This window comes from Cygnus olor, chromosome 3 (genome assembly GCF_009769625.2).
Source record: "Cygnus olor isolate bCygOlo1 chromosome 3, bCygOlo1.pri.v2, whole genome shotgun sequence".
In the NCBI taxonomy this organism is placed as follows: domain Eukaryota; kingdom Metazoa; phylum Chordata; class Aves; order Anseriformes; family Anatidae; genus Cygnus; species Cygnus olor.
In genome coordinates, this window is record NC_049171.1 from 120116193 (window position 1) to 120344391 (window position 228199).

The 228199-nt window shown below is 46.6% G+C and overlaps 5 protein-coding genes and 1 long non-coding RNA gene across 16 annotated transcripts; 2 read left to right on the forward strand and 4 right to left on the reverse strand.

Moving 5' to 3' along the window:
* Positions 1-31149: 31149 nt before the first annotated feature.
* PAX1 (paired box 1) lies at positions 31150-37203 on the reverse strand. The gene is made up of 5 exons (XM_040552924.1): positions 37155-37203; positions 35569-36198; positions 34537-34679; positions 34235-34451; positions 31150-31842 (listed from the first exon to the last, which is right to left on the reverse strand). Exons 1-5 carry the CDS (start codon positions 37156-37158, stop codon positions 31751-31753), a joined length of 1086 nt encoding a protein of 361 aa, XP_040408858.1. The 5' UTR covers positions 37159-37203; the 3' UTR covers positions 31150-31750.
* Positions 37204-78724: 41521 nt separating this feature from the next.
* Positions 78725-80357, forward strand: NKX2-2 (NK2 homeobox 2; the record flags this gene model as incomplete). The annotated part of the gene is given in 6 exon segments (XM_040552469.1): positions 78725-79139; positions 79142-79268; positions 79270-79346; positions 79536-79838; positions 79841-79998; positions 80000-80357. Coding segments are annotated over 6 exon segments (1176 nt in total), but the record flags the coding sequence as incomplete, so codon positions are not given.
* Positions 80358-85656: 5299 nt separating this feature from the next.
* On the reverse strand, positions 85657-100222 carry LOC121068232. Of its 4 annotated transcripts, none has more exons than XR_005818732.1 (4): positions 100134-100222; positions 91574-91826; positions 90283-90873; positions 85657-86528 (listed from the first exon to the last, which is right to left on the reverse strand). It is a non-coding gene; the product is annotated as an uncharacterized LOC121068232 (long non-coding RNA). The 4 variants fall into 4 exon arrangements; XR_005818733.1 differs by lacking the exon at positions 85657-86528 and having other exon boundaries at positions 88157-90422; positions 90540-90873; XR_005818734.1 differs by lacking the exon at positions 85657-86528 and adding an exon at positions 88157-89328 and having other exon boundaries at positions 90312-90873.
* Positions 100223-104922: 4700 nt separating this feature from the next.
* On the forward strand, positions 104923-106115 carry NKX2-4 (NK2 homeobox 4). The gene is made up of 2 exons (XM_040553485.1): positions 104923-105343; positions 105457-106115. Exons 1-2 carry the CDS (start codon positions 104971-104973, stop codon positions 106113-106115), a joined length of 1032 nt encoding a protein of 343 aa, XP_040409419.1. The 5' UTR covers positions 104923-104970.
* Positions 106116-108318: 2203 nt separating this feature from the next.
* XRN2 (5'-3' exoribonuclease 2) lies at positions 108319-159747 on the reverse strand. The gene is made up of 30 exons (XM_040554297.1): positions 159564-159747; positions 154391-154518; positions 154197-154308; positions 152910-153021; positions 151772-151830; positions 151603-151692; positions 150606-150678; positions 150452-150502; positions 149981-150138; positions 149491-149565; positions 149264-149397; positions 149118-149175; positions 148928-149035; positions 147840-147884; positions 146511-146642; positions 144562-144677; positions 141033-141168; positions 137430-137537; positions 137264-137353; positions 137030-137102; positions 133483-133566; positions 132631-132728; positions 132461-132540; positions 130535-130591; positions 127972-128040; positions 127739-127873; positions 126359-126486; positions 119009-119069; positions 113700-113841; positions 108319-109127 (listed from the first exon to the last, which is right to left on the reverse strand). Exons 1-30 carry the CDS (start codon positions 159636-159638, stop codon positions 109065-109067), a joined length of 2850 nt encoding a protein of 949 aa, XP_040410231.1. The 5' UTR covers positions 159639-159747; the 3' UTR covers positions 108319-109064.
* A 12106-nt stretch (positions 159748-171853) lies between these two features.
* On the reverse strand, positions 171854-221851 carry KIZ (kizuna centrosomal protein). 8 transcript variants are annotated; one of them, XR_005819090.1, is made up of 11 exons: positions 221718-221851; positions 216952-217014; positions 214760-214913; positions 210562-210651; positions 205945-205976; positions 205316-205485; positions 202435-202645; positions 198320-198361; positions 197128-197282; positions 196445-196595; positions 193030-193168 (listed from the first exon to the last, which is right to left on the reverse strand). XR_005819090.1 is itself a non-coding variant. In XM_040554299.1 (10 exons), exons 1-10 carry the CDS (start codon positions 221783-221785, stop codon positions 171986-171988), a joined length of 849 nt encoding a protein of 282 aa, XP_040410233.1. In that variant the 5' UTR covers positions 221786-221851; the 3' UTR covers positions 171854-171985. The 8 variants fall into 8 exon arrangements, 5 of the variants coding, with proteins under 5 accessions (XP_040410233.1, XP_040410235.1, XP_040410234.1 ...); XM_040554299.1 differs by lacking the exons at positions 196445-196595; positions 197128-197282; positions 198320-198361; ... (1 more) ...; positions 205316-205485; positions 205945-205976 and adding exons at positions 171854-172083; positions 174015-174020; positions 174336-174379; positions 182337-182433; positions 191932-191997 and having other exon boundaries at positions 193006-193168; XR_005819087.1 differs by lacking the exon at positions 205945-205976 and having other exon boundaries at positions 205316-205889.
* Between the last annotated feature and the right edge of the window lie 6348 nt (positions 221852-228199).

Sequence of the window (228199 nt, forward strand, 5' to 3'; positions counted from 1 at the left end):
ACGCTGGTTCGTAGTGCAGCCTGCTGCATGGCAGGCACGCACATATGCTCACAGCACAGCAAGCACGCCTGCAGCTCGCCCTCCTTGCCGTCCGGGCAGTGAGGCCCCCACCCGGGCTGTCCCCACTGCGGCACCCCACGGGAAGCTCCTGCTCTGGGTGACCTCCCGCAGATTCCTGTGTCCTGCAGGTGCCTGAGACGGCTGCCCTCCAGCTCCTGGCTGTCCTCCAGCCCCTGTATTTCTGATTCGCGGGGCTTCTAAAACACACCCTTTTCATACCCCGAAAACAGCAGGCAGGTAGCTGCCAGCTCCCCCCAAGCTCCGTGGCTGAGCAGGCATCTGCTCCAAAGAGCAATCCCAAAAAGCAGAGCTGAGTTCCACTTGAAACCCCAATTTAGATGTCCAATATCTTCGCCCTTTCAAACCACAGCGGGCTGAAATTCAAATGTGGAAAATATCAGCCACAGTACAGATTGCTGGATTCTCGATAGACATGATCTTTAAAAAAGCAACCACTAATAAGTATGTATTTTTCATCAATGCTTTCTGTTTTACATTTTTAAAATGCAGTTAGAGCTAGTCTCAGATGCACCTTTATTGCTTTTTATGTTGTTGAAGGAGAGGAAAAAAAAAAAAGACATCAAAGACCTAGCTGTGTAGATTTTCATCTCGCTTGCAGTGGGTCTTTAGAGCTGGGAATTTGGCCTGCTGAGTCCAAAAGGTTAAACACTGCACGGAAATAGTTTTTAGCCAAGTCGGTGCATTTAATATTTCATTATAGAGTAGTTTTGTTTGCTAAAAGCTCAAAGTGTGCATCAGACAGGACAAGGAGGCTCAGAACTGGGAAGCTGAGCTGTCTAGCAGTAAAAGCACTGAGCAGGTGGCAGTCGTGGTGGGGAGAGGGGACCAGTGCCATGACCCCCAGGCTGCACTTGGGTCTGGCACCACAGCTGCCACGAACCCTGCCGGAGCTACAGCAATGGATGGCAGCGCAGCCGCTCTGCATTAGCCAGGAGGAGCTACGGTGGCGGGTCTTGGAAGGCAGCAGCCAGGTGAGCCTCGCCTTGGCATTGACAGAGCCAACATGCAATACGAAAACCTAACTTGGCACCCCATCGCCAGCAAGTGCTCTCCAGACTGGGCTAATTTAGTTTGAACTCCTTGTCTCACCGAGGTAGCCAAAAGAGTAGAGGTATATTAGCAGAGCCATTCCCTATGGATGCTCCATCATCTTCTTTGCCTGTAGCCTCCCAAGCCCACGTGAATCAGCATCTTTGCAGTGCAGAGGGCGAATAATTGCAAAGCAACTGTATTTTTCTGAAAACATGTGTTGCTCTTTTGCGTGCATTGAGCTGAGGTTTATAGCGAGCGGTGGAGATGCAGTTGTTTCATTAACAATGAGTAGCATGATCCTGCTAGAGTTAAAAGAGCCATGAAGAAATACCCAGATTTTCTGCATTCCACTTCTTCAACCTGATTTTAGTCTGTCTGGTTGCCTAGTCATGGATGAATTTCAAACTTTTGATTGAAATATGGACAGTATGTGATTTAATCAGTACTTGTTTTATCTGCAATGCTCTGTTTGAACTCTTTGTAGCATGCTGTATCTTGGCATGTTAAGACATGCTTCGAATTTGCCATCTGGTTTTGGAATGGAGTACCTGTTTCTTTTATGGTCGCACTCCGTATCCCTCGGGGGGCCTGTTTGTTTGTTCTACCATTTCTTGATTCAGGATTCCGCTAAGGACAGAGCCCTTCTCTATCACACCCTGGGAAGCAGCACAAGGGCGGCAAAGAGCTGTATACAGACCAATGTGCTAACCTAAAAACCTTTTGAAGTTTGGTTCGGATCTGTGTCCAAAAGTTGGGATGCTTTTCTGAAACTCATCCAAACATATCTGAGACTCTTTGGGCTGGGAATTGGGTTAAAACCCATGAGAATAGTCACATTTTATTTTTCAGTCCTGTCTCCAAAGTTTCTGTGCTTACTGTTTTTTGCAAAGCCTGGACTCCAGTGAAAATCATAATTCATGGGGGAACTCAGTAATTCTCTTTCTGCTCTCGGAAGAGCTTAAGATGACCAGATGTGCACAGTCACTGCAGATGGGCACACAGGTTGAAGTTAGCCTGGCCTTCCCGACGAGGGCTGCCCACGCCACAGGGCCAGGTTGGCTTAGCACTGCAAAACCTCCTTTTCCCCATTAGCTAGCCTGGGGGATGAGAAGACTCATAGGGGCCCTAAATCCTGAGGGGGCCTGCGTATCCTCCAGTCTGCCAGTCCTTTGCTTTCCCCCAGCCCCAGAGCGTCTTGCACCAGGCACTGCTGACACGTGAGGCTGTGGGACGGGAGCATCGTCCCCATGGGCATGAATTGGGGCCATGGTGCCACAGCTCGCAGGGCGCTGCTGGTTGATGCTGCCCGAGGCAGGACCAAGATAACAGCCATATCTCCATACAGCCTGTAAATTGCCGTGCACGCTTTGATACCGTGGCAAAAGCCTGCCAGCGGAGGAGGAGGATTGGGATTCAGACCGACAGAATGGGGCCTTGCTGGGACTCTACCCCTTCAGCCTCAGCTCATCAAAAAGCCAGTGAAAGCCACTGTGAGCACCGCCTGCCTGCTCCTTGTTCCCTTCCTAATGAATGTGGAAATATCTACGGCAAGGGGAATTTATGGATGGAGGAATTCCAGCTACCGTCATTTCATCTGTGCTGCAATAAGGTGGTCTGCAGCTGACAGCCTTGTAAAATACTGCCGGGGTGCGAAGTCGTGGAAGAGCTCCTGAGAAGCAGCCGTCCGAGCCTCCTGCCTGCCAGCCGCTCACCCGGCTGGGAGCAGGCAGCCCCTTAAGGGCCAGAAGATGTTTATAACATACTGTAGCTCCCATTTCTTTATGGGCCTCTTCTCTAAGCCAAATGAAGGCAAAACGAGTACTTTATTGAGTGGGCTCTGATGACCTTCGCTTATTTATTTTTTTAAAATGAGCAGATCTCTTTAAGGAAAAAAAAAAGTATATGAAAAACCCAAACTAACTTCAGATGGTGAGTTTAACCTCTAGTGGTCTCATAGATTAAAAAAGCATTAAATCTTTTTATCTAAATTCTAATAAAAATCGTCTCCCATGGTTTTAGTGACTGCTTCCAACTACACTTTAAAGCTTATTATTTTCAGGTCAGGTTGTGCACTGCACAGTATTTCATTTTTTTTTCTTTATATTTTAAATCGTTAAGTTAAGGTTCACGCTTACTATGAAACGGTACTTTAAGTATCCTTGCCTGTCACAATTTCACCTGGGAAAAGCTTCATATTTAAAATGAAGCTATGTTTTTAAGTTAGCTAACAGACGAGAGAATTTTAATGGCTTATCAAGTCCGTTGCACATTTACTTTATGGCGTTTACCTTCTTTTGTATGGTGTTATAAATATCCCATATTTTGATGTATTAGCTGAGAGAAATATGTTTTTAAAAAATCTTCTAAAACTAATAAAGGATGGAAGGGATCAAGGCAGCTTGGCTGGAAAAGGCTCATCTTCAGGCAGAAGCGTCCCCAGGCGCAATGCTGCGCTGTTGATTTCGCTGTCTGGAAAACTGACCAAACCCTCTGGATCCAAACACAAACATTCCCAATAAAGGGAAGTTCTGAAGGCTTTAAGGGAAATCACTTCAGCTCCTGGCCCACTGAGATGGGCACAACTTGCTGGATGAGAAGGCTGTTTGTTGAGAAAATGAAAGTTTCAGGAGACCACAACTATTCATTAATTAATTTGGGTTGGATTCAGCAAAGCTTGCTGGCAAGGAGGGGAAAATGAGGAAGGCAATTTCAAATTATTAGCTTTTTTTTGTGTGTGTGTGTGTTGTTTTTTTTTGGAGGGGGTGCTATTTTTTGAAATATGTTTTGCAATACATATTGGTATCTTGAGTTCTCATCCCCAAAATGATGGTTTGAGTGGAAATGTAGTTCAAGGGAATGTTTTTGTTTGCTCGCTTGCTTGTTTGCTTTCAGAATGCAAAACGGGGAAAAACAAGCTCCAAGACAAAATAATCTTATTTCATTCTGGGTGAAACAAGGCATTTAATTCAATCCAAATTTGAGCATTGCTCCTCCCTGCCCCCCCCCCCAAAAAAAAAATAATAAGAAAAAAAAGGGAGGGAGGAAGGGAGGAAGGAAACCACCAAAGCTGAGTGTTTTACTTCTGGTTGATTCAGAATAATTTGGGATGTGCCTGAGGTTTCATTTGTTGTTGTTGTTCTGGTTTGCCCACTCAGCTGAAAATCTGATTATTCCCATGGTTTTCTGGGGAAAAATGTCAGCGCTCGTGGCTAGAGCTGCTTTTTGGGCAGCACCTTTCGAAGCTTCCCTTCACCCTCCTGTTTGCTGTTGTTTGCCATGCTTCTCCCCACCTCGCATTCTTATTGACAGTTTTGTCACTCACCCGAACAGACCAGCCCAGTTGCTGGAATTAGGTTTGTTCTCAACCTTCTTAACTCAATGTCTTTTTCATGGCCTTAGCCCCACTGGACTGGGAATTTCTCTTGTAGCCTTCTGCTTCGTGGATCAATTTTGTAGTTCTGAGATTTCCCTTGAGCGCTGCTTACATCTACTGCATCCTTTTTTGTGTTAGCTAAAATCAGAGTGAGGTGAGGGATGGGATGGCAGGGGACTGTGCAGTGCACCAAGCGGTGTTGGGCTCCCGCTAGGAAGTGCATGATTGCAGAGCATTTTATATTTGAAAATATACCATCAGATCCATACTGCTGTTGAGCACCATATATTCACCTGGCAAACCTGAAGACATCCTCACGCCCCCAAGAACATGCAGTGTTGTCAGCAGAAAAGTGCGCCTCAAGACCAGGGGTTGGTGACTCTCAGGGGACGTCCCGAGGGAGATGTCTGTCCGGCCGCACGTCCGTGCTCCCCTCGCCTTGGCACCAAGGGGACCAGCAGGTCTTGGCTTTGGTGAGAGCACGGCATGGCATCCCCAGGCCTTCTGCAATGCTCTCAGCAGCAGCAAACCCATAAACCAGGCACTGATCTAGGCAGTTTGCTGTCTGCCTTTACTAGCAAGGGAGCTTGGCCTGACACAAAAAGTTAGTGGGAATCATGAAAATCTTAAATAATGGGATAAAACAACCGGCTGAAGTGCAGGCGCTCTCTCCAGCAGAGCTGCTGGCCATTTTGGACACCAGTATTTCCCTCTGTAACACTGCTGTTCAAGCAAATGAACAACTTTTGCACTTGATAGAAGCATTTTGCTGCCAGAAAAAAAACAGGGGAAGGTTCTGGCTCCCCATCCGTAAGAGCAGTTAAACAACACTTTACATCAAAGCCCTTTCATTCCTCGGCAGAAGGAGTTATAAATGGGCTTCGGTGCAAGTGGCATGGCTCCTGCATGAGGACCGAGTGTTAGAAGTACCTCATGCTTTCATATGCCACAACATTAATATCAACCATCCTGGAAGTTAAAAGAATATTTATACACGTACACATCACATTAATAATGCATCGATTGACTGCTCTTATATTTAGAAACTAATATATTAAAACAAATTACCAAGTGACAAAACTTTCTTGACAGGAGATGAAATATATTGCTCTGCTTTATTGTATGTTATATTTATTATTAGAAATCAAGTAAATTCTTCCCATACTACGACTTTTTAAAATAAAGTCTCCATGTCTGATTCTCATTTGCGCTCCAGGCTATGTATGCTTCCCTGCTTGTGTGAAGTGGCAATAGGGCAGATAAGAATGAAGTCTTTCAGAGCTGAAGACTTTAAATCTGCCTGTTTGGGATGTACTTGATTGGAGAAAATAACCTTCCACCCTGCATGTAGCTATGCCGAGGGTGGACGTATCAAACACAGATTTCAGGGCCCCAATACTAAAATTCTGGAAGGTCTTTAGAGTAATCCTTTAATCTGTTTACTGTTAGATACAAGAGAAAATGCTTATTTACAAGAGTAAATATCTACTTCCATTTCAAATGGGAGCTTAATCTGTTTAGGGAAAGGCTTGGGAGTAAATAATTCAAACTACTTTAAAGATTAAGGTTATCATTTTTTTTCCTTCAAAGGAGGTTGCAGGCAACCTTCAGAGGAAGCTTTGTTCATTAAAGTTGGTCCAAAAGTGTTTTAAATGCTCAATTATTTGGCCTCATAGCAGCAAACCTAGATGCAAGGTCGGGCCAACTTTTGCCCGTTTTGCAGTGACTTCAAGGCGGGCTGTGCAGATGCAGCCATGCATCGGGTGCATTTTCCATTCTGCAAATGTGCGCACTGCCCCAGTGGCTCGGTTAGGTCTTGTGTGGCTCTAACACAGCCTTGTTTTCAGGAGTCTGCGTGATTATGATATTATATTCCATTCTTGCTCCTGTATTTCAGTAATTAGTATGTTCTGCAGCAAATATTAGTGATACTTTGAAAAGGCTCAGAGCTTAAATGCTTGGTTTTCTTTTAAGTTTTTATTCAAATACACTGCTGATTAAAACCATCCGCCCGACCAGACGGCTCTTCCAGGCGCAGAGCATCGGCTGACTTCTGCGCAACACCTTCTCACAAGGACAGGATAAATGGACTCCTGTTTACTGTAAATCTGCTTGCCCCGCTGAAAGCCAGAGAAGCCAGAGCGGATGCAGAGCTCCCAGCAGCTCCATGGGGGACCAAGATGGACAAGATGGAGCTGCTGGCTTTAACTTTGCAGCTTTCCGTGCCTGCCTGCTTGAAGGAGGCCAAGTGAACGATCGGCCAGCTCTGGAGATTTCACACCAGAACTGGTCCTACCAGATGCACCAGCACCTCCTGCCCTTGAGCCGCTGGAGCACTTCAACACGTGCTTAATGCTCGACTTCAGCAGGGCTGCTCGCATGCCCATGGCCAACTGCGTGCTTTCACCAACTTTGCAAGACCAAATACTTGCAGAGCAAAGCTCAGGGTTGCTGCATTCTCTTCTTCATCCTCACCAAAGTGAATTTTGACTTGTACATTAAGGTCCCCCAGAAATGACCCTTTCGGGCATATGGGGCATCATCCCATAGGCAGCAGGGCTGGAGAGGTGGGCGAGGGCCACCCTCTGCATCTGAAGGGCTTCTCACCATGCTGGATGGTATCTGAAGTCTTTGGATGCTTTGTGCTTAAAAACTCCAGAGTCCTGGAGCAGGGTATTGGCTTGGTTTAGTTTAATCAGGTGTTGTTTTAAGATTTCTAGCTTTTGTGAGTGTGGAGAGTAGCTTAAAACTCTACTAGTAGACATCCTGAAGGCCTCTCCTCTTTCTGATAATTACCTATTTTCATTGACCTGGCTTTAAAGTGAAAATGAGCTGGGAGAGGCCAGGCTCAGGTTCACAGTGACAAGACCCCATAGCTCTGCGGGACTAAAATGCAAACCTTTAAAAAAAAAAAAAAAACAGCTTAAAACTAAAACTCTTCCCCCAAACCCCACCTCAGTAACCCAAAACACCACCAGTGGGAATGTCACCATCACCCACAAGCAAGTGCCATAAAATTTGATCTTTCCCAGAGAACGACTGGCATAGCAGAAGAGGCCACACTATGGTCTCGCAGACTTTCCTTCGATGAAAGCAGTCACATCCCTCTGTTATGGCTGAATTTGTCCCCAGATATGTAATCCCAGGTCTGGAAGCAGTGCTTCCCTGTCTCTTGCTAGCTCCTGCTCTCCTGGCTTCAGAGAGGTGCCCCGTCCCACAGCAGACCTCACAGCACTTTAGGGGGGAAATCGCCTCCCCTCGGTCACAACCTTGCAGGCTGTATATGCGGGCAGGGAGCGGGGTGCTGGTGCACCCCAGGGATGTCCACTGCATCCCAGCTCACTCCTCTTGCGGCCCCAGGTTTCAGGGCGGCCTCCCCGGGGTCCCTAGTTGTGCGGGTCTGCTGTGCACAGCTCAGGCAGGCAGACCCATGCGGTGCAGTGGTTTTCGGGTCTGGGGAGGCTGATGAACACCTGCGTTCTTCCGGGCAACTGGAAACCAAAAAGAACCCAAATCAGTCTCCACTCCTAAAAAAGTGATTTGCTTTTCTTCCTTCTGCAGGGGAGGTAAGATAGGCATGGGGGGGCATCAGGGAGATTATTTAATAAAACATTCGATAAAGAATGTTTTGATTTGTTGCATTGGTTTTTTTTTATGGGCATGGCCAGTACCAGCTTTGTTTTATGAGGAGTGTGAAATGTTGTTTGGCTCCTGCTCCGAATGGGCTGCTCCTCTCCTCCCCAGGAGGAAGACCATGGAGCTGGAGGAAGACTGAGGACTGCCTCGGGACTGCTCCCCAGACCCCACCTGTCCACAAGGCTGCACTGTGCCTAGGGCCAGCTCCCGGCGTGCTTACTTTCCCATGAAATTCAGACCCAGTAATCCTGTGGTTTTCATTATTCCATTCCCGTTGTAGTTACAGTACACTTGTAATGAGAGCCAGCAACAGGAAACCCAGAGGAGCGGCAGTGAGTCCTGATCGGGGTTGGGGGGTTTATCTGCAGCCATCCCAGAGCAGCCAACACAACCAACCTGTGCTGTCCGTGCACAAAAATAGGAACAGAGCTCACACAAAGCTTGACGTTAGTTTTACGAGATTCACAATAACGATATCAATAGCGGTATAACTGTAAAAGCTTTTTGAATCACTTTGAATCATGGGGGTTCAAAGCATTGAGCTTTGTCCCCCACAGCCAGGAGGACTAGAAGTTTATGCTGCTAAAGCAAACAGAAAAGCCCAGGGCTGGTTTCCATGAAACCATCTCCCTGACTGCAGGCTCGGCGTAGAATAAAAGTGCAGCAGCGCTGCAAGCCCTGTGCAACCCGCGTGGCTGGGAACCCGCCCTTGCAGCTTCCCCTGCCCCAGCCACCCACATTCCCTGCGTGGCTGGTGCAAAACGGCAAAAACCAGCCCTCAATTTCAGCCTTCCCTTTCGGTGGAGATGTCAGCAATCCATGTACGTCTCGAGTGAGTGCAGCCCTTACTTCCCAGCTTTGAAGAGTTCCCCTGGTGAAGTGTAATCAAGCTCCTCAAGAGCAACTGATGTAGTCAGCAAGGTGAAAGTTAATTTCTTTGTGACTAGGGTTTAATTTAAAATAATTATTGCTGTGTTAAAGAAGCATTGTCCTCCATTATTTATTTACAACTTGCGCATTAAAATGCTTGACTGGATCTCAACCCTATTAAACCAATCTGCACCCTCAGCATATTATTTAGTAAGTTTTGCAGCTCTACAGTCAGCCTCCTCAGAGAGGCTGAAACGATCCTCCTTATATTTTTTAAATGCAGACCCCAAAGTCACACAGATGTCAGTAACGGATTTCTTACAAGGCAGAGAGTGAAGCCATTATTCACACTTTTATCTGGGCCTAAAATCAGAGCAGAGCAACAATGCATTTTTAAAATGTGCAAATATGGAATATTCACATGTAAGCAAGTAAAGTGGTGAACGTGTGCCAAGTTTCATTTTGGTTTTGGAGTGCAATAGCAGCAATTACAGGGTGTGAGGTGTCGTGGAGCCCATCCAGGCTTTTTTAAGAGGGACCGTGGGTGCTTTTTTAAGATGCGCCCCTGCCCTGTGACATGAGCGGCTTGTTTCACCACCCCTCCGTGAAGCAAAACGCTGTGTCTCTGAATGGAGCACATGCCAGAGCAGGTACCAAAAAGCTCCCCAAGGCGCTGCAGGGAAGGCGGCTCTGGCCTCTGCTCCCCACGTCAGAAAAACGAGAGACAGGTCTTCATAAGACTGCGAAATACGATGATATTCTGTGTGACCGCTGTATGTGCAGCTGGTCCTGCATCTGCCCCTGACCGAGCTCACACCATTCAAAAAGTGTGCCAGGCTGTGTCCTGGCATTTAGCTTAACCTCTTCACTCCACACATCGGGGTTGCTTCTGGGCACGGGTCTCCAGCATTGCAGCGAAGCCCCAAGCAGCGGGGGTGCGCGTTCCTTGCCTACCTGGAGAAGCGGTGAGCAGGTTTTGTCAGCCTTGCCCACCTTTTCCGGAAGCTTAATCAGTAAGCAAGACAAAACACGAGGCTGTGCTCTGCTGAAGAGTTTTTTCAGTGAGCGTGAGCTGGTGGCCACCATGAGGGACAGGTGATTTGGCAGGCAGTGAGAGGGGATGGGGCAGGTTTAGGCATGGCAGGGCACCGGGCACGGCATCCTACAGCTTGTCCTGGTGGTGGGTAAAGCCTGCTAGCAGCAGTGCAGAGCAGCATGGGAGGGAGCTGGGACTCTTCCACCTACACATGGTTGTTCACCCATAGCAGGGGATTGCTGATCCTTCTCTGCAGTCTGGGGACGGACCTGCCGTCTCTCAGCCCTGTGTGGTGCGGCCGCTTGCTTCCCGTGTCTGGTCAACGTGGGCAGTGTGCTGGAGCTCAAGTTGGGCAGGTGGCATCACCTGGCTCCACACATGGACGGGTTTCTGAGGAAGCGCGGGTTCTGCAGAGAGGCCACCTGCCGTAACAGAGGCCAGGCGATCTGTAAAATAGCCGGGTTAAGGACGAGGAGGTAATTCCCCGCTGCCCGGAGACCTCAGCTCATGCTGCCTGGTTCCACAGCTGCCTGCTCACTGAGGGCTAAGCCAGAGGCTCAGAACTCTCTGTCTCAAAAGTGTTTATTCAGTGTGGGCTGGAGCACAGGAAACCTGTGCTTGGTCCGCCTGGGCTTTTCCCAAAAGTTTGACAAAGTGCGTTTGTGGCCATGTGTTAGTGGCAGAATTAATCACGCCTGACAGGCCAAGTGCAGCCCCGGCATGAAAGGGCAGAGCTCCAGCACGGCCAGCGGCTCCTGCTAGCTCTGCCCCGTGCATCTGAAGCCATTCTCCTCAAACACTGATTTATTTTCTAGGCAGAGGGGGGACTCGCCTTGGGTGCGTCCCCTTGGCAGGTTTTCATTTTTTAGTGTGACTGGCAGGGTCAAGTGACAGAAATGCTTTTCTTTGGCGACAGACAGTGGAGAAAGGAAGCCTTTGTCAGCATGGAGCTGCCACTCTTTTTGGGTGACACCTTTCTTCCAGGGCTGCCAGCAAGGGTGGAAAAGGCAGTGATTTGTATGGTAACTCCTTACGGACGTGCCTTTACTTCCCAGGCAGGCCTAATTATAACCTGAGTTTATAACCCCAGGTTAGCCCCCAGCTGTACATAGCCTGGTTCATTATGCTGGGCAGAAATGTCCTAATTGCAGCAAGCAACATTAAATTTTCTTTTTTGATTTTTTTTTAAACTATCTGAGCAAACGTCGCTGTTTCTCTTGCAACTGGGATGGCGTAGCTCCCGTTTTGTGAGCACGCAGCCCTGCAGAGGGAGAGGAGCGCAGTGGGAGCAAGTCCTGGAGGGCATGGCCCAGGCTATCAGAAAGCCTGCCTCAGAGACAAGAAAACCCCTCTCACCTTCTGTGCAGCAGGGAGAATGACTTTGTGCTTGCATCAGACATCCATAGAAACAAGAGATCCTAGGGAAAAAAGTCACCGAGCCCTCTCTTTTTAAATGTCCTCCCTTTAAACATGCCTTCCCTTCTTAAACGTCTGTTAAACCCACCTCCTTGCTTTTTTTTTTTTTCATCATGCTCCCAGTCCCTTCCTTCTCCAGAAATAAATCTGAATGTCTCTTGAACTCATTTATACTGCTCGGTTGCCTTCCCCGGACTAACTCATTCCATATGGCTGTTGCGCTTTGCATGGAGCAGTTCTGCCTGGGTTCCCTTATTTACTTCCAAGATTCTTAATTTTATGAACAATTTCCTAACAATCAGATCAATTAGAATGTGGAAAAGTCCTCCAAGGGAAGTGGTGGGATCCCTGTCACTGGTATAATGCAAATCTAGGCCAGACAAAGCAATTCCGACCATCCTCTGTGGAACAATCCATTTCTGGCAGCACTGGTAGGCCGGCTGATCTAATAAAGCAGATATTTTCCATCTTTGCATTCCTTGGGCCCAATCCTCTGCCTGGTGACACCAGCGGCGTCATTTTCCTCAGCTTGCTGGGGAAGAGACCAGTCCCCTCCTGCCAGTGCTGCAGAAGTGGGCGCTTTTTTTTTTCCAGCATGAGGGCCGCAGGACACAAAATTATGCCGGGTGAAGCAGGCTCACTTCAACAATTATAGCGGTTGCTTCTTTTCTGTTCTCTACTTTTTATTATTCTGAGTAATGCCTGACACATGCTTATTTCATGCTTCATACCAATATATTTCAACGAAAGGCAAACATAAAAAATGAAACCAATACAGTTTTAATGGATCAAATACCATTCTACTAAAAACCACAATTTTCGAATCAACGTATTTATTGAAACAGACTTTCATTCAGAGCAAAGCATCCTACTGAAACCCAACGTTTTTGCAAACTCGTGTCCAACAGTCGCTTTTATTTTCCCGTCTCAAACAGGTAATTTTCCAATCAGACCTATTATACCAAATCAATTTACATTTACCAAAAATATATAATTACAAGAATTAGCCCAAACCAACGTATTTTTTAATCCTTCGCCTGTTAATGCTAACCACATATATCTGCAAGTAGGAATTCTTCTGGAGACCCATGGAAATGTATTCCAAACAATGCATTCTTATTCAAATTCTTATCCGTTTTAATCAAAAAAATATTGTGTTATCTGCAACCAATATCTTCTAAGTAAGCCTGTTTTATTTTGTTGAAGTCAGACCACTTTTACTAACCCACTCATTTATATGGAACTAATATAGTGCACGAATCGAACGCGGTGCCTGATGACTTTGATACAACAACATAGGCGAGCCCCATTTTTGGCGTGTGTGTAGCAAATGGCTCTCTTGCTGCCCTCATCTGGACCAGGGCAAGTTTTTAGGCGAGCAGGGGTTTTGACTCGAGGAGTGGTGCAGGCTACAGCTCATATGGGAAACTTGTCTCAGACCGTCTCCAGAACCTGCTCCCATCTGCAGAACCTCACAGCCCAGAGCCCCCCCTGTGTGCCCGGCTCCCCTCCAGCCAGGGAGGTGCTCGAGACAAGGGTACATCTCGCAGCTCTCCACAGCTCGGCTGAAAGGCAGCCTCCCCTTTCTGAGCCAGGGTGTCTCTGAGCTCCTCTCTGCTCTGCTGCACCCGAGCTCGTTTGCTATTAAAGAAAGCCTTCCGGAAAGGGGTCCCAGTGCCAGCACATCACGCTAACACCAAAGCTGTCCTAGCGCCACCGGTCCCTGTCTCCGTCCCCATCCCTGTCACTGTGTTCTGCAGGGGCTGCCGAGAGGGCAGAGACAGGGCCGGTGCTTCAGGCCATGCCTGGCAGCAGGGAGGCTGGCTGCCTTCCTCTGCTCCTTTATTTATGGAGGGGCCGGGCAGGCTTGGCAGCGTTGTGGTATTTCGGCAAAATGAGATATTAATTTTCTCCTAAATGCTCTATAATTTTATTTTATTAAAACTTTTACAAGGAGAGAGAGAGAGGTTTTTTGCACCATCACAAATGGATGCCAATAAAATCTTTATACCCTACCGCAGGCTCAGGTACTCCGCTTTTGCAACGAAAAATACATTATGCAGAGAAATTATTTTTTTAAATAATACAGTAGAGAAAGGACATAAAACTTTATTGGCGCTATATTTCCGACCCGCTGCTTCAGAAAGCCGACTTCTCAAGTGTTATGTGCCGAGCGCACAGGCCTGAAAGGCAGGAGGGAGGGAAACGCGGCGTTAGTCGGAGGCAAGTTGTGCCGTGATAGCAGTGCCTGAGAGTGGTTCCGCAGCCGGGCTTCCTCGGCCAGAGCTCCCAGGGCTGCCCAGGACATGCTGCTCCTCCACCCCTGACGCTTCCAGGCCACCAGGCTCTGGGACAAGGGGGCTGACCTGCCGCCGGAATAAACCGGGGGAGCTCTGCCAAAGCCAGATGAGCGCTGCTGTTTGAAAGCAGCCGAGAATGCAGTCCGTCCTAGTTTTTATTGGGAAAATTTGTTTACGGCTCTATAAGGGGCAAAGAATGATTGCGCAGTGGATTCCATTCTACAGCGCTTATTCACACAAAGCTTTAATATTTGATAATGTTATTTAATAAAATCTGTTACAAGGTTCTTAAATAACTCTTTATGACCCTTTTATGATTTATGTCATGACACATAACCTCGGGTGTATATATTTTATGTTATTACAGATGTGTAAACTGATATTAATTGTACACATTTTCCCCTGAAGTATAAGAACTTATTTTTTTCTCTTTTTCCCTTGGCTATATAGCTAGACATATAATAATTTCTACAGAAGGTAAAACCAGCGCATATAGTAAAAAATGGATGAAAAATGTTTGTGCAGCTCTGCCTTTCATTTTAAATGAATATAAATGTTCGTATATGTCATAAATTTAAGCTGCAAGTAAATTACTGCCAAGTTCTGAGCCCATCTCATGTTAGAATCCTGGAGTAAAATAGAAAACATTTGTTGAATCAGTCTGCTGAAAGCAGCAAGGAAATGATGTAATGTTTATGAAATATGCAGTTTTGATAAAATCCAATTAGCACTCTCGCAGGCGCTCAGGGCCCTTCCCACGCAGGGTGCCCAGGAAGCACCTCGTATCCTGCGATGTCCCTTCTCCCGCAGCGCCTGTGGGCTGCCGGCCAGGACTCACTACCCAAGACTTCCTGGTGGGTCAGCAAAGCAGACAAGCTTTGGGTGAGAAGCTCACCCCGCAGATCTGCATTTCTAAGCAAAAAAGATGGTTTTCTGAGTGTGAAGGATTTCCCTCCCCGAAACCCAGCTCTGCAAATGATAACCCCAGCTGAGGAATCTCAGCATCAAAAAGAAGGGAAGTAAACCAAGATATCTTTCTCTTCAAATGTGATTTACAAAACATTTCAGCATCTGGAACAAGGGACATCAGTTTTGATTATTTCCTTATGATATTTATTCAATTTGTTATACTTAAAACTATTATTGTTTTCTCTTCTCTCTCTCCCTCACTCTGTTCTTCTCTTTCATCCCCATATTTCTGTTCATTTGTCAAGCACAGCTAAAGAAAAAAAAAAAACAGCAGCAGGAAAAAAAAATCGAAATATGTCATCAATGTGGCCTTTTTTGTTTTATGACATTAAATGAACTGCCTGCCCAGGCAGAAAAAATAAAGCAAGTATTTGAAGTTTGACATTATAATGACCAAAAGTGAAGCATGAAGGCGAGCTAGTAATCAAATACGTGGGTAGCATATTTACCCAAACCTCTGCTAATGACGGCGTAATGCCACTGATGGATGCATGCGCGCGGCTGCTGAGTTGTGAGCTGTGAGCTGCAGTTAAATTAACTTTAACTCACATTAAACATTATATTAAAAGTAACCGTGCTTGGAGGGCAGAGGCACAAGCCGCACTTGAAGCTTTATAAACTGGTCGAAGCTGCAGGAATCGGCACTGAGGTGCTGGCAGATGTTTTCAGCAGTTGGGTCTCCTTGTTCTCCTCCTGGTTGGAGGACAGCTTAGCTGAGATGTCCCGGGTTGCTTGCCCGACCCTGGGGACATCGAGCCCAAATTTGCCTCGTAAGGTCCCAGGTTTTTCCCTCCTGGACTGCCAGGTTCATGCCCGAGAGCCCAAGAGGGCTCCTCTTGCACTTCAGGATGCTCACCATGAGGGAGCAGCAGCAGACACCTCTCACCACCAGGGAGTTCCTCATCACCCTGGAACGATAGTGGATTTTTTTGGCTCTGTGGCCAAAAAATAAAAAATAAATCAGCACGTGTTGAATCCTAACTTTGGGGGGAAAATATAAAAACCAAGACGTGTCATGTTGGGTCAACCTGAAACATCTTTGATTCAAATCTGAAGCACTTTGTTTTGCTTTGCTGAGTTGTTTAACTCTTTTGCTCTAACTTTTGTCTTTTAATTTAGGTCAATTTAGAAATAAACAAATGCTGTTTGGAAACAAAAGACTTAAAGGTTTTGCTTGGAAAATGTCAAATGTTTTAGCAAGTCTAAAGTGAAATGTTTTGACATTTTCAGGAAAAAAAGAGGAAAAATCCATGCTTTCTTCTGGCTGAAATCAATAGCTGAATTTGACCTGAATGTGTGAATAGTTTCTCATTTCTTCTGAAACTCCATTTTTAAATGAAATTACTTTCAGTTGCAAGAAATATGCCTGAGTGTGGTTCTTTTTGGCCCTTGCCCGGAGAGCCTGTAGGGACCCTTTCCTCTCCCACCCCGCCGGGCTTTGCTGGCACAGACGCCTGGGCTGCATGCTTCCCGCATGACACTCGGAAGCCGGGCGCTCCGTGGCTAATCCTTTCCCAACTGTCCATCGTCCTGGTGTAGGAGAAATGCCTCTGTCAATACCCACCTGGGAGGTGGCTCTTCTTTATGGAGTAAGGACCTGGCCAGTAGGGAGTGCATCAGCTGCAAGTCACTTCAAATCTCTGCGTGTTGTGTGTGCCCCCCTTAAGCCCTCCTCTTTTTAGATGGATTTTGTCCATGCAGTAGTCAACATCTACATGGTCAGTGCTGATTTTGGTGGTGTTTGCTGCTTAAATGCATTTGTGGCTCTGGTTCCCTCTTGCTGTTTTCTCCTCTTCAATGTCAGTGCTTATTACAAGCGTAGAAGTTGGCCCGTTACCCACCCGGAGCATGCAGAGTTTATTTAAGCCAGTTTACAGTGGCATGGGATGCAGCTGGGTGTTACAGCACACACTTAATAAACTACCAGCTGGAAAGAAATGTGTTTGGACAATGGGAAGAGAGAACAGCAGAGATGAAAAAGAATACAAGACATGCCTGCTTGCAGGGGTGCAAACGCGATGCTGCCACCAGCAATCCCATGCAGAAGGCACTCACCTTCCCCACATTTCTGGGAGGTGCTGTTCCCCAGCTCCTGGCCCTTGGGGAAGTTTACTGAGGAAACTGATACCTTCCTAAAAGCCCCCTTCGTGCCGGTGTCACTTCAGGCATAGCTGGGTAAAAGGATCACCTGCTGCAGCCAGCAGCGCGCATTGTCTTCCCAGGCACGAATGAATGGAGTAACTTAACCCCGGTGAGATAACAAAATGCGGTGTCTGCACTACTGTTTGTTGGTAGCATTTCCCATGAAGCTGCTGGCTCTTGGCTTAAAGGGTCTTTTAGCAAACTGTCAGGATATCTGGCTCCTTCCAGGTGCCGAGTGCCTGTACTGCTTGGGTGCTCTCTGCTCCTCAGCTAACAACAGGCAAAAAAAAACTTAATTACTCCCTGGATCTCTTGGCCAGCATTGCCAGGCAGCGCAGGGCTCCCAGCGCTGTCCCCTCATAATAATTGACACAGGCATTAATTACATGCTGGTAGAAAACATAAAGCATGGCCAGTGCCTCCGCATCGCCCACTGATGGGTGTTGGTTGCTGTAACCTGCACTCCAAATTTCTCAGTTTTTCTCCTTATGTTCCTATATTTTCATTTCAGTGTGGGAGGTAAACAAGTAGTAATCGTACCAGCTTAGGGTAACACTGATAATGATTACTGCAATCTATGCCAAAAATGATGATAAATGCACCAGCCTAAAATAATATCAGTTAGTTTGTTTGGAAATCAGTGCTACCATGTCCCACCATTTATGCTGTTTACTATGCGTAGTTAGTTTGTTGGGTTTTGTATAGCTTCCAGGGCTTGTTGGGAATGACACCTGCACTGTAGGGGAGGCTGGCTTTGTCGCCCCTCGCCTGGGCTGTGTTGTGATCCAGCTCACACTGGTTTGGCTCGTCACGCTGCAGGTAGCACACCCAGGGCAAGCCGGAGTCAGCAGCCACTGTGTTCTCTGCATCCAGCTGTCCCTCCTAAAAAGCACGCTTCACAGTCTGGGAAGATGAGGCAAACTGCTGCTGTTTCCAGGCTTTCCTTGCATAATTTCAGTAACAGTAGTAGTAGAGCTTTAGGGATTTATCAGCAAAAGTGGGGTTTCTTAAGCCCCTTGCCTGAGTTCGGTGCTGCCTGCTGCTGTGGGGACTTCCTCCATGAGCAGCTGCGCACGCTAATCCAGGCTGCTAACAAATTCCCCAGCTGATAACAAGAAAGAGGTGGACTTCCTTACTTCTACTCCTATTTCACCTTATTTAACCAGGAACTATTTGGCTGGTCCTGCTCATTTTGGGCAGGCGGCGAGGCACAGCTCGAGCAGGCACAGCACAGCCTTTCTTTTTCGGGCTTTGGTGAAGCCAGTCATTTTCCTGTCATGGACGGCACTCCGTTGTGTAACCTCCCCAGAAATGACAGCCTCTCTTCTCCTCCCTTAAATGCTTTGTCATTTCTGCCTGTGCCCGAGAGGCTCTGGGGTGGGAGCAGTGCAGACACGAACGGCAGCGTCACCTGGTAGCCAGCACCAAGCTTTGGAGCCTGAGCTTGCAGCCTCCCAGTGGTGGAGGATGGTGCGTCTCAGCACCTATCTGCACTAAAGCCTGCAGGGCTTAGATTGAAAATTTAAGTTGGTCTTGCATCAGGTTCTCCAGCAGATTACATGCATTCTTTTCTGAGAAGTCATCTACCACTGCAAATGTCTCGCACAGAATTGCATATCAGTTTTATTAAGCAGGATGCTAGGCAATTTAATAGTGTGGTTTAATTTGGGAGAATTCATCCAGCTTAAGTATTTTTCCATCTTCTACTCAACCCATTTTATGATTTATCAGTTACCTATTTCACATATATCATGGGTTTAACTTTTTCACTCTGTAAATCATATTCCTGGAGGAAGAAATGTGTGTGGTTTTTTTTTTTCACAATTGAAAAAAAAAATCGTTTCTCTATATAAGAAGCATTATACCTTCTGTGAAATATTCAAAAGATCATTTACAATAGATGGGATTCAGCAGTGAGTTAAAAGATTTGCAGGATGTTCAGGAGGTTATAGTGACCTTTTGAGGATGAACTGCATTAAGCATTAATCTTTCCTACAAATAAAACTGATTTCCATCAATAGACAGTATTTTTCCTGCTGAGCATCGCTTTTCAAAACCAGAGGTGCGCAGCCCCGCACAAGAGGATGCCGGTCCGTCCCTTCTGCTGCAGCCTCGGCACCAGTTCCAATCCCCCTGCAGCGAGCACCTCCCCGTAAAGCTGCGGGGGCCGTCGGTGACCGTCAGGGAGCTGCCTGCCCATTCAAAGAGCAGTGCGGTTCGCGATCAGATGACTCCTCATTGACTATGGGAGGTTTGTGGGTGTCTCTCCCAGAGCCTTGTTTTGTAAGCACTTACTGAAACGCTGCCTGAAAAAACAAACATGAAGCTTAAATCCCTTGCCCAAATCCTGGGGGAATATTCCCATTCACTTCAGCAGGCACTAGCCCAGACTCTCGCTGTGCAGAGGCATGGCAACATAATTGCAGTAGGCCTCACAGAGGCATTGCCAAATAGAAATTAAAATTTTGTAATTCTTTTATTTTAATCGTCCTCTGCATCCAATCCTGACCAGCTCCTCCAGGCTTGAGAAATAATTCAGTGAAATTCTGGCTTCACCGAGGTCAATGGCAAGAGCTTCCACGGGCTTGGTGAGGCCACGGGTGCTCCCGATGCCTGTGATGATTTCATTTGTACTGCGGTTCGGTGAACGACTGCCTAGCACAGATGCGCAAGCGCCTCCTAACGAGCTCAAGATCCCTTTGGTGGTTGGGGCTGTGCGAAAATACGATTGAGGGCCGTCTCTGCTCAGAGTCGGCGGGTCCAAGAGAAAAGCCGCAGAGTGAGGCGAGGGGCAACCACCACACTTTTGGCCCCGTGTCCCGCTGCCACCGTTGGAGCTCAGCGGGCGGCTGTAGGGTCAGGCTGGAGGACAGTGGCTGGTGAAATCGTGCTCGAGTCGAGGTTTTAACATGGAAAATAAGCCTTCCATAAAAACAGAATCGTCCGTTAAAGTTGATGATATCGTGAAAAACGTTCATCTTGTCCCCAGAAATGTACTTTCTTTCCTTGTTAAAGAAGTAGAACAGAAAACATTATAAAGAGCATTAGAGGACTTTTCTCTGCCAGAAACCAGTCAGTTGCAAGTGCTTTCAAATGAAAACAACTCAGAAATTTCAAAAATGTTTGCAAAAAGACATATTCACTTTTCAACCAACTCTGTTATTGATTTTCCAGGCTGAATGAGGAATGCTTGTTGAATTTTATGGAAACTGATAGTGGGACTATATGAAACTGGCCATAAAAGATAACAGATTTTGTTTTAAAGTCAGATAAAAGTTATAGTCCCATGTTATTTGGCATATGAATTTCCTATGATACCAATAAAAATGTTAGTTATAAAGCATTTCCTGAGGAATGGTTGTAACCCCAAATGATCATGGTTATTTGCTGAGGAAAATAGATTTTATTCCGAACAATAAACCTATGCAGATTTATTAACCTGGGAAACACACAGCCATTTCATGTACCAATCCAGTTCAAGCTGATGGAATTAATAACACTGATATAATGAAAAATATCTTTTACACTCCAAAACCATTGCCTGCATAATGTCACACATAAAAGAGTTTACTTAACAGCCCTTTAGCTCTATTTTCCCATTCTTCGCAGAAGTCTTCATTCACAATGGATTGGTTCTATTTAAATTGTGATATTTGCTATGTATCATGTTACTGCAGTGCTATTCCCTGTAGATGAATGAAAGCCGAGCATGAACTAACAAGAAAAATACTCCAAAGATGAAAATTCGAAACAACCGAAAATGCCTTTCATGCTTTAAAGGTGATAGCCAGGGAAACCCATGGCTGCTTGCAGCCCCTCAAAGCCCTCTGCACTTCAGCTTGCGTTTGCTGCAGACCTCTCGCACACAAATAGCCTGCACTACCTGGAATTCAACCATAGAAAACAAATGGGAAGGATGTTAAATGGAGAGTTACACAGTGCTTGCTCCTCTGCCTTCTGAAGCCGCCTGGGAACCTGCCCGCTGACTCGACAGAGGTTTGGGTCGGGCTGGTAATGAATATTTCACGCTGCATTGAGGCTGAGCCCTGATGGTGGCTGTCAGGACACGGAGCATCCTCAGCTGGCGGGCTTCTCTGGCTGAGAGTTGTATTTTTCCTCTCATCCCACTGTAAACTGCCCTTTGAGACCACAGCCGTAACTGCAGAGCATAACTCTATTACTAACACAGAACTGGAGATGCACAGCCATAAAAGCTTCAGCAAGCAGCTTCATCTCTTCTGCTAAGATGACGGCAGAGCTTTACAGCTCCTCTCCTCCTTGGGACAGGGCTCCCTGAGTTGTTTTCCACTTGTCAAGCCAATGTCATCTTTTGATGTTCTCCTGCAATTCTTTTTTTTTTTTTTTTTTTTTTTTTAAGGAGGGAAGAGCTTTCATAGATTATTAACTGGGCAGGATATTAAAGGCTCTGCTCCTCACAGTGTGTGTCCACTTCTTCTGCCCTGGCTGCGTAGTGGGGCAGGGACCCTCAGCCCCCAGCACAGGGGCAGGAGGCTTCGGAGGGCAGAAGCTAAAGCCCGGGTGAGGAGCACCCTTTGGGAAAGGGCAACAGAAGCACATCCTGAAGAGAGCAGCTGAAGACACTTGCTCTAACTGGGTTCTTAAGCCAGTGACAAAGTAAGATTAAGTTAGAAAAATAAGGCAAGCTTTGTGATTTTTTCCCTCTAACGTTGCTTCTTTTAATTTTTCTTTGTTTTACCCTGAAACTGGCTACCACTGTTTGATTCATTCCACATTTCCCAAGGTGGGAGATGTTTCTCCTGTGGATTCATTCTACATTTCCCAAGGTGGATCTTTTCCAAGACCACCACCCCAAACGGCAGTGTGCTCCACAAATGTTATTTCTTTGAGGGTGCAGAACAATAAGTGTTTGATCCCGCCAGCTCCCTCTGCATCCTCGGGAAGGCTGGGAGCAACCCCAGCTGTGTCAGCAGGACAGCAGAGAGCTGTCGGAGCAGTAGGGCATCATCAGCCCCGGCCACTGCCTGTGAAGCAGAGGAAGAAAGGGGGTGAGGGCGTCCTCGGGAGGGTCTGGCCCCAGCGCTCCCAGTGTCAGGCCCAGGAGGTGCTGACGGGGCTGAAGAAGTGCTGGACACCTTCTCCACCGCTCTCTGTTGGAGCGGGATGGCCGAGTGCTGTGTTTCCCTCTGGGGGCTCTGGCTCTTCCATGCCCAACGTGTGCCCAGCAGCATGCTCCCCTCTTCAGGGCAATTCACTTTAAAAACTCCTCTGAAACCACCACTGAAAAATCAGGTGGGAAGCTCTATTTTACCTGGTTTTGGTACCTCCTTTCAGAAGGCATCAGTTCTATTGATAGCTGTGTTTATAGACCTCCATGTGCCTGGCTGGCCAGCCCCTAAGGCAGGGGTGCCCCGCTGCAGGCAGAGTTGACTTGCCAGAGCAGTTTGTCCTGCCCACCATCCATCCGCGAGACCTCCTTCCCCAGGGACCTGCCCGGAAAGGATTTTTGTGGCATGGCAGAGCCCTCTGAAAGCCCACCGCTGCTGCCACAGGGCACATACACTGCAGTTACAATCACACCCCTGCGAGGATTGTCTTTGCTACCTTCATGTCCCTCTGGCACGCTCATGCCACGAGGCTGGGAGGGGCAGAAGGTCCTGTGGGCCACTGCCATTGTCCCTGGGGCAGCAGATGTTGGAGCAGCCAAGGTTAGCCGCCGGAGAGGCTTCAGCCTCCCCTCCCAAAATGTTATAGTCTCACCTGACATGCATTGCTCCTCAATGGGAAGGAGAGGGTTAACAGAGGAATAGGGGTTTTGTACAAATCAGCACATTCTGCTTTTATAAATGCACATATCTATATATAGGGAGAAGGGTGAGCATTCCGGCTGAATTTTGTGTTTTTATAAAGCAGAACCTCAGTCTACAGGCTGCGTATTAAGCCAAACAGCATGTTTTCAGGTAATTAGTGTTTATAATCAGTTTGTAAAGCTAAAGTGACTCCAGATCGCAATGCGCTCAAGAAAAAACATGTAGAAAAGATTTTTTTCTTTGCATATGCATGCAAATGCCAAATTAACATCTGCATACAATATATGCTCTGGTCAGACCCAAAATATTGTTGTGGTTATGGCCAATTCACTTAAAAGCCTATATGTTTAAAACCTCACATTAGTATGGATGAAATGTTTTCTTGTTTTCTGTTCCTTCAACTTTTTTTAGGGTAGTTTTTTTTTTTTGTTTTTTTTTTTAAGTTAAAGTTTCACATTAATGGTACTTATAAACCACAGCTGTTTCACTGTACTACATAACAATAGTGTTTTGTATCTGAGCAAGTTTGGAAGTCTTCATGCTTACTCAGTTCTTCCAAAACCAAAAGCAACCCCACTTGTTCCTTGAAATGGAAGAGGTATCTGCAGTGTTTGCAAAACAATTAGATTCTTGTCAACTTCTCATAAAGACGATGTTTTGTTATCGCTTTGGACATGAGATGAGGTCGGGTCTTGGAGCCAGATGGAATTTGACAGCATTGGCTGCGGGGCCGCGTGTTGCTCCTGCTGTGGCGCAGGGCTGCTACCTGGTGCGCCCGCTGAGGCTTGTGGGAACAGGGCAAAGGCTGCTTTGGGTCTCCCCAGGCCCCTCCAGGAGCACAACTCAAGTCAAACAGGCGAGGTGCCCGGGGGTGGCCTGGTGGAGGAAAATAGGTTCTGCCCCTTCCCTTGCCCTGCTTCACTCTGGGACCAGCGGTCTTTTTGCCCGCTTTCCCTGCCACACCGCGTCACCTGGCACGGGTGGGAGTGTGTCCAAATTCGTAGCAAGGCTCCTTCCCACACAGCCGTCCCCAAGAGCGTGGTTTCCTAACAAGGGCTCGCGAGAGCGCTTTGCCCTCCCAGGCTGCTTCCACGCAGCCGCCCGTGCTCTGCGCACCTCCCGGCGAAGGGTGTTCTGTGCTGGCTTCCAAGCAGATTATGAAGTAGTTTGTTGGTTGTTTTCTCATTTTTTTTTCTTCTCAGCACATTTCATCTCTTTCTTCAAACCTCCAGTTTTCCGGGAGAGGTTTTGAAGTGGCCTCATTTGTAATCTGACCTCGCTTCTTGTCATATTTGCGTCATCAGCTCTGGGGGCCATGCTAGGATGCTGACAAGTATTTCTAACTTTAAAATATGACTCTTTGGCAACCCAAAGAAGAAAAAAAGAGAAAAATATCCCACTGGCTTTGGAGTGTTTCTGCAGAAAAGGGATGAGGGCTCGTGGCACAACACAACCACGACAGAGAGTGTCCGAAGGTGCCTGGCACCCGCCCTGCTCCATTCCTGCTGGTTACTGCAAGCCCCATGCTGCTGCCCTTGGGCCAGCCCCAGGAGAGGAGCCCAACCCCATGTGGCCCTGGCAGCCCCCTGCCTGCTCTGGGGGCTTCATGCAGGATCGGAGGAATAGGAGAGCAAGGGGTGGCCACCGCCCGTGCTGGGAGGGCTCAGCGACGTCTCCCCATCTCCATCGTCCATGCAAAGGGGCTTCCTGATAGCGGATGCTGACCCCCGGCTCTCAAGGCTGTACGAAACGTTATGTGATAAATAATGCTTTTTTGCTATTTTCCCAAGACCTGGCCTTTACCAGCTGTGAGACAGGGCTTTGTCAGAAAGCACCTTGGCAGCAGTACCTGGCGTCAAGTCCTGCACTCAGGAAAAGAGGTGCATCCTCACTGGAGTAGGGGAGCTGCATAGCTTTCTGTAATCTTGACATTTAAAAATATTGTAGGCCCATGTGGATTTAGAAGTAATCTCTATTAATTCCCCAATTCTTCAAGAGACTCTTCAAGAGTTTAGGGTTTTCCATGCATGTAAGCATCTGCAAGGTTGAAACCAAAAGATGTTCCTTCCAGCCCTGAAATGAAAAACGTAAATATGAAATATTGGAAACAGATCTGCTCTAGAGAAGAACTTTGACATTGCCACAAATCTGAAGAAGAAAGGGAAAACTCTGGCATATAAATTCAGGATGACATCACTTTCTGAGAACCTGATGCCAAAACAGTGCTATCTCTGGGAGAGCTTCAGTGAAAGCTTTTGTCATCTTTGCCAGGTTAATATAACTTTGAGATAAAAAGTACTTTTTATTTATACTGCAGGACAGGGAGCGAGGCAGGGGGGTAGGTTTCCCCCAAGGGAAATAATATGTTCATTTATATAGTATCAAGTCAAGCAGCAGAAGACTTGCCATCTTGGAGCAAGTCATTGATCTTCGCTCCCCAGCTTGCTCCAAAATCCATTGACACACGATGCTTCTGAAGGAAGACTGGAAACCACAGTGCTCCTCGGTGGCCGAGTAACGCTACACTCAGGGCTCAGGAATTCTTTTTGCTTCAATTTATCATCACCAGCTCTCTGCAAATTACCAAGAGGAGCCACTGCCAAAACCCCCTGACAGTACCACTCTTCTTTAGTTTTCTTCCTGCATCCATCAATTCAGCAGGGATTTCCAAAACCATATAATGAAATGCAAAATCATAAACTAACGCTTTCCTGGAAAGTACCTTCGTATCACATGCAGTCTTGGTAAGTCTCTCTGTGCAGGAGTCCCGTTCCAGCTCTGAGGCCGGTGCCCTGCAGCGCTCGTGGTCCTCAAGAGCAAGCAACCCTCACTCTGGCATGACTTGCTGACGGTGTTGCTGCACTGGCAGAGCTGGGCAGCCCTTGGTCACCTTTATGAGCACTTCGCTGCAGCAGCAAGGTCTGAGGTTTATATGTCTGAGCACTAAGGAAGAAAAGGGAGGTTCATATCTTTGCCCTGCAATCTGGGAGGAAATAAGCTTTCCTCTGTGGCTGCCTGCAGCATGCAGAGCTCGCTCGCCTGCCTTTGCTTCCCTTCCCGGCGGCAGGGCCGACAGATATCTCCTTTCCCTCTAAAGCTTCAGGTCATAAACGTCTCTCAGCACCTCCAGGAAATAAAAGCCTGTTCTCCAGCCTCGCACCATTGGGGCAGACGTCTTGGATACCAAACAAGCAACATAAATATTATGGCCGTACAAGGTGCCGATGCTGGCGGGGGTTTGTACAAGTGGAATTACAACCATGCGGATTATCGCGGTCACCTCTGGGCCTCTCCAGATAGCACATCTGGTCCCGCAGCACGGGGGTGCCTGGGCAGCACCGGGCCTCTGTCCTCGCCCAGAGGAGGCATGGGCCTCTGCACACAGCAGCGGAGGCCGCTTTGCAGTCCACGGCGCCCAGCACCTGCTTGCTGTGGGAATGCATGAACTTGCTGGAAGGGAGCGGCACGGCATGCACAGGCACACGCAGGAGGCAGGGTTTGCAGCCAGAGATGAACAGGAATCGGGCAGCATGAGGAAGAGGGACTGAGCCCAGGGCCAGCCCCCAGCCCAGCCCAGGCAGCCTGCGCCCGGACCCGGCTATCGGCACTGTTGGCAGTGCCCGTCCGAGACACGGCCAGGCTTCACCGCCCGCTGTGTCTGGGCTCCCTCCCTATCTGCTGTTAATTGTGGCAATTTGAATGAGGCTGTGTGGCTGTCAGAGCACACGCTGGGTATAGGAGACATCTCCTGTAGCCCTGTTCCTGCACAGTGAGATAAAGAAGTGAAAACCTGGCAAGTGCGAGGCCAGCAGGGCTTCGCCTGTTCTCTGCAGGCACCTGCCTGAGCTCATGACTTGGTGTGGGGAAGGGCTGCACCCAGCGGGGGAACAACCATCAGGGTGACAAAAAAATGGGCACAGTGTGTGAGGAAAATGCCTTTCATGCCTTTGGTCCAGGGCTCTTCTGGAGGACTCATTTGGTTTTGGGCCATTATTGGGCATCTCAGGCTCCGAAACAAGGATCTGAGCTCAGCCTCTCCTGCAGCCACAGCATGAGAGCTCCAGTCAGCAGTGAGCAGCACAGAAGGGCTATGGGGAAAGGCTGTGGGGCAGGGCTATGGGGCAGGTCCCTGTCCCTTTGGCTCCTGCTGTGGGTCAGCACTGCCGAAAAAGTGCTGGCATGCAAAATGCTGCCCTGGGCTCCGTCCAGCCCCCGACGGGCTGAGTGCCCAAAAGGCTATTTAGGAGGAAATGCTATGAAGTGCCTGAGCAATTTGGGAATCAATGTCCCATTTTCAAAAACGACTTATGCAATTGTGGGAAAGCTTATAAATTTGCAAATGATGGTTTGGTTTGTGACTTCTGCTGAAAGCCAGGGAGAGCAGGGCACGTATTCTTGTGCGTCCTCCTGCAAATGCTCATGCAGGAGGACGAGGATCTGGTTACAAAGACCTCAAACATTTGAACCAGTCACAGTTTGAAAATTGTATATAGGCTGTTTTCAAACATAACTAACATTTACTGAAAACTGACCCCACGTGAGGGCCAGGTCTTTGGCCAGCCTAATCTCCAGTGACACCGCTCAAGCAGGTGTTTGTGGCCCTGCAGAATGAGTTACCAACAGGGCCATGCCTGCAGCACCCTAAAATCCAGGGGACGGTGCCTTAGCAGAGCCATGGTGCTGAGAGCAAGGTCAGAGCCTGGAAAACACCAGCCCTTGGGAGCACGTGGCCACACGGCGGGCAGCACGGTGGCATTGTGCAGGCGGGTGCGTGCGCAGCGCTCGCACCACTGCAGCTGGCGGCTGAAAGCACCGGGCAATGCGGGCAGACCTTGCGAGAGCAGCTGCGGTCTGTACTCGTGCCAAACATCTGCAAGCCCCACTCCCACAGCACGGCTTGTTTCCAGCCAGAGTGATGTTTTTAAATCTTTATGATTCTTAACATGCTAAAAAGAAAATAAATATGTGGTCCACCAGTGAGTCTCCAGTAACAAAGTGCAGGTCTTAGAACAAGGTCTGTAACGTTCTCCATGCTGCACCACACTCTCAAAAGAAACGGTGCTAAAGATATATGGGTCAGGTAGAGCTGATGGAAACAGTTTCAACCTAATTTTTTCCATCAGAAAATGCCATTTCATCAAAATTGACATGTTCTGAGGGATGGTATCGATTTTGACAAAATTGTCAGTGAAAAAGTGTCAAAACGGATTGTTTCCACCCTCTCGCTTTGTTCCAATAAATTCAGAAAGTTCCGCTCCGATCAAGTCCAATTTTCTCTCGATTGTGTCAGCCTGCCCACTGCAGAGAGGAATTTGCTGCGAGCCCGGGTAGCCAAGAATCAAAGCAGCACTGATGTAGCCCTGCTTGGGAGGTGTTTTTGCTGCCAATTTTACTTTGCAATTTGTTGGGGGCTTTTGCTCTCAGCATTTCTCTGCGATGGGGTGCTGAGCTGCACGGGGTAAGCACTGAATTTGCCGGGGGTGCTCCACATGGCTGCTGGCCCCAAGGCCAGCAAAAAGCATCAAAAAGCAGAACAGCATCGTTCTGCAGACATTATCGCAACTTCTGTAGCTCTTTGTCCTTTTGCAGAAGGGAAGGGAATTCTGCACCAGCAATAACCCTGGGGAGGTTCAAAGGTGCGAGCTGTCCGCCTCTCAGCAGCTCCAGTCCCTGCGCCCCTCAGATCCCCACCCCAGCCTCCTTCCCACCACCCCTGCAGGTCCTGTCTCACAGCAGCTGCTTGAATCAGCCTGGCCTCCCCCTGGGCACGAGGAGGAGAGGCTGGGGCTGGGTGACAGTGGTGTTCCTTCCACCAGCTCCTCTGTGCAGACCAGGGACAGAACCCCAAACTCCCAGGACTTCCAACCCGAGGCTGTCGTGCTGAATAAATATTCAGAGTGACAGTAATTGTTATCATTGACATTACCATCATAGGCAAAACAATCTATTTTTCCTTTTTTTTTCTCAGAACTCCGTGATCTACTCCAGCTCATTTTCCTCCCACTTCACACTACTTCTTTCTCTGCTGCTGTCAGCCTTAGGAAGGCACTTGCTGTGCCAAATTTCCCCACGGTGACATGCTGCCCATTACATTTCCAGCTGGAAATGTCTTCATTTCTTACTGGGAGTGCCGGCAGTTCCGTAGCACCTGCTGCTGCTGGGGCCAAAAGCACTTGTGTCCTGCTGCTGGCCTGTGAGCTGGGGTGCCTGTTTTGCTCTAGAAAATAGGCTTTTTGTGGCTCCAAAAGCCCCACTCAGTCCCATGCCCCCCCCGTCTGAGTCAGGTGTCACCGCCTGCAGACCCAGCAAGGCAGAGCCTTGTGGCAAGGCAGCGTGGGGCGCAATGAGGCTTGCTTCTGGGGGACACGCTGCTGCCATGGGGGTTCTCCCACCCAGCAAGGTTTCTCCTTGACCCCGCCCTGCAGGGAACACCAAGCCACAGTGTCCTTGACCTGCCACGCGATGGTGGATCACTGCGGGGACAGCCCACCAGGTTTTGCTCTTTGGCTGCTCCATCTGCACCACGAATGGCACTGGGCAAGGGCAGCGGGGAGCAGGCTTGGGGTGCCTGGGGGCAGGTGCCTGGTCCCGGTGTCAAGGTTCCTCTCTCACCCAGCAAAGCACAGGAAAAGTTCAGACAGCTACAAGCTTTCAGAGGCCTGAGTTAAACGCAAAGGCTGAAACAATGCCCAGGCAAACTTTTTTTTTTTTAATGAGAAGTCCCTTCCATAGTCATGATTGTTAGAATTGATTCTTTAATAAAGGCTACCGACAGTCAAAGAGACAAGCACAAAACAGAAGGCAGGAGCCAGACAATGAAAGCCACTCTGCCACTGCGCGGCATGCTTTGCTCTGCTCCCTGGCTCTGCTCTGTGCCTGGCTGCAGGCATCATCCCGTGGCTTTGTGCTGCAGCTCTTTGTGACACCTTCTCCCGATACCTGTGGCAAGGCAGGTTTGGTGTGACTGGGCACATCCCCTGCGCGTCCCTCTGTTCCCCAGCTGGGAAAGCGAACCCTTCCTTGCAGCTTGCAGCAGGCTCCTTTCACGTGTCTGCAGAACAATAGGGTCTCCCTCTGGTGGCAAATCCAGCCTGAAGTGTGCGGCCACTGCAGTGGGGCCTGCAGGGCAGGCAGCTGTCTGGGGTGATGGGGATCGGGGCTGGGGTGGGCGTGAAGTGTTGCCGGGGGCTTCAGGAGGCTTCCTGAGAGCACTGGCTGCTCGCACCCATCCCAACAGAATGCCAGTCCAATGTGCTGGCTGCCCAGCAGAAGACTTCTCAGCAGCCAGAGGGATGGGGACACAAGGCACTCAGTCTGTCCTCTCTGGGGATGTGACTCTGCCATGGGGCCACCAGGGGCTGTGGTGAGGTGTGGGGGCTGGCCTAAATGAGGAATGGGGCGCCGAGCTGCTCCCAGGGGATGCCAGCAGGTCTGTCCCGCAGAGAGCTTGAGCCCAGGGCTGAGCTTGGCCAGAAGCACCCTGTTCATCCTGCTCAGGGGCAGGGTGAGCCAGGAACACCGCGGGGACACTCTGGGGGCAACCAGGTTCCCACATCCTAGAGGATGGCTGAGCTTCTTCAGGCCCTACGTGGCAAGGTTTAAGGGCTGGGGGTGCAAAGGGCTCCTTTGGCCTCCCAGACCAGCAGAGTCCCTACAGGGACAGTGCTCGGCCATCCTAATTTCTGCTCAGGTTTTCCTCTCTTCCCTGTGAGGGACTGCGCTTTTCCTGCAGCAATCGGGAGACAGAGAGGCCCCGTGTGTGCATTTGCACTTTAAGGGTGTTTCTGTCACTCCTATTTTCTAGGGCTGGTCTCACCCATGCTCTAATGTAGCCTTATGTGGATAAGCCTAGACTTAGTGAGAGCTGTCAGCATCTCTCCCAGGTGACTCTTCCATCCTCGCGTCCTTTAAAATGTACCCTGTGGCAGTGCAGGAGGCAGGCCTGGCCCTGGGACAGCACTCTCGGCTGCTTACAATTCCCTCCTTTCCCTCCCGTGCTTTGTAGTCAGTTGCAAAGACCAGCTCTGGCTAGAGGCTTCTTAGCGACAGAGGCAAAACTGAATTTTGCCACCCTAAGGTTGAAGGCAAAATAATTTCCCGGGGTGGGATGTCGAATTTGGCATAATTCTGCCTCCCTCCCACAAAGACACGCTCTCTGCAGAAAGCCAGGCGTGTATTCTGCTGCCAGGATATTTCCTCCCTGCCCCACTGGAGGACCTTCCCCTTCTCCAGACAATGCAGGGACCAAAGCCAATGGCAGCGGCTGGTGGAGCCAGGGAATTCAAAAGCCCAGCAGAGCCCATTCTGGTTGCACCCGAGCCAGATAGACAGGAGGGGAGGCACGGACCCTGGTGTGTGGGCTGCAAGGGGGCAGCCCCAAAGCACCGCTCTGCACCCAGTGGGGGCACAGACCCCTGCCGCAGGGCTGCCCTGGGCTGCAATGCACCTGCAATTCATGCTGCCCCACATTTGGCTCCACACTGGGGAAGGATGCCGGCAGCGCATGGTAGTCACTTTTTATTAAGGTTTGTTATTATAAAAATATATCATAAAAGTTGTGGCTTATTTGTACATTTACACTCTGGGGCAGAAGGCTTGCAAGGAGAGTGCTTCGGCACACTGTGTGGCCGGCCGCAGGTTCCTCCTCGGAGGAGACGCGCTCCCGAGGCGGGGACAGAGCCCAGGATGCGCCGAGCAGAGGCTGGGGATGGAGGCCCCCGCTGCTCCGCGTCCGACAGTCTTCAGGGACAGCAGGGAGGAGAGAGAGAAAAAACTGAGAGCGAGGAGGGGAAAAAAAAAAAAAAAAAAAGGCAAAATAAAGATGGAAGGCTGAGCCTCTTCTGTCACCCCTTTCTGATCCGATGGAGGTAACGTGTCCCTCTGGGTAGCATGAGTGTCCCGACCGCGTTCCCTGGAGTGGCGATTTGCCATGGGAGGCTGTAACCTCTCTCCGGCCTCACACCGGCCTCCTTGTCTCCGCAGGCACCTGCTGGAGGCAGTGGCACTTCAGGAACAGTTCGGTGGCACCTCAAACTGTTACAGTTCAGTTACAGTTTGTAGGCGCTTGATCCGAGGGTGACCATCCCTTGACTGCTGCTCCACGGCTCTAGGAAGAGGAGGCTGGGATCGAGAGTCCGTGGATAGTGTTCAGAGGGTCTGGAGATTTGCCCGCAGGGCTGGCAGGTTTTCTGTCCGTGGCTGCAAGAAGAATAGAGGGGAAAAGAAAGACAACAGCAGAGCAGTGGATTACCAGCCTCCAACTTTCCCAGGGAAACAGGGAGGGAAGGGGAGACGCATCTCCCAAGCAACAGGGACCGCAGTGGGGACAGACACCCCCTGCCTTCTGCCTGGGAGCTGACCTGGACCCGGCTCTTGTGCTTCCACAGCCTGCTGGAGAAAGGCACTGAGTCCTGCCCTGTCCCCGGGCTGCTCACCTCCCTGCCCACCTGCAGAGGTTTCCCTGATTTGCCATGGGGGTGGAGTCACGCCTTGTTGTCACCAGACCAGGGAGAGAGCTGTCCCCGCACTGCCTTTTTCTGGGGCTCCAGATCTTTGAGGGGCAGGGGGAGCATTTGGGGGCACAGGCTCTTTTTCTGCATGTTTTTCGGCGTGCATTAACAAACAGTCATATAGCGGGGTGCTGCTGCAGGCAGGGCAAGGGTCCGGATGTCAGGTTTGAGCCCTGTCTTGGATGCAGAGACAGGTCCTGTGCTGCACAGGGAGCGGCAGAGAGAGTGGCAGGGAGAAATTGGAGGGGAAAGGAGCGGAAGGGGAGAGGGGATGGGCCCGCCATCAGTGCCGGCTGGGCTTAAACTCCTTGTGAGCTCCGCACGGCCCCAGGACAGCCGCACCGCCCCTGTACGCACCATCGGGGCAGGCAGGGGGTGCGAAAAGGCCCGGGGCTGCTGCGGGCGTGGGCACGGGGCAGGGGCTGAAAACAGACAATCGTAAACCTCTTTTTTCCTCCAAGGGGATCTTGCGGGAGAGCAACGGCAGTGAAATCAGAACAGGTCTGAGCCAGAGGGTGAAATATCCTGGCCGACCTCCCCTTTCTCCCTTCTCTGTTCTTTCCTTTGCTCCCTTCCCTGCCTGCCTGTTCCCCCCGCTCTGGGCCAGCAGAAGCGGGCGGCATGGGGCTGCCTCCCTGAGCGGAGCGCGGCCACTGCCGGCACAAAGCCCCCCGGACCCTCCTGGACAGCCCCAGATCCCCCTGGACCTCCCCAGCCCCCAGGCATCCTCGGGCCACTGCCCAGGTAACCCAGCTTTGCCTGGCCCCGGGTCCAACAGAGCCGAACCAGAAATTCGATCCAAAGGCAAGGGGGAAAAAATGTATAAAAAATAAATTAAATTAAATTAAATTAAATTAAATTAAAGTCCGCGGGCTGGGACTGGGACAGCTTGAGGATCGCCAAGTCAGAAAATTCAGCCTCCGAGTCACTTAAAAAGTGAGAAAGGTACTGCAAAAAACGGACTAAATATGCACAGGGCATCTTTCCTCCATCATTTGTTTCCTTTTTCTTTCATTTTTTTTTCTTTCTCTCTCGTTCTTTCTACATTTTTTTTCTTTCTCTCTCTTCCTTTCGCTTTCTTTCACTTTCTTTCGCTTTATTTTTCTTCTTTCCTTTCTTTCCCCTTCTTTCTTTCGCTTTCTTCTTTCTTGCTCTCCTTTTCTTTCTCTTTTTCCTTTCCTTTTTTTTCTCTACTCACTCCATCCCTTTCTCACTTTCCGTTTCCTTTTTTTTAAACAAAAAAATAGGTTTACGATTGTCCATTTTCAGCCGTTGATACTCACAATTATTCATCCCTGAGACGACTGATACAAGTCACAGCAGGTTCCCGTAGTTAGATAGAAACGGTAAAAGGTCGTATAAAAAAATAGAATAAAGAAATGAACTAATAAGTGGGAAATGAATTGCAAATGTGAAAAATATTAGAAAGTCCAATACCACGAAAAAGGAGAAAGATATTGACGGGGATTTTATATCCAGAACAGATGAGTTGGGATTTCTTAAACGAAACCACCTATCGAGGAAATAAAGCTTCGATAACCGAACCGAAATAATTAACAGGAGATAAAAGCAGTGTCCCAATTAGCAGCCGCTGGTAAAGGCGTTCAGAGCAAACGCGTGCTCCGCATACAGACTTTATCTGAGTGCTGCCTGCGGCGGGGAGCGGGGAAGATTTATTTATCACGCTGGTAACTGCTGCCCTCTCCCCGGGCTGGCAGGGGAGCAGCGAGGCTGCCCTCGGCACGGCGCTCCGGGGGGCTGCGGGAGACCCCGCTGCTGGGCCGAGCGGCTGCAGCTCTGCCCGCACGGCGCTGCGGGCCCGCAAAGTCTGCGGGGTACGGGGATGGAAAGGCGAGGGCTCGCCCTGGGTCGCGCCGCTTCCTCGGCCGTTCCCAGCGCGGGCGGTGGCACACGGCGAGGAAAAATGGTTTCCCGTCCCCCACCCCCCGGGATGCTCTGCCGCGATTCGGGGCCATCGAACACCCGGCCGGGGGGGTCTCCGCCGCCCCGTCGGGCGGGGCAGGTCCCCCCCGCCGCCCCTTTCCGCTCCCGGCCCCCCGTGCCCCCCGGCCCCCGCTCACCTTCCCTGCCGGGCTGCTTGAACGCCATCGCGCTGGCCAGGTCGCCGCCGTGCACCGCCACGCCGGGGCCGTGGTGGCCCAAGGGGCTGCCCTGCGGCTGCCAGGGGTGGCCAGGGGGGATGTAGCCGCCGGGGCCGCCGTAGACGCCGTGCTGGTTGGAGGGGGGATAGGCGCAGGCCGGGAGGAAGCTGCCCACGGAGGAGAGCCCCGGGGCGGGCTGGGGACGGGCACAGACACGCGTCGGGCACGGGGCGGCGGCGTCCCGGCGGCGCCCCCGGCGCCCGCCGCCCCCCGCCCGGTACCTGCGGGTACTTGATGTCCCCGTCCGCCGCAGCCTTGTCGATGCCGTTGACGGGCTGGGCCGGGGGGAAGGCCGTCCTGTTGACGCCGGGCCAGTCTTCCATTTTGGGGGGGTAGGTAGAGCCCTCCGTGCCGGCCAGCGCCCCTGGGCGGGACAGAGCCGCGGCGCCGTTAGCCTCGGCCCTCGCCCCCCGGCCGGGGAGCTTCGCGGACAACCGCGGAGGGGCCCCGCTGCGCTACCCCCAGCTAGTCGAGGCGCGGCACCCCCGTCCGGCTCTGCCCGCCGCCCCGGCACTTTCTTGCTCTCCATAATTTAGGAGGCCCGACTCCTCTCTCTTGGCGAAGGAGATTTATAAAAGTGACATCGGAATTTTTAAAGATAAATGATTGCGCAGAGGGGAATGCATGCGGTTGATTTACCCGGGTTTGGGGAGGATAAAAGGACTCGCCCCCCGCCCTATCCCGGAGCCGGTGGGGAAACCGGGCCGGGGCTCGGGGCTGCAGTGACATCCATTCGAAAAGACGCGCCTCCGCCCTTCTTCCTTCTCTAAAAAAACGGGCAGATTTCTCGGGGGATGCCCGCAGAGATCTGCCGTGCTGCCCAGCTCTCAGAAGCCATTTGCTTTCCCCTCTTTCCCTGCTTTTTTCCCTCCCCTGGCTTGTTTTCCCCCCCTTTTTACCCCCACCCCCTCCGTTTTTTTTTTCTTTGCAAAGGGAAATTCAGGGCTCCAAATTTGCGGTCGGCAATCTATCATCCTACGAAAATATTTTCCACATTTTTCATAAAAAGTTCAAGATGTCTGAGCCTCGCCGCATCTGGCCCCACCGCTCCGTCCTGCCGGCGCGGGGTGCGGAGATCAAAAAAATAAAATGAAACAAAATAAAATAAAATAAAACAAAACAAATCCCTCAAAGCCCAGGCCAGGGAGAACTGCTCGCCGAGTGGGGAAGGGCCGATGCCTGCCGAGCCCAGCGCTCCCAGGGCAGCGTGGGGCAGGGCTGCAGCCCGACAGCGCGCCTGTCGCAGTACCCACCCGTCTGCTCCATGAAGGTCCGGATGCCCAGGATGTTGGTGACAGAGTGAGCTGACGGCCAGGAGCGGGGCAGGCTGACATGGGCCGCCGCAACGGGCGCGCCGGGGTGGCTGCCCATCTTGGCGGCCGGCGAGGCCATGGGGCTGGGGTAGGGATACTGGTAGATGTGGTTGTAGGGCAGCGCAGGCTGGGGGGGTGGCTGCTTGCTGCCATCGTAGGGGCCAGGCTGGGAGAGGCTCCCAATCTTGTTTCGCAGGATCCTGCTGATGGAGCTGACCGAGGGCACATTGTACTTGTCGCAGACGCCGTCCGCCAGCAGCCGGTCACGGATCTCCCAGGCGAAGATGCCGGGGTCGCCCTGCTTGTAGTCGCGGATGTGCTTGACCACGTTGGGGGTGGTGACCCGTGGCTTGCTGCCACCGATGGCCCCAGGCAGGATGGAGCCCGTCTCGTTGTAGCGGGCCAGGATCTTGCTGACGCAGCCGTGCGAGACGCGGAGCTGGCGGCTGATGTCGCAGGGCCGGATGCCGAGCTGCGCCAGCTCCACGATCCGAAGCCGGATGGCGTTGGGCAGCGGCCGCCCGTTGACGAACACGCCGCCCAGCTGGTTCACCTCCCCGTACGTGTGCTCTGCCGGGGCCGGGCCACGCCGGGCCAGGACACAGCGTTACCGACGGCGGGCACCGGGAGCAGGGCAGGGGAGCAGGGGTAAGGGCACCAGTGGGAAGGGGCGGAGGGGGCGCAGAAACGAGTCTGCGAAAGCCGTGCCCGTTGGGCAGTCTGGCCAGCTCACATCTAAGGAGACTGGGACAGTGGGAAAGGAGAGGAGAGGAGAGGAGAGGAGAGAAAACGAAGAAAAAATAGAAAAAAAAATAGAAAAAGAAAGGAAAAAAGAGTGAGAAGGGGGGAAGGAAGAAATGGAGAAACAAAGGGGAAAGCAAAAAGAGAAGGAGAAAGGGGAGCGAGAGAAAGAAGGAGCGAGAGAAGGAAAGGAAAGAAAGGAAAGAAAGGAGAAAGAGAAAGAGAGAAAGAAAAAGAAGAAAAGAAGAAAGAAAGAAAGAGGAAAAGAGAGGAAAGAGAGGAAAGAGAAGGGAAGAAAGAAAGAAAGAAAAAAAGAGAAGAAAAAGAAAGAGAAGAGAGAAGAGAAAAAAAAAAAAAGAAAAGAAAGAAAAGAAAGAAAGAAAGAAAGAAAAAGAGAAGAAAAGAAAGAAAAGAAGAAAGAAAAAAAAAAGAAGAAAAGAAAGAAAGAAAAATTAAAAGCAAGAAAAGAGCAGAACAGCAGAGAGAAGGGAGAAGGAAGGGGACCGAGAAGTCGGGCAGAGCCGAGCGCTCTCCCACGCCGGGACCAGCCGCCACGACGGCCCACAGAAGCCGCTCCGCAGCCCGGCCTCTGCTCAAAGCGGCCGCGCAGTCCCGGTCCCTGTCCCCGTCCCGATCCCGGTCCCGGCCCTGGTCCCGGCGGCGGGCAGGGGTCGGTCCCGGCGCCCGCCGCCCCCCCGCGCCCCCCCGCCCGCAAAGCGAAACCGCGGCGGGTCGCGGCGCCGCCCGTCCCGGTCCCAGCCCTCCCCGCGGCCGCCCGCGCTTACCCATCGCCCGGTACCGGGGGAGCGCCGCGCCGCCGCGGGGAGGGGGCGCCGCCGGCCCGCCGCTCCGCAGCCGCAGCCGCCGCCGCCGCCGGCCCGGCATAGAGGGCGCGGGACCGCGGGAGGGGGGCGGCCCGGCCGGGCCGTCTGGGGGCGGCCGGCGGGGGGCGGCGGCCGCGGGGCTGTCCTGGCGGCGCCGAGCCGGTTCCCCGTTCGCGGGGAGCCCCCGCCGCTACTTGGGATCAATTTGACGTGGGAACCACGTCAATCCCGGCCGTCACGCTGGAGGCGCCCCGCGGCCGCCCATTGGCTCCCGCCCGCTCCTAAATGGCCGCGGCCCGGGGGGGGCCGGCTCCATCCGCCCGCCCCCTCGGGGCGAGCGCCCCGGCGCGGCCGCCGCTCCCCGCCCGGGGGCCGCCCGCGCCTCCCCCCCGGTCCGCCTCCCCCCCGGGGCGCCCCCCGCCCGGTACTGGGCCGAGGGAAGGCGGAGCGGGGTCCCTCCGCCCTCCGCCCGAGGCGGCGGGGACCCCCAGGACCCCTCCCGCGCCCGTTCCCACGCGGGACGGGGCCGGGACGCGCACCTGCGCCGCCTCTAGCCCGCAGCCCCGCCGGCTGCCGCGGGACACGGACACGCAGGGGGGGCATCGACGGGGCAGCGGGAGGCCGGGCCGGGCCGGACACGTCTGGGGTTCCGCAAAGCCTGCCGCTGCTCGGCCCGCACTGAAATCCGCCCTGCTCTCGCACCGGCAGCCAACACAGGAGAGCAGCCTCGTGAAACGCGGGTGGGGCGAGCGCCGAGCGCTGAGGTTTGGTTGATTTTTGCGTGTTCCCCCCGGAAAGACAGATCGAAAGATCGTGAGTGTTTGTACGCAGACGGCCGAAAGGCTGGAGGGAGAAGGGGGCAATCGCCTCGCAGGCAGCCGCGGGCATCGCCCGCCGCGACCCCGTTCCTGCGCTTCGGGATGCGGCAGGACGCGGGGCTGGGCCCGCCAGCCGCCCCGGATCCGGCCTCGCCGCCGACGGCCCGGGCAGGGCAGCCGCTGCCATCCCACCCCACCCCCCCCCGAAGGGGCCTTTCCCTAACGAGCAGCTGGCGTTAATTGCGCCGGTACCGCCGCCGCGTGTAAACGGCCGGAGGGCGAACCCGGCTCGCGTGGGAGCGCAAACGGCGTCTGCGGCCCGCGGTGCGGAGGCCACTTGGGGACGGGCACGGCTACAAGTCCTCCCGGGGCCCCCTCTCCTCGCCCCCCCCCCCCCCCCCCCCCGGGGGGATTAAACCCCTGTGCGCACGGTGAGGCTGCAGCAGGCAGTGCCGCCCGAGAGCTGGGAATCCATCTTCGGGAGAGTGGAGCGGATCGATTAAAAAGCAGTTAAGCATTGCGAAGGGGTGGGTGCCCCGCGTTTGCTTTCCCCCCTCTTAGCCCTCCCCGGCTGCAGGGCCCGGGAGCGCCGTGGCCAGGAGTTTCCCTTCCTCGGCCGCCCGAGCGGGACGGGAGCAGCTCCCTGCAGCGTGCGGGAAGGAGGCAATCGAAAGGCGGCCGAGAACGCGAGCTTTCTTTCTCCCTGCCCTGTCATTCCGACGGAACAATTTTTCCGGTGCGTCTGGGGGTCCCGGCCCCCCTCGTGGCTCAGCCTTTTCCCCCGGGCCGCCTCCAGCCCCCAGCGGGGCTCACCGCCGCTGCTCGCCCACGCCCTGCTCCGAGCCGGGCTGAGGCAGAGGCCTGCCCGGGGGCGGCCGAGCAGGCACCGCTCCTGCCCCCACGGACCCTCCCGAGCTCCTTGCTGGCTGGGAAACCCGGCGCAGCGGCGGCCCCGAGCCCCAGACGGCGTGGCTGGGCGGGTGGCAGCGCTGCAGGGGCAGCAGCCCGCACCCACTGGGGCTCCCCGAGCCGGTCCGGCCCCAGCCCAACCACTGCCCCCCGGCCGGGCCAATCTCTTGTCTCCCTCTGTTGGAAAGTGCGGAGAAATCCGCCCCGGGCCGGGGGGGGGCTCTGGGCAGCCGCGGGTGGGATCCCGCCAGGGATGGGACTGGGGGGCTTTCCCTGGGCGGTTGAAGAAATAAATATGCCCCTCCCCGGGCACCTGCTGCGGGGCAGCATCGCACAGCCGGGCGGCCCGTGGCTCCACCGGCTGCTAGCCAGGAGGAGCAGGAGAAGTTCGGCTGCCTTAGGGGTTCGGGGACGTGACTGCGGGCCTTATGTGAACGGGAAAGGGTCCTCTCGGCCCGGCCTGCTGCCAGCAGGCAAACAGCAGGCAGGGAAAGGGAGCAAAAGAGGAAGGACAGAGGAAAGCAAAGAAGAACGAAAAGAGGAAGAAAAAGAAGAAAACGAGTAAAAATGAAAAGATGGAAATAAAACAAAGAACGAAAACAAGAAAAAGAAAATGAAGAAAATGAAGAATGGCAAGAAGAAGAAAAAGAAAATGAAAAAGGGGAAGAGAGGGAGAAGAAACAAAAGGGAGAAAAAAGGGGAAAATAAAAAAGGAAAATGTAAAAAGAAAGAACAAGGAAAGAAGGAACAAGAATAAGAAAAGAAAAATAAAAAATAGAAAAAATAGAAAAACAAATAAAAAAGGAAAAGAAAGAAAAATGGAAAGAGGAAGAAGAGAGGAAGAAGAAGAAGAAGAAAGGAAGAACAAAGAAGAGAGGAAGAAGAAAGGAGAGGAAGAAAAGGAAGGAAGGACAGCGGCTGCAGTGAGTGGGGCTGAGTGGCCAGGATCCTGCGGGCAGCCCGGGGCAGAGCAGGGAGGGGGTCTCTCGGACACAAGGGTCCCTCCCGCCCCCTCTCAGAGGCCGCCCGACGGCAGCCGCTAGGGAAGGGAGCAGCGCCGGCCCGACACCGCTGGGAGCCCTGCGCCGCCCTCGGCAGCTGGTACCAGGGAGCGGGACCCAGCACCGGGCTCGTCGTCCCCAGGCCTGCCCCCCCCCGGGGCGGCTCCTCCCTGCCCCCTGCCCTGCCTCCGAGATGGTTTTAATTTGCTCAGGCTCCTTTTCCCCCTTCCACCCATTCTTTCCCCTCTCCTCTCTCAGCCCTCTTGGTTTATTGACGCTCCCGCCTGCCTCCGGTTTTGATTTAGCATCATGAGCTCACGGTCCAGCATGGAAAATATTAGGCTGGGGCGAAAGCAAGGGGAGGGCAGCCCCTGTACCCCCACCCCCCAGTGAGGGACAGGCTGGGGAGCACCGTCCCCCTCTTCCTCATTTTCCCTTTTTCAAGCCCCAGAGCCCCCCATGCTGAGGTAACGGGTAGGTGTGGGGGCGTTTTTAGGGCGAGTGCTCCTGAGGCCAAGCTTCACATGGCTGCATCGCAGCACGGCTAGTTTGGTTGGAAAAATGTAGCAGCAGTGAAACAAGTAGCTATGGTTTTTTTAATTTTAGTTTAGTTTTAATTTTTGTGGTAGAAATACCAAGAACATTGCTCTACCATGGCAGCTGTCAATTAGTATAGTTAAAGGTAGGGGTTCCGCTGTGTTTCCCCATTATTTAGTCTGTACCCATTAATGAGTCAGAATTGCTGCGGTTCTTAGAGGGGATATTTAGTTTAGTCATGGTTATGGAGTTCATTTTCTGTCACAATCAGTCAAAATTAGAAAATCCTATTTCAGGCTGTTCAAAATGAGTGCCTGCTCACAGCAGACACACTGCAAAGCATAATGTTTCTCTCTCGCAAAGTGGAGTGCAATATTATCTGAGTGCCTGTGTGTGTGCTTTTTGTGTCAGAAGGATCACAAAATTACTTCTGACAATTTTTTTCTTGAGCGTTTTGACACTGGCTAAATATAGAGAGCTGAACTATCCTGCTGTGATGAAAAAAAAATGCTTTCTGTTTTCTAAAGAAAAGGCTTGGAGAGCTCAAAAATAAAATCATTCTTCAAAGCTTAATGTGCTGTCTGAGCCATTTTGTTTAATCATATATTTCAGTTTGGCCACAGTTTGGCCACAGGTTGAGTAATTAACAATAACTTGGTTTCATTGTCAAAAGCAATTTAGCTGTAGAAAATACACCCTGCTGCAAGCCAGAAGGCTTCTCAATTCCACATAAGGGAAGAAAAAATAGATTTTTATGTTTGGATTATTGTTTTTTTTTTAAGACTAAATGTTGATCTCTGTGCTAGTCAGATTCTTAAAGTGAAAATGATACCAGGACCCTGGATCCTTAATAATTCTGTCCAGTTCTTGTGCAAAATACGTTGATCTGATACAAATCATTTTACATTATCACCATTGTTTAAATTAATAGTGATGGATGTATCCTATCTTCCTTTTTTTTCTGACAGCATCACCATTTCCTCCTCCTTTTCTGCCTGCAAACCGTTTAAAAAGACTTGAAAGTCACCGTTGGTGGATTTCAGATATCTTTTACTGTCCCGAGCAACATGTGGGCAGTAGGGGGGCTAGATGCAGCCCATGTGCACTGGTCTGCTGTCGGCGACAGGGGGGCACTGCTGTGGGCCCCCAGCTGGCCTGATTCGGCGACACAATTTGACAACTGCAGGGCAGTTCACGCGGTGACAGAGACATCTGCCTGACGTATGTGAGGGGACCGGTGAGCAGGAACAGTGGACTGAAGGCAGAAACCGAGCCCAGCTGCAGGGGGATGCAGCAGGATGGCTCCTCGCAGGGAGGCCAGCCTGCAGAGTGCCCTCTGGGGGGCTTCTGCCTGCGCTCTACCTCTGGGTGCTGGGGGTGGCCAGGGCGCCGGCAGAGGCTGTCTCCGCCAAGTGACATCCCTGTCTCGCAGCCTTGCAGTGCCTGGCCACCCCCTTTCTGCTCGGGGCAGGTGAAAACGTGTGTACACCCCTGGGTCTGGAGGCACGTGGTGTGTCACCGAGCTTTTGAGCTCCCCAGTTTGCTGAGGCCATTGCAGAAAAACTCCTTTCAGCTCCTGCGTTGTGCGCTTCCTTGCCGCCTGCTTTTTTTCCACCTCGTGACAAGTGCTGCAGGCAGCGTCCCCACCAGATCCTCCTGCAGCCTTGCCCAGGGCGAGAGAAAGCCCCTATGCCACATGCCCCCTGCGAGTCCTTGCCCAGCCCCACATGGCGCTGGCGACCCCTGGGGCTCTGCTGGGAGCCAGAGGTGCCCAGGGCACTGCAGAGGTGGCCAGCACCTCTGTGGGCAAGAAGTCCTCCAGAGACTGGTGGCATCAATGCCACCCCTCCATTCCCTTTGGTGGCTATTGGTCCTGCAGTGTACTGAAAGAGAAACAAAAATAATACTAATAGTATTTTCCTTTAGATTAAGGTCTGGCTTACTATTAAGCCCATATGGAAGTCTTTGCCTGAGTGTAAATCTTTGCAAGATCAGGTTATTAGCTTGCACCAAACTTTGCAAACAAACGTTGCACGTGCTTGCAGACAGGAGGGATGAAGGGCTGCTAAATCTATTCCTTTGTTTTCGCACTGAAATGGATTTCTCATGACCATAATGAAGTGGGAAGGCTGTACACTTGGCAGAGGAGCGGACATTCAGTCGCGCTCATGGAAAAACACATCGAGGAGGCTGAAATAGCACCCGGCTGACTTGTTGCGTTTGGCACCCTGCGCACAAAGAATAGCGGCAGCAGATGCATCAGTGGGGGCTCGGAGATCTCTGCTTATGCAGGAGGCAGCTAGGCTTTGTGGCACGAGGCCCTGGGGCAGTGTCAGCACCCAGCAGGCTCGGGCAGGGGGACACACGTTCCTGGTGATGTGTCTGTGGGCTGTGCGCAGGATCTGCTCATCCCTGTGGCATCCTGGGGAGGGACAATGGGGGGAAAAAGAAGGGACATGCAGAAAGGTGATGAAGGACACAACAGGGTGCGTTTCACAGAGCGTGAGGTTCCTTCTGCAGCCCTTTGTGCCACGGCACAGCAAGCCACAGCTGCTGTGAGCAGGGCACTCTGTGAGGTGTGTGCACGGCTTGCTGCTCTAGGCGCCCATGAGCTGTGTTTCCCATGGCTGTACCAAAGCATCCCATCGATGTCAGAGCCATTTAGTGGCAGGTAAACTCTTTTCAGGGATCATTTCACAGCAGAAACTTGTATCAATATGAAAATGCACTGAGGTGGCAAGGCAGGGGTGAGGTGAGCGGCAGAGAACATTATAACCATCATAAAGATGCTGAATAATCATCTCAAAATTGTGTTTATTCCTCCCTCTATGTGACACGGGGGATATAAAATGGGATTTACAGCGCAGAAAGTGCTCGGCAGTGAAGAGCTGCCTTGTTGCTCATTCTAGCGGTTTCTGCAGCCCTGGAGCACCTCTTCCTGTGAACAGCACCAAGGCACAGCCCTTCCTCCTCCTCCTCCTCCTCCTCCTCCTCCTCCTCCTCCTCCTTCTCCTTCTCCTTCTCCTCCTCCTCCCTCCTTCCTCCTCCTCCTCCTCCTCCTCCTCCTCCTTCTCCTTCTCCTTCTCCTTCTCCTTCTCCTTCTCCTTCTCCTCCTTCTCTTCCTTCTCCTCCTGATGTTAAAATAGTTGTTTATGTCTCTATAAGTTGTTTTCATTGCAGTCTTTCTCCAGGGAAAAAAAAAAAAAAAAAAAGGAAAGGAAAAAAAAAAGCCCTCTGAGCAAAAAGGGTCTTTTTTTAAATTTCTTTTCTTTTTTCCAGTGGTGTGGGATTTGAGTAGAAATGTTCTGAGATGCAAAAGATGGTTTTCCAACTGCGTTTTTTCTGATGGTTGAGGTAGGAGACAATGACAAGTCCTGTATGGCTGGAAAAGTTTGATTTTCATTACAGGGAAAAGATTAAATATTTTGGGATCTCTCTGCTCTGAACCACACCTCACTGCTGGTGGTGCCCTGAAGCTCTCGGTCTCCTCCTGGCCCCCCTTTCACCTCTGCCTCCTTTTTTGTCCATGCAGGCAGAACCCAAGCCCCGATCCGCTCTGGCTGGTGCATGGTGGGATGGGGATGGCACAGATGTTATTTTAACCAGGTGTTGTGTCCAACTCGATGCACCAGGGCAGGCACAAGGTGCCCCCTGAGACCGTAGCTGAGCCCCTTTCTTGCTCTGTAGCCACCCAGGCACCCACCAGACCAGAGGGACTTGCTGGCTTTTTGCAGAACACACCCAAGGATTCAACCTGCATAACTTTGTCTAATCCTAATGGGCGGGGGTGGCTGGCTGGGATGTGGAGTAGCAGCAGCAGGCGGGATGGGGTCGGCGTCCTTGGAGAGACAGCCCCTGCTTCCCAGGGAGCCCGCTCTGCCAGAGCATCACCCCAAGGTTGGAGAAGCAAATGAAATGTGCTGCAAGTTATTTCAGCGCTCCCACTGATCTCTGGTAGCGCTTCTGGAGGTTGGAGGAGCGGTGGGTGTTGAAACGGGAACATCTGATTTGCTGGCTGCCATCTCCGGGATGGGGACCACGAACCGCAAGCAGATCGCGGCTCCTTTCTGCCGCTCCTACTCCAAACCAAGCCATGATCCCACAGGACGAGCACACAGGTTATCTGAGACCTCGTGAGCCGTGGGACACGTTCAATTCCCACACAAAAGGTGGCTGCTCTGAGCAGCTCCGCACGGGAGGCTCAGATCTATCTGCGCGCAGGTATGGCCCCTCATGGCACAAGCTCCTTCCCCCTGCACTCCCGCTGCTGCTGCCTGTCCCTCCTTTGCCAGACTGGAGCAGGGGGACATGCAGCACTCCAGCCTTGTCAGAACCTGCACCAAGGGCCGAATCCTGCCCTCTTGTCCCCAGGGGACAGCCCCAGGAAAGTCAACACTGCCACCACAGGGCGGGTTTCCCCATTAGCTGGGGGCTGCGGCCAGCCGGGCCAGCAGTTAGGGCAGAATGTGAATGAGACAATGTAAGAGGAAAATGTAAGCACAATTTGTAAAGGCTGCATGCAAACAATGCTTCCTGCTATTAATTCAACGGCATCAATAGCTAAGTGCTTTCAGGGCACAGTATCTATTCTGTTTTCCATTTATATGCTAGAATTGTGGTAGATGTCAGGAGAATTTAATACACATGATGTAGGCATATGAATAAGCTGGATCCTTTTCTGGGAACAAGTATTCATAAGTCTCCATGTGGTTCCACATCTACAAAGATGTGGGTATTTATTTCATGAGATCTGGACTCCATTTCAGGCAAGAAAAATCCCACTAAAGCCAATGGGGAATCTCTCTGTTCACGTCAACGGATCTCAGAGCCCCAATGCAGGAACGCACTTAAAACACATGCTTAACTTTAAAGCCAGGCTTAAGTCTCACCAAAGGCTGTTAGACGTAAGCATACACTTGTGCTGAAAGATGAGGAATTTAAACAAGCACTTATGTGCTTACCTGAATCAGAGCTTGGCTTGTGCTCACAGCAGAGCAAAGCTGAGGCTCGTAAAAGAAATACTACAGAAATAGAGCACATTAGAAGTTTTACTTTTCCAGGTTGTCAGTCTGAGTTGTCCGGCCAGTGCAGGGGAAGGGCTCTGCTGCAGATGAAGATATGTGGCCGCATTTGCTCCAATTTCCAAGGGCTGTGATTTGCAGTTTGCAAACAATATCATGCTCCCTGGTGCATTGGTACCAATATTGTGCTTCCTGGTGCGTCAGTAATGGTGCTGCAGGGATGAGCATCGTAGGTAGGAGGGGACCGTGGGCTGGGTCCTGCCCCAACACATTGCATTTTGGGGCCTGGTGGTGTGCCAGTCAGAAAAGGGTGATTCATGGGAATGGGCATACCCGCCAGAGAACAGCAAGTTTTTGGGGGCTGAGGCCCTGTGGACACAAGAGTGGGCTCAGTGCAAGCCCCATCACCTCTCCCTGGGGCAGGGGGGGCTGGGAAACAGGGACGGGAACTCCCCGGGGAGATGGGTGCCAGCGGCCCCTGCGCTGTCCTGCATTTTCTCTGCCACAAGCCCTGACTCTCGCTTTTAGCAACCTGCAGTGAGTGAGTGACCTGCTCCGGCTCCAGGATTCAACATCTGCAGCAATTAATTTCCTCAGGATTAAATTCCTCTGATTTAAAACAACAGATAATGGCTAATAAGGGGAAACATCCCTATCATAAACACTGCTTTGGCATTTACCATTTGAAATAATTTATATTCTCTGGTCTAGTGGGTTTGTATCACCAGACTTAATGACTGTTTCTGTTTAATTTTCAGATGCTTAATTGCAGTAGAACACTTCAACACCATTAAATTAAAACAAGCTACCAGCTTTTCCTTGCCTATGCTCCTGGCTTGGCTCCAAGTGACATTTAAAGCGATCTCAGATGTTTTATTTCTGCCACACAGGCTGCTTGCTTATGAACAAAAGTGTGTGTGTGTTGGGGCGGGGGGGGGGGGGGGGGGGGGGGGGGGGCAGGGGGCGGTGGATGTGCGCAGAGCCACCAACATGGGTGCATGAAAAGCAACTTCCAGGCAGCGGAGAAGCGGCGATGGCCACTGTGCCACCGCTGCTTTCCCTCCTCCAGCATGGTGACTACCAGTGAAGCCAGCTGGGTGATGCACCATGGGGCAGTGCTGGTGTCTGACAAGGCCAAGGGCCTGGGGGCACAAAGGGACCCCTGCAGGGGGAGCAAACCCCAGTGGAGCACCCTTGGTCCCATACCACAGGACGCCCTCCTCCTCGTCCCCACATGCGCTTTGCTGGGGCTTCACTGGAAAGGATCCCACTAAGGGGCTTTTCCATGGGCAATTTCAAATCTTGGAGCAAATTTTTAAATGTGGAAGTACTTTGGGTTTCAGGTACCTATTAAAAAGGAGTAAGAGGAAATGGAGTTCCTCTATAAGTTAATATTCTTTGGTAATGGATGTTTAGAGTTAGTATGTGTCTTTACAACATCATTCATAGGGGTATTGTTTGCTTCTGACAGTTTTTCTTTTAAGATTAATGTGCTTATGAAAACCTTGTGCACTGCTCTACGAGGCAAGCTCAAAATCCATCAGCAATACCATCGCCATGACACAATGCTGGAAGAGCAAAGCAAATGACAAACAGAATCTGGTTTTTCAGAGACCAGTGTGTGTTGAAGAGAAATGATCTGAAGCGAAATTTGGCCTCTCTCCAGCCACCCTTCCTGTTCTGCTGTTGGCACTACCAGAGAGGAGGGAGAGAGTAAAAATATATGTGAGGGAGTGAAAGAAAAACAAAATTAATTGGGGGGAAAAAATAACTCAAACCTGCTAGTGTTTGGTCTCTTTTTAGCAAACAAGCAAATGGAAAATTCATATAAAGTTTAAAACTACTACAGCCAAACATGCTTGTTATACAAAATAATTTCATCAGAGATCAGCGGAAACAATGTAATTAGACGAGAGTTGCATTTAACATGTTGGGATTGCATCCAGTTGACATGCATCCTTGTGAAAATTCAAACATCATGAACCAGACCTTTCGCAGTTCTGAACTGCCAAGCTGTGTTGATTTTCTTTTATGCCCCTGATTATTTTCCTGTTTGTTCCCCCGACCCTGATTAGGTGAGACAAGGCTGCCGCAGGAAACAAGGCAGGGCACGGCACGAGCATGCTGGCTGAGGTCCTACATGCTGCACTCGCACCTGCGGGCAAGGCAGAAAGCCATCCCCGGGGCCAGCAGGCTATGGCTGGGGCCATGCCCTGCCAGAAAATCGGGCACAAGTGAAATTTGGAGGGAAAATGGGAAAAAAATATATATATATATATATTTAAAATTAACTTCATTCTTCCGAGTTCTTTAGCAGAGCAGTGAGCAAAATGATTAGGCGCGGACTTAGCAAAGCATGCAGCTCCTTCCAATGGATCTGCTCTCCCAGTGAAAACTTGTGAAATAAACTTGTGATTTAATAACGCCCCCAATAAACCTGGAAGTGACTCATTCCCCTCAGAAGTTACAATAAGAGATGCTGCTCTGGGGTGAAATCCCCTGGGGAGATGGGGGCAGGAGGCGGGACAGCCAACCTCTGGCCGCGAGCTCTGCTTGCTCGGCTGCCCACAGAGCTGCTCCCCATCACTCGTTCTGCAGCGATTTTTGGTGTCCTGACCATGGGTGCTAACCACAGCCCTACTGCGGAGGAGGCTCCGTGCCATAGAGCTTGTCCGGATCAGCAAAATGGGGAGAGGTGAGCAGAGAACCAGAAGCACAGAAAAGGTGAGTGAGTTCCCCAGGATCATTTATTAGGGGAAATGAACAAACAAAAAAAAAAAACCTGCAGAGAGAACGCAAGTGCCCTAATGGGGAAAACAGCCCATTTCATTCTTTCGTGGTCATCTGCTGTTGTCCGGCACAGTGTAAGCACCATTGGTCTGTCTTAGCGTGCTCGGGTACAATCTGGGGCAGCCACAATGCCTGCACTCCTGAGTGGCTGCACAGGGTGGACCAGGAGGACCACTTTGGGTTCTTCACCTTCTGCCCTGGGCAGGGTTCACAGCAGCAGCCTCAGCATCGATTTTGGCTGTGATCAGCATCATCCCCTACAGAGTGGGGATCACAATGCCGGCCCCCGCACAGGCACGGGGGGCACAGGGCACTCGAGCCAGCGCACCCCCAGCTTCTGCTGAAAAATACACGCGAATGGTTTCCTAGGAAAGGCACTTTTGAAGGGGATATCTTTCACCTCTTTGTGACTTCTTCCACAAACACATCATCCTTCAACACCTTCGTGTTGACAAAAGCCTCTGTCAACAGAGCCTGGACTCCGCAGCGGGTGCAAGCCACGCACCACGCACGGCTGCACCGAAAGTGCTGCCAAAAGGTCTGTGTGCGCGGCCAGGCAGCCTCCTGCTGCCCAGCACCGCCCTGCATGTCCTCGCATCGTGGCTGGGCTGCCAGAGGGGAATGCTGCATTGCTCCAGGAGGGTGCTTCTGACATGAAATGCCTTGAAAATACCCCATTTCTTTGGCACAGCAGAGCACAGAAATAAGCTGATGGCTTTGAAAATCCCCACCTGACTGTCACAGAGGTGCTTGCAGGGCCCTGAGATGGATGCTCAACCCATCGATGACACCTGTAGTGCTCATTTCTAAACCAGACCAAATGCAGATACAGCCCTGTGAAGGAGGAGCTGCCAGGAAGCTCAGCCAGCCTGCAGTACACCAAGCAAATGGCAGCGCACTGAAGAACAGGCTCCAACACGCTGCTGGAGATCACTCCAGCACCAAAAGACCCAGCCTCTGCAGCAATTCCATTCGTTGGGCAAATCTGGGGACCTTCACTGGTGGCCACTCCTTGGAAACTTCTTACAGCCTTGGCCAAGCCAACTGGAACAGGATTGCTGGTCCCACCTTCTTTTCTTGGCTGAGCAGACAAACACCACTCCTGCATTCTATGCCAAACACCGCAGTGGAAAGGCCATGGCTGAACATCGCAGCAAGTGCCGAGGGATGGGAGAAGTCCACATGAGGAGGAGAAAATGTTGCTGGGTTCTTTAAATCTTCACTCATAAAGTCACAGAAAAAAATATATATATGTATGTATATATATATATATATATATACACACATATTATAACTTTACACTGAAGCTGTTTTTTGTTTGTTTGTTTGTTTTTGGCAATGTTGCTGGATTCAAGAGGAAATGAAAAAGCAGAGATGCAAGAGGTAATTTATCTAATCAGCCATCATTTCTGAGACACAAAGGTCTGACATTTGAGAATGGAGATGAAGTTCAGCAGGCTTTGTTTGGCAAAAATTAGAAACATTTATGGATTGTCAGCACTCCCCTCCACACATGCCTTTTGGGCAAAACTTTCAATTTTTAAAATGTGGAAAAAAGGCAATTTTTCTCAAAATAATGATTTCTAAGATGAAATTATGCTTGGGGATGTTTTGTTTTGTATTTTTGGCATGGGGGGGGGTCACTGGGATGGTTACAAGCTCCGGAGTCAGGCCATTTCTCCACATACACCTCTGGAGCAGGCTGGGGCATGCCAAGCCGGCTGTCAGAATCAACAAGAAAGTTTTTTGAGCTGGAAAAAAAAAAAAAAAAAAAAAGGAAGAAAAAAAAATAAAACAGGAGCAGATGCCAACACATGGCCTGCCTGCTGTGCTTGTGGTGCAGGGGCTGCGTGGCGGTGCAGGGGTCTGGGCATGCAGCTCCCTGCAGTGCTGGGTGCCAGGGATGCACAGCTTCTCTCCTGGCAGCCCCGGAGGCCAAGCACCTACTGCTGGGCTTCAGGAGGGGGTCTCTTGCTCTGGCCAGGTACGTGTGAGCATGGCTCGAGTCCTGCCATTGCTGCTGGTCAGGCCAGGCTGACAACTTCAGCCATGCAACACCAGGAGTGATAAACGCCATGCATCTCGCCCGCAGGCTGCTTGTTCTCCTCACCTTTGAGCCCTGCCATTACATCAGCCACAAAATCATAGGAAATGACAGGCCCAAGCCCCAGTTTACATACCTTATTATATACCTGCTTACTCGCCAACACACACAGAAGTGCTATGTGTCAAATATTTGGCCAGGGAATCTGATTCATTTCATCTGCAGAGAGGCCCTGGAACAAAACGAGAGGCTCACCTGCGCCACCGTCTCTGTGATCACCAAAAGGGATGCACGCCGCTCTGCTGACTGCCTCCTGAGCAGCCCCAAGCCACCTCCCCGCAGCAGACAATGCAGGCACTTTGCCCTGCTCCACGCACGGCCCCTCGGCTGGTGAACAGCCCCTCCAAGGAGCGATCTCACAGCCCCTGGGGGGGGCTGAAAGCAGAACGCAGAACGGCATGAGGGAGGAAACCCACGAGGGGGCACACATCAATCTTCCCAGGGAGAAGCTGGCCTTAGAGCCGGGAAATGCCTCTGAAATGTTTTCAAGCTACTGGGGATTTTCTTTTTTTTTTTCATTTTTTTTTAATTTCTGTTTAAAGCAATAATGCGTATTTGCCCTGCGGTGCATTATCTGCCTCTATATTCTCGAATAAACTGTGGAAAATTAGAGTGTCTCTGTTATCTGTTTGCTATCTGCCGTAGGATTAGAGGCGTCATGAACTAAGCTTTGAATCAACAATGTTTTATTGGCTCATGTCACCGCAGGCTGGCTATGGCCACGCTAAATAAGACATCAAGCCGCCCCATGCCGCATAGTGCGGCCGGTCGTGTTTCTAGAAGCAGGCTTAAAGAAACGCTTACGTGTGTCCCTGTGCACACATATACAGATATGAGGTGATAAACAAACGGGTATGTGGTGGCCCCGTGTGCGTTGATACAAGTGTTTATACGTGTATGCATATATACATGTGTTTCAGGTTATACATATGTTTACTCCAGAGTAATTGTAACTTCTGGGGCTTGAGACAAAAGTACTTCTAAAGCAAAGTAGCTGAAAAAGCCATGCCCAGGGAAATGCAGGGGGAAGCTGCAGGAAAACTCCGTTAGCAGAGGCTGAGGGGCGTGGAGCTGTGCTGCTGCAGCAACCCCACGAGCAAGACTGCTGCTCGGACAGCAGCGAAGCAGCAGGGCAAAGGGACTGGGTTCCCGGCCTCTGGAAAGCTCACTGATTGTCCGCAGGGAGTGGCACCAGCATGAGTGGGTCTGACAAACCCCAGGGCCACAGGGCAAGCCATCTCCTCAGCCCACTCAATTCAGCTTCTGCCTTCTCTTACCAAGGTGGTGAAGGCGCTGTTCCTGCTGGGGTGCCAGCCCCAGTCCACAGCCAGGACAACTCCCTGATATGATGCTTTCCTCCGGGCAACCAAGTCACGGCTGGTTTAGAATGACCCATTCTAAATGCCCAGAAACAGGGGAAAAATAGTCGGGAAATAAGCTCTTTGCCATAGATTTTCCATAAATACAAAACAAAGGTGCAAGTTTTTAAGAAAGAAGCCCCAGATTTGCCCCCCAGCTGCCCCAGCTGGACTGCCAGCCAATGCTGATTACTGTAAGGCTCTGAAAGGAATCTGATTTACGGCTCCAATGGACATAGCTCGCCTTTGCAACCACATTAGAAAACCCTGTGATGTGTTTACCTTCATTTTTAGTTTTTAATTGTTCTTTCCCTTGCAGCTCCCAGAGATGATGGTTGCAGTGCAGCAAAACAGGAACAAGGACATTTGGAAAAGGAAAATGGAGGGATCAGGACAAAAAGAAGGGGAAAGGGGGAAAAGAAGAGTGAGGAAGGGGATTGCAAATATATGTGACATTTTTCCTATCTTGCTGAGGGGAAAGGGGATGCTTATTCCTGAGAACCTGGCCCCAAACCTGTTGGTGTAATTTTTCCTTCTGATACTGATGTGTATGTGCTATTTAATTGCATAAACCCAGTCCCAGGACACAATAAGCCACCTGGAGTACAGAGTCAATTGAGCAGTGACAGTCATACGCAAGAACTGCAGAATTTACATTTGGATGTTTGTGCTCGGTGTGTTGCATTAGAGAGAGTAGTGAGCTTTACTTCACATTAAATAATCTTTGGTTCTGTGCATATAAAAAATGCAGCCAGGCTGTTTCCTCAATAAGATGTCCTTACTTAGTTTTTCTATTACTGTTATCAGAGAGGATCAAAATAGACAGATGCATTTACTGTTTTCCATCAAAAGATAATAAAAAGAAACAGTTTATAAAATCAGATTATATGAAAAATTGCCTAATGATTATAATTTCCAAAACCATTGCTGAATAATGATGTATTCAAGAGTTGTCATCGAATGATGAAAGAAACCTAATATGAAAGATTTTCCCTGTGAAGAATGACTACAGATGAATTGCACAGAGATACAATCCTCTGATAAAGGACAATAAGAGCCTCTAGAACACTTAATAATAGACTACTCAGGATGAATTGAGTATTGCAATAAAGGCCCATAAATTAAAAAGTTTCAAAATGATTTCTGATAAAAGACATGCCAATGTGAAATAAAAAAAACACATTGAAATCAACAGATATACTGGCTGCAGCACGTTAGGTAATAGAAAATACACTCCGTAAACTCAAAATAATTGATTTTCAAGAGAATGCTCTCACATGCTATACACAGCAAGCTTTCACCTGGAAGATCTCATGTGTGAGGCAAACTTGGGGTGGAGGTATGTGAGCCCCGTGCTTGGCTGCTCCCGTGGGTGCGAGAGGAGCCTTGGGTTGCAGCTGCACTCGTGTGGTCACCTGGCCCCCATACAATGCCCCTGGGAGCACCACCTGTGGGCATCAAGCATCCTTGGGGACCAAGGGGGAGCCAGGAGCCCCATGGAGGAACCAGGTCCTGAGACGTTCTTTGTGATTTTTCTTCCTTTTTACTGTGTCTCCCTTCTGGCCAGGCCCGGCTCTCTGCAGCCCACAAACGGTCTCAAAGGAGGAGAATGGTATCTAAGATGTTCCTTGTCCTTTGGCATCTGCTGCCAGCCCAATGGACCAGCCAGCACGGCGCGTCCAAGGCACCTGGCTTCAGCCAGGCATGTGCATCTATACAGGAGAAGGTAAAAGACGTTTCTGAGGTGTTAGAGGGGGTCTGTAACGCAGATGGCCGTGCTCAAAATAGCCATCTTTGCTCGCTGGGGCACAGAGAACCGAGATGATTTATTATAAGCAGTGCCAGCATATATTATTCATGTTGGAGGCAAGGAAAGGTCTTTGATATGTATCTGAAAAAGCTTCAAATCCATAAAAGAGATAAATTTGTATGAATAGTGTCGCCCGGAGTATAGATGAAACTCTCAGACACGTCTTCATATCGCATAGTGCAGCATAGCACTCCTATACATATACGATCTGTGCATTAATTTCACTTAAAAGAGAAATTCATTGCCATATGTCTACACAATGAGGGCTGACCCAGCCCCGGGTTTTTCAGGCACATCATTAAGCTTTTGTTTGCTTTTGATGCACACCACAGCCCCTGTTTGTTTGCATACTCTGGGAGCCTTGCTTTACAAACTTCCCTCTGGAACCCACCATTTTGGGGTCAAAATGACATCAGCCCACCCCAAATCCCACATCATTTAGCCCGGGAGTGAGGGAATGACAGCATTTGCTAAGGACCCCTGGCTCCAGACCGAGCTGCTGCATCCCCACAGGTCTCCTGCCAGTGCTGGGATTAGACTGTGACTAATTATGGCTTTATTTCGTTTAATAAAGAGACACCCAAGTGTTCAGCACAATTGCATTAGAAAACAATAATCATAAAGCCCCCCACTAAATGTCTGCAATTAGAGCATTCACTATTAATTGTGCTAATTAACCCCGCGCACAGAGCAGCTGGCAGCAGGGAGAGGCGGCCGTGTGGCGGTTGAGCAGCCGTGGCTCAGGAGCAGCCCAGGGCCCTGGACATTATGGCCCAATCCTGCCCAAACTGCACCCACAACAGTGCTGGGGGGGTTGTGTAGGGGGGCTGTGGGGCTTACTGTAGCTGAGATGTGTTGCCATCACCAGTTACACGGGGAGAATGGGCACCCATCCCATGCCAATTGCTCCATTGAAAGCAATTATCTGTGGAAGCAAGCACCTGAAAATGGACCGGAGCCCTGACAGAAACCAAGCTCCAGGGCAGGAAAGCAGGCCAGGGCATTCTTCCTGCACCCACCCACCATACGTCTTCAGCTCTCCCTTGCTAGCTTTGTCCTTCTTCCATTTTTCTGATCTCTCAAATTATTGCTATTTTTAACTTAATAAACTCCAGGAAAACCCTCCAACTTTCCTGTAGGCTCTCCAAATCTCACAGCTAATTCCCATCAAATACAACACAATAAAATAACGGCAACTGAAATAATGGCTGTGACACTAAACCCGAGTGCCACCAGGCTTCAAAGAGGAGAGCAGCTCCGCTTCCTCTGCAGCGAGGGGCTGAGTTAGGCCAAAGGAAGCAGCTCTCATTTTTCCTCCCCGTCTCTGGATGAATATTTCTTTAAGCCTGTTGCTCCTGCACCAAACCACTACCAAAATCCACCAAGCTGAGTGTCAGATAGACGGCAGTAAAATGGAGCATAAACGGGAAAGGAACACAGGTGCGTGCAGCATCCTTCCCTGAACTTCCTGCCTTTGCCTGCACCAGCTTGCATCCCACAGAGCTTGCTGGGGCAAAAGGGTGCCTTTCCCACACGCCCCCTTATGCCAGGGTGTTGGACACAGGGCACCCACACGCCTGGCCCCTGCACTCTGCAGTAGGGCTGGGTGCAGTTTGCACATCCCCACCCTGTGTCCTGTGCTTGGGGAGAGGCTGCTCCGGCATCGTGCTTCGGGCCACTGTCAGAGCCAGCTCTGCAAGAGGTTCAGGCACTTTCTGCTTTGCTTTTTGAGGGGGAATATTCATATTTTCCCATCTGTGCTTTTAAAGCCCCTTCACTCCCCTCCTCCATTTTCAACAGCAAATGTGATGCTTTTGTTCCCTTTCTTTCTCTGGCTCTGATCCTCTGGAAAAAAAAAAATAAATGCTACAGCATCTGAAGTGGCTGCACAGTGGGTAAAGTCCTGGCTCCCTTGAAACCAAGAGTAAAACACCCATTCATTCCCCTCGTCGTGGCTCTCACCCCGTGACTTCAATGGGACAAACTCACAGGGCATAAAGTTGTTTGTTGTCCCATAAATGGCTCCATTGTCTATTGTTGGGGCTCTTTCCTGAGCTCTAAATCTTCCTTTAGCTCTGCTCTCCGCCTCTCCAGAGGGCCCAAAAAGCAGAGACGCTGCTCAGACACAGCAAGTGTCTTTGCAGGGTCCTGCCGTTGCTGTGAGCACGGGGATGTTTGTTCCCCTAAATACACCTTCTGTGACAGCCACGTAAAGCTCTCCCTGCCTTCATTAACAGTTTTGTGCTAGTAATAACAAGTAGTAATAATGAGTAATGTCACGTCTTCCTGCAGGTAGGATAACGGCTTGATTTGGCAGCAGCACTGGTGCTCCCTGCCTGCCCTGCTGCCTCCTGGCACTGGTGTTTTCCTGCAAACTGGGCTGGCTGCAGCAGGGCAGCCCTCCTGCAGGCAGAGGGTGCATTGGCCACATGCTGCATCAGATCGAGGTTTTGTTTGCTGCTGCTCCTCTCTTATTAGACATGATGACTCTCCCCAGCTACATAACATAACCAGGAGCCAGAGGTAACCTGGGCGCTTCAAGGGGGCTTCCAGAGGGTTCACCCAGACACCCAAAACCGGAGATGGACCCCGCCTGGTGTGCTGGGTCCTTTTGGCGGGTGGTAATGCGGCACCAAGGAGAAAGCACCTCTGCTAAGGAGGCATGCAGCCTGCAGCTGCAACCACACTTCCTTCCTGGAGCCTCACGGCTGCCAAAATCAGGGCTGAGAGGTCCCTAGCCTCCAGCACCCTGCTTGCCACCGAGGGCACAGCACTTGGGATGGTGGCGAGGAAGGGGACACGGCAGCGTTTCGGGTGGGATGTGGAGATCCGAACAGGCCTCGCAGGGAAATCCCGCACCTGATCTCGCCCCTGGCGGCCCAGAGCCATGTGCCATGGTGCTGCGGGAGCGGAGATGCGGGGCCCGGCCACAAGATGTCAGCGGAGATCGCAGCATCGCCGCCCGCCTGCCCGCTCCACTCCCCGCAGCCGCCTGCTCGCTCTCGGCCCGGCGCCCCCGGTCCTCCCGGCCCGCCCCCCCGGTCCCTCCGGCTCCCACAGTCCCCCGGCCCCCTTTGCCGGCGGGGTCTGCTGGCAGCCTCTGGGCGCCATGCACTGCCCTAGCATCCTGCCCTAGGATGGGAATTCCCAAGGTGGGAAGCGCAAGAGGCAGCATCAGGGCTGTGGCCAGCTGCCCCACACACGGGGGCATGATGCCGGTACTGGGCCTCCAGTCAAGCGCGGAGCCCCTTGGTTTCCCCCCAGTCTCCCCTCCCTGCTTGCTCGCTATTCCTCCACCTCTGCACATCTTGTCCCACTGACTCGCCTGTGATGACATCTCCCCAGCATCGCTGGCCTCTCCTCCAAGCGACATAAGGGTGGCAAACAGGGACACAGCCCTTATGGCACCACACAGCCTGGCATGGCATGGCATGGTATGACACAGCACAGCACGGCACAGAATGGCATGGAACAGCACAGCATGGCACAGCACTGAGTGGTCTGGCACGGCACAGCATCGCATGGCACGGCATGGTATGGCAGAGCATGGCACAGAACTGATTGGCACAGCATGGCACAGCAAGGCATGGCACAACATGGTATGGTACAGCATGGCATGGTATGGCACGTCTTGGCACAGCATAGAATGGCATCGCAGAGCATGGCACAGCACAGAATGGCACGACATGCAATAGTATAGCATGGCATGGCACAGCACCTCATAGTATGGCACAGCTAGGAACAGAACAGCAGGGCATGGCACAGCATGGCATAGTATGGCACAGCATTGTATGGCACAGCAAGGCACAGCATGGCAGAGCACGGCATAGTATGGCACAGCACGGTATTGCACACCACAGCACGGTATGGCAAACCACAGCATGGTATGGCACGGTATGGCACGGCACGGCACGATATGGCACAGCACGGCACAATATGGCACACCACGGCATGGTGTGACACAGCACAGCATCGTATGGCATGGTTTGGCACAGCAGGGCACTGTATGGCACAGCACAGCATGGTATGACACAGCACAGCACACCATGGCATGGCATGGCACAATATGGCATGGTAGAGCAAACCACAGCATGGTATGGCACAGCACAGTATGGCACAGCACGGCATGATGTGGCACGGTATGGCACGGCATGGCACAATATGGCACGCTTTTACGCAGCACAGCACTGTATGGCACACCACGGAATGGTATGGCACAGCACAGTACGGTATGGCACACCACAGCATGGTATGGCACAACACGGCATGATATGGCACAGCATGGCACAATATGGCATGGTATGGCAAACCACAGCCCAGTATGGCACAACAGGGCATGGTATGACACACCACAGCACAGTATGACACAGCATAGTACAGTATGGCACAGCAAGGCATGGGATGGCAGAGCATGGCACAGCATGGCATGGTTTGACACATCACAGCACGGTATGGTACAGCATGGCATGGTATGGCACGCGTCAGCATGCTATGGCACAGCACGGCACGGTATGGCACAGCATGGCACAATATGGCATGGTATGGCAAACCACGGCATAGTATGGCACAGCACGGCACGGTATGGCACACCACGGCATGGTATGGCACAGCATGGCACAATATGGCACGGTATGGCAAACCATGGCATGGTATGGCACAGCATGGCACAATATGGCACGGTATGGCAAACCACGGCATAGTATGGCACAGCACGGCACGGTATGGCACACCACGGCATGGTATGGCACAGCATGGCACAATATGGCACGGTATGGCAAACCACGGCATAGTATGGCACAGCACGGCACGGTATGGCACACCGCGGCATGGTATGGCACAGCATGGCACAATATGGCATGCTATTGCACAGCACGGCACTGTATGGCACAGCACGGCATGGTATGGCACAGTTTGGCACAGCATGACACAGTATGGCACAGCACGGCACATTATGGCATGGTACAGCACAGGACAGCATGCTATGGCACAGCACGGCACGGTATGGCACAGCATGGCACACCACGGCTTAGTATGGCACAGCACGGCAAGGCATGGCATGTTTTGGCACAGCACAGCATGATATGGCACAGCACAGCACGCTGTGGCACGGTGTGGCAAACCACAGCATGGTATGGCACAACACAGTACGGTATGGCACACCACAGCATGGTATGGCACAGTATGGCACACTACAGCATGGTATGGCACAACACACCATGGTATGGCATAGCACAGCACAGTATGGCATGGTATGGCGTAGCACTGCACAGCATGGGAAGGCACAGTATGGCACAGCACAGCATGGTATGGCACAGCACGGTATGGCACGGCATGGTATGGAACAGCATGGTACATCCCGGCTTAGTATGGCATAGCATGGCATAGCATGATAGAGCATGGCACAATATGGCAGAACATGACACGGTATGGCACATCATGGCACAGCTTAGCACAGCATGGTATAGCTGTCCTGGTTTCAGCTAGAATAGAGTTAATTTTCCTCCTAGTAGCTGGTAGGGTGCTATGTTTTGGATTAGGATGAAAAGAGTGCTGATAACACTCTGATGTTTTAATTGTTGCAGAGCAGTGCTTACACTAAGCCAAGGACTTTTCAGCTTCTCGCTCTGTCCTGCCAGCGGGCAGCCTTGGGAGTGCAGCAGGAGCTGGGAGTGGACAGACCCAGGACAGCTGACCCAAACTGGCCAAAGGGGTATTCCATGCCATCTGGCATCATGCTAAACAATACATGGGGTGGCTAGCCGGGGTGGGGGGTGCCAGCTGCTCGGGGATAGGCTGGCCATCAGTCAGCGGGTGGTGAGCAATTGCATTGTGCATCACTTGTTTGTTCACATTAGTAGTACTATTATCATTATTATTATTATTTTCCTTTTCTTTTCTGTCCTAATAAACTGTCCTCTATCTCAACTCACAGACTTCAGTTTCCTGATTCTCTCCCCCATCCCAGAGAGGGAGGGGGGAGGGTGAGTGAACGACTGCATGGTTCTTAGCTGCCAGCTGAGTTAAACCACAACAATGGCACAGCATGGCACATCACGGCATGGTATGGTACAGCATGGCATGGTATGGAACAGCACAACACAACATGGCATGGTATGGCACAGCACAGCACATTCTGGCACAACACAGCACAGTATGGCACAGCACAGCATGCTGTTGCACAGAACATGGTATGGTATGGTATGGTAGGACACAACACGGCACTGTACAGCATGGCATGGTAGGGCATGGTATGGCACAGCACGGCACATCCCAGCATGGTATGGGACAGCATGGCATGATATGGCACAGCACAGCACGGCACGGTATGGCACAGCACGGAACAGAATGGCATGGTATGGCACAGCACAGCATAGCATGGTCCAGCACAGCATGGTATTGATCTTATCAATATTTACAAATATCTTAAGCGTGGGAGACAGTGGGATTTGGGCAACCTCTTTCCAGTGGTTTGTGGGGACAGGACAAGGGGCAATGGCGACAAAATGGAGCACAGGAAGTTCTGCACCAACCTGCGAAAGAACTTCTTCACGATGAGGGTGACGGACCACTGGAACAGGCTGCCCAGGGAGGTTGTGGAGTCTCCTTCTCTGGAGATATTCAAGGCCCGTCTGGACGCCTACCTGGGCAACCTGCTCTAGGGAACCTGCTTTGGCAGGGGCGTTGGACCCGATGATCTCTGGAGGTCCCTTCCAACCCCTACAATTCTGTGATTCTGTATGGCACAGCACGGCACAGCACAGTGCAATTTGTTCTCTCACTGCACAGCCATACATCTGTGCTCGTATTGTAATTCTTGGGTGCTTAACTTGTGAGCTGCCTGCTCAGTTAGGTACTGGGCCAAACAATTTTAGCAGCACTGCAGTGACGTGGTGTGTGCTATGAACGTAGCCCTGTAAATCATTACTGATTTACTCCAGGACTGGGCAGAAATACGGCTCTGAGATACAACTTCCCAGCAATGATCCTAGCTAACCCCACTGACACACCATGAGAGGTGCTACCAAATGGACAGAAATTTTCAAGCAAAGTGCTGCTGTCACTCTCAAGCTTTTTTCTGGCACTGCTGAGGCAGCATTAAGAGGCCAACTGGTGCAGCAACACCTGTGTCTGCACAGGCAGCACTATGTGGCTGGCAGCCTGTGACCAGCAAAAGCACTGCCTTAAGGATGCCCACAGGACCTCTCTCCCAGCACCTACGGGAGCACAGGCAGGGCAACACCAGCATCATCAAAAATGATGGGCCAGTGATGGTCTGGAAAGTGGCTACCGCCTTCCCCACTCCTGTCCAAACAGGTAATAGAAAGCCCTGAAAAAATGTAAGAAGATCAGCTTCAAACATAGTGCTGCTTAAAAAATGCAGGAGATTTTTCTGCAGCCATCTTCAGGTGTCCCTGCCCTTTGAGCGCACCTACTTCATTTTTTCCACTACAAGCAGTGGTGCTAGCAATTTTTCTCCCCCTTTAAACCAGGGCAGAGATCACACAAGAATGTAATTGCATGAATCCAGTAAATGAGGCTCTAAAACTAGATGTGTATTCTGGGGTTCCCAATAAAAGGGATCGATAAGCCCCAAGTATGATTTTTATGTCCTTCTGGAACATGAAATTGATCTAAATCCAGCTAGGGTGTCAGAGCAGGCATTTTGTGGACACGGACAGACTGTTACAAAGAACAATTGCAGGCATTAAGAAAATGCAGTCTCTCCCTTTGGCCAGAACCATCCCACTTCCAGCACAACGAGGTGCTGGGTTCCAGTTACCGACAGACACAAAACACGCCAGAGCCAAGGCAGTGACAAATGGCGTTAAGGCAGAGGGCTCTGAGCTGCAGGCCAGTTACATGGCCCCTGGGGCACCGGCACCAAACCGTTCTCACCAACGGGAATGGGAGAGAGCTCCCCAGAGATGCACTCCCCAGAGACTGGAAGAAAAAAGGTCTGATTGTCTTTCCAGAACAAAGGACGGATATTTTCTGGGTAAACTAGTCTGCTTCAAAACAAAATATGTATATTTTTTGGTTGGAATGGGCTCTCCACACAAAATTTCCATGGGCTAAATTGGAGTTTTCATGTTGGGGCAGCCAAATAGTCAGGATGGTGTGAAGCACCACAAACTGAGGCAAGTGGAAAACAGGGCTAAGCAAGGGCAGAATAATCTTTTTGTGCATCCACTGGGACTCTCTCCTCTCCAACGCAAGCATAAACACACTTCACATAATGCTATTCTCAGTCAGAAGATTATCTGTGAACTCGCGCAGGCATAAAGAGGAGGTCTGCTCCACAATGAGACACCTTGAACAAACAACACACTGAACCCTCACCTCCGCCAGCACAGCGCGCCGAGGGCTCCAGAGCCGCAGGTCAGCAGCAGGCTTCCACTGCCACAGGCACTGCTTAAACACAAAAGTCACAACTCTGGCACATAATTACTGAGCTGACCAGCAGGAAAGCCTTTACACCGGTAAGCGTGAAGACAAGCTGCAGCGGCACAAGGCAGGCTGGCACCAGTGTAATAAGAGTTATGTTATTACGGCCATTTCAGTCAAAAAAAAAGTGCTCGTCAAATCAAGTTTGTTATAGCACTACAAAAACAACATCCAGAACATATACCTGTTTATAGGGGGCAGGAATTAAATGGAAGTGTGCTGCCTTCACCATGCAGAAAGCTGTTGAGATGCTAGAATTAAACCCAAACAATCTCCCAGACAGTAAAATAGTATCTTCAGTTATTAAGGAAGAATATGGCTTTATAAAGGATATATTGTACGACAGGGCACTGAGGACTGCAGAGAGCCAAAGCCGCTGGCAGGGGATCCATACCATCTTCATGGTCATGTACAGCTACTCAAAGAGCAGTTGCACATGAATGGTGTCAAGCTGAGGCAGGGGGGGTTTAGGCTAGACATCAGGAAGAGGTTCTTCACTGAGAGGGTGGTCGCACGCTGGAACAGGCTCCCCAGGGAAGTAGTTGCTGCACCAAGCCTGTTGGAGTTTAAGAAGCATTTGGACTGTGCACTTAGTCACATGGTCTAAAATTTTGGGTAGACCTGTGTGGTGCCAGGAGTTGGACTCGATGATCCTTATGGGTCCCTTCCAACTCGGGATATTCCATGTATGGGGGGTGGGGTGTTAAACGCACAGCAATTAATAGACTGATTAACAGAAAGATTGATAAATAAACAAGGATCATCTTCCACCCAAGTGGGAAAGGAGAGTGTCCTGACAGCATGTCACCCATCCTCTTCCTCCCAGCCACGGTCCGTGTCGGAGCCCCCACGCCGTGCCCCCCTCCTTGCAGCAGCAGGGACTTACAGGAATGTGTCAAAGCCCATTTCAGAGTAATATGACTGGAGAGCTGCATTCAGATCGGCGTGCTGTAATGTGTCTGACAACATTATATTCTGATCCAGCTCTTCACGTAACCTTCAATTTATTTCTAAGCCCCTGTGTTTATTTAACCGAATCTGCCTTCCGTCGTGTGGAGCAGTAGCACTCAACCTTTAAACAGCCCAAGAGCCACTTCAGCATCGAACAGATGCAGAGAGCTCCCGAGTCAGAGGCACAAAGGAGCCAGGCACATTGTGCGGTGGGCGCCACGCTGCACCCGGCCGGGTCACATCCAGCAGCAGGGGCTGCGAGAAGGCTTCTTCGCTCAGCGCCACGGCTGGGAGCAGGCGGTTCAAGGCCAGCTTCCCATGCCAGCCAAGCCAAACTGCCAGCAGGGGCTGGTTTGTGGGGAAAGTCAGCACCTTCCCCATCCACTGGCATTTTGAGCAGGGTTGGACAGGCTGCACGTGACTTCTGCAGCTGGGGGGTTCGGGGTCTTGGCGCAGAGACTTGGTGCAGCCATGGAGAGCCAGCCCGCTGTGTTTTGGTGCTGCCTCCCTCCAACATAGTAGGAGGTCACTGCGTGTCCAAGCACTCATGCCATCACCGCATCCTCATGGTGCCTTTATCTCAGTGCTGGTCCCATTTCCCCTCACCACCCGACCCTCGCCAGCCTCCAGAGAAACCCAAGTCCCACCGGACAGGTCCTGGTGAGAGCAGCCATGGTGCCAGGCCAGCTCCTGGCACCCACCACAGCTGTGCCTCCAAAGCCAACAGCAGGACCAGGCCCACATCCTGCACCCAGTTACCTGCAGAGCACCTGGGCCAAGTCTGCCAGGTTTGGGTCACTTGCTGCCATGTTCCCTAGCAGCACTGAGCCATCAAGCAGCCCACAGGCTCTCCAGGCTCATGGGCTGGGGGGCACAAGCAAACCACAGTGGGCAGCTGTGGCAAACCCACCTGCCCACCTCCGCATGCCCGTCACCTGCAGAACAAAACGCCAATGGCTTCCTGTTGCTTTTCCTTTCACTTTGCTGGAGTTTTGTGTTGACTTTGAGTTCACCATGCACCATTCAGAAACCTCACACAATTTATAGGAAAAAACCTTGGCTTGCTTTTCTGTTTACTGTTCCCAAGCATAATGAAAATGTTAAAATGCTAAGTCACTTGACATCTGCAACCCCAGTAATGCACTTGCTTTACTTTTTTTGTAGTTACAAGAGTTGGTGAATATATTTAAAGCTCTTCAATTCACTTAAGTCGAGAAAGACATGCTGCATATTCAATGAAATGCCACAGTTGTGACATGTTCCATATCCTCTGCTGTGTTAAGTCTCTTCATTTATTCTTTTACAGACAGTCACAGAATTTATTCTGTTATGAATAAAATTATCTCTGATGTCCTTCAGAAAATAATGTAGGGCTTTTGACTGAATGCTGGAAGTTCAAGGAAAACATTCCAGGTGCCCAGGACATGAAGAACAAGTCATTGAACCTCTTTTCATTGAGCTGTCATCTGTTCCTCCTGCTTGCATGCTGCACCCCCTGCTCCAGACAGGCTTCTGGTTTGGTGAATAATGATTAACAACCAAAACCTTTAGTCTGCTGAATGCAAGCCCCATGCACCCAAGTGATGTGACCTGCCTCTTAGCAAAAAGAAATAACAACTGCTGGGTCCCAAACTCTCCTCTGGTGCCACTAAGACAACTTGCCCCAGGAAGTCAGTGAAACCCCACGGATGGGTAATGGCAAAGAAACCGGCCCTGCTTCTTACCCTGCTGCTCGCCACAGCCGGCTTGCTGCATGATGGCCTGGCGTTGGAGTGGCTGGCTCCTTCTGAAGGGCTTAGGATCAATGAATTCATGCAGATCGTGTACTGGGGGAAAGAAAACCGTGGCACCCTGTGAGGCACCCAGCTGGGAGGGGTGGATGGGAAGCAAGGGCTCCCAGAGCAGGGCTGCAGCCCACCTGCGCTCTCTGCGGCCCACCCGTGCCCAGCCCTTTCCCTGTGAGCATCCCAAGCCTGTGCCAGTGCCTGGGGACATCTGGGGTGAGCAAGCCTGGGACCAGCAGTTACCTCCCATAGGGTGCCCCCGCTGGGACACATGGGATGAAACAGTGCCTACGCACCTCCAAGTGCTTCCTGACGTTTAACAAGACTGACTCCTTCCAAAATTATCGCTGAGCAAAAGTCGATCATTGTATTCATTTGGGCACTGCATACACAGATGCTCCCCGAATGACAGAATAAAGACGGGGATATGGATTCATTTTTCTGTGCCTCACAAGGTAATTTTTTCCTCTATTGTCAGCATCATTGTTGATCCTGAAATTATAGTGTCTGAGGAGTTATTCAACGGGAGATGTTCGACATGAAAAGAGAGTCTCAGAAAATAACTGCAACAAGAACATTTAAATAAACCCAGAGATTACAGATACAAAATACAAAAATGACTCCAAGAAGCTCATTCGGTTTCATTCCACTACATTTGAGTGTTATCTGAGAGTGGGAGAAAGAAATCCAAAATTGGCTAGGTACTACGAGGAAAAAAAACACACAGGCATCTCTCTATGCACATCACAGCCTATAATTACTCTCAGATTATAATGTGGGTCAGGCATTCAGGATTCAGCTAAATCGCTAGTCAAAAATCTTTATCAGCTTGCCTGCATCTCTGCTCCATGGAAGAGCTCGCCTTCTGTGGAGGACTAGAGCAAGATTTCCCTTTTGTGTCTCAGGGATTTTTTTTTCCCTTTTTAAGTTAATCTCCTCATTTTCAAGGCCTGCCTGCTGATTTTCGTGGCACACTTAGCAGTAGGGCACAATTCCTAATTCCTCCCCTCAGCCCCAAACAGCTCTGGTGAAGGGATTTGATCACGGAGCCCAGTGTGTCTGGGCCAGCCCTCGAGGTGAGCCCTGCCTTGCCAGTGCTTGACGGGGATGTTCTGCCTGCTCCCACGGCTCCCCTCCAAGCACAAGTTTTAAAGCACCCAATTTTCTGAGGAACCCCTAAATCAGAGTCTCCACCCTGTCCAATTTCTACCCGACAGCAGTTGCTCCTCTCCGGCTCTCCTCTGCACCTTTCTTGAGTCAGGTCTTCCTGCGACTGAAGCAAACCCTGCAGTCTGCAGTGGGGGAGGAAATCAGACTGCTGCTATTTGTGTGAATAGTATTTTGTGATAAGTAAATCGTCTAGGTTTACTTCCAATTATTTTTTAAACATCAGGCTTTTATCTTAAAAAGAATCAACGTTTCTCTGTCTTTGAAGAGCAGAACCCTCCTGATATTCATTACTTGACTCAGCTGTTCACATCAGGTCTTTTTCTTTGATGAAAAACTCGGGTTTACAGAGAGTATTTAGCATCCTGATTAGTATATAATGTGACCTACTATTGGAATAAATGGGGTGTATAACGCTATCTCATAAGCAAAGAGTTGACTTAGTTGTACTGAGATGAAAAAAAAAAACAACCTTGAGAGTCATTATCTAACATAACTACTTACAAACAAACAAACAAACAAAAAATACTGAAACGGGCTTCAGAGAAGAGGAGGAGCACATCACAACTTACCATCTGCCCGTGCCCTGCCAGCCAGTGGCTTGTCCTGCTTCCTCCATGGCTTCAAATCCCAGATACTTTAGTCTTAAGGAAAAAAATAAAAAATAGTAAGCCTCTACACCAAGGAGAAGTAATGATCAAAATTTCTTTTAGTTATTTCTGTGGCAACACCCATGAGTAGCAATAGCTATGGAAACACCATTACTCTCCGTGCATATACAAGCCATAACGGGGGCGGCAGCTCAAGGCTGAGCATCTAGCAGCAGCAGCACAAGCTCGCCACGCCACTCGACGCCAGCAGCTCACCATCTGTAATTCCACCCCAAATGCGACCTTGTGAACCGGGCAGCAACAGCCACGGTGTCTCGGGCAACCCAGCCAAGTGCGCATGTGAAACACTGGTGTCTTGTCAGTCACGTTTTTGCAGGAAAATAGACTCATTGTGAGCTGGCTTTAGTTCACGAGCTCCCAGGGCTGTTTTATGCCCACAAGGAAACATTTAGGACCACTAGAAAAATATTTATCCATAAAGATCAACACCATCAAATATCCTCCCCAGCACGCACAACCTGCCTACACAGCCCCAGCCCACACCTCCCGTCACCATCCTGACTACTGGGACATCCCTGGGGACGGGAGCGGGGAAGATCTGGGATTACACATTAGCCAGGCCAGCCGCACCAAGGTCCCTGGTAATAGGAAGGTTACAAGACAGCAGTCGGTCATGCTGTTAATGTGTAACGCTCGTGTCACCTTACCTCGCTTTCCGCTCGCCTGCTTTGTGGTGTCAGCATCTGCCAGAAGCTGCAGGAAGCCCAAGGAGGGGCTTCTCAACCTGCTGAAGTTCGTCCTTGCCAGCACCCTCAGAGACCCTTCACGGGCAGGTCCTGGTCTTGTGGCACCTGCTGGTGCTGGTGTAAACCTCGGGGCCCCCTCTTCCCCCTTGTTCCTGGTTGCAGACCCTCCCACCCCTCTCCACCGGCCAGCATCCCACATATGTGTGCGTGCCTGTTCTGTTTCCTCTGTTCTATTTCTGTCCTATTCCACTCCACGAAGCTTCGTAAATCCATTGACCGCTGGATTAGGCTGAGACCTCAAACACACACAGCCCCACCAGCTTTGTGAAAATGGGTGGATGGCCAGGGCTGAGCCACCAAAATCTGGTGGAAATATCTTTTTCTGGTGGTAAGGTCACGGCAGGGACTTGCTGCTGTGGCCGGCAGGGCCAGTGCTGGCGCTGGCGCTCAGCTTGAAGGCGCAGGGCTGCAGGGCCTGGCTTTGTCGGGCAGCGTCCCATCGGCGTGAGCTACGCTGCTTTACCAGGGACACAGCTCAGCCTGCCTTATCACTGGGTTTGCTTCTGGTTTCCATGGAAACTAAAGAAAACAGGCAGCAAGCCCCCTCCAAAAACAACTTTGAACAGCCCTTCCAGTATCATACTGTCACTTTGGATGTGTCATGTTTCTCCCAGGTAAGTCCTTGAAATACATTGCTCTTTTCACCTGCTCTGCCCGTGGTTTCTGCACTACACCAAGCGCAGAGCTTGAGGTGGAAATGCCTATAAGGGTTGGCAATTGTTGCTTCCACTGTGGCTGTATATAGGAAAGCCCTGATAATATTGTCGTTGGTGATGGCAAGTTCATCTGGAAAGCATGCAACGTGATGGCAGGCCAAAAACACACTCGGCAAAGCTTCTGCTCCAGCTTCTAGGTCTCCCAGAGCAGCCCCCTCTCCGTGCCAGCAGGTCCTGTCCCCATCAGTGTACCAGGGGTAGTGTTGGGTCCCAGGTTCAGTCTGGGTTGGAGCCAGGAGGCAGCAGCAGCCCCGCCAGCCGCAGCAGCCCCACCAGCATCCTTGCTGATCCTCACTAACAGTGATGCTGCAGTCGTGCTCCCACCTGCTCTGCCGGTGTCTGGGTGCCCGGAGATGGACGCGTGATTGATGGGATGCCCGCGATACACTTCTTATCTGTGGCTTCCCAGTTGGCTCCCATGTCCGCTCGTGGGGTTTACAACATCAATGTCAATGTCTTTCCCTGGGTTTTCTGTTTTTTTTTTTAAGCCTGCTTTGGCTCTTTTCACAACCTACTAACTCACACCAGTGACTCTGTTTCAGGATTAGTAAAATCGGACAAGCTATTTGGGGCATGACCTGTCTTTCCCAACTGTCCACAGAAGTGTGTGCAAGTATGAACAGATTGGTACCTACTTGTCCTGCAGGCCTGCCGAGAGCTGGATCCTTCTAAAGCATCTTCCACGGCAATTCTTAGCCAAACATCACAAGTGCAAATGGCATACAAAAACCTGGGTGCACACAGAAAAAAAAAAAGAGATGAGCTACAGAGAGAAGGAAACTGGATGGATGGGCTGTTAAGAGGAGAAGAAGAAACCAGTCCCAGTGGGAAATCATAAGTACAACTGGGAGATGCCTGCCCCTGCCCTTTTTGGGGGTGAAGTTGAGGGACCCACCACCCCCTGTGCCCATGCTGGGGTCTGGGAACAGCTCCAGGCCAAATCCTGTGCAACACTGCAGCCTCCCCCACTGGAAAAGCGAAGGATTAGTGCCCTCTTCCAAATCAAATCTGACTGAAAGGAGCAAATCCCATCTCCTCCTCCATGGACTTCATCTTCTTCCTCCCCTCTTCCCACTAGCATGAACCAGAGCCAAGGAGCCATCCCAGGGAGCAGGCCAGATTGCGCTGTGTGTCCCAACCAGCAGTGACGACCCATGGCCATCTGTTCATCACAGGTGTGTACATGGCACAGGCTGCAGCGGAGGCACCCTCAGACACCCCAGTCACGGGCTGCAGAGTGTGTGGGGCTACCGGGAGGGTGGCACCAGACCTGGCTGATGTCCCACACCACTGGGGGCCCACACATCCACAGCTCCTGTGCTGCAAAACCCTGCCAGCCCTCTCAGGTGTGTTTGCCCACCTGGTGTCCTCCAGACCTCATGGAAGCAGTCCCTGCTCACCACCGAAATGTGACATCTCTTGACATGTGGTGCCAAATAGGCCCCTTAGCCAGCTCTCCTCACCAGGGGAGGATTGCCTGCTGGTCACTCCAAATTCCTTCACGTCTGCAAAAAGGAGTGGGTGCATGTAGATGAAAAGTGGAAATACACCCCTGCAGGGAAACCCCAGCTATATTCCACCCTACCCGATCAACACTGAGTTCCCCGGGTCCAGGGGCCAGCCCTTAACATTTCCCTTTGACCCACAAGATCTGTCCTGGGACCTGGGGACCCAGCCCCAGCAGCCAGCACGACTCTGGATCAGGACCAGGAGCACAGCCCCATCCTGCACGTCCATGCTGGTGCTCTGCCCAACTGCTTCACAACCCCCCCCCCCCAGACCTTGCTTCCCGAAGCACCGGGAATCACACACAGGAAACACAGGAAGGGGGTGTTAGCGGGGGCATGGTGGCCTGAACTGGTTCAAAGTAAGCAGCAGCAGCCACAGGGCCCCTGCCTCTTTGGGACATGACCAACATATCTGGGGGAGCAGGGCTTCCTGCCCTCACCTCCTCAAGATGGGCAGGGTATTGTATTGGGTGCAGGAGGGGAGGGCAAAGGGGGTGGATGGGGGCAGCAGCCATCTGCACCCTTTGTTCTCCCTGCAGTTACACTGTGTCTGGGAGCTCTTCCCAATGCATCCACACAATTTGACAGCCCAGCCTCCTCCAACAAAGCCATTGTGATTATTGGGGCTGTTTAAGGAAAAGGGAACAAACGCACACAGAGAGGTATCCTGACCTCCTCCCTTCCACCTTTTTGTTCCTGAAGCAACAATTCCTGGTGGCCCTACAAACAAATCAATATTCAAAAAGTCTCCCCACCTGTGAAACACACCACCCAATAACCCCCCAGGCAGATTTTACTCACCAATAAAGACTCAAATCACATGGTTAAGTGCAAAGGACAGCAGTACCCACTGGGAACCCACGCCCCAGGAGCTGGGTGCAGCACAGATGACCACAGCTCTGGCTGATGCGAGGGGCCCAGCCGGGATGCTCAGGACACTGGCTGGCAGCAGTTCTGGTGCAGTGCTCAGCCACATGATCAGGAACCAAAAAGCCTCCAAAAAGGTTTGCTTGTACTAATGAACAAAAACATAAATTTATTAATAAAAAAGTAACTGCATGTTTTGCAATACAATCTGAGACACAGCTTGGTTGTGTCACTGTCAGAGGGGACATCTGCATCTCTGTGGTCCATCACTCCTTGCTTTCCCTCTAGACCACCATCACCATGGCAGGTCCCGTGCCAGCCAGCATCAAGCTGGGGCTGAGACACCTGCTTTTCCAGAGGTCTGGCAGCAAAGGGATGGGAAGGGGCAGCCTCCGAAGGCACTAGCCTCCCAAAGGCACAGCTTGCCACTCGCATCACTGGCCACCCTTCTGCCTTCCTCACCCTTGTTCCCCTCCCGCAGGTCCCAGCTTGCTCCCCTCGAGCCCTCCTTCACCAACCTCAAATCCTGCTGCTGCAGCCCGGTGCTGCTCCCACACTCCCCTCCTCGCAGCACCATTCCCACAGCTCAGGCACAGCACACTCCCACACGGAGCAGCTGGGGTGGATGTAGCAAGACATGCCCCAGACATCTGGACTGAATTTCTTGTTATAAAGGCTAAAGACTTTTCAGGTATGTGAATACACAGCTAACTATTAGCATTTTATTATTATTTTTATTTTTAATTTTTCATCAACAGGATAGTTTTTTCCCCAAAGTTCACTCTCCTGGTCAGCAATGTGGGCGCTTTTTTATCCAAGCAAAGCAAGTTTGGCAAAGTTATTAACTGCCTAGAACAAGATCTTTATTGATTACTCTGAGGATCAATCTCCTTATCTGCAGGCTGCTCTGTTAGAGCCGCCTGTGACCAGGGTATTTAGCTAAGCGATATGTGACCTGGGCCTTGGAGACTTTCACAGAGGAGTCCAAGGTTCTCTCCAGTGTTTTTAAAAATACAGCAGCTGACAGAGAGAATCTAGGTGAGGTGAGATGGAGAAAGCGTCCCCGTCACCTTCCCACCAGCCCTAGGAGCGACCAGTGACGCCCATTCAGAGGACTTTAAGCTTGGCGGAGGTGGGGAGCTCTCCTGAAGATGCTGAAAGCATGCCTTGGGTCGTGGTGTTTGCAGACCCCTGGGTTTCAAATGGAGCAGCAAAATCCATGGGTACATGGGGCCTGACACCCAAAGAGCTACCCTGGTTCTGGCCTGGGGCTGGCAGAGCGAGGGGTGGCCAGGGGTCCCACCTCACAGCAGGGCTGGGATGCGCTTCCCGAGCTGCAGCATGAGAGGGACAAGAGCAGGGCCAGTCCTGGGGGGCACAGGTTGTAGGGTGGGGTGCCAAGGAAGCCTCTCGTTGTTTGTCTGCATTTGCAGGGGGCTGTACCTTTTGGAGGATCCTCTGTCAAACTGGTATCACTCTGTCCACAGCTTCAGGAAAGTCAGAAGGCACCACTGGCTCCACTGGCTTTTCTTCACCCATCCTATTAAAAAAAAAAAAAAAAAAAAAAAGCACAAATAAATAAATTTATTCTAAAAGAAAAAGAAAACCAAAGAGGGGCAGGGGAGTGGGGCTGCAGCTGGAGTTGTCTATGGAAACCCAGCTCTAATCTCTGGCAAACCCCCGCTATCAAAGCTTGGAGTCAGCATATCTAATGTAAACGAGCTTTCACACATAAATAACGTGCCACATCTGGCTATTTGTTTTTTTATAGCGTCTTAGCTACCGAGCGATTTATAGAGGGCGAGCTTGTTAAAGAGCAGCCCGGGCTGCCGGGGACGTTGCCGGCTGCCCGAGGCGGGGCGGGCTGGGAGGTGCGAAGGATCGGGGTGGCGGCAGGAGCCGGCTGGCTTCGGGCAGCGGCGGGGAGGGGGGCAGAAAGCAGCTCACGGCGTCTTTGGGAAGGGGGGCCGGGGGGAGGGCTCTACCCCCCGGGGGAAGAGGGACGGCTCAGCAGCGGGGTCCGGGCCGGCTTAAAAGAGCATCCAGGAACCATCGTGTTTTGCGCTTATAACCAATTTATTACCGCCGAACATATGGCCTAAGTATTTCGCCTGGCGTCCACACGCCGGGAGGAAAGCAAACAGAGCGGGCGATGTAAAGCCGGTGAAGGAGCGGCCGCCCGCACACGGCGGGGACAATGCGAGAGGCGTGGGGGCCGCCGCGCTCAGCCCCTGCCCGCCTAGAGCCGGCCGCAGGTGAGCGGGGCGGGGGACCGGGGCGGGGGTCCCACGGGGGCAGGGGGGTGTAAGGGAAGCCTGGGCGGGGGAGCAGCAGGTGGGTTTGCGGCTTTTTTTTTTTTTTTGTTGCGGGGAGGGGGCGGTGCAGAGCGCTGCGGGGCCCCCCGGCGGGAAGGCGAGAAGCGGCGCGGGGCGACTGGGGCGCACCGACGGCAGCGCCGCTCCACGAGCTCCGACGGCGGGGTCTCCCCTGCCCGTCCAACCCGTCCCGTCGCGTGTCCCCCCCCAGCGCCTGGCTGTACCGGCGGCGGGACGGGCATGTCCCTTGCGCCCTCCGTGCGCCCGCGGGGCCGGGACGCGCGGCCCCCCTGGGCAGGGGGGCCGGGCCAGCGCCCCCGGGCCCGGCAAGGCTGCAGCGGGACACTTCTCGGCTGCGACGCAGAGTCCGCCAGAGGACCGGGAATGGCCCGGCCGGACCGCGCCGCGCCGCCGGCCGGCTCTGCAGCCGCGCCGCTCCCTCCATCCATCCCGTCTGTGCCTTTCCCCTGCGTTTTCCCTTGGCGGCTCCCCCCGGCTGGGAGCCGGGCAGCCCCCCCCCCCCCCCCCCCCGCCGTCCCTCTCCCGCACGGAGCCTTCGCGGCGCGCGGAGTCTCCCTCACGGCTCCCCCGCGCGGTCCGTGCGCGCCCTCCGGTCCGCATGCGGCAGCGCCGGGGCCGGGCTGGCCCCTCGAGCCCTCCATGTTGTGCGTGCGGGGTGTAAGAAATAAATTCAGATTAAGAAAGTGCTCTCAGGGCCGCGTTCATAAAGGCCATAAATCTCCCGCATTCAAATTACCCTTATCGAAACGAGTTAGATTTTTCTTCGCGAGGAAGAACATTTCTGACAAAGCTTAATCTCATTGGGACACGTTTAATCATTAGAGAGATGTGACGAATACAGCCGGGGGCTCGCTGGGGGGGACGAAACGTTTGGCCGGGGAAATAAAACAGTTATAATAGAGTGGAACGGGAAGGTAGGCCCCGGGCCAGGCTTACAGCTTGGACGGGAGGAAAAAACTAAATAAGACAAACAAATAGCTGGGGCCGGGTGGCTGCGAGGTGCGGGGGCTTCAGTCCTGCCGGCTTTGTGCTAGCACGCATTGCGCTAACACAAACTGCCTCGCGCTGGCATTGCCTCCGACTCTACTGGCAATATTTTCAAAGATCTCATTAAAGTGCATTTATCAAAGCCCTAACATGTGCCCTCCGGCTCCGACATAACCCCCTTAGCCCCCAGGGAGGAGGGGGAAAATCCGAATTTCTATTACAATTCACCACCTCGGGAGGTTGGCTGGGGGGTTGACTATATATAGATCTACAAATTTATAAGTAATATCGGTGAATTGGAAGGATTTCTCCGTCTTTGAAAGCTTCAGGGGAAGGAGGATAGAGTAATCGTGAGAATAGGAAAGCTCATTTAGATTCCTATGTCCTGGAGAAGATTTAATTGTCTCGGAGAGAAAGGCAGGCCGGCGCGGGGATTTTGGGGGGTAGCGCGGATTTCTCCCGAGCCTCGATAGGGAAGGCTGCTGCCGGCTCTCCCTTTCTGCATGCGGGGGAATCTTCCCCCTTTTTCTCCTCTTCTCTCATTTCCTTCTCTCCCCCACCCAAACATCATTAACGCCTTTGTTAATGCAATTTTTTCAGCCACGAACAGAGAAGGGAATTTCACCCACCAGAAACTCCAAGCCCCGCACATCACGATTAAGTTCCTGAAAGCCACGGAGGATTCAGAGGGCCCCGGTTCCCCGTGATTTCAGGAAATCCGATTTTTTGTAGCGGCCCGCGGGCAAGGTAACCCAGCTGCGGGCGCCCCGAGCTTGCCCGCGGCCGCTGCTGAGCTCCGGGGCTGGAAGCGGCCGTGATGCCCAGGCGAAGGCAATTTATCACCGCCTGTGCGGGGCTCGCGTAGGGCAGAGCTAGAAGTGCAGGGTGGTGGTTTGTTTTATCACCGACAAAAGATGTCTTCTCTTAATGACGCAGCTCTCCTTTCCCCCGTAAAACAAAGGGCGGTATTGCTTACCGGGGATGCTCCTCAGGTGAATCTCCTAATAACAATTATCAGGAACTACGCTTCCCTTCCCCTGTTTATTTCAAGTGTAGCTCATTCTAAGCGATAAAAATAAACCTGTTCCCCTAACAAAGGCTTTGTGCGGGCTTTCGCTTAACGAGCGACAAGGTGCAGTTCTTGTTTGTTGTTTATTTGTGGTCTGGAGTGAAGGAAAACATAGCTCGCCCTTTGGTCTAATCAGACAATAAACTAATCCACTTGACGGCTGTTATCGGAGATGCGATGTGGCGATGGGTTAGAGTCAGCGCGAACGAGCTGCACAGGGACGGGAGGAGCAGCGGAAGACTCCTGTCAAACATCTTCGCGTTCATTTATACACATATTACATGTTATTACATATAGTGCATGTGTATGATATCACTCGCCGGGGAGGGGGACGAAGCGTCGGTTGCTTAAACAGTGGGAAAGGGCTGGTGCTTCTGAGCAAGCAGAGTCCAGGCTCCGCGGAGCAGCTTTTCCCCGCTGGCCGGCGGAGGACAGCAGTTCTCCGCCTCAAAAACCGCGGCCTCTGGGCGGGAGGTGTCGGCCAGCCGCGGCCGTCTGCTCTCTGGCCCCACGTGTGTCCGCGGAGCTTGCGGGGAGCGCCGGCCGCCCCGCGCACGCCGCCACCTCTCAGGGATCGCAGCAGCTAAGAGCCGCCGCGAAGGTCTCTTTTCCCCTCTTATCCCCCACCAGTGTCTCTTCCACCTCCTGGGGGGAAAAAAGGGGAAGGGAAGGGAAGGGAGAGGGAAGGGAAGGGAAGGGAGGGAAGGAAGGGAAGGGAAGGGAAAGGGAACTTTAAACACCGCTAAATTCTGCAGCCGCTGCCCGCCGGGGTGGGGGCTTCCCGCGCCGTCTCGGAGGGGCGGCGGAGGGGAGTGCGAATGCGGGCTGTTTGAGCTACCTGCGAAAGTAAAACAGGTAAACACTCCCCCGCTCCTAGAGGTCACTTGTCCTGAAGTACAGCCACTTAGCCTGTGTACACACGCACCTCTCCTCCAGCCCTCTTGTTCGCTTGTGCAAACAGCCCCTCAGGCCGCGGGGCTGGGGCTCAAATTTCGCCGGGCCGGGAAGGCCAGCCGGCCCCACTGGCCCGCTGCTCCCCTTCTCCCAGCAGCCGGGGGCGTTCTGCGGGGTCGCCCCGTTTTGTCCCCCCTGCGCGACGGGCGGGGCGGGGGCGGCCGCTCGTAGGGGGCGCTGGGAGGGGAGGACAGCGCAGTCGTGGACGGGGCACAGAGGGCGGCGGGGAGCATCCCCCGGTTGCGATCGCGGGCTCCCCAGCTCTGTGGCGACAGCCGCCGGCCTGCCGTCGGGTTTTCTCCCTCGCGGCGCGGCGGCTCCTAGCACGGCCCGGCCCCACGCCCCTCGTGACGTCAGAGGGCCTGAGCGGCCTCTCTCGTCACCCCCCCGCCAGTGACGTCCCACGCCCGCAGCTGGCGGGGGCCCGGCCGCAGGCTCGGTGCCCACGCGTGGGGGCCGCCCGCGGCTGCCGCCGGCCCTGCGTGGCCCGGGCCCGCTCCCGGGCTTTGTGCGGGCCCACAAGGAGCCTTTGTTCCCCGCTGCCCCGGAACCGGGCCGCCCGCGCCGGCCCCCCGGGGAGGTCCCTCCACGCCGGGGCCGCCCGCAGCCCGCGTGGGCACCGCCGTCTCCCGTGGCCGTGGGGCTGCCACCGCCCCACCTGCAGCCCCTGGGGGTCGGCGGCCGCCGCATGCCTGCTGCGGCATTTGCGCGGCCGTTGCCTTTGGTGTTGGGGTGCCTTGCGGCGTCATTTCTTATTTTTGTGTGTGTTTATTCTTTTCCTTGGGTTTTGGGGTTCTTGGTTTTTATCCGCAAGGCTGAGATTCCCAGCCGCACCGAGAGCCCCCGCTGCCCCCCGGCTGCCGCCGGCCTGCCTTCATTCGGGACGTTTCGTCGCCGTCAACGCCGCTTGTCGCGACTGTCACCCTTATCGCTGCTGTTTTTCTCCGTCGGACCCGAAGCCCCATCCTGCCCCATCGGGGCGAAACGCGGTCGCCGCCCCCGCGCCGGCAGGTCGGGCCGGGGCAATAAAAGGGTCTGTAGGGCCGGGATGAGGCCAAACACGAGGACAAATACCCAGCTTGGGGAGCTGCCCATGCCCCTCCCCGCGGGGGAAGGAGAGGCGCGGGGGAGAGCCCGCAAGAAGGGGTTCCCGTAATATCGAGGGGAGGACTCCGAAATGGATGAAGAGATAGCCTTGAGTGCGGTTGAATACCATGACAACTAGGAACAACCTCAGATTTATTCCCAACAGTTAGGACACATTGAAAGAGGGCGTCAATCCACGTATTATTTCGCCACTGAAATAAATGCAAAACTGCGCCGAGACAAAGGGTTCCAACACGAAGCCGGACATTTGTCTACATTGCGGACATTGTCCTCCAGCTTAGCCATAGGGTTGTATTTGGTTTGCGCGGGTCCGACCACCCAGGATGTGCTCAGGGGCTCGCTTAAAAAAAAAAAAAAAATCCCTGGGCATTGTCAGCCACATCACATACTTTATGGGAGGCAGGCTGGGGGCTGGGGGAGGAAAGATGGGGGGAGCTGGGGAGAGAGGGGAGGGAAGATGCGGATAAATTGATCGGCAATAGGAGGATGTCTGAGGGACCGTCTTCCTCTCTGCCCACCGCCGCCAGCCCGACTCCCACTGCCTCCTGCGGGAAGACAAACTCAGACAACTTTTCTCTCCCAGAAATAAAGGTGGCGGTGAGAAGCCCCTGCCCAGATTTTAGCCCCCGGCCCCAGGCTGCTTCAGGACCAGGCAGGTGCGGGCCGGGCACGGCGAAGGGCGCGCACGGCCGAGCAGGGTCCTTTGGGGATGTAGGAAGGGGGGTGGCGGTGCTAAAATAGCAGTCGGTGGCACGCAGACAGGGGCGGAAGGGGCTGGGGAGCGAGCGGCCTCAGCCCGGGCGGGCAGGGGGAGGCCGCGACCGCGCAGCGCCGGGACTCGCGGCCGGCGACACCTGCAGGGACGGTCTCCGGGACCGCCACGGGAACAGCCAGCCCTCCTCCAGCCTCCTCCTTCCGCAGGTCCTGAAACAGAAATAGTGATAAGAATTTAAAAAAATAAAATAAGATAAAATAAAAATGTAGGCAGTCATATTTGAAAGCACGTTGATCTCCAGTCCATTACATTAACCAGACGGATTGGGTTCCATTCCCCTGGAAGAAAGAGGCAAAATCACTGAGACCTCTTCAAATAAAGCCCCCCCGCCAACACCCCCCACCCCTCCACTAATCGCGTACCGAATCTCTCCGGGTCGTGACTGACGATCGCATTTTGTCAGTTCTGTTAATTTCGGAGCATACTAGAATCAATTACTTGCTGTTTAATTTCCAGCGTTCATCCTTAAGCCTCAACCAAAATATTGACCTAGGCGGTTTAGATAAGTTGGTCCCCTGCCATCTGAGCCGCGCCGTGTTTCGGCCCCGCGCGACGGGCGGGGGTCTCGGGTGGGCTGGGGGGGGAGATGCTGCCGGGGGGACCGGAGAGCGGGAAGGCGGCCTGGGGCTCCTCGGCCCCCCACTCCGCCCCCTGATTTTTTGTTTTGTTAGCTGCTTTTCAAGGCAATCGGTGGAAAAACACACTGGAGTGTGCGGAATATCGGGCTGGTGCGAGGCTCTTTGTATGTAAATAATGTGTTTAAAAAAAAAGAATTCACACACTCCCTCTCTCTCTCTCGCGCACACACACGAGGAAGGGCCCTCCCCACGCCGGTAATTAACTGACACGTTATACCACTCATCACCAATGGTGGAAGCTCGGAGCTCGCCCAAAACCCGCAATTTCGCATCTGCAAACACTGTCTTCATCCACTTGACTTCCAAGACCCGCCCACACGTGGCCAACCTTTCCCGGGTTTAATGTATTTTTTTTCTCCTCCTCTCGGCAGGTTCATGTGTGGGGACCAGCCTTATATGGACTGTTCGCTCCAGCAATGGCTTGTTTTTTTCAAGCGGCAGGCACGGGTTCGGGGTGTTTAAGCAAGATCCAGAAGTGATCCTTTTTTTTTCTCCTTTTTTTTTTTTTGTGCGTCTTTCCCCCTTTCCCCTGGAGTTACAAACTATTTTCGAAGCCAGCTGCTGCTCCTGCTCTCCGAATTTCCCCCGCTGCAGAAGGAGCCCGCAGAAACCCGGAGATCCACCGCCGCGGGGGCTCCTCTTCCTCTTTCGCGCAGACCCCCCCCGGTTATTTTTCGCCGTGTTTTTAACTCCTCCGCCCTCCCCCCCCCGCCCCGGCCGCCGTGTGCGTGTGCCTTGGTGTCGCCGCTGCCCCGTGTGTGCGTGCGCGCGGTGACACGGCGGCTCGGCAAGCTGCTCCTCCAAGTCCCCTGCCCCAATTTGCCCGGACCATGCTCTGACCACACAAAGACGGGCTTTTCCGTGAAGGACATCCTGGACCTCCCGACACCAACGACGAGGACGGTTCCGCCGCGGAGGGCGGCGAGGAGGAGAGCGAAGCGCCGGAGCCCCCCAAGAAAGCGGGCGTTCTGGGACAGACCCCCTTGGACACTGTTCAGGCGCGCCCTGAAGAGCCCCTTCTACGACAACAGCGACAACCCCTACACGCGCTGGCTGGCGAGCGCCGAGGGCATCCAGTACTCCCGTGAGTGCGGCGGGCCGGGCCGGGCTCGGGGGCCCGGGGGCGGGGGGCGGCCGGGGCTGCCCCGGGGGCGGGCGGGGGCCGGGGGTCCGGGGCTCGCCCCGCGCGGGGCCGGGCGGGCGGCGCGTCCCGGGGCGGGCGGTGCCGTCGGGGCCCGCTGACGGCGCCTCTCTTCTCCGCCGCTCCCCGCAGTGCACGGGCTCACGGCCGGCGGCGGCGGCCCGGACGCCGCCGCCAAGTCCCCGGAGCCGTCGGCCGACGAGTCGCCCGACAACGAGAAGGAGGCGGCGGGCGGCGGGGACGCGGGGAAGAAGAGGAAGAGGAGGGTGCTCTTCTCCAAGGCGCAGACCTACGAGCTGGAGCGGCGGTTCCGGCAGCAGCGGTACCTGTCGGCGCCCGAGCGGGAGCACCTGGCCAGCCTGATCCGCCTGACGCCCACCCAGGTGAAGATCTGGTTCCAGAACCACCGCTACAAGATGAAGCGGGCCCGGGCCGAGAAGGTATGGAAGTGACTCCTCTTCCCTCCCCGCGGCGGGTGGCCGTGCCGGTCTTAGTCAGGGACGGCAAGCCCTGCCACACGCTCAAAGCTCAGGACTTGGCAGCCGCGACTTTCCAGACGGGAATCCCCTTCTCCGCCTATAGCGCCCAGTCTCTAACAGCATATGCAATACAACGCCCAGTACAGCGCGACCAGCAACCCCCAGTACCCCACAGCACACCACTTGGTACAGGCTCAGCAATGGACTTGGTGAACGCTGTAGGAGAGCGTGCACACACGCACACGTTCCATGCGCGCAACCTCACGCAAGCACACACACGCAAAAAGGAGGAAAAAATAGAGAGACAGACAGACTGATGCTCCAAAAAGAAAATCAAACTACAGGGGAAGGAATGGAGAGGGAAACGCTATTACTATTATTATTATTATTATTGCTATTATTATTATTATTATGTTTGGGGTTTTTTTCCCTCTCCTTTTTCTTTCCCCTCCATTTTTGGGGGGCTCGGTTTCATTTCGGGGGGAGGGCGGGGGGAAGGGCGGGGAGGTGTTTTGTGCGTCATTGTTTACAGAAATTTTTGCGCCATTCAGAGTGGTCCTGTCTACCTACAACTAAAATAAAAAGGGGGGGAGGGGTCGTCAGAATAATAATAATAATAATAAAAAAAAAAAAAAAAAAAAAAAGAATAAAACACCCGGTGCTCCTGTGGTTTTGTGAGGTGCGTCCGGACGCTGGGAGCGCGGCTGCCGGCCTCGGCAGCGCCGTGCAGAGCCCCCCGAAACGGAGAGCTCGATTTCTCCACTTCTGGCACAATTTTGCCCGTGGCGTAATTCCCGACAACTGTTAGCAGGGGTATTTTAGAAATCGTTCTTGGCATTGCCGCCGTAAGCAACAGCCACGGCTTTCCTTCTGGTTTGCCTTACACGGGACCGCGCACGGCTCTTCCCGGGAAGCCAGGGGCACAAGGAGAGGAGACGCAGCCTAACCTGCCGCCCGCCACCACGGGAGAGCCCGGCGCCGGAGCTGTGTGCAAAGAGGGCCCTTCCACATTTAAATACGAATTTTAGTAAAAACGCTGGTTTGGGATTTTATTTATTTATTTATTTATGAAAGAAAAGAAAAGAAAAAGAAAAAAAAGAAAAAGAAAAAGAAAAAGAAAAAGAAAAAGAAAAAAAAGAAAAAGAAAAAGAAAAAGAAAAAGGAAAAGAAAGAAAAAAAGAAAGCCCCGGTTTTGTTTGACTTCGCGCCGCCGCCGCCGCCTCCTCCCGCCGGCCCCGCCGGTTTTGGGGACGGGTTGGGGCCAGCTGGGGCGCGGGGCCCGGCGGGGAGACCCCGGGAAAGGCTGGGGTCCCACCGCCCCCCGCCCCGCGCCCGCAACTTTTGCCCCGGCAGTGGCAGGGAGCGGGGCTCTTTCTACCGGCGCCACCACTTTCCCACCCGCAGGACCTCCCCCCCCGTAGCTGGGGTCCCTTGGCGGGGGGCGGCTGTCGCCGCAGATGCCCCCCCCGAGCTGGCGGAGCGCGGAAACTTTGGGGCTGCGCCGGGGCGCGAGCGGGAGGGCGAAAGAAAGGGTTAACGCCTGCCGGGGTGAGGGGCGGCACCCCAAGAGAGAGGCTGGGGGGACGGCGGCGGGCACCCAGCGCTGTCCGGGGACACCTGGTCCTCTCGGGCAGAGCCGCGGGACATGAGCGCTAGCACCCTCACCGCTCTCTCCCTGTCCCGCTCCGCGATTTTAGGCTGCCGGAGGTACCACAAATATACATTTTTTACAGCCTCTCCCGGTGCGACGGGGCCGGGCAGCGCGCAGAGCGGCGGACAGCCGGGACCAGCGGCCCCGGGGGGGGTGTCCGCGCCCCTCCGCCCCCGCGCAGCCCTCCGCGGGCAGCGAAGAGCCGGCACAGCCGCCGCGCTCGGGGCTGCCTTCCTTTCCTTTTTATTTCTTTTTCCTTTTCCCCTTCTTTTCCCTCTTGCCTCCCTCTCTCACTCGCCCGGGAGCCAGAGGCCGGGGAGCGGTCCCCGACACCCAGCGCCCAGCGCCGGGCACCCGCACCGCGCTCCCGCGGGAGCTACGTGCCACCGGCCCCGCCGCGCTTCTGCGGGTTTGGTTTTTCCCTGGGCAGGACGGCGCGCGAGCCAGGCGCGGGAGAGCAGGAAAATACTTTCTCACCCGCCCCCCCTTTTTTTTTTTCCCCAGGCTCGCTAAGTCTATAAAACCAGTTGTGTGGCCCTAACCTCCGTGGCCTTATATCTCCCATGCTGCCGGGCAAGCTCGGGCAGTCTAATCTTGCACAATATACAGTAGACTTCACAAAACAGCACCATGGGGAGGCAGGGAGGTGCGCATGTTAGAGGCGTGCATATTAAGGAGACGGAGGCAAAGGCAGCCAGGGTTGGGCTGGGCCGGAGGGGGGGGAGAAAAAAAAAGGGAGAGAGAGTTTGGGGGGGTTGAGCCCCCTCCCTGCGCCTTCCCCCTCTTCTCCCCCCACACCCCCCCACCCCTTCCCTCTTTTTAGGGCCTTTCAATTCATTTATCGGAGGCAGTACATCTCGGAGTCAGGGAGCAGTGTCCTTTGCGTTTTGTTACGGCTGTCACTCGTGCTCATTGTTAGGCATGTTCTACATGTTGTATCCCATATGGCCAGCTGGGCCGGGGGACCCCTCACAAAACCCAAATTGTGCCCAGCTTTCAAAACCAGCATTGTTGTCTGTGAAAGGAAGACGAATTAAAATTCGTGCTATATCTATTCTGGAAAAAAAAAAAAAAACGAAAAGGGAAAAAGAACCCCTCTCTCTTTCTCTCCCTCTCTCCCTCGCTGTCCCTCTCTCTTTGAAGAATAACAGGGCCCTCCTTTTCCTCCCGGTCCCCTGACAAGTTCGCCCCTCGCTGCGCAGGAGCCTCGCCTCGCCTCCCCCGGCGCATCCCGCGCCGCGCCCGGCCGGCCCCGCAGCCGCGCGGGGCGCACACAAGGGCGCATTCACCCTCTAATGTTATGCAGCCCGCAGCGCCGCGCTGACCGACTCCCGTCCTTTCCAGAGAACTGGCTCTCTCTTGTCCTAGCTCCTCGTTGTGCAAGTCAGCGATTAGAGAAAAAAAAAAAAAAAAAAAAGAAAAAAAAAAGACAGAGGAAAGAAAGAAAGGCAGAAAAAGAAAAAAGCAATCATCCTTGACGCTTCCACCGCCCCCCACGCAGCGGGGGGGCCTGGGTTGATCCGGTTGGGAGCAGGCCCGGCGGGGAAAGGAGCCTTCACCTGGGCGCCGGCCCCGGCACCCCCGGCCCCTTCCCACCCGTTTGGCCGCAGCCCCCCACCCGCCAGCGGCAGCGGGCACTGCGGGGGCTGCACCCTCGCCTCCTGCCCTGCTCCGCTCCTCGTCCTCCTCCTCTTCTTCCTCCAGCCTCTCGAAGGGCAGAAACTCTTTAGGCGAATCAGATAACCTGATAATGAGCTGGAAGCCCCGTTAAGCCCTGGAAATAACTTACTTTCGTCACCTATTGACTGTTTGGCTTAGTTTGGAACCGGTGGGATTTTTCGGGTCTTTTCAAGAGAGCCGGTCAATGAAAAGCTAATCCAATATTTACCGAGTATAAGAACAATTCTCGGCGGTGTTTATTAAGGGGCCGGCGGGGAAGGGCTGCCGGGGGGGGGGAGAGCCGGGTCGTCCCCCTCCCCCCGCCGTGTCCGGTGCCCCCGGGGCGGTGAGATGCGGCCGTACGGGAACGCGCTCCTGTGCGCGGGCGCGCATCGCCGCCCCGTAGCCCCGCATCCAAACCCAGAGCCCCCCCGAGACAAACGGCCCCGCTATCCTTCCGCAGAGGAAACAATTTCGGGGTTTATTGCTCTCTGCAGCTGCGGGGATTTGCCCGGTGCCTTTTTTTTTTCCTAATTTTCCTGCAGCGGCGCGGGGCCGGGCGGCCGCTGGGAGGCAGCAAAGCTCCGCGCAGGCGCCGTGGAGCCCCGCGGAGCCGCCGGGGCGGGGAGGTGGCGGGACTGGGCATCTCCGTTGCCGGGGGCCGGGGGGAGCTGAGGCGGCGGGCACCGGCCCCTGTCCCCGCCCGACGGGGCGGCCGCACGGCGGCGCTGCCGCACAAGGGACGCGCCGTCGGGGCCGCCGCCCCCCCGGCGCCCTCCAGCTCCCCCCGCCCGCCCATCGGGAGCCACGGTGGGGAAAAGGCTGACCCCTAATCCCGACCCGGGGCAAGGGGACACAGAAGCGGGGCACCCGGTAGCCCGAGGTGTCAGCAGAGCTGCCCGACATGGGACCCCCCCTCCGGGAGCCCACGTTTCACCTCCACTCCTAGCACCAAGGGCCAGGGGGACGGGGAGGCAGCGAGGATGGGTGCATGGTGCTGATAGCACAGCTCTCACCCAGCACTCGGCCTCTTCTCCCCACTGCCTGAAGTCAAAGCAGGGGCAAGTACATGGATAGCCACAGCTGCCTTCATTGCTCATACACATCAGGGCATTCAGGCACCATTTTTCCCTGTGCTCTGGCCTATTAGGTTTCTTGTGTTAGCTAGAACAAAGTCTAAAAGGATGTCAGTACTCACATTTTGTGTCAAAACCGAGGCCAGTCTCTGCTTTTGTCCCTGCTTCTGGCATTTGAAAGTATCAGAGCAGTCAGGACAGCTCTGTAACCTCATTTGGAAGAAGAAGTGAAATGGAATGAGTGGTGGCTCTCATTGCTGGGAGCAGCATGGTGTGCTCACCCCCCAGGCTGACCCTACTGGGTGCTTCAGCAGGACCACAGTCCTCCCCCAGGCCCATCCAGGCCCAGCTCCACAGCAGCCAGCCTGCTGCTTTCCGCAGGACAGAGCACAACAGAGCACACAAGCGCTCTTTAGAAGAGGGAGATCCCCATTTCTTTCCCAGGACATCACCTCCTCCAGCCCCAGAAAGATTTATTCTTCTTTAGAGGCTTACCCATTCTGCACTTATTTCTCTCCAAGTGATCCATATCTAATTTTTGCATTTAATTTGGTAAACAGCAAGGCTTTAGTTCATCAGATTCACCGGCCAGTAAGCCAACCAAGCCCCAGGATTTGACATTCCCTTTAAAACACAGGTCTTCCTTGGAATTGAACGTTCACACTGAACCCCCTATACTCTCACCCATTCCATAGACAGCTGCCATTTCTTGCAGAACCAAAACATGGTGACTAATGACACTTTGTAAATAAAGAACACACAGTTCTGGCTTTTCTCCCCCCGCATGTGGAACACAGAAGCACACAGAGCAGCATCTGGTGCTGGAGGCACCGGGGTCCAGCCACCCATCAAAGGCACCCACCTGCTGTCCCTCCCCACTGGCCCTGTGCTGGGTTTTGGCAGGCCACAGCCAGCACTCCTGCACCTGCTGTCCTGCCTTCTCCTGGCTGCCTCAGCCTCACCTGCTGCCTACAGGGGCACCCCAGGGCCCAGGGGCCACTTGTGCCAACCACACCAGCTGCCCCCAAAACACTCGATTAACAGGCAGGTTCCCAGAGGCCATGCTGCTCCCATGTGAGGGACAGACATTGGGCTGGGAAACGAGGACAGGAGACCAATGCCAGTCAACTGGGTGTGCAATCCTTCCCCTCCTGCAGGCACCCCAGGCCGACAGCACAGTCCACAGCACTCTGCAAGCTTGGCTGGTCACAAAATATAAAGCCTTTCCCACAGATAACAAGGAGGGTCTGAGAGCATCAGTGTGCTCTTCCGTCCCCCTGCCACAGGTATGTGCTGGCATGCAAATCTGACAAATTATTTCTAAAAGTTTTACACAGCAGGCAAAAGTCATCTAAAACATGAATCACATCTCCTTTTAATGTTTAGGTGTTTTATTGTTTTACACAAACAAGGTTTGAACAGTCAGAGGTAACTGGGATGCATACAATGGCCCCTAATTCCACTTACACATTGGGGGTTTAACTGCTAGGAACCTTCTCAATGCTACCAATAGAAAACATTCAAAATGCAATGTACAAATCAGAGAGCTTAGAGGAACCTGCCTTGTATTGCTGCAGATTGACTTAAGCAAACATCAGAGTCCCTCAATTCTACATAGAGATCTGCTGTATTTCATGGGGTTAGTACCATTTCAGGGAGAAAGTAATCCATCAGGAAAACTGCAAGCAAAGCTGCTCAGAATAAATTGTGTAAAACCATGTTATCACAGCCTGGTCTGGTCAAACAGGCTGAACTATTTCAACTGTTTAAGGAAAGAATACCTTAAAACAGCGTATGTGTATTCTGATGGCTCTTGTTTTTTAGTGCCAAGAACACAAACCAGCAGTATACCAGTTAAACTCAGAGAGACAAAACCACAAAGAATTCAAGCACCCGCTCTGACCTCAGGAAGTATATAAAATGGGGGAGATTTGGGGGGCTTAAAGGCTCAGGACACTTTTAGCATCTAAGGTCACATACACACCAGTAAAATAAGTGGTGATTACTCCTGGAACATGCAGCTCTACAGCACCAGGCAGCCAACAGAGGCCCTGCTCTGCCCCAGCTGTAGGAGCACCATTTCCATGCCACCTCTGAGCTCAGGGCAGGCGTGGTGTCCCCATCCTTTGGTCACACCGCTGACAGGAGCGCCCACTGGGGCTGGCTGATGTGGGTGTGCAGGTTGCAAACAGCATGCAGCAGAGCTTCCTCTCCCACGGCCTTCAGTATGCGCTGCCCACATCTTGTAGGAAAGAGTCCTCTGCAGGGAAAAAAAAATAATAAAGCAACGGCTGTGAGAACCTAAGTCAAAGCATACTGTGGTGCCTTAGATTGAGCTGGGTATAGACCAGCCATGGAACAACCCTAGAAGACCCATTCGCACACTATGAATGACCTCTAACCTGGCCATATTTTGCCCTAAATGCAAGACGAAGTATTACCTTTGCGAAGACGCACACAGACCTCAGCTTGCATCACATGTATCCAAAGGTTTTGGGAACTCCCACAGCTTCCTCTCACCTGGAGAGGGGCTGTGGCACTGTGTCAGCCCCATCACCTTCCTGCCCAGGCAAGGCAATAGGTGAGGAGGGGAAGGGAACTCTTACTAATGATTTCCAAAGACAAAGGCTTTAAGGGTCAAAAGAAAAACTTGCCCATTACTTCAAAAAGCATCCCACAAGCCATGAGTAGGTGTGGAACTTGCCTTTGATGGTCACATTTAGAGTTAGATGACAGCCAGGCAAAAATCCACTACAAAAGAAAATTCAATGTAATCACAAGCAGTGACTTTCAATAGCAGCTGTATGCTGCATTTTTCAGAAGACTGCTTAATTTGTCCTTGTCCAGTGAGGCCACTTAAAACTCCATATTATGGGCAAAAGCACAACTGAAACTTGCCTACCTTTTTGTATTTTGGCTCTCTTTTAAGGTAAGCATTTCAGAAAGAGGCAGAAATAAAACTCAACCCAGGCTCAACAAAGAACATCTAAGCTGCTTAAGAAGATTGAAAGAGGAGAGAAGAAGCTGTCGCCACCCATTCTGCACCAGCAGGCTGCCACAATGCATTTTGTGCGGGGTAATGCCCCAGTAAAGCAACCACATGGGAAAGAGAGGTGTCAAAGACCTGGGGACAGCAACTTGGTGGGGAGACATTACTGAATGGATCACAGAATTTGCCTAAAATGACAGAGGAGCTGTAACATTGACAGCAATTTTGCCGTTTTACAGTCCAGGACACTTTGGATTCACCCCCCTTTTTCAATTCTGGTTGAATCGCGCGCTTTTGTGTTCGCAGCCTGCCTCACGGCACAACATGATGATTCAGCTGCAGCCCTGGGGCCATGTGATGGCAACCTGGTCAGCACATGGTCTGTCCAAACCCACTGTGGGACAGATAAGTGACTGCCAGCTGGTAATCATGAACTTACCGTCCTCACAGTGAGCACAGCTTTGCAGGAGGGGCTGGGGAAGGAAGTTACCGTGGCCATGGCATGCCATCTCTGGGAAATAAGCACCTGAACATCACACTCCATCCAGACAGCTATGGGTCCACCTTCTGCTGACTCCAACCCTCTGAAATCTGAAGATGCCTAATAACTTCATTAAAGAAGGCTTCTGCCTTCAGAAAACTCACATAGTAAAAGCTAAATAAGCAGCACATGCAGAAGGAACTGGGATTTTTCTAGGAACCCCAGCATCTGTGAAGGAATAAATCAGCTCAATTGCATGTTCTAAGCCATCTGGCCTAACATACCATCAGTTTTTTAACACTGTCATAAAAACAAAAACCTGAATCAGTCTAGAATCGGTCTACTTTCCATTTGGCTAAAATTATTATGTGAGTATTTAAATGGGAAGCTAAAAGTAATCACTTAAATTTTATCCCCTTTACATTTGAGAATGTAAAACTGAAGCTCAGCAGTAAACAAGACTTTTTCTATAACCAGTCAATTTTGTTTGGTTTAAACTAAAATTCTAGGGCTGTCTTTTCATTTATAGCTATGCTTTGTATCTAGGTTAAGAACTTTAAAGTATGCTAAAGATAGGCTTTTGTTCTCTATCTACTTGCTTTTACCTCTCAGTTACTCCTAAGGTCAGATCTTCAGCTGTTGGAAGCCAGTGTCTCTCCATTAGAGCCCGTGGGGTGTGACACTGACTGCAACTGAGAGCAACCCGCCACGAGCGCGCTCTCTGTTCACAAATCACCACAGGTCACAGCTCCAGAGGGGCTCCTGGACAACTTTCTGTATAATTCATGATCGCTTCCTGAGGTAAATAATGCGTTCTGTGCCTCAGGTCATTGTGCTTCTTCAAAGGCCCAGGCAAATAAAAGTTTGTTTTTATTTTATTTTAAAAATGACTCTTTGCCCATCTTCCTTGTTCTCCCTTTATCTTGGCTTTGACCCTGATGACAGCAAGTAGTCACTGTCAGCTCACCCCTTCCATTTCAGACCCCTCCTCAGTAAGCAAGCGTGCACAGCCGTCAGCTGCTGCGTGCCCCAGGCCGAGCTGTGTGGTTTTACTGCAGGACAAGCATGCCATGCTGTCCTCAGTTCTCCAGCTGAAATGCCGGCACCTGACCCCATCACGGCCCCACACTTTCCATGGGGCTTGCCCTGCCCTCTTGCCCTCCCACCAGCAGGCACAGCAGCCCAGACTTGCTCTTTGTCCAACATCTTGGCACACTTGGTGAGGGCAGAGCAGGAGAAGCTTGGCCCTGTTGTCACCCCCTGTTCAGACCATGGGTACACCACGTAATTGAGGAAAGCGGCACCCACCTGAATTTCAGGAGGCTCCTCTCCCATCTCAGCCACAGATGAGGGCAAAGCTTCATTCTTCCTCCTCCAGAGCAAGGGCAGAGCACAGCAGGCACTTGGGTTCACCTTCAAGAGCAGCTTTGGGGGCTGCTGCCAGCCAGTGACATGGCTCTTAGTGGCTTCCAGCCATGGAGCACTGTGGGAAGCCACCATGCCCCTCAGCCAGGCTGCACACAGCACGCGTGGTGGGATGGAGCTGCAGATCAGCACACCGTGCTGCCTTCCAAAATGGAGGCACCCAATCTGCAGACACATCCCCATGAGCATGAGATGATTCCTCACACAGCTCAGACAGACCAAGTGCAAGCATCCTTACTTAATTTGTGATACGGCACTAATGGAGCCACACTTGGGGAAATTCCACATTCACTACTCCTGCTACTGTCACTGCCAGGGACAGTCGTAGGCTGTGGGGGACCTCTCACATGACCCATGCAAACAGTAATTATGTTCCTAAACATTCAGTTCCTACCTTCCACAGGCTGATTTTAAAGGCAAACAACAGCTTTTCTAATTTTCAATTATTCATGGGCCACTTAAGATAGTCATCAAATATATAATCGAATTAAATTAACATATTTTGAGGTTTGTAACCCAAGATTTCCTGTTTCAGCCACAGGATGCCTGCTTCTGTTTGGGTTGCCACTTAATCATTGCACAATATTTGTTTTGGCTTTGTTGTGTGTAAGAAGAGATTTTACTATTCCATCTGGCTGCAGCACATTAGTCAGCAGAGGATAAAAGCCACCCTTAACTCCTCTGTAGGCTATGTTAATGTGACACTGTACTGCACTATGAAGCTCTGGAAACAAACACCAGAGTGGAGCAACCAGAGATGCATACAACCACCCCTATCAACCTTAACTGTCTTTACCAAATGCATGCTATCCAGCATCTTCCCCATGCTCCATACTCCTTGTCCCACTTCCTAAACTGCCTGAATAAAAACCACACAGGAGCGCATACAGTCTGCGTGCCTCTCAGAGGCATTTTCTGTGTCTTCTTCACCACCATGAAAAAAAAAAGCTGTCTTATGAGAAAGGATTTCATCTGTATTTATTTAGGATGACTTCACCGTTGCAATAGCTCTTGGCTGCCCCAAGATGAATCAGGGTCCCACCACACTAGGTGTGCAACACTCCAAACCAATTCAAAGACAGCGCCTGCCATCTCAGTCTGGAGAAGAGCTTGACTTACCACCCACTGGAATCAATGGGAAGACTCACGTTGACTTCAGCGGACTCTGAATCAGGCTCTCAAGGGAAGACAAGCTACAAGAAGTGACTGATGGATGCAGACTTCATGTTTATTGGCACTCGGAGATGTGACAAGGAGTTCTGACAAGTCACAGATGTAAAAAAAAAAATCAACAACAAAACTCTACATCATCTATAATCAAGTGTAAAATAAGTGGAAACAGCAACAGTTTCAGCACGAAGCACTTCCAGTGGTACTTACCGCTGATCTGCGATCAACAAGTCGGGGTTAGGAAGGACAAGAGCAGAGACATTCACACAACAGAGCTGGATGTGCGACGATTCAGTCACTGCAGCTCCACTGGGAGGGAGAAACAAGCGGGGCAAACGTGCCTCCTGTTAACCGTCTGCCGCTTCTCGGGGCAGCCAGCACCCAGCTCGCATGGTGTGCCTTTGGGATGTGTCAGCACACCTGCCAGCCCCAGACAGCCTGCCCATGCTTCACTGCAAGAACTGGGGTGACCGGGGCAGGTCCGAGGGCTGGAAAACCTCTTCTTGGTGCTCCACATCGCTCCTTCCAGCCAGCGCCGTACTACGGGGGAGGGAAGAGGAAGTCAATTAAAAACCTCCTTTTAAAGAAGGGAAATAAGATACCATCAGAATCCAATCCACAGAGCGAGTAACAGCTGAGCAGGAGAAGCTGTTTTACTTATTGAGTGGCATTTTAGGCACAATGGTTTACATTTTAGATAATTCAGTGTATCAACTGTACAATAAAAGTAATTCAATGATACCATTTTCAGCCTTTGAGCAGAATGGATCTTAATTGCCAAAGAGACATTTTCCTTCATATCTCTGGATCTCTACTTCATGATTTTTGTACTTTGAGCCTCAGAAAATTGCAGCTCTCCTGATTAAGTGCTTAATTGTGGTCAGTACTTTTCAAAGTATTTTCAGCAGTTAGTTTAAGTTCCACTTCAGAAACGCACTGTTATCGACTTCTTTATCAACTTGCACAATTTCCCCACATCGAATGCTTTCTGAAGCATCCTCCTGCCTTGGAAGGGACTCACAAGGCAAGCTGGGCACACTCCTTCTGGCACCAGCCTCTGGCACCAGCCTCCGGCTCTCCAGGGGGCCCAGCCATAACCACCCAGCACCTGTGCCCTCACCACCAAGTGGAAGTGCTCCTTCCCCTCCCCAGGCCAGGTTTGCCAGGACACCAAAGGAATTTAGCTGTGATTTTAAACCAGGAATTAAATGCTAGTATATTACTACTATGTACCACTCACCACTGGGTTGCCCCAATATTGCTCCAGCATCATGGGACATAATCACTGCCGTGCATCCACAGGTGCTAACGAGGACACACAGCTTCATCTCTGCCCCTTATGAGACCATGCGAATGTGTTGATGGAAGTTTGAATTTCCAGCTTTACAGCACTAGGAAATTAAACATGGTGTTTGAAGTCCTTTCTAGAAACCTTGCACCAGGTCTCCACTGATCACTGTCACATCTGCAAACTTCTATTGGGTGCTGTACCACTGTAACATCAAGTGTAGATTGCCATCAGTTGAAACCGTTACAAGATTTTCAATGTTGTTTTCACAGCTGAGAGATAAAACACATTGTCTGAAACACACCAGAGTTTAAGAACAGAGAATATCTCAGCACAGTTTAGAAATACTTAGACTCGGGCAAACGCATTATCAATCAGCCCAGATCCTTACCTCCAGGCATTTGAGCAGTCGCCTTGAAACCAAGACAAGGAGAAAGGGCTCCTCATCTGCCCACAGTGATTCACATGAAACTGGACCTTTTTGGCACAGGAACTGTTCAGGCCATTTATCCATCACCAAAGCTGGCACACACCCTATTTCAACCACAGCACACCAAGTAGCAGCACATTGCTTTCAAGCTGCCAGCACACAGAAATGCTCAGGGGCACATGATGGGGTGAACTGGTCAAAAAGCCAGAACCTAAAGCCTGGTTCGAAGCTCAGCTGCTTGGCACTGGCTCCCACAGTGAATGCTAAATGAACATTTGCCCATCCAAGAGGCCAGCGAGGACCAACAGGAGACTTTATACCAGTTAGATGAGGAGCCAAAACACCACAAAGGCAGGGAAACACGAGGGCTGCTCACAGCCCTGGGCCAGACATCGCAACATCGCGTCGTGACATCATGACATCGCATCATGACATCGCATCGCCAGGCTCAGGCTGCCAGCGGTGCAGGACGCACTGCTCCTTTGAGCAGCGTCGTGCAGCCGGGAACAGTTCCAGCCTCGCCATCAGATTGCCTTCTCTCCCCATTTTATGGGAATTTGCAAAAAGCTCTTAAAGTTTAACAGCTTCTGTGCAGTGTGGTTTGAATTTATAGTGGGTTAAAAAAAAAAACACAACATGGTTGAGATCAAGCCTTGCTCCAGGAAGCCCAGGGTGTCTCAGGGCTCAGTTCAACCACACATCTCTGGAAAGTTTTCCTAAATTAAGAGTCAGGGATGGAGCTAACCAGACCTCAGCTGCACGCTCAGCCATGGAACCTTGAAGGGTCTCCTCATTCCAGGAACACTGACACTCGAGCCAATTCTCACCTGCTGCTGAGAGCTGTGCCTCTTGTGTGCCACAGCACAGAAATAGACACACAGCAGGCCCAGCTCAGCCAGGAAATCCCTGCCTCTGCTACCAGGCGCCTTCCTGCAGTGCAGGATCTGTCCCAGCGCAGGAGGCTGGAGCACGCAAGCCCAGGGGCACAGGCAGCTCCCCCGAAGCTCCCCACCAGGGCCAACCTCGAGCTCCAAGTTGACAGAAGCCACAGGGCACCGCAGTGGTGCCACCAGCCGACGTTCAAACAACACAGCCGCTAATGGTTAATATGAAAATATTTTCATCTCGTTGTACATGAGAAAAGATAATTACTTTCACGGTTTAAGAACTGAATGTGTTGATCCAAGTGTAATCTCTGTATTTTATCATTTGATTATTACATTAGAAATACAAATGTCAATGGGCTGTAGTAACCCAAGTTATCCAAAGAAGAAAGATGTGTTATTTAAATTGTAGGACAGAGAGAAGAACAGAAGCCAACGAGGGACTTGGAACTTTCATTAATTAAAAAAAATATTACTTCTGAAATGTATTTCAGGAGCAGAGAGCTTTTGTATTCCTTAAACGCTTTCTTTTGTCACAGTCAGAACAAGGAAAGACAGGGAGGATGCAATCACAGCCTTTGTAAACACACTGAAGGAAACCACAGAACTTCCTAAATTACTATATTTTTATTGCCACCACTTCCATTTGTGCCAGATGGACAGTAAGGTCTGTAACTCTTCCAAGAAGAAAAAAAAAAGAAGCACTGAGGTTCATCTGAGGAACCCAGCAGCTGGGGACTTGGGAAAACACTAAATTAATGACAGCTAGCAATACTGGATAAGAGCACTCCGAGTAGCAACACTTGGCTCCACTTCTACTTCTTTTGCTCCTGCAGCATCCCCAAGCCAGGATCCCCCTGGCTGGTGCAGCCCCACTTCCTTGACATGGCAGCCAGCCCAAGGGCTCGTGTGAGATGAGGGCAGCCTCCCCAGGAAGGGGACAAGGGTGTCTTGGCAGGGACGGAGAGTAAACCCCAACACAAGCAGCAGAACTGCAGGCAGTTTCCATTTCTTGGTCACCCAACACAGAGAGATGGGGCCCAAAGTGCTGCCCTCCCACAACAAGGAGGTGGCATGCTTTACAGATGCTTAGTGGCAGCCACGTACTTGTCTGCCACGAGCTGGTGTGAGAATCCCAATCCATAACCCTTGGAGATGGAGGTCTGAGCAATGCTTCATTGACATTTCTCAGGGGCTCAAAGCCTGAAGATGCTTTTGTCTTCCCTTTACTAATCTTTGCAGTCCAGTTGGCACCTTGCTCTGGTGCCTTGTTTCGTTTTTGTAAGCCCACATCAGTTTTTTGTCCTTCTTATTCTAAACCTTCCCTAATCAATCTGCCACGCAAAGAATTTTCTTTACACCTCAGACCAATTCAACTCAAAACGATGTGAAGTACAACCAGAGGCCACAACAGAGCAAAGCACATCTATTTATTCATTTAGAAATGCGGTGCTGTCCTCTAGAATCCCTGTTCTGAACTTCTTGCTAAAAGCATCTAACACAAACTGGAAGCCAAGACTGTGCGTAATAGTTAATAACACGAGTGTGCTGCCAAGAATTGATTCAAATTGTTATGATTTGCTGTTGAACAAGCTATTGCCTTGATTTCTCAGCAAAGTTCAAGTTTACCGCAGACTGATTAGTCCTGCTAACATTCCTGAAGCACCTACTGTTGTATGAAATTTTATTAAATTGCCAGCATCAACGGCTGTTCAAAGTTTGTGCGCCTTATTGCAATTGATGACAGCAAAATAAGGAAATAAAGGAAGGGGGAGGGAGGGGAACCCTGTTAAGGTTTTTTCTTTTTCCTTTTTCAATAAAATGTCAACTCCATTATATAGATGTCAACTCCATTACTGTAATGCTCCTTCTGTAACCTCAACATGTAACTATCTGCTAATAAAACAAGTTTCTCAAAGGAAGCACTGAAGGCAAGCATACCCACTGCAGGTTTCAATCTGTTTAAGAAAATGCCTCTTTATCCCCATAGGCACGTATACCTCCTCCATTACTCCATTTCCCTGGTTATCTTTGGCAACAGAACCCAAAGCCCCACATGCTACCCCAAGGAGCTGGCAGTGGCCTGACCTGTCCTCCTTACAGAAGCCAGAAAGCGTGGATAAAGAGCGAGGCCATAAGGAAGCTGCACCAGAGCAGGGATGGGAGCCATGAGGGCTCCTGCCCAGGGCCCCCAGGTGCTGCTAATCCCACACAAACACTCCCAGCACTCAGCAAGGCACTTGGTACACAAGGCAGGTACATGCATATGAGTATTTGGAGGAAAAGACAAGGATGAAGCCCGGAGCTGTTCACAAGCACCATGCCCCACAGATACTTTTTTTTAAATTCCATTTTTAAAATAAAAAAACATCCAGGGGGAAGATCCTCACCGTCCCTGCACAACAGCAGCGAGAAGCCCTGAGGAGGACAGGTCACTTCCCGCCAGCTTGGGCGTGTTGACTGTACATGTCAATATGGAGACAAAGATGAGGACATATTTTAAAAAGAATAAAGAAATCCATTCCAGAATGGGGGTTGTTTAGATAATTGATTTCCCTTGGACTTACAAGCACTAAATAACACCCTCTGAGCCACATCTCCCAGATAACCTTTTCCTTCAAATCTCTCTTCCAAAGGATTGGCCTTTGACAGAGGCATCTTTCAAAGTGCAAATCCAGCAAGCTTTAAGCCAGCTCATAGGTAAGACCTTTCTGAGAGAACATGATGGTGATTCCTCAAGCAATTATTTTTTCTTAGTATCCTTTGCATAGAGAGAGCTAATTAACTGCCTGCGAGCTTCTACAGATTCACAGCGAAAATGAAGTAGTACAAATGTCATAATTAATTAGCAGTTTAATGCTAGAATGAACACAGCAAAGGTGATATAAATATTCAAGCAACAGGACCTCCACACCAGCGTGCTCATTGGGCGAGCCGCCCTGGATTCAGCGGGGATGCTGCTGTCCGCACCCAGTGGCCACGGGCTCAGCCCAGCCCCAGCGCCCCCAGCTCCTGCCTGCCCCCACCGCCTGCTGGAGAAGGGCCCCACAAGGGCGCTGCCACCTGGGACCGGGGCAGCAGGAGGATCCTGCACCCAGCCCTCAAAGGGAACAGACTCAAAGCACCTACATAAGGCCCTAGGGCTCTGGAGCAGAGTGGGCTCACGCAGAAGGAGCGAACAGGGTGAGCTTACACATCTCCATGCTGGGGTATGGGGCTCCTTCCACACACTGTGCACAGGCGCGCATGGCTCCTCTCAGCTCCCCCCTCTTTCACCTTGGCCCGCAGGCATTCCTTGGGGCAAAAAGTGAACAAACAGAGCAGTTCCACCAGCCACCACCCTCCCAAGCTTCCCCACAGCAGCACCACTGGTGCAATTTGTTCTGCTTTGCTCGTTACAGAAGGCAAGGCTTCTTTTTCAGTTTTTTTTTTTTTTTTTTTTTAAATGCCACCATCACTTTGCAGAAGGCAGCTGCAGGGGGACAGGCACCACAGGGGCACCCATGACATAGGGGGTCAGAGCCTGCAGAGCACACACAGCACAGAGGGAGAAAAAGGAGTCAGAGCAGTAACCCAGGGTATGAAAATAGCATAGCCTTGGTGATGAGAAAACAGCAGAGAAGGTCCTCAATCTCCGTTAACTTTTTTCTCCAGCCTAATAAAATCCTTCATTAACGCAATCTGGAAGAGGCCAGCACCTCTTAAACATCTGCCCGGGTGCTTTGCTCAAATACCAAACTTATCCTTCCCACCCCTCCTCTGCTTCCACACACCTGCCCATCTTAGTGGCCTATGTCAGCACTCCAAAGAGGCACCATTTACAGAGGCTTCTCCCCCACAGTGCTGCCTCTCACAGGAGGGAACAGTGACATAAGGGCTCCTTTGTGCCCAGGAATCACTAGGGGACAGCACCCTGCCAGGCTCAGGCTGCAAACGCAACCCATCCACGTGCAGTAGCCTACCCCAGAGGCATCAGCAGGGCATTCACTCCTACAGCCTTCCAAAACCCAAAGGTAATTCCCCTAGAGAAGTGCTTGCAATCTAGGCAAAAGACAACAGTGGCTGCAGCGATGGGGATTTCCAGGAAGGAATCTGGTGATGCCTCCTCAGAACCCTTTTTGCCACCACTTGCTCCAAGTCCCCTCCAAGTGCATTTCATCCATGAAACTTTTTTAACCAAATCCTCCCAACTCAGGCCTTCTCCATGCCAGGTTGTGCCACAAACTCTCACAGGTGTTGAAAGAGGCCAGCCCACAATTTCAGTGAGCATACAGACCAGATGTAAAGAGTGCCTGCATGGTCTCATCCAGCCCCAGGCAGAAGGTGCTAGCTGAAGCTGGAGACACGCCTAACAACACAGAGATGCACCTAACGAGACAGAGCCATTAGAGCACCTTGGGGCTGAGCGCATGGGAGAGCTCTGGCAATGACGTAGCTGGTGCCCTCTCCAACACCACCTCCTGGTTAGGAGCATGACTCCACTGACCCCTCACAGTATTCACCATCCTTCACAAAGCCTGAAAAACCCCACTCACATCACACAAACTGTCTTGACTGAGAGAAATTGCTCCAAGCTGGTGGATCCTCTCATGGCGAATGATAGCTATAGATAGCTGCAAGACACATGCTTTCTTCAGTCACACCTATAAAACACTGCATGCAAACAGGTAAACTCTGGGGAACAGCAGCACGATGTGACACGTGGCAGACAGAGGTTGGTGACCCCAAGGGACACCTGACCTTCCCCCACAGACCCAAGCCCACCCCACAGCCCACCACCAGCCCAGCTCTGCTCAGTCCCTCTGGCAGCATTCGGACCCAAGCTAAGTGAGTTAATTTCAAGCATGGCCCAGGGACTCCTGATAGCCAGTACTACGAGTCAGATCACAAACAACAGCTTCCCTCAGCATGTACATTCTTTAATTTACTTAAAAGAAAAAGCTCAGGTGTCATTTCCTTAGAAAACCATCCTTCTGCCCAGCAGCTCCTTTACCCCCTTCCGATCCCCTGAGGATACTTGTCCTGCTGTCCTGCACATCCCAGTCTTGCAGCTGCGGGGTCATCGGCAACCCACACACAGAGTGGCTCCGGCACCAAAGGGCCCCATGCTCACCCCCCGACCCAGCACCTCCCTGCCCACAGCCCCGTGCTGTGGCCCGTCCCTCTGGCACAGCTCCAGCCCCCAGCCCCACACAAGCGCTTGCTCTCACACGCTCCTGCCTGGGCTCACCCCTTCCACTGCGCTGTGCCTTCTCCCCCTCTGGCTGCCACCTTGCTCCGCTCAGCCTCCATGAGCAAGGGCTCTGAGTAACTATGGTTACTTCTAATTGTGCAGGGAATATTATTCTGACTTCAAAGGCAATGGAGAGGATCCTTCAGGAAGTCTCTCTACTTTGTGATTCCCTCACACTGTATCTAAATCTAACCCAAAGAGTCACCTTGACCACAGGCTGACATAAGGATGCCAACAAAAGAAATCAGGAGATGTCAAATGAGCGTGGAGGTTTTTTCCTGATTTTTTTTCCCTCTTTCCAAGGAAGGACATGTGATGCTAAATGCCTATCTGCAGTTTCATCTATAGCCAACTATGTATCTGCAGATTGTCCAACTTCTCTACCTACTGCTCAGGCTAGGTATTGGCACCCTTTGACTCTCCCTGTTAATATAAAACACCTTAGGTGCTTTGCTAAGTAACCTATTTGCAGCATGGACTCCTGAATGTGCCTACAGACCAATTTTTTGAGGGCCTTCACAGAAGGACATCTGGGCCCTTTCTCTCTAGCTGGGGTTTATCTTTGCTCATTGCTAGGATCAGAACATTTATTTGCATGACTCGCACAGAAATGCCATGCTTCACTCCATGTTGTAAAGCACAAAGCCAGTGGCAATACAAGCTTCAGGGACTGAAAAAAGCAAACAGAAGAGACTCAACACACCAAGGAGCCCAGACACTGCCACCTGCCATTCTAACATCCAGCTCAGGGCATGCAGCAAGGGGGAAAAGCCTGTGCAGGATGTCCCCTGGCCCCCACAGTGTCAGCAGCGCCCATGGCAGGGAGGCCCAGGCAGGGATCCCCAGCCCCACCATAGAGACCTCCCACGGGTGAGAACCCAGCAGCTACGGCAATCACTGGGACAAACAGAGGCTGGCATTTCTCAGACCAGCAGAGATTCCAGATCTGACAGAGGAGACATCTCAGCTCCCTCCTGATCCAGGCACAGGAGGAGATGGGTGCCAGGGGATAAAAATTTAGCGTTACATTAGCACACCATTTGTGCTTGTGGGAAGCACCAAGGCTTCTTTGGCAAGTGGAAGAAGCTGCATGGGTTTGAGTGGCCTTCGCGTCAGCAGAAAGGGCTCCTCTGCCTGGTCCAGGACAGGGGAGGCTAACTTTCACCCCAGCACACTACCTGGCAGCACAGGGATGTTTGATGCCTCCTCCGCTGGTGTGAAGTCCTGAGCACAAGTGAAGGTGTGGACAGACAGACACCTCCAATGCAAGTTGGCTCCTCTTCCCCAGCCAAGGACAATTAACTACAAGCAGCAGGGATCAGGAGGAAGCTTTAAACACTGCCATAGAGCAACACAGCAATGACTTCACAGCTCAGGTCTTACTGGGACATTTAACTGGCTTTTCCACGCAGAGGAGTCATCGAGCCTTGCACACTGCAGCGATGAGGAAAGCCATCCTTGCTATTCAGGTATATTAAATAAAAATGAAACAAACCCAGCACAGAATGAAAGAATGCTATATAAGCCAGGAGAGAAAGTTCACCAGGGGGCTGCTGAGGCACCCAAAGGAGCCCAGCCAGGGCACGGGCCTGCTGCCAGCCCAGAGTAACATACAGCATGAGACACCTCGCAACAAAGGCCAAAGCCCTAAGTAAATATTCATGTTCTGTTGTCTGAGAGCAAGCTGCACGAGCTGACACTAACACAGCACTGAAGTATCTTCTTTAGCATCAGTGACTAGGAAACACAAAAACAGCTCTTGGATATTTCTTTTAACGTCCTTTGCTAAATAAGCTGTTTGCAGCATGCACTCTTGAACGTGCACAGGCCAACTTTTGAGGGCCTTCACAGGAAGAAGAAGAGGATGCTCCTGGGAGCTCACAGGAGATGGCTTCACTCACATCACGACACCATTTCTCTCACAGAAGCCTTACCCAGGCAGATCTGGGGACACAGGACCTTTACCTGGGTCTCTGTAGTTGAAAGCATCCTTCTCTCGGGGCAGCAGGACCAGGGGCTAGAGCCTGCCCTGTTGCTCCTGCTCCTGCTGCACAGCCTTCAGGGGACAGCCCCCCCTGCCTACGGGCATTAATAGCCTTGCCCAGCCCCACACAGGAGGCAGACAAGGTTGGCTGGTAATGGCCAGCACCTGCGCCAGCCCACAGCCACCCCCCAGTTCCCTCTTCGCAGTTTGAGGCAAGAAATGCAATAAATGAGAAACTGGCAAGAAATGCAATGGGGAGTTGGTGGCATGGTCAGTGCCTCTCAGTGTGCAGAAGGGAGCAGGACGAGCAGTCCTGTGGTATTTCAGTGAGACTGAAGCATATGCAGCGGAAGTGACCAGTGGCACCACCTAATCCAGGCCCAAGGGATTTTGCTGAGCACAGAATGAGACACAGCTGAAATCAGTGTAATCCTCATTTACAGGAGCTGATCTCAGACAATGCCTGCACCTAGTGCCAACCCTCGGGGTGCTGAGTCTTTTGGTGCCTTTTGCAGTGATTTGGCAGGAAGCCTGAGGGGCCAGCTGGTGTTCCCAGCCACGCTCCAAGAGCAGAGATGAACTGGCTGGCAGGAGTGGCAGGAGCTGGTTACTGCCAAAGGGCACTGAGACCCACACAGGTACCAGGCGTGGTGCTTCAGGGCACACAGCACGGGTGGGCAGGAGGATACTCACCTCCAGGGCAGGGTGATGGGGGGCTCCCAGGAGGGGACTTCGGCCCAAAGCACAGCACCAGAAGGGCCAATGAGGGCTGGCTGGAGAGATGGTCCCAAGGGAAACTCCATCGAGCGCGCACAGCTCTCAAGGAAGGTTTGAGATGTCCGAGACATTTAGCGTTCATCCCAAGCAGCAAAATGTGCAACGTCTGCAGTCACAAGGGAAAAAATTGCAAACGGTAATTGTGTAATGGTAATTGTCATCAAGCAAAGACGGACGGGGCGGGGGGCCCTCAGCGTGGGCAGGTGCTAGGTTCAGCAAGGAGACCACCCCTGCCACCTACGTCTGCCGCTGACTTTATTCTGTGTAAGCAAAGCCACCAAAGTCTGTGAAAATGCCTCCCGCAGCTGCTGTCCAGGTGCCGACATCCCTGGCGAGGAGACGCCATCCAGCTGGGCGCAGACAGCAGGAGCCATGTCTGCAGCGGGAGCTGAGATCTCTCCATGCCGCATAAACACCGTCCCTTCCCTGTGAACAGGCCATTTAGTGACACTTAAAACTACTAAATCTGGGGTTTATGTGGAAATGATTTTAGAGTGCACTGGAAACCCCAGGTCCCTTTTTCAATCTAACAACGTCTTTAGAAAGCAATTCTTTAAGCTTCCATTTCCAAGACCTTTTTAATCTCTGCAAATTATTGGTAAGAGCAGAATCAAGGCAAACTGCCATCAGCTGTGATCACAACACTGTACCTCAGCAATGAGTGACTATCGCTGATTATTTAGAAGAAACTATTGCTTTTAGGCGAGCTGCCACAGAAATAAATTAGCATTTATACTGGATTATTGAAAAATGCCAAAAAAAAAAAAAAGTCAGCCTCTATCTATATGTCAATTGTGTCTTGCCAAGGTCAATATCTTTACTGTAATAGACACAGTCTAAAATAGCAAGAACAACTTATCTGTGGAAATGAGTGCCGTATGGCCAAAATATGTCATTATTATCAGAAAGACAAACTGGTTTCTGAAATGACACCCGCACTCCCACAGCTTTAAATAACGGTGACCTTTGGGGCTACATGTGTAATCAAGAAGCCATGGAAATAACTCAAAAAAATTAAAAGCTAATAGTTTGACTTCTTGGTAGGTGATTTTCTATCAGTCACCCTTATTGCATTTTTCATATCTTTTTAAAAAATCTTCTTTTGAAAACATTTTGCTGAATTCTGCAGCTAGACCTTCCCATGCTCTGGAAGGACACAGTCCACTTTTGCATGTCACTTCTGGGTAATGACTGAGTAAGGTAGAAGAATATACATTTTATAAATGAGGATGACTTTAATTTTTTTTTTTTTTGTGCGCAACATTTGCCTTATTAATTGGATTTTCATTAGCATCGGTCAAGCATATTCTAAAGAAATTAAACATTTTTTCCCATTGGCAAAGCCAGAGTCACTGAAGTCGAAAGGAAACAAAGGCATGTACCAGGTTTCTGCTAAAGTAAAACAGCAAAAGGAAAAATCACCTCCTTGTTTCATTTGAACTGGGACCAGGTATTTCACACCAGCCCTGCCAAAGTGCTTCATTTATTAATATGTGAAGAGCCAGGGGTGCTCCCGGCGTGAGCAGGCATGGCACTGTGCTGGCTGCGCTCATCCTGGGGGCGCCGCAGCCCCTGGGGACCCTATCCCCTTGCCATGCTCCCCGTCCCACTTCCCCCAGCAGCGCTTCTGGCCTGTGGGGCCCCTTCTTGCCCAGCCCACCCCTTCCACACTGCTTGTGATCTGTCCCTGCAATGCTACCAGCCCTGCGCCTGGCTCAGTGGCTCCCCACGGGTTACATCAGCTGCATGGGACCCCGAGGCCCTGGCCCCTCACCAGGTTCATGTCCTGCCCAGCCACTCAGCCCCGAAGCAGCCGCCACGGGCTCCTGTCGGCACCCCAAACCAGCCCAGCCACTCCACTCTGCCATCCCCTGCCTGCCTGGGGAGCTCGGGCTGTGATGCGGAGGGGCCATGGGTCAGGGGACCCCCTCCAGGTGGGGGGAGCATCCAGCATCCGCTGTCTGCAGCGGGACTGCCAAAGAGTAGGGGACGTGCTCCAGAAGGGGGTCAGCCTCGGGAGGCAGACAGAACACATGGAACAAAGCAGAACAAAACGATAAAATGACTGAAACAAAATATAAAACATGGGTGTAACTGCCAGCCTTCCGGGGAAGACTCTGGTGGAGCAGGAGCTGAGCTACAAGGCTGCCCAGCAGCCCACGTGCAAAGCAACTGCTCTGCTGGCACCTGGAAATGCCGTGGTTTTGGGATGCTGGGGGCCCAGCCCAGCCCTGGTGCTGACACCCAGCCCTCATGCCCTGGGTGCCCCTCGGGCAGCTGGCCGAGCCCAGCCCCATGGCCTCCACCAGCCCCAGGCCCCCACCTGCAGCCAAGCCAAGGCAGGTGGGAAGTGGAGGGGGAGAAAGTTGCACAAGGAAAAAAAAATGCAAGCACCAGGAGTTGTGCCTAATCTCTGGAAAAACTGGAATTGAATAAAGTGTTGCAGGTAAACTTGGCTGGGGTGCGCGAGTTTCAGACAGTCAAACTAGCAAGAGCAGCAAAGCATGCGGAGCTGTGGATGTGTTTAATACTGCGTGGCACCAGGGTCCTCAGGGTTTAAGGGGGGCGTGAAGGTTACACAGAGCTCTCCTCTGGGGTGTTTTATCTTGTCATGTTCTCCCCAAGGGGTCAGGAAAAGGATGGGGTTTAGGGAAGGGAAGGGAAGGGAAGGGAAGGGAAGGGAAGGGAAGGGAAGGGAAGGGAAGGGAAGGGAAGGGAAGGGAAGGGAAGGGAAGGGAGGGAAGGGAAGGGAAGGGAAGGGAAGGGAAGGGAGGGAAGGGAAGGGAAAATCCCCCGGCACAGGGCACGGCAGGGACACCCAGGCAGGGCAGTGGGCGCAGTGGACACGGAGCAGCCCCACAGCACGCAGCAGCCTCACCGCGTACCGGAGCTGCCGTGTGCACGTCGGGGGCCTGAGCGTGGCCGGTTGGGAGCGCATCCCGCTCAGCGCCTCGCTCCCGCCGAGGGGGCCGCGCTGGTGCGGAACGGGCCAGTCCCCGGTCCCGAGGGCCCCGCTGCCCCTCCGCGGGCAGATGTCCGCACACCGGGCGCAGGGCTGGGCACGGCGCGGCCGCCCCGTCGCATCGCCCGGAGGAGGGAGCGGAGCCCGACTGCGGCCCCTGGCCGGCCGCCCCGACGGCGCGCAACTCCCGCGTCCCGGCCCGGGGAAGTTCGGCTGCGGGCGGCGGGGAAGGGTCCTGCAGCGCCTCGGGCTCCCCGTCCGCAAGCGGCCCGGGGGCGACGGGCAGCGCTCGGCCCCCGACGGCTCGGCAGGCTTCGCCGCCCCAGCCCGGAGCGGGGGGAACGCGGCCCGGCCCCGGCTCGGAGGCTGCGGCAGCCCGGAGGGGGCATTTCGTTGTCGCAAAACGAACAAACGAACGAACGAAAAACAGCAACAAAAATAAAACCAGAAAGTCCCCAACCCGGCCACCGCCCCTACAAACGGCGCCGAGCGGCCCCCGGCGCGGGGATCCGGCCCCTCTCGGCAGCGGCGCTCCCCAGTTCGTGCCCTCCCGGCCGCAGCGGGGACCGCGCCGTCGGGGCCGCGCCGTCCTGAGGCCGATCCGCGGCGGCGGCGCTTCGGGGGGCGCTTCGGGGGGCGCTTCGGGGAGCGGCCGGGGTCCGGGGTCCGGGGTCCGGGTCCGGGGGGATGCTCCGCTCCGCGCCCCCCGACCGCCCCGCGGCAGGTACTTACGGGCGCGGGCTGAGGGCTGCGGGCAGGGCCGGGCCGGAGCCGCTCCGGCGGTGCCCCGGGGCGGCCGGGCTTAAGAGCCCGTCGGCGGCTGCAGGACAATGGCCGGGAGGAGGGGGCCGGGGCGGGAGGCGGGGGCGCTGCCCGGCGGCGGGGAGGGGACGGGGCCGCCCGCCGCCGCTGTCCCCCTCCGGGCGCGCTCGCTCCGCCCCCCCCGGGTCTGGCGTAAAGCTAGCGCCGGGCTAAAAGAAACGGCGAGCTACGGGCGGCCAGGGGCTGGTGGCCGCCGCGCCTCGCCAGCGCACGGCTCGCCGGTGGCGGCGGGAGCGCACGGCCCGCCCCGCCCCGCCATGTCGCTGAGCCCCAAGCACACGACGCCCTTCTCGGTCACCGACATCCTCAGCCCCATGGAGGAGAGCTACAAGAAGTTCGGCGGCATGGACGGTGCGGCCGGGCTGGGCGCGCCGCTGGGGCCCTACCGGCAGCCGCCGGTGCCCGCCGCCGCCGCCGTCCCTCAGCACGTCGTGGCGGGCCCCGCCGGGGCGGCCGCCTACCACATGCCGCACGGCGTGTCCCAGTTCCCGCACGGAGCAGTCGGGGGCTACTGCAACGGCGGCCTGGGCAACGTGGGTGAGCTGCCCGCCTACCCCGAGGGCATGAGGAGCGGCGCGGCGGCGGGCGGCGGCTGGTACGGGGCCGGCGGCGACCCCCGGTACCCCGGCAGTAAGTGCGGGCGCGGGGCGGCGGCGGGCGGGGGCGGAGGGCGGCGGCGGGCGGGGGCGGCCGCTGTCCCCCGACGGGGCGGCCGCCGGCCCTGAGCCGCGCGTCCCGCCCAGTCTCCAGGTTCATGGGCCCGTCGGCGGGGATGAACGTGGCCGGGATGGGCGGCCTGAGCGGCATCGCCGAGGGCGCCAAGGCCATCGTGCCGCTGCACGCGGCCCCGCGGAGGAAGAGGAGGGTGCTCTTCTCCCAGGCGCAGGTCTATGAGCTGGAGCGGCGCTTCAAGCAGCAGAAGTACCTGTCGGCGCCCGAGCGGGAGCACCTGGCCAGCCTCATCCACCTGACGCCCACGCAGGTGAAGATCTGGTTCCAGAACCACCGCTACAAGATGAAGCGCCAGGCCAAGGACAAGGCGGCCGCCCAGCAGCTGCACCCCGACGGCGCCGGCGGCCTCTGCCAGCAGCACTCGCCGCGCCGCGTCGCCGTGCCTGTGCTGGTGAAGGACGGCAAGCCCTGCCCGCCGCCGGGCAGCGGCACCCCGGCCCCCGGGCAGCCCACGCCCGCGCCCCCGGGCGGCTCCGGCGGGGCGCTGCCCGCCGCCGCCGCCCACCCGCACCCCGGCTCCCTGGGGCAGGCGGCCGACCTGGAGGAGCTCTCGCCCAGCCCGCCGGCGCTGCACGGCCAGGTGCCCCCCCTGGCCCCCATGGACTCGGCCGGCGTCGACTACAGCGGCGGCATGGTCAGCCCCAACCTGCTCTACGGCAGGACGTGGTAATCGCCCCCGTGCCGCCCTCGGCATCGCCCCCGCGCCCCGGGACCGGGCCCCGACGGCGCCCCTGGGCCGCCGCCTCCCGGTCTCGTCCGCGCCCCCCGCCCCTATCTCCCTTCTCCCCTACCCCCTCTACCCCCCCCGGCCCCGTTGTTTTTTAGACGCTCTGGGGCTTGGCAGACTTGGGCTTCACCCGGAGGCGGGCGGCGGAGCGGGCACGGCCGGGTGTGTGCGCGGCTGCCCGCTGGTCCCGTGTGCGCGGCGCCGTGCCCCGGCGGAGCGGCCACGATGTGTCGGGCGGGCGGCAGCAGGCGGCGAGGGGGGCTCCGAGCCCCGCTCCCGGCCCGGCCCCACTCCGGCGGCCAAAGCAAACCGCGCCCGGGGGCCAGAGCCGCTGTGCTTATACCTTACAGACCCATTGACCGCCAACAATAAATCCTCTGAAGTGCAACTTATCTCGGCAGAATTAATTTTATAAGGGTGCCCCTGAAGTGCAATTTCATCATTATTTGATTGAAGGTAAATGGAATTGTAACTCGAGGCCGAGGAGGCGGCGGGCGGTGCGAGCGGCCGCTGCCTTTGGAGGACGGGGCGCGCCGGGCCGCGGCCGCTCGCAGCCAGGGGACAAAGCGCGGCAGGCCCGCAGCGGCGGGGGTGCGCAGGCGGAAAGCTTTGGAGCTTCGCTGCCCGGATCGCAGGGGAGAAACCTTTCCTCGTTATTAGGACGGCTCGGTAGCGGTGCGCGGGCAGGCCCCGGGCCTCCGTCGGGAGCCGGGGCCGCGGCGTCGCGGAGCCGCCGCAGGTCCCCGCCGGGCCCGGGCTGCCCGGGGCACCCGACGGGACGGGACCCGACGGGATGGGACGGGGCGGCGCCTGCCCCGAGGGCGCGCCGAGAAGCGCAGCTCGGAAGTTTCCGACGGCTTCTCTTTTTCCTTATTTTTTTCTCTTTTTTTTTTTTCTTTTCATTTTTCTTAATTTTTTCCCTTTTCCTTTTTTCCCTTTTTCCCTTTTTCCCTTTTTCTTTCTTTCTTTCTTTCTTTCTTTCTTTCTTTCTTTCTTTCTTTCTTTCTTTCTTTCTTTCTTTTTTGTTCCTTTTTGCTTTCTCCTCCGTTTTTTTTTTTCTTTTTCCCCTCTCCCTCCTTTTACCGATAAAAGGAAACGTTGTTCTGAGGAGTTCGCCGCTTCGTTCCCGGCGCCCGCCCGCGGCCCCCGCCGCCAGCTCTGCCCCTGCCGCCCGCTCCCGGACCGCGGCCGCCCCCGCTCCGCGCCGCGTACCCGATTGCGTAGCGCCCTGCCCCGGGCCCAGGGAGCCGCACGGGGTCCTGTTGGTCACGGAGCAATTCAGGGCCAGAAAAAACGGATTTCGGGCCGGGGCATCTCCGCCGGCGGCGGCGGCCCAGAGCCCACCCGAAACCTGCTCCCGGGGGGCGGAGGGCCGGGCAGGGGTACCCCACCTCACCCCACCGCGGGCATATCCCGCCCCGACAGGGCTCCCCCGGCGTGGAGAGGCGGGGGTTGCAGCCCGGCTCCTTCCTCAGGGGCAGGGGCATCCGCTCCTGTGACCAGCCTCACTCCCGGCCGCCGCATTTGCACGAACATTGGCGTTTGCCACCGGTTTTGTACCGCTCGAGGAGCAAAATTTATTTTTGAGACCCAAAGGTTTGCGCATAAGGAGGCCGTTGTGAGCATTTTGCAGCTCCATGCAGGACAGCAAGTCTTTGCATTACAAAGAAGGATTCCACTCCACCCTCAATCACTTGAAAATAACGAATCTAGTTCCGTGATTTCTTCCTCCCAAGGTTACAGCGGTCTGGGCTTTTTCCTCAGTGCTGGTGATCAACATCTGGGCCAACGGAGGAAGGGACTGAAAACCACTCCCGGGAGATGGCTAAAGAAGCACCCTTTTATTGCACCCCTGTGGGCAAAGCTTCCACATTTACTGGTAGATACAATACACGTGTTTAATGAAAAAACATTGGGTGGCACACAATGGTGGGAGAGGTTATCAGCTTTAACCTGCTCACGTTACCTGGATGCTCTACTGTTAGCAGAAAGCTGCTGAGTTTTTGAATAAACAAAGGTTTTACAAACTATTGTGGAGGCTGCATGCAATTATTTTTTCTGAGTAAATAACATGAAATGTGTACGCGCATATACAAAGATACAAAAGTATTCTGGAGGGGGCATGAAATAAACCACTCGATACAGCTTAGAATTTCAAAAGCCACTTTATAAAGCAAATAAAAATATTTACTGATTTGGTACACTCACATGGAAAACCCCTAGAAAGAGTACTAAAAATGAATGGAAACTCCGTACTTGGGAGCGATTTTAAATTATTTATCAAAACAAACAAATACACCTTCTGTGCTTGTTTATGTTACAATAACAAAGTCAAAAACAGGCACAAGTTGTAAAAGTTGAAATGTTTTCACTTCCAAGTCCAAAATCTCTTCTTTTTGTGAGGAATTCAAAGAAGCATCTTACAAGGAATACTGACGGACGTGTCTTTAACATCGTGCTCCCCAGACTGCCTGCTGTGTCTTCTTAGAGTTAATAAAATCCGATTTCTATGTATTCTTTAAAACTCCGTGTCTGGTTTCAGGCTCTTATGTGTGAAGTAAAGGATGTTTGGAGTTCAAATTGACAGGCATAGCTAAGCACAGCTTGTACATGTAATAAAGACAAAACAGCACTCCTACCTCATCAAATGTCTCACAAGCAAATTAGCAAATCTAGTTTACTCGTATTTTGCAATACACTATTTCAAAGCAACACAGCCCCTGCCCCCCGCCCCTCAAAGTAATCAGTTCAGTAAGAAATGTGCACGTTTAAAACAAGTATTATAGTTTAAAAACTACAGGGATGTTTAAGGATTCCATTCCCCCCTACCTCCCAATTAATAAAAGAACAAAAACAACAGACATTTTATATACTTAAAAAAAAAGTCAAGAGCTAATTCCAGCTGTATCTTCCTGAGGGAGGTGGCAGCGGGTAGGGCCTCCCGGGGCCATATGCCTACAAACAAACAAAAGCAAGCATTTATTTTTTGGATTAACATCATAGTAAACAAGTTAGCCGAGCTTCAGGCACCATACAAAAATGAAACAATGCATCCTTTACACAGAAAGGTACCGCTGATGGAGCTGACCATCTCTTCACAGCGCTTCCAGACACTCTCCTGAAAGCACAGGCTTTAACTTCCACTAAAGGAGAGCAGCTCTGGACAGCACCAACCCCGCTCTTACATCTGTGCTGTGGGAGCAGCACAGTTTCTAAATAAGAAATAAAACCATCACAAGACAGCACCGAGGACAGGCTCCTTCCAAGCTACAACACCACTGCGTACTCCTGGCTTTCAGCAATACTGGGAACAAAAAGGTACAAAACGGAAAAAAAAAAAAAACACATACAAAAACCACACCTGATGGGCAGATCTGAAATGCCAATTTTTAAATCCTACAGAAACGTGGGTTTTGCAGCATATGCACTTTTTCTTTACAAAGACTAACGGTCTAAGTGTAATTTTTCTGAACTAAATTTCCAGTGATGCCTGTGTATGCTGTCAGCAGGATTAGGCAGGTTTATTTTTATTATTTTGCAGAGAAAAAAAAATTCCCTTGACTACTCATTTTTTGTTTTAGTTGTAAGCAATCCTATGCTAAAACAAGTCAGACGTTATTACTGATAGGTATCTTTACGAAAAAAAGAAACTGTTTTTGTTAGAGAAGCAGCATTTTTTAGCACTCACTCATTTTAAGTTCTAGGTGAATTATCCTAAAATGTCACATTGGAAATTACTGCACATTAGATACATTTTTCTATTTAAATTTAGATCTGACAGTGATCTGATTTACAACTATCCAGCATAAAAAACTGTTGGAAAATTTCATAAAAAAAAAAGATGTCCCCTTGAAACACTTCAAATGATTTTAAAACCTGATCTGTTGCAGAGACCAGAAAGTTCATTCTGCTGACAACAGCTACAGAGTTTTTGTTTTTCTGGGGGGAGGACACGGTGGGACGGGGCATGGCCGGGGTGGTGAGGAGGGCTTCACTCCCTGCTTTAAAAGAGAAATCCATCTTCACCCTGCCCGGCCCTATGGGGGCACAGAGACAACCGCCGAAACTGGCAAGACAGCGAGCAAACCAGTGACAGCGGGGTGAGCTGCAGCATGTTTGCATCAGGCAATCAAAAAGGACTTTCTCAACAGAGAACAATTTTTTACACCCCATTCTTAACAGAATCTCAGAAGAGAGGCACAGAAGATATTGCTTCCACTCACAGGAAGATGGTTGGTTTGGTTTTAATTGTAATCATAGGAGCGCTTGTACCAGCTACACAAGGAATTTATCTGGGCACTCAGTTATGTATTATTACGGACTAAAATCACGATGTCAAACATCTGAGCGACACGATTGGATTTATTCTTTATTTCTCTGGAATACCTCGAAGACACCAACAAACACACACTACCACTGAGCAGCCTATATCCATGGCAGTTGCATTAATTTTGTAAGCACTTTATAGCAGCGCGTTTATTAACCTCTTCAGGCCATGTTCTGTATGCTGTAAAAAAGAATTCAGAGGTGAAAGGGACCAAAGATAATTATTTATGCTGCTATGTGTCACCACTTCCACTTGAATCCCTTTTCAAGGCTTTAAAAGCTTTGAAATTTACAGGCAGCAATGCTAGATTCAATTATTGGTTTTGCACCCTAAACCCTTTCAGGTAGCTTCTAATTTTACTCCATTGCTGTCAGCCCCAAGGAAATAATGACATCTGAAAGTTAGTTTTAAAATAACATAAAAAGTACTAGCAACAAAAATTAAAAAGGAGATCGAAAGCAGCTGGAAGGCAACATAATTGCTAATAATTTATTTATTTTTTAAGGAAGCAAATTCACTTGGCCAGAAATACTTTTCCTTAATAACCATCACACCACGAATACAAATAAAATCATGCAGCTGTAACTTCAAAATATGATCCAGCAGATGCATCCCATGCTAATGACAGGTGAATTACATTTTGGACAGAGCTACAGTATTACCAGCATCATGCTTCCTACTTAATCATTCGGGTGGCAAGCCCCTAGACAGCTGTGTGGGTGGAGGCTGCATGCCACGGCCAGCTTGGTCAGTCCCGCGGGCTGCAGATGCCCGGGTGCCCCGAGGTCTCCGCTGCAAGATGCCCCTCCAGGCGGGACCAGCCGGGTGCCCTCCCCGCGCCCATGCTGCAAACCTTCCTCTAAGGCAATTCCTGTACACTTTTGCCTCGTCCAGCTGCAACTGTTATTCACAAAGATTTAAGGTCAGAAACAAACTAGCTTCAGTGCTTATTTCTTTCCCCAAAATACCCATCTACTCTACTTAGGATGAAGGAGCAGGGTGGTATGTTGTAGCAGACAGACTTTTCAAGTGCCTATTTTCCAGCCCTGATTAAATACCACCTGGAATCCACCAGTGTAATCCTCCCTTCATTTTTCTACAGTTTTACAGCAGCCCTATTAGGTATTAAAGCAACTATGCATTTATTTCTTTGTCTCCAGTGTTTTGGCTAAACCAGGGTAACTCAAGCAGAAAGATTTTTGAAAACTGATCCTCTCAATATACCTTATCCAAATTTCAAATATACTGAGAAAAACTGCTGGGGGCAAGTTGGACAACACAACCAGGATTCAACCCCTGCCTAGAGCACCATTTCCCCACTAAGGCTTAGTGATCATAACCCACCCTGCCTAATTTTGCTTACAGCAAGAGGAAGGATTTGAGCTGCCAATACCTCCCCAGCATACTTGAAGCAAGAGCGCATGGTATACTTGCCTCTCGTTTCCTGCTGCAACACCAGTATCACAACTGAATGAGCTAGAGACAAGCCTTACTCCAGTGTTAAAAGCCTCCCTGGTGCTAAAAATGCTTCAGGGTAGGAGTTGGGGAGGGAGGAAGGAGGGAATCTCACCGCTGCTAACAAGGGCTGAGCCAAACAAGAGTTTGAGAGTTGGGAGCACTGGGGCAGGCTGCTTGCTGACTATAGATCTTTTCAGCAGCAACATGTAATCCGACAGCCAGCAGACAATGCTGAGAACGGTATTAGTGGCTCGCAGGCTGCTTCTGCTGGGCTGCCGTCCTGATGAACTGCACCAGACAGAAGCACATGGCACTCTGCAGAAAGCTTCCTCGGCAAAGGCCAAAGGCTCTTCTGCTACAAACTGGGTTTGACACTACCTGTCTTTTTACATTAGCTGCCTTACAAAACCCAGACTGTAACAATGTCATGGTGCAAAAGTGGTGGTGATAGATCATGCTACCTGAGTCTCCCAGTCAGAAAAGAAAAGTAAAAACACGAAGTGGACAACGAATCAAAAGTGGTAAAAATGTTGTAAGACTTCAGTGTGCTGTGTGACATTACATTTTAAATGGACTGTCCTTGCAGCCCCTGCTGCATAAGCAATGGAGACTGGGATGTTATCCAACACACACTGCAGGACAGAATTTAGACCTACATAAAAATCACTATATGCTTCCAGTAGCATGGAAAAATAGGAGAAAACTTGAGAAATCAAACACCAGATCTGACTCTGCATCACACTGCACAACACGTTGTTTGCAGACTGGGATGATGAAAAAGAAAACCAAGATCATATAACTAAAAGTGACTTGTCTGGAGCATGTTTATGAGAGGTAGCCAAAGAACCAGGTCCCAACAGAAAGCAAATTTCAAGTTGCTCGTGCCTCAGTTTCCATACAAAGACTGGGAAATAGTGCTGTAAGCAAGCAGCTGAGTGCTCTTCTTTCTCTTCCCCCGCTACTGGTCAGTGACCTTCCCACAGCTGAGTAATAATTCTGATTTACAAAAACATCAACAGAATATGAAGTTTAATATAAATATCTGAAATTTATTTAAAACTAGAAAATAGCATGGTAATACCAAAGTTTCTAGCACACAAGTATATGCAAATTATGCTTTTACTGGGAACATACACACACAAGAAATATCACATAAGCACATAATATCACATAAGCAAAACAAGCTGCTGCTTTTAAGTATTTTCATTCTGTTGTGTTTTCAGGAACTGATGACAAAGCTACCTATAATTATAATAAATAATTATATATATATTATATATATAATAATTATTAAATAACCTATAATAAATAGGTTCTCCTACTGTGTTTGCTTGTTTTCATTTAACCACGCAAAGCTATTTTCATGTGTACTCTCACAGCCATGTTTATCTCTCTGGCTAGGAGAGTCTAACATTTAAACAGTTTTTCAGAAAAGATAAAGCCAGCTTATATTTTCTCAAGCAGCAAGAGGTGTATGATTTGGTAACACGTTTGATCTGGTTTTAATGAAACGCAGCGGCAGCACAACGATGGCATGGGCCTTTTGCCACAAGCACCCGCAGAGGGGCTGGACAAGGAGGGGAAGCTTATTTGTCAGTACTTGCGCTGGTGACACAGCTACCAGACTAAACCCAGCTCAGGAAGGCCCACCTATGCTGCACTCGCATCCTTTCGCCACACAGCAAGGAAGTGTTACTCAGGAGGAGAGCAAAACAAGGAAAAATCAGGCAACATTTTCATACCTGTCTTCCCCTGTCCATTCGATCTTCAGGTCTCTGCGGGTAACTCATTGGTCCGCCCAGCCCTTGGTACTGACCTGGCTGGTACTGACTTTGGGATGGCAGCATGCGGTTCCAGGCAAGCAGAGGGGCAGCCCCAGCAGTTCTATAAGAAAGAAGAAACACAATGCAGCATGAGCTTAACTCGCAGAGTTAGAGTTTTGTACTACAAAACCTAAATTTCTATGTCCTAGTTTGATGCATGCTGACATTTGCCTCAGAGTTGAACTCTGTCACATCCAACCACGCCTGCAGTGGTACTGCAGATGGCCACATCATTGGAGACAAATAGGGAAAAAAAAACAACTTTTGAGGTTCTCTTACGAAACGGCCACATTTGCTCACTGCTTCCTTCACCACAGCTCAGAAGTTACAGAACCATGCATTACCATGAGCAGCAAACTCAATTTTACAACCCAGATATTTTTCAAATTCCTTGAAAGGATTCTGTCCATCTTTTATTTTAGAGGCAAATATGCCAGTTCATCCGCAGTGATCTTGCATGTTGATTAAAACCCAGATATCATCAAGTTAGCTAAACGTAACACACCATCCAAAGAGTAAACATGTGCAATACAGGAGAATGAGGCTTTCTTTTCTAAATGTCCAGACTCTTTCTGGGAGTCCATTCTTTCTAGTTAATTGCAGGTTGCAAATGAATTCTTACTGCGAGTATTCTGAATCTAGGGTAGGGGCCTTGGCTGCTTTTTCCCATCCATTATTCTGCTCAATATGTCAGAAGGTCTGATCGGGAAGAAACCTTTTCAAGTTCTATTGATGCCGTTTTCAATTGACCACGGTGACCTAGCAACATAAGCACTAATTGGCATGGACTGACTGACATTTGGTGTACAGTTTATATGGGAACGCAAATTCGACATCCATTATAACCTAGTTTTCCATCCCAGATTACTAACAGCAAGAAATGTTTTAATTGCCTTCAAGTACCTATTCTAACATTACAATTATAAAGCAACAGGTATAATACATCAAATCGTTGTTTGATTAAAAATATTTAGAAAAATGATATAGCCATGATATAGTCTTTAAAGCTAAGCACTGGTGAGGGTACAATTCCTTATGGAATTCATAGCAGTTATGCTTTGCAGTAGAATATATTGTTGTAATGGATAAATATTGGCTAGTCAAAACGGTTAATCTTTTTTGACCCCCTTTTAAGGGAGCCTGTTGAACAGTGTGTGGATAGCCTGCTGAGAGACAGGAATGGGAACACACTGAGCATGAGCACTGTGTTTCATATTTACCTGCTGTACTTCTAACTGAGAGTTACTTTGCTTGTCTTCGAAGAATCCTTCCCTAGATTTGTTTGAGTAAATTGGTGGGACTGTAGCTTCGGACAAACAACCTTACCCAGAGGCTGAGTTTGATCTCTACTTTCAAACACACACGCAGCTCAAGAAGAGGTATGACCTCAGGAAAAGAGGCTGACTGAGGCAGTAGTTGTAGCCAGCTGCACCATGGCAAGCAAACAGAGCTTTGGGCAAGTGAGGGAGCGACAAATTTCACCAAATGGAATGGAGCTAAATTTTGAATTGGAAAAAAAAAAAAAAAAAAAAACCACCACCAAAACGCACCTCCTCCTACCATCTCCCAAAATGAAACAAATGATACCTGCTTATAAAAGCACTGGTCTAACCTGATAACTATGAAACTGGTAAACACGATGGGCCACAAATGTACTAAAAATGAACTCACACAAAAGCTAAATGGCAATATGGAAGCGTGCAGTTTTATTTTTAGCTTCAGAGATGTTTAGAAATGCATGATATCTGAGTCATGCATTAGAAAGAGCAATATCATATTTGAACTTAACAGCACATTATACTTTCAGAGGCCACTCAAAATCAGTATTGTATGTAAGATATTCCTTTTGATTGTTTTGAATATTAATATTTTTTCATTATTCTTAGAAGACAGCAGGCTCTTCAGGAAGAATATACTGCTCAGCCTTAAGAAAAAGTCTGTTGAATTACCTACACAACCCCAGTTCTAGATGTTCATCAACAGTCATTCATCAGTTTCTACAACTTTGTCAACGTCTTTATGATAAATAGCCTCAGCCCTGAAAATTATCAGGCAAAAACTTTTATTATATGCCTGGAATGGGAAATTTTAAAACAAATTTAATTTGACATTAATATGCATTTTGTGTAGAGTTTAAACATTTCATTTTTACAAAGTTATTTTTAGTGAAAAGTCAGTATATTTAGCATTTTAGTCTCAAGGCCCTCTTAAGGAGGGCGCTGAAGTTAGCGATGATCAATTAGAACTACTACATGTTCCAGGGGATAAACCTAGTAGGAAAAAAAAAGGTGCAGTACATATTCTGATCTTAAAGCCAGAAAAGCAGATTACACCTTTCTGCTGCTCCTAATTCACTGAGCTATATCCTATTTTTATAAATCAAAATTTTAGATTATCATCTGGTAAACAACTCAGGAAACTACAGGTCTCATAGCAACTGACTTTATGTCCATCTATTGGATGCATTAATTAGTGATTTAAGTCACCTGAGAGTGGAGATTTGTACACAGCAAAGCTGTGCCTTGTGGGTAACAAAAAATTGTGCTATTTGAAATATCACCTGAATCCACATTGGCAGAGTTACACAAACATACTGCCCAGAGTTACATCAACTAATAATTAAACTAATGCATATACAGACAGAACAGCTAAAATGCAGTTTAAGTAAACTTCATATAGTAAAGCATATCTGTGTTACAACCTCAGCCTCCTAGGAGATCTCTTCTACGAACAGGTTAGGCAAAAGGATTTGATTAACCACCAGATTACAACCCTCCAATTAGGAAGGAAAACTGGTAGCAAATATACAAAAACTGAAGGCAAGAATATAAAATAACCTTCTGTTTGCCTTCAAGTATGCTGAAAGGTGTCCTGTTCAACAACAACTCACCAATTTTATTTTAACTTGCTATACATGGAATTGCATCCCTAAATTTAAGAAAAGGAAAATCTCATGCAGGAGACAAGGTCATCTGGATTATGAAGAAAAAGCTTTACACTACTGATTTTTTTTTCCACCCAGGCCTTAGAAAGAAGAGCCAGTTTAGCCACAGCTGCAATACTCTATCCCAGAAACAGCACAAAGGCTCAAAGCTTTTCTGGCAGGGACAGGCTCCTCGCTTATCCCTTGCTTGATCAAGGATATCGCAACCTCCTGTCAACCCTCTTCATCTGAAAAGGCTGGAGCAGGGGCTGGCCTCTCCCTCCATTGCTTTCTTCCTGGGAGTCAAAGTGACAGAGAACAGAAATTCCGTGCAGCTCTGGGTTGCTTTTTGAGCACCTGAAGCAGCAGCACACAGCAATGGCCTCGGGGCCAGCAGTGCACACAACAGCAGCTGTACAGCACCACACAGCCCACTGCTGGCCTGGCAGCTGCCAGGGAATTAAGTGGGAAACTGAAAAACTCTTTGGGGGGGGCTGAGTTCAATAGGTTTGACCATTTTTTCTTAAAAGCAGATATCCCTGATTCAGCTTTATGTTTAAACTTTTGCTTAAACCTCTATGCTTATCTCTGTATGGCAACTAACTCAATGTCAGCCCTAAGCATCTGTTTGCACACCCTCCTTCCCCTAATCAAATACATTCCAAAACTATGGCAGAATTACTTAACCTCAGCACTAAGACTGGCAAGTTAGTGCTTTTCTTGAACTACCAGAGGTGCAACAAAATACAAGACAGGGAGGGGAAAGCATTGTAAATACGCTGCTGTAATTCTAACTCATGAATGAAATTCTCCAAGCAGCACCGTACGTCTGCAAAAATGTTGTATCAGGACAGCGTGTGATCACTTCTAACAATATTATAACACGAACCAAGTGCAGGAATCCTCTGACAAGATTCTGAAGAGACAGGCCACTATGGCAAATAAAAGCAAAAAAGATGTGTTTCAAGTGGGAAACAACAGAATTTGTCAGAAAAGAATTATCTGTATGTGAACCGAGAAACTCTTCTACTTTCCGAAAACAAACAGCCTGATAAGATGACAGAAGTATAGCACTGTAAAAAATAATCACAAGTTACAGAACTGTAGCAGTATTTCACAAAATGGCAATATACAAACTGTACTTATGTAAGGTGTCGGGATAACAATTCTCCTGGCAAACTAATATTGAAGTCCTTAATGCAAGATTCAATTATAATGCAATATGCCACGTTGACATAGCACAGTACAAGGGAGCTGAACTTCCACAGGGATCAAAATGGTTGCCATGACAAGTGTGACTGCAGAGGGCTCAATAAATTCTTCTAAAGCTGATATTTTCAATGGTTAACATTTGCAAATAAAAATGTGGAAAAAAAAAAGGAAAAAAGTTCTGCCTAAGAGCAGAAACTTCCGAGGATCTCACATATTCTTCCATAAATGCAAACAAATATAATTATTCATAGCTTTCACAGGTATGGTTAAGTTTGTAAAGTCAGCCTGACTTAAGGGCATACAACCTATCAATGAAGGAACGCATGTAAAACATCCCTTATTATCAAACCATGTCACATTCCTTCTATTCGATGGCACTTATTGGACCGCAGATTCCATAATCCTTCTCTGAGTCCCTTCTGCATTTAATTCAGTTCAGTCTTAAGTAGTTAAAGAAACTGTTTTCAGTGGCAACTAATAACTACTGACCTACAGTGACACTGCCCTACAATAGGCTTGTCAGGCCTGAAAAACTTGTACCAAAGAAGCTGATTAGGACTTCAAGAGGTTTGTAGCAAGAATCAATGGCTAGTCTGTACTAATGCTGTGGTTGCGGCACAGAAACGATAAAAGTGGAACACCATTAGTTATGCCTCATTAAGCTCCACAGCCCTCCTAAAAAGAAATTTGTTTAGCCTGTCCAAAATCTAATGCAGTTTTAAGCTCTCTGTGTTCAATTTCATAGTATCTCAAAAGCTTCAATAAGATAAAGGCCAAAGAACCAAGAACGGTACCAAAGCACCAACAGTAAAGTTAATTTTGAAGTCTAAGTTTTAATGGAAAGTGTTTTTGCCTTCCTTTTTTAATACAAAGTACTCAAACCTTTTAAAGGATGAACACTGCACAGTGCACTCATAAAACATAAATAAATCATGGGACATTAATTAACTTTAAAAATCTGTTGTATCTCTTGATTTGAACAAATTTAAACAACAAAGTTCAAAACAAAGAGGTAAAAATGTTGTGAAGCCTGACAGGAACAAGCACATACTCCTAGCCACATCTGACCAAACACCAGTCCCACCTGCCTTACCTTTGTGGTGTCTGTTGAAACAAAGGTGTAGGGCCTCGCCAAGAGTCTTGGGGTCTAAGATCTACAGGGTAAAACAAAAAGTTAAAATAAAATAAGTATATTTAAAAGAACTGCCCTCCAATTTCCACACTCCATCACGTATTTTTAAACATGCCATAGCACTTCTTTTAAGAAGGCAAACAGAACAGAAAAGCACAGATACACTACAGAACACATTTCACTAAATCTTTGTTGGTTACTACTGCTGATTTTGACAGAGCCCCTTTATGCTGGTTGGTGACAAGCTCAATATTAATAAAAGGCGACCTTTCTAATATGTTCAAAAAGCTTCAAGTTATATAAGAAGAAATAATTTTAATTGCTAGAACTATCATTGATTAATGCTTGGACACTCCGCAGGTATCTGTGCTGTCTGGGACGTTTCAAAATGCAAAAACCATGTCTGTTACTGTAAGAACTGAAGATTTAATTTAATATTTACATTTCACAGAAGTATATTCATCACTACACTATACTGAAAAGAAATAGATATGTATATAAACAACCACCCACCACTGTATTATCATGAGGACACTCCATGTTTGTAAGCAACAAATATTTAATACTCACAGGTTCCCTCTGATTAGGTTAAGTTATTCCATAAGCTAAAAGAACAACCAGAGGATGTAATAATGTGAGCAGTTTCACTTTATTCATGTTTAAATATACATATATTTATATTTAGAATTTCAAGATATTAGAGCTGTATATAGAGGAGAGATTGAAGATACAATTATAAGTTAACTTCGGTAATGATATATAATAATCTATTAGTGATCTCTCAGATGATATAATTAGACTGAGTTAAATCCTTTTGGTTAAAAACTTGGCCAAAGACAGCACCGCAGTTATAAGAAACTGCAATGAAAAGGACCACCCACTTCTCAATTGTTTCTTCTACCCAAACTAACTCTTTACAAAGGCGTAGCAGTAACAACATTGCTTTAACAGGACATGCAATTAAATGGTTGTTGTTCCTCTAAATAAACTGGTCAGTAAACAGGATGAAAGACACAGCTAATCAATAGCTCCCTGGTCAGTTCACAACACTCAAATTGTGTATCAATCAAAAGCTTCAGTTTCAGTGGCACCTTTGATTATCTTCAATGGCGTTTAAGTGTGACCTAATTTTAACAGCTGGTTCCAGAAGTTGTCTGATGGACACACTATGGTGGGACAGTAACACCCCGTTAAACTGCCAATATTCAAGTGCACTAAAGCTTTGCAATAATTTGAAAGAAACGGGGAGAAAAATGGATAGAGGAAAATCTGAGCCTCTCTCCTAACTCTGGCTGGATTGTCTGCATGCTTTAATGGTCTGACCTGGACAGAAACCTTTCATGGCAGCACTTGAGAGTGCAGCATATAGTGCGGGCAGGCCCTATTGAAGATAACAGTTTTGTCAATGGAAATAAGTTCTGATCCCAGCAGTACCACCACTCCTGCCCAGGCTGCCTCCAGCCGGAGCTAATCTCCCTCACCTGGGCCATAGAACAGTCACCTGCTGAGTGGCACGCATCTTCTTTTAAATCTATTATATATAATATACACGCACACACTGACCGATACTAAGACACAGCCTTAACCTGAAGCTTAAACAGAAAGTATAGTGAAGATGAAATCAATAAAGACTTTCCAAAATTGTTACATAGAATAGTAAATTTGGCAGAGCCCATGAGTGTCACTCCCTTCAATCCAAAAATATCCCAGCAAGACTTTTCATTTCTAATAATTTCAAAGTTTTGCAGATACCAGCACCACACAAAAATATGCAACACAGCAGAACTGAGCTCTGCTAAAAGCGTTTTCAGATACAAAAATCTTCCATCTCTTTCTTCCCTATGAGGAAAGACTGAGAGACCTGGGTCTGTTCAGCCTTGAGAAGAAAAGACTGAGAGGGGAACTTACCAATGTTTACAAATATATAAGTGTGGGAGACAGTGGGATTTGGCCAACCTCTTTTCAGTGGTTTGTGGGGACAGGACAAGGGGCAATGGCAACAAAATGGAGCACAGGAAGTTCTGCACCAACCTGCGAAAGAACTTCTTCACGGTGAGGGTGACGGAGCACTGGAACAGGCTGCCCAGGGAGATTGTGGAGTCTCCTTCTCTGGAGATATTCAAGGCCCGTCTGGACGCCTACCTGGGCAACCTGCTCTAGGGAACCTGCTTTGGCAGGGGGGTTGGACCTGATGATCTCTGGAGGTCCCTTCCAACCCCTAAAATTCTGTGATTCTGTGATCCGTAGCTACCACCTACCACCTGTAGCTCTTCACCTGCAGCCATCAGGATGACTGTTAAGTTCTGTCTCTGCCAGAGCCTGGCCCAGGAGACCTACAGGTCTGATATCTTCCCCCTCCATAACTTGATACATCATAGTTTTTAAGCTATAGCTTTTTGCACAGATACCTGTGTCACACTGCAATGCAAAGTATCAGTTGACAAAGAAATGGGAGAAGGGGACTCAGTTCTCTTGTTGTTTGCTGGGAGAAAAGCTACCAGGAGAAACAAAAAAACATATTCCATGAAGAACAGTGGTGAGGTTTCCCCCACTTTTCTTTCCTTCCATGCAGACAGAGCTAGGCAAGGCCTCCTGACAATTACACAGACTAATACAGTCTCTCCCTTCCTGACCCTCCCTGGTCAGAGCTTCACATGTAATTGAAATTTATTAACACATTTTCCACTGCAGAGCCAGGGTCAAACAGTGCTCTAGCGAGGAAGCCAGTGAGAAGATGATGGTCTTGCCCTGTGTGGTGTTTCCCATTCATACGGATCCTTGAATAAGGGCTAGTAAAAAATTTACTTCACATTTAATCACTTTCTTTCCACCTGGAAAAGAAAAGGCCTGACTATCCTCCTATAACCACGTTTTTGCAGCTTAAGAACAGTTTAAGACAGAGTTTAATGAAATCATTATAAAAACATTGAAAGCCACCTTACTACTGTTCATTTGTATGACTCTGACAGAACAATCTTTGAAGGGGAAAAAGCTTGGAACAGTAAATTGCACTTCAAAAAGGTAAAAAATCAGAAGAGAAATGACAATTAATATTTTATTTAGTCTTCAAAACTTAGGCATTTCCTAGAGCTATAAGGCCAAATAAACCGCCTTCTGCAGCAGCTCCTCAAGTAACAATTTATCTAATCAGTGTGGCAATCAAAGATGAGATTTTGTGTTTACTGATTGCACTAATCAAAACCAATTTTCAAACGCAGCTAATTGACAAGTTTACTGACTGAAATGAAAGTCATAAATCAGATACCTCGTATTGCAGAATCCGAATATGCCATTCATAGAGTACTACCATACTACACTTGACTCCCCAAGTTATCAGCACAGACAATTATTCATCAGCTGAAAATTGGCACATCAAAGTCAAATCAGAGAACAACAGTCAGGAACACCCACAGATGGCTCTTGAAGGAGAGATGGCACTTTGGTTGACCGCATTGCCATTCTAGAGTCTATTTTTTCTTCATCATACATATAAAAATGTTATACATAAAGTGAAAAGTTGTTTTGCATCAGTCTCACAAAATGTGAGCATTTTAACCACATCAGGTCTAGTTTTTCAGGAATGCATAAATGTGCATTGTCAGGAAGCTTCCCAGTCCAATTACTCCATAGCATACAGATGTTCTTTCACACATTCTGCTTTCTACACTCTTGCAAAGATCTAGCCAATGAACAGCTTTGACACAATAGATTTCCCCCATTAAGAACATTCTGCTTATTCCTTCCCAACTCCTCGTAATTCGATTTTTCTAGTAGAAGACGTGCACGTTGACAGAGGCATTTGTGCCTGAACTGAAAGGCATGGCTGCAAAGGCAAGAAGATAGCTGTGCTCTCAGATCTAGGAATACCTCCTGTTACTCCTAGACAGAATGCTGTCTGGTTGAAACTGGTGCCAAGGAGAGATAAAGCCTACATGCTTAATTCTGACAACAAACTTCCATCAGAGCAAGCATGCTGTCCACGCATGCTATTCCTGTTCAAAAAGATGACTGCCACCTACTGAAGCAAGGTTCAGAGGGATGCTGACGTGCTCCCATCTCAACAAATCTGCTTGACACTAAACCCATGACACATTACCATGTAGGGCTGTGGTCCTGTTTTCAAAAGCATCCTTCAGTGCAAACATCGGAAAGACTGATCTCAGCAGAAATTCTGGGCTATGACACTTGAAGGTATTTTAACAAGTGCCTTTAAATGGTGTGAGCAGGTCTCACTCTTTACTCAGTAAAAGGAAAGGTCAGGTGCCTGTGGCCACTTGGCACGGCCAGGCCTGGCCCACCCTCCAGGTGGCGGGATGCCCTGCTGGCCCCCTGGGTGAGCTGGCACACCGCCCCTGCTGTCCAACCCGGCCTCATCCCGCTGACTGAAACATCAGCTGTCCTTGCACCTCAGTGAAACGACAAGACACTGAAAGAAAGATACTCTCCAAATACTAAGTCAAGCACCACTGTAGTTCGTTAATTGTCAAGACTTCACATTGCAGTCAGTTTAAATCAGAAGTTAACTAGGGTTTAAGACTAATCTCCTAGGACAGCTTGGTAACATTTATAGAAGACAAGGGGAAAAAAACAGCAAAATTAACTGACAAAACACATTTTCAGTGCGTTATACTCTTTTCCTCAGTTTTGTGATTTCGCATCAAAAACAGTGTGCCAGGAACCAGCTTCTTGACTCTGGAATGAGGAGCCCAGAGCGCGACTGCCTGCCAACAACCCCTGCTTTGTGCAAGAGCCTTTGTACAATGACTGTGGGCAGCACCGAACAGGGAGGGCTGACCTGACACCTTTTTTTACTGCAGGCCCAGGAAAGAAAACAACCTCTGCCTAATGGAAAAAGAAACACTAAGGAAGAGGCACAATGGGGAAGGAAAAAAAAAAAACAAAACCCTTCCTCTTAGATCTGCCAGGCACACCTGCGGAACAGTAACTGGGGATGCCTGAGACAATCTGAGGATGAGGAAGGGACAGGAGATGATGGGAGAAAGGGATGTGTGAAGGAAAGCCTCCAGACAACTTCTGAGGCCAACAGATGGACTGGGATTTCATATTGATCAGCGGATTCAAGCCTCCTCAATATGAAAGAATGGCAGCACTGGGGCATATTTGCATTTGGAGTGTTTTCTATACAACACAAGGTGCTCATATACCATGAGGATGAGAGCTTTATAAGTACCTAATTGGCAAAAAAAGCTCCATGTATGCAAGGCTCATAAAACTGCTTTGAAATAACTATTTCGCAGGAAGCATGAAGATTCATGTTTCAGAAGACATGAACAACAGTACAGGTACTCGTGGGCCCACGAATACTTTATCTCCCCACAAATCCACACAGACTCTCCTTAGAGAGGAATACAAAAATATGATGCCTGCCTGGTACTTCTGCCTTCCCATTCCCCACACACTTCTTTTAAGATCATATTTCTGTTTGCTCAAAAAACCACTTGTTTCCCTTTAATCAAAGTTAATAGCTCCAGACTCTCATATTCAATCTGATTCCTCTCACAGGAAAGCTTCTGCACACCCGGCTCAAGTACACTTCATCTACTTTGGACCTAGACAGTAAGTTTAATTCAGAGTGGCCACTGATATTAATTATTTATTTGCTGTTTCATATGCAGTCAAGAAATACAAGTCAACTATAAAAACTCAGACAGCTTCTTTAAGCAGTGATCTGGTCTCCTATACATGACAAAATGTTGTAGTTCAAACTCGGCTATCCCAGCTGCTGAAACTTCAAATATTTACATAATTCAACACTGCAAGAATTCAGCTAAAAATGAGAACTTCTAACTTTAAAGCACCTTTTTAGGCAGTTTAGCCAAGTCTCCTCCTGTTTCAATCCCACCATTACAGAAGTGCAGCTCCTGATCACATGCAGAGACAGGACTTGTTAACAACCCTTCTTCCTGGGTAACTGAAGCTAAATGCCCAAAACAAGAGTAGCAGATGGGAAAGGACAGAGGCACAAACTTTCAAAAGGGACTGGGCAGTCCAGACACAGCAGGAACAACTCTCAGATAGATACCACTGTTCTTCTCTCAGAGTCCTACAATCTTTTCTGAGCAGCCACCATGTACTGTGCACTGATTATTTTCTGTGGCCAGCATCCTCTCTTCAGACACAAAGCATCAAAATTCTAAGTTCACCAATGCTGGTGATGTTGAGATTCAGCTACATACTTAATATGCTCAGAATAACGGACACTAAAAATCCTTATTACACGAAATGCAATTTTTCCTATTGTACTTGAATATTGGGCACAGTATTTTAAGTGGGATCTTGCTTACAGGCACATACTCACGTTTTAGAGTCAGAACAAGTTAGTACATTTCACTACAGCCATTCCAAAAAAGAAAAGTAATGGAGAAGAGCAACACAAGGTTAATTACTCTGCTTCCCAGTTTCCAAACAGACAAAAAAGCTCAGAACTTTGTATGTAGTTCTGGACTCTTCAAAAATAAAACCAACTCATGCAAGACAGACATTTGAAAAAGAGTTGCATTCATTTCAAATTGTGACTTGACATTTAACTAAGTCTAAACAAAATAATTTTGTGAATTAACTCAAACAACACCTTTCCCCCACCCTCAAACTGATGCCAACTAACAGATAAAGGGAGGAAAAAAGGGTTTTCAAGAACATTTTTTCTGGTGTATTTTCATTATTTTCTAGCACTGCGTTAACATTGTACAGGAGAAACTATCTGGTTGGGCTCTGAATAGCAAGGCTAGTCAAAACTAAACAACAAAGTCAAACTTGCATTGATAATGCCAAGATTTTCCTAGTGAACAACATATACTTTACTGTTTCATTCCAGCAACTTTAAAGAAAAATGATAAAAAATTTTAAATCACTGTTTATAGTGATTTATAGTGAACTAAGCATTGTTTTCTCATAGGAAAGAAGAGGTTTTCCTCTCCTAAAAGCCCAAGGTATTTGCTTATGTGGTCAGGGGTGAGGGAGGAAATGGTATTTGGTTTTTGGCAGGATCAATCTCCATAACAAACATCAAATGAAGCAATAAAAGACATTTCCAATCCACTGATGTGAAAAGTGTTCAAAATTCAGGACCTCACTGTGCAAGGGCACCAAACCACTAAGGATATCTGAATATAACCATTTGAAATTTTTAAAAAGTGTATAAAAATGTATTGCCAGAATGTCCATCGACAGAAGAACATCAGAGCAGTCAAAATGCATCTCCTGCAGGACGAAGATGAATTCCTGAATCCACTTATTTGTAACAGTGCAACAGACCAAAATCAAACCGCGATATTTTTCAAACCCACTTACTTGACAACAATTTAGGAATCTGCTGCTGCCCACTCAGAAGTGGTCTGCTGTATGGGCTCCCATAAGCTCCAAGAGGTACAACATTGGCATACATTCCTGGCATCCCTCTTTCCCTTGGCATTGTATGGCTATTATGCATAAGAAATGGAAAGGAGAAAGAATAGGATGTTTTTATCAATGCCATCTTACAGCACAGCTGCTACCCAGTCCATTACATACCCAGCTCTCTCCAACGCATCAGTGGAGATGTACACAAACACGATGTGTTGACTCACTTACAGATAAGGGTCCCAGACACACCACAAACAAAGCACATGCTTTGTGAGCCAGTCCCAGTAAAAACTCTCATAGCAAGCCACAATAACCAGGAAAAAAAAAACACAACACTAAACGTATTTTCCACAAATTGTGTAAGAGTGTAAGAATTCAGTAAAACTGAACTGCTGTCACATTGCCTGCGAAGTGAGAGCTGACAAATTACGGGATCTGTAAATGTTGGAGTCAATGTTTGCCAGGCCTTTGCTGTTTTTATCCTGTGCAGAACTACACTCTCATTAAGACTTAATGAGATTTTAATTAATGCTTGTAGCGTCTCCACCCCAGAAAACAATTTAATAAGACATCATATATGATCAATAACGTAACTACAATTTTTTTTCCTTGTAACTGTAACATGGAAGAAATGAAGATTGGTCACAGGTGTAGCCTCCTTTAAAACATTCTCTTTTCTCGCTCTGACAGACATACAGCTCCTTATAGTTCCCAGTAAGGGAAGGACATTTCATTTTATTTGTAATACATAACCTCAGCTCATTCTCTCTCAGATGCTCCAGTACTATTCTCTTAGTATCTGAGAATGCCTCAGAGCAAAGGATGAAAGTTATTTGGACTTTTGGAGAACTAACAAGAACTGTGAAAATGCCTTGAAAAATGACGATCAAATAGATTGCATCATGCAACATGTGCTTCAAACAAAGGTTTGTAAAAAACACTCGTTTTTAAAAGCATGAAAGACATTCCTGTCTTCATAATAATATTAACTAACACTTGTGTGAAATATCCTCATCGTATCTTCTGTACTTCAGGTGAGTATCACGAAACAAGTTAAAAAAACAACAGGAAATCTAGTTAGAAATATTAAGAAGAAGAAAAAAACACCCCCCAAAATTAAGAAGAATGCATGGTACTACTGCAAAATTATCATCATGTATGATTATTAACACTGCATATAAATATCACATACCAAAGTTTCCAACATGGAGCACCAGCATCTAATCTCTGATTGTTTCCACCCCCTTGCTGTTTTTTTCGTGGTGGTGGCTTGTTTTTAAGAGGGGCAATAAAGGGCCAGTAAGTCAGTAGCCCTGCTGCCAGTCTTACCCTAAAGTTCTAAACGCTGACTGGTCCAAGTGGACCGGCTTTCTGTCTCGATTAAAACCAAGCTGCGGTCTCCAAGGCCTGCCATCATTGCTGTTTTTTTCCCAGTCTCCTGGCTTCAGAACTGGAGGAGGTTTCCTGAACATTAAAAATAGTTCCATAAGTAGTTATTACAGCAAATGCTCAGATTAATGAAAGAAAATTGAATTATTTGAAATCTGACAAATGATACTTACTTTGCACCAGGTAATACTGTAGCCTTGAAAACAAAGTCTTCATCAAACTGTGGATCTTTGAAAGAGATGCTACACAAAAATAATTGAAGATTAGGTTTACTTGATAATTAAGACAAGCAAGATGAAAAAGTAATCACTGATCTATTAAGTGATGTACACAATAGATAAGGTAAGATGTAAGAACCCATGACTTAAACTGCAAAATGCATTTATTATACATGGATATATTGACTATATGGAGTTGGATATCTCCATTATCTTGCACAGGGTGACCTTTTTCCTCCTCTGTATCAACAGTCCATCCAAAAGAAAGTTTAATGCTTAGACAACAGTCCCATGTTTGGGACTGTTTTGGAACTAAGTCCCATGCTTAGAAAACAATCCAGAGATGGGAAAGGTATGAACTTGCTATGCAGTCTAGTCAAAAATGTACAAAACTTGGAAGTGGAATTTCCTGGAGCAGGGATTTTTTATCCCAAAAGGCAGCTTTGCAGTTGCATGTAGTTCCAGTAGAGAGAGGTACACGTATTTTCAGTGACATCTCACAAACCCTGCATTTTGATCTGTCTAGTGTTACACTAACTACTAATAGAGCAACTAGTGGCTGAAAGCTCAATTTCTGATGGTAAAATGCACTTTATAGCAGTTTGGGTTTGCTTTAGGTAAATTCATCCACACTGCTAGCAATTCCAGTATAAGCACCCACGCCTCAGGAAGGTCCCACCAGCTGCCAGGAACAAGTCGGAAGAACCATTTGATAGAAGAATGCTTGGGATGCCAAGAAAGACAAAAAACAAACCACTAAGCAGAATAATTTCATTCTTCCAGCAGAAATAAATCTTTTTTTTTTTTTTTTTTTCCAGCACAGAGAATGAATTAGACTCCAAGGAAAGAGAATAATGGTGCCTTGGAAAATTCAGCCAAAGGAACTGAAGAGCAGAACCATGACCACCCATACTATCTCAAAAGACAGGAAGAAAACTCTTTGCAACAGAGGAATGGACAAAAGCATAAAACAATTCAAACCTCCTGACAGTGGCAGATAGAAAGCTAAAAACTACCTTTAACTCAAAGTAACTAAATTCCCATTTCAGAACATCATTTCAACAATATCCTGACAATCCACAACTTCACATTTCTTATGGCGTGTAAATAGTTGTACTAGTAGAAACAAGTTATGTCTCCTCACAGACAAAGCATGCAAACAGATCACAAGTGATTTTCAGTGTCTCAAGTATCTTATATGACCTTAAGACACGAAAGGTTATAGGCTCAAGCATTAGATACCTATTAAACTGTACCAAATTAAGTGAGAATGACATACAACATGCTAGATCTACAGGAATTTGTTGTCAAGTGCAAGAATAACTCAATTCTTCGGTGACCACAGGATTTATCTTTGGAAATTCGTTGTTTTTTTATTCATTATTAAGTTTCCTATTATTCTCCCAAACACCACAGGCAAAGTCAGTATTACTCCTACTATATAAAACAATGAGGAGGCAAAAAAAAAAAAAAAAAAAAGCATTGCTAGGGGTGAAGCTTTTGACTTGGAACTCCTTTCTCTGCAAAGTCACCTTTACCACATACAAATTATTTAACCTAACAGATTAGGATCCAACTCTTAAAGGAACCAGCAGGTACTACCAGCCTCACACCAGCCTCCTGCACCAGAACGATGGAGAGCAGCCAACACTTGAGGGGCTGAAATACATTAGTAGGTGGGTTCGTCATGAGGGGTGCCCAATGTGCGGATGGACAAGTCTCAGCGATCAGGAGAACCTCTCCATTAACCAAGAGTTCTAAGACATGGAGCTGAAGAGAACAAGTCTCCAGAAGAGAAAAGGCATTCAAATAAATAAATAAAAGAAATCTTAGCAATTGAAACAGTTTATATAGAGATCTCTGCCATTCACCTCTTACAGGGCTGGAAACCCAGCCATTCACAGAGAGAAAAAGGAAACAACAACTCACTGCTGACTCTTCTTAAAAACACAAAGCTTATATTCTCAGACATCCTCTGGGAATTGTTAGGAATGAAAATGGATAAAAATTCAAGAAGCACAAATCAAGAGCTGGAGGGCTCTTGACTGAAAAAAAATCAATACCCAATTCTGTTTCAGAGACCTGGTCTTATGAAAGTTTGGTTTTCTTTAATTTAAAAGGCTTGACAGAGAATACAGAGTTCTGTAGGTGTTGCTCTCTGCTTGCCAAAGATACAAAAGTCATGACAGAGAGCAAGTAAAAAAGCAACAGCAGGCACGATGAGGTCCTTTTGAAGGGATGAAAAATACCGGGTTTGGTGGACCGAGAAACAACCATTTCGGATATCCCTGCAGGACATGCCAGCACGTACTCAACACGTAACTCAAGTCCACTATGTTACAACATAATATTTTAGATTCAATTTTCACAGAAAGAAAGAAATATTTAAAACAAAAAAAATAATATTTTTTTAAGAGACAGATTCCGCTACAAATTCAAAAATACAAAACAAAATAGTAAACCAAATTTTGTTACTGCATTTAGTACATCATTGTATTAAAACCCAGCATTTACTTACCTGACTGCAGAATTTTGTGTAAGATCACGCAGCATTGGAATGGGAGACTCCACGATCCTGGTAAAGAGAAAAAGCTCCGTTAAAATATCACGTAACATCATCATCATCATTTATCATCATTGGCTCCTCTTTCTCTGTTGCTACCACTCAAGTTACTCTGTCAACTAAACCTACAACAAGTAAAAGGATTTCAAAAATAGGTTGTCTTTTCTCTAAATCAAACAGTTCTTAAGTAACAGAGTTACTGAACTCTTATTTCTTAATGATATCACTTTTGCAGCTGATCCTGCATTTGCATTCTCTAACATCTAACAGTGGTTTCACACACCTCCCGCTACCCAGCTGTCTGTTTACAAGTTAGAACTATTTTGCACCTTGGAAACCTCTCCATATCACTGAGGTTGGATTATAACAAGCCAACAGGTTCTAAGAGGGCAGGAGAAGACTAGAGTGACAGACACACAGACAGCTTGTGGACACAAACTGACTTCCCCAGGAAAAAAAGGCTTTGAAGGAAAAAATATTTTTAGCAGCCGTTTTACACAGCACTTGAAGAGATTCCTTTCTAACTGAGATTTAATAGGCTGAGATGCAGCTGCTTTTTAACCCTTTCCTTCAGAACTTGTATCTTCACATGAAGCAGACAAACTGCATGCTAAAAAAAATTAACCTCATCAGTCAGAAGCTAGATGCCTCCAGCTCATGCCACTATGCACAACTGTCACACCCATGTTATACACAGGTCACAAACAGCACATACTGGTTGAATTTAATCCAAACCTTTTCAGCAAAGCTAGACATATTTTGAAGTGTTGACATACATGCTTCTTCATCTCCACAGAATTCCTAACAAACAGTACCTCTCTAGGTAAAAATAGATATCCATTTCTCATGGCTTATACAGGGAAGACAATGCCAGAAGAATTTTCTTTTTTCCTGCATTACTATTCCCTCCAAGAACTGCTCTGACTTGCTCATACCCTTCACAAGCCATGACAAGAATATAAAAATGTATATTAGTGAGTGTGACCTATGATACATTATCTGTCCAACAAAATCGGAGTATTTGTGCATTTAATGCAAATGAGTTACTGAACACCTGCTTATGCCTCTAAGGAAAGTTAGATAAATGAATGCATTTCCAATAACGTGAAGGTTACACTGATGACTTCTCAAACTTATGTTGAAAGATGGGGGAAAAAAAGCACATTTTGTACATGTAGCTGGTAAGGCACCTTCCTGAATTTAGCACTGTACCCTAAATAGAAAATGGCAAAATACATCTCTGTCTGGATTTTTCTTTAATGAAATTAAGATTAGCATATAAAAAGCTTAAAAAAAGAAACCAGCATGCCCCAGTGGAAGTTATATCAGTCTATTAAATTAGCATTCATAAAATAGCACAGAGACCAAAACAACATGATGTTACAGAGGAAAGCCACTGATCACTATAGCTTTTAGTATTTAGTCCCTGTTTACCTATTAAAGTTCATCAAACAGCAATGAATACATAAAGGAAACAACAACAACAAAAAAAACAGTCTTCCATAGATGAAATTACAAATTTTAAAAAAATACCAGCAATTATAAACACACATTAAAGTGCTTTACAGATTTCCGATGCTGTTTTAAAAGACTATTTCTGTAATAATAAAATGGGATAAAACAGGCTTGTAGAGTAAGAGTTCTTACTTTTTTTTTTAATTATATACTAACTATAGTACACACCTATTTTAAGTCCTAGCAGAAAGCACTTTTAGCCTTACAACTAAATGCACTGCCTTGCCAGAAGTTTTAGGTTTCTCATTGTTAGCAGAGGTTTTTTGTCGTTGTTTTGTTTGTTTCTTTGTTTTTAATTTAAATACAGATGTAACTGAAGAAAGTATCCTTTAGCATCAAACATCCCATGCTGAAAGCTATACTCACTGATCTGGAAGAACAGCATTTTCATTCAGTGTAAGCTTTCCCTGGATTCCATGACACAACTCTGGTGGTATATCCACTGGCTATGGAAGAAATAATTTTTCAGCTGAAGCTCATTATGAGAATTCCACCCTCACCACTTCCACAATCCTTTTACAACAAATATAAAATACCTCTGTATTTTTGGACTTGTACTGTTCTACAATAAAGTCACAAAGTGGATGGTGTTTTCCAACAAAGAGAACATCCCCACCAAGGCTATTTCTTCTGTCTAGAAAAGATGAAGAGAATGAGTTCAGAGGAAAGAAGGAGGTAAGGAATACAGCATACCAGCACACCATTCTGTTGAGACCTCTACCAGTGCTGCTCCACAGGAAAGCTTCACTGTGATTTATGAGAAAGTTTTGAAAATTCTTATCGTGTCTATGCCTAAAACAGGAGGCCTCCAGTCACACAGACTAGTAGAAGACAGGAAAACAATAAGAATCTTGTGCTCAGTGGGAGGAATTTTGAATTCAGAACAAAGACATTGGCTGAAAAAAAATATATACAACTCTGAAGATCACTTTACCTACAAGAACCAGCTATCATTTTGGCATAATGCAGAAAGTGAAGCCCAAATTTGTCTGTATAAGTAGAACATCAAGCTTCACATACTGTAACTGGACACAGCCATCCTGGTAAATAACTAAATTTGAAAACCAAGTTTATTCTTTTGATTCCAACATATTAATCTAACAATTACTTCAACTACACTGGTAGAAGCTTTTCATATGATTAAGCTGCCATCTAATTTTCAGGTTAGATCTCATGCAAGTCTACTTCATTAAAATAAAAGCAAGTGAAAGTTACAAAAATAAACCCATCACAGAGCATTCTAATTACCAACACCATCCACAGAGAAGTGGATATAGCTTGACATAATTCAATTCTTGCTCATTTAGGGTTTAAAGGTACATGAAACAGTAGTAAGAACAAGTTCTAGTGAATACACCACAGTCACAACAATGTATCACAATTCTTACTTTCTTCGGGAGTGAGGTCAGGATAGACTTCTTCCAGGGCAGCTCTAAGGCGTCGCTCATCAACAAACGGCAATAATGCAACACCTGTGAAAACCAAACCATTATTTTTCATGCTTGCTGAAATTGAATTATTTATGTCAGAGACATTCTAAGGGAAAAGCATCCAAAAAAAAAGAAGCTACCCAGAAAAGTAACCATCCCTCATCCCCAATCTAAAACATCTAGCAATAGAACAACAGACAAAATACTATCCTCCTTTTCTAGTGGAAAAAGTCAAGACATTACAAAAATCACTTAACTTGTGACACCACCTTATTGCAAGTTATCTTTGCTACACACTGTTCAGAAGAGTAAATACCGTATGTGGTCCTCCATAACAGATCAAGCTATATTAGAGTAAATGAACTAGAGTGTTCTCATTCTGGGATGAAAAGGGAAAAATAGGAGAGAAAGAATAGCACAGGGAGTTGGGAAAGCATGACTGTCACGGGATTTAGCTTTGGCTACCACTGTTTGAAACCACCCAGGCTACTTACACAGTGTGATACTCTGTGTGATTCACCATTCTGCAAACTAGTGCTGCTTTAAACCACCCAGAATACCAAGTTCTCAAAATGACGACTGATTGGCAAAAGTTTGAAATAGACAGCCCAGACGTTTCAACTTAACAAGATACTATAATAAATCGCAAAGAAAAGATTTTGAACTGCTGTATTCTGAGCTGCTATGGCTTCAGGAAGGATAAGCAGGAGCTCATAAAAGGGTAGCACTGAAAAGATACCAGAGAGAGCCCCGATAAATTCTTTACCCAACAAAGAACTGTCACATCAGCACAGAAAAAACAAACAGCCTAGATTTTCAGTTTGTGACCCCACAAGCTGTTTAGGAGAAACAAACAAACAAACCCACCCAATGTGGTTCAGCAGTAATACAGGTCGGAAGGGGATGCTTATATCTGAGCATCCCTCTTCTCCTCCTCCTCCCTCTCCACAGTCTGGGCCAGACACTCAGAAGCAGTATCTACTACCCATACTTGCTTCATTTAGAAGATGAGCTCATTAGGACAGTCATTATTTATCTCATTTGCTACTCTCCTGAAAGAATTCAATGCTACTTTGTTCAATTTGTTAAGAGACGACAATGGAAGAAATCAAGTGAAGTTCAGCCATGAGGTGACACATTATATTATCCATTAGGGAATATTCATACCAGCTACTAGTTTCACTCTGAAATAACATGGATGCTCCTCTCAGGATCACAATTCCTTGCTAAGCAGCACATCTCACATTTCTACGAGCCCACTCTTAATCACATTTGATGAAACTGGAGAGTAGCCTTCCCTGGTGTGCTCTAGTATTCTTCTATTATCAATGCTGAAGAAGCATTAAGAAATTTACTACAAAAGTTCTGTGAAGATTTCATCCTGTTACCCTTATTAAAGGTAGGAATTTGGGGTCATTATTTTAGTTTTTACTTTATTTCCCTTACCATAAACACTAGAGCTTTATCTGACCAAGATGACAGCAAAGGCTTCCTACTGACAACATTCACAGTCTCCTGTTTGCATCTATTAACAGTTCTACCAGCAGGCAGACCTCAGAAACCTTTGTCATTAAACTCCGCTACGTAACATTCACGGAGACTCTGAACTTCCACAGATGTAGATTCCTTACCTACAACTTGGTCTGCCTGCACCACTTTTGTTTTGCAAGTTTGGTCTTCACATGGCTTTATTAAAACTAATACTATTATCCTGGAGCAAGGGGAAGAAGGAAGGGGTGTAACCAAAAACTTGGCTTTTAAATGTAATGATACATTACATTTAAGCTTGTTACCTCTCTTACAAAGCAGGTTGGAAGAAACCATGAAAAAGTGTTAAATAAGTCAGTACTTAGACTGACAGAACGTATCAGAATACATCAGAATATTATTTAGCCTACTATGGAACGAGGCACAGAGCCGTACAGTCTTCTGTTGCCAACCACACCAAGCAAGAACGCTGCACTGCTCTTCCTTATCACCAAGTTCAGGAGGATAACCTCCACACTGACTGACTACCACTTTATCAAAGACAGCACCGGACCACAGCAATGTTCAAATTTCAGCTGGAACATAACTACTACTGAGGGGAAACAGCAATACGCCTACCCTAAAAAACAATTTAGTTTCACCTTCACAACCCACTGGCAGAATGACAACAAAACAGGAAGCGTTCATAACCCCAGAGATTACAAAAAGGATCAATGGTGAGCTTTTAGAAGCGTAATCACATCTCCAAAAGGAAGATCTTCAAACATTTCATCAAAAGTAGAAGGTACACTAGAAACTATTTAACCAAGATACTTCCAGCTTGGAAAATATTTCTTGTTTCACAACTGCCTCTTAAACATGAAAATTCCAGACGTCAATCTAGAAAAAGTTTATAATGCAATTAAGCATTAAATTAATCAGAAGTAACAACACAGACTGCTGAAAGCTACTGGAAGCTATCTAAAACGTTACTGCTTTAAACTGTAAATTTGATAACCGGACATAAGGATTATGGAAAGTTGCCAGAACTACACCTGGGGGAAGGGCTTCAAGTTACAGAGGGAAAGCCTGCTAAGCAACACATCTCTTAATAGCTAGGTGTATTCTCTTTGGTTTTGGAACACTATCAGGAATAAGGCACTAGTGTGTCTGACTGGCTATTTCAAGGCACAAGAGGATTTGGGAGAGGAGGAACCAGAATCACAGATGTTGGCCAGAACCTCTGGAGATCATCCAGTCCAATCCCCCTGCTCGAGTATGGTCGCAGGGGGCCCAGAGTAGGTTGCCAAAGACCATGTCCGGTTGGATTTGGATTATCTCCAAGGATGGAGACTCCACAACTTCTCTAGGCAGCATGTTCCAGTGTTTGAAGTCCTCAAGTGTGTTTTATTATGTTCAGATAGAATTTTGTGTGTTTCAGTTTGTGCCCAAATCATTATTTATACACCTAATGGAGATGTTACACTATCGGCTGCATACCAGATAGAAAATTTGGCAGCTCATTAAAACTAATATTCTCTAAAAGAAGAGACCACATTAAATATAGTATCTATTTTTTCATCCTTTGTATGTATTCAAATATTTCTATATTCCCCACAGCATTTTTCACAAGGTACTAATGAGCCACTGATTGAACAGAATAAGATCCATTAATTAAATGCAAAGGAGATGAGACAATTACATAGTAAGGCTGATAAAAATAGAAAAATGATTAATCTAGTTCAGGACAAATTAACAAATCTAGAATGACTGCTGAAATTACTACTAATCATTGCCAATCCTAAATCAGTTACTCAACCATAATTTGTTCTTCACACAAATTTCTTTTTAAAAATAAGCCTGCTGCAAAATACATGTCCCCCACACCAAGTAACACAAGTTACCTTTGCTACTTCGTGTGTCATTATCTCACTAGGATGATTTTCCATTTTATTCTTTTTTTTTTTTTTTTTAAACATAGATTCCTAAGACTAAGGTCAGTGTACTGTAGTTCAAAAGAAGAAACTTGAAATTTCACCTTGCCAAGCATATTTTTTCCCATTCAAGTCAATAGCAAAATCTTCAGGGTAGAAGTCAATTATGCTTGATTCCTGTATTTGAGAAAAACAAACAAAAAAAATCATTAAAAACAATTATGAAATTGGCTCAGAATACTATGAAGCTTCACTATGTAGCTGTACTTAGCTTTGTGTTAGCTCACCCTTTGCTAAGGAGGATGGCTTACATAGAGGAATACACTAAGGATTCTTACCGGATCCGTCATGAGCTTCCTCCAACTTGGTGGCAGAAAGTTTCCGCTTGCAGCTGGAAATACTCCCATAAGTTGTTCAAGAGGCTTGAACTATTGAAAATAAACAGGTTGATGAAGGACATTTCTAATGAGTTGTTAAATCATAAATAAATAAACAATGCCCTACCGGCTTTGAGCCCTTCTCAAAATCCGAGGGCATGTCTGCAATACCATCAAAGTCAGAAGCAAACGGAGCATAATGAAAAGGGTAATACCAGTTCCAGGAGGCACAGCCCTAGGACAGCAAAACAAGACAAGCAAAATCAGGCAAATAAAAAGTGCAAAAGGAAAAAAAAAAATCATGTAGCCCAGTAACTAAAGTTGACAAAATTTAACCCAGCGTCAGCTGGGAGAAAGAGGAGTCCCCATGGTTAGAAAAGAAAGAGCTCTTGCCTCTAAAGGTACTCTGGACTTCAGGTTGGGACTTAACTTTTCATAGCCAGATTAGAGCGAGTGAGATCACTGGATAGTGAATGGAGACCTCGGGCATTTCCTCAGCAGCACAGAACAGCAGATTGACTTCTCTGCCAAAGTACTCTTGCTATGTGCTAGGTTTGAGTCACTAAGGGAGACAGCCAAAGAGACAGACCTAGCACCGTAACAATACAAAAGACCTTACAGAAGAATCTTAACCTTAACTTCAGGACACTGTAACATACCTCATGCTTTTTTCTTCCCCCTCTAGAAAAAACATACACACACACACACACACACAAGAAATCCAATAAAATCAAACAAGTGTCTTGCGAAGAGCAGGAAAACACAGTCTATCCATACAGTTAACCAGCCCCTGGGGTTAAGTTAAGGAGCTTACAGCAACTGGACACATTTTCAAGTTGTGTAGAGCTGCTGGCACATCTCAGAACGTGGAAACACAGAGGAGGAATTCTCAAGTTCTCCATAACTGTATAAACAGTAGAATTGTGCAACTCAGAAAGCCATTACATTGGTCTCAGCAGGAATAGAGGTACTTTTCTGGCAGCACACAACTTGCACTACCATTTTTCAAAGCTAAATCCCACTGCTAACTTGGGAATATGAGGGACCAGAGAAATCTGACATTCACACGACGTAGAGTACATTCTATCTGAACAGCATTAGTTGCAGGTTGGAAAGTATTGTTTTAAACTGATACTTTTCTATTCAGTAAAAGCACTAACAAGCACTTCAGGTAACATTTTGCTTTTCCCTCTCACTCTTTCGTCCTGAATACTGGGAAATATAAAGTGCATTCACTTCAAAGTCACAAAATAATCCTCAAAAAGAAGAAAAGAAAATCAGCACAAACACATTGGAACACAACACACTTTAAAGGAAATGTGGCTCTAGAAGGTTTAAGTCAAGTTTTCACCTTCTCAGCTAGCTATCTTAGCAGTAGCACTTGAAACAAAAGCCTACTATTTTGACTTCCTATTCTGAATAAGTAAATGTCAATGAGGCTCCTCCAGTGATATTTTTGGTATAAACCTACAGCAACTTTAATATCAGATGCAATTCCTCAGGTGATTTCAGTCTGTTTCAGAAGCCAGGTGGATTTGGGCTTTTTGCTAATCTTTTTCCCCCGAAACAGGTGTTTCTACTAGTGGAGCATGTTCTATGTTATTAGCTTTTATAGGAGTAGAAATGCACATAACATTCTTTCAGATGTTTTATGGACAATGAACAGTGGTTACTGGAAGCAATTTGTACCATGGCAAACAGAAAAACAAAAATAAAGCAAACCTGTTTTGACATTCCCCCAGTCCAACAGTTTCCTAATCTAACTTCCATAGGGGCTGAAAGTGATTTGCGTGCTGCTCCATACTGATACAGACTGCCCACGTGTAGCAGGTTGTAGAATCTTGCCGACACATAGCTCTGTTATGCAAGTATAGCTAGCACATGCAAGCATTTCATTGTTATGCTGTTTTAATTCAGCAATGTATTATTTTTTTTAACAAGGTCTAGAGAGAGATTTGCCTTCTTTTTGAGTAATCTGAATACAAAGCAGAGCAGTAAAAATAAAGCCTTAAACATTTGTGTATGTTCAAGTTTTCCTTTGGAACTTTACTCAACCAGAAATACTTTTATACAGCCACTTTTCCTTGAGATCTTATTTGCACTCCTCCTCAATTTTCTGGAGAGCACTGTGGTCCTGCCTGAAGCTTGAAGTTATCAACCTCACTGATTTATTTTCTTTGCAGCTGTAATAACCTATCGTTCTTGTGTGTATCAGTCACTTCTGTCTACAAACTCCAGAGGACAAGGAGTCAGCCACATACATCTCATTAACTAAATAGGTTTTATATGCTAAACTAGGGAACACTGCATAGGGACTTGCTTGTATTGTTTTAAGTTTGGGTATCTGTCAGTTTATCAGCTCTTGTACATTTAAAGCCACAAATCTCTCAATAGTACCGAGGTTTGAACAGTTATAAAAACACACCATGTTTGCACTAGGCTGTGGCATGCTCAACACAGAGCAATGAATGTATATCACACTCCTTTGAATAAAAGAACCTTAATTTTTACAAAGCTCAAATGAACGTAAGTATTTTGATCTCCTCATAAGTATTTTCTCAAGAACATCTACTCACAAATTCTTTCATAATCCACACTGTCTTTTGCAGTTTGTTTTTTTTTAACCACTGCAATACTGAAGGTTGCACTCACAGCTTTCCAGCAGACATCTATAGCTAATCTATTTACACAATTCAGACACATGGGCATGTATAGATTTCTAGGAATACATCTTGCCACAATTAACAGGAACAAAGTAAGCTTTCAGCAGACCTAACTGTGTGCAGGATCATGGGCACTTCTGCATGTCAAGGTGGCCACTAACTCCAGGTGACCTTTTTCCTCTGCCAGAGGAGCTACTCAAGGATGTGCACAGCTAAATTCAGCTCTCCTGCAGATCTGCTGAAACAAACTTGCAAGCCTTAAACTGTATTGTTTTCATCCACCACAACATGCAAGTCAGAGCCCTAACTCTGATAAATAGAGCAGAAGGGAAAAGAATGCCCCCTTTTTTGTTCCAAGGGAAGGAAAAAATCATGCTACAATAAACTACATTTTTTTTGCATGTGTGTGAGATATTTGCCCTGCCTGTACTTTAAGTCAGACAGGTATGAGCTGCCTATAAGAAGCGTGCAGTTTTGTCAGCATGGTACTGCATTCACGCTACATACCATGTTGAGACAGATAAACTTCATTTGCTGGCACATTTTATTCCCAGGTCACACACAAAATATAACTTACTTTGTTTGCAGAGCACAAAACTAGTTATTAACCATCAGTACAACAAACACCAATATGTCTAACTAATCTCTTGCCAATCTGACATCTCAATTATCGAAAGATTTAAATCAGATACAGATTACTTCAATCACAAAGCACTTCATGGAACATCATTACAATCTATGGAGAAGACCATGACTCTGTTCCTTCCAAATTCTTACTAGGATTTCACAGGCACTGTCCTTTGCTTGCTCATTGTCATTGCAATTTCACCAGCCACGTATTGCGAAGAAAAAAAATGCATCAGTTCTTAATAAACTAAGAAGTACTGTATGAGAGAAACAAGAACTGCATTCAAATTTCAAGTGTCAAATAGAATGGGAATGCATTTATATCTTCAGAAAAGGATTGCTTTGTGAAAATAAGCAATGAAAAGTTATTATTTCCTGAAAAGAGGCAGGTTGCAGACACAAAAGAAAACTAAAGTTTCAGGGAATAAATTCTTAAGTACCTGATAATAATATCTGAGAACCCAGCAAAGCCCTTCAACATAGGACTGTACAACTTTACGACGAAATTTCTCATCAGATGCATCAACATCAAATTTGTTTTTATAGTAGCGTTGCTTCCAACCAGTTTCCCACAACCTGTGTAATAAATATAAATAGATGTCAATACATGTTAATATATGTCAATTTACATTTCTGAATTAAAGTTTAAAGCAAAGTAACTCTCTACTTTAATCCCACTTTTATACTATTTAATACTGATTTAAATGAAAGCATGAAAACTGATACTCAACAGCAAGATAATAAAATCCGATGGCCAACATCACAGAAAATCCACAGAAATTCTGAAGCTATCATCCTGACAAATACATCCTCAAAGTCCTAGTTAGAAGCAGAGTACATTTTCAAAACAAGGGTGGTACTATCAAGATTCTTCAAATTCTTCAGTCTATTATTCCTAGTCCACAATTTCACCTTTCTTATCAGGAATCTACTAGCAAAATTCACATTTGAGTTTTGCTCTTCAACTCTTCCGTTAGAAACAAAAACACTCTTCTCCTTCCTTATCTAAGGTTGTTTAATCTACTGTAGGCCAAAGCTTGTATCTTACAGGAATCTCTTCTCACATCAAGTTCTAACCTCTATTCTTACTACTCCTCCCAAGCAAAGGAGGGCCAGTAACCAAATTATTATTTTATTAATAATAATCACCAACTTTTCTATTGCTGTTCAGACAAGCTATGACTACCAGCAGAATTATCTGCAACTCAGGAACCCGGTGCTTGCTGACTCACATTAGATGAGCTCCCTTTAACAGAGGGATTTTCAATCTTTCATGCCAGAGGGGGATATTGGAGTCAGAAACGCAGTCTCAGACACTATCACACTTCACACAGCTCCCCCTTATGTCTACTTAGGGATGGGGCAGGGAAAACAACCACACGCTCACCACTGACAGACAAGCATTTGAATCCCTCAGTTCTAACGCAACATAATGCCACACTTCAAGAAAAAAGTATACTGTGAAAATTAATGGTAATAATATACCTGAGGCTTCTCTAAGAAAAAAAAAAAAAGAGCAGGGGGAATGCACGTCATGGGCAGCAGCAGGCATCGCCACTTGCAGACTACAAAGTTTTTCTTCCTAGGACACCTATCAGCTCACTACATCTACTGCGTTCCTGATTGTTTGAGAGATGACGTAAATTTTGAGAACAACTGTGCCACAGGCATGAAGCTATTAACATGCACATAAAACTTCCATTTGTTAGCTGTAACAGACACACAGAAATCTTGGGGGAAATTCTGGCTCAATTTAGAAACTGCTATCTACAAAGCCAGTTTTAAATAACAGATTAAGCTCTACTTAAAAGTTTGGTTCAATCATGATGTCATGCTTCAAAAACTGGCCTTCCTCACAAAGCTATCTTTTTTTCATGTGGTACACGCATTTTTTTTCATGTGGTATACGCATTTTATACACGCATCTCAACCTGCACGTGAATTTCAGTATTTAAGTGAACTAGAGTAAAGCAAATTACAAACTGGTTAAATCAGATAATCCCTTAATAACGATTTTAATTTTTATGTATAATCTTTTTCTCAGCAATTCAAAATTTGGCATTATTGCACCTTTAATTTTGAGTTGACCTGTCAGGTTACATGTGTCCTACAGATTCTGTATGTAATTCAGACAGGTCAGCTCAAACTTATGCGTGACACTCTCATAGCACAGTAGATATAGTATATGAAGCCTTTAAAAGTGAACAAAGGTCGCTTTAAACTTATTTCAAAAACAAACCAACCAAACAAAAAACACCAGCCCAAGATGCATATCCTTTAGGTTTTGCAGAAAGAATCTTTTCCTTGCTTCTGTTTCAAGCTGGTTGACCAGTACAGGGATAGTATTTATATTCAACCTGAGCCAGCTCAAAGATGGCTTAAACTGATGAGGAAGTAGAAAAAACAAGGGACATGTTCAGGAGTTTAAGACAAATAGCCAGGCAAGCAAGGACAAGAGCTGCTTGTGCTGAAGTATTGAAGGACAGAGTCAAGAAGATCTGCAGTCCATGCAGAGGACTCTAGGAGTTCCCTGGCAGCTGGATTCCTACATGAGCTTCAAAATCCTTTCCATAAGATGACAACAACAACAACAAACACCCAAATTTGCTAGCTGACTAGAACTATTTGGGCTAGTTTTAAAGTCATTCTAAATACAAAAAGTACTTTTGTAAACAACTTCTACATCCAGTCCACTTATGCATTCATTTTTACTTAGTAATCTGAAAACGACTATTTTATATCTATTTCCACCCTCATCTAAATACAACTTGATACAAATCACACTTTTAAAAGTCTAAGAAAATACATTTATTCATCATTTCCCAATACAATGAAAATCAAATAAGTATTTTTCAATCAGAACAGGATCTGAATATTCTGAGCTATAGCAGATTTAAAAAATTGCAGTTAAATGTAGCATATCCCCAGGCTTGTCAGTACCACCTTTGTGAAAAATTTTGCTACTTATAAATCACCATGATTCATTCATGCTAGTTGCTTTAAAACGAACAAATAAGACGCTTAACGCTTCTTTTAGCATCTCTGCTAAAATTCAAATGCAAAACACAACACTAACATTTATTCTGATATTCGGCATAAATTTTGCTTGATCAATATAGAAAACACAATGACAAAACCAATTCATTCAGATCTGCATATATAATAAATAAAATAGGAATGACAGCCAGAGTATCTTCCCGGAAGATCGAATTGGCTAGATGCAACAAATGTCATGACAACACTACAGTACACTAGTGATCAGTACTTCACAATGAAGTAACCCTTTTCGTTTTCTCATGACTAAATATGTCCCCTGGCTCTACAGAATACAAAAACCCACTGGTTGCGTTTATCAGGACAGTAACTTCAACAAAGATTATAAGGTCTTCACCCTTGACTTAAAGGGTAATAGCCTGATTTAAACCTTTGATAAATTTACACTCACTGGTAATTCACTGTCAGTTAATTCTATTCAAATTCCTATCCTTTAATCATCTAGGGAATAATATTTAAAAATTTATTGCAGCCAAAAATGAGCGTGCTACTAATCAAAGATGGAGGAAAACCTACTGTGATAGCCAAAATAAATAATGCTGTACATGCAAGTGCAACTGAATTTTATGGGTTAAACAGTTCAAAAATTCAACTGCAGAACAGAGGCATTCAGCTCACATAATCAAAGCTGAACAGTGGATGTCTAGCCAATCTAGCGCATGGTCTCAAAGGGAGTAGTGGCTTGCAGGATGAAAACCTGCGCGCATACTAATCTAGATACTTAGATTTAACAGCTATAGCTTACACATCTCACTGGAATTTACTGAATATTCTAACCCTCCACATTAATTACCGGTGGATAAAAAGATCATAGAAAAGCATCTGAAGGCACTGCTGCTCTAAGCTAAATGGCATTAATTAGACTGCATCTATTTCAGCAATTTGCTAACAAAGTGCTACAAAAAATGGCTTCACCTGATATTATCCTCTGGCTCAGGTTCACTGTCACTATCTTCAGCTTTTCGCTTAATTCCTCCTCCCGGGGATGGGGAGCCATCAGAATTGAGGCTGGTATTTGGAGATGAAGTTGTCTAGGGTCATAATTATTACAAATAAATAGAGGGGGGGAAAGGATTTATTAGACATTTTAAATTCAAGTTAAAATTAACAGCTATGTGATAAAGAAAAATCACACTCATTATTTTAGTTCCCCAAAAAATCAAGGCAAAATCTACACAATCCTTAAGCTATGAAGTCAAGCAGCAAAAGAAAAGAAGACATCTTCCTATTAGAAGGCAGGCGCTGATTTATACAGCCAAAAAGTTCATTGTATTTTAGAAAGAAAAAGATGAAACAAACAAGACTGGAAAATGATAAGACATGCCAGTGATACATTCCAATTTTGAAATACAACTGTTGTGTTTAGTCCTACAGCTCATGTTACAACTTCATTTTACAGTGACAGTGAAAAATGCATATGCAGAGGACCATACAAATACTGCTTGTAATTCAAAACTGGCAGAAATACTGTTTTCTCACAACTGATCCTTTGAACTCCTTTTAAATTTATGTATTTTAATATGATAGTCTTAAAAAAAGAGTCCGCCATTTTCGGTTCTACAAAGTGAAGATAAATAGCTGCAATAAAATAAGAATTGGCATTTTAAACAAAACCTCAACAAGTACATAGATTCCATAAAAGAACTGATTTGGTTAACCCATGTGCAAAAGTTTCAAGATTAAAAGGGAAGAATAGCAGAAACTATATTTTAAATAAAGCAAATTATATTTATTCAGACTTAAAAGACAGAAAGTAAATCTTCACGATGAAAAGAACCTTTACTCAGAAATACGTTCAGTGTTTCAATGAAAAATTATGAACAGAAAGAATGTTAACTTTAATAACAATATGACAATTGAGACTGCTAACAGAGCATTGAACTTATTTCCAGTTACCCATCGCTTTCTAATACCTTTCCAAGGTATTAGAAATTAGGTATTACCTACGCAAACACACACGTGCTCTTTAAAAGTGATCTGGGAGACAGATGTTTATGATTAAAGACTGATTTTTTGTTTAAAGCTCTTGCTAAAAAAAAGATACTGGAAATTATACTAGAAATTCTGAGAACTTATTGAAATATAATGGAGACATACAGCTTGGAAGAAAAGCTGTGGTGGGGAATGATACCATATTTTGTGCACGCACTGGTAAATGGCAGCTTGCATCATTTTTCATACATACTGGTCTTTCAGTTTCCTGATTAAAACAAGTTCTTTATACACACATTGATCACTGAAACAAACAAAATGCACACATTCTATGTGCATTTCACATACGCCCTGTCAAGCATGCAAGTCTGGACATGAAAGAACAGCTTCAAGCTATACCTCAATAATTCTCAGCCTGTTTTACTATTTCTTCACAGTACTGAGAGACAGGAAGTCCCCACGGAAAAGTAATAACCAAACAGGTCAGAGTGCAGAGATGTCACAAATTCCAAAAGCAGTAAACAGAAAATATATGTATTAAAAGAACATCTCCAGCTCAGGGAATCAGTTTGTGTCTTGCACAAAACTACTGAGGAAGCTTGTAAAACTATATTCTCAGAAGGTTTGACTCCACAAATGCCAAAGGGGTTTGGTGAGTAGTCACCATATTTGATTCAGATGCATTCATCCCACACCTGCATTCCCTTAACTACTTAATGAGCAATGCTATTTCAAACATTAAAACAAAGAACACAATTTTATTTAAGTAGTCTCACAACGATTGAGTATTAAAAGCCATTTCTCTGAAAAATACATATTTCTTGGTCCGCTTTTCAAGAAGACCTGACAGGTTAGAGAAAACGTTGTCCAGAATTACACAGGATGTGATTATTTTCCGTTTTATTTTTAAATACCTTTAAAATTCTACTTACAGAATTCTGTCTGTCATGCATTCTCATCTCATAGGCAGCTTGTCTAGGGTTACTGATTGCTTGAGGACTGGATCGATTTCCCAGAGCTTGAGGGGAAAACTGACCACCGGGAATAAAAGAAGGATGATCCCTCTAAAAAATAAATACATACTGGTATACTGAAAAAGAAATGTCATCTCCACAGCAATATGGTCATGTCTCAGAATTTTCAGATTAGTACTTTACATAAACAAGCACGTTTCTCTCAGTTTGGTTTAAATTAGTTATGTTTAACAATCCTAGCCAGACATAAGATGACACGTGAGACCCTCACATTCCTGTCATTTATTAATCTCTTTCATAAAGAAAAAAAAAAAAACAAAAAACACTTTTGTTGCTAATGTTCTAGCTGGGCTGAAAGGCACTTTTTTTGGGAAGTGAGATTTCATCTGGCTTACTAGGAACATCGTACTCTTTGTATGCAAAGTGCATAACCTCTTTCATTCTAACAGGGATAATACGAAAATACCTAACTTAAAAAATAAATACAGAATATGTATAGTCCTCTGAGTAGGTATATCACGCACCTTGAAAATTTTGGAAGCTGCACTTACATGAATATCCTAACCAAGAGCAAACCTATGTTGAACCAAACATACCATAACCCATTTTAAAACTATCAGAACACTTCATGAATAAAAGAAAACTCAGTATCTTTCCAATAACAATTGTAAAGAATTCAGCTTACATGGATCAGAAAGGGCAAATGTTCCAACAACAGCTAATGCTTCTCTATTACATTTATCAGATATTTGGCAACACTGATTTACTTGCAGGCAGAATGGGTAACTATAAGTTTGGGGTAAGCCTTGTTTTTTTGTTTGTTTTTTTGTTAGAAATGTGTCTTTAACCAAAGAAAACAATTTAACACAAACAGGTATGCATATTTAAATCTAAACTCTTATGCTACACTCTATCTGCCTAAGCAACACAGTTGCTGAGAAGACTTCTATCAAAACATGGAAAAGCAATTCTTGTACAGTGTTCATGTTGAAGTATTACTAAGTCATCATGAAAGTGCATAATTGTGTACACTTGAAGGACAAAACATACAGGTATCAGCCAGCATATTCAGCTCTCTCCTTCCGTCCCCTTAAGAAGCCTATAATACACAGTTCCTTCAAAGCCCCAGTTTGCAAAAAGCCACAAAAAAAAACAACTAAAAATTAGTTTACACACAGGCCAGAAAATGCCATGATTACAACTGCAGCTTCAACATATTTTCTGAAAGCCACAGTACATATTTTAATTCTTGCTAGATTTTTTGCATTGTGAAAGAAATCAATTTACCTTCATTCTTTTCTTTTTTTCTTTTTGCCGTCTTTTGAAGTTATCCTATGTAAAGAATAAAGAGAAATAAAGTCAAACATACAGATTTCTTGGAAAGATACTATAATCCTTTACCAACAAAAAGACCATAAAGTTTAAGTAATGTTCTGAATAAGATAAAGATCAGTTCTTTTATCTGCAAATCCAATGGAAGTGGGCTAGAAACTTCTACCTTACACTGAAAACCTACAGAAAAAAGTGAAGAGTAGCTGCTTATTCAAAGCCCCATAATTTTGGTTATGACTTATATCACCTACTATGCTTAGGTACTAGACTAAGTTCAAGGTATCGAAGGACTGTAAGTGATAACACACACATAAGCTCCTTGTCTGGACTTGAACAGTTGCCAAAAAAAAAACAAACAAGAGACAAAGTCCTAGAAATGGGAAAAGATGAGGCACAAGGAAAGATCTTGAACCAAAGATACTGAGAACTTGAACAACAAATCAGCATTTTTATTTCAAGAGAAGCATAGACTGCGGCGATTATAAATAAAACATTTTGCCAGCACTGGCAGACCGTTTTTTGATTGGATAGTAAAGACAATTTTCTTTATCCTGTGCTTAATGAATACACTGCAATCAAAATACACGTGCCAAAAACTGCAAGGACAGTTTGCAGAGGCAGACCAAAAGAACAATAATTTCTGAACACATTTAAAATGGCAGGAGGTGCTGCAAGGCAAGAATGCACTTTGAACTATTATTTAGTACTCCACCCCTGCTTGTTGCTTGCTCTTCCACAGGTTGCAGCAAAGTACAGAATAATTCCTTGTTTAGTTTTTGCAGCAGCTATTCAAGAAGTTCCAGGCAGCAACAGAACTCACATACAGCTTTCATTTGCTGTTGCTTGGGATAGCAACCAGAAAAAGAGCCCCTGCAGTCCTGGAAAAAGTAAATCAACTGGAAGCACTCGACTCATTTTCAAATACAGACGAAGTCACTAGAGATAACATTTCTTTTTTCATATTCTATTAGAGGAATGTCACAGTCTAACACAAGTCATGAAAAAAAAAAAAAACACCTCTTAGAATGTAACAAGAAAATTACATCGTCATCTTTTCTCTTTTTGAAAATACTATCTTCAACTTCTCCAACAGCTAACATGATCATCTGGACTCGCTGCAGGTTAACAAAACCACTTTCTGTGAGGTAGCCCTGTAAAATACAAAATAAAATGATTAAAAATCAAAACGATTTTTGTAAGCACCCAGATATTTTAAAAAAAGAAAAAAATTACCCCAGTTTTGTGCACCACGTTTTTATATATGTTAACCAAGCGATCAATTGCTCCCTCCCTAAAAACAAACAAACAAAAGCATGAGACTTGACATTTAAAACCACAGTACCTATACTTACAGGAGAGTGAAACACATTTGTGTATACCTAATCTCTAAAGATGGCAGATGAGGAAGAAAGTCATTTCCAACAAAAAAGCACATGAATACCCAGTCGTCAACACTTCTTTCAAAATCAAAGGTGAAAGGCAAGCTGGCCATAGTGAGTTCTCTTTCTAAATACTGCAACACACACAAAAGACATCAGAAAGTTTTGTGCAGAGAGTTTAAAAATATTATTTATACAAAACAGATGTTGTAACTGCGTCAACATACCTCTCGCAAAACACATAATCGGATGAAGATAAATTCTTGTTCAGAAGTAGGAAGACTGTCTGCAAACTGATCATGCTACAGTAAAAGGCAAAAGTTGCATTACATCCAAGCTCACTTTAACGTTTATCCAGCTCAATTTTACAGTTTACTTTGAAAGGAACTTAAAGAGATAGGTAAGCACAGGTTCTCAAGTTCTTATGCAAGAATATATCTTGATACTTTGTGTATCTGTTAAGCGACTGAGTGTTTTCTCTCACCAGTAGGAAAAAGAAAGCAAACCAATACAAATGAGGAAGTTAAGTTCCACATAGTATTTACAGGCTACAGAACTACAATTTTTATTTAATAATATAAAAGGAAAGCCAGGTAATTCCAGTAACATAATTTGTATTGACAAATTGCAAAACTGACAGCAAGAATAACTTGAGGATCTCAACACGTAAATTTGCTTACAAATTAGAAGAATTTCTAGAAATATCGAAATTCTTACCTTGCCTTGTTTTTCTCTAGGCAAACCTTGACAATCCTTAACCTCGTGACCCATCTGGTTACAAAGAGCACATGGCTTGGGTTTATTCGGTTTAAACTCTTCCCTAATTATGGTGAAGTTTGGTTCATGTGTAGCTAAACCGAGCATAATTAGGTCAGCTACCAATCAAAAGAGAAGAATAAAATACAATGAAGGATAAACAGTTTAGCTCTTTTGAAAAAGAAAAAGCTTAAAGTCAAGTACATTCTAATTTAAGCAAGTGTGAACACAAATACAACAAAGCGAAAGTTGGCCCTTCAGTCTCATGGCCAGTGCTAGATCTTTCCCCAAGTATTAGATAGTTTTCAAAAACTAACAGATTAATTAGATTATGTACACAAATACAAATGAAAGCCTAGACACTACAGCCCAACTCATTAAACTTTCTTATGATGTTTCTTGATAATAAGACATTGCTAGCCAAGAACTCACCGTCAGCCCCACACAGACAATGATGAGTATTCGGGTCATGGTTTGGTTGAGCTATACAAAAGAAAATTACATTTAGCGAACCAAAGTCATGTAAGACAAATTAGTAACAATACCTTAGTTTAAAACAAAACTATCACGTTTATTTCAAGTTTACCTCTTTGTCTTCTAATATAATCCATGATTTTATGTTCTCCTTCACCAGGAGCACTAGCATCAGACAAAATTACCTGTGGAAGATTTACAGATTAGGTAAACAATTTATGCTGCCACAAGTAAAAAAACTATGTAGTTTTTACACTGAATCTGACTTACAAATATCTGAAATCTTAATTTGTAGTGTCAACTAGAATATTATGACATAAAAATAAGTTATTTAAAGAGTTTGAATGAATAGACCTTCATTTCCTCTACTAATTCTAGGATGAAGCTGACAAGTTGATTCAAATACCACTGAAATTATCACATCATTAGCTTCCTGATATATTATTAAGGCAATTGAAATAGGCATTAGGGTTTTCAAATCTCATGTCTGATGGAAAGAATTAAGTCAACTGCTCTCTAATTACACCACTTTTACAGTCAACTTATGGAAAATAAGAGACCACTGCATCTGAATCTAACTATTCTGTCCTCTTGTACAAAGCAGCAAACACAGGGTTGTAGTCAGAAACAGAACTCGATGTAGGTGGAGTTGTTGAGGAACTAGAGAGGAGAATCTCAGTCCAGAAAGCATGAAAGTTGATCATCTGCTGTTGTCCGTCATTAGAATAATAGGGAAAATGTAGTCTGAGGTAGCAAACAAGTTAAAAATAAATAGTGAAAAGAATACATATACAGTGGATCTTGACACTTTTCACCAAGATGACAAAGTATTCCTAAAACACTGTCTCCCATTACATCAAATTGTAGCTCCCCATATCAAATCTTTTCATTGCTTTTAACTGAAATCAAAACAAATGGTGCTTTTAGATTGTATTATTAGGGTGAAACGCATATCTGAAGTCCAGCAAAACGTGCAAGTTTGCCCATTATTAATAACAATGGTGCCAGAAGATGAGATAAATCTGTTAAATTTATACTCTTCAATCATATCCCAACATACCCTGATAGATCACTTAAATGTTCCTTAAGTATGAAATTGTGAAACTTACTGTCAAATTTTTCCACCCCGGGTCACTGTTCAAACGGTCAGCAATGTAATAGCGGAGACATTTAGCAAGATTGTCCATAAACTCAGTTCCCTAAAAAGTGACGGAAGAAAATAAATTAAGCCATCATCCAGACACTGGCAATTGCTGGTTAAAGTGCAAGATTACTTACTGGGGTAATACAGTTGCTGTCAAATCTTTCTTTCACTTCTTCTGGAGGAAGAATGCCACCTAGAGCAATAAAGACATTTTATCATGCCAAAATGTTTTGTGTTCCATATTGGTTTACTTCTGTAAAAACCCAGAAGGCTTCCCTGATAACAATTAACACTTAGTGAAAAATCACTTTGTTTCAAAACAGCTCTTACAATTACATTATCTTCATCTTAAAATAAGCTACTAGTACATGTACAAATGTTGCTTGTTGCTTCAGAGAAGTGATTTCACTACCTATTCTGGTGAAGATCGTGAAAGAAGTCTCAAAGAAACTAAACTTGCTAAGTGAGATAAAACATTAGGAAATTTTCTTACTTATTCTCCCCTATGTTTCCACTATCTATTCACTTGGGGTCCCAAACAGGGTTACACCAACTTCTCTCATCTCTGAGCTTCATAAAGGGTCTTCGTAGTCTAGAAATGCTACAGGAAAAAGTGTTAAAAGTCTTTGTCCTCCGTTTTTTATTTCTAACTTAGGTTACACAACGGCCCTCTCACTTGGAATACCACATTCATTCCTCCTACACAGTCACCTGAATTAATTTCTCCATCCCAACCGGCATGTTTCAGTTACACACACTGCTTTCATTCAAGTCATGCTACTGTCACTCTTAAGTTGTGCTTTGTTCCCTTGTTGAGTTCAGTTTCCACTCTAACAAGTAACTACGCTTGCTTGCCGTTCATTCATTATTCCTCTGCCGTACTACTTTCACATGATCCCTACTTTTAAGCTGTGACTCTTTTTGTTAAGCCCTACGATATGGATTTCCTTCCATTAAGAGTTTTGCTTAGCGTCCCACTATTACATTTATCCCTGTTCTTCTGTTCATTCTTTTTTCCCTAAAGGAATTAAAAACACTCAACACAAATCTAGTTCAGGCAGGGGGACAGAAAAACAAGATGTCACTCTTCTTTTACCTTGGATCTTAACTTTGGAAAAGAACAGATCCATCCTTCCATAGGTTTACTATACCCTCCTTCTTCTAGTAAGGCACAGATAAATATCCAGGGACCAAGACAACTCTTTTCTAACCTTTACTGAAGCACCCAAAACCAAAAAACATGAAAAATGTCAGATATGGTCACAGCTTTACCTTTTGCCAGAATTTCTTGTCGTATTTTTTGCTTCTCTTCAGCAGCTTCCATGCCCTCCTTTGATGCTCTGAATCTTCTTGACCGCTGTTGATTCATTTTTGCACGAGGAGCCTAACAGGTACCACAATGCTCGGTTCAGTTATTGCATCTAGCCAATTATTTTCTATCTGCTGGTTGCTTCTGGTTTTTAAGACAAGTCTTTTGAAACTGGGATTCTGTTCTCTCACTCCCCTGTAACCACTAGTAACACTCATATGGCAGGACAGGGGGCTGGGCAATTTTTTTCAATACATTTCTTCAGCTTCTAAGCGAGGAAACCCAGCAGTATGCACATCTCCTACCACCATCTCAGAAATGCACAGTGCTCAAGGATTCAAAGATTCCTTCGCAAAATAAATTAAACTTGCAGGGCCATGTATCTGAAAATAATTATTTATTATATAACCCTTTTTCCAAAAAGAAATTCCTAAAATTGTATTCATAACTCTTTTGCAAATAAAAAGACTAGAGCAGACAGTACTTAGTTATTACTTAAGGCAGGTATGTTGGGGTTTTTAAAAGGATACACCAACATTTAGCTTGGATTACTTTTATAGAGACAAATATCTCAGGAATTCCTGCACTTGAATGCAAGTAAAAATCTTTCTATTTAATAATGCTCATCTTACCTTGGAGAAACTGCAAGGCCTAGAGAAACAGCCAAAGCTTAGCAGACCTACCAGAAGTCTGCTAGGCTATTTTGGTGTCTCTCACTGAGACAACACAGTCTGGATAGAGATAAACTCAGTAAAGTGAAGGTTTTACGGAAAGGTGGTATCTTTCATCAGACCAACTGATACGCCAGGTGGGATAGGGATAAGGTATGGAAAAAGACAGACTCAAATGTCCTGGTAAAGCTAGCCTGTGAAACATTCCACAGCATGATTAAGTCACTGGCTGTTTTAAGTGTATGTGCTTAAATGGTTTTCTGCATAAATCATTACTAAAGCCATAGAATGGAGGAAGATGAGAAATAGTTGCAATGTTACTGTCTTACGGAATTTTCCTGCTTTGTAGAAGCAAAGTTCAAATTGCAATAGACTACATCAGTTAGCCTAGGTAACCCCATGGACAACAAAACTCACAAATGGTTTTAAATACCCTCACCAAAATCTAATTAACAGTACATTCTACTTATAGTTTTTCATTTTAGAAAACTATTTCATAAAGGATCTTATAAGAGCAGATGTCATCGATCCTAATGCTGCCAACAGCTGTTACCAGGAACTATATATATCAATACTTACTACTCCGTCTATAGCCATGTAGAGAAGTCGTCTTGGTCGTACAATGTTGAATATCCTGTCAATATACTCAAAAATCGCAACCATCATTTCATCTTCATTTTTAGGCGCTGGCCTGAAACATAGAATATTTCATTTAACATGTGAAGTGCTATGAATAATTCCCATTTACAGACAGATACAAAAAACTGCCTTACTTGTCTTCTGGATGTGTACAAGGGTGAATTATACCATTCATGTCCAAATATAGATTATCAAACTCCACCTCATTAGGGTTAGGCTTGCTTGTATCGATTGAAGCCTTGACACCATTGCATTCTTTTGCCTGTGAAAGCAGATGAAACAATTATTTTAGTACTCAATTATGGAAGTTGCAAAAATAACCAATAGAAGCACTAATGTACAGACACGCAGGAGCTGATTACTTCAGGGGCAGTACAAAAAGACAGCAACAAACTACCCACAAGATAATTACCTGGAGTATCACGCTTCTAGTATTAAAGCAATTTTGTTTTAAGACCTTTATAAACTAGCACGACCTGAAGGTATTACGATGACTTACAGCAGAGCTGGCTCATACCTATTAATTGGCACGTATTATAAATATTGTTTCAAGAAGTTTCCACACCTTGCATTTTCCAGGAAAACAATTCTTTTTATCACCAGGACCATACAGTCTCCCTCAAAATGTAGTAAAGGGATTTCAAAGTTTCTAATATAATGCTCTAAAGTTAATGTGACAACAAATGTCAAAAATCTTCTTACTTTTAACACTTAATTTTCCAGATGGACACACATAAACAAACTCGTACCATTGTCTTTCCTCACTGCAATCCAACATTTAATTCACATACACAACTGGGGAGAGGGAGGCAGCCAAAGCAATTCACCTATGGTGTCCGCATACTGGAGTGAAGCAGATGACATGACAAGCTTATCCAAGTAACAGTATATCAGTACATCCTGATGAGCAAAAGAAAAGAACATTTTCTTCCCCCAGAGTCTGCTATAGAGAAAGGAGATCCCAGCAGACAAAAGTCGTCATTTAGGATATATATGTATTACTCTTCCTGTTGGCTATCAAATGCACTGAAGTGCTTAAACCTCTGAACTCCTGACTCTGAGTTGGTCCATGGATATATTCGAAATGCTAAATAAATCCCAGTCCTTACTTCCCACTTCTGAAAGTGGGTCAACTTTCAGCTCTAATGCTTCTCTTTCTTTATGTCAGTGCATTTTCTACTATGAGGCTGCTACATGCCAAACATCAAACTCAGTGCTAAATGATAACACCTACAGCCATCTATGTTCTGGGGATTATTCAGTGTTCCTGAATGCATGCAAGAAGCTAAGCGTGGTAAATCCACAACTACAGAGAAAATGAATCTCGGCTGAACACCCAGGAACTAATAAATAATCCCACTACTCAAGGATAGGCGGGGTCAACATAATACCAGTTTATTTTATTCATGCTGGCATGCCAACAAAAAGCAACTGTCTCGGCAAAGAGAACAGTCTCTGTAACCAGCCATGGGCAGACATCAGTGCCGACACCTACAATACCTACATGAGCACTCATCCCCTTCTCTCAAGGAGTCAAAACAATGAGCTTGGAAACACGGGCGAGATCCAGCTCCTCTCTTCACAGTGGATTAGCAATCACGTTCAATTTTGATTCCTCGCCACACTTTTTTGTTTGTCAATAGGCAGTTAGCAACACTCACAGCAATTATGAGCAATTCTGCATTGTCCTTTTCACAGCACTACAGCAGAATGTATAAACCACCAGACTAAACACCAGTAACGTCAGGGAGGGAAGAGAGGTGAGTGACCAAGATAAAGTCAAATGCGTTTTTAAAGAAGTCATGGCTGGAAAAAGTTATAAAGTATGACAAAGTTGGAATGCAGAGTACTCTTGAACAGCTTGCAATTCATAGTGTCTGTTTTTATGTCAAGGCTACGAGCAGAGAACTACATGAGGCCATGAGGAAAAACGCCATACGCCTGATTCTCCCATTGACATGAAACCCATCGACAGCTGATGGGCAAGCATCAAGCACTTCCTCTGAACTCCCACCTGCAGACTTGCTGCTCTTCTAATAGAACTGAGCTCCCCACATCTCTAGGAGGGAGCTCCAACCATTGCATTCAGAAGGTAAAACCTGCAGGCCATAGCACCAGTTTTTTTACAGTCTTCCTGCTTAGAGTAGCAGAACTAGGTGAACTTATTCCAGTCTTAAAAGGCAAAAGTCAAACCTCCAAAGCCAAGTAAGTCTTTATTCAGCATTTACATTTTTCATAGTTGTAGGAGTATGCAACATTTCCAGTGCAATTTTGCTAATTTTAAATAACAGAACACTAAGTACCTCTATTTCATTTTTAAGACATACAAAGTTCCTGCTAATTCACATCTTTCTTCTACCATTCATTCAAATTAGTCAAATTCTGACAGATGAAATCTTGACCACTGTTTGGATCCTTCAGAATTCAAAAAAATCGTGTTAGCGTGTTACTGAACTTCTTAAAACACAAAAACACCCTTGGCTTGAGCAGAAACTACTTGTCAAGTGGAAACACTATACCGTAGCTTATGGCTTTTATAAAGTCACTCTGGGGAACCCAGACCTACAGTTCTAAAAGAAGAGTATTCATTCTCGCTTATATCAGATAACAGGACAAGCAGCTTGTCTTGTGTTCTACTTGATTTTTCATCAAACCTCTTGCTAAAGCTAACTGTGACTCAGAAGATATCAAAGGCTTACAACTATGTGACATGGAAAATAAAATTGCCCTCTCCACAGATCCTATTTTCAGTCTTGAAGGTAAAGCAAAATAAGTCTGATCTCTTTTAGATGGCTTCAAAAGTCATTCAGTTTTCATCTGCATACTGTTATGTCAGCAACTTTGCCACTACATGCTGAAAACCGATCAGCTTTTTAATGCAACAGACTTAAGTATCTGGGAGTGATATCTCCTGGGATATAACTAAACTGTTCACTTTTAATCTACAGCTGCTTTTGAAATGACTGAAAATAGATCTTCAAATATGATACTTTAGTTGCAGCTTGAATGAATTTGAATGAATTTGATTAAGAATCTCCTGGATTTTATATTATCTTCAAGATCTTCCTCTTATTCTTCCTGCTGAGCTTAAGAAAAAGATTAATCAGATTTAAGAAAAAGGAATAATCTAGCTAGGTAAGAGAACAAGGATCAACTTTTTAATATTTCAAAGAGAGAAGCTACCAGGAGATACAAAATTTATTATTAGAAAGATTTCAAAGCAATCCTAAAACACACATAGAAACGATAACATTGTGTGACAAATTTAAATTCCTCTACAGTAAGACAAACTACAGCTTCTCCCTGTTGTCCTAGTCAACTCTCAAATTTATGACCATATATGAATATAAAAAATTGTAATAAATGTGAGGTATCCATGAGCCATCCTAGCTGTAAATGCAACATGCTCTTAAGTTGGAACAAAGCCACACGGGTAAGGACATCAGGGTCTGATGCTTCCGTTACGGTCAATCTATTTGACTCAAAAGACTTGCCATATTTTTCCTTTTCTTTTAATAAAGAACATTTGCTATTACAATTTGAATTATTAGAAGGACACACAACAACATACTCCAAAGATTTTTGCACACACCTTCACTTTACCTGGCCATCATAGCATTTCTGATTAAATAAAGGTCCGACTCCACATTACACGCTTGCCACCAACTTTCCCCAGCACGTGCGAACATGCAGCACTGTCTCCTCGAGCCCTCCGAGCCCGGATCCTCAGAACGAATGACATCTGAGATGGCACAGAAAGCCAGACTTGACCAAAGCCATCACTGGTGGCTGCCAACAGCCTACTCCAGAGAAAGCATTCATACGAGCATCTATTAAGCAATACCCGTCAGCACACAAACCACCTTTTTTATAGCAGTTCCTCAAAATTCACTTGTGCACCAGTCACAAATTCATTTCTTGCAGCTGCAGCTAAAACCATCTTCACACATTGTGCTAAGGCAGGCTAATAAGCCGTATTGGTGATAAAGAGTAACTCACAGTTTTAACTGTGGAAGAGCTGCAGCATTTCATCAATGCAAATGTATGACACCATTTCTCTGCCTGAATCTGAAAAAGCAAGAACACCCTGACTGCAACAAGAGCTGAACAGTAACTGCGATTTGATGGCCTGCCACTCAGGTATACTGAAACCTTGCTTAAGACAAACAGGTAATATATGAAGTCAAAAAACAGTATCAATACATAGTTTATCACATTTTTCCTGCACATTTCTATCTCCTTCATGGTACGGTAACTCCCAGATAAGAGGCACATCTCTCCCAGGGCAGGGCAGGATGCAGTGAGAAAGTGCAAACCACAGCACAAGCCCAGCAGCAGGCTCAAGAGTACAGACCTGTGTTGCTCTTGGATGCAGTCACAACATCTTGTATTGGAGGGTAAACAAAAGAAAAAAAACAACAGAGAAAAGCACAGGAGGCTACAGAAAGACCAGTAAGTGAGAGAAAAGCCTCACAAAAAAATAATTAGAAAGACCTAAAAATTATATATCCGTGAAGTATTCAAACGCTATGTCAATGATAGCCTAGGGCAATGCTGCAGATGTATACCGAGGTAAGATCCTCCATCAGTCTGTGCAGATGATAAGGACAGCCCAGGTCCCTCAATGCCTCACTCCTGGCTTTTGTGTGCCTGCATCACCGCCAGGACCACCGAACTCGTGTTCCTGAGAACTGGGCGGCCTCACGGAGCCAGGCAAGTTTCCAGGCCCAGCTGAGAGACCTGTGGAGGAGGCAGGAGGGAAGGACCCGCCTCAGTGCGGCCCTCGCTCCTCACTCCATGTGATGCAGGTACGGCACCTGGTCAGAGGAAAAGACTTCGACAAATCCCGGACGAAATCATCCTTCCTTCCCTGCGCCCCCCACTAAAAGGGGGAAGCAGGAAGAACCTGAGCTCCTATTTTAAAATTTAGAGTCATCTTTGTCGCACAGTAAGCTCTAGCACCCCACCAACAAATAGCGTCTTCTCCCTACCGAAAGGAAACCACCGTTTTATTAGAAGAGACCTAAAATTCCGATTCCCCCCTAAGTGCCGTGCTGGCAGCGTTCTCCCCACGCAGTTTTTCACTCCCTAGCCCCGCAGGCGGACCAGACGATTTCCAGGAGCCGGGTGACGCGCTCCTGCACGGCTTTCCCTCGCCCCATGCCCTCACGGGGCCCGCACGGCGGCCCCGCGGCACCTCGCGCTGCTCCTCGCCCCCCCCCACCGGTTACCACAAACCGCGGTCGCCACGGCCGCTGCCCCGCGGGCAGGCCCCGGCCCCTGGCCCATACCCCCGGCCCCGCGCACCTTCTCCTCCACGCAGCTGACGATGATGGAGGGGTACTTGCGGCTGAGCCAGCGGAAGAAGGCCGGCACCCCCATGGCGGCCCGCCGAAGCGAAGCGGAGCGGAACGGGCTGGGCGGTGGCGGCGCTTCCGGGGGCGGGGGGCGCCGCGGGGCAACATGGGGGCGGCCGCGCCGGCCGCCATCTTGGGGGCGGGCGCGCGCAGGCGCGGGCCTAGCCCCGGGGGCGCGGGGGGGAGAGTGTGGGCAGGCACCATCTCTGCCTGATAAGTGCGCTTCGGCGGACAGAAAACCGTATTAAAAATTAAAAACTGCTTGAAAAAAAAAAAAACAAAAACTGTTTTCCAGCGTTTCTGTGGGGCGGCTCAGGCAGAAGACGGATGATAAAAATGGGTCAGGGAAGGGCTGCTCCTTCAAAGCTAATGCTGCGGGGCTGCATACAAGTTTAATGAGAGCCTCCACTATAAGGAATTAAGAATAAAAGTGAGGCTTTTTCACCTACAGAAACAGACGAAAGCACTATCGGGCACGGTGAACTCGGTGCAGTTTAGCCGAGCAGACTGGCAGGAGGGCGGCGGCTGCTGCACAAAGAAACCCCTTCATGTCACTGCACCCACACGAGCAAATACTCCTTGATGGTGGTGAAACGGAATTAAATCTTCAGATATTAAAAGGGATTAACGTGCAGAAGACTTTGTGATCTGCTGCGTCCTGTCCCTGTACACCAACTTGATTAGGAGGGCAGCGACACAGAGCAGGATGTGGGAAAGGAGCCCAGGAGTCATTAATAAAAATAACAAAACCTCAGCTGTGCTTATTGAGTCAATGCTGCTGATTTGGTGAGGGGAGAAGAACCTTGTTAATTTTCCAGAAAAAAAAATAACCAAATATTGTATTCTTTGCCTTGCTTAGCCATTTTCTGTTGTCACTCCTCTTACAAAATCTGTGACTCGAATAATTACTCTGGTAACTTCGTATTGGCACTACATCTGTTGTATCAGCTCGAGTTTGTGCTTTATCTGCTCCTTAGAAAACCAACCCTGATTGAAGTTGTTGTGGTTTAGCCCGGCTGGCAGTCAAACACCACACAGCCGTTCGCTCACCCTCCCCCCTCCCTCTCCGGGATGGGGGAGAGAAACGGGAAAGTGAAGCCTGAGATAAAGACAGTTTATTAAGACAGGGAAAAGAATAACAACAATAATAATAATAATAATAGTATTAATAGTAATAATGTGTACGAAATAAGTGATGCACAATGCAATTGCTCACCACCCGTTGACCGATGCCCAGCCTATCCCCGAGCAGCCGGCCACCCCTCCACCCCGGCTAGCCACCCCTATATATTGTTCAGCATGACATCAGATGGTATGGAATACCCCTTTGGCCAGTTTGGGTCAGCTGTCCTGGGTCTGTCCCCTCCCAGCTTCTGCTGCATCCCTAGCCTGCTCGCTAGCAGGACAGAGAGAGGCTGAAAAGTCCTTGGCTTGGTGTAAGCACTGCTCTACAACAATTAAAACATCAGCATGTTATCAGCGCTTTTCTCATCCTAATCCAAAACATAGCACCCTGCCAGCTACTAGGAGGAAAATTAACTCTGTCCTAACTGAAACCAGGACAGATATCCACCCCTTATTCCATACCATTTATGTCATGCTCAGGTTACACTCTTTCCAATACTTTTTAATTAATCACCATTTTCATCTATGATATATAGCAACCATGGTAGCGATGACATACAGTGTTATATGATAATTAACATATTATAATTCAACTCATGGGCTATTCTCACCCAGTATTAGGTCCCCTTGAGGTACACACCGGACCTCCCCATTCTCTTGCATTACCCACCAAGTGCATCCAGGTCCCCGAGCAAAAACAATCCCACGAATGGGCTTGCCTTTTCCTGAGGCGGGAGTAGCCCAGACTGTCTTACCCAGCATGTTTCTTACGTGCACTACAGGAACTTTATCCCCTTCTACAGTGCGTAACAGGTTTGATTGGGCAGGTCCAGCTCGGTTGGCAGATCCTCTAGTATTGACTAACCAGGTGGCCTTTGCCAGATGTGTTTCCCAATTTTTGAATGTCCCAGCACCCATTGCTTTCAGTGTAGTCTTTAACAGTCCATTGTATCGTTCAACTTTCCCGGAGGCTGGTGCATGATAAGGGATGTGCTACACCCACTCAATACCATGTTCTTTGGCCCAAGTGTCTATAAGGTTGTTTCGGAAATGAGTCCCATTGTCTGACTCAATTCTTTCTGGGGTGCCATGTCGCCATAGGACTTGCTTTTCAAGGCCCAGGATAGTGTTCCGGGCGGTGGCATGGGGCACAGGATATGTTTCCAGCCATCCGGTGGTTGCTTCCACCATTGTAAGTACGTGGCGCTTGCCGTTGCGGGTTTGGGGGAGTGTGATGTAATCAATCTGCCAGGCCTCTCCATATTTGTATTTCAGCCATCGTCCTCCATACCAGAGAGGCTTTGACCGTTTGGCTTGTTTAATTGCAGCACATGTTTCACAATCATGAATAACCTGTGCTATAGTGTCCATGGCCAGGTCCACCCCTCGGTCACGAGCCCATCTGTATGTTGCATCTCTACCTTGATGGCCTGAGGTGTCATGGGCCCATCGGGCTATAAATAATTCACCTTTATGTTGCCAGTCCAGGTCCACTTGAGCCACTTCAATCTTAGCAGCCTGATCCACCTGCTGGTTGTTTTGATGTTCTTCAGTAGCCCGATTCTTGGGCACATGAGCATCTACATGGCGTACCTTTACAACCAGGATCTCTACCCGGGCAGCAATATCTTGCCACAATGCAGCAGCCCAGATGGGTTTGCCCCGGCGTTCCCAGTTGTTCTGCTTCCATTGTTGTAGCCACCCCCACAGGGCATTTGCTACCATCCATGAATCAGTATAGAGATAGAGAACTGGCCACTTTTCTCGTTCAGCAATATCTAAGGCCAGCTGAACGGCTTTCACTTCTGCAAACTGACTCGATTCACCTTCTCCCTCAGCAGCTTCTGCAACTCGTCGTGTAGGACTCCATACAGCAGCTTTCCATCTCCGATGCTTTCCCACAATACGACAGGACCCATCAGTGAACAGGGCATATTTCTTCTCATTTTCTGGTAGCTTGTTGTACAGTGGGGCTTCTTCAGCACGGACTACCTCCTCCTCTGACGATATCCCAAAGTACTTGCCTTCTGGCCAGTCCATAATCACTTCCAGGATTCCTGGGCGACTGGGGTTTCCTATTCGAGCCCGCTGAGTAATCAGTGCAACCCACTTGCTCCATGTAGCATCAGTTGCATGATGTGTAGAGGGGACCCTTCCTCTGAACATCCAACCCAGTACCGGCAGTCGGGGTGCCAGGAGGAGCTGCGCTTCAGTACCGACCACTTCCGAAGCAGATCGAACGCCCTCATATGCTGCCAATATCTCCTTTTCGGTTGGAGTATAGCGGGCCTCAGATCCTCGGTATCCCCGACTCCAAAACCCCAGGGGTCGACCTCGAGTTTCCCCAGGTTCTTTCTGCCAGAGGCTCCAGGTGGGGCCATTCTCCCCGGCTGCGGTGTAGAGCACATTCTTTACATCTGGTCCTGTTCGGACTGGCCCAAGGGCTACTGCATGAACTATTTCCTGTTTAATTTGTTCAAAGGCTTGTCGTTGCTCAGGGCCCCATTCAAAAGCATTCTTCTTACGAGTTACTTGGTAGAGCGGGTTTACAATCAGACTGTAATTTGGAATATGCATTCTCCAAAACCCCACGACACCTAGGAAAGTTTGTGTTTCCTTCTTGCTAGTTGGTGGAGACATAGCTGTTATTTTGTTGATCACATCCATTGGAATTTGACGACGTCCATCTTGCCATTTTATTCCTAAAAACTGGATCTCTCGTGCAGGTCCTTTAACTTTATTTTGTTTTATGGCAAAACCGGCCTTCAGAAGGATTTGGACTATTTTCTTCCCTTTCTCGAAAACTTCCTCTGCAGTGTCACCCCACACAATGATGTCATCGATGTACTGCAGGTGTTCAGGAGCCTCCCCCTGCTCCAGCGCAGACTGGATCAGACCATGGCAAATGGTAGGGCTATGTTTCCACCCCTGGGGCAGCCGATTCCAAGTATATTGGACTCCCCTCCAAGTGAAAGCAAACTGTGGCCTGCACTCTGCTGCTAGAGGGATGGAGAAAAATGCATTAGCAATATCAATTGTGGCATACCACTTGGCTGCCTTTGATTCCAGTTCGTACTGGAGTTCTAGCATGTCCGGCACTGCAGCACTCAGTGGTGGCGTGACTTCGTTCAGGCCACGATAGTCCACTGTTAGTCTCCACTCACCATTAGACTTTCGCACTGGCCATATGGGACTATTAAAAGGTGAATGGGTCTTGCTGATCACTCCTTGGCTCTCCAGTTGACGAATTAGCTCGTGGATGGGAATCAGGGAGTCTCGGTTGGTGCGATATTGCCGCCGGTGCACAGTTGTGGTAGCGATTGGCACTTGCTGTTCTTCAACCCTCAGCAACCCCACAACAGAAGGGTCCTCTGAGAGACCGGGCAAGGTAGACAACTGTTTAATGTCCTCTGTCTCTAAGGCAGCTATGCCAAAAGCCCAGCGGAACCCTTTTGGGTCCTTGAAATATCCTCTTCTAAGATAGTCTATGCCAAGGATGCACGGAGCATCCGGGCCAGTCACAATACGGTGCTTTTGCCACTCATTTCCGGTTAGACTCACTTCAGCTTCCAATACAGTTAACTGCTGGGATCCCCCTGTCACGCCATAAATACAGATGGGCTCTGGCCCTTTACAGCTGGATGGCATTAGAGTACATTGTGCACCGGTGTCTACTAGAGCCTTATACTTCTGTGCGTCAGACGTGCCAGGCCATCGAATCCACACAGTCCAATAAACTCGGTTGTCCCTTTCCTCCCCCTGGCTGGAGGCAGGGCCCCTCTAGTCCTGGTCAGAATCTTCATTTCTGTGTTTAAAAGACTGCCTGCTAGAAGTTGGAGCAGCAAACTTTTCAGAGAACCCCTTTCTCCCTATTGTTTTCTTTTGCAACTCACGTACCCGTGCCTCTAGGGTCTCAGTAGATTTTCCATCCCATTTTCTCATGTCCTCTCCATGGTCACGTAGGTAAAACCACAGGGTGGTGCGGGGTGTGTACCCACCATATTGTCTTCTTTGCATGGATGCACGTTTACCCCTAATAGCTGAGACGCTGGTTTGTACAGGTGGGGAAGAAAATACACTCTCTTTAAGTTGCTGGACCTCTTCAAAAAGTTTCTCCAAAGTATTCTCTTTTAGTTGGTGGCCACTGGTTTGTTCAGGTGGGGGGGAAGATAAATTCTCTTTAAGTTGGTGGAACTCTTCAGAGAGTTTCTCCACAGCCGAGACGCAGGCCTGTAGGGAAGAGGAGAGATTTCCTTCGTACTCCCGGAGTTGTTTAGCCATGTCACCCACTGTGGGATCTTCACCGTTTTTCCAGGTTATTATTGCCAATGTGCTGGCCCATGTTGATGGTGCATTCCGTACAAACTTCCGCCATATGGGTCTAGTACACTGGACTTCATCTGGATCTGTGGATGTTTGTGCATCGTTTAAGTCCTTATAAATTACTTCCCGTACGGCTAATTCCCTCAGGTACTGAATTCCCTTCTCCATGGTGGTCCACTTGACTGGTACACATACAAGTTCTTCCTTGTAGGGATACCTTCCCTTCACAGCTAACAGGAGACGCCTCCAGAGGCTGTGAGATCGTGCTCCATCTCCAATTGCTTTGTCAATGCTTGCATCTCTAGCAAGGGATCCCAACCGCTTGGCTTCCCTGCCCTCTAATTTCACACCATTGGCTCCAGTGTCCCAGCACCGGAGCAGCCAGGTGACAAGCTGTTCACCTATACAGCGACCAAAATCTTTTCGCACATCTCGTAGCTCACGCTGGTATAGGGTTCGGGTAGTTACTGTTGACTTACTGACATCCTCATCCTCATCTTCATCCTCCTGCACACTTGATGGCCCAGCCTCGTCTTCTCCAGACCCAGACTTAGCAGAAGACTTTCTGCGTTCTAAACGACCTGCGTCTCTATACCACTTTTTCACCTTTTCTACAGGGGCAACTTGCACTGCTACAGTTCGTTTCTCCGACCCAGCCACAGGGTCTGCCACAGGGGTTGGAATACCCTCTGCAGGGTCAACTTGCACTGCTACAGTTCGTTTCTCCGACCCAGCCACAGGGTCTGCCACAGGGGTTGGAGTACCCTCTGCAGGGGCAACTTGCACTGCTACAGTTCGTTTCTCTGACCCAGCCACAGGAGTGGGAATGGCTGCGGGAGCTGGAGCCGGAATGGCTGCGGGAGCTGGAGCCGGGACGGCTGCGGGAGCTGGAACGGCTGCGGGAGCTGGAGCCGGAACGGCTGCGGGAGCTGGAGCCGGAACGGCTGCGGGAGCTGGAGCCGGAACGGCTGCGGGAGCTGGAACGGCTGCGGGAGCTGGAACGGCTGCGGGAGCTGGAACGGCTGCGGGAGCTGGAGCCGGGACAGCTGCGGGAGCTGGAGCCGGAACGGCTGCGGGAGCTGGAGCCGGAACGGCTGCGGGAGCTGGAGCCGGAACGGCTGCGGGAGCTGGAGCCGGAACGGCTGTGGGAGCTGGAACGGCTGCGGGAGCTGGAACGGCTGCGGGAGCTGGAGCCGGGACAGCTGCGGGAGCTGGAGCTGGAGTGGCTGCAGGAGCCGGGACTGGAACGGCCGCAGGGTCTGTCACTAGGTTGATAGTAGCATCAATTTTTTTTTTTTTCAAATTGCAGCTCGATAGGCACAAGCCAGACCCCAGCACGCCACAGTGATTTGTGTCACTTTGGAACTGCCAGAGTCATGACCCCTTTTTTTTCAAGCATTCTACCAGTTTTTTAGGATTTTGCAGTTGTTCAGGGGTGAATGTCCAAAACACTGGAGGTGCCCACTGCCCTAGAAACCTGCCCATATCCTCCCACACTCCCTGCCACTCGCAAATATCCCGCCTCAAGACAGATCTCCGGATGAGATTCCTAAGTAGTTGTTTAACCTTAAACAAAACCTGAAGCGCATTCAGGAGACATAACAACAAGAACATGCTGGTCTGAGTATCCCAAGGATATTCAACATCTTGGAGAGCTACCGTAACTAGCTCGGGGGATAAGAGGGTGGTGAAGGAGGAAGGGAGAGTGAACAGGTAGGAAAAAATATCTTCCCCTGTCCCCTCCAGAGACTGACTCCCTGATGAAAAAAGGCAATAGGTGTAATTGCTAATAGTTTCTGAGATATGGTTTCCGAAGTATAGAGTCGACGACAGTGCTGAGTACAAATACCAGGTTAGAGTCATGACCAGATACTTCATCATTTCATAAGCCATCGTTACACCACACAGTACCATAACAATCTTAAACCAGGGCCCGGAAAGGGTAAACAGCACGACAGGGAGCACATACAGAAAGTAACTTGCTATAAAACTCAATTTGGGAAACAGGCACAGCAGACTTGAGATTAAGGCAATCAACATTGTGACTAGCAACTATTAAGCAGGTCGAATACTTATACCAATTTTAGTTTAACACACTCTGGTCAAATCTGTCGATATCTCAACCCTTCGAGCCCCACGTTGGGCGCCAAATGGGCTGTTGTGGTTTAGCCCGGCTGGCAGTCAAACACCACACAGCCGTTCGCTCACCCTCCCCCCTCCCTCTCCGGGATGGGGGAGAGAAACGGGAAAGTGAAGCCTGTGAGTTGAGATAAAGACAGTTTATTAAGACAGGGAAAAGAATAACAACAATAATAATAATAATAATAGTATTAATAGTAATAATGTGTACGAAATAAGTGATGCACAATGCAATTGCTCACCACCCGTTGACCGATGCCCAGCCTATCCCCGAGCAGCCGGCCACCCCTCCACCCCGGCTAGCCACCCCTATATATTGTTCAGCATGACATCAGATGGTATGGAATACCCCTTTGGCCAGTTTGGGTCAGCTGTCCTGGGTCTGTCCCCTCCCAGCTTCTGCTGCATCCCTAGCCTGCTCGCTAGCAGGACAGAGAGAGGCTGAAAAGTCCTTGGCTTGGTGTAAGCACTGCTCTACAACAATTAAAACATCAGCATGTTATCAGCGCTTTTCTCATCCTAATCCAAAACATAGCACCCTGCCAGCTACTAGGAGGAAAATTAACTCTGTCCTAACTGAAACCAGGACAAAGTTTCCTACTGTATTACTTCTTCTGGAATTTTAGTATAGAGTAAGGAAGCTTAGTATTAACATTTTATTTGTATTGAGGGGCAAGCAGTTGTTTTTTCTGATAATACTCTAAAAAAAACACACACAAAACAGCAGCAACTAGCAAATGGAAATGAAACACGATCATCTTATAATTTATCTTATAATTACTTGCATAAACAAGCTCTGAAAAAAATTAATACTGCAACAAACATTTCCTTGAGAAGACAGTCTACATTTTGCTGGGGGAAGGAAAGCAAACAGAATAAACAAAAATATCCTGCAAAGGTCCTAAAGCAAAACTGAGCAACAGCCAGCACGGGGAGAACAGGAGCACTGTCTCCCACAGAACATGCCGACGTCTGTATGAGCAGGACAACACCCAGACAGTGTGGAGTCACAAAGAGCACCGTGCCCTCTCAAGCTGAGGCATGAGATACCCCCAAGCAGTAAGATTTAGCTTGTTTTTGGAACCTTCTCCAACTATTTTCAGTGTGACCTGCATTGAACACTAGGCAATAAACCCCAATGTACATAGGTCAAAATGAGCCCGTCTACAAGGAAATGTCATACTAACCCTTCTCAAAACAGGAGTTATTGCAGAACAAGATCTGTGCAGGACTTGTGAATTTTCTGCTTCAACCAGTGTACGTGTGTCAATGTTCACACACACACAAATACGCTCTCCTTGTTCCTAAATGGATCCTTTTCTTCCCAAACTTCTATGGCTTGGGTAGACTCTACCATACAAAGTTCACGAGGAACTCATCGTAGCTCTGCACGTCACCTCAGTGCCCCCACAGACTATGCCACCTCATCAGATGACAGCACCCATCCAGCATTTTTTTTGCAGGCACCTATGTGCTAGCTTGTTTCTGTGGGCGTGAGCTGAAGTTTGGCCTCAGCTCTGTACAGCTGTATGGATGTGACACACAAAAAAGGATATAGCACTAAGTCATTGCAAATACACAGCACACTTCTTGTTACAGTATTTTCCATAGATGAGTGGCATGCTGATTTAAATCTGTTCAAGCTGTATTGATTACAGTCCTGCTGTCCATCAGCATCATGTCATCATCTTGGGGCTGCCAGTATGACAGCTGTCAAGGAGCTAAATAAAGTTGACTGTCAGAATGTTTTGCATCTAATGAGTCTGTGCACAAGAGTATAATAAAAAAAGTGTTCTGGAGGAACTCGCTATCACTTAAATACTGAAAGAAAGATATTGCCTTAGCAGAAACTCCCAAAGCCATCTGTCATCTGTCATGGGCTGCATGTCTGTGGCTGAGCTGGACTAAGGCAATGGAAAGCACCAGAGACTAGTGATGGACTAGTGATGGGCGCCTTGTATCATGCAAGGAGATTTAAAGTGGGCTGACATCAACAACCCAGAATCATTCAAAGAGCTTAAAACTACAAAGGCACTGCAGATTTGATGCAATGTTACTTTGCAGTGCAGCCTGCTAGAAAGACTTTTTCCAGCTGAACTTCGGTCTGACATTCACTGGAAGTCATGTAGCAATAGCCTGTCTGTGGCATGGCACACTGCTGAGCTTATATTTAGCAGATGGCTAGAACCATCAGGAATGAATTACCACAGCTGATCAGAAAAAAGAACCAAGGAGCAATAAAGCAGGCACCAGCCCTACCGTTATGGGTTCAGACATTCATTATGCTGCAACGCTCCCGGGTGATACTGAGCCTACAAAAAGGAAAATAAGCTTCCAGCTTGCTGCCAGAAGACTCCTGAGAAGTTCCTAAACCTACCTGGTGGTCCACCAAGAGCAGCAGCATGACAGCGTTAACACTTCTGGTTGTACTGCCACTACATTGCAGAATTCCTTCTCAAGTATTGCTGACAATTTGCATGACAGTCCTGCAACGTGTTTTTGTCCTGCCAAGGCTTTGATGCTAGGAGTGGACTGAGGCTGGCCATAGCTATGAGGAAGGAGTGGGGAACTTTGCCACTCACCCTCTCCAGCAGCCTGGCATAGCCCACCCTACATCATCACTCGTCCCATGGGAATTGTTGCCTCAGGAAGCAGTAGACTTCCTGTGGTCCCTGGAGGCTGCCAGCTCCTCTTTGCCTCCTCTAACCTGCCACCTCTTTGCCAACAGCCTCTGAAGGGGAGATCACAGGAGCCTTAATCCAAAGTTACCTGAGATCTGATGGGTACAGAAACTCCAGCACAGTGGAGGAGGACACAAAATCCTTTGGTGAAGTCGCCCCTGTCCCAGAGTCACCCCAGCTAAGCGCTCCTCTTCCTCCTGCCCGGGAAACAGAGCAAACAGCTCTGACCTAGGCAGACCTGTATCACTGGCTGGGATCCACATGGCCATTGCGTGCAGCTGTCTCATGCTACAAGAGCCCTAGTCACACACCCATCCTGCTCCATCCTCACCAGCAGCTGATTTGCAGCTGATTTTCCAGTTGTTGAAATAATCAACACCACACTATTGCCAACATCAAACTCAGGACCTATGAGATGAAGCAAGCCAACAGGCATCTATACTAACCCTTTCTTCTTCTGAGTTTCAAGCTTTCTGCAAGCCTGTATTTCATAGTTTCAAGCATGGCTCAGACTACATGCTCTTTTTAATAAAGAGAATATTGTTACCATTTTAAAATTGTTTTTGATGGACTAGAACCAGAGATTGGTGCCTGTATTCAAAGATGCAGTACTGCTTTGCAGCAGACTTTAATTGGGGTGCTGTTTTTTGCTTTTGAACTTATAATTATGAACAGATTTTTTTTTTTAATATGTCCCCTGGTTTCTCCCTTCGAAAGAAAATCTCATGTTTAATGAACTTAATTTTAGATAAAAGGAATTAAAAGAAGAAAATTAAAAATGCATGAAGCTCCTAGAGTCATCCAATTACTGTGATGTCCATACAGCAATGCCAGCATGGATTTTACAAAGCAACTAAAAGCAGAAAATCACTGAGGATCACCACATGTAAACGCTGTTATGTTCCAAAATGTGCTGAATTAGAAATATACATTTTATGCATTTCTTCTTCTTGATCTGTTGCAGAAGATCAAGATCAAACATGCCAGGCAGCCCTGAGTAGCATATGTATGCATACCCAGAATGCCTGCTTTCTTTTTTCAAAACCACATTTAGATCTGTAGTCAAAATATTAGAATAGATATATGCATCAGAAGAGGATAGTCTTTGCATTCACAGTGCAACAAAAGCAGCCGCCAAGCTGGTCAGCAGTGGTATTGCTACCAAGCAGCGGTGGCCTAGAAAGCTTCCAGCAAAAAGAGAAGGCTGATGTAGTCATGAAACACTACTGTCCAGGCAGTTTTCTTGAGAAACACACTTAGAGAAATACATTTGGATCATTTGTGACAAGGAACAGAAACAGATTTACCTCTCCATTTGTCAATGCCTCTTCTAGATCTTGATCTGAATTTGACCTAAGTTCACAGCTGACAGAAAACATTCACAGAGAGAAATAAATACACTCAACATGATGCCATCACTGCCCAAAAGATGGCCATCGCTGCACAGCAACATTGCCCAAGGACACGTTTCATGTTCCAGTAGCTGGGACCACTCTCAGAATAAGTTTAATTCTGTCAAGCTAGCCAGCCAGTTTGTTTTCTGACCTAATGGATATGATTTCCAGATCATTACTGACAGACACCTCACTTGTGACAAGCTATTCATCTCTGTCATGCAGGATTACCCAAAATACAGCTGCATCCTTGACCTCATCTGCTGGCACTGGGCAGGAGATGCTCATTGTGAGCAGGGACCTGCAGACAGCCAGCTCCAGCTCCAGGAATAGAAAGAAATCCATATAGATAGACCCAGCTCCCTCCTCAAGGAAGTTGTTTTAAAGACAGCCCCAACCCTCTGAGGTGAAACACACTGAGACTAGCACTGTGTAACCATCTCAGGGCCAGTGGACATATCTTCATTTGGTCCCCAAGAACAAAGACATCACAAGTAGGCTCAATCTTATGGGTCAGGATTTCCTTCAGATTTCCTTTCCTTCAACTTATCAATTAAGAGAAAACATACATACAAGGAGGCTGTATATAATATTTATTTTGCATTTTAAATTTTCTTCAAATACAAAGTGATGAGGTGCACTTTCAACATCTTGCACAAGTTCGGAGTGCTGCTATGTTGATTTCTTTCCTAAAAGCAAGAGGTGGAATCTCAATCATAGAAGTCAAATTCATCTGCTGTGCTGTGAATTTGTGGATGCAAAGCAGCCTCACTCTCAGAGCTGCTGTCATCAGATACACCCCAAAAAGCTGAGTGAAGAAAAAAAGGAGAGTTATAAAACCTTTTCCATGTTTATATCACCACATAGACATAATTTTACATCTCTTCTGAGGTAGCCAGACACCATGGTTTGTAAAGGTCAGTGTTTCAAAAGACTGCCAAGCCTAGGTGTGCACTTCGGATACAGTGCGCTGTCAACAAGTTGTGGTCTCCACAGCAGCTCGATTAAGAGAAACAGTGCACTCATTTACAAGTCTCACTTCATTGTTCCTCAAGGTAGTTTTAAGGGAACATTTCCACTCCAAGCAATTTACTTGAGCATCTGCTGCCTGAATTACAGCTTTGTCTATTATGTTCTACTTTCTCCTTCTACTTGACCCTGAAGTGAAGTCAGTCAGACCATGACATCACAGAGTTGGCATAAAAATGGCAATGATGTCACAAATGGAAAAACACCACCTTGTCACAGGATCAAATCCAGGCAAAAATGACTTCAAAGACCTGGATGGCTTTAACAAATGGATCTGGTAATTAGCAAGCAATTTCACAGAAACAGAATCACATTTAAATTTGGAGTGCCTGAGAGATTCCTCAATATGTAAATTAATTTGACCCATGGAAGGAAAAAAAACAGAAGCCTGACACATGGGGAAGTACAGAGCTCTTCAGGATGAAGGCCTGATGAGATGATTCAGGTGTGAAGGCTGCCAGCTCAATCGTGCAGTAACTGTTAATTTTTCCATTTCCCTTGATTTAAAAGAGAAAGGAAACAAAACCATAACAACAACAAAAAAAAAAACAAAACAAAAAATATCCTTTTCTCTCCAGCAAAAGCAGTTGCTTCACCACAGAAGGGCCACCAAGGACTGCTGCTGATCAGCAACAACACTGGACTCTGCAACCTTTGAGACAGCGTTTGAATTTAAAACTAGCCCCAAGACAGCAATAAAAATGGGCTAAAGAACTTGGGGAAAACGCGAGCACAAGTCAGGATAGAATTCACAGGCACAAGTGCTCCTTTCCACCTTGGACTCAGTTTCCTGGGGCAGCGCAGGAAGGGCAGGGACATGGACACCTGAACCCATGCTTCTCCCTTCCCTGCCCCAATGAACTCCCCTGCAGGAGAACTCATCTTTCCCCCTTGTAACCCACTGTAGAAAGTGGCCACAAGCTAGCATGTCAAGCCTACAGTTAATTCCAGAGCTGCACTGTCTGCCTGTTCCTGACCTTGTCAGAGGGCGGTTGTTTCTCCAAAGGTAGCACAATAGCAGAGATGCCCCAAATGAGGCAAGACTCAAATATGGATTCAGGCAGCAGGAAGAGAGGAAAGCTGTCAAGCCTCATACAGAAATTGCAGCTCATATTTGACTGAAGCACTGTTCACGTACTTTGTGCTTTTGATGGCACAAGCTATATAAACACCTTATCTACAAATGCAGCAGCTGCATCTTTCATCCTATATCCCTGGCCCCCCAGCCCGCAGGCCTGCGCTCTGCCCAGGCCTGCCGTGAACAGCAGAGTGATGCAGGCTGCACATGTGGGAAGAGAACAAACATGTCCAAAAGCTCCAAAAAAAACAGCTCCCAGCAGAGAAGTACACGGGTGAGAGATGTGCCAGACACCTTTCAACAGCAGCAAAGCAGCCATCCTTAAGCCTGTGCAGATCTCACTCCTCTGAAATATGTTCTGTACTGTTCAGGACTGCTGAGCTCCAAGCAAAGAGCTTGCAGGTCCCAGTACTTTGCTTACAGAAGGCTTGATTAGAGGTGACTTTAGACACCAATGGTTATGGTGATTAAGAGAAAAATCAAATAGAATGAAAACACGCAGGGCCCAGACCTTGGTTTAAAAGAAAGATTACTTGCTCATGGAAAAAAATTGTTCCAGACACACAGGCATGTGCAGACACCCTCATGTACCTACCTACAGTAACCATGCAAACAAACATGCTGCTGCCCACCTGTTCCTGTACCCGGTATTTCAAAGGGGAAGATCAAGAAATAGTCAGATTTTTTCTTCACTAGGTGTTCTCCTGCCTGCTATTTGTTACTATTTAATTTAAACCCTGAAGCACAAAGATTAGCGTCGCTTCCAAAACATATGCGCTATGAAATGCATCCTCTGTGGTCCAGAATTTCTTATGTCAGCTATTTGCCTGTACCAAGACAGGGAAATTCCCCATTTTCCCAGCTCCTTAATAATGTTTACGTCGTAGAAAACCTAAGAAAAACTACACTTAAAAAGATATTGATTTTTAAATAGCATAACATTTGTTTCTTACCTTTGGATTTTATAGCAGTTACAAATCCTTTCCTGACTTCAGTCCTGCAAAAATAGAAAGATTTTAAATATTCAGCACAATGCCACAAAATTAAAATATAAAAGGTGACATTTTTTCTAAGCTATGACAAAAAAAATCAGCAACTTCTGTAACTTTTTGTTTTTAATAACTATTCTCTCCTAGGGTTTTCTTCACCTTTATGCTTTATAAAAGGTGGAAAAATTATCATGCAACAGGGATATTGATCCAGATGTTCAAGCAGAGTGATTTGGAATCGTTCCTTGCTAGCACTGCTGATTTACACTAGTAGTGAATTAAGGGTACAAAGGATCAGAGCTTCATCTATCTCTTGCAGTCTTTCAGATATGCAAAGAAAGTAAAGAAAAAATCCAAACAAAAATAAAAGCACCCCCCACTGATGGTCACTGAACTTCCTCACCTCCCTTCCTGCCAGTGCACTCCTCCAAGTTAGCTACTGGGTTCCCATAGCATCCTCCGTGTCCCTATGTAAATGCGCAATCTCCCAGCTGCCTTTGATCTACCTTGATGTATATGCAGTTGCGATTCTGTTCTGTTAAATGACTGCTCTTGTGTCTAGAGCATCACAGGCCCTTTTGAATCTCTCAAACAAGCTGGAATCATTTTGATCTTTTGTGTGTAGCATGTGTATTGTGTTGGTGCTGTGAAATAATCTCATAGGGGCAATGATGTAGGAGAATTAACTGTTATATTAACAATCCTGCAATAAGCTCTAAAAATAAAGCCTCAGCTGATTTTAATAAGGAAGATCAAATAGGAGATATTTGTGACATTACTGTGTGAACCAGTAAAATATAAGCAAATGTCAAGCTGCAATTTGAAGCTGTTGCTACAGTTAGAACTCAATCAGCTGTCAAAGTTTCCAGTCAGCTGTCAAAATTTCAAACAATTTGCTGCATTTCATTTAAAGACATAGCAGCTAATACATAATTACTTGAAGCAGGTACTTAAAAGTATTCAAACACTACTGCCATGGAGGTATTTGTGAAGGAGATACAAAAAAAAAGATAATTCACTGCTTGTCTTATACCACTGTAATCAGTAAGAACTTGTGATTACAACTGGAAAGCTAAACTTAAAGCAGGGGGAACTTTCATCACATTACAGCTACCTATGTTACAGCAACTTTTCCCTTCAAGGGAAAGGAAGATCATGCTAGTTACATCATATTCCTTTTCTACAAGCCGTGAATGTCATTAGCACAAATCTCCCTTCTTTCAAGGGATACAAAAAATCCCTGAAGTAGAATATTAAACATAGCCAAAGTTCAACCAAGATACCAAACCAACATTAAAGTACTAGCAACAAGTAACAATACTAGTTAAGTAGTAGTGTGACATAACTAGTTATATATTATTTAAATAAATAACTTTAAAAAATGTTAGCCTTAAAAGACTTTATCTGACATTTTGTTAGTATGCCATCCAAATCCCCTTTGGTTTTATTCAGAGTCAAATCCTAACCTGTATTACGCTCCAACTTCCAATTCATTCACTTGACAGTACATTCAACAAGTATTTTAAGTCAGATACTCTGGTTTGAATCCCGTAGTACACCAAACACCCTTAGCTCTTGCTCACTTTGGTGAGATTTTCTGACCCTCAGCATTTCCCCAGAGGTGCTCAACATATCCCAGGCTCGGCCCATAACACGTACTCAAGAGGATGCAGCTCTGGCAGCTGCATCGTTCTTCCCCTGGGTGCAGAGTGGGAAGCCACTTGTTGCTGAGCTGCAAATTGAGAGGTGACTTTGTGGCGGACTGCACAAGAACCATTTTATCTTCAAGTATTTCATTAAAACAAGATCATGCAGCTGACAGTGACTGTTTACACTGCTTACTGCTTCGCCTTCCATTGTCAGGAAGGAAGATATATGGGCTTTTACTATTCAGCCTGGAAGCGACCTTTTGCTCCACTTTTCTCCTTGGTTCAAGCCAAGATCAGACGTGAGGGGGTTGCTCACATGGACCCAGAGCCTCTGCAACGCCATGGACCATCACATGCAGCTTGGACACGGGACGACCAGAGGAATACTGCCCAGCTCTCAGGCAGCTCAGTCCCTCTTGCACAGCTCAAAGCACTATGTGGTGCTCCAGATCTGCCTGAAAGTCAATGTCTCAGAAGTCGTAGGTGGACAAGGATCACCAAGGCCATAGGAAGACCTGGAAACCTTCCCTCCTTTTCCCCCAGCTTCCCCTGAAGAAAGTGGCCAAAGCTGATGGAAGAAGGGGGAAAATAGATGCCCAAACTCTACCAAAAAACTTCAGTTTGTTGGGGTTCATCCTTCCAGGGCAAACCTACGATGCCCAAGAGCAGAATTCACTACCAAAATAGCACAGAGGTCTAGGGCTGCAAGTCAGCAGCTGGGCATTGGTTGTGACAGAACAGGGAGTATAGAAAAACACCAGGAAAAGGTCTGGCACAAAAGTTGTTGGCATACAGAGAAGTGCTTGGGGAGATACAGAAAATAGAACCAGGAAGTCAAAAGGGCCAGTTCAGAAACAGCAACTCTTCCAAACCAAACCTGAAAAATACTGCAAGACAGCTTTGCAACAGGGTATAAAATTCTTGGATTATGTCTGAAGTGGTAGTCAGGGCTGACAAGATGCAAGAAAACCTCTACATTGCAAAACATCCATACTGAGAAGTCAGGAAATTTCAATCATGAAAGTTATCATCTGCTGTACTGAGCACATAATAACCACACAGACCTCCGAGGAGAAATTTTAGGAGCATAAATGCAGAAAGGCCAGTTTCCCTGCCTCGACTAATCCCCCGTAGTGACCCTTCGATATCCATTTACACATTTGCTTCTTCCCTAAAATAATGGCAAACTCAGCCCAGGCTCTAACAAAGAAAAATCCCAAACCAGTTTAACTTCAAAGGGCCTTTTAATCTCTCCTTTACTCTGATGAAATAGGCTTTTTGTGCTGAAGATACTGCAACAGTAAGAAATGAAAAAGCTCCAAGAAAATATTTTTCCCTCCATAAAGAAAACAACATTAAGAGGAAAACCAGACAAAAAAAGACAAGTTAGATGCATCTCACTGAAAAACAACAGAAAATGTTTACTGTAGCCTGGGTATCTTTTTTGTTAAAGCACTTGTTGAACTACTCTTTCAGTATCAAGAGAAAAAGACATTCAAATGCCACAAAAAAAACACATCACCTAATGTCACAAAAAAGACACCCAAACACCAAGTTTTATCAGAAAAACAAAATGAAAAGCATGTAGGCTTCAAGAACACCGATACTCTGGCTGACATTGTCAAAGGTTTCAGGTCTGTGTGCCTCTGCTGTGTGAAAGCAGCACTGAAGCAACACGCTGCAGAAAACAAATAGAACATTTATTTTTCACAAGGTAGGCTTAATAACCCTCATTGAAAGAGCTGACAGAGCTTTTCCCCTATGCTATGAGGGGATGCAAAGCTGCAGATCTACCTGTAAAAATCAGGTTCTGAAAACATCTAAAAGCCTTTTAATAATATCAAGCCAGGCTACTCAGTGCCAGTGCTTCTGATGTGACAAAGCCTCAGTGCGGTGTGCCCCTGTGTGATAAATGCAGCTTTCCTGCAAGCTGCTGGAGGAGCCTGACGGCACTATCATTTTCTGCTGATAGTTTGCTAGAAATCAGGCACCACAGAAACATACTGAATTTATAGGCTTGGGAATAAACAAGTCTACTCATCACCCTCCCCCCCCCCGCATTTTCTGAAGAACTGAAAGAGTAATAATGAATTTCAGTAATTATACTGCAAATATGACACTCTTATTTTAGGATACAAATATCTCTATCAAGTTACATTTAAGGTCATTCCCTACTTAGGTATCCCACATTAAGGAAAAAAATATTCTTGCCTAGAGAAACTGAGGCCAAAATCTGTAACGGTGTAAGGACCTACTCTATTGCAGGTTCCATGATGAAACTATCTTGGAAAGACACAGGGCTTTGCTGCAAAAAGTAATAAACTAGGCATTATTTCCTCCTTAATACAAACGTAATGTACATACATACATATTGTTGCCTCTCCCTGCAAACCTCACTAATATTCCTGAAGCATCGCCACTACAACATCACTGTTTCTACAGCATTCAGCTTCTAGGATTTAGAAAACATGCGATACATACAGAATTTGCAGGAACATCTGTAATGGCAAAAAACACGCCTGAGTTTACAACCAACCTCTTAGGGAAGTGGCTTGACAATTAGAACTGCTGCAGAAGTATAAAACCATCAGATATGGACTCATTTATGCACGCCTCTAAGGATTCAGGAAACAGTCTGCATCATCCCACGCTGCCCCTGCATTCCCAGGGCTCCTCCAATGCTCTGAATCCCTATTTCATTGTCTTTGAAGTTCCTAGTAAATGCACGTCCTGAAAACCCCCCAAACCTCTGGTATCTCTGGTCAAAGCTCCAGCCAAAATAGGCATTTTTCCCCTCACAAGTTCATTAATCATCATCAAGGTTTAATTTATTTATTAGAGGTAGAAGATGCAAAAGTGAATTTGAGAGCTCTTACTTCAGCAAAGTCTGAGTGCCCCCTGATGGTCAACCTGCTGCCATACATCGTGACACAGCAAGGGAAGTGCCCTATTAGTTATAGCTAGTTTATTATTAAATATCTCCTCTGAGAATAATTAAAAGGATGAATTATAATCTGCAAACTTTTATTTACCTATCATTAAATCTGTGTTTGTTAGAGGCAGCTTTTGACTAAAAAACAGCCTCCAGAGACCAGGTTGGATTACTTCCAGAAGACAGATTAATCAAAGTTTAAAATACTTTACACGATGTTTATTTCCTGACAAATTAAAATTTTTATCTGGTTCTCAGTCTATAATACATCCTTAATCTTCAGATTATTTTGAAACGAGACAGAGTAAACAAGTGAAAGAAAAATAAACTGCTTGTATTAAAATACAGAATTATCTAGAAAGCTAGTGACCTCCTCTGGCTGGATCTATTGCTACAGGGCTACAAAATGCCACACACATCGTCTTCTGCCCGCTCTTTTGGGGTGATTCAGTCCTGACTTACGATGCCTTTTCCCCCAAGTAATTATATAATTTAGCACGCTCTTTTCTCTTGCAAAACCTTAACTTCAAACTAAAGTTGTATCTCTGGGCAGTTAGATATTCTTTCGGTAAAGTAAACGAATCCTAGAAAATAAACAGTTTGATACCTAAGGTAGAAGTGGACAATATTTGCAGGAGAAGAGGAAGCTCTGGCATGCACCTCTGAACAAAAGGGAACAAGTGGTCTTTACTCAGAGAGCAGCTTCCTATTAAGACTCACTCCTTCGTACATTATGCCTTTCATCCCCACTCAACCACAAAATGATTTTGCTGTAGGAAATACAATGGTAGAAAAAGATTTACATTGAAAGAATCTTTAATAATAAACTGTTGCAGATCTGCCTACTTCCCCATGATTTATAATACAATAAACATCGGATTCTATTAAGTCTCATGCACTGAAGACATGCACTGAAAAACTGAATATGAAAGAACTCAATTCTTCCCATCTCCAGTACCATAATAGTGAAATGAGCATGTATAAATGTGTTAAGAGTATCTCTTTGCATCTTTTATAGCTTGTGTGTATTAATCTGTAAAGCTTATTAAGAAAGTCATTGCTATGCAAAGCAGCACCCAATCTCTTTCTCTTGCTTTTCAACAGAGTGCAGTGTTTAGCCAATAGGACCAGTCCCCTTCCCCTCATTCTGCATTCATAACATGCAACATTTGCACAATGTATCTCTCAAAGGCTGCTGAATAGAAAGCCTTAATACTCATGTAAACAACTGCAAACCAATTACTTAATGAATCAGGCCCACACATAATGAGGTGCCAGACAAAGAGCTATAAATGCATTTTTGCGCCCAAGCCTCCGCTTTAAAGTAAAATCCCTCAGCTGTAGTTTGGGCTTAACTGGCACATCATAATTATTGTCTCTAGGACATCAGAGGAAGCCATTTTTTTTTATTTAGGTCCAGCAGGGTCTTTTTCGAGGTCACTCATCAGCTCAGTGACAAAACAGAGCAAAGAAGAATTTATAAAAAGTACCACAGCAGTACTACACAGTTATGTTTATTCTCAAGTAGTGGGTTTCAAGACCACTTGTAAAAGCAATAAAGCACAAGAAGTGACTGCAGTAAGTGGAGCGCTTAAATGTAAGCGGCCAAGAAATTTCACTGCGTCCTGACCGCAAACAAGCAGCGAGCTGCATTTTCCATTTTGCCTTCTTTACTACTTTTGCTTCGCTGACTCTCCGTAAATCCAACGTCAAGTGTCCAAAAGCAAGAGTTTATTAATAAACCTCATGTTTATTATTTATTAAAGGGTGTATTATTTTTGAGGTATTTTGGAAACAAACTAAGCCGCTGTATGATTATTTTTAAAGCAACACTGCAGTGTATCAGTGCCTCAAGTGCGCTTGCTTCCCAGCACTGAGAGGCATGAAATTATAGGGCAGTGATTTTTAAATCCATCACAAATAAGAATTAAAAAACCACTAAAAAAGTGTCTTATGAACAGTGTCTGAAAAACACAGAAGCTGCCAAACATTACTAGCAAGCAAAGCAGTACCAAAGGTTAAAAAAAAGCTTGGAAACTTTAAATAGTACATTTTTAATTATATGTATTTAACATAGGTACTTAATAGTGATCCTGTAAGCAAGTTCCCCAAGGCCCAATCCTTCTCTCACTGAAGCCCAGCACAGCAGGAAAGGACTAAAATTTAACACTAAAATTTCATCTCCAGGAGTACCCTTGAATTTCATAATATTTGGTATTATTTGGAGCATCACTCTCAATCAAAACTAAGTTCCATAAAGTATTAAAAAAGAAAAGCTTGAATCAAGAGAATTAGTCCTAAACAAAAGCATGACTGTCCTTCATCAATAATCAATACACTATTACAGCTTGTCTTTATTTACTGTACTGAAGAATTGCAGGAAGATTACAGTTTTTAACAGAAAATACAGAACAAAACTTGCAAAGACAGAATAGTCTTCTATAACAAAACTGGTCTCATCAATAACAATACAAAGAAGCTACAGAAAGATATCAATGTCTTATCAGCAGAATGAGTTAAAAATTTATCAGGATGCTTTAAAGTCTTTTCCTGAGTGCTATTAATGGCCATCTTCAGCCAAGGAGCCACACAACAGCAGAACCCGCTTGCTGGGCTGTTCTAATAAGAGCAGATAAGAATCTAAAGCCAAGCCAATATTTCATGAGATGGCTGTGTTATATCCTATTTTCCGCTGCTGCTTGACCACTAATTTGATTGTTGCTGTTTGATTACTATTACATGCCAATGAAGAATACCGGGGAGATATAACAGAACTGCTCAGGGACCGATAGCAAAGTGCTGCATTAAAAAGCACAGAAGTGATTTTTGTTTGGTTTTGCTAAGAATAAAAAAAAGAAACAAACTGCATTCTTTAGGTAAACAGAAGGCCATTAATTAAACCTACTCGGTCAGAAAGCAAGACAGATATATTGTAAATATCCCAAAAATAACTGGGAAAAAAAACAACCTATAGACTGTGAAGAGTGTTATCCAGTTACAGCTAGTTTACATCTCAGCTACATGAAGAAGAAATCCACCACTTTATTTGAAGACTTTATGTTTTCTGTCCGCCCTTTTCCTGACAACTTCTATTGTCTGGCCTCTGAGTAGCCCTACTGAGAGCAGCTGTACACACTAATTTGTGGTTCACTGAGATGTCAATTGAGTCTTAAAATGAGAAAACAACAGCTGCAAAACAATACTTGGCTTTGGTGCAAATATTTTCTAAGGTGTATCAGAGTTTAAGTTGTTTCATTAGACAAACCTAAATACAAACCTTAACCCTAGATCACGTAAAAAAATAATCAGAAATTCAGTCACATTCTACCAGCATCTCTCATTCTACTGCAACATTTCAAATGTTAAATCCTTTAACAACTTTACCTTGAGAGGTCACCACTTCTTTCACTGGATGAACTGCTTTCTGAACATATTTCTTGGCTTTCTTTTGTTTTGGAACTATCATTACCAATACCGCAACCTGTTAAGTAAAAACACAAAATATAATTTTTCAAATAAGTCTGAAGCCATACATCTGCTGCTTCCAGTGAGGTGTTATTCTGATGGTATTTTTGCAGACTGCACAATACATCAAAAACACATCTACATTCCCTGCAACATCTATCAGTGAAACCCAGATGAGTATTTAGAAAAGCACACAGCAATATTTTCACTTTATTTTCCTCTTGGAGCTACCCTCAGTTGTCTTTGCACCAGCTGCATGTTGCACGCACTGCCTGGGCCAGGCGCTCCTGCCATGGCTGGACAGACAGACAGAAGTCCTTGCTCCTGGGCCAGAAGCCACAAGCCCCTTGCCATAGCAGACTCTTTAAGGATCATTTACCCCACACCACATTCAACCCAGAGGGGCTCCACATCACATTTGGTCTTTGTCATGCTGGAGAGGAAAAACATGTACCTATGTCTAGATTCTACCTCTGTTCCAGTTAGCTTTATTCTTCCTTTTTTTTTTTTTTTGAAAAACAGTCAGACCTTACAACATGCTGTTCTGAGCAAGCACCCCTTGTTATTTTGAAAAGGAGATATGCAATGGCCACGCTGCTGGATCGCTGAGAGAGCTCAGAGAGGAGGAACCACTACACAGTTACAGTATGTGCCAAGATATTTTGCTCAAGATTAGGTAAAAATGAGTTAAATATAGAAAACAAGACTCCTTAATCACTTAAGTTATCTGATGATTTTTTGTGAAACTTTAGCATGTTTTAACTCATTTTAGAGAAAAGTACATTGACATTCAGAATTGCATTCTATCACATCAACTTTAAGCAAAACTTAATTTTCTTTTCTTTTTTATCCTTTAGTTCTTATTTACTTTCCTTAATCAGGAAGAAGGGATATTTTTTATTCTTCTTCCCCTTAAATATATTAATATGTATTAATGTCTCTTAATATTATTTAATACAACACCTTTTTCAACCATTCCCTTTTAAATAGAAAGCTGCATTAGGGAAACAAATCTTATGATCTTTAGGACTTAACAGCCAAACAACCCACTATTTCAAAGTCTTTTATCCATGCTTTCCTTTATTTCCTCCCTGCATCTTGTTTCCATTCTGTACAGACTGATTGATTTTTAAGAAGTAGAGTAAATTTATTCATTGGAATGGTACAATTGCTCATTTTCGTACTTTCCAAAGAACATGACACTCAAGTATAAATCTCACTTTAAAAGGCTACTTTGTACTGCTAATTAGAATTGGGACACAACAAAACCTTTATACACCTGTGTATAATTTCAGTCTTCCCCTCCACCCGAAGACATTATAAACAAGCCCTGAACATGGAGGATTTCCCAGATGCAAGCTTGCCAGTAGCTCAGAGCTGCAGACCAAGTGCTGTGAGCACACAGTGAGAAACCACTGACCATAAAGAAATTAATATTTGTGCTTGTTTGCACATTACTTTCAGAAAGTAAAGAGAAAAAAGAAAAAGATCTATTCCAATGTAATCATTTCAGAACTCCTTGAAATTGTTTTTCACTCCAGCAGTAAAACACTTAACAGAAGAGTATTTTTCAGGGCTTCTCATGCACTGTTCAAAGTACAACGCACAAGCAGCTGAAATTACATGCTCACGTCTTGCCTGGGTGTAGAGCTGGGTTTACTTTGGGAGGAACATCCCTCATTGCCTCGACAACGTCTTGCATAAAGCGAGGTGTGCCCAGCTAACAAAATGGCGTGGGCAGTGGACTGTGCAAGTATTCAAAACCCACTTGTGCATGCTCTCATGCTTGGCTTCAGCAAGTTCATGGCTTGCTCCTAAGACGACCTCACTGCACTCCAAGAGGGAGATGAACATCTAGGGTGGTACCAGCATGGTTTTAATGCCACAGAAGTGACAGGTAACAGACCTGCAACCTCTGTATCTCTCTGGAGCAAACAAGCAAAGGATAGAGGAAGAGGGGTCCTCTGCTAGCTATCCTGATCCCTCCAGTTCTCACCCAGCAGCGGCCCTTCTGCTCGTTCCTTCCCTGACATGAAGGACTCCCCCTGCATCTCCACCCATGGCTCACACCATTACCCATTCTGCATCAGGCTCACACCATTACCCATTCTGCATCTACAAACCCAAGGAGGTGCCAACCATGCACAAGCAACTTGGGCGTGCCCCTCCACTCTGATCCATTTTCGTGCTGCATGTCCTAGTTTCTCATTGTTCTGCTTAACAAGAGCTCCAGAGACCAGATACCAACACCTGTCCCTTCCTTGTATGAGCCTTCCCCATTGGTCCTCGGCCAGGCTTTCTCCATTCTTGCTGGACACTCATCGCATCCCTCCGTAACACGGAGCCCATCTCTGATCCGATGTACCCACCACACCTTTCCCAGCGGCACTTCCAGCCCATGTTTTTGCCACCTCTGCTAAAACTCAAGGCAGACCACTCTCGTCTTGCAGCTTAGCATGCACACCAGCCGCAAAAGACCATTCACCACGCTTTCTGTGCCTTCACTGGCTCTCCTTCCTCCACTACATCAAACAGTAGCACAAACTACTTGTTCTTCACCTTTGAGACCCTTCAGAGCCCAGCTTTGCCCTACCTGTCAATTATAATACAATGCTAGGCTATCGATCCCCACTTCTGCTTTAGTTACACCAGACTTCCTTGCCAATTAGTCCGATCCATTCCCCTTGAGCATCTTTGCGCTTGCTTACACGCTATGCGCCCTACATCACCGGGTGATCCTTCCAGGCACTCACAAGCTCACCAGCTTACTTTTAAAGACAGCCTGGGTGATCCAGCTGTGTTGCTATGCCCATGAAGCATCTGATGATGTTTAAGCAGTTAGTGCATAGTAACTACTTTATGCACCAAGCAATCATCTCACTCCTACTTCATCTCACCCCACTCATCTGCCTAATCCCCATGCCTTTAACTATGTGTCTGCATTGTAAGTTAACAGAAGAAAATAGTCTCGATTGCAGACATGCAGTACTTATGACAAAAGTAACCAAAAATAACCAACCTGGCTGTCCTGCAATACTTCATTCACCATGGTGGTTAAGCACAAGCAATTGGGGCAATGTGCAGGGCAGGAAACAGAAGATACAAGAAATAGACTGTTAAGAGAGAAAGTGTTGAATCACTTTTCTTCACTCTGCATAGAACCACATTGTGCAGATCAGGGTATTTTCCTTCATAAAGCCCACCATATTTCAGACTAAACACAAATTACTACCAAATTCAAAACAGTACATTTATAGGGGGGAGGTTGCTTTGTTTTGTCTTTTTTTCCCCAGCACACACACCTTGTCCCCAAGCACAGAACAGAACACTATTGCCCTGGTGAGAAAGATGCACTGAGTGGAAAAGAAGCAAAAAATATACTGGTTTAGAGCCCAGCAGCAACCATCAGCTCCATAGGACACAAAGGACAACCACCATGGACAAGCTCACATTAACGACAAGAAGCATCACTTAAAAGAGTTCTTTTAGCCAATTTCAATGGTGAGGAAGGCTTTTGGAGATCCCCAGCTCCACGTTAAAAACCTGGCATTTTAAGCATTTGCTGTATGAACGGCCAGTGCCTACTGCACAGACACAACTGAGGAAGCTTGATAAAACTCAGCCTTTAAACTCAAATTGGGATGTTAATAATGAAAAGTAAATTCCTAATCCAGTTGTCTGAGCAATACTGCAGGAAAATGGAAGCTGTTTTGCCACAGATGACACAGCTCTCCTCACATTGTTTCCCCCAGTGTATTCTTCCCTCCACTCAGAATTAGCAAAGGATCTGAGATACCACTTTTAATTAAAAAACACCTCCACACTTTTCAACTTCGAATTAATTGCACAGTCTGCATAGGTCCGAACAGCTTTCATGTCAGCTTTTACGATTATGTTCCAAACAAAATTGGTGTACTTTTCTTCATTAGCCCTCCAGTTCCAGGAAAAACTGCCACAGTTGCATAATGAACCACTACCATTTTGTTCTGTGCAACAGTTAAAATGATCTTTGACCCAGAACATACTGTACCAGTGCAGAATATGGAAGATACTTTTTCCCCTTCCATGTATTGCCCTATGGCCTAGGTGCCAGTGTTCATCAATTTATAGTTAAATATCTCAGTGACAAAAAAAGGTGATGCGCTTGGCCTACCATTTTCAACTTTTATATCTTGCTGATTGTATTATCTCTCAGAGAGAAAAAAGCACACACCTTTTAGCCATCAAAACCAGCATCTGTACCTCTGTTACAGTTAAAAACCCTTCACTGGAGGGAAAGTCATTACAAACACTGAAGAGGTTGTTGGTAACAACAGAACACTTGACTTGGCACATCTGTAAATGGGAGCAGTGCAAGCAATTCCCAAAGTTGCTGGTTTTTTTACAATGCAAACTGGGAGAACAGGAGTACTACTGTATTCATCCCAAGGCTCACATGCAACCTATACAGTCCATGAGCAAAACTGAGATCTGTGACCTAAGCAACAAAGCACTTAGGCAAGCAGTACAAGTAGGCATTGCTCTACTGGGAGAGGAACAAGGGCACTCTGAATGGCAATTAAAAGCTATAAACAGCTACCAAACATTATTTCCAATAATAATCAATAAACCCATATGCAAACAGAGGTAGCTGGGGGGCAAAAGACCCCAGTGCCTTTGCAAGCTTAACCCACATCTACATCTCTCTCATACACAAATGAGAATATCCACAAAAAGGAACTTTGCTGTTTTTTGTGTACCTTTATCAACAATAAAATAGCAGCTCAAGTATTTCAGCTGTCACTAGACTTCAAAGTTAATAATGCCTTGAAAGGAATGTTATCTGGATCAGCTGAGCCTGCAAGCTGTGTAGTTTTAGTTATCTTGGCAATATTTACTGCATTCACATTCAGAAGTGCTGGTCAGTCTGGGCTGCTACACTGCTAGCTGTGGCACAAAAATAGGGAACTAACAATAGCTCCTGCCCATAGGAACTTCAAATCTGAACAGCCTCCTCCACCACATTAACACTAATTACTGCACTTGCTGATCATCCAAAGAGCCATCCGGGATTAAACTTGGGAAATCAGCTGCCGTGTCACTGCCAGAACACAAACAGCAACTGTGCACACCTCTGCCTTGGGACCAGAGGTTTGAGTCATCCGTACACAGGCTTTTATACGTGCTGATTTCCCCTGTGATAAAGCAGAAAACTTAGGTACAGGGAGAGGATAAGGGCTACCTGCAAATCCGATGGGAGGATGTGCTCTTCTGATAGAAGGATGAGCATATAGATGAAAGATCTCCAAATTAAGAGCTGAGCCGAACAGTGCAGGAGCCAGTATCCAGAAATAGGTCAAATACCAACAAATATTCCCCTTTCCTTTGAAAGGAGAAAAGAGTGCTCTTAGCATAATAATACACCAAGACATGATGCTGCCCTCTCAAGAGCAGAGAAGTCTGATGACCAAAGGACTCAGGGAATCCCAGTGGAGCACGCCATCCCAGTGAGAACACTTAGCTAAAAGTCGCTGGCTCCATTTAAAGAGTGACCAAGATTTTTCACACTGAATTCACAACTAAAAAAGGACTTGGATGTCTTTCCAAAACTTCTTTATGTTAAGCAATGTAAAATATCACCCACTGGAGAATGTAACTTGAACTAATATAAACAAAACGTGCAATTTTTACATTGTCCCAGTGTACTTCTGTCAGATTACAACAAACCAACAGTTATTAATCATGTACAGGTTACCTTTCCCCCCTTCAAGCTCAAAGTAAGAAGGATGCTTGGGCATAGAGAAAGTGTTGGCAGGATTACTGGCTCATTAAAGGTGACCTAAAAAGGCAAACAGAATTGGATTTGTGCCTTTTCATGGCTTTTTACACTATATAAAGGTCTTTTTTTTTTTTTTTAATTCTTGGGAGGGTTTTTCCTCATTGTTTTTAAGTGAGATTTTCTACCTGGAAAGGAGATGGAACATGACATCCAAGGCATCATGAAAGCCTGATGAGTAGAGAAGTAATGCCATTTTTATTCTAATGCTTTTAACTATAGCATCTGTCTCCATACCTTTCATTTATGTCTTTGATTTAATCTGTTTTTGTTAAAGATTTAACAAGCCTGCCCCTTCAATAGAACCAGCAGTTCCTACTCACGAGACTTTTAAAGTCATCCGCAAAACCAAAAAAATGATTTTATCTTTATCTCCCATTATTCACCTATTTCAGAAATAACAAAAAAGTTGAACACTTAATTTCTTCTACATGTCTTTCCAAGATAAAAAAACAAAGCATCCAGGAAGAGAACTAGAATGAACCCACATATACTCCTCTATTCTCACAGAACCTTGTAAAAATGAGGTTGCTATTAATAAAATCTCAAGTTCTCCCCTCTGTGGGTGATACCAATACCTTTACTTAAGCTGAGTGGTACCTTACACAAAATAAAGTCCTTTTAAGGTCAGTTAGCACAACACAGCCTTCTGCAAGGTACCACCAGACTTCACATGGGAATAGAAGAAAAGGGGAGAGACACCACCCAGAGCTGCTGTATCAGCCAGGCAGAGAACTTTGTGTGGTGCTTTCTTCTGAAACAGAGACTTTGGAAGCTCACCAAAAGGCATGGGATGCCCTGATTGCTGCAGAGTCGGTAAAGCATTTTGTTGTCAGAAACAGGGATTAAAATCCTTTGGTTTCTGCTGGCGATGCACCAGAGGACCCAAGGTGCCCACTCCCTTCTCACACCCCAGCACCCTCCCAGCCAGCACCTGGCTGTCCTCGCAGGACGATGAGACGCTCCTGCTGAGCTGAGACGAGACACGCACGGCCTTGCAGCTTTCCCATCACAGGCAGCTGCCCATTTCCCTAACAAGATGGCAGTCTCTCAGCTTCCTCCATTTTTTTTTTCTTATCTCTAGGATTACTCAAAGGTAAAGGAAGTATCTCTTGATATGCATATTAGACACAAGAGCTACTCATATGAAAGACCAGGACAGGTCAAGGGCCACTTCCATAACTTCAGCTGCCCTTCAGTCAAGTAAGGCTAGCAGCAACTGCAGCACAGCCAGACCCACAGCACATATCCCAGTGCCGAGCCAGCAGCACGCTGGTGCTACTGCTCTGGCCACGGCCTTGAATGAAAAAACAAGACAGGAAAAAAAGAAGTCTACTGTTGAGAGAAGTGCTAGTGAAAGGAAGAGAAGCAAGATCTCCAGAAGAGATACAGCACACACGAAGGCAGAGGACTCCCCATCCGAGCTGCCCACCAGTGACACCTGAGACGTGCTCACTGGTCTCCACAGCTGCTCCTTCCCTTTGGAAGTACATCCACTCAGCTCTCACAATGAAGTCCATCAAAACCCTAAAGCCTCAATGCTTCCAATGTTTAAATCCAAACTTAAAGCCCTTAAAGAATGCAGTAGGTACTGGGAAAAAAATGTAACCAGTAAGCTTAGAAAATAATTGTACAACAAAACGGTCATGTATTTAACTGACATTAAATATCAACCTATCTAAAAAGAGAAAACCAAACCCTCAAAAAAGTCATTTAAGCCCAAAAAGCAAGGTGCAGAGATACTGCCTCTATTTGGGCACTGAACAATTTCAGTGCTCCAGGGCTAGTCTGCAGCATGCAATGATGAGCAAAAAGCAGAGAGTGACAGGCTGGAAGAGCAAGGAGACAGAAGAGAATGAGAAGCCTGGAGAAGATCATGGACTGAAGATGAATCGCAGCTGAAAGGGGGACCTTGCTTTCAAGTGAGATATGAAAAGCCTAACCCTTAGACACAATGAGAACTCAGGCCACTGCAAACATGCTGCAACAACAGTAGTAAATAAAAAATCCCTTCCTTCTGAATCTGCTTTAACTTAAGTTACGGTTCTTGGTGTTCTATTCTGAAGTATGATTTTCTCAGCATTTTTACAAATGGGAAGTATTAGTATTTGCAGGTCCATTTGGTGAGAAAGCTATGGGATAGATAAGGGAGAGGGGATGTCCACGCAGTTCAGCTTTTGACTAGCTGCAACCCACGCCAGAAGCCAGCACACCAGCCGATTCCCCAGCAGCAAAACTGCAATGGACAACTCCCTGACACATTTGTTTGCAAAATCTGCCACGCTTCATAGCTAAAAAGAGTCCTGATATATCCTAAATCTAGCATGGGTGAGAAACAAACTAGAAGCCTTGGGAACTACAGACATTCATGAGCTTGCATTCTCCTTAGAAAAAAACAACAAATTAAGAAAATCCATGATGTCATTAGTTGGAGGAAGCAACCATTCTTTACATCATTCTGGTCAGCACTGTCTACAGATTATGATGCTTGAACTGCAATCCTCAAATCTGAATCCTTCTAAATTACGAAGAAGATTAAACCTATCACAAATCCGCAAAATTTTAGATGAATTTCCAAATGACAAGTGTGATTTATTTCATGAAAAACATTTAAGTGGCTTGTAATTTGTGTGCTTTTAATTCGTCTGAGAAAAAAATCAGTGCTAGTTACATTCTGAAATACATTGCTGTGTGCAAGTGAAGGACATTTTAAGCAGCAGGAAAAAGGAAAGCATTCTACTCTCAAAACCTCAAAAAAAATCTAACTTTTATGTGGCTAACATAGGAATATTATTGCTGCAGTATAATTCGGGAATACAATAAGCAAATTTTTGTATTTCAGCTGCAAATTAGGCTCAAAAAGCAGCAGAGGAAAATCTCTATAGAGAAATGAATTGCACACAGAAAGACAGGCTATTTTTAAGCAGTAAAAGAGCAGACAAGAACAGCACATGCAACAGATGCCCTCGCACCTTTTTGTCAGAGTACACACCTGCATAAATAAATATTTAGCCAAACATCAAAATTTATAACGAAGCAGCCCACCACTTTGCAAAATCAGGCAAAAGAAAATTGAGACTTATTGCAAAGAGCTCTGCCCTGAATACTAATGTGTTATTGACACTTCACAACTGAAAAGCAACAGCATCACAGGATCCTAAGCAAGCCTAATACATCTGCTGCAGGGAGATCTGAACACAGTTTGATAAAACCTTATTGCTAAAAATTCGGTGTTATCAGGCAGCTTTTGTAACAGAGGCAAAAGCACAGCTTCCTGTCTAGCGGGATTTTTCCCTGCGCTTATTCTAATGATACACATTCAATTACTAGAGAAAAGAAAAGAATCAAATCAGAAACATCTGTAGTTTGCCGTATAATTACTGGATCTTCCCCACGGAGACTGACCTTTGTAACACTGATACTAGGACCTGAAAGGCTAAATGATGGGATATTCACATGGTTTAAATGTGTAACATGATTACAAGGAATTAAATAGGCACTGTTATTTTCCATCTTGGTTTACATTAACATGAGCGTGTACTTTATGATCTTATGATCTTGCATTTAATCTTTGTGCTCGGTACGTAGTAGTTGAATTTACTCACTCTTACTGGACCCAAGCCCCTAAAATGCCATGTTTTGATTATATAATAAAGTTGAATACTGCATTTGAGGTTAATATGCAGCCATTACTTTTACCTGTAATAGGAATCTTTTTTATCACGCTTTCTTCCTGGCTCTCATCTTCACACCAGCTTGTGACTTCTGTATGTGAACACACCATAATGAAACACATTTCAAAGTGGTGGCGATCAGACTGGTTTGTTTTCTTTTAAGCCCTACTCCCTTTAATTTCTCACTTTTGTTATCTCTTGTTTATTGATCTAAACTATCCATTACCGTTCTTAAAAGAGGCGCCTACTGTGAACTTTACTCGAATGCAGCACTGCTGTGTCTCTGTAGCTACCAGAGAAAAAGGAAAAGCTAACCAAATGTCTTAAATAATTTAAGACCCAATGGGATTTCAGAAACAAACAGCCAACAGTAATTCTGCGATCTTGTCCAGCAGCCCGACAGCGACAGCATAGATCATACCAACCACTGAAAATTAGTTTAAATCAAAGTCCCCATCTCCTCCACAGATAAAAGTGGCATAGATTTAGAAGGCCTAAATCAGTTTGTTTACATTTGCTGTGTAAAGAGCATTGCAACTTAATTGCCTGTCTCTTCTGGACTTTGATGTAAGGGATGCTATGAGAGCAGGCTGAGCAAGTTGCCGTCACCAGTTATTACGCTGGACTAATCTATTACTTCCTTATCTAAAGAAATTAACTGGATTTTCACTAACATCCACCTTCTAAGCTCTGAAATGCACTGCACACCTTTCTTAGCATCAACACTCTTACTTTGGAAAACATGTTCTGCACTCTGGCTTCATAATAAAACACAGCTAAGATATCACACAATTTCTAAACTAACATTTTTAAAATACAATATATGCATATATATCCTGTTTCAATAATTACCACAACATCTGATCTTCTACAGAAAGGAAACAGTCACAATAGGTAGTATTCATTTTAAGAAGTAACAAGAGTGGCAAACAACATTGAGATGTTTAGGAAAAATCACTGGAAGTTCATTACAAATATATTAGTTTGCCAGTAGCTGTAACCGTCCCCAGCAGATTTGGATGGAAAACACATTTGTACCTTGCAGCAGAGCACAGCAGTAACTTGGGAGCACACAGGCAGACCTTTTAGCACTTGTTACCTTGCTTTCCTGTGCCATCAAGCCGGGGAGCGTGTTTTGCCTGCTTTATTTCCCTACCATCATTTGGGATCGATGGCGAGCTGTAAGATGATTCATTACTCTGAATAGATGACCTATCTCCACACTCTTCTTCTGGAAGGACCTCTCTCAACAGCGGTGGAGCCTGCAGTATTAAAAAAATAAAAATAACCACAGCCCTATTATCCTGAGTCTCCAGCAGCAGCATTTTCCAACATACATTTAGGCTAATCTATACTTCACAGAGTAATCTGTTTCCAGGGTATTTCTGTTATATGTTGAATTACCTCTGAGTTAAATCAGTGCTAGCCCAGCAATTGCATTCTGCCTTCAAGTAACACAAACTTTGAATTATTCTTTTAACCGCTATGTTTTTTGGAAACCGTCCTTATTTTGTGCCTTGTGCATTCACTGTAAGCAAAACGTAAGGGTAGATGGCACACGCTACAACAGCGATAGAATGAAAAAAGTCTTTCCTTCTCCATTTCAGTCACAGCAATAAGGCAAATTAACGCATATTGTCAGCAATAGCTACAACAAAACATCACCGAGGTAAGTGAATCTGAAGCCAAAGAACCTGATCCATCACTGGCTTCCTTTGGGCTCAATTCAGAATTTAGTCTGTATTATCGCTACACATTTATCAAGTTTATTCTCTCCTGTCCGCACGTGCAGATCCCTGTAGCAGCACTATTTTGACCTCTGTTAATTAAACGTCACTTTTGATGATGAAAAAATTAGGTGGGAAGCAGACGTCTTTATAGGGAGCTGACTTTAGTGTAAAATAGCCAAGTCAAAGCTAGCTTTTTTTAAAAAAACACAAGCATTACTTCAGCTGTCATCCAAGGATGTTGCTTTATCAGACTCTAAGAGTAGAAGAAAGCGTTCTTTCTGGCATTTATTATTCCACAAGGAGCAGCAAAGGCTTTGGGGGCATCCTTCCTGTCTTTTTTTTTTTTTTTAAACTTGTAGGGCATTCTTTTGTTTTATTTTGTGTCACAAGCATGGATTTGACTCTACAAGTCCACTTTTTTTTTTTACTCTAATTATCTAATTATTAAATTAGCTTTTAACACTAAGTAAGCCAGCACCTCAGAGATAATCCCAACTGTTGTAACTTAATTTAATCTATGCTTACCTGAGAGACTGGAGTGACTTCAAGTCCAAAGCCATTTTGGACTCAAGAAAATTTCACCCCTCCATTCTTCAATAATCCCATATTATTTGGGAGCCCTGAATAGCAACTTTTGAGTCTCAAGCAAATAACTTTAATGGACATATTGTTGTGTTTTTTTTTTTTCCTCCTACTGAACTTACATAGGGGAAGACTTCACACAAAAACAAGGAAAGCAAGCTGGCTACTTCAGCAGCAAAAACCAGGGATTTTATGTCTCCTTTCTGAATGTAATGAAAGTCTTCAATTATTAGTAGGATGGGGAAGTCTTCACCCTGGAATTCATTGCCATTTAGCAGCATGTTTCTGCTAATTTCTCTGGAAGAACTCCGAGAAGCCAGCTTGCTGTGGCTGTCCCTACATGAGGGAGACTCACCCAAAATCCAAGCTTGAAGTCACAAATGATTAAGAACCCCAGGTACAGATGGCTAATGAGTTCACAACTACATTACATACATCTTCACGGTAAGCAACTGTTCCTGCACACAATTATAGTAATAAAAATATTATAAGATAAATATATATATATGGAGTAATTTATATGCTACTGTTCTGTGCAGCCTGCTTGGAAGTCAGGTGTTTCAAAGCATAAAATGAATCCTGGGATTACACTTAAGTGAATGGATTCTTTTAAATGGAAAAAGAAGTGTTAAATGCATATATGTAGGCCATAGTAAAAAAGTAGCAATAAGCAGATTGTTACTGCTTATATTCACCCATAAAGCCAGCGTACTGAGATTTGACTTGGTACAAGTTTTATATACAACTGTAAATTTATGTACAGTATTTATCTGCCACCAGTGCAAGGACACATTCCTTGTTCATCTTTTTTAATAGACTGAATGTTTTAAGGCAGAATACAATCCACAGACAGAAAAAAGTTACCTTGGCTATCATTGAAAGTGTATAATTAACTAAAACATTACATTATCATTATTTCTATCAAATATTAAAACCAAAATATAGCCCTAAACTGCTTTTTAATTTCTCATTAAAAATTAGAGGGGAAAGAACTTTAACAAATATTTTTGCTCTGGTGGTATTACATATACGTTCATACATGCATATATATGTGTATATACTTTTTCCTTTCTTTCCCTGTCATTTGTACATAAGGAAAAATAACTCCTACAAAATTTGTAGAGTTTGCTTATAATCTTTCATGTTAAAATTTAAAAAGGACAAACATGCTGCTATCTGTAAAATCCTCTGCATATTTAGCATACCAGACAATTCAGTTTCTTTTTTTTAAGAAGGAAAAAAACCACCATCACGCTTGATAAAAAGCTATTAAGTCACAGAGAAAGACAGACGATTAAGCCTTGTGATAAACTTGCATCACAGCAAGCATGAGCTTCTTTAGCTTCTTTAAATCAATAACAGATCTGAAGGGTAGAGCAGGCACCTCTGAAGACCTTAGAGGGCTGCTTGCTTCACAGGGCAATACGCTGTACCTACGCCTGTGTCCTGAGACTCACGGAAAGCCTGTTCTCTTCTTATCCACTTTCAAGCAATTTCAAGGGCTGATAAATGAGCACTAATTGCTCGTCCTTCCCCAGGACCCAGGTACTGGGTAATGTAGAGGTGCAGGCAGGGCATGCTGCACTTTAACAGTGCAATTTAGTCTCTCGGCACTGTTGATTTAGATATTATATTGTTCTTACAGGACATTAAAATGCCCACATTGACCAATGTCAACTAGAAGAAAGCATGCTAAAGGGGACAGAGATCCTGAGAAACAACAATTTCTGGTCATGCATTTTGTGGTTACTCAGTTCTTCAGTGCCCCGTGGCCTCCAGTACCTCATTTTCTGGAGAATTCAGGTTTTTCTTCCAAACACAGAAAGAGCAAAACAGGAAAAAGTCAAATACATCATGTGAGTTATAAGAATTGCAGCAGGATAACATCCTACCTTAAGAAATACCCGTTTTAGCAGTTTCTCTATTTCACTCTGCCTACAATAAGTCAGCACACTGGGGAGGACCACTAATCACTGCACCATTGTACAATTCCCTCTTTAAAAACCCCAGGCAGGGAAAAGAGTGAGCATTTACCAAACTTGCCAAGCGCAGTGGAAAACCCCAGCATGTGTTTATCACAGACATGCAACATGCTACAAGTGATGCTGAGCTGTGGGAATTTTCTCTACTAAACAGAGCCATTGGGGAGCTCGGTGCAGCCCAACTGTGGTGAGCAGCAGCTGCAAGTGACCCGAGCCAAACAGACGGATGGACACCAAAACCAACCTGGTCATCTGGCGCTTCCTTCCCTGAAACCAGCAGGTTTTCAAACATCGCCACCACCTCTTCGGTGAGCAGAGGGCAGTGCCCTGCCATGAATGACATGGGGCTGCTCAGGGGAGCCTGCAATACATCCACATCCTGTGGCAGGTCCGGCCTAGGGAACACAACCGAAGGCAAGGCTCAGAGCCTGCAGTGCTCAGACGGGAACCACCCTGCCCGTCTGCTTGTTTGGGGCTGGAGAGGCAGGTCAGTATGCAGTAGGAAAACGTGCAGCCCCTTTTGCCCTTAACTCACAGCATATACTTCCTTATTTTTGCTTGTAAAAGCATCAAAAGCAAATAAGTCACTTTTGACTTGGACAGACTGTGACAAGCCAGGTCAGGCAAAGGCAGCCATCAGGAACAATAACACACAGAACTCAAAGGCACATCTGCCCTGGAAGGAATGCTAGGCAGTTACAGAGCTCTCCTCAGTGCTAAGAGGTGCCTGATCCTGCCAACACTCCAGCGTTGCTTAACACAGGGGACTAGGCAGAAGGTAAGTAACAAAGAATGGAAAATGTTTTCATTGCTGCACTAAAGAGGCCTTAAAAATCACCTCTCATTTGTCCTTGTGGCATGCACACAGGAAAGAAGAGAGCGGAAAGGAGGACGCCAGTCCCCCAGGGAAGGCTGGTCCCCATGTACCTGCTCTGCTCCGCAGCCCCACGAGCAGCACACAGTATGTTCCCAGGGAGGGGGTGGCCACCCACAGGCTCTGCAGCAATGCCTCGGGCTGATGACAGACAGCTGCTTCTCCAGCTTCAAGGTCTTCTTTCAGGCTGTTGGCCTGACTACAAAAGCTGCAAAATAAAGCAGGTGCGATGTGAGATATCTATTTGAAGACCAGAGAGACAGCCAGAAGAGGGGTAGATGCAAGGCCTGTCATACAGCCCTTGGCTAATAGGATAACCAGTGGGACAGCCAAAAGCAGCATGCCCATGACCAGGTCTTTGCAAGGGTTTGGTTAGGCAAACAGTAAGGGTAGAAACATCACGATAGGTAAAGCTGAAACAGCACCTTGGCCAGGCATCTCTGCATCTGCTGTGGCCAAAGCAATTGTGATGCTGAAACCCATTCGTAATGGTGGGCTGCGTGGCCAAGTCCTGTAAACCCTTCCTCGTAACTCCCCAGAAATCCTCCAACAATTAAGCGTTTATGAAAATTCTAGCTTAAGAAGGCTGACATTTAATTTTAAGTAAAACCACAAAGCTCCTCCCAGCTCTTGCAATTAGGAGCCCATTGCCATTGAGTGACAGCCTGGGTTATCTGGTCCCGCTTTTGTTAACATAAAGGGTTTGGTGACTCTTTTTCCTCCTTTACCTCAAAGAAAGGATTTTTCTAGTTGTTATTCTGTACCCCAGCAAAGCATTATTAGCCACTATAAGGGGACGCTCTCCCTCATGGAAACAAGGATTTATTTCACAGGCACGATCTGCAAAGCAGGGCTGCAAAAGGCGATATATAGTTTAGGCACAAGCATTTGTTAAAATAATTGAGTACATGATTCTGAGTGCCACGTTTCAGCTCAACAATGACACTGAAGCCATGGAAGCATAGGGAGGCTTCCCAGGTGCTTGCCTGCAGGAGCCTGCTGCTCTGTGAGCTGGCCACATATAAATGTGAGCATGAAGAGGCCGACTCTGACAGGCAGCTCCTGCAGAGCTCAATCTGCACCATGCATGTCACCAGCAGTGATATGCCCATGATTGCTGTGGCTGGGTGCACAACAGAGCAACCAGGAACAAGCGACAGGGAGCAGGGTGCAGACAGGGCTTGCAGGAACCTGTCAGGGACATTTTAAACACATTTCTGCCATGCAAGTTATAAAAATAAACACCCACACTTAGTTCTTCCAAGCAGCAAACCCAGGTGATGGGCTCTGGAGAAAAAAAAAGTTGCAAACCCCCAGCAAAGCCTTCCTATTTGCATCCACATTCCCTTTCGTGTACAGAGGCTCACAGCTTTCAAAAGAAACTGTATTTTGGAGACCAGATGTCCTGGTTTCCGTTAGGATAGAGTTAATTTTCTCTTAGTAGCTGGTAGGGTGCTATGTTTCGGATTAGGATGAGAAGAGTGCTGATAACATGCTGATGCTTTAATTGTTGCAGAGCAGTGCTTACACCAAGCCAAGGACTTTTCAGCTTCTCGCTCTGTCCTGCCAGCGGGCAGGCTAGGGGTGCAACAGGAGCTGGGAGGGGACAGACCCAGGACAGCTGACCCAAACTGGCCAAAGGGGTATTCCATACCATCTGGCATCATGCTAAACAATACATAAGGGTGGCTAGCTGGGGTGGGGGGTGCCGGCTGCTCGGGGATAGGCCGGGCATCGGTCAGCGGGTGGTGAGCAATTGCATTGTGCATCACTTGTTTCGTACACATTATTATTAGTAGTACTATTACCATTATTATTATTATTATTTTCCTGTCTTAAACTGTCTTTATCTCAACTCACAGGATTCACTTTCCTGTTTCTCCTCCCCATCCCAGAGAGGGAGGGGGGAGGGTGAGCAACAGCTGTGTGGTGTTTAGCTGCCAACCGGGTTAAACCACAACACCAGTTCTAGGAAAAGCCTGTGCATGGGAGAGCTGCAGCCAAACTGGCCTCCCCACAAACCAGAGACAGTGGTGGGACAAGGCACGATAAGCGCACACAGCAAACCAACACTATGTCCTGAAGCTCAACAACAGGCAACAACCAGCTTTGCCTTTGTTGCAAATCCTGATTAAAAGACTTTCTTTTAGAAAGAAGTCTTTTCTGCACATTCTGCTTACTCCCAGCTGAGAAGCCAGACAGCTCTTGCATTCCTAGCCTTTTCTCTCCAGCTGTTGGGAAATGTAGATATCTCAAAGTCAAAAAGAATATGCCAAAAAGGAAAGAACGCCTGAGAAAAATGGTCAGTGTAATAACACTAAATTAAGAGGTGGTTTCAAAAGGTTGAAAGATCAGCTTGATTTTTTGAACCAAATTTTCTTTGATGCATTGTAAAAAAGACGCACAAGCACACAAAACTGGGAAAGGCGACATGCCACCTTGGGAAATATTCTGTTTTCCTAAAACTCTCTTTTCCTTAGATGGCCAGATGCCAGCTTCTTCCTCCTTGCATTTTCTGCAGCACTCCCATTCACTGCCCAGGACAGCAATGCCGAGGCACTGCGTCAGAACCAGGTCTCCTCACCCTAAAACAAAGCAGGCAAAGCCTTTGGGGGTGCAGTGGCTGCTCACCCTGTGGCCAGGCTGCCCGCTTTGTGTGGCACTTCCCAGCCCAGGTCTCCACCAGCCCACGGGGCCCATCCACACACACGGGTTTTTGTGGGGAAGCTGATATTATACAGCCAACCTTGCTTTACCAACTGAAAAACGCTTTGCGCCACAGCTCACGTTATGTTCGTAATTATGCTAAGATATACCAAAGTTTTGTTTTCCATCAGACTGTTTGGCAACAGTGAGCATTTGAGTAGGAGCTGCCCTGCATTGCATGGAGTTTCCTAGACATTTGATCAGCAAAACAATACCAGGGAGATAGCATATGCAGTTAAACAGTGCTTTTTCTTCCCCCAAAGTCTTACAAAACCTGTATTTCAGCAGTCGGCTTGTTTCCTATTGTCTCCCTCCCCCTGGGTGGTCCTTCCAGGGTGCCACTCGAGAGGGATACAATAATAAAAAGGGAAGGGGAAGGAAGGGACACCAACATAAAGAAAAAACAAAATGTATGACAATCTGCAGCAGGCTACGGATCAGAGGTCAGCAAGCAAGAGGTCCTTCTCTTTTACAGGTTGCTTCCTGGAAACAGTCTGATTAAGCTGACAGCTTGAATTATGTGTTACATTTTGTAATGCACAATCCATCTGTGCTAAGTCCTCTTCAATGCAGCTGAAGCAGCACAGGCATAAGCTCTGCCTTTTTCCACCCCTTCAACACCAGCCTTAAAATAGTCATCATCTTTCCACGCGCTAATTCTCAGAGACCCTTTCCCCCCCTCCTGCTCCCCATTTTTAAGCCCTTGAATAAAGCAGTGGTGCCCTGAGGAATGCCAAAAGGACATGGAGGCAGCGGGGTAGGTGCCCACCACAGGGAGAGTTGGGGGCGGCCCCAGCAAGTCCCCCATAGGACCAGTACCTGCCAGGCACCATGGGCTGGAGCAGAGGGCACCAGCTGAGAGAGGCGTGCACACAGCCTCCAGTCAGCACACCTGCCCCGCAGCGCCCCAACACAGCCGTGATTCGGCAGAACCCCCATCTTCAGTGACTATGACAGCAGTCACATCACCCCACTGTGGGCTGTAACCCAGTCTCAGAGACTGCCCTAGGAGACCCTTCCCAGCAGCATCACCTCTCCTTGGCCACCTGACAGCATTAGCCATCTGACAGCATTATCACGAGATCACTGTTTTTCCAGCTGGGAGAGACAGGCTGAAACTAGACTGGAAAAAAAATTAATTCTGAAGTAAAATACAACATACAAACATTTCTTCTGGGGGAACAAACTTTTTTTTCCCCAAAAAAGAGCTTATTACAACAATGTCTCTAAAGTAGGGAAAGAAAGGAACTTTCACCAAAAACCTAAAACTTGGGACTTCCTATCTTGGAACAAGGATTTTGCCTGTTGAGAGAGCAACGACCTCAAAACTGTCTGCATAGTTTGTTATTTACGTAATTGAAGTTCACCTGCTAATTACTGGGAAAGTTTTCTCCAAGACTTTCAGCTCATGAATTATTTTGCAGGACTCAGGAACATGCACTGAATTTCGAGTACATTGGAGGGATGGACTTTAAAAGCAACTGGTTATCAATTCAATAATGTAGAGGCTACGTATCGCTCCACAGCATCTTTCATGCCTGCTATTTCTGAAATTTTATCTGCATTTTAGTTCTCAGGTAAAACAAATTAAAATTTGTATCTCTTATGCAGAAACACACAGAAGTGGAGATCACACTTGCATGGCCTTGAGAAACAGGTATTCAGCTCAGCATAATGTGAGAGGAAACATTCACATTCTGGTTTTAGTCATGCTCCACAGATAATGCAAACAGTGAAACCTTTCTTATAATTTAGCCGGGCTTCAAGAGCATTGCATAATATTTTTCATCAGTTCATGAACAACTAGGCATCGCTAGCATCTACAGAGAGAACAAAAGGTTAAATTACCACCGCTCAGCTATGACTTCTCCAGCAAAGGCAAGCACTCTATGCAACTTCCCTGCAAAGTGTTATGATTAACAGGTGTTATACAAAAGAAAAACTGGGTAAAAGCTATTTAGATGTAAATTAGATGATGATTCTATAGCAAGCAACAGTCTGATGCAAATGTGAAATGGTGAAGTTACACAAGTGTATACTGGTGCCCATTAGCTTCTGCTCAACTGGCATCTATTAAAAAACAGACTGATATTGAAATCAGCACCTAATACAATGTGAACATGGATACAGGAAGAACAGACGTGCTAAACAGATCAAGAAGATACAAACAAACAAGGAAAAAAACACTGCAAAAAAAGTATTTCCTCACCCTCCATGGGTGAGCATACTGTTTTCCTCCGTATGTGTTCTCTCCCCAGCCCACAGCCACCACTCCTCATTCAGCCTGCAGGCCTCCTAGCAAGCCCTGCACCGCTACAGCCACTTCAGCCGGGCGCATTTCACATACAAGCAAGGCCAGCCCAAAGGCAAGGAAGCCCAGCACCAGTGGCATACAAGTGGGGAACGCAACAAGGGGAGGGAGGTACATGAGCTGGTAGCAAAGCCTTCACTATTTCTGTTGTGGTCAGGAAAAGCAGCGTGCAAGAGTGATTATTGCCTTCAGGGCACAAGATGCAGCGATGCCAGCACTGTCAAGGCTCTGTTGGAGCATAGCAAGGGAGCAGAGCCAGCTCTCCTGTGTAGCTTAGAAAAACACCTGGGGACACTTCTGTGACGGGCACTGCCCCGCTGGGCTAGGGATTGCAAGGACGTACCTATCTGGTGCCAGGCTGCCCAGGGGCTCTTCTGCTGTGCAGGGGCTGGATGGCTGTGGAGAGGATACCTCTGCAGGGTGGGTGCCTCCGGCCCATGTCCTGCTCCCTGCTGGCATCAGCATCCCCTCACCTGCACACACCAGGGGCTCGCTGCTGCTGTCCCCGCTCACTGCCTGCGATGGTTGCCCATTATTCAGGCCATCCTGGAGTCCTGTAGAACAATAACCACCACAAAAAATTACTCCCAAAACATTAGCAGGACCAAGGAATGAGTCATGGTGCATGGGATTAAGCCAAGATGAGCCACTTGGTGCATTCTCCAATCTCACTTGCAGGCATGAGCAAGCACCCCTCTTGCCTTTGCTTCGCTGTCAGGCTTTCTGCGCCCTCTCCCCACATCCCATGTCCTTCTGCACTTCCCTCGCAAGGGGGAGTTTGGGGAGGCCCTGGCTGCGCTCCCAGCTTAGATTTGCAACTGGAGGCAGGTGGGAAAGATGCCCAGCACCAGCTAAAAGGAGCCCTTCCATGAAGACCATCTACCTCCCCAAACTGCATCTGGAGAAGAAATGAAAAAAGAAGCTTAAAAAAAGCTTTTATTGAGAAAGCTTCGAAAAAGCTTTTCTTGTGGGGAAAAAAATGCACCTGAAGAGGCTTCTTTCACAGTTTTTTTAAACCTTGCAGAAGAAATGTCTGCCCAGAGGCTTTTAAATTCAGCACATTAATTACCTTTTCTAAAGAGGGAGAATACAGGGCTGAATCATGTGCCAAAAAAGAAAAAACACACCTACATTTCAAAAAACACCAAAACTGAATGGACCAACAATTGCTGGAATAAATTAGCATTGTCACAGAAATTCCCAGTTTTCCATAAAATTCACCATGGGTTTGAGTTAAGCAGTATTCACGCAGCTGCTTATGGTACAGCACCCAGCATTCTGCTCAGCTCAGGCCCGAATTATGGAGGGCTGTGACAAACAGCAGCCGATGCCAGGACCTCCTCTCCTTGCACAAAGCCTGGCACACGTTGCTCCTGCTATGTAGAGTGGAGCCAAGCATCTTCTGCTCCCCTCACTTGCAGCACAAAGGGCCAACTTGCAGGAGCTGAAAGACTATGCTGTACAAATTCGAACCTGGCTGACATCAGCCTGCTCGCTCTGCAACATGCGCTTGGCAGCAGACCTAGCAAGCCCTGTGGGCAGCCCAAAGGGATTACCATGCTGTGACAAAATGCCCATTTTAATTTCAAACCCAGCTGCATGGTTTCTCTGAAGGCAGTGGTACCCCACTGCAGAAATGAAAGGAGCATTGCTCTTCCAGCCACACAACACTGACCCCTTGCACCATCCTTTGGGCAGCACAGAGCTGCCAGCAGAGCCCAGGGGCCACCCGTCCCCCCCAGCTCCAGCATGGACAGCCTCTCACAGCAGCACAGAAGTGGAAGTGTGCCAGGTGAAAAAAATCAGAGGCGAATAGATTTCTTTGGGAAAGAAAAAGCAATAGGGATCAGGAGAAAAAAAGCAAGTAGTACAGAAGATCATCAGAAGATGGGGATGCCAGCTTTCATCTATACAGAAAGCCACGATCATTACAGGAGAACAGGAGTCCCTGCATCACTAGGGTTGCCAACAGTTTCCATTAAAAAGCTCCATTTTAGCTATTCTTATGCAGCCTGGAAAACTAGTTTAAGTCAAAAATCACTGTGTTAACTGGCAGGGCATGGCATTTCTGCCAGGTCTTAAAAATGGAAGAAACTGTTACTTGGAGACAAATCTTTGTCACCGCAACTTTAAGAACAAGTCTGTTAGCTAACTTCAAAATAAGCAAGCAATCCAGTAAAAACAGGAGAGAACACATTTTGTCTTGACAAAAAAAAAAGGTGAGAAGTTGGGAAGCAGCCTTCAAGAGGAAGCACAGTCTTTCATCCCTGTGTGAGAACATTCCAGCTGGAGAACCTGCATCGCATCTCTCAAGAAAGCATGAAACAAGGCAGAACAAGTAATAGTTAATCCAGCCTCATTCACGGAAATGCTGGTTCTTGACATGCATTTCCAAATATGAATGAGCTATTCTGCACAAGCATTTGAAGGAGAAGGAAATCAACCTGAAAGAGAAGTCACCTATGCTGCCAGTGAAATATGTTGACATTAAAACTCTTAAAATGAGGCTCAAACTACTTCAAGACACCTGTGGTCACACCAAAGAAAAAATCTTCGCTTTCTAACAGATGTGCCACCCCCTAATTCAGTTCTCAGGTTAGACTTGACCAAGTCTCACATCTGCTAGAAGAACAGCATGCCACGGATGGATGAGGAGGCTTTATTTTACAGAAGAATCATCCAGCTGAGCAGAGAGCATCCCGCAGGACCCCTCTAAACTTTGAGGTCCATCTTAAGCAGGCTGCCAGGACAAAGCAGCCTCATAGGAGCCACTGAAAAGGACTGCAGAAGGTCTGGCACTGGTGCAGAAAGCCCAGTACAGCTGCTTGCTCTTGGTTGTTGCCTTGCACATCCTTCATCCTCCTCCTCCCATTTGTCTGCTCACAGTGAAGAGCAGAAAGAAGCCAAAACCCTGAGGGATGGAGCAGGGGATGTCACTCTGTCAACAGTCACTCTGCCAACAGAGGTGAGCAAAGCAAAGCAGAAGCATAGAGCTGTCTTGCATCAGAACACCCCAGCTGAAAAGTGAAAAACTGAGCAGCTTCAGCACCCTGTGATGAAGGGCCTGAGAGGAAATACAGTCAAAAGGAAAAAAAAGAATAAGTGAGACTGACGCTATACTTCAAGCAAAATACAAGAGGTGTAGGAAAAAAAAAAACGGCAGCCTGGGGCATCTGTTTGGGATATGTGTGCTCCAGCACAGTCGGGCAGAGGCTCCATCATACCTGGGATGCTTTCCTGGTCTTCCTCAGAGATGCTGGGCTCAGGAACAAATGCCACAGGGACAGGCTGCTTGTAGTCTTCTGCACTTGCTACCAGGTGCTCACAGGTCACCTCCTCCCCCTCCACTGAGGTGTCACTGTTTAAGTAAGCAGTCCTGCTCTCCACACTCACTCTGTTGGGTGACAGCAAGTGGCATTCAGCAAGATTTCTGTGTTCTGTTAAATTAGAAAGGCTGCTGTGCATGCTGCTCTCTGCCAATGCCACTCTGGATGTGATGGGCATTTTCTCCTGCACCAGGACATCTGCCTTCCCATCTTGTTTGTCACGTTTATTCGTACATGGCATGTCACTGCCCACTCGTAGGAGGCATCTGTCTGTCTCATCACTGCTCAGCACTGCCTGTCTGTGGGAGCACGGCTTGGGCACCAAATGGCTCTCAGCAGCCTGGGGGGCTTTCTGCTGCATGCTCCAGGCAGCTGACGTGTGGTGGCCCATAAAGATTGTCGCTGGGTGATATAAGCCTCTTGACATGGCTGTCCCGGAGTGAATTCCTGCCTGTCTCACAACCCATGGATTCTGGAAGACACAGGTGGAAAACAGCTTAAGCAAACAAGCAGGCAGCATTATGTACCTGGAGTTTCTCGAGGATTGCACAGCGGTTTCCTGGAGGAAAAAGTGTCACACAAGGATTTTCTATATTATTGCTTCGATACATAGAAAACACTTTTTTGTCCATTTGCTTTAAAAGAAACAGAAGGAGTAGACAAGCTTATTTGTGCAAAATGCTACAACCAGCAAAGGTGAAGCCCCCCATGCCCAATACAGGCATTTGTTACCTCACCACATCTGAAACTAAGCACGTCACCCAGAAAAAATATTTGTAGAAAAATAATTCTTAAAAACAGATAATGCTAACATAAGCTGATGAGTCTGTCATCTCCCACACTGTAGGCATGGTTTCAGCTGCCAGCAAGTTGGCACTTCGTACACCTTTCTATTGGAACTGCCATAGAGCTGCTGCTGAAATCCCACCTCAGACACAGCTCCTAGCCATTACAACAGCTTCATGTCTTGGGCAACCACCTCTTCCTTTGGTTTAAAGAAAAATTCCATAAAGCTAGAAACCCCACTACCCATTTCCTCTTGTTCTCAAGTGCCTGTGAAAGCCACCTGCCCAAACATCTCAGAGATCAGCACCCTCCCCGAGATGGCATGCCAGCACTTGTGATGCTGGGGGCTGTCCTTCCCAGCGGCCCAGCTCTGGAGATACTCCCTGTCCTGCTGTAGAGTAGAAACAACAAGAAGCCACCTCTACAACACCATGGTGTTATACGCAACTATGCGGACATGACGATGGGAGACGTGGCTCCAAGGCATCCTCCAGAACACACCAGTCCCTTGAATGAAGCCACGGCAGCTGGCTGACCCCACCAGCCTCACAGCGAGGCACCACCACCAATGATCCTCCTTGGCCAAGCCAAGCTTTAACATTCAGTGCATCTTAGAACTTTTCTGTTTGTTTTTCCACTTGTGTCTGGTGCAGCAATACCACCAGCAGTGGGACCAAAGTCTGCATGGAGTGGCATCCTTCTCCAAGCAGCACTAGCAAGAGAAGTTCCTGGACATACAGCATGGCACAGATGGGTCTTTGAGAACGCAGCAGGATAGGGAGGAGTCCCCAGAGAGTCTGAAACCTACATCTGTCTTCACATGTCTGTATATCCAGCTTCACTCACGATATATTAACAAAGCAAGGAAGAGTAAGGAAAATCTTTTTATTCATTGTCTTCTGTTCTTTCCCCCATTTAATCCACACCAAACAGGATGAACTACTGAGCTAACACCAAGTAGATGAAATTGTGTTTTCCACAAGAGAACTTTGGGCGCCAAGTAGAAATATTTCAAACGACACTTTCATCCAAGAACTCTGTTGAACCTGCATAAAAATCACTTCCAACAACACAACCACTCTGCTTCTACATTCCAGGGTTTTAATACTTGCTTTTTGCTCTTTGTAAACTTACCCAGTCAGAGCAATTTAGGAGTGGCTACCACCACCAGAAGGTCACTGACAGTTTATGCAAAGCCAAAATTTGTTACCGTAATGCCCTTGTTCATACTAAGCACGGCTTGCTTTTCAGCCCCAAATCACAGCAAAGCAATTTACAGTCACCTCCATACCTCTCTTCTCTCTCGTTGGCTGACCTCTTCCTACCACACAAAGTCAGCTGCCAAACACAGCTTAAAGGAAACAAAGGCATCTTGTCTAGTCTGTGACCATTTCATTAAGAGGCTCAAATTCCACATAACAAGAAACAGAACAAAAAGCCATGGAGTTATTTTTAAGTAGTAAAGATTTGCTACTGAGATCAAGTTCACAACTTATTCTATCTCCACTACTCTTTGGTTCCTCCTAATTACTTTTGGGGTCTTGGACTTGCTGCTTTAAAATGCAGGTATTTTATGGATTTAGCAGCTCCTGAGTTTAGTGTTCCAAAACAAATGCAATTCAATCAGGTACAAGTGCTTCATAGCACTTAGCAGAAGTACACTGCCAACAAGCTCCTCCTTGTTTACAGAAGAAAAATCTCTTCACCACCTTTGCATTCTCCAAACAACTGTATGACAGATAAGGTTGGCTGAGGTACAACTTTTACCACCAAAAACAAAACAGTAGAAACCTGTAGATGACCGACCTAAAACACCATACAAAGTTATCAATTACTGAATTTCACGGCACTCAGACAGGAGGTAAGTGAACTCTCTCACAAAGCACACTTATAGCCCTCTTTTCGGTTGTGGAGTGGAGGGAATGCGTGCAGGCTCCCCACTTGCTCCTCCACTAACAATCTTTTTTTATTATTATTAAAGTGCTTTGAAGAGAACAAAGTCCCTTCCATTAGGGCTCGTAAGAGGGCAGCATCTCTGCTTGGCAGCAGATTACCTAAACCAGTGAGGTGAAGTTGAGCTAGAGACACTATGCTCACCTGGTGACGCCCCTGTTCAGGGAAGGACGCTTGTCCACTCAAAAGCGTTCCTGGGAGGTACCCTATCTGCAACATCTAACAGATACGTCATTCCCAAGATGCATAAGTCCAAGGATTTCAAGAAAATGCTTCAAAGTTGAAGTCAGACGTCACTGCACAAAGGTTTCAGAACCCCAGATTACATAGCTCTTTCAGCCAGGAAGGACCTCTTCAACACAGGAACTCTCCTTCAACATGTAGTGTTGGGCTGCCATTACACTAGGCTTCAAAATAACAGTGTGCACGTCCTTTCCCTGTAGAATCATGGTTTTCTAGATCACTGTTCAGGTATCTGATTTATGAGATTAAAGATTGCCATAAAAAACAGGAGTCCAAAAATATGTGCACCCAACACCTCAGAGAAGTGCTCAATATTCACATTGGTGCTTTAGGGGCACAGGGATACTGAGCATCTCTAGAAAATGCGTTCTGTTATTGCCTGTCTTGGTCTCCAATGTATGTGAGCACATGCTGCATAGAGGCTCAGCACATCATCCTGTCAATGCCAGTGGGCACCGACACCTGCACAGGAGGGTGAGCTGACATCTGAGCTGTACCCACAACACACTTCTAACGTAAGATTAGGCTGATTTCAAGTGAGGTGAAGGTAGCGGGAAATAAACACATGAAAAACTCCTGAAACACATGTAGTTATAGGAGATCTGAGACAGAGCATATAGACGAGGCAAAAGGATGCACAACCTAGTTGAACTTACCTTCATACTTAAGAAGGGAGATAAGAAGGAGAAAAAGGGAATGGGGAAAAAAGTTCACAAACAAGCTATAATTGTAATTCTGTACAAAGCAGCAAGTACTTGTACTGTCCAAAGTTTTTTTTCTTTTTAAATCCAAGTCACTGTGATCCTTTGATGTTCTAGTATTTATGTGGAAACAACTTTTCTATAGGTTAGAAATAGCATCTCCTACACCAACTGCTTTTAATCAAAGAATCCAGTATTCAGAATTAAACTCACCTTTTCACGTCTGAATTAAAAATCTAATTCATGAACTACTGGAGGTCTGCTTATATAGGTCAAGGTTGCTCAGGTTCATTGCTTTGTACATTACATTTTAAAGAATGCTCTAAATTCAAGGTTTTTTAACTTTTTAATCTATAGGGAAAACTTTCTGTAAACTCAGATTAACGACTGCTAATGCACTGAAGAAAGAAAAACGAAAACCTTCCTCCTACTATAAAAACAAAATAGTGTGGCCTCTGTTTCTTTTCTGATAAGAGTCTTAAATACCAAACATTTAACTGCATAATAACATTTACTGGCAGCCAGGCAGCCTGCTTAGCAGATATATAAAGCAGGTAAAAGGAGAAAAAGTTAATTTCTTGGCTGAATGATTCCATCGGTAGCTATAGGGCAAACTAGAAAGTCTTTTAGTAAAGTAGCAGTTGATTCTTCTATCAATCTGCAGCACACATACTCTTCCAAGGAATGCATTAAATATGAAAATCATATCCCGTTATCATCTGTTTCCAGCTTTCAGCCCAGTAAGCTTTTCTTAATGAATGCTGTAGCCTAAGGGACAAGCATGCTGTTGGCTTTTCTGAATAATGGAGTGATGCTACCATTTTTGCTTATTACAATATCGACTAGCTGAGGGGGTTTCACACAGTCACAAGTGACTACTCTTGCCAGCATGCTCCAAGTTATTACAAGATGTTTTTAGACATTTCATCTAAAAGAGCTTTACTGCTTTTAGCAAAGAAAACAGCTATGGTCTTGAACTGTATCATTTATATGGAGATAGGAGGAGGGATTAGAAGCCTGCATTACTGCAGATATATAGCAGAATATATTTAAGTATTCCTTGTCAGTCTTTTTGTCTGTTACTTAGATAGGCAATCTCTTTTTGCTTCTTCTGAGAAAAGGTCAAAATTCACAGAATTGTAAATACACTACAGAAATCAACAGCTGTATTTTTTAAAATATCATTCATTAAGAATACTATTTGCACATTATAACTTCTGTGTTGAACAAAAAACACCAAACATTTAGAGTTTTCTCCCCCTTTTTAATCAAAATAATTGCACTTTTTACCCAGATTCTCTACTTCACTCAGGCTCTAAGCAATATTTCACTACAGCTGCCACAACAAAAAATCCCCACAAAGACTGCTTAGCCCTGTCTGCCTCTTAATGCAGCAGCTCAGTGGAAAGAACATCTATGTAATAAAACACGTTTCCCACACACACCCACTCTCTGCATTACCTGCTTGTTGTATTCTCTCTCGTCACCTTGTGCTGACAAGTTGCCCTCTCGAAGTGATAACACACTTTTAATTTCTCTCCCATACCATTCCTAAATGTGGAAAAAAAAAATCCATTACATAAAATTAGAGGGAAAAAAAACAGCCAACAAACCACAGATCAGTAAATACTGCTTTCCAAACTACGCACTTTCAATTGTAGTACCCTGGCATCATTTTTCGTTTGGTCTATGTTTAAAAAGCCAGAAGCCCCCTTTTCTCCTAATTTTTACCACTTACCTGAACAAATGCTATGACTTGTACACAACCTTCAGTAGGTTTTTCATACACATTTATTCACTCACCTAATCTAGAAGTCCACAAAATAGCAGTAACTTGCTGATTCAAATTTATTTAATCACAATTGGTTTTGTAACACCAAATTATTATTTCTGCTGTATCAAGACAATGACTCCACTGCTTTGGGATTACGTGAGCTTCAGAACTCGTTTTTCTTTTATGTACATCTTACAACTCATTGAGCTCTTATAAAGAAAAATATATGGCAGATGTTATAAAGAGCAGCCCAGCATGAAAAGCAACTTGCTCTAATGTTACTAACAAACAACTGCATAAAACATTTTCACCTCCACTACATTGTTTAATTGACCAAATGTAATGCATTCATAGTAGGACTACTTATTAAAAGCCAGGCACATGCAGCACCTATAATTAATCCTATTTGTTAGTAAATGTAAACCCCAATAACAAGTTACATTGGTCCTGAATGAAAGCACTTCAACACCTATTCTGCAGCATGTAATATGCATAAAGATAAATCTTTAGAACAATTAACTTCACCAACCCTGCACTTCATACCAATGGTGTACTCAGCCAGTCTGCTGTCTTCCAGGCAATGGAAGCCTTTCATAAAATTATAAACATCAACTTTTAAAAAACAGAATCTAACCACACAAGAGTTAAATTCAAAAGAAACTCAGATATAACTACAGGATTTTCCTGAAAGCTTGAGTGATTTTACTTCAACTCCCCAAAATTACTGAACAGATTGCAGACAAACACAGGGAGAAAACAAAAAAGAAAACAACGAAACAGCAAATCTTTCAAAAAAACTTTTTTCACCTACAGCAAGTAATAAATTGTGTGCATAATTATGATAAAGCACTCTTAAAGGACATTCTCAAGCAAAAAAAGAAAAAGTAATAATTTCTGTCAGTGTACTTCCATGCTAGATTAAATGATTACATGCTTCGTAATTCTCCACAACAAGGTAGCTTTTCATAATTGTAGTATAAAGAGTATGTAATCTGTGCTTTGTTCAACAGCTCAGAAAAAGCAAGTCTAAACCAGCAAAAATAAAATGGATGGCACAGAAATATCAAAATGGAAGCAATGAATGAAAACACTGCATGCATATCAGCCCATAGCACAGCTGGGACTCACAAAAATACATTGTAACAGCCTACCACAGGGGGAAACTCAAACTAGTACCCACCAGGGTTGCTCAAAAAAAAATCCCTAAAACACAACAGGGAAAATCCAGCATCACAAAATACTCCTGACCTCAATCTGCTTTAAAACAAAACAAAGAACCACAAGGGACTTGCACACCCACCCCAGGGACAGCCTCTGAACTGTACGTCACTAAGCTGATGCAAACAAAAGATGTTTATCAATGTCACCAGACCCAACAGACCATAAAAGTTACCAGACATTGACAGGAATATAGCTTTGCGAGGAAGTTATGAATGTAGGTATGCAGCCATGTGGTGCTTGCCAGACAATTGGTTTACGAGTGTAAGTCAATTGCCACCATTAGAAAGATCTACATCTTCGGAGAGCTTCCTTACTTCCAAAGGCAGGGAGAGCAGCTATTGAGCCCCCAGGCACCTGCTCTGTACACTGAAGCCCATGACAATACAAAAGTGACCTTCCAAACTGGAAACATAAGCACAAACCCACTGACATCTCAAAGGGAGTGTTAATCAGCATGAACAGTTCTCATCACTCCATCTGAAAAGCAATACTGAGGGCATTCCAGAAAAAGCATTAAAAATTACTACAGGCATAAAAATTCCATTTGAAGAGACAAAAGAGAAGATTAGGGCTATTTACTTTAAGATGAGCGTTGGAAGGCAGGGTTAATATATTGTGAGTTACAACTAATGGCAGAGTAGTTTGAAGCCAGATAGTCATTTTGCTTAATACAAAACCAAGATTCTCGATGCAATCAGAGACAACTAATTTAAAAAACATTATGTTTTTAACCACAGTACAAAGATAGAGTGTAGGACTTGTTACATTACACTGATGCAAGAAAGCTTATAAGGATTCAAAGACCCTTCATTAACATTAGTATCAATAGTTTAGAGGATTTTTGAAAGAACAGATTCACATTTCAAGTCATACATTTATCTACTGAAAGGAACTTTTCTAAATGAAGAACTGCATTCAAAGGCTTTCTTGTCCTGTGCAGCTACTGAAAGCCAAACCAGACAGTAAGAAAAAAAATAAAGCACATTGCTGCTTCTACATCCCTGTTTCAGAGTAAGCTCTAATAATGCTTCCTACTGTTGTTTCCAGAGCATACTATGAGAAAAGCTTAAAAAAATATTTTAAGTGAAGGTTCACTTGTTTTTAAACTTCTACATCGCTTTACACTTTTTCTCCCTCCTGCTCCCTGTTTATGTCGCACTCTGATTCTTTCCTTCTCTTACCTTTTTTCAGAAGTGCTCATACCTTTCTTTTCCCATATTAGCTGTAACTGTAACCCCCCAGCTCAGTCAATCCACATTTTTCTTTCAGCCCTGTATCACTGTCATCCAAAGGTGCTGGTGCATGTTTCTTGAACCCAAACACAGGATTTTTTTAAACATCTCCTTTTAAAAGGATCATAGTCTAAGCTCTACTATCTCAGATGAAATTGCATGTGTCCCTGAGTAGGAAAAGGAAAAAAAACTGTATACTTGGATAAGGTTGTTCCAGTTTTAATTCAAACTGCACTTCAGACAAATAAAAGCCATCACAGCTGAGTTCTAGATAACCACACTGTATTGTGTTAGTATCACACAACAGGGGTTTAAAACACCTCAATTAATTTGTTTCCTCCCCTCTTTTATTCCAGCAAGCTAAAAAAAAGTGGCAGAATCACATATATGTCTCCACCAGATGTTTTTGAAAAATGCTACTTCTATTAGAAAGCAGATATAAACACACTTCCCTCCCAGAAAAAATTTGATTTTTCAGCTCCCCAAAACTTGACTCCATATATAAATGGCATGAGCACAAGCCATTTTTTTGAATCTGAGATCATTTCCAATCTATATCACTTTGTAATATCCTAAATTATTCTTCAGTGAAGTAACACAAAATAGTAACATCTCAATTACTCAAGGTGATGAAAACTCCCTGGGTTTTAATTTACCGGCCCAGAGAAAAAGTTCAAAATTTTACAGCTCTGAAGGCAAATGAATCAAACATATGTACACGTAAAACCATTAAAAGCAAAGACCTAGGTGATTCAACAGGACTGTCTAGTAACAGAACTGACTGCAAACTCATTTTAGATCTGCTTTAGTCCAAATAGTTCCAACAAAGTAATTTGTTTTTAACAGAAGTCACTTAGCCTTACACCTTCTTTGTTGGTGAAGAAAGTGCAATAGGTAGGGGCAAGCCTAGCTATAGCTACTTAGGGCAATCACACCAGCAGAATTAAAAACGTGTCCTGAAACAGCTTCAGTGAAATATATTGTGGCTTTTTAGGTGATAGAAAGCCTTAGTAAATATAATCTTAATTAAAAAGTTTATGAAAATATTACAACTCTAGTCCTCTTTTGTCCTAACCTAGATCTGCTGTTTTATTACCACTATAACTCCAAACACATGATACAATCCATCTCCCCAGTTTTTTGATGTCAGTTCTCCCTCACTTCCAAGAAACTCATAAGGACACAGCACTGTACTACAGGCCAAACGTACAGTTCTGTGAAGTGCTACTGACTATCTCTGCAGCTACAGTTGTGTCTACTACCTCATTTACTAGTACAGTTTGGGTTTATTTCAAATTCCGCTTTAAGCACTCTTAAACATGGCATGAAGTTTCACCAGCCTGGATGTGCAAAATACACAGACAGAACCTATTCAGCAACCCCTGTAGTAATAACAAGCGCTAATGCAGTACGTCTTCTAGAAAGTTACTTCCATCTTCTGAATTAGCTCTGAACTTGAAGTTTTCATATGAGCTTCAAACTGCTTCAATTCCTTTAAAATGGCCTGGTTTCGCAGAAGAGCTCTTTTTTGTCGTTCGTTTATTTCTTCCAAGTATTTTTTCAGCTTCGTGTACTTTAGTTTCATTCTGCAAGAGAAAGAAGAACATGTACTGAGTATGAAATTAAAACAAACATTTCTATTACAACCACTTTTCTTCAGGCACATACAACACTTATGTAGGAGCTGCCCAACTGTCCAAAGCTACACTATACAACTAAAAGGACATCACTGTTACATAACTTAAGGTTTAAAAAGGGTTTTTGGTTTGGTGCTCAAAAAGATAAAACACATTTCAAAAATTTTGTAAGTTTGTTCGGAATAGGTTATGCTTTGAATTAATGTGATACGCATGTCTAAAATGAAAACTGTATTTAGAAGAACGTGTTCTGCAAGTCAAACATACTGTGAAGTAAGGCTGTGGTTTTACAACTGCTTTAAGCCAACCTAAATCCATGTTGCCACCAAAAGGGGCATCTCACTCCAGGCCTTTATTTCTTTTTTGTGCCAATACTATATACTATGCACCCATGGCAAATTAGGCCAAGAGCAATCCAACTGAAAATCCGTTTGAACTATTTCTCACCCACTGAAAAAACACAGATTCACTTTCAGACAGACCTATTTTCTTGTCTGTTCATAAGGCAGCTGGACAAGTATTAGTGTCAAAGGGAACCTGTGAACCAAGGGCAGACAATCATCTGTTTAGGGCTCAACCTGCCTATAGGTCAGCTTAAATTGGTTGTGAAATTGCAACCTAACCCCCCCCCCCCACCCCCAAGTGCCAATATTTTGACAGACACTCCAGTTCAAATTCTGTTGAATTAAAATAAATCATATTAAAAGTGAAAACAAAGTACACATGTATGTTTCCCCACCTGTTGAGGCATTTTTTCTTCAAGATAACCTCTATTTTCTACTCTAAAGTCCCTCTTTTAGAAGAGAAGTCTCCAAGGGATTTGGCCATGATTGCACCTGGCCCTCAGTCACTTGAACTAAAATTGAAGAGTCACCTCTCTGGCTTTACAAAACACAGCTAAGGAAAGAAACACTACAGAAACAAGAATGCCTAAAAATCTGCTGCTCTCTGGAATCCAGGTGCCTTTCCTGGCAAGCTAAGAGACTTCCATCCATGCAGACACCACAGTCCAGATCCTCTTCTGGAAGGGAGGCTTCTGCAGTCACTGTTTCAAAGAAACAACATGTGCTTTTCATACTATTTTCTTTTACAAACAGATTTATGACAAAGTTCTTCCCAAACTCAAAAAAAAACAATATAGAACTACATAGGATATAAGAAAGCTAGGATCTTTTGATACACATATGCTCACTGGAAGGCCATCAGTTCTGGAACCTGTTCCCTTCCATTCTAACTTGATCAGGGCAGGAATTTCACAGTTCAAAGATAAAAAGGAGATTAAAAAAAGGGAGAAGCTTTGTTCACAAGAGAAGCAACCACACCGAATTAAACTTAACAGGTAATTTGGTAACTGGCAGCAAGTTCAAATCATTTGGTCTTCCTCAATAAGGCTGTCAATAGCAATGCTTATAACCTCATGGATGTTATATATAACAGTATCCATAGGACAAGAGAATGCAAACACAGAAATCTGAACAGTTGTTTAATATACATGGCCAGAGTAACAAGTGTTTGGTTTTTTTTTTACACCACCTTTTTTTTTTTTTTAAAAAAGACTATGCGCAATTCACATTAGTTAATGCAGAAACAATCCAGGGAGCTAGGACCAGAACCTAGAATATCCTGTAGTACTTCCTAAAACTTTAAGACATTCTAAGACCCTAGAATTTTGTAGCACAAAGCGCTAGAAAGAAAAAGCTTTCTATCTTTAACACTACAGTGATTTCAGGAAAAGTTGCACAAAACTAACTTGCATGTTAGTTATTACTAAGATGGTAATGTTTCAATATTGATAGAATAAGGTAGTTATGTTACCAATGAAATCTTCTGCAGTAACTACAAGGCATTTTAAATGTAATGTAAGATTCATATGTATATAACTTACTGTTACAAAAATCAATGTCAAGATAACATTCTAAAAGCATCCCATGATACTGAAGTCTTTGTAACTAAAAAAAGTCTATAACAAGTTTTTTAATAAACTTACAGGTATGCATCAGATTTTTTGTATTCCATCAGTTTTCTTTCCAATTCCAGCCTTCTGGTTTCACTAGAAGAAAGCAAACAAAAATATTTCATAATTTAAATTCTCAAAACACAAGAAGTGAAACATTATACAGAGCATAAAACTTCTCAGAGTATGGAATACATTTCTCCTACAGACTGGTAGTCTTATGTCTTGATCTGCCAGCCAAGCTTGTCACAAAAAAAAAAGTTTTTACTTCCCCCTCTGCTCCTCACTGGAAGAAGAGCTAGGTTGTTTTAAAGGGAGGGCAACAAAGAGATGACAACGCGTACACATGTATATATCCACTTAAACCCCAATAGCACAGCCAAAAAGACTCCTGCACAGTTTAAGTTCCTATTTCAAGTCCTTTCTCCAGCGGCCCCTGGAGGTGCTCCAAGCCCTGAGATCCTCTCCCCCAGTCCAAATCACTCAACAAACCACTTTCAATGCAGGAAATATTTGGCTTAGCTTGCTCAAACAGGCAGTATTTTATGTAATAGTTTTTAACTTAAAATCTGCTACATATTTCAGACTCACGCATTAAAATCAAGTACATCTAGAGATACGCTAGCATTACCTGCTGGAACTACTAAAGGGCAACAGACAAAAGTAACAAAAAAATTTATGGTTGTTAAAATGCTGCAGGGCCATCTGTAGCTGCCAAAAGCAGTGCAATGGTATAGGTCCATGGGGAAATTCATACTGCTTGAGAACAAGCTCCATGCCTGACCCACAACGTAATTCAGAGACCCATTTTCAGAAGGAGTAGGACAGAATAAAGGTGGTAATATTAGTTAATGACTACAAACTGTTTCTGAAAAGGAGCAACTACCCCATCAGCAAAAAACAATTGATGAGACAAGGGCTTCCAGTAGACACACACTACAAATCCTGCAACAATCAGAGCAAGTATCTTAAGTTGTTCATTAAAAATAATCACCAGCTTTTATTAGCTAGGAAGGCCACATAGGTGAGAGAGCTATGGGCACACATGTGAGACTGCATGCAGCCATATGACTATGCATGCTTTTCCATGCATCCATGCACTCCCCTACAAACGTGCATGTCACAGCCACACATATTTGCCTCCTCCCAGATGCCCTGCATAGAAGAAAGCAAAGAAAACCTTCCTGCTTCTTAAGTCTGCAAGATCAAGGCATACATTTTATCCATCTGATCCTGCCACTGTCTGAAACAAGATTACGTTTTCATGTCATGTATGCAATTTAAAAGCCACGCTTCATCTGGGATCTCATCCTTTCAATTTCCTTTTACATGATGGACAGCTAAGCAAAAGCAGATTTCAAGATCTTGTTTTTACACTTCTAGAAGTAATTTTCATGTCTTGATGAAGAACACTGTGATATCCTGATGGATGTAAGAGCCAACGGATGCGAACAGCCATTGGCTCCAATCCTGTTTCTCATCCTCTGATACCAGAGGTTGCACAGCACTTCGCACTCCTTGGTCCCTGAGAGATCATTTCCTTTCTACCAGCGTCCCACTCGCTAGTCAGTGCTACAGAAGTTTAGGTAGCAACTGAGTATATAAATAACATCTTCTCTAGAGGGAAGACAAAGTATAAAAACCATCAGGTATGAGCCTCACAGCATTTGACTACCATCATTACAGATGCCTGAAATGGTTACTGCAACACTTGGGGTGTTTTGCAGCACACCTCTGTCCAAGCAGTGATTTAGAAGCCATCAAAACTATTTTGTTTGGTAGCCCAGATTCCGACAAAGTTCCAGTGCAGTTTCTTAGAGTCAGTGGCAGAAGTGAGGCTTGAAGCAATACAGAGATTATTTTGACCACTCTGTTACTACACCACCTCCCTTTTTACCTGAAAAATAAAGCTCTCAGCCTGAAGCTTCTATTTGCATCAGGTTAAAGCACTGCAAACAGCCAGTTATAAACTTTATTCTTAAATAGGCAAAAATAGAACACTTCAAGACTTCGTAAGGATACAGGTGGCTTTTTCAAACAACCCTGAATCTTCAGTCTGCAGAGAAAGCGTGTTTCTTTGGGATTTGAAAGCAGAATTAAATTCCCTGTTCAACCACAAGCTCCGTCTAACCTCTAGCATTTCACCAGGCATCGACCTGTAGTGATATCTGATCCTTCACCTCCTATTCAAAGCAGCAGGACCTGCCTCAATATTTTCTGAGATACCGGGCCCTAGTCTCTTTGTGCTTCAGTTCTGCATCTATAATATAGGAATAACAGTACTACTGTATGATGATACCCTGTTGAGAAAAGTACAGAAAAAATTGTGAAGGACTTAAATACGATGCAATCTTTCCATAGAAAGAAGAAATGTAATTTTTACAGTTGTTTTTCTACACCAATCTGACATTAAATCAACTGTTGAGCACTGAGCTGTATCCAACAGCCTAGCCTGGCACCTGGACAGAGCCTGCTCAGGGCATGCCAGTAGGTATCGTGTAAGGCTTTGGCCAGAAAGACAAAACAAGCCAATTAACCAACTACAGCATTCAGCCCACCTCTGTAAAAGGCACAAGCAAGCATGCAAAAGAGAAACAAAGAGTTGTGTTTGCAGGTAGCCAGTTTTCTTCAGAACAGCACAAGCTAGCTTTCTCATGGAGGAAAAAAGGCAGCACAGACTCAGTAAGAGCAACAGCCACTTCACCACTCAAGTCCTGGAGAAGCACAATGCTCAAAGCCTCCTGCAGGCAAATCCAATCCCCCGGACAGGTTCGAGTGGGCCTGTTCAGCACCACCTTCTACAAACACACATAACTGATACCAGCAAATATTTTGGAAGCTAATAAACCTGTTTTACACTCTCTGCTCAAGACTTGTCAGTATTTGCACATGTTTACAGCAAATCACCCGTAGCATGAGGCATCTGGCCTCACTGTTTGAGGAAGATGCTAATTTCAAAGTTAGTCACGGTGTTAAGTACAACACTTAGCTAAATAATTTATCTACTTCATCTCAAACACTGCCTCTCTCACCAGCAAGATTAAATGCTGAGTAATCACAACACGGTCAGTTCTGTATTAAGCACCAAGGTAAACACTCTGCCCCAGGTCATTTATTACCTTAGACACCCAAAATCTAACTGTCCATAGTTTTGCTCACACAGACACTACTGACCTGTCTACAGAGACCTATGCCCGCAGCAGCATTTATATCTCGACTGGACTAAGTACCAGCGTTAAGAAATAAAATTCAGCAAATAAAGTCTAAATATACATTAAGATAGTTATGTTTTTTTGCACAAGATTAATTTGCACAAGGCTAATTTCTCAGGCATTTCAAAATTCACGTATTTAGAGGAAAAAAAGAGAGAGATGAAAACAGGAAGAAAAGAAACATTCACAAGAGTTCCCTCCGAGCTCACCAAGAGACAGGTGGGAGACACAACCAAGCAGCAGCTTCCTCCACCACATGCAAGCTCTTGCACATATGGCTCCTTAGCCATGGCTCCCTGCTTGCTTAAACTGAAGACCTCAAAATAGGACTGCAATCTGGAGTGAAACAGCTATTGGGTACTTCAGGTCTTAAAACAGGTGACTTGAAATAGGATCAGTGCAGAATTTCCAAGGTGGGACTTAGAAAGCTGAAGTGATCCAGTGATTTTACTAAAAATTTTATATTTTTTTACATTAAAGAAATGTTTAGATAAAAATTATCACTTTACCTGTGAAATTCCAAAAAGGCAACTGCCTCTGCAGCACCATTGCCAGAGGCGACCCTTCAAACTCCCCAAACAGCAGCATACAACTTATTTACCTGGATCTGGGGTAAACGGTTACACATTTGTCAACACCATCAATACAATTTATTTTTTTTAATACATATGTTAAAGCACAGGCAATTCAAGCACACCAGGTAGAAAAGGTCTGTTTATTATCACAACATTTGTCAGCTGTGTCTCCAAAGGAAGCATGGCTCATGCAATCACACTGCCTGCCTGCAATCCCCTGCCCCAAATGACTCCTGAACCTCCTGGTGTAAGCAAATGAGACAGAGGAGCTAGTGCCTGTGATGCGGTCTGTTCCTGGTGGTTTCAGAAGAGCTGGCAATGGGCAGCCCACACGTGCAACGTGGGACCTGATGGCAGAGATGTGACCCAGAGCCTCAGGGGGCACAAGGCACCTCTGCTCCTAGCAGGGGGATAGCTGCACATAGTCACATTGTTCAAAGCAGTATGCAGGCTTGAGCACTGGGATTTTAATCTGCTCTCTCCCTTCACTTTCTGATGCCATGGTCTAGATATGCTGCCTTCCCTATCAAGAACCTACAACTTCTGTAACTTGTAGACAATAAAAAAATACCACGATGCTGTACATGTTCTCCCCCAGTTTCTTTCCCAAGAGAAAGTCATTCCTGTTTTGTTTGCCATTGGTCTTCTGGACCAAAACAGGACGTTAGCAAAGCTGCACGCAGCGTTTCTGCCAAGGCGCTACCTGAAGGCAGCATTAGACCTGCACGCTCAGGTTCTCATCACCACGGCGTTACTACTTCTACTACCTCTGCGCAGAGATGCTACCGTGAGACGCGACACACGCCTGACGGGAGCCAGGCGCCGTTAAGAAGCGGTTCCCAGCGGCGGGGCCTCAGCCGGCGGAGCAGCGCCCACCGCATCCAGCCCCTACGGTGGGCAGCGGCCGGGGTCCCCGGCAAGCCCGGTGCAGCTCGCTCAGTGCCGGCGCGGCCCGCAGGGACCTAGCGAGCGGGCGCTGCCCCCCGGGAGCGCGGCGCAGGGGTCCCCTCACCTGTCGCGGAGGCGCCGCAGGAGGCTCCCGGTGCCGCTCTCGGTGCCGGTGCCCCCCCCCCGGCTCATGCCGCGCTGTTTACGGCCGTGGCCAACGCGACGCCTCCCGCCCTGCCCCGCGCCGCCACGCCCCGGAAGGCCCCGCCGCGCGTTGCCGTGGCGATGGGGCCTGGTGGCGCGCGGGAGGGCTCGAAGCGGGGCCTGGCCCCGGGTCCTGCCCGGCCGCGTGCCCCTGCGGAGCCCGGGGGTGGCACGGCAAACGGGGGGGGCATGGCTCCCCGCCCTGCGCCTACTCCTCGTGAAAACAGCAGGCTCGAGCCTCACGTGGTGTATGCACGCCTCTGTGCACATAAATACATGTATGTATACATGTGTGTATGTAAATACATATGTATACACGTGTGTACATAAATGCATATCCGTAGGTATACACGTGTGTACATAAATACGTATATGTATGTATACCTGTCTGTACATAAATATGTATACATACGAATACATACACATACATGTGGGTACGCAGCCATTGTGCCGGCCCCCATGGCAAGGAGACGCCTGAGGCACTGCTGCCTGCAGAGCTGTGCCTGAGCTGCTCCCAGACCTGGCAATGCTATGTCGGGGATCGCAGCAAGCTGACCCACAGCGAGCTGTCCCACAGCGAGAGATGTCCCCACGGCGAGAGGTGTCCCCATGGCGAGAGCTGTCCTTGGGGCAAGGCAGGGCTCAAGGGAAGCACCCATGCTCCCAGAACCATGGACAGTCTAGACGCAGACCTAGCAAGGGCCTGAGGCATTTTGTTGAGGGAAATCTGCAGTGTGACCTTTGGGACAGCAGGGGACTGGAGATTTACACCATTTATTCTCAAATTATTACTTACACTGTTAATTTAACATGAAATCTGTTAATTCAATGATTACTACAGCTGTTCAAATGGTTGTAGTGCAGAGTCAAGTTTCCAGGCTGCCATCTTTTTTATAACCTTGAGGTAGTAATCTCCATGTCTCAGCCCCCCTCAGAAAAATGCAGGAAATAGAGACTTTGCAAGGTGCTAGGACATAAATCCAAAAATAACTGGGAGCTGCTGAACACTTACAGTAAAAGGGGCCATGGTGATGTACCAATACCAATGCCAATGCATAAATCGTGCAAGGAGTGGGTATTGGAAGACAGGGAATTTCCAAGACTTATATCACGTTAAAACCAGTAAGGCAAGCATACTGTCTGGGGCACAGTGAGTCTAAAATCCTAACATACACAGGGAAAAATGACAGCTTTGTTTTAACTCCCTTTAACAGTTTGCTTTATTGAGTTTATAATACACAGGGGAAAAAAAAAAAAAAAAAACAGAAAATGCAAATGGCTGATTTCCATTTGTATAGAAACCAAACATTTCAATAAAATTCACAATTGCTCCTTCTCTGAATCGTGACCTTGTCCAGTTGGCACAGCTTATTAATGTTTTCAGACCAAACTCTGTTGGTCAGTGGAAAAAGTCGCACCACCTTCAGTGAGCACTGGGGCAGCCAAGACAAGCCCCACATTCAGATCTCCAGCATAAACAAAGTGGGAAAGAGAAACACAAATTTTAATTTTCAGATAAAAACTTAGATCCCTTTGAAATTAAGTTGCCAAACCAGTGCTTAAATTCACCAGTAAAGATGGTTCATCCCATACTGAGAGGGTATTTGAATTTAAGGCGAAGCAATACTACATCAATGGACAAAATTGTGTGTAGCTAGAAAATGTTTAAGCATAATCAGAGCAGCAATCAGTATACAATTAGTACAGGATCATCATCATAATTACCCTTCATTAGAACTTCTGCCCAACAACGGGGACATGAAAGCATCAGTTTCACTTACAGGGTAATACTGCTATGACTGAGGGCATCACTGGGGCCCTGGAAGAGAGCCACTACACTCTAGTTGCGCAGGGCTCATGGGCTCCACAGCCTCAGGAGTAGCTTCAGACTCCAGCAGCGGTGACCCTGTCCCATGGATTGGGTCCTCTGCCAGGTTTTGAGCCTGTGTGGCTCCATTCACCTGCATCCTCAAACTGGGATCACCAAATTTAAATGTAAAGCAAAAAGCTTTGCTGGAGTGATGCAGTGGTACTTAAGAGTTCCCAAATTAGCTTCTGTCACCTGAATAACCATAGCTGCTGTCTGGCTTAGCCTTTGCATATCTATTATAAATACATGGCTCAGTAAGATATGGAAGGTTTTAGCTCATGTAAGAGCCTGCCTACTCAAGAAAATACACATGCAAAGGATTTGCAGATTTGGGAGCCTTTATTATTGAATTCACATAAGATGCACTCATAATAAAAGATGTACTGTTCTTTCTCACTCTTCTATTTACTGAAAGCAAGTACGTGTTATTGAGACCTCTGCAGCAGCACAATTTCACATCTTAACAAGAGCTGAGAGGCAAAATCTAGGTCTGGCCTTGCCTAAATTTCCAAAGTTGAACATTTTTACCTGGATTGTGGCTTCACAGCTCAGGTCCAGGTCCACCAGTGACTGCCATTTCCTTTACAAATGTGTAGGGACAAAGAATGGAGCTTTGGCACCTCAGCTGCAGAGATAGCCCCGCTCCTTGAGCGACTGCAATGCGTTGTTGCTGTGGGAGCAAGCCATAGGTCTGCTCACAGACATCCCACCCGAGTGCTGGCCATGCCGGCTGGAAGCCACCCCTGGCTCAGTCACCGCTCCTCGGTGCGGGGACCCAACAAGATGGAGTGGTGTGTCTCCCTGATTGCTTTGCTCAAAATCAGCTGGGGAACTTCAGACTGTGACCCTCACCCATTTCACCTCATTTTGGTGATTTCATCTGATGCTGGGCAGAGAGCACTCTGTGAAGGCCTCTGCAAATGGCCCTAGTGCAAAGCTAGCTGTGGGATCCTACCCCCTGCTAGCCCAACTGTTCATAGTACTGAACCATCACCCCAGCCTTTGTAGCAGCATGATGTTCCTGCTCAGTCATGGGAACAGGTAAAACGGAAATAACAAGGTTTGCATCTTTTTTTTTTAATTTTTTTAAATTTTTTTTCAGAGCGTCCCTCATATGAACTCTCCTTCCTAATATCTACATCAAAATAAATAGTCTCCCCTTTGACACTAAGGTGAGACACTAAAAACTTGTTATTTCCAAATGTCAGACATGAAACACCCTCCGTCAGTCTGACATATTTTGAATGCATCACTGATTGTCAGTGCAGAAAACTGTCAAATGCTAGCTGGCATTTGAACAAGAAAACACTTTTATACACTACAATTTTGTTATTTTTCAAAACAGGCAAAGAATTTGATGTTGTTAAGCCTGTACCTGTGACATACCAGGTTTGGTTCTGGAAGACTAAACTGCTTTTGAAAATATTTGTGCTTGCTAAAATAATATCAAAACTTTCAAACACTTCTATTGCTGAAACTATGAACGCATATTATATTTACATACTGAAAATTTTTATTCCCCATTTAAGATTTGCAAGTCTCAGTTCAAAGAAACTGATGTCCACCTGACAGCTCCGGTCAGGAAGTGAGATCTCTAGGACTACACAGTTTATTCATCTCATGGACCATGCCAACACTGGTGATATTTTAATTGTGAACCAAAGCCAAGCAAACACAGGGGGCAGGGGTCTCAAGGCACTGCCTGCACAGCAGAAGGGAATTCCAGAAGGGAATGCTGTCAGCTCTGGGACCTGCTGCTGCTGCTTGCTCGTGGGGTGTGGGTTCCCCTGCCCCTGATCCACCAAGCACGGTGAGCACACTTCTAGGAACCTTTCCTAGGAGCACACAGGAGCAGTTGTGCAAATAAGCAGCCATAGCCCAGTCCCTCCCCTGTATTTCCCCCATTTTTCCCTCTTGCCCCTTTAGTCTCTGGTGGTGCAGGGTGCACTCAAATCCTCTGAGGCGTTACAGAGCCAGGTCTGTGATGAGATCCTTCATGCTGACACTGATTGGTTCATAATTGACTGAAGAATAATCTTATTACTCATATCCCTGATAACTAACATCAGTACCCCATCCCTGAAAGCCTACAAAGAGGAGTGTTTTGTTTGTGTTCTTCCTTTAGTACTTAACACTTCTTTTAGATTGTTTTAATTTAATTTTGATGTAATCTGATAAGAGCTGTACAACTGTCAAAGAAATCTGTCTCATTCTGTCTTATTAAATGCACTTTGAATGAAATTACGTTTTTCCCCAATAGCTGCCAAATGAAGGTATCTCTCAATTCAAATGAAGAAAGGATTGATGTGCACTAATCTTACAGTTCAATGCATTGTTTTTAATTGAGGGAGGAAACGATGTGTGCTTTTGGTGTCCTGCTTTCCTCTGGAGATTTAACAGTACCCTGGAAGGTGCAGAATTTGCCTCATTGTGGTGAGCATCTGGCTGTGGGGTGGCCTACCTTGAGGAGAAAAAAGGAATGAGAGAAAACAAGGAAGAAGGAAGTAAAAGAGAGTGTATTTTGGTAGGGGAAAAAAAATAATAAAAAAAAGACAAGGGACAGATGATAAGCACACGCCTCCAGAGACATCCCTCCAGAAGCAGCTCGTCCAGCAAAAGGCTTAGGGCCAGCTGGAGAAGGTCAGAGAGGTCCGAGATGCCACTAGGTCCGGGAAAGATGGGAAGCTGCTCACACAACCAGAAGTTGTTGGCATCCTCCCACAGGGTGCCTTGTGACAGTGCCTCCCAACAGACACGGCCCTCGGAACGACTGCTCTAATGACAGCGAGGAGGTTTTACAGATTAAGGGCCCTCTGTGTATTTTCACTTACTGTGAGGAATGCAGATATTGCTAGAATAGAATAAACCAAATCACAACTTCAAAAGCATTAAGAGAAATCATTCATTAAAAACAAAAGGGTGGTCATCCAGGAACATTGATGTATACAGAATATACACAGATAATATACGTAACAGAGCCTGAAAAATTCATCTCAGTTCTCTGCCACCATTTTGTTATTTCTGTCAAAACACAGCAGCCAGTCTGGAGGGTTTGTGTGATTCCACAGGGAGGGGATTTGCAGAAGCCCAGGCTGTGATATACTGAAAAGAGGCTTTTCCTCTGTGCTCTTACTTGGTTTCTGAGAGCAGCTGTACATTTAGCTGCAGCTTGCCCACAAGCCAGGACATAACTGAATATATTTTCATTTTTTTTTCAATTAGATTCATAATACATGCCCTGGTAGCTATGTAAAAGACATACAAAAATTTGCATAATGCCCATATAAGTCTTTTTGTTAATGAATCAAGTCCCAAATGAAGAGCACTAATAATACATTAGTAATCAAAGAGCAAATAGCACCAGTGAACATATCTCAGCAGAGCAGTTATGTGGATCCATTTCTGACTGTCAGTGTCAATGCATGGAAGCAGTAATTAACATGTTGAATTTAATGTTTAAATTTTAATAAATTTAAATGTAATAAAATGCTTTTATTAAATGTTACAGTTCCTTGAAACCTATTATTACTTGTGTCTGATGCATAAATAGAAAATACATTGTCTTACTGAAGAACGCACTGTTTGCTGTCAACAGGACAGGTGAAATGAGTTCCTCCAGCAAGAACTTGTTAACACAGGAGCCACTGATAATAGCTGATTAAATACAAACTTAAGAACAAGAATACAGCATTTAAGCCATATAATGTTTATTAAGAATGTAAGGGCCTTATCCAAAGCCTGTTGAAATCATTGAAAAGTCTCTAGTAATGCCATTGTCAGTGAATTCGGAATTAATCCTGTAGAATTTAGATACAAGCACACACCATTGTTTACACCTCCGTGTTGTTAATGAGTGAGAAACACCATGCCATGGGAAGGGGACCAGTTTAGAGGCCTCTTGCTGGGAAATCCCCCTGTTCACAGCCATCTCAAAGTGCTTTTTGAGTCTCCTCCACAGCATGGGAAGCTCCAAGACCAGGAGAGCTCATGTATGACCTGACTCTTCTCTGTTTTTTGCAAGGCCATGAGTCTGGAGAGGATTTCTGGGAGGTTTTAGGTTTCTCTGCTTTCCCAATAATTCAAAGTCACTGCAGTTTCTAAGATGTAGACACAACGAATTAACCAGCAGCTTCTAGTCTCTGTTTAAGTGTCTGTTGTTGTCTGAAGAGGAATGAGTAGATTGACGGCATTGAGTTTCCCTGTCCCTGGAGAAACGAGAACTGGATTTAAGTTTTCTGAGATGTGAGACAAGAGGCTGAATTTGAGCTAGGCTACTCAGAGCAGGCCATCAAAGGGCTTGACTCCTGTCTTATCTTAAATCATCTGCCTGCCTCATGCTGCAGAGTACCCTGTACAACCACTACTTTAACCTCCATTGCTCCAAGTGGAAGGGTTATGCTGTATTTCTGCAGGAAAGGCCATTTTATGCTCGCTGGGGTCACTGCGGGAGCAGAGGTGCAAAGCCAGTCATGCTGCTCCTCCTCACAGACTGTGGCTGGACCCTGCGCGACCACGCAGCACAGACCATGACC

What these genes read in the sequence shown, in the direction of transcription:
- XRN2 (XM_040554297.1), bottom strand. Translation starts at nt 159,638, where the DNA reads ATGGGGGTGCCGGCCTTCTTCCGCTGGCTCAGCCGCAAGTACCCCTCC. An exon ending in GAAAAAATATGCTTGGCAAG is followed by an intron (nt 133,567 to 137,029) that starts GTGAAATTTCAA and finishes TGGTTTTCACAG; the next exon opens with GTGTTGCATTATTGCCGTTT. An exon ending in GATTCCTAAATTGTTGTCAA is followed by an intron (nt 119,070 to 126,358) that starts GTAAGTGGGTTT and finishes TTTACCCTGTAG; the next exon opens with ATCTTAGACCCCAAGACTCT.
- PAX1 (XM_040552924.1), bottom strand. An exon ending in GGGACATCAAGTACCCGCAG is followed by an intron (nt 34,452 to 34,536) that starts GTACCGGGCGGG and finishes GCCCGTCCCCAG; the next exon opens with CCCGCCCCGGGGCTCTCCTC. An exon ending in CAAGCAGCCCGGCAGGGAAG is followed by an intron (nt 31,843 to 34,234) that starts GTGAGCGGGGGC and finishes TTCTTCTTGCAG; the next exon opens with CCACGGACAGAAAACCTGCC.
- KIZ (XM_040554298.1), bottom strand. Translation starts at nt 221,785, where the DNA reads ATGAGCCGGGGGGGGGGCACCGGCACCGAGAGCGGCACCGGGAGCCTC. An exon ending in CTGCGGCGCCTCCGCGACAG is followed by an intron (nt 217,015 to 221,717) that starts GTGAGGGGACCC and finishes GCTTTCTTCTAG; the next exon opens with TGAAACCAGAAGGCTGGAAT. An exon ending in CAGAGCTAATTCAGAAGATG is followed by an intron (nt 210,652 to 214,759) that starts GAAGTAACTTTC and finishes TTCCACATTTAG; the next exon opens with GAATGGTATGGGAGAGAAAT.
- NKX2-4 (XM_040553485.1), top strand. Translation starts at nt 104,971, where the DNA reads ATGTCGCTGAGCCCCAAGCACACGACGCCCTTCTCGGTCACCGACATC. An exon ending in CGACCCCCGGTACCCCGGCA is followed by an intron (nt 105,344 to 105,456) that starts GTAAGTGCGGGC and finishes CGTCCCGCCCAG; the next exon opens with TCTCCAGGTTCATGGGCCCG.